Raw genomic sequence first — 288,358 nt, forward strand, 5'->3', positions numbered from 1 at the left:
TGTCCACCCCAACCCCACCCACACCCTGTCCACCCCACCCCACCCCACACCCTGAACACTCCCTCCCCCACCACTGGTACTCTGTGGCTGCAGTGTGCCCCCTCTACTTCGCTCCACGCCCTGTCCACCCCACCTCACCCCAACCCAACCCACACCCTGAACAATCCCTCCCCCACCACTGGTACACTGTGGCTGCAGTGTGCCCCCTCTACTTCGCTCCACGCCCTGTCCACCCCAACCCCAACCCAACCCACACCCTGTCCACCCCACCCCACCCCACACCCTGAACACTCCCTCACCCACCACTGGTACACTGTGGCTGCAGTGTGCCCCCTCTACTGCGCTCCACGCCCTGTCCACCCCAACCCACCCCAACCCACACCCTGAACACTCCCTCCCCCACCACTGGTACACTGTGGCTGCAGTGTGCCCCCTCTACTTCGCTCCACACCCTGTCCACCCCAACCCCACCCCACCCCAACCCACACCCTGAACACTCCCTCCCCCACCACTGGTACACTGTGGCTGCAGTGTGCCCCCTCTACTGCGCTCCACGCCCTGTCCACCCCAACCCCACCCACACCCTGTCCACCCCACCCCACCCCACACCCTGAACACTCCCTCCCCCACCACTGGTACTCTGTGGCTGCAGTGTGCCCCCTCTACTTCGCTCCACGCCCTGTCCACCCCACCTCACCCCAACCCAACCCACACCCTGAACAATCCCTCCCCCACCACTGGTACACTGTGGCTGCAGTGTGCCCCCTCTACTTCGCTCCACGCCCTGTCCACCCCAACCCCAACCCAACCCACACCCTGTCCACCCCACCCCACCCCACACCCTGAACACTCCCTCACCCACCACTGGTACACTGTGGCTGCAGTGTGCCCCCTCTACTGCGCTCCACGCCCTGTCCACCCCAACCCACCCCAACCCACACCCTGAACACTCCCTCCCCCACCACTGGTACACTGTGGCTGCAGTGTGCCCCCTCTACTTCGCTCCACACCCTGTCCACCCCAACCCCACCCCACCCCAACCCACACCCTGAACACTCCCTCCCCCACCACTGGTACACTGTGGCTGCAGTGTGCCCCCACTACTTCGCTCCACGCCCTGTCCACCCCAACCCCACCCCAACCCACACCCTGAACACTCCCTCCCTCATCACTGGTACACTGTGGCTGCAGTGTGCCCCCTCTACTGCGCTCCACGCCCTGTCCACCCCAACCCCACCCCAACCCACACCCTGAACACTCCCTCACCCACCACTGGTACACTGTGGCTGCAGTGTGCCCCCTCTACTTCGCTCCACGCCCTGTCCACCCCAACCCCACCCCTACCCACCCCACATCCTGAACACTCCCTCCCCCACCACTGGTACACTGTGGCTGCAGTGTGCCCCCTCTACTTCGCTCCACGCCCTGTCCACCCCACCCCACCCCAACCCACACCCTGAACACTCCCTCCCCCACCACTGGTACACTGTGGCTGCAGTGTGCCCCCTCTACTTCGCTCCACGCCCTGTCCACCCCACCCCAACACACACCCTGAACACTCCCTCCCCCACCACTGGTACACTGTGGCTGCAGTGTGCCCCCTCTACTTCGCTCCACGCCCTGTCCACCCCACCCACACCCTGAGCACTCCCTCCCCCACCACTGGTACACTGTGGCTGCAGTGTGCCCCCTCTACTGCACTCCACGCCCTGTCCACCCCTCCCCACCCCACCCCAACCCACCCCAACCCACACCCTGAACACTCCCTCCCCCACCACTGGTACACTGTGGCTGCAGTGTGCCCCCTCTACTTCGCTCCACGACCTGTCCACCCCACCCCAACCCACACCCTGAACACTCCCTCCCCCACCACTGGTACACTGTGGCTGCAGTGTGCCCCCTCTACTTCGCTCCACGCCCTGTCCACCCCAACCCCACCCCAACCCACACCCTGAACACTCCCTCCCCCACCACTGGTACACTGTGGCTGCAGTGTGCCCCCTCTACTTCGCTCCACGCCCTGTCCACCCCACCCCACCCCAACCCACACCCTGAACACTCCCTCCCCCACCACTGGTACACTGTGGCTGCAGTGTGCCCCCTCTGCTTCGCTCCACGCCCTGTCCACCCCAACCCACCCCAACCCACACCCTGAACACTCCCTCCCCCACCACTGGTACACTGTGGCTGCAGTGTGCCCCCTCTACTTCGCTCCACGCCCTGTCCACCCCAACCCCACCCCAACCCAACCCACACCCTGAACATCCCTCACCCACCACTGGTACACTGTGGCTGCAGTGTGCCCCTCTACTTCGCTCCACGCCCTGTTCACCCCACCCCAACCCACAACCTGAACACTCCCTCCCACACCACTGGTACACTGTGGCTGCAGTGTGCCCCCTCTACTTCGCTCCACGCCCTGTTCACCCCACCCCAACCCACACCCTGAACACTCCCTCCCACACCACTGGTACACTGTGGCTGCAGTGTGCCCCCTCTACTGCGCTCCACGCCCTGTCCACCCCACCCCACCCCAACCCAACCCACACCCTGTCCACCCCACCCCACCCCAACCCACACCCTGAACACTCCCTCACCCACCACTGGTACACTGTGGCTGCAGTGTGCCCCCTCTACTTCGCTCCACGCCCTGTCCACCCCACCCCACCCCAACCCAAACCACACCCTGTCCACCCCACCCCACCCCAACCCACACCCTGAACATTCCCTCCCCCTCCACTGGTACACTATGGCTGCAGTGTGCCCCCTCCACTTCGCTCCACGCCCTGTCCACCCCAACCCAACCCATACCCTGAACACTCCCTCACCCACCACTGGTACACTGTGGCTGCAGTGTGCCCCCTCTACTTCGCTCCACGCCCTGTCCACCCCACCCCACCCCAACCCAACCCACACCCTGAACACTCCCTCCCCCACCACTGGTACACTGTGGCTGCAGTGTGCCCCCTCTACTTCGCTCCACGCCCTGACCACCCCAACCCCACCCCAACCCAACCCACACCCTGAACACTCCCTCCCCCACCACTGGTACACTGTGGCTGCAGTGTGCCCCCTCTACTTCGCTCCACGCCCTGTCCAACCCAACCCCACCCCAACCCAACCCACACCCTGTCCACCCCACCCCACCCCAACCCACACCCTGAACACTCCCTCCCCCACCACTGGTACTCTGTGGCTGCAGTGTGCCCCCTCTACTTCGCTCCACGCCCTGTCCACCCCACCCCACCCCAACCCACACCCTGAACACTCCCTCCCCCACCACTGGTACACTGTGGCTGCAGTGTGCCCCCTCTACTTCGCTCCACGCCCTGTCCACCCCACCCCACCCCAACCCACACCCTGAACACTCCCTCCCCCACCACTGGTACACTGTGGCTGCAGTGTTCCCCCTCTGCTTCGCTCCACGCCCTGTCCACCCCACCCCACCCCAACCCACACCCTGAACACTCCCTCCCCCACCACTGGTACACTGTGGCTGCAGTGTGCCCCCTCTACTTCGCTCCACGCCCTGTCCACCCCACCCCACCCCAACCCACACCCTGTCCACCCCACCCCACCCCAACCCACACCCTGAACACTCCCTCCCCCACCACTGGTACACTGTGGCTGCAGTGTGCCCCCTCTACTTCGCTCCACGCCCTGTCCACCCCACCCCACCCCAACCCACACCCTGAACACTCCCTCCCCCACCACTGGTACACTGTGGCTGCAGTGTGCCCCCTCTACTTCGCTCCACGCCCTGTCCACCCCACCCCACCCCACCCCACCCCAACCCACACCCTGAACACTCCCTCCCCCACCACTGGTACACTGTGGCTGCAGTGTGCCCCCTCTACTTCGCTCCACGCCCTGTCCACCCCACCCCACCCCAACCCACACCCTGAACACTCCCTCCCCCACCACTGGTACACTGTGGCTGCAGTGTGCCCCCTCTACTTCGCTCCATGCCCTGTTCACCCCACCCCAACCCACACCCTGAACACTCCCTCCCCCACCACTGGTACACTGTGGCTGCAGTGTGCCCCCACTACTTCGCTCCACGCCCTGTCCACCCCAACCCCACCCCTACCCACACCCTGAACACTCCCTCCCACACCACTGGTACACTGTGGCTGCAGTGTGCCCCCTCTACTTCGCTCCACGCCCTGTCCACCCCTCCCCACCCCACCCCAACCCACACCCTGAACACTCCCTCCCACACCACTGGTACACTGTGGCTGCAGTGTGCCCCCTCTACTTCGCTCCACGCCCTGTCCACCCCAACCCCACCCCAACCCACACCCTGAACACTCCCTCACCCACCACTGGTACACTGTGGCTGCAGTGTGCCCCCTCTACTTCGCTCCGCGCCCTGTCCACCCCAACCCCTCCCCAAACCACACCCTGAACACTCCCTCCCCCACCACTGGTACACTGTGGCTGCAGTGTGCCCCCTCTACTTCGCTCCACGCCCTGTCCACCCCAACCCAACCCCACCCCAACCCAGACCCTGAACACTCCCTCCCCCACCACTGGTACACTGTGGCTGCAGTGTGCCCCCTCTACTTCGCTCCACGCCCTGTCCACCCCACCCCACCCCAACCCACACCCTGAACACTCCCTCCCCCACCACTGGTACACTGTGGCTGCAGTGTGCCCCCTCTACTTCGCTCCACGCCCTGTCCACCCCACCCCACCCCACCCCACCCCAACCCACACCCTGAACACTCCCTCCCCCACCACTGGTACACTGTGGCTGCAGTGTGCCCCCTCTACTTCGCTCCACGCCCTGTCCACCCCACCCCACCCCAACCCACACCCTGAACACTCCCTCCCCCACCACTGGTACACTGTGGCTGCAGTGTGCCCCCTCTACTTCGCTCCACGCCCTGTTCACCCCACCCCAACCCACACCCTGAACACTCCCTCCCACACCACTGGTACACTGTGGCTGCAGTGTGCCCCCTCTACTTCGCTCCACGCCCTGTCCACCCCTCCCCACCCCACCCCAACCCACACCCTGAACACTCCCTCCCACACCACTGGTACACTGTGGCTGCAGTGTGCCCCCTCTACTTCGCTCCACGCCCTGTCCACCCCAACCCAACCCCACCCCAACCCACACCCTGAACACTCCCTCCCCCACCACTGGTACACTGTGGCTGCAGTGTGCCCCCTCTACTTTGCTCCACGCCCTGTCCACCCCAACCCCACCCCAACCCACACCCTGAACACTCCCTCCCCCACCACTGGTACACTGTGGCTGCAGTGTGCCCCCTCTACTTCGCTCCACGCCCTGTTCACCCTACCCCAACCCACACCCTGAACACTCCCTCCCACACCACTGGTACACTGTGGCTGCAGTGTGCCCCCTCTACTTCGCTCCACTCCCTGTCCACCCCACCCCACCCCAACCCACACCCTGAACACTCCCTCCCCCACCACTGGTACACTGTGGCTGCAGTGTGCCCCCTCTACTTCGCTCCACGCCCTGTTCACCCCACCCCAACCCACACCCTGAACTCTCCCTCCCCCACCACTGGTACACTGTGGCTGCAGTGTGCCCCCTCTACTTCGCTCCACGCCCTGTTCACCCCACCCCAACCCACACCCTGAACACTCCCTCCCCCACCACTGGTACACTGTGGCTGCAGTGTGCCCCCTCTACTTCGCTCCACGCCCTGTCCACCCCAACCCCACCCCAACCCACACCCTGAACACTCCCTCACCCACCACTGGTACACTGTGGCTGCAGTGTGCCCCCTCTACTTCGCTCCGCGCCCTGTCCACCCCAACCCCTCCCCAAACCACACCCTGAACACTCCCTCCCCCACCACTGGTACACTGTGGCTGCAGTGTGCCCCCTCTACTTCGCTCCACGCCCTGTCCACCCCAACCCAACCCCACCCCAACCCAGACCCTGAACACTCCCTCCCCCACCACTGGTACACTGTGGCTGCAGTGTGCCCCCTCTACTTCGCTCCACGCCCTGTCCACCCCACCCCACCCCAACCCACACCCTGAACACTCCCTCCCCCACCACTGGTACACTGTGGCTGCAGTGTGCCCCCTCTACTTCGCTCCACGCCCTGTCCACCCCACCCCACCCCACCCCACCCCAACCCACACCCTGAACACTCCCTCCCCCACCACTGGTACACTGTGGCTGCAGTGTGCCCCCTCTACTTCGCTCCACGCCCTGTCCACCCCACCCCACCCCAACCCACACCCTGAACACTCCCTCCCCCACCACTGGTACACTGTGGCTGCAGTGTGCCCCCTCTACTTCGCTCCACGCCCTGTTCACCCCACCCCAACCCACACCCTGAACTCTCCCTCCCCCACCACTGGTACACTGTGGCTGCAGTGTGCCCCCTCTACTTCGCTCCACGCCCTGTTCACCCCACCCCAACCCACACCCTGAACACTCCCTCCCACACCACTGGTACACTGTGGCTGCAGTGTGCCCCCTCTACTTCGCTCCACGCCCTGTCCACCCCACCCCACCCCAACCCACACCCTGAACTCTCCCTCCCCCACCACTGGTACACTGTGGCTGCAGTGTGCCCCCTGTACTTCGCTCCACGCCCTGTCCAACCCAACCCCACCCCAACCCAACCCACACCCTGTCCACCCCACCCCACCCCAACCCACACCCTGAACACTCCCTCCCCCACCACTGGTACACTGTGGCTGCAGTGTGCCCCCTCTACTTCGCTCCACGCCCTGTCCACCCCAACCCCACCCCAACCCACACCCTGAACACTCCCTCCCCCACCACTGGTACACTGTGGCTGCAGTGTGCCCCCTCTACTTCGCTCCACGCCCTGTCCACCCCAACCCAACCCCACCCCAACCCACACCCTGAACACTCCCTCCCCCACCACTGGTACACTGTGGCTGCAGTGTGCCCCCTCTACTGCGCTCCACGCCCTGTCCACCCCACCCCACCCCAACCCACACCCTGAACACTCCCTCCCCCACCACTGGTACACTGTGGCTGCAGTGTGCCCCCTCCTCTTCGCTCCACGCCCTGTCCACCCCACCCCACCCCACCCCACACCCTGAACAGTCCCTCCCCCACCACTGGTACACTGTGGCTGCAGTGTGCCCCCTCTACTGCGCTCCACGCCCTGTCCACCCCTCCCCACCCCACCCCAACCCACCCCAACCCACACCCTGAACACTCCCTCCCCCTCCACTGGTACACTATGGCTGCAGTGTGCCCCCTCTACTTCGCTCCACGCCCTGTCCACCCCACCCCACCCCAACCCAACCCACACCCTGAACACTCCCTCACCCACCACTGGTACACTGTGGCTGCAGTGTGCCCCCTCTACTTCGCTCCACGCCCTGTCCACCCCACCCCACCCCAACCCACACCCTGAACACTCCCTCCCCCACCACTGGTACACTGTGGCTGCAGTGTGCCCCCTCTACTTCGCTCCACGCCCTGACCACCCCAACCCACCCCAACCCACACCCTGAACACTCCCTCACCCACCACTGGTACACTGTGGCTGCAGTGTGCCCCCTCTACTTCGCTCCACGCCCTGTCCACCCCACCCCACCCCAACCCACACCCTGAACACTCCCTCCCCCACCACTGGTACACTGTGGCTGCAGTATGCCCCCTCTACTTCGCTCCACGCCCTGTCCACCCCACCCCACCCCAACCCACACCCTGAACACTCCCTCCCCCACCACTGGTACACTGTGGCTGCAGTGTGCCCCCTCTACTTCGCTCCACACCCTGTCCACCCCACCCCACCCCAACCCACACCCTGAACACTCCCTCCCCCACCACTGGTACACTGTGGCTGCAGTGTGCCCCCTCTACTTCGCTCCACGCCCTGTCCACCCCACCCCACCCCAACCCAACCCACACCCTGAACACTCCCTCACCCACCACTGGTACACTGTGGCTGCAGTGTGCCCCCTCTACTTTGCTCCACGCCCTGTCCACCCCAACCCCACCCCAACCCAACCCACACCCTGAACACTCCCTCCCCCACCACTGGTACACTGTGGCTGCAGTGTGCCCCCTCTACTTCGCTCCACGCCCTGTCCAACCCAACCCCACCCCAACCCAACCCACACCCTGTCCACCCCACCCCACCCCAACCCACACCCTGAACACTCCCTCCCCCACCACTGGTACACTGTGGCTGCAGTGTGCCCCCTCTACTTCGCTCCACGCCCTGTCCAACCCACCCCACCCCAACCCACACCCTGAACACTCCCTCCCCCACCACTGGTACACTGTGGCTGCAGTGTGCCCCCTCTGCTTCGCTCCACGCCCTGTCCACCCCACCCCACCCCACACCCTGTCCACCCCACCCCACCCCAACCCACACCCTGAACACTCCCTCCCCCACCACTGGTACACTGTGGCTGCAGTGTGCCCCCTCTACTTCGCTCCACGCCCTGTCCACCCCACCCCACCCCAACCCACACCCTGAACACTCCCTCCCCCACCACTGGTACACTGTGGCTGCAGTGTGCCCCCTCTACTTCGCTCCACGCCCTGTCCACCCCACCCCACCCCAACCCACACCCTGAACACTCCCTCCCCCACCACTGGTACACTGTGGCTGCAGTGTGCCCCCTCTACTTCGCTCCACGCCCTGTCCACCCCACCCCACCCCAACCCACACCCTGAACACTCCCTCCCCCACCACTGGTACACTGTGGCTGCAGTGTGCCCCCTCTACTTCGCTCCACGCCCTGTCCACCCCACCCCACCCCACCCCACCCCAACCCACACCCTGAACACTCCCTCCCCCACCACTGGTACACTGTGGCTGCAGTGTGCCCCCTCTACTTCGCTCCACGCCCTGTCCACCCCACCCCACCCCAACCCACACCCTGAACACTCCCTCCCCCACCACTGGTACACTGTGGCTGCAGTGTGCCCCCTCTACTTCGCTCCACGCCCTGTCCACCCCTCCCCACCCCACCCCAACCCACACCCTGAACACTCCCTCCCACACCACTGGTACACTGTGGCTGCAGTGTGCCCCCTCTACTTTGCTCCACTCCCTGTCCACCCCACCCCACCCCAACCCACACCCTGAACACTCCCTCACCCACCACTGGTACACTGTGGCTGCAGTGTGCCCCCTCTACTTCGCTCCACGCCCTGTCCACCCCAACCCACCCCAACCCACACCCTGAACACTCCCTCACCCACCACTGGTACACTGTGGCTGCAGTGTGCCCCCTCTACTTCGCTCCACGCCCTGTCCACCCCACCCCACCCCAACCCACACCCTGAACTCTCCCTCCCCCACCACTGGTACACTGTGGCTGCAGTGTGCCCCCTCTACTGCGCTCCACGCCCTGTCCACCCCACCCCAACCCACACCCTGAACACTCCCTCACCCACCACTGGTACACTGTGGCTGCAGTGTGCCCCCTCTACTGCGCTCCACGCCCTGTCCACCCCAACCCCACCCCAACCCACACCCTGAACACACCCTCACCCACCACTGGTACACTGTGGCTGCAGTGTGCCCCCTCTACTGCGCTCCACGCCCTGTCCACCCCAACCCCACCCCAACCCACACCCTGAACACTCCCTCACCCACCACTGGTACACTGTGGCTGCAGTGTGCCCCCTCTACTGCGCTCCACGCCCTGTCCACCCCAACCCCACCCCAACCCACACCCTGAACACTCCCTCCCCCACCACTGGTACACTGTGGCTGCAGTGTGCCCCCTCTACTTCGCTCCACGCCCTGTCCACCCCAACCCACCCCAACCCACACCCTGAACACTCCCTCCCCCACCACTGGTACACTGTGGCTGCAGTGTGCCCCCTCTGCTTCGCTCCACGCCCTGTCCACCCCACCCCACCCCAACCCACACCCTGAACACTCCCTCCCCCACCACTGGTACACTGTGGCTGCAGTGTGCCCCCTCCACTTCGCTCCACGCCCTGTCCACCCCAACCCCACCCCAACCCACACCCTGAACACTCCCTCCCCCACCACTGGTACACTGTGGCTGCAGTGTGCCCCCTCTACTTCGCTCCACGCCCTGTCCACCCCAACCCCACCCCTACCCACCCCACATCCTGAACACTCCCTCCCCCATCACTGGTACACTGTGGCTGCAGTGTGCCCCCTCTACTTCGCTCCACGCCCTGTCCACCCCAACCCCACCCCTACCCACCCCACATCCTGAACACTCCCTCCCCCATCACTGGTACACTGTGGCTGCAGTGTGCCCCCTCTACTTCGCTCCACGCCCTGTCCAACCCAACCCCACCCCAACCCAACCCACACCCTGTCCACCCCACCCCACCCCAACCCACACCCTGAACACTCCCTCCCCCACCACTGGTACACTGTGGCTGCAGTGTGCCCCCTCTACTTCGCTCCACGCCCTGTCCACCCCAACCCCACCCCAACCCACACCCTGAACACTCCCTCCCCCACCACTGGTACACTGTGGCTGCAGTGTGCCCCCTCTACTGCGCTCCACGCCCTGTCCACCCCTCCCCACCCCACCCCAACCCACCCCAACCCACACCCTGAACACTCCCTCCCCCACCACTGGTACACTGTGGCTGCAGTGTGCCCCCTCTACTTCGCTCCACGCCCTGTCCACCCCAACCCCACCCCAACCCAAACCACACCCTGAACACTCCCTCACCCACCACTGGTACACTGTGGCTGCAGTGTGCCCCCTCTACTTCGCTCCACGCCCTGTTCACCCCACCCCAACCCACACCCTGAACACTCCCTCCCACACCACTGGTACACTGTGGCTGCAGTGTGCCCCCTCTACTTCGCTCCACGCCCTGTTCACCCCACCCCTCCCCAACCCAACCCACACCCTGTCCACCCCACCCCACCCCAACCCACACCCTGAACACTCCCTCACCCACCACTGGTACACTGTGGCTGCAGTGTGCCCCCTCTACTTCGCTTTACGCCCTGTTCACCCCACCCCAACCCACACCCTGAACACTCCCTCCCACACCACTGGTACACTGTGGCTGCAGTGTGCCCCCTCTACTTCGCTCCACGCCCTGTCCACCCCACCCCTCCCCAACCCAACCCACACCCTGTCCACCCCACCCCACCCCACCCCAACCCACACCCTGAACACTCCCTCACCCACCACTGGTACACTGTGGCTGCAGTGTGCCCCCTCTACTTTGCTCCACGCCCTGTCCACCCCACCCCACCCCAACCCAACCCACACCCTGAACACTCCCTCCCCCACCATTGGTACACTGTGGCTGCAGTGTGCCCCCTCTACTTCGCTCCACGCCCTGTCCACCCCACCCCACCCCACCCCAACCCACCCCAACCCACACCCTGAACACTCCCTCCCCCACCACTGGTACACTGTGGCTGCAGTGTGCCCCCTCTACTTCGCTCCACGCCCTGTCCACCCCAACCCACCCCAACCCTCACCCTGAACACTCCCTCCCCCACCACTGGTACACTGTGGCTGCAGTGTGCCCCCTCTGCTTCGCTCCACGCCCTGTCCACCCCAACCCACCCCAACCCACACCCTGAACACTCCCTCCCCCACCACTGGTACACTGTGGCTGCAGTGTGCCCCCTCTGCTTCGCTCCACGCCCTGTCCACCCCACCCCACCCCAACCCACACCCTGAACACTCCCTCCCCCACCACTGGTACACTGTGGCTGCAGTGTGCCCCCTCCACTTCGCTCCACGCCCTGTCCACCCCAACCCCACCCCAACCCACACCCTGAACACTCCCTCCCCCACCACTGGTACACTGTGGCTGCAGTGTGCCCCCTCTACTTCGCTCCACGCCCTGTCCACCCCAACCCCACCCCTACCCACCCCACATCCTGAACACTCCCTCCCCCATCACTGGTACACTGTGGCTGCAGTGTGCCCCCTCTACTTCGCTCCACGCCCTGTCCACCCCAACCCCACCCCTACCCACCCCACATCCTGAACACTCCCTCCCCCATCACTGGTACACTGTGGCTGCAGTGTGCCCCCTCTACTTCACTCCACTCCCTGTCCACCCCAACCCCACCCCAACCCAACCCACACCCTGAACACTCCCTCCCCCACCGCTGGTACACTGTGGCTGCAGTGTGCCCCCTCTACTTTGCTCCACTCCCTGTCCACCCCACCCCACCCCAACCCACACCCTGAACACTCCCTCCCCCACCACTGGTACACTGTGGCTGCAGTGTGCCCCCTCTACTTCGCTCCACGCCCTGTCCACCCCACCCCACCCCAAGCCACACCCTGAACACTCCCTCCCCCACCACTGGTACACTGTGGCTGCAGTGTGCCCCCTCCACTTCGCTCCACGCCCTGTCCACCCCACCCACACCCTGAACACTCCCTCCCCCACCACTGGTACACTGTGGCTGCAGTGTGCCCCCTCTACTGCGCTCCACGCCCTGTCCACCCCTCCCCACCCCACCCCAACCCACCCCAACCCACACCCTGAACACTCCCTCCCCCACCACTGGTACACTGTGGCTGCAGTGTGCCCCCTCTACTTCGCTCCACGCCCTGTCCACCCCACCCCACCCCAACCCACACCCTGAACACTCCCTCCCCCACCACTGGTACACTGTGGCTGCAGTGTGCCCCCTCCACTTCGCTCCACGCCCTGTCCACCCCAACCCCACCCCAACCCACACCCTGAACACTCCCTCCCCCACCACTGGTACACTGTGGCTGCAGTGTGCCCCCTCTACTTCGCTCCACGCCCTGTCCACCCCAACCCCACCCCTACCCACCCCACATCCTGAACACTCCCTCCCCCATCACTGGTACACTGTGGCTGCAGTGTGCCCCCTCTACTTCGCTCCACGCCCTGTCCACCCCAACCCCACCCCTACCCACCCCACATCCTGAACACTCCCTCCCCCATCACTGGTACACTGTGGCTGCAGTGTGCCCCCTCTACTTCGCTCCACGCCCTGTCCAACCCAACCCCACCCCAACCCAACCCACACCCTGTCCACCCCACCCCACCCCAACCCACACCCTGAACACTCCCTCCCCCACCACTGGTACACTGTGGCTGCAGTGTGCCCCCTCTACTTCGCTCCACGCCCTGTCCACCCCAACCCCACCCCAACCCACACCCTGAACACTCCCTCCCCCACCACTGGTACACTGTGGCTGCAGTGTGCCCCCTCTACTGCGCTCCACGCCCTGTCCACCCCTCCCCACCCCACCCCAACCCACCCCAACCCACACCCTGAACACTCCCTCCCCCACCACTGGTACACTGTGGCTGCAGTGTGCCCCCTCTACTTCGCTCCACGCCCTGTCCACCCCAACCCCACCCCAACCCAAACCACACCCTGAACACTCCCTCACCCACCACTGGTACACTGTGGCTGCAGTGTGCCCCCTCTACTTCGCTCCACGCCCTGTTCACCCCACCCCAACCCACACCCTGAACACTCCCTCCCACACCACTGGTACACTGTGGCTGCAGTGTGCCCCCTCTACTTCGCTCCACGCCCTGTTCACCCCACCCCTCCCCAACCCAACCCACACCCTGTCCACCCCACCCCACCCCAACCCACACCCTGAACACTCCCTCACCCACCACTGGTACACTGTGGCTGCAGTGTGCCCCCTCTACTTCGCTTTACGCCCTGTTCACCCCACCCCAACCCACACCCTGAACACTCCCTCCCACACCACTGGTACACTGTGGCTGCAGTGTGCCCCCTCTACTTCGCTCCACGCCCTGTCCACCCCACCCCTCCCCAACCCAACCCACACCCTGTCCACCCCACCCCACCCCACCCCAACCCACACCCTGAACACTCCCTCACCCACCACTGGTACACTGTGGCTGCAGTGTGCCCCCTCTACTTTGCTCCACGCCCTGTCCACCCCACCCCACCCCAACCCAACCCACACCCTGAACACTCCCTCCCCCACCATTGGTACACTGTGGCTGCAGTGTGCCCCCTCTACTTCGCTCCACGCCCTGTCCACCCCACCCCACCCCACCCCAACCCACCCCAACCCACACCCTGAACACTCCCTCCCCCACCACTGGTACACTGTGGCTGCAGTGTGCCCCCTCTACTTCGCTCCACGCCCTGTCCACCCCAACCCACCCCAACCCTCACCCTGAACACTCCCTCCCCCACCACTGGTACACTGTGGCTGCAGTGTGCCCCCTCTGCTTCGCTCCACGCCCTGTCCACCCCAACCCACCCCAACCCACACCCTGAACACTCCCTCCCCCACCACTGGTACACTGTGGCTGCAGTGTGCCCCCTCTGCTTCGCTCCACGCCCTGTCCACCCCACCCCACCCCAACCCACACCCTGAACACTCCCTCCCCCACCACTGGTACACTGTGGCTGCAGTGTGCCCCCTCTACTTCGCTCCACGCCCTGTCCACCCCAACCCCACCCCAACCCACACCCTGAACACTCCCTCCCCCACCACTGGTACACTGTGGCTGCAGTGTGCCCCCTCTGCTTCGCTCCACGCCCTGTCCACCCCAACCCACCCCAACCCACACCCTGAACACTCCCTCCCCCACCACTGGTACACTGTGGCTGCAGTGTGCCCCCTCTACTTCGCTCCACGCCCTGTCCACCCCACCCCACCCCAACCCACACCCTGAACACTCCCTCCCCCACCACTGGTACACTGTGGCTGCAGTGTGCCCCCTCTGCTTCGCTCCACGCCCTGTCCACCCCAACCCACCCCAACCCACACCCTGAACACTCCCTCCCCCACCACTGGTACACTGTGGCTGCAGTGTGCCCCCTCCACTTCGCTCCACGCCCTGTCCACCCCAACCCCACCCCAACCCACACCCTGAACACTCCCTCCCCCACCACTGGTACACTGTGGCTGCAGTGTGCCCCCTCTACTTCGCTCCACGCCCTGTCCACCCCAACCCCACCCCTACCCACCCCACATCCTGAACACTCCCTCCCCCATCACTGGTACACTGTGGCTGCAGTGTGCCCCCTCTACTTCGCTCCACGCCCTGTCCACCCCAACCCCACCCCTACCCACCCCACATCCTGAACACTCCCTCCCCCATCACTGGTACACTGTGGCTGCAGTGTGCCCCCTCTACTTCACTCCACTCCCTGTCCACCCCAACCCCACCCCAACCCAACCCACACCCTGAACACTCCCTCCCCCACCGCTGGTACACTGTGGCTGCAGTGTGCCCCCTCTACTTTGCTCCACTCCCTGTCCACCCCACCCCACCCCAACCCACACCCTGAACACTCCCTCCCCCACCACTGGTACACTGTGGCTGCAGTGTGCCCCCTCTACTTCGCTCCACGCCCTGTCCACCCCACCCCACCCCAAGCCACACCCTGAACACTCCCTCCCCCACCACTGGTACACTGTGGCTGCAGTGTGCCCCCTCCACTTCGCTCCACGCCCTGTCCACCCCACCCACACCCTGAACACTCCCTCCCCCACCACTGGTACACTGTGGCTGCAGTGTGCCCCCTCTACTGCGCTCCACGCCCTGTCCACCCCTCCCCACCCCACCCCAACCCACCCCAACCCACACCCTGAACACTCCCTCCCCCACCACTGGTACACTGTGGCTGCAGTGTGCCCCCTCTACTTCGCTCCACGCCCTGTCCACCCCACCCCACCCCAACCCACACCCTGAACACTCCCTCCCCCACCACTGGTACACTGTGGCTGCATCTCAGTTACTCACCCAGCCCTCCTCGGACAGAAGTCCCAAAATCGGCCTCCCGTCCCACCAAGGGCAGGGGCAGCAGGTGCAGCTTCCGCACGGAGACACGTTCATCACCGCTAAGTCCAAATACATGAAACAGGAGCAGGCCGTTCGGCCCACCTGCTGCGCTTTCCCTGTTCCTGCCTTCTGCCCATTCTCCTTGAACTTGGGTCTTCCCACCACCACCGTGGAGGCACTTCCCCCACATGGACTGCAGAGGATCGAGGCAGCAACTGATCCCACCACCTCCTCAGTGGTAGTTAGGGTTGGACAGGGAGTGCTAGTCTTGCCGTGGATGGCCTGGGAATGAATAATTAAAATATGCCTCCATCTGGGTACTCTGATTATACTCAGCCCTAGTAAACCTCTAGTGAATGGCTCCAACATTTACCTACCATAGGTGATTTCCATGTCGTGAGGGATGTATTGACCAGGTCCTCTTGTACTTGCCCAGGCAGCAGATAGCTTTGTTTGTTGTCTGTCACACCATTTTGAAAGGATCTCATGGGGTGATTATAGAGGAAAAGCTTCATTTTTTAATTGGCCGGTAGTCCCACTCTGTGCCTCACTCGCTCCTTCCTCCTTTCCCTTTCCCTCACCTCTTCCTCTATTGCCCCATAACCCTCCTCTTTCCTTCTACGTCTTTCCCTCTTTCCCCGTTCCTTCTCCTCACCAGTACGCCCTCCCTCCTCCCTCTCCCTCCATCTCTGCTCATTCTCTCTTCACTCCCTTTACTCGGGGTCAAAGCGGACTGAGTCACAAATCAGTTTCCGCTGCCCCCCCCGGCCGGTGCTGCATGCAAAGTAGGAAAACCGCAAGCTAATATCAGGAGGAACTGGCGGGAACCAGGAACTCGCTCTCCCTGTCTGGGCTGGGGGCCAACCCATCACTGTTGGGCAAGAGGCTCAAAGCGTGTGGAGCATCCAGCCAGGATCTCATTCCGGCGTAACAACCTAAAGGGGCCGAGTAGCCTCTCCACGGATCCTCTGTTCCTAGACATCCAAGCAAGATGATTTGACAGGAGTGCTGCTCCCTTTCGACAGTCACATCTGCATCCCATCAGGGCCGGTACCACAGTTCCATCAGCCTCCTCACTGACCATGATTTACCTCTTTAATTCAGCCAAAGATAAGACGGGAATGTCATTATGTTAAACTGTCGTGACCCGAGTCCAAATCCACAGAAGGTGAACAGTGATATTTGTAATGAATGTGATCATTTATAAGCTGTTCAGTTGTTTTTACATCACGCAGCCACTGGCTGACAACAGTGGTGTAAGAATTAGCTCAGTTATTCAGGGAATGCTAGACAGTTCATTTTCAGTCTATGAAACTAACTAGGTGGTCTATTAAACTCCATCACAGCTTTACACAAAAATCTCAAGACACCACCGGAGAGTTGGGCTTGTTGCTTTGGGAGGAAGCTTCTCTCCGTGGCATACAAGCCTCTAATCTCACCTCCGCACAATCTCTGCCTTAGGTTGACTTCTGAAGCCAGGTCCTTATTAAAGCAGGAACTTGCGAATCCCACCTTTCTCCTTCTTGCCCCTTCTAGTTACCCATCCCGGAGCCTGGCAGAGTGTGCCCAGCAACTTTTGTTCACACTGCTGGGAGTTTTACTCCGAGCAGGGTGCAGCATCACTGCAGGTTGGAGGGGTGACCTGCAGAGGTCAGAAAGATCTGTCTCAGCCAACCAGGCAGTTTCATCAACACTGCTTGAGGGGAACTTTTCTCACACAGAAGAAAAGCAACTAGATCTTTCACACCTTCTAAAGGTAAGGCCCTTGCTCTATAGATCTCTAACCAGTCTGCAATGCTAAGGTACACCACAACGAGGAATATACAGTCAAATCTCGAGTCTTAAGCTCAACTCCACAACTCAATGGCTCAGAGGCAAGAGCCCTCTGATGCATAATTAAACTAATTATAGTATGAGAGAACACAGCTAAAAGGGCATTAAAACTCAATGAGGTTAATTAGTACTCAGATTGGTCCACTCCTTGATACACGGCTTGCTTCACTTTATGATACGGATAACGAGAGGCCAGTCCAGGCTCCAGGCTTTGTCTGCTTTGCTGGAGCTGAGCGACTCGGCTCTCACAGAGCAGAGGAACCAGGAGATGTGACAAACTGCAATCAAAGCATGAACAGTTTGCTGGAAACCCATTCCAAAAGTGTCAGCATATTAAGTTTGTGGAAAAGACTTTCTTTAACACCTTCCTAGGTTATGCACACTCAATTTTGTTAAGTCTTGCTTCTTAGACTTTTTCTCGGGATAGAGGAGTGTAAAACTAGAGAACATGGAATAAGGGGAGAAGGGGAAAATTTTAAAGGGATCTGAGGGGCAAATTTTTTTTATACAGAAAGTAGTGGGTAAATAGGAACGAGCTCCCAGAAGAAGTGGTTGAGGTGGGGACAATGATCACATTTGGACAGGTGCATGGAAAAGGTTCAGAGGGCAATGGACCAAAAAGTCGTTCCTATTTATCCAATGTATATTAAGGTATTGAGGAAGGAAGTCTTTTCCACAAACATAATACGCTGACAATTTTGGAATACAATTTCCAGATGAAATGCTTGGGGAGGGCACTGGCGAGAGGGATCTCAGAGTAACACAGACCCTTTAGCCCACCTGGACCATGCTGAATGAACTGTTTGTCTAAGCTAGTACAATCTGCCTACTTTCGGTCCGTTTCCCTCTGAACCTTTTCCATGCACCTGTCCAAATGTGATCATTGTCTCCACCTCAACCACTTCTTCTGGGAGCTCGTTCCCATTGACCCGCTACTTTCTGTATAAAAAATTTGCCCCTTGGGTCCCTTTAAAATATTTCCCTCATCACCTTACTAGTTTTACACTCCTCTAGCCTGAGAAGAAGTCCAAAATGTAAGACTTAAGGCAGTAGATCAGTTGTAAAGTCTTTATGACTGATAACCACAGTCAAGGTGATACACATGGCAGAATCCTCCAGCACACACGAACACTGCTGCACAGTAAGATCCCACAGTCCCGAAGTCTGCACCTCCCCTGAGTAAACGCTGTGAGCAGGTGCACAAAATAGAAGCGAGTAGGTAGCAGCTGATGAACATGCCGCATTTCCCAGCCAAATCGTGGATCAAAAGTTTGGCTATTATTGCTACAAGTTGGCCGAGTTTAATTTTGCACACACAGCAAATGACTACAGTGGGCCAGTTTCTCATTGGCTGTGAAGGCCTGTTGGAGATTCTATGGACAGAAAATGGCACATCCCTCCTACTGAGGGATGTACTTACACTGACAATATTTGGCATGTTTGAAGAAGGTCTATGTAATTCAGGTACGACACGTACATACAAAATGCTGGAAGACCTCAGCAGGTCAGGCAGCATCTATGGCGAAAAATGACCAATTATTTTGTGTTTGTTGAACCAGATTTCCAGCATCTGCAGTGTCTAACACAAGAGATGCTGGAAATCCAGAGCAACACATGCAGAATGCTGGAGGAATGCCATATTTATGGAAACGAATACACTGTCGATGTTTCAGGCCAAGACCCTTCATCAGAACCCAGTCTCTCTTGCTCTTGTGTATTGCAAGTTTTCTCTTCCCATCCTCGTTTCCACAAACAGAATTACTGTTAAAACCTGTATGGAACTTCATAAAAATCATTTATTTCAATTTCTGAAACATTGAAAATGATGATGTAACAGAATTATATGGACATATTTAATATGTGACAGATGTGTTCATATTCTGAGTGCTTGGATGTGAATGTACTGCCTAGATGGGCTGTGCTACTACTGACTGCCATCAGTACTGATGCACTGTTTTGGCACCTGTGCAGAATGGAAAGTGTTGCCACTTTATTGCCAGCCCGATGTTGGTTGACAGTACCGGAATCAGTGGTGCTCGTTCCATAATCAGTGCAGGCGGATTAACAGACAAAATACAAAGGACCTAGGAGAAAAAAAAAAGGGAATGAGAGATGGGAACAAGGGAATGAGAGATGGGAACAAGGGAATGAGAGATGGGAACAAGGGAATGAGAGATGGGAACAAGGGAATGAGAGATGGGAACAAGGGAATGAGAGATGGGAACAAGGGAATGAGAGATGGGAACAAGGGAATGAGAGATGGGAACAAGGGAATGAGAGATGGGAACAAAAGAAAAAAGAAGAGAGGAAGAAAGCAGAAGATAAGAGGGAGAAATACTTGCATCGCTATAGTGTCTTTCACAACATCGCATTATCCTAAAGATCTTCCTAGCCAATGAAGCCATTGATGTGATACAGGAAATGAGGCCAAATTTAACGGTCCCATAAATGTCTAGATGATCTGTTTTTGTGATGTTTATTGAAGAAAGTTATTGACTCATGGGTCTTGAGCAAGAACACCCCTGAGCTCTTCACCAAAGTGCCACCAACTCTCCTGAAGCCATCCACAAGCTCTCAGTTTAGTGACTCCACATGCTACTGAGCCCAATGATCTCTTCCTAAGTGACTTCAAAGGGTGAAATGTTCCCTGCTCAATGTAAAGAAGGTCTGAGTGCAGTGTCCCACATTGCCTTCATCACCCATCAGACAGGAGTGGGAATGACCCGAGGCTGGAGTTCATGGCCTAAAGAAGAGATGGTGGGAATGGAGAAAATTGGAGAGAGCAGACAGCTGGTAGGGCAGCGCATCAACTGTGGAGAATCGCCACAGATTGGTGAGGAAGGTGAATTTGAATCCAAATGGCTGGGAGTGAATGTGGGTAATGTTCAAGAGTCTGATAATAAGATAAGAGTCCGTACTCCCAGGCTTTAGTGTCTTCTGTCCATTGGCAAGTTTAACTCAAGCCCTGGATGTGAAGTCCAGGCCAAATCACTGGGCACCAGCACTTGGGGAGGAGTGGATGGCATTTCATGAAAGGTCGGGAACTTGGCTATTAAATTAGAGGTGAGGAAATTCTGGACAAACAGCCATATTTCCTAGAATTAAGACTAGTGGGGATTTTAAAGAAGGCTTGAAGCAGGGTTGAGAGAGCAGAATGATAGGAACTTTGCCCACTGAAGAGGAATCTGGAATTGCTGAACATTAAAACTGGCATTTTCGGAATTGTTAGAAATTCACTTCTGCAGAAGATGATCAAACTTTGTCGCCTTCTTTTGCAAAGAGCAATAGTTAATTTTAAATCTGGGTTTGATAGATTTTTGTTAATTGAAGTATTGATGGGGATGGGGAGAGAGCGAAATTTGAAATTAGGTCACAAGGTGAACCAGGTTGAGGAGTTCCCCCCGACTCCCTGTTCCTCATCGCAGAGAGCTGAGGACATAGAATAACAGTGAGCAGGAAAAAAACCACAAAGACAAGGGAAACAATTCTACGCATCAACCAGTTGTTTTGCATTGATTGACAGGATGGTTTATGGCCCAACAGAAGCCTTCGCAAGGATAAGCTCTCCTAGAAGTTGTTGTCGTTGTACAAGGAGAGAGCAGAACAAAGGGATAGAACAGTTTGATTTTTAAAGGGCCAGCATCCATTTGTTGGGCTGAATTGCCTGGGATCTGACCACAATTGCAAAAGAAATTATAAATTTTCAAATTTAAGGTCTGATTGCTCCTCAGAGCTAAATAAGATTTAGTGGATTCTGAATATCAGGTTGATGTAAACATTTTATGATAGTGAAATAAATTATTCATTATCCCTCTTTGCTGTAGCAGTGATCATGTTACCTTCTCCTAAAGCCATTACAGTGCAGCATGACACATTTGGGAAGGACTTTAGTAAGATTCAAAATTGTCTCCAATAAATTCCATTACCTGCACTTGAATGTAAGCAGACTTCTCAAAATTGCATGTGTGCTTCTCAGAGTTTTGTTTTGCAATTCCACAGTGACAGTTCTCGGCACGCAGTGAATTAAAATCATGATCGAGGTAGCGCTGCATAGTGAGGGAGAAATGGTGAACAGAATGTGCCTAATGTCATTTCAATAAAGGTTATATATGATAGTTGCCAAGGCATATCACGAGCTAAAAAGTTATGGGTTTCAAATTATTAATAGATGATCCCCAAGTATGAAAAGCATTTCAGAAGAATTACATTGCTCAAGTCCTTGATGCAAGTCTGTGAGATAATATGCATACTTTCAAGGGTTATTCTGATTAAAAGCAGGCAACTTTTAATGTTGAGGGTCCACCATCACTCACAGGCACAGAGCACTGCCAGTGACTTGGAGAGCCATAATTCAGTGGCTATGCGAAGAGGTTTGATTAAGGCTAAGCAGACAGGTCAGTTAATCGGATTCTGTACCATTTGGTAGATGTGTTGCCCTGTTACGCCATTTCTAGGGTACACCGTTTCATTCGGCCTCCCACGTGGATTAGCTGTCTATCACCAATCTGGTGAAGGTCATGAATCAGTTCTGAATAATAGGGGGAAGCCTCGTCTAGTTCCGTGACTCCTGGTACTGGCAAAAATATTAATTCCATTTCTCTCCTGAACAGTGCGTGAGTTGAGCAATTTCAATGGGGTAAAAGATAATGTGAGTTTGAATGAAACCAAAGCTGGGAATTGGGAAGAAATTTGGAATTCAACCAGTGGGATTTGTATGCTCTTCCTAAGCTTGGAATGCATTTTTTCTGCCTCCCTGGCAGTGCAGAGCAGTTCAATGCTTTCTCCAGTAATTCAATTGAACAAAGGTGACTCACTCAACAGGAGATGGCAGCCTGACCAACCACAGCCTTGGAGTGAAAAGATTTTGCAGGATTGGGCAGGATTTTAGGATGATTTGAAGGATTAGTTTACATACAAAGCATTAGTACTTATGTGTGATCTCATCAATGACAAAAGTTCATGTAAAGATACTACAGAGAGAGGAAACAAAACACATTTCTCTGGGTGGGTTAGCTCAAAGGTGGACTACCTTAGAAAAGGGGCAATCCGAGGGTAATGCAGCCTCTCTCAAAATGGGCTGTGGATGACTGCAAGACCATAAAACATAGGAGCATAAATACACCATTCGGCCTATTGAGTTTACTCTGTCATTCCATCATAGCTGAATTATTATCCTCTCAACCCCATTCTCCTGCCTTCTCCCTGCAACCTTTGACACCCTGACTAATCAAGAACCTCTCAACCTCTGTTTTAAAGATATCCAATGACTTGGCCTCTACAGCAGTTTGTGGCAATGAATTCCACAGATTCGTCACCCTCTGGCTAAAGAAATTCTTTCTCATCTCTGTTCTAAGTGGACATCCCTCTGTTCTGAGGCTGTGCCCTCTGGTCCTAGACTCACCCACGATGAGAAACATCCTCTCCACATCCACTCTATCCAGGCCTTTCAGTATTCGATAGGTTTCAATGAGATCCCCCCTCATTCTTCTAAATTTCAGTGAGTAAAGGTCCAGAGCCATCAAACACGCCATATACATTAACTGTTTCATTACCAAAATTGTTTTCATGAAACTGCTTCAGACCCTCTCCAATGCAGCACTTCTTTTCTTAGAAAAGGGGCCCAAAGCTGCTCACAGTACTCTGATCAATGCCTGATAAAGCCTCAGTATTATATCTTTGCTCTTATACTCTAGTGCTCTCAAAATGACCACTAACATAGCATTTGCCTTCTTTACCACTGACTTAACCTGCAAGTTAACCTTTAGGCAAGGGTTCACAACCTTTTTTATGCCATGGACCCCCTACCATTAGCCAAGGGGTCAGAACCTCAGGTTGGAAACCCCTACTTTAGGAAATCCTGCACAAGGAATCCCAAGCCCCTTTGCACCTCTGATTTTTGAATTTTCACCCCATTTAGAAAATGGACTACACCTTTATTCCTCCCACTAAAGTGCATGACCATAGATTTCCCTACACTCCATTCCATCAGCCACTTCTTTGCCCATTCTCCCAATCCATCAAGGTCCTTCTGCAGACTCCTGCTTCCTCAACACTACCTGCCCCTCCACCTATCTTCGTACTGTCTGCAACTTGGCCATAAAGCCATCAATTCCATCATCCAAATCATTGACATACAATATGAAAAGGAGCAGTCTCAATACTAACCACCATAGAACATCGCCTGTCACTGGCAGCCAACCAGAATATGCCGCCTTTATTCTCAGTCTTTGCCTCCTGCCAGTCAGTCAACCTTCTGTCCATCCTATTACCTTTCCTGTAATATCACGGGTTCTCATCTTGTTAAGCAGCCTCATGTGCTGCAACTTGTCAAAGACCTTCTGAATTAACAAGTAACCAGCATGCACTGACTCTCCTTTGTCTATCCTGCCTACTATTTCCTCAAAGAATTCCAACAGATTTTTCAGACAAGAGTCCTCCTTAAAGAAACAATGCTGACTTTGGCCTATTTTATCATGTGCCTCCAACTACCCTGAAACTTCATCCTTAATAATGGACTCCAACACTTTCCCAACCATTGAAGTCAGGCTAACTGGCCTATAATTTCCTTTCCTCTGTTTCCCTCCATTCTTAAAGAGTGGAGTGACAATTGCAATTTTTCTGTCCTCCAGAACCATTCCAGAATCTAGTGATTCCTGAAAGAATCTACTCAGCTACCTCTTTCAGGACCCAAGGGTGTAGTCCATCTCATCCAGGTAATTTATCTACCTTCAGACCTTTCAGCTTCCCAAGCATCTTTTCCTTAGAAACAGAAATTTCTCTCACTTCTACCCCCGACACTCTCGAAATTTTGGCAGATTGCTAGTGTCTTCCACAGTGAAGACTGATGTAAAAACAAAGTTTCTTTTTTCCTCATTACTAACTCTCCAGCATTATTTTCCAGTGGTCCAATGTCCACTCTCACCTCTATTATTCTTTATACACTATCTGAAAAACACTTTTGGTATCCTCATTTATATTATTAGCTTACCTTCATATTTCATCATTTCTCTCCTTTTGGTTTTTTAGTTGCCTCTGATGGTTTTCAAAGACTTCCTAATCCTTTAACATCCCTCTAATCTGTGCTATAGTATACACCCTCTCTTTTTTTATGCTGTCTTTGACTTTCTTGTCAGCCACCATTGCCTCATCATCCATTTAGAGTATTTCTTCCACATTTGGATATGTCTATACTGCACCTTCTGAATTGCCCCCAGAAACTCCAGCCATTGCTGTTCTGCCATCATCCCTGATAGTTTTCCCTTCCAATCGACTTGGCCAGCTCCTCTCTCATGTCTCTGTAATTCCCTTTACTCCACTCTAATACTGATAAATTTGATTTTAGCTTCTCCCTCTCAAATGCATGATGTCTCCCAAGGGTTTCTTTATCTTAAGCTCCCTCATCAAATCTTGTTCATTACACAACATCTGATCCAGAATTGCCTTTCCCCTAGTGGGCTTAACCGCAAGCTGCTCTAAAAAGCCATCTCAAACAAAAGAAAATCTGCAGATGCTGGAAATCTGAGCAACACACACAAAATGCTGGAGGAACTCAGCAGGCCAGGCAGCATCTATGGAAAAGAGGATAGTTGACGTTTCGGGCTGAGACCCTTCAAAAGGACTTCAGCAGTGCCATAGAACCACCGAACATTACAGCACAGTACAGGCCCTTCAGCCCTCCATGTTGTACCGACCATATAATCCTTTAAAAAAAAGTAGTAAATCCACACTAACCCATAACCTTCCATTTTTCTTTCATCCATGTGCCTGTCCAAGAGGCTCTTAAATACCCCTAATGTTTTAGCCTCCACCACCATCCCTGGCAAATCATTCCAGGCACTCACAACCCTCTGTGTAAAAAACTTACCCTGATGTCTCCCCTAAACTTCCCTCCCTTAATTTTGTACATATGCCCTCTGGTGTTTACCGAAGGGTTTCGGCCTGAAACGTTGACTGCACTCTTTTCCATAGATGCTGCCTGGCCTGCTGAGTTCCTCCAGCATTTTGTGTGTGTTGCTAAAAAGCTATCTTGTAGGTATTCAACAAATTCACTCTCGTGGGATCCAGCACCAACCTGATTTTCCCCAATCTACCTGCATATTGAAATTCCCCATGAATATCATAACATTGCCCTTTTCTCCTGCCTTCTCTATCTCCCATTGTAATTTGTAGCCTACATCCTGGCTACTGTTCGGAGGCCTGTATATAATTCCCATCAGGATCTTTTTACCCTTGCGGTTTCTTAGCTCTACCCACAAGGATTCTACATTTTCTGTTCCTATATCACCTCTTTCTAACAATTTAATTTCATTTTTATCCAATGGAGCCTCTCCACCCCTTTGTCTACCTGCCTATCCTTTTGGTACAGTGTGTATCCTTGGATGTTAAACTCCCAACAATGATCTTCTTTCAGCCACAACTCAGTAACATCCACAGCAGCATACCTGCCGATCTCTAACTGAACTTCAGATCATCTACCTCATTGAATATACTGTGTGCATTCAAATGTAACACCATTGGTACTGAGTTCATCACAGTTTTCGATTTTGCCCCATGTGACCCCTCAGCCGATCTCATTGACTGCAATTTTTCCCTTTCGCCTGCCTTTCCCTCCTTACAGTCTCAAATCACACTGCATCTACTTGTATACCAACAGCCCCCTCCTCTTTCCTCTCACTCCAGTCCCCATCACCTGCCGAATTAGTTTAAACCTTCCCCAGCAAACTTGCCCACAGGATATTGGATCCCCCTGTGGTTCAGATATAACCGATCCTTTTTGTTCGGGTCACCTCTGCTCCAAAAGAGGTTCCAATGATCTGACAGCCTGAAACCCTGTCCCCTGCACCAGTTCCTCTGCCACTATCATCCTATTCCCGTCCTGACAAGCACAAGGCACTGGAGCAATCCAGAGATTACTACCTTGGAGGTATTGCTCCTTAGCCTTCACCCTAATTCTGTATACTCACTGCACAGGACCTCTTCCCCTTTCTATCTACAGCACTGTGCAAAAGACTTAGTTACAGATACGTATATAGCCAGGGTGCCTAGAGCTTTTACACAGTATTGTATTTGTCAACGTGGAGTGGAGAGCGAGTTTGTAAATCTGGATGTTAGGAATGTCGAGGGTGGAATGCCACGGGAGGGGTGTGGGACAGGTGACAGAGAAGGAGTGCCAGGGACAGGGGGTGGTGAGGGTGCAGACACACCCAGAACCGGGACATCAAGCAAGGCCATTTGATTCCAAGCAATTGGTTTATTAATCATTACAGAATGTCTCTCTTATGCCTCCTGCTCCCTCCTCTCTCCCTTCCCACTTTCCCTAAAAGGATTCCCCTCTCCCTGCTCCCTTTCAACTCTCAGTCCATAATATAGACCCATATCAGAATCAGGATACATAAACATAGTCCTAAGACTTTGCATATTGTTGTATGTCATTGGTGCCAAAGTGCACCACGACTTTTGGCTGCTCACCCTCCCTCTTGAGAATATTCTGCAGCCGCTCTGAGACATCCTTGATGCCAGCACCTGGAGGTAACACACCATCCTGGCATCTATTTTGCAGCCACAGAACTTCCTGTCCATCCTCCAAGTTATCGAGTCCCCTGTCACCATCGCTCTGCCTGACTTTACCCTCTGCAGCTGAGCCTCAGAACTAGCCACAGTGCCACTGGCCTGGCTGTTGATGTTGTGCCCAGATGGATCATTCCCCCACAGCAGTATACAAAGGGCTATCAAATCACAGACAAGAGAAAATCTGCAGATGCTGGAAACCCATGCAACACACACAAAATGCTGGAGGAACTCAGCAGGCCGGGCAGCATCTATGGAGAAAAGTACAGTTGAAGTTTTGGGCCGAGACCCTTCGGCAGGCTGATGGGAATGGCCACAGGGAAATCCTGCACTAAATATTTAATCGCCTTACTTCTCCTGGTGGTCACCCATTCACTATCTGAAGTCTGAATGTTCATTTTCAGATAGCAACTGTGGGTGAGTGGGTTGGAGGAACGATTCAGCTACAACCTGATTGAGGCTGGAGGTGGGGTCTAAATGCCAACTCCTTTCTGGCAGACATTTCCTTTTTTTCCCAAGAGCAGCATAAGTAACATTGGGCCAAGACCAACTTTGCCCAGATTGTGCACCAGAGTTGCCCTAATAATGCAGAGAAGGAACAGCAAGATCCTGTGCCATTCAATGCATGTAAGCAAGTTACAGTGCCTATAAAAAGTACTCACGCCCTCCCTTGTAAGTTTTCACATTTTATTGTTTTAGAGCATTGAATCACAGTGGCTTTTTGACACTAATCAACAGAAAAGACTCTTTTGTGTCAAAGTGAAAACAAATTTCCATAAAATAGTCTAAATTTAATATCTCTATTTTTCCCTTTCGGGGTTCTTTTGAAGACCCTGACCTGGAGTTACACGCTGACTATGGCTCTTTGCAGGATTGGGACCTGCTCTCAGGGTTTCATGACTGGCTGTTATCCGACATGCCAAGGGCGCGGCCTAAGATTTCGGCTCACCTTTGGAGGCCTAGGATCTTGGGGCTCTGGAGACAGGCTGATTGAAAGTCGGTGTACCGACAGACTGGTGTGTTGTGGGAACTGGAAGATCTTTGGCTGTGTGCCCAGAGACCTGGGCACAGAGCTTGGAAAAAGCGACACAACGGACTTTTTAACATCATAAACCAGCAAGTTGTTTGTTATGTCTCCCCTCTTGCTGTAAAACGGAGACATCTCTTTCTCCGTTATTAGGGGGAGAGAGAACCTGTGGTATGTCAAATACAGGGTGAATGCATAGTCTTTGGAGTACTGCAAGTCTGTACCTTCACTATTGCTTTTGCTGCATGCTTGAGTGCTCAGTGGTGGGTGCCGATGTTTTTTATGGGGGGAGATTGTTGCTTGCTGCCGCTTACGTGCGAGATGGGGGGAGCTAGGGGGGTACTTTGGGGTTCTAACATTTAACTGTCACTCATCCTTTGGGGCACTCCTCTGTTTTCATGGATGGTTGCGAAGAAAAAGAATTTCAGGATGTATATTGTATACATTTCGCTGACATTAAATGTACCTCTGAAACCTTTGGAAATTTATGACAATTATCAAACACAGAATAATTGATCGCATAATTACTCACCCCCTTCAAGTCAGTATTCAGTAGATGCATCTTTGGCAGCAATTACAGCCTTGACTCTGTGTGGATAGGTCTCTATCAGCTTTGCACATCTACAATTTTTCCCCTTTCTTCTTTACAAAACTGCTCAAGCTCTGTCAGATTGCATGGGGATCGTGAGTGAACAGCCATTTTCAAGTCCAGCCACAAATTCTAAATTGGATTGCGGTCTGGACTCTGACTTGGCCACTCCATGACATTAACTTTGTTGTTTTTAAGCCATTCCTGTGCAGTTTTAGCTTTATGCTTGGGGTCATTGTCTTGCTGGAAAACCAATCTTCTTCCAAGTTGCAGTTCTCTCACAGACCACATCAGGTTTTCTTCCAGGATTTCCCTGTATTTTGCCACATTCCTTTCACTCTCTACCTTCACAATACTTCCAAGGCCTGCTGCAGTGAAGCATCCCCACAGCATGATGCAGCCACCACCACGCTTCATGGTAGGAATGGTGTTTTTTTGATGATATGTGGTGTTTGGCTTATGCCAAACATAGTGTTTAGTCTGATAGTCAAAAAGCTCCAATTTGTTTTCATCAGACCACAGAACCTTCTTCCAGCTGACTTCAGAGTCTCCCACACGTCTTCTGGCAAACTTTAGCCAAGATTTCATGTGAATTTTTTTTCAACAGTGGCTTTCTCTTTGTCACTCTCAAAGCTGCGACTGGTGAAGCATCTGGGCAACAGTTGTTGTACGTACAGTCTCTCCCATCTCGGCCACTGAAGCTTGTAACTCCTCTAGTGTTGTCATAGGTCTCTTGGTGGCCTCCCTCACATGTCCCCTTCTTGCATGGTCATGACAGCTTGCTCTAGGCAGATTTACAGCTGTACCATATTCTTTCCATTTCTTGATGATTGACTTAACTGTACTCCAAGGGATATTCAGCAACTTGGAAATTTTCTTGCATCCTCTCCTGTTTGTGCTTTTCAATAACCTTTTTACATAGCCGTTTGGAGTATTTGTTTGTCTTCATGGTGTAGTTTTTACAAGGATACTGACCCACCAGCAGTAGGATCTTCCAGATATGGGTGTGTTTTTACTACAATCAATTGAACCACCTTGACTGTGCACAGGTGATCTCCATTTAACCAATTACGTGACTTCTAAAACCAATTGGCTGCACTAGTGATTATTTGGTATGTCATATTAAAGGGGGCAAATATTTAAGCAATTATTTAGTTACTGATATTTTTAATTAACTTAGCTCACTTTGTAGAGATCTGTTTTCACTTTGACATGAAAAAGTCTTTTTCTTTGATCAGTGTAAAAAAAAGCCAAATTAAATCTACTGTGATTCAATGTTGTAAAACAATAAAACATGAAAACTTCCAAAAGGAGTGAATAGTTTACTTTCTGAGCAGCCACTGCCCTCTCAATCTTGGGGGATGTTACAATGGCTCCTGAAAGATACACACCCAGGGGAGCATAAAGAGGTAAGGTTTCCCTGAATGGTGGATTCCCTGAATGTTGGACCCTCGTATGGAGCATTAAAAGGGAAGCAAAGAGCTAATCTGGGTGAAGGCTGTAAAACTTTTATACTGGTTGTCAAATCTTGTCTCATCTGCTGAGTGCCCTACACCAGTTGAGAAGGAAGTAGAGGCCATGCTGCTGAAGGTTGAAGGCCTGAGCCCAGTATTCAGGTATACAGTGGGTAATGATCTGTGCCAACATTCAGAAGGGAAGTGGACACAATCTTGTTGGATAGGAGATTGCAGACACTCATGTGCTCACATAATTAATTATGGAAGATCCCAGGAAAGGTAGGCTAACAGAGCTTCTTTTCAGTAAGCTAAAGCGTAGGTATCTGGTCACTGAGCTAATGATGGGTGTTCAATTATTGATTTCTCTCACAACATAGCCTACCCTTCCTGACCACCTGTTAGGTGCCCATCATGTCAGCATCCAGGCAAATCTGCTGGTCCTTTAGATCAGACATTCCTGTATTTTTCAATCTGGTCACAAGGCCACTTGAAATTCTGTCACACCTCAATCCCATTCCAGTGTTCCCTCACCAGCCCCTCCAAGTTGAAGGACAGAAAAGTCCTTGTCTGGGCATAGGCTTCTCAACATCAGTCCAAGGATTGCCAAGTGCACAGTAGTGTTCACTTTGCATGTTCTGATTATCAGAGAACACTGTCATTGAGCTGATACTCTGCTTCATGGCATTGCATTGAAGTGTCCCTGCTGACAGAATTAGATCAGGTCTGTGAACATGTGGTCGAGTAATTCTCTTCCTGAGTCTCACTATCAAACTGTCAATTGGTGCTGTACATATGTATTTATAAACCTCCCAATCTGTTCAATTCGTGCCATAGCTTATGGCTGGGAGTGTGAAATACTCACATCAAGAGCTTTGATTACCCCACGCTACATCTGTGTCACACAGAACCTTCATTCAGGGCTACAGACTTACCCTTCCGTGTGGGTGAACTATCACAAAAATAAAACAGAAGGCAGCTTTGAAATAAATGCTTCCAAAGATGAAACCTCTCATCTCCTCACCACAGCACTGCACATACCCTCAATGTGCTTAAGGTATTTCATTCACTGCATTAGTTATCATAAAACAACAATTCAATAAACCTTACTGCACAAACCATTAGACCTGTGCTAGTCCATCGAAAGAATGCTCCAATTAACTCCACCTTCCCTGCACATGCTTCATGCATTTATCCAGTTTCCCTATTCAAAGTTCCAGCTGAGCAGTTTCCGGATCACAATACTCTCTCCTCCTTTCTTCGTTTTCATCAGCAATATTCTTTGATCAATGTCCTCCAACAGGTTGTCAATGACTACCAAAACCATTGCTTCCTTTAAATTTCCTTCCCCTCTGCTCCAAGATCTACCCTGGCTTCTCCAGCTACAGTCCCTGTTTCCTGGGACTCCCAAGGTAAACCTCTCCATTTTCCAGAGCCCCATCATCTTTCTTAAGAGTTGGTCTCAGGACCTGATCCAAGTGAAGCTTAAACAAAATGGATTAATTTCCAAGCATCTACTACACCTTGACCCTTTACCCCAGCTCAGCCCTCCTTATGGCCCTGCTTCCCTTTCTACAGCTGCTGCCCGAGTGTGTTCCCTGCAAAGTTTTTATTTCTGCTTTCCATCATCTGCAGCGTTTTGCTTTTAGATTTAATCACCCTCTGATAATAATAGCGCACAATGTGGGTAACCCTCCCAAAGCTGAGAAGGTTAAGAGGAGTTCTAAACAGTCCCACAGCCAACTGTAAAACATGTCAGGTTGCTGTTTGACTACAGCTCAGCATTCAATACCATTATCGCCTCAGTATTAATCGACAACCTCTGTGCCTCTCTCTCCAACCGGTTTCTTGACTTCATCAGACCAGTCAGTCTGGATCAGTGATAACATCTCCTTCTGATAATTTCAAGGATATGTGCTTGACTCATGGCACTACTCTCTCTACACCCAGAACTGTGGCTAGGCACAGCTCAATTGCCATTTATAAATTCAAAAGTTAGCACTCTTGTTGGTAAAATCTCAGATGGCAGTGAGGAGGCATACAGGAGCGATAGATCGTTAATTCACTGGTGTCACAACAACAACCTTAGACTCAATGTCAGCAAGACCAAAGAATTGACTGTGGATTCAGGAAGTATTTGTTGGAGAACACATATTGAGGGGTCCTTATTGAGGGGTCAGTGATGGAAATGGTGAGCTGCTTTAAGTTCCTAGTGTCAATATCTCAGGATCTCTCCTGAACGAACATATCGATGCAGTCACAAAAATGGCACACCTGTGGTTCTACTTCATTAGGAGTTTGAGGATACTAATACTTACATCAGGCTGCTGTTTATTGACTACAGAGCATTTAACTGTCATTCCTAGAGTTTAAAAAGCTCCAAAGCCTGGTCCTTTGTACCTCCCTCTGCAACCAGACCCTTGACTTCCTCACTGGAAGACCACAGTCTGTGCATATCTATAAATTTGTGTATGACATAGCTATTGTTGGCAGAATTTCAGATGGTGAGTGAGATAGATCAGCTGGTTGTGGTGTCAAGCAAGAACCTTGCATTCAACATCAGTAAGACCAAAGAATTGACTGTGGACTTCAGAAAGGGTAAGACAAGGGAACACACACTTGTCCTCATAGAGATCAGAAGTGGAAAAGATGAGCAATTTCAAGCTCCTGGGTGTCATCATTTCTAAGGATCTATTCTGGGCTCAACAAAAAAGGCATGACAGCAGCTTATTTCATTAGGAGTTTGAGGAGATTTGGACTGTCACCAAAGATACCTGCAAATACCGTGGAGCCACTGGCTGTATCACTGTCTGGCACAGGATCGAAATAAGCTGTAGAAATTTGAGAATGCAGTCAGATCCATTATGGGCACTAGCCTTCCCAGCATCCAGGACATCTTCAAGAAACAATGCCTCAAAAAGGCAGCATTCCATCATTAAGGACCCCCACCATCTAGGACATGCCCTCTTCTTATTGGTACCATCAAGGACGTGGTACAGGAGCCTCGTGGCACACACTCAACGATTCAGGAACTGCTTTATCCTCCTCTGCATCATTTTTCTGAAATGCCATTGAACCCATGAACACCACTTCACTCTTTTTTTCTCTTTTTGCACTACTTATTCAACTACATATATATCAATTTTTATTATGCATTGCAATGTACTGCTGCCGCATAACACCAGATATCATGACATATGCCAGTGATATTAAATCTGATCTTAATACTTGGTATGTCACCAAAGACACAAATTTCTATAGATGTACAGTGGAGGTTCTGACTGGTTGCATCATAGCCTGGTATGGAAGCAGAGATGCACAAGATTGCAAAAAGCTGCAGAGGGTTGTAGACTCAGCATCTCCAACATGGACACAATCCTCCCCACCATCGAGGTAATTTTCAACAGGCAGTGGCCTCAGGAAGGTAACATCCATTGTTAAGGGCCTTAACCATTTGGCCATACCCTCTCCTTCTTACTACCATCAAAGAGGTGGTGCAGGACCACAAAGGCACACACTCAATAATTCAGAAAAAGCTTCTACTCACTGGTCCCCACCATATTTCTGAAAAGTTCAAGAACACTAAGCCATTATTCCACTTTTTTGTAATTTATAGTAATTTTATGTATTTGGCGCTGTACTATTGCTGCAAAACACTAATTTCAGATTGTACAAGACGGTGGTATTAAACTAGATTCTAAAGAAGGGAAGCTTGGATGCAACTTAACAAGGGCTAGTGAAACTGCAGGAGGGCGAGAATACCCAAAAGACAATGATTATGATAAATGGAATGGATCCTTGTTTAGGTGGGTAGACAATAGATGATGCTTTTACACAGTGGGTATTGTGATGTGGGATGCTTTAGCAGAAGGGTTAAAGGCAGCAGAGTCACCAGTATCTTCCAGAAGGGAATTGGATGAACACTGAGAAGGAAAAACCTGTTTATGGGAAAGAAGTTGAGTGGGACTAATTGGAAAACTCAGTCCAGGTCAGCTGAATGGCTTCCTGTGCATCCACACCTAAAAATCACTAGCATGATGTTAATGAAGCTTTGGTAATGAATAAAATCAAACCTTTCTTGCTGTAAAATATTTAAATATAAGGGGCCAACAGTTGAGATGGGGAGAGAGCAGAACCTCAAAACATGCAACAGCCAATGAATTCTGTTTAGAATTTGGAGATGCAGGAAACAGTGACCAACCTTTACAAAGCAGGATCCTATAAACAGATACAATTAATAAAAACATAGAGAACGTTACTGCATCAGAGTAAGCCTTTCAGCCCACAATGTCTATGCCAACCAAACCGACAATTTAAATGGCACAGCATCCGCACAAGGCCCATACCCCTCCATTCTCTAACTATGCATGTGTCTGTCTAAATGCCTCTTAGACATTTGTTGAGTGCCACTGTGCCTTAATGGTTATTTCTGAGGACTTGTAATGCATAAGATGGATTATAAATTGGAACCTTGCCCCAGAAGCAGTGCTTGGGGCACCAGACAGCTCCAATGAAACTTAAATCAGCAGAAGCCAATGTAAGCTCCACACCCCTTGCAGAGAACCCCACACAAAGCACAGCCCCAGGACCTCACAACTGGAATTTTTCAGCATGGTATTCTAGACCCAACAATTTTATACATTTCCCTCTGCAATACAGAAGAACGGTGAATTCTGCCTAGAGATCTGGCAACACTGATGAGAGGGTCTTACTCAGACAGAGCTAGTGAATAACATGGTCCATCCCTGTCTGATTTATGGGACACACAATGACTACTTCCAACAAGTGCTCGACTGTCTCTTCTGGTATTCAGTGTATGTCATCATGGAATTAACATCCTAAAGCCTGTCATTATAACTGGATCAGCCACATAGTGGTGTGGAGAGTGGATCAGAAGCTGGGCACCCTGCAACAAGTGGCTCCACCATCCATAAGCTACAAGTCAAAAGATTCTCTCCACACAAGGTCATCACCATCCAGTGCCAAGTAGCCCATATGATTGGTGCAGCCACTTCCATGAACATAGACCCACTCCATCAACAAGGTGCAACATATAATGTCACTCAACAAACCTTCTCCACCAGCAGTTTCCAAATCCAAAGCTGTGACAGCTTAGAGACGGTCAGAAGATGCCTTGGTTCATCAATGTCTAGCTGAAAGGCAACTGTTTAAGGAGAAACAGTTCCTCTTAAGAAATGATTCCAAACTGATCTTGGGCTATCATTTGGAAGTCTTGTTCATCTCCCTGAACTTCCCAATGAACTAGAGGAATTCTACCCAGTGAACCATTTTCAAACAAAACAGTAAAATGAAATTGCTAGAAATACTCAGTAGGTCAGGCAGCGTGTATGGAGAAAAACAGGTTTAACGGTTCACCTGAAGGGCCATCGATCTGAACTGTATCTTTACAGATGCTGCCACTGAGTATCTGCAGCATTTTGTTGTTTTCTATCAGGGTTTCATCATGGGCAATATTTGGACAGTTGAAAAAGTGAGAGAGACTACTTTGAGGAAGATAGCCAAGAGAATGCCAGGCCAGCTCCCACTTTATCACCAGATGCATACAACAGTGATATGAATTCCACACAGCCAAATAGAGAAATCTGTATCATAGAACGTAGAAATTTACAGCACATTACAGGCACTTCGGCCCACAATGTTGTGCCGATCATGTAACCTACTCTAGAGACTGCCTAGAATTTCCCTAGCGCATAGACCTCTATCTTTCCAAGCGCCATGTACCTAAGAGGCTCTTAAAAGACCCTATTGTATCTGCTTCCACCACCGCTGATGGCAAGGCATTCCACGCACCCACCGCTCCCTGTGTGAAAAACTTACCCCTGATATCCCCTCGGTACCCATTTCCAAGCACCTTAAAACTATGCCCCTTGTGTTAGCCATTTCAGGCCTGGGAAGAAGCCTCTGACTATCCACACGATCAATGCCCCTAATCAGGTCACCTCTCATCCTCTGCTGCTCCAAGGAGAAAAGGCCAAGTTCACTCAACTTATTCTCATAAGGTACACCCTCCAATCCAGGCAACATCTCTGTAAACCTCCTCTGTACTCTCTCTATAGTATCCACATCCTTCCTGTATTGAGGTGACCAGAACTGAACACAGTACTCCAAGTGGGGTCTGACCAAGGTCTTATATAGGTGTAGCATTTTCTCACAGCTCTCGAACTCAAACCCACTGTTGATAAACGCCAACAGACCATATGCCTTCTTAATAACACCGTTAACCTGAGCAGCAGCTTTGAATATCCTATCGACATGGACCCCAAGATCTCTCAGATCCTCCACACTGTCAAGAGTTTTACCATTTATATTATATTCTGTCTTCAAATTTGACCTGCCAAAATGAACCACTTCACACTTATTTGGGTTGAAGTCCATCTGCCACTTCTCAGCCCAGTTCTGCATCCTATCGCTGTCCTGCTGTAACCTCTGACAACCCAGATTATCCACAACACCCCCCCAAGCTTTGTGTCATATGCATCTGTTAAGTTTACACTACCTGCTGAAACTAAGCACCATGTGAATTCTAGGACCGTTTTTGCCTTGTGATTTCAGCCTCTGCACCCAGTGGCATTTACAAACTTTAAGTCATGACAGGGCACAATGCTTCACCATTTACAATCAGCTTCCTCCTGCAGAACATTCAGAATAACATCAAAGCAATTTCCTGATGTATTAATAAATTACTATTAACAACCACAATTAAACCTCACACAAAAATAGTTGCAATATTTTAAAATCATGTTTTATTTGACCCATAAACACAATTTTCAAAGTGTGACAAAGATATTAAAAACGGATTATTGCAAAGATGAGCTTCATTTGGTCTGGTAAACCAGGACTGGTCTGATCTTCAATTTGTATATTATTCCGCATTTATTTTCAATAAAAGCCAGAGTCTGTAGTAGTCCAGTTGGGAGCCTGCAGAACAAGAACAAGATCATATTCATTAAGACAAAACACAGGAAGATTTACTTAGCACATGCTACACCTCGGCACCTTAAACTGTAAATGCATTCAGTTAATCAGACCACACTATAACATAACTAGTTCACATTTGCTAAATAAGGAAATCTGTATTGATTTAAACTGAACATTTATTACACTCTTTGGTTCAAATACCATTAATAGTCCAAACAGCAAATATCCCTAAACAATTAAGTTCCTGAAGTGTGACACATCATTTTGATAACAACTGAGTGCATGACGTAATGTTCCTCTCCTAGAATGGCAACAAATACCAATTTTCCAAAAAAAAAACCCAAAGACTGCCGTAGAGAGAAGGCTGGGCATGATCAATATGTACCAACCACATCAAGAAACCATAACTGCTTCACCAAGAAAATAGGAGGCCACTCAGCCTCTCATTCTAACTTTCACTGCAATCATGGCTGATTTTAACCCTATCACAAACAAGAAAAAAATCTGCAGATGTTGGAAATCTGAGCAACACACACAAAGTGCTGGAGGTATTCGACAGGAAAGACAGCATCTAAGAAAAGATTTTAACCCTATCCACCTTCCCTGTTTTTATAATGCTTCTAATTCCCAAATTTTCCTGGATAGTTTTTCTCCAGCTCTTCTATGGATAAACTGCTTCCTGTTTGAGCCAAAATTTTCAAATTTTGACTCATCAGTTCAGAGTACTTGCTGCCATCGTTCAGCAAACCAGTCCTTGTGTTTTTGTGCATAGGTGAGTATCTTGATTTTGTTTCCACTTTGAAGGAATGGTTCTCACAGCAACTTTTCCATTAAGACCATTTTTGACAAGACTTCTCCGTACTATAAAGGGTGTTCTTGGGTCACCGTGGTTTCTGTGAATTCAGAGTTGATAGCAGTGCCAAACTTCTTTGGATTTAGAAGGGATGTCAGCTTGTGCATCTTCAGAAGAGCTTGGACAGCACATCTTAAAACCGTCTGCTACAACATTTCTGCTTGGGAGAGACCTTGCTGATGCAGAATGACCACCGTGTGTCTTTTTGCTATGCTCACTCTTGCCACGGTATAAGAATTCTTGAGTTTAGTTCATTCAACTCATTATGTTATTAATCTGCACCTGTTTGTTATATTGTTTAATCCTGCACAGGTCTAGATACCTGCGAAGAAATCAAGTTTTCATTTGAAAAGTGGTCTATTACTTAATATATTACTTTCTTTAATGAAATACAAAAAAATCTCCAACGTTTAATCTTTTGGGAAAAGAAAGTTAAGATCTAAAATCCATTCTTTTCTACTGACACGTTAATGTAGAAGACAAACAATAAACATCTAAAACAAAATTTATAAAATCTAGGGTGCCTAAGACTTTTGCACAGTACTATTACGTCAGTGATATTCAACTTGATTCCGATCTCTTTAAAAATGGGGAAAAAAAGTCACTGGTATATTATTTCCCATCTCTACATCATACAGCATGGTCCCTGAAGCTCTACTGACAAAGAACCCAGTTATGCCAATGAAAACACAGATGCCCAACAGAAATGCTACAAGGGATAGTTGGCATAACATAAATGCTGTGTACAAACACTTAAAAATAGGGGATAAAACAAAAGTTATATTATTATCCATCTCCAACATGGACAGAAATCAATCAAAAAGGAGACTCACTGAAATAAGTATTGAGAACTTCAGATACTCTATGTAGCAGTTAGCATAATGATATTACAGCGTCACCTGTAAGATCAGAGTTCAATTCCTGCCGCTGTCTGTAAGGAGTTTTCCCTTGAACATGTGGATTTCTCTGGCTGCTCTGGTTTCCTCCCACATTCCCAAGATGTACAGGTTAGGGTTAGTAAATTGTGGGCATGTTACCTTGGCACAGGAAGCACAGCAACATTTGCAGACTGCCCAGCACAATCCTCGCTGACTTGATTTTATACAAACAACACATTTCATTGTGTTTTGATATACATATGACAAATCTTCTTTTATCATCTTCTTTTATTTAAATGTTTAGATATTACATGAGTATTTCCAAAAATTTGCCAACTTAGTTCTAAGCACCAAGTTAGTTGTGAAGAAATTCTTATGTATCTACCTTCACATTCACAATAATTTAAACTCAAACTGTCTTATCTGCTCCAGTACACTTGAGTCAATGCTATTCTGAACACTGACTTGTCACACCCCAAATGAATGACAGTAATACTTCACATATCAGAAGCTTGATCTGTTAAACCAAAATCATCTGCACCATTCAGCAGAATTTCCAACATGCAGAAAGGTCTTGGTATCCCCACAAAAATAATGAGAATGGCTCAGCCAACTGCAGGAGCACTGCAGTTATGTCATCACTGACAGTGTCAAATGTTCAGGAGCAACATGCAAAATGCTGCAGGAACTCAGTCAGGCACCATCTATGAAGGGAAATGGATAGTTGAGATTTCAGATCAAGACCCTTCATTACAACTGGAAAGAAGCAAGCCAGTGTCAAAGATCGGCGGGGGGTGGGTAGAGGGTAGAGCGGAGGAACAAAATCTGGCAGGTCTGTTTCTTGTGTCTGTCAACATTCAGGCAGCTTTAAATACAACTTGATAGCAAGTCAACAAAAATCCAGTAGATACATGGACTACATATCTGCAAGGAAGGATAAAGAACTTCCCTATTTAGGACAACTGAAAGCATTTGATCACTAGGAAATATTTTGAAGTGCATTAATGAAAAGTAGTAAGTGGAAAGAATCCTCTGCGTAGCAAGCGCCCGAAAGCAGCATGTAAAAAGGAGATAATTTAATATTAGTGGAGGCAAGGTGAAGTATTTTGAGTACAGTTGGGGAGAGGGGGGAAATGACCTACCTGGGGGATGTAACAGGGCAGTGTCTCTAGCACTGAGTCTACCCCTGTGGCTCAGAAGGGTAGGGAACTGAAGAGGATGGCAGCAGTAATAGGGGACACCATAGTTAGGGGGATAGACAGATGACTCTGTGGATGCGAAAAAGAAACATGGATGGTAGTTTGCCTCCCAGGTGCCAGGGCGCAATGTTTCTGAATGCGTTCACAATATCCTGTAAAGAGAGGGTGAACATCCAGAAGTCGTGGTACATATTGGTACCAAGGACATAGGTCGAAAAAGGGAGGAGGTCCTGAAAGCAGAATGCAGTGAGTTAGGAAGAAAGCTGAGCAGGACCTCAAGGGTAGTAATCTCGGAATTGCTGCCTGTGCCACGTGACAGTGAGGCTAGGAATAGAATGAGGTGGCAGACAAATGTCTGGCTAAAGAATTGGAGCACGGGTCAGGGATTCAGATTTCTGGTTAATTGGGACCTCTTCTGGGGCAGGTGGGACCTCTACAAAGAAGACGGGTTGCACTTGAATCTGAGGGGGACCAATATTCTTGTGGGCTGTTGGGAGTGGTTTAAACAAATATGGCAGGGGAATAGGAACCAGTAGGATAGAGCTGATGATGAACCAGGAGGTTTACAAATAGATGATAATAAAAATACCATGAAATGCATGGAAGGACAAGCCATTGATAGGATATAAATATAGACAGAGCAAAATGTTAAGTTAAATTGTACCACAGAGGCAAAATTCAAAAGGGCAAAGAATGCAGGACTGAGGGTGCTGTACTCGAATAAAGTGGGTGAACTTATGGCGCAATTAGAGACTGGACGGTATGACTGAGTCATAGCAAAAAGAAAGCCATAGTTGGAAGCTTCACATCAAAGGATATACTTTGTATCAGAAGGACAGGCAGGAAGGCATAGGCAGTGGTGTGGTTCTGTTGGTAAGAGATGGATTTACATCTTTAGAAAGAGGTGACATAGGGTCAGAAAATGTTGAATCTTTGTGGGTGGAGTTAAGAAAAAGCAAGAGTAAAAAAAAATTATGCAAATCACATATGGGCCTCCAAACAGTAGCCACGATGTGGGGATGAGAAAGCAAAGGAAGCTGGAAAAGGCATGTAATAAGGATAATGTCACAATTGTAATGGGGACATCAATATGCAAGGGGATTGGGAAAATCAGATTGGCGTTGGATTGCAACAGAGGGTATTTGTTGAATGCCTATGAGATAGCTTTTCAGAGCAGCTTGTGCTTGAGCCCACTTGGGGAAAGGTTATCTTAGTTTGCCAGTCATGTAACAACCCAGATCTTATTATGGAGCTTACTGTAAAGGAACCCTTAGGAGACAGTGATTATAACATGATTGAATTCAGAGTGCAATTTGAGAGGGAGAAGCACAAGTCACATGTTATCAGTATTTTAATGGAATATAAGGAATTAGAGAAGCATGAGGGAGCAACGTGCCCAGGTGGAACGGAGGAGGATACTGGCAGGGATGACAGCAGAACAGAGACAACTGATGTTTCTGGGAATAGTTCACAAGGCGAAGGATAGATATGTTCCACAGATGAAGAAGTTCTCAAATGGCAGGGTGCACAACTGTGGCTGACAATGGAAGTTAAGGATTGCATAAAAGCCGAGGAAAGGGCATATAAGGTAGCAAAACTGAGTGGGAAGCTGGATGTTTGGGAACCTTTTAAAATCCAACAATAGGCAACTAAAAAAGATCTAAGAAGGGAAAAGATGAAATATGAGGGCAAACTCGCCAATAATATAAAGCATGATACCAAAGGTTTTTTCAGTTATATAAAAAGGGAGGTGATAGTTGATATTGGGCCACTGGAACATTATGCTGGTGAGGTAGTACTGGGGGACAAAGAAATGGCAGATGAACTTAATGTGTACTTTGCAACCATCTTCACTATGGAAGGCACTAAAAGTATGCCAGAGGTCCATGAGTGTCAGGGAGCAGAAGTGAGTACCATTGCTATTACAAAGGAAAAAGTGCAAGGCAAACTGAAAGGTCTTCAGGTGGATAAGTCACCTGGACCAGATGGACTACATCCCAGAGTCCTGAGAGAGGTTGCTAAAGAGATAACAGATGCATTGGTCATGATCTTTCAAGAATCACTTTATTCTGGCATGGTCCCAACGAACAGGAAGATTGGAAATGTCAATCCACTCTTAAAAAGGGAGGAAGGCAAAAGAAATTATAGGCCAGTTAGCCTAACCTCAGTGGTTGGGAAAATGTTGGGAGTCTATTATTAAGGATGAGGTTTCGGGTACTTGGAGACGAATGATAAAATAAGTCAAAGACAGCATGGTTTCTGTAAAGGGAAATCTTGTCTGACAAATCTGTTAAGAGTTCTTCGAGAAAGTAACAAGCAGGGTGGACAAAGGAGAGGCAGTGGATGTCATTTACTTGGATTTTTAGAAGGCAATTGATAATGGCCCACACATGAAGCTGCTTGAATGAATGAATGATCTTTATTGTCATTATACATAGATACAATGAAACTCTGTTTGGCTTCCTCTCAGGCAATCAAACAAAGCAGTAGATAAAATCAAGACAGTAGTAGAAAAACAGTATTAAATAGATAAGTAACAGAAAATAAGTTGCAGCAGCACCAGAATATCACAGTATTGCACAAAGTGCCGTTAGTGCAAGTATTTGAGTCCTTGTGTGTGCATGTGTGTGCTCACAGTTTCAATCATTGTTCTGGCTTTCAGTGTCCTGAACCTTTTGCTGGACGGCAGTGGGTCAAACAGGGAGTGGCCGGGGTGTGTGGTCCCTCTGGTTATGCTGATTGCTTTTCTCCTGAGCCTGCTGGAATAGTTGGTGTCCAGTCCTGGGAGTGCCATCCTGACAATTTGCTGGACTGCCTTCACCACGCGATGCAGGTCTTGTCGCTCAGTGGCTGTGCAGCTGGCATACCACACTGTGGCACTGTTGGTCAGGATGGTTTCAATTGTGCTTCCGTAGAAGTTAAGCAACAGCTTTTGTAGGAGTTTGGCCTGTTTTAGCTTTCTGAGGAAGAAGAGTCTTTGTTGTGCCTTTTTTACAAGCAGCGAGGTGTTAGTGGTCCATGTCAGCTATTTTGACAACATAACTCCAAGGAACTTTAGGTTTTCCACACTTCCCACTACCTCTCTACGTATATGTCTTAACATTTATCTTAACAAGATAAAATCCTATGGCACTATAAGAAAAATACTGGCATGGATAGGGGAATGGCTGACGAGCAGGAGGCAGTGAGTAGGAATAAAAGGGGCCTTTTCTATTTGGCTGCCGGTGACTAGTGGCATTCCTCAGGGGTCAGTATTGGGACCGCTACTTTTCACATTGTTTGTCAATGATTTGGATAATGGAATTGATGGCATTGTGGTAAAGTTTGTGGATGATACAAAGATAGGTGGAGGGGTAGATTGCAGCAGGACTTAGAGAAACTGGAAGAATGGGCAAAAAAAGATGGAAAACAGTGTGGGTAATGTATGATAATGCATTTTAATAAAAGGAACAATAATGTGGACTAAATGGGAGAAGGTTCAAACATCAGAGGTGCAGAGGGACTTGGCAGTTCTCGAGCAAGACTTCCAGAAGGTTAATTTACAGGTTGAGCCAGTGGTAAAGAAAGCAAATGCAATGTTGGCATTTATCTCAAGGAGAATAGAATATAAAAGCAAGGAAATAACACTGAAGCTTTATAAGACACTAGTCAGGCCGCACTTGGAGTATTATGAACGGTTTTGGGCCTCATATCTCAGAAAGGATGTGCTGTCATTGGAGAGAGTCCAGAGGGGGAGAGGAATCTTATTGAAACCTACCGAGTGTTGAAAGGACTAGATAGGGTGGGTGTGACGTGGATGTTTCCTATGGTGGGGATAGCCTGAACTACCTGAACTAGAGGGCACAGCCGCAAAATTGAGGAATGACCTTTTAGTACAGAGGTACAGAGGAATATTTTTAGCCAGGGAGTGGTGAATCTATGGAATGCTTTACTACAGACTGCAGTGGAGGCCAAGTCTGTGGGTGTATTTAAGATGGAAGTTGAGTTTCCTGACTAGTCAGGGCATCAAAGGATATGGTGAGGATGCAGGTATATGGGTTGAGTGAGATCCGGAATCAGCCATGATGAGATGGAGGAGCAGACTCAATGGGCTGACTGGTCTAATTCTGTTCCTGTGAGTTATTGTCTTAAGTATTGGTCAGGGTAACCGGGAGAATAACTTGTACTTCGGAGGGGTCATGAGGTTCTTTATATACATTAAGAAGCACAAAGTGAAACATGAAATGCATGTTATTTAGCAAGACCATTCTGGACCAACGAGCATGCACCATCAATGAAAAATGTTAAAACAAAAAAAAAACACTCTATTCTGGCAGCTACAGAGGTTTGGCAGTGCTTTTCTGCTTGATCTTTAAAGGAGAGACTGAGTTCCAATACTAGGATCACTGGGATTTTTCCCCTCTTTCTTTAATTAGTAGTTCTAAAATTAAAATTCTGAAGTTGCCTGAATTTGTTTGGTGCTAGTCACTTCCTTTACTAAAAACTCTTTAGCAATTTTTGTTCAGCTTAGAAGTTGAACAAAACTAATTATTTCCACAAATGACATAAAAGCAGAAGGATATTTGTTATCTTAATCTGGCAGAGTAGTTAAAATCAATTCTATCCCACCAGTCATAGACCTAGCTAATCTGAAAGATTATTAGAAAAATGGAACTGAAGTGCTCTTTTAGAACTTAAAGATACTTAGTGTTAATTTAGCTAACTTCTAGAGAAGCAACTCACAAGATCCCTTCATTATACCAGGGAAATAAAATAGAGGCATCCTGTTCTTTTCTTTGACACATATTGAACATGGAATATTATTTCAGGAAAAAACCTCTCTGGACTAGTACTTACCTAACAGTTTGCAAACGCAGGATTCAAAATAACCTACAGTTTAAAACAGCAAAGCACTGCCAAAAATGTTTAACTCTTCTCATTAAATAAGGCACAAAATATTATCCACATGATTACTGGTGTAGATGGTTGTGCAAACAACAGAAATTTTCTCAAATTTGAAAAAATAAACTGCAAGCATGATGCACTGACCAAGGAAAGAATTCAGAAGAACTGGCGGAAGTCCTACAGATTCAATAACAGATTTAGTATCCTACAAATATTTCCTTCTTTCCAGATCACAGCCTTTCATTTGGCTGGTGGAGAATGAAGAAAGGAGGCAGGCTGCAGCACAAGCAGCTTGGACAATGAACTGAGCATGCCCACTTGGGCTGTACTGCGAAAATACGTGGCATAGAGTAATCCTCGGCACAGCTGGACGTTGTTTTGTTGACTGCACAGCTTGTTCACATGCTTCCTCCTCTAACCCAACCCCCCCAAAGTCCCCCATCCCAACTACATATTTCAGTCAGGATCAAGAACAATGAAAAAGAAAACAGCAGTCTGACACCAATGTTTAATCACTCATGACCAATCCCCTATCTTCATGGCATGTAATCTTGCCACCACCCACCAGAATAGCTAAACAAAGTTGCATGTGGATTCAGCTCTGGTGGTGAACAGATCGGAGATATTAATGTTTTTATTAAAACCATGTAGAACAAATGTACACAACACAGTACTTGTTTCCAAAGTTCCCTTTTAACACTTACTATTCAAGCTACACAAGACGTTTTCACTAATTCCCCAAAGCAGCCTACAGATGTTTTTTTTCTATAGTCACTTATTTAATTTTGCATTTTATAATCAATCACACTAAATTTAACCTTACGTAACTATGAAGTTCAGTTTTGTTATTGGTTATTAAAAACAGACATATCATAGAATAACCATCAACATGGCTGAAGGATGTACTGATTTCAACCCATCTGAAAAATCCCTAGATAAATCAGTGCAAGAAATTTACACAGCTCCTTTGCAAAGCCAAACAAAAATGGGAAGCAAGGTAATTTTTCTGAATGGGGGCACAGGAGAAATGACCAGCTCCCAGTTTGATGTGTTATTCAAATATGGGTTAAAAAAAAGTAAGACACTGATATATTTTACACAAATCAATGTTGAAGTTTTTCCACAGTACAGCATCCACAGACCCTAGAAGACTGCATTTTTGCCAAGCTGACTATGGAGAAGGGGACATTATGATGAATGCCTAAGATTCAGTTTAAGATAAAATGTGTTGCAATAAAATTGTTTCCTATTACATTATTTTCTGAACAAACTATATAAAAGCTGTGCATGAAATACCAAATGGAAATGTAAACTAGTGGGAAGGAGACAATACTCACTGGAAAGAAATTTCTTGAGAACTTGTAGTGAGGGAAGATTAGGTCATTACTTGCACTTGTTAACTAGAAAAATATACCTTTTCAATCCCCATTTTATTTGGCTCTCACAATGTATCTTGCAATGAAACTGTGTGGATCTCATGTTGATTTAACTAGGGACTTTTTAAATGGGATGAAGTCAGTACAAGCTTTCAGCTGTATTGGCAAGTCTGTTTTTAATAAGCAATGACAAGGGCAGCTGCATGGAGCAACGAGGCCAGTTGCTGCCCTGCAGCTCTGATGATTCAGGTTCAATCCTGACCTCTGGTGCGGTCTGCATGGAGTTTACATGTTCTTCCCATGGTTCCAGGTGCTTCAGATTCCTCCCACATCCCAAACAAGGACACTATAAATTGCTCCATTGTGCAGGTGAATAGCAGCGATAGGGGGTAATAATATGAATGTGGGAAGAATACGATGAGATTGACACAAGATTAGCTTAAGTAGCTGCATGATGATCAGTATAGCCTCAATGGGATGAAGAACTTTGTTGTACAAGTCTTTGCTAAAATAAATTTCATTTAGTGCCATTTATAAATGCAAAAATTATGTTGTTGCAATTTCTTCTCCTTTATTACCTTTGCTCTAATTTCAAAGGGACTCAATTCAATCTGAAGTTGTAGTGACTATGGGTCACTTAATTACACATCATTTGCCATTTAAAACTTGTTTTGTGCTGTAGAGCTAATGATAACTACATTATATCAATTTAAAATGCTAAATTAATATTAAAGAACTGGCTTACAGATTAGGTTTAATAATGAATAATTAATCAAACCTAGTCTAACACTGCATGGCTCTGAACACTCTAACTCTTACAGAGACCCTGTAAAACCACAGCAGTTCACATTGCTCACCTCAGTCCTGTTGTTTTGATTCATCTTTTTCTCAATGTTCACAGCCAACATCTGACTCCGAAAAGAGAGGCTTTTTGTTTTCTCAATAACCTGTTGGTATGGTGAAACAGCATTGTTTCCCATGACGACATGTCCCTACAAACAAAGAAATAGTTACCTCAACCATTGGAAAATTTCAATGAATTGCACACATCTGTAACTTGCAGTCAGTGGACTAAAATAAATTAAAGTTTATTGAGCAATGTAAATAATTAAGAAAGAATGGGAAATTCTCAGGTTACCAACACTTATTTGATATTTTCTCCATTTAAAGCAGAGATTGTTGAAGATGGTGATGGTCACTCATGGTCTTCCACACAACATTACAGAGGACAGCTGTATCCTTTCAATACCTAATATGAGCCCATGAGTCACATTATCTCACCAACATTCAATCCTGAATTATACCAGTTTTAATGCAGCAAGGTTATTGAGCTTCACTCAACATCAGAGCTGCAGCACTTAGAAAAGCTCATCAAGTATAAGTGGTGGCATTCCTGAACTAAAATCCTTCTAGGGTTAAAATGTTGAACTCATTCTTCAATTGGCAAAAGTACATACAGTGAATTACAATTGGAGTAACAGCTCAGCTGGAGGGCAACTCTGAGAAATCATGCAACTGGTGTTAACACAAGACAACTACTTCATCAAAACCTAAACAGGCAAAACCAGCTGTCGCAGATTTCCTATTTATTAGTTCACAAGAAAAGTGCCTGACAATATTTGTTTGTTTGGCCTTCTTGAATTTTCTAGTGAGTTGAGGTTTAACAAAAACGGACACTGTAAAGACTCTCATTACAAAAAGCTGTCAGCTTATCAACCACTGGATATGGTTAGCTGAATATGAATATTCAACTTACAAAAAAAAAATTGAATAAGATATGCAAGAGGTATTCAGCTCTGAAATGTTAACCTCCTCCAGCTTAATCAGGGCTCTAGGAAAAAGTCAGCTTTAACATCAGTCAAAATCATCTGTTCATTACAACACCAGTCACCAACCTGGGAAACAGTGTACATAATATATACAGCAACAAATACGACGATTGAGCCCAAACAGTCCACGTAACACTCCATTCATGTCCCTTCCAATCTCTCTTATCAAAATCTATCAGCACTGCCTTCCTCCCCCACCCCCTCACATTTACTTACCTGGTCTCCCGTAACTATTCCTTGTGAGAGCAAACCCCACATTATCATCATTGCTCAAATGGAGAGTTTATACTGAATTCCTTGTTGGATTTATGGTGACAATTTACACTGAAAAACTTTAATTATGCTTTGGCAAGTAGATGCAAACATTATCTTTACACCCGTTTTATTAGAATCTTCCGTCTTCAATGGTCACTCCTCTAACTGGCTTTTTCAAAAGTAGCCCAATCTGTTCATCCTTTCCTAATGTTTATATCCTGCATTTCTGCCATCTACATTATAAATCATCTCTATGCTCTCTCTAGTGAATAATTTGCTGACCTAAACAATAGTAAATGCTCTAATCGTGGTCTAACCCAGTGGTCCCAAAGCATGTGCTACCGGGCCACGAGGAAACAATATGATTTGGCTGTATGAAATGATACGAGTCAGCTGCACCTTTCCTCATTCCCTGTCACGCCCACTGTTGAACTTAAAACGCACGTGAGGTCATCAGTCGGTCATTACCCTACAACTACTCGATGAATGAAAATCAAACGTCGCTTGAGAGTTTCTTTGGAAGAGGTGGTAGGGACATAAAAAGCCTAACGATGATGATAACGCAGAGACAGCTGAGGCCAAGACTGCAAAAAAAAGAATGCTTCCTTCAACAGAAAATACGACAAGTCATACATAAAATATGGCTTTAATGTGACCAGTGACTTGCACACTCCAAGCCCCCTGTGTGAGATATGTGGAGACAAGCTGTCTAATGACACAATGAAGCCCTCAAAACTGCTTCGGCACCCTGCACTTAAAGACAAACCCGTTAAGTTTTTTGAGCAGAAAAAACATGAGCAAGCGGGACAGAAGCAAGTGCTGAGAGCCACCACCTCCACAAATGCTGCTGCTCTGACAGCGTTGTACTTAGTGGCTAGCCGTATTGCTAAGGCTAAGAAGCCTTTCACTATTGGTGAAGAACTGATTCTGCCTGCTGCCAAGGACATGTGCCGTGAACTGCTGGGAGAAGCTGCAGCTAATAAGATGGCACAAGTTTCTCTTTCAGCTAACACAGTTTCAAGGAGAATCGATGACATAGCGGAGGACATCGAAGAACAGCTGTTGGAATGGCTTAACAAGTCGCCATGGTATGCTATCCAGGTCAATGAGTCTACCAGTGTCGACAACAAGGCAATACTGCTGGATTATGTGCGAAATATATTTCAAGACGATGTGCACAAGGATATGTTGTGTGTACTGCTGCTGCCAACTAACACAACTGGGACAGAACTATTCAAGTCTTTGAATGACTACATGTCAGGCAAACTGCACTGGTCATTCTGTGTTGGAATATGCACAGACAGGGCTGCAGCTATGACTGGACGGCTGTCTGGTTTCACTACCCGTGTCAAAGAGGTTGCTCCTGAATGCCAGTCTACACACTGTATCATACACAGGGAAATGCTGGCTAGTTGAAAAATGTCATTTGAGCATATTGAGTTACGTTGTCTTCAAGCTGGCAGATAAAATTGTCTGCTTTCAAAGCCAAACTGGAACTGTGGGGGGATGGCGAGTGGACAGGGGCATATTTGATATGTTCCCAACATTAGCTGGGATTTTGGGAGAGACTGAGGCTGCACCGTCCTTCTCACAGCTGGTGCGCGATCACCTAGCTTCGCTGTCGACAGAATTCGAGCATTACTTCCCAACCGCAAATGACCCAAGACATGCAAAGGAATGGGTCCGTGACCCATTTGTGAATGTCTCCGGTGAATCATCCAGTCAGCACGGGAAGAAGATCAACTCCTTGAGCTTGCAAATGACGGTGGGCTGAGAAGTATGTTTGACATAACATCTCTGCCGGCATTCTGGATCAAAGTCAAGGCTGAATATCCTGAGATAGCCACGAAAGCACTTAAAACGTTGCTTCCATTCCCAACATCATATCTCTGCAAAGTGAGGTTTTCTGCAATGAATGCAACGAAAACTAAATTGTGGAATAGATTGGACATAAGGAACCCCCTTTGAGTATCGCTGTCTCCCATCACCGCTCAATGGGACCGTCTTGTTGCAGGGAAACAAGCCCAGGGCTCCCACTGATTCACCGATATTGGTGTGTTGCAATGATTTTGTATGTTCATATGGAGGAAAATATGCGCTGTGTTTAATATCCAAACGTTACTTAAAATGTTATGATGCTATTGACTTCTAAATGAGTTTTAATTGACTTATCACTATATTCATGCAAGGAAAATATGTGCTGTGTGTTTAATATTAAATTCATTAGATAAACCCTTTTAGAAACAAAATTGAGTGTATTAGTCACTTGTAAGTGACTTACAGTTAACTTATCACCTATATTCTGATTGTGATTAACACCTGCACCCCCCCCCCCCACCCCGTCAGCTGGTCCGCAAGAATACTGTCAATATTAAACCGGTCCACGGTGCAAAAAAGGTTGGTGAGCCCTGGACTAATCCAAAGCTGAATACAGCTTTGATCATAACTACCCCATGCAATCTAACACATCTAGAATATGATGTGATATGGTGCAACTCAAACTACCTGCGTCTCAATATCACCAAGACCAAGGAGATGGTGGTGGACTTTAGGAGATCTAGGCCTCATATGGAGCCAGTGATCATTAATGGAGAATGTGTGGAGCAGGTTAAGACCTACAAGTATCTGGGAGTACAGTTAGACGAGAAGCTAGACTGGACTGCCAACACAGATGCCTTGTGCAGGAAGGCACAGAGTCGACTGTACTTCCTTAGAAGGTTGGCGTCATTCAATGTCTGTAGTGAGATGCTGAAGATGTTCTATAGGTCAGTTGTGGAGAGCGCCCTCTTCTTTGTGGTGGCGTGTTGGGGAGGAAGCATTAAGAAGAGGGACGCCTCACATCTTAATAAGCTGGTAAGGAAGGCGGGCTCTGTCGTGGGCAAAGTACTCGAGAGTTTAACATCGGTAGCTGAGCGAAGGGCGCTGAGTAGGCTACGGTCAATTATGGAAAACTCTGAACATCCTCTACATAGCACCATCCAGAGACAGAGAAGCAGTTTCAGCGACAGGTTACTATCGATGCAATGCTCCTCAGACAGGATGAAGAGGTCAATACTCCCCAATGCCATTAGGCTTTACAATTCAACCGCCAGGACTTAAGAACTTTTTAAAAGCTATTATTAATGCTTTTTGAGATAGTGATTTAGATGCATATCATATTTTTTACTGAGTTAAGTATTGTATGTAATTAGTTTTGCTACAACAAGTGTATGGGACATTGGAAAAAAAGTTGAATTTCCCCATGGGGATGAATAAAGTATCTATCTATCTATCTATCTAACACATCTAGAAATAAATCCTGGTCTTGGTTTGCACTTTATATGGCCTTTCTCATCTGTGGTACAGCTTTTAATGACTGCTGAAGTCCAAGATCTCATTGTTCTTCTAGCCCGTGTACTGTAGGTTCAAAGGTTCCAACTAAAGTGAACTCCTTATTCCTTCCACCAAAAAGTATCTCTTCACAATTATCTGTGTGGAACTTCACTTGGTAATTAATTGCTCATTTGGCATGTTGTTTAATATCCTCCTATGACTTGCCGCAGTAGTGCCTAAGAGTGCCTCTGAAAGCCCAATCACCACTTCCAATCTAATATTACCTGCAAGCTTTGGGATTCTGAAACTTGAATCCTAAATGTTTAAAACTGCCCTTTTAACTTATGTGTAACAACATAGGGGATTACTTAGTCTCTTTTATCCAATAATGTCAACAGAGTAATCCCATCAGTCCCACTTGCCCTTCCTTCTGCATTCCTCGGCAACTTATTCTCCTGCATGCTTAAGAACTCTGATTTGCTTTGTGTTTACTGCCCACCTGCATCTTTGGGATGTGGGAGAAAACACCCCAGTGGGTGGGGGCGGGGGGGGGTTTGGTTGTGAGGGGGGCAGATGGTAGGTGAGCTGTGTGGCCACGATTGTAGTGAGGATTGGGCCTCAAGCTATGGTGTCACAGCATCCAGGCTAGAGTCAGTGATGCCCCCAGTGTTCCCTCAGCAGAAGAGAAGCTGTATTGTGTTTGATTGCAGATTGCTGCAACATTCATGGACTCACTGTTTTGGACTATATTGTTTTTTGTGTGATTGTATTTTACTGATATCTGTACTTGCTATATTATATGTGCTATAGGTGCCTTTGCTGTGTATGACTCTACTATGTTTTGCACCTTGGTCCTGGAGTAACACTTTTATTTGGCTGTATGGTTATTCGTGTATGGTTGAATGACAATTAAACTTGAACTTGAATCTGAAACAGGGTGCCCACATCTATGTGACTGAAATCTCTTTAAATTGTGAATATAATGGTATAAGTGCTCAACCTTGTGAACATCACTACCCATTTCCTTCCAATATGGTAGCTACCCTTTACTTCCACTCTCAAAGTTCAAAGTTAGTTTATTATCAAAGTACATATATGTCACCATATACAACCCTGAAATTTGTTTTCTATCAGGCATACACAGTAAATCCAAGAAACACAATAGAATCAGTGAAAGAATACAGACAAATGTGTAAAAGACAACAAGCTGTGCAAACTCAAAAAGAAAGAAAAATAACAAACAAATAAGCAATAAGTATTGAGAACCATGAGATGAAGAGTCCTTGAAAGTGAGCCCATAGGCTGAGCGAACAGTTCAGTGATGGGGCAACTGAATTTGAGTGAAGTTATCTCTGTTAGTTCAAAAGCCTAATGGTTGAGGGGTAATAACTGTTCCTGAACCTGAAGGTGTGGGTTTTAAGGTTCCTGTACCTTCTTTCTGATGACAGTAGTGAGAAGAGAGCATGGTCTGGTTGGTGGAGGTTCTTGATGATGGATGCTGCTTTCCTGCGACAGCACTCCGTGTATATGTGCTCAATGATATGGAGGGCTTTACCTGGGCTGTAACCATTACTTTTTGTAGGATTTTCCACCCAAGGGCATTGGTATTTCCATACCAGGCCATGATACAACCTGTTAATATACTCTCCACTACACATCTATCAAAGTTTCTCAAAGTTTTAGACTTGGCATGACATCTTCACAAACTTCTAAGGAAGTAGACGTGCTGATGTGCTTTCTTTGTAATGGCACTTACGTGCTGGGCCTGGGACAGATCCTCTGAAATGTTAACAATGAGGACTTTAAAGTTGCTGATGTTCTCCACCTCTGATCTCCCAATGAGGACTGGCTCATGGACTTCTGGCTTCCTCCTCCTGAGTTCAATAGTCAGCTCCTGGGTCTTGCAGATATTTGGTGACACCACTCAGCCAGATTTTCAATCTCCCTCCCATTGCCTTGGATTTGGCCAATGACAGTGGTGTTGTGGGCAAACTTAAACACGGCACTGGAACTGTGCTTAGCCACACAGTCATAAGAGTAAAGCGAGTAGAGCAGAGAACAAAGCACACAGCCTTGTGGTGTATCTGAACTAATGGAGGTTGTGGAGGAGATGTTGTTGCCAATCCAAACTGACTGCAAGTGAGGAAATCGAGGATCCAGATGCACAAGGAAGTATTGAGGCTAAGGTTTTGAAGCTTACTGATTAGTTTTGAGGGGATGATTGTACTGAATGTTGAGCTGTAATCTATAAAGAGCACCCTGATGTTCAGGTGTTCTAGGGTTGAGTGAACAAACGGCATCTGCTGTGGAACTGTTGTGATGGTGGGCAAATTGGAGCAGATTCTCAGGCAGGAATTGGTATGTTTCATCACCAACATCTCAAAGCACTTCATCATAGAGGAGATAAGTGCTACTGGACGATAGTCATTACCACATTTTTCTTAACCACTGGTACTGTATAAGTGAAGACTGCTTGAAGCAGGAGGGTATCTCAGACTGCCTACACGAGAGGTTAGAGTTATTGGTGAACACTCCAGCCAGTTAAACAGCACAGAACTCCAGCACTCGGCTAGGTACCCCATCTGGGCGGGATGCTTTCTGTGAGTTCACCCTCTTGAAGGATATTCTCAAGTCGGCCTCAGAGACTGAAATCACGGGGTCATTGTGGGCTGTGGGAGTTCATGAAGTTTCTACCATGTTTGGATGGTCAAAGCGAGCACAGAAGACATTAAACTCATCTGGGAGCGAAGCCTTGTTGTCATTTATGTCGCTTGGTATCACTTTGCAAGAGATAATCACATTCAAACCTTGCCACAGCTGTTGAGCATCCTTCTCTGCCACTCTCTGCCCTGAAGCCATCCAGTATTCTGCTGCTCATTCCCTGATCCACATTTTCTGAGCTTTTGTCTTTTATATTAAAACTCTCAATATATTATATCTACTGCATTACCCAATTCCCACAACTCTCCAAAAAGATTCATCACGCACAAGTTTTCTTTTGGAGTCCATGTTGATTATCAATTCACTTACTTTTCATTTTTTACATTCTATTATTTCATAAAATTTGATTTTTTAATGTCACATGTACTATGGTAGTGAAGAACTGTTTTGCACCCCAACCATACAGATTATTTAATCACATCACTGCATTGAGATAGTACAAGGGAAAACAATAACAAAATGCACAATAAAATGTTACTGAGAAAAGTGCTGTGCAGGCAGACAGTAAGGTCAAGAGTCTGTATTCTTTCAGGGAGATGATGGGCTGGTGAAGAGAAGAAAAGGGTGAGAGGGTAACCAGAATGGGGAATGGAAAGGGGTGGGGTGGGGGCTAGACCAGAAGTCAAGAGAAATGGATGTTCGGCCATTAGATTGGAGGCTATTCAGATGAAATATGACATGTTGCTCTCCTCCAAACCGAGTTTGGCTTTGTCATGCAGCAAAGGAGGAGATGCACAGACATGACAGAATGGGAATGGGAAGTTGAGATGAAGTGGATAACCACCAGGACTTCCTGCCTTCTGTGGCTCTTGTGTTTAAGTGTTCTTCCTTCAGCAAGAATCCCATTACATTATCCATCATCAATACTAAGCTGACTGGTCTATTACTTTCTGGATTTGTTTCATCCCCATTCTTACCATCGCCAGTCATCTAGCAGAACATCTTTTTCCAGTAAACTCTACATCTTCATTTTGCCCCTAGATTACTTTAATATGCAGTAATACAATTCATTTAGAGCAGAGTTCTTTAAAGTACTTCAAACTGCCCACCATTGATGAGCTGTTTGATTTGTGGACTAACAAAAACGCCTTCCTTAATCTTGGCATCAATTATCCCGGGAAACATCTGTCTCAAATATCGAAATTCTTCACATAAAATTTTGTGGCTGGTATCAAGACGATTCCATCCTTGAACCCAGTAACTCTGCTTTTGCTTTTGACAACCCAAAGTCTCTGACCAGATCATTTAACTCAGATTGAGTTATCAGATAAAGGTTCAAAACTTGTACGTGTCTCAGCGTTGTTTTCCATTCCTGGCTTATGCATCATGGCATCTTCACCTCTAGACTTCATATCTCTGGTGGTTTTGGTACTGGAAGACTATTGCCATGCGGCAAAGGTCCAAATACTCCCGAAAATACAATTACTTTTTTATAATGAGTACACACAACATGCTATGTGCGTAGAACATGGGCAACAATATGATCGCAAACCGATATACATGTAAATGCAATGAACAGAATGGAGTGTGTGTGTTGTTTTTACAGCCTTTCTAAAACCTCCCCTCCTACGCATGCCCAGGCATGCCTGGATAAGATAGAAAATTTTTCAGCTTACATTATGGGCAACATTTTAATTTACGAATAATGAATTAAAATAACAAATAGAGTCGATTTTTAAAAAATGATGCCTGATAAAGAAATTTCACTGTGATTTTCATGATCAGCAGCCCAAAATCTGTAAGATACACCCAAATGCATTCAGGAAGCAAAATCTTTGTTGTCTAGTGTTATCAACCCAACCTGTATATGTATTAGTAAATACATTTACTTTACTTTATGATCATTGATAATGTTACTCTTTTTAAATTAATCTCTTCATTGTTTCATTGGTAATTGTTATTTACTTGTTGATCGTTCAAGTTTGCCAATGTCCTCCTCTAACCCCTACATCAATTATGTACTATTTAGTGCTCTTTGTTTACCCTCAATTATTCTTGTCTTTTTTAATTCATGGAATACTTATTTTGCACTTTCCTGGGGGAAAAATCTGCACAGCGGTGAACACAACTGCAACTGATTCTCATTGTCCTACGTCACTGTTTGCTGTTTACTTTATCTGCACAAGTTCCATTCTCAGCTTCTGAAAAACAGCTCTTCTCCAATCTGTTAGCTTGGCGTATTTACATTATTCCTGTCACTTCAAAACACTACTTCATCATACTATGGTCACTAATGATTCTATGTCCCTATACATTTTATTCTCATTCTCTGTTATTAGCTCAATTTGAATTCTATTAGTTTGCACTTAATATACAGTGTGGAATAGGCCCTTCTACCTCAATGAGTTGGACCGCCCAGCAACCCACCTATTATAACATTAGCCTAATCACAAGACAATTTACAATGACCAATTTATTGACCATTTACAACTGACCAATTACAATCCAAGTATGTCTTTGGATTGTAGGAGGAAACCAGAACACCCAGAAAAAAATCCACTGAGTCATGAGAAGAATGTACAAACTTGTTACAGACTGCACTGGAATTGGTAGGTCTGTAGTCTAGTGTAGTTGTTTTTTTTTTCTCTTTGTGTTGTTTTTTATGTAGTTCAGTCTAATTTTTGCACTGTGTCATGTAACACCATGGTCCTGAAAAACATTGTCTCATTTTTACTATGTACTGTACATAGCAGTTATAGTTGAAATGACAATAAGAAGTGACTTGACTTGACTTGAATTCTGAACTCTGAGCTGTAATAGGGACAAGCTAACCTCTGCGCTACCACATTGCCTGGTTTAGAAAGAAGTCTTGTATATTTTGTAGGGACTCCTTTCTCTTATCCCCTTTATTGTTCAATTAACATCAGGGTGGTTGAAATCCCCTGTGATTATTCTATTTTTAAATTCATTTCCTGAATTTATTTCTATATTTCTTTCTTTACCTCCCTTTCACTAGTAGTTGGCCTGCAGGCTCCACCAATTAGTGCAATCTTGTAAGTCACCCCCTCACCATCATTACATTCCCTGCTAATTTCAAGACTTTGGCACTATAATTTCTGCTCGATCACAGGTCCCATGCAATTCTGTTGAATCCGTGCTGTTGGTCCTGTCTTGGAACTAGTGTCAAGGTGCCATGAATATGAATCCCTCTTTGTCACGTTAATCCTTCAGCTACCAATTAATTTGATGATGAGAAGGTCTATATCAATTTACACATTGAACCAATTAAAAAATTCTCATTCTTCTTTCTATCACTTCCTGCAAAACTCCACTCTACATGGCTTCAATGGTTATCATTAATCCTAAATCCTGGAACTGTGGATGCATCTTCAACATATGGACTGAAAGGGTCCATAGCAGCTGCTCATCCCAACCTTCTTGAAGACAATGAGAGATGGATGTTGTTCGGTATTGTTAACGATGCTCACATCTCACAGGAATAAAATACTCATGGTTTGGAAGTGTAAAACAATGTTATTTATATACAAACCATGCTCCCTGATCTTACCCAACTTTTAGCAAAATGAACTTGTTCATGGCTATTGAGCAAGCCATGGAATGAGTGGGCTAAAACACTTGGCTGAAATATTCCGACAGTAGTGTGAACCATCAGGCTCAAGGGAGAGAGGGTGAGTATGTATGTTTCAACTACAGATCGTCTTTCTATTTGGATTACAACATTTCAAGTCTAGTGTTCTGATTGATTTCTAGCGTCGGGAGACAATGAGGAAATCAATGGTCTACTTGGTTCAGTCAGGCGCACCACATCATGAGGTTTTATATTGATCAATGCCAGATTTTTTAAAAATCTTAGTGGTGTCCATTAATACAAGATGGACCTTCTAGCTTTAGGTGTCCAGGCAGTTAACAATGCTCCTCTGTTGGCCAGATGAAATAGTAGAAAGGCTGACTGTGAATATCTACAGACAACAGTTTCAGTCTACTATGTACCATAACCCATCTCATCAAAGCTTATTCCTTGAAAGAGAATTTATTAGGGTTTGTTTTAATGCCCCATGGCTTAGTGTCTCAAAACACTATACAGTTTTAAGTATTCTTATTATTGCCGTATAGACAAATTCAGCAGCCCACATGGTGCATGCAAGCTCCTGCAAAATATGGTAATGTACATGGCAAGGGCATTGTTTTGGGGTTTAATTGTAAATTTTGACCAGGTCATCTAGTCAGCTCCCTACTTCTCAAATGTTTACCCAACTGCAAGAATGATGGTCTTAGTTTACAGGCTCATCTAAAAGAATTGCACTTGAAGGAATGCAGCATTCTTTCAATACTGCACTGAAGTCTTGGCTTGGATTAATTGCTCAGTATGGATTGAACCCATGAACATTTAGTCAGTCTATTACATTAACTTGTAGGTTCCAAATCTTGAACTGAAATCTGAAATTTCTTTTAGTACATCTTGCAAATTTATTTTTCATCAAGTTAACTTGGTGGCACTGCAATTAACACTTCAAGTATATTTTATATTTGTTACATGAGTTATGAAGTTAAACTCCTTATAAGGCCTGAAGAAGCAGCTGAACCAAAAACAGTATCAATTAAAAACACAAAAAATGCAACCACATTGTGTTTGTAGAAATAGCAAGCATTTAGAGATCATATAAAGATGTGTGATTAGGGATAACTAACCATGATTGTCTGAACAGTGAAAGGAGAATGGCCTGCTTTCTATGAGGAGTCACTGTAAATGGAAAGCCTGCAGACAGCTGGTTTATTGGAAAGTAAAGAATTTTTCGCCACAAGTTTTTTCATTAGGTAGTTGCAAGTTTAAGTAGGTAGGGCAGCCCGATAGCATAAAGTGCGCACAGCAGAGTAATGGGCAGCACAGTAGTGCAAGTGCAGTATGTTAGTGTAGCAGTTGGTGTAACACTTTGCAGCACCAGCTGTAAGATCGGGGTTCAATTCCTGCTGTTGTTTATGAGGACTTAGTACGTTCTTCCCATGGATCTCTTCTGGGCGCTCCATTTTCCTCTCACATTCCAAAGACACTTGCAGTTGTTTTGGTGTACATTTGACAGATAAAGCTAATCTTTAAGTTGGCTATTCCATAAACAGCTTGCCCAACTTTTCTTTCAGTAAAAAGGTTACATAAAAATGATCAAAAACTATACAAATGTGATATGCTTCCATAGAACAATGAGGCCGTCTAGATATTGCACACTACTGTTATATACTTTGAAAAGGGGACAACTTGATACTAACCACTGAATTCCCCCCACCTCCTTGTTTCACAATAAGACTCAAAATCCACTTGAATGGATTTGCTTTTGAAGCAAATCAACAAAACAACATTTTCAGAGACCCTCTTACCAGTTTGGAATCTATTTTTGCATCCAGCCTGGCATTTCGAATCAAGTTGACAATCCATCGCTCTGCTTCTTCAGGAGTCATATTCAGTTTCTCTGCAAGCATGCTGAAACAAGGAGAAAGGAAAGTCTTTACAACAAGGCAATTTGATCATTTACATCTCTGAACAAGCTGCAAGAGTCTTATAAATTGTCTTCAGATGTGGTAAAGTGACCAGCCTTTAGCAGTAGGAAGGATAGAATCTACAGCACAGCAATGAATAGGCTTTAAATCTGGTTGCATCAACTGTTAACTATAGCAGAAACAAAAACCAAAATTGTGATTTACTACATGATTTGTAACTGCAGGTTTAAAAGAAAGAAAGTTCCTAATCAATATTTAACTCTACAGTTTTACTAGCAGATCAGCACTTTTGTAACGGCAATGTATCATTTGACTATGTTATCCAAACCATACGTAATCTAAATTATTTACCAGCACATCAGGACCAGAGATATTTTGTTTAAAGGAAGTTGGAAACAGTGGAAAAATTACAGCAATTTTAAAGGAAAGGAGGCAATGACAGGTGGAAGGAAATAATTTTATCAGTGTGTACAAATAAATATGAACTGGGTCTGAATGGAATAGACAGACATTTGTCACATGGACACAGTGAAGGTGGTAGGGAAGGTAACATAGTGCTTGTCAGTAGGGTCAACATCACTCCTCAGAACAATCCTAGTAAACAGTGTAAGATTTTCAGATATCAATGTGTCAACATTGACTTAATACAATCACAGTAAAAAACATAGGTCTGGCCAAAATAACAAACCGCGTGAGAAAATTATCACTTGCTTCACGTTACCCAACTGTGGGTCAGACGATTGGCAAATGAGAATAGAGGATGCAACTGAAGGCACTTGGGACAGTAGTTCATCAAGAATGGAAGTGGATTTGTGTGCCTATGTGGTGAATCCAAGATCATTCTACAGTCTTACACTACCGGACAGTGTTAATGTTTTCCATACGTTAATAATGACAGTGTCACCAATTTCCCCAGAAACCTACTCTAGTACCTCCATCAAAATTCATAGTTGCCTGAGCTATCCGTGTTCCTTAAATCTTTTCTTTTTGTTCTCTGGATAGCATTCAGAGTCCTAAGTTGGCAAGTTCAAAACCAAGAATTCAGTTCTAAATCTTAAGCAGGAGGTCTTGCCTGTTATAAAATTTCACGGAACTGCTTTCAAGGGAGAACAGCTTGATGTAAATAGATTAACCAGTATTTGTGGTAGCAACATAGTTGGTTGATACACTTCCTATTTCATAGCTTTGGGACTTTGATGCTGGGAAAGGTGTTGAATGAATCTCTTTTACCATTTTGATCTTCTGTGAGTGTAGTCCTAGAAAATCTTTACAATCAATTTCCTGTGCAGATTAACATAGTCGTTAATTCCTTTATGATTTTAACCTTACCAGCAATGCCCAAAACTCCCCACAGAACTCTGGAGAAACTATATTGCATCACAAATTTCCTTTCACTTTCCTGCTGCTGAACTCCATGCCATTTCTAATTCAAAATCCATGCCAATAATGTCAAAATCCACATTAATAATAAAAATTCAGCTTCAGTACAGGAACAAAGAGCTTTTAGATAGAATAGAATGGCCTATTCTATTGATATGAGACTGTAAGACTGGGAGGATTTTTACTTGAAGGAGACCAAAACTACAACAGCTGTTGGAGTCATACATTATATATCAAGTGTTAGTAAATTATTTCAAATTGCACTGGGAAAGTTGAAGAAAGAGGGAATGCAAATGTACTTGAGGCTTTTTATCATTTTGATAAAGCCCTGAGTGTTTGCTCGTTATTGCATAGTGCCTTGAAAAAATATTCAGCCCCTACAACCACTTTAGCATTTTATTGACTCATTTTCTAAATCTAAAATATACTGAAATAAGATTTTTGAGCTAATCTACTAAACATTATGCATCATGTCAAACCAAAAAAAAAATTTCACAACTTGTCAAAAATCTACTAAAAAATTAACCAAAATTGTGAGGCAGAAAAAGTATTTGTTCCCTTTGCAATTACTATGCTAACTTTCCTCAGGTTCAATACTGTGTATTATCTTATCAACTCACCCAATTTGTTGATGTAGAAAATTGGAGAATCACCTATTTTCTATTAATTCATAAGAATAAATAACCCTCTTTCTGTAAGATCCAAGTATGGTAGATTTTCAAGAGACCTAACCGATTAAATACATGGGTCCTTTGAAGATAAAATTATAAAGTAATTGGGGAAAGTAAAAATAAATATTAAAATTATTTTGAACTCCATGGAGCATGTGGGGATCCTCCGATATCCAGGCAATCTTTCTCTTCTTTTTTTTCTTTCTTTAGATAAGGGTTGGGGGGGGAGGGGGGAGGGTTAATATTATTTTTCTCACTATTTTATCATCACATTTATTCTTTGTAATTTTCTAAAATTTAATAAATAAATAAAAATAATTTTTTTTAAAAAAGAGACCTAACCAAAATGAAGATAAAAGAGCATTGAAGACAAGTCAGGGAAATAATAGAGAAGGGCAATTTTGGGGAAGAGTACAAGACCATCTCAAAGGCACTGAACATACTTAGGAGTTCAGTGTAGTTCATGTTGAAAACGTGGAAAGACTATGAAAACACAGCCACACTGCATAGGCTGCCCCTCTAAACTTGAGTCACCAGAGAAGAATGGTACTTATAAGAGAGGCTACTGTGATGCCAACAGTCACTCTGAGTGTGCTACAGAAGTCAGAGGCTGCAACTGAAGATGTTCATGGTTCGCTAATCTCTAAGGCCATGCACAAAAAGGGCTCTTATGGAAGAGTGGCAAAGTAGTAGCTCCGGCTAAAAAAAAAAGCATATTCTTGCCCATAAAACATTTTTCAAAGTGTCGCTCAGAAGATAACGTAAAGATGGTACATGGATGATAAGGGTATGGAGAACTCTGGTCAACGGGAGTAGGTAGATTAAATGGCTCGGCATAGATTAGATGAGCTCAAGGGCCTGTTCCTGTGCTATACTTCTCTATGTGGAAGAAAGATGAGACTAAAATGGAACATTTTGGCCTTAACACTAAGCAGTACATGTGGCATAAATCTAATATTGTACATCAACTGTCTCTATTGTAAAGTGTGGTAGAGGTAGCATCAAGCTGCAGGGAATGGAAATCTGGTCAGGATTGATGGGAAGATGAATGCTGCTAAACATAGAAAGATCCTGGATAAAAATCTGTTAGTCTCTATCAGAAAGCTTAACCTGGGAAGGAAGTTTCCCTTTCAGCAAGACAATGACCCAAAGCACATGTCAGAGCAACCATGGAGTGGCTTCAAATGGAAAAAAAATTGTTTGAGCGGCCCAGTCAGACCTAACATTATCCTAATTGAATATCTCTGGCAAGAGCTCAAGGTTGCTATCCCCCGCCACTCCTCAACCAATGAGGCACAGCTTGAGCAATTTTGCAAGGAGGAATGGGTAAATCTTGCTGCATCATGCTGTGCAAAGTTACTAAAGACTTACCAAAAAGACCACCGGCTGTAAAAGCTGCAAAAGGTGGTTCAACTAAGTACCGAACAAAGGGGGACGAATACTTTTAAACTGCTGACATTGCAGTTTTAAAATTTTTAGTTTTTCATGCTTTATAATTTTCCGTTTCTTCGGCTCAACTGTGAAAAAATGAGCATGTAATTCACAAATAAAAATTCTAAAATGAACTAGATCAAAATCCCTGGTCAAGGCACTGTTTATCATCCAATGCAACAGAATACCAGGGTTACAAAACCCACCAGCCCAAATTTTTACAGCACAATACCTGACGTTTGATGTGGAGTTTGCAATCTCTCCACAACTACAGGTTTCCTCCGCTATCCAAAAGTAAAGCGTTCCTATGAAACCTTTTGTAAGCTGAAATGGTGTAAAGCGAAGAAGCAATTACCATTAATTTATATGAGAAAAATTTTTGAGCATTCCCAGACCCAAAAATCAACCTACCAAATCATACCAAATAGCACATAAAACCTAAAATAACACTAACATATAGAAAAGGCAGGAATGATATGATAAATACACAGCCTTTATAAAGTAGAAATAATGTATGTACAGTGTAGTTTCATTTACCAGAATTGGAAAGATTTAGCCAAAACAGATTTGTAGAAAAAAATCGGCACGTACACGCATGCGCACACACCTGCCCGCGCAAGGCTTCACTGTCATGGTAGTCTTTCTCGGGGTAAACACAAGTTTAAAGTAGGCGTCTTTTTTCGTAAAAGCAAAAATCCTCTTCGGAATTCTTTCGGTTAGCGCAAAACAGGTACTAATGTAGGTCTTTCGTAAAAGCGAAGTGGCGCAAAGCAAACATTCATAAAGCTGGGGACACCTGTATGCACTTCCGTTGTACTGTAAGTTAGTGGCACACCAAGAAACCACAACAAAAATTATATATACAAGATGCTCATTAGTACTTTGTTAACCTGAAGCACTAATTCTGAAATGGCAGCTCAAAGAGATTCTGAGGGTTTGCAAACATGGTATGTAGTACTCAGCATCAAGACTGGATCTCAGCTCAGATTCCAGACTTGTCTCAACTATTCTCCCTGCCTTCAACAGAGAACATCCAAGATGTTCTACTTTTGACTAAGAATCTCAAGCATAGATGTCATGGCTTGTGTCTTTTCAATAAACCCAATACATTTCCTGCTGCTCTGTAACTAGTTTCAGAGCCCCATAAATCCTCGTCTATCAACACTACAGCTCTCAACCAACTGCTGGCATTTTCCTCAGCAGTCTGAGTCTACCTGGCAGTAAATAGCATGCAGTAAACCCTCAGGCCAAAAACTCTGCAGCTTCCCATCACTTCCTGCAATTAAATTTCTTCAAAAGCAGACTCTCCACAATTAACTGTCTTCAACACAGTAAAGGCAATCATAAAAGGTCTTTATGCTTTAAAGACGAACATTTGAATTTTTTAAGACTACACTTGGAATACAAAAAAGTACAGGCCTTTGACCTTTGTAGTGTGCTGACTGTGTCCACCTTTTAACCTACTCCAAGATCATAGTCCTTTTTTTTCAAAAATGGAAGGTCCAACGGGCGGTCTCTGTAAGGGTCGTGGAACGTGTAGAGCACGACTAGACACAGAAGACGTCCTGGTCATTCACTGCGCCTAGTCCCATCTTCAGCTGTCTCGACTCTTGTCTTGCCACTGGATCCAGATGGGAATTGGGAAGAGAGAATGAGGCTGGCACTGCGCAACTCTCCCTCACTTAAATCCAAATCAAGCGCTAGTTTTGACACCATCATAATGGTGTCGAGGTCTTCATCGACGATGATGGACAAACACACAGTTCCTATATGTCATCCAACTCCAGTTCTTACAGATGTATTAATCACTGGGGGTCTCCCAGGTCTCCTACATCTTGCAAGAGGAGCACACCACTGTTCTGGGATCTATTTGCACTCTTCTAAGTAAACAGTATTAAAGTAAGAAGCAGAAACTTGATAGAAATCTCAACTCTTCTCACCAAAGCCACAGTTCCCCAATCTAACTCTGTCCACTCATACTAGGGCTGCTCCCACAATTATATATGAACAAACCTCTATGATAGGCCACACTTTTGAAAATAATAGCATATTTGCAGGAACACTAACTCAGGGTACTCCCCCTGTTCGTCCCTCACCTAGCATCACTCACAAATAAGTTAATTATTTTCTTATTTTGAAATACAAGCCCACAAGAATACACTTATTGGTATAATCATCCATGTAGTACATGGACATGAGCATGTATACACATACACCCAATACCACCATCGAATCAAATCTCAATGACAATAAGGGATAGAAATAAAACAAAGGAAAACTCTCCAACCTAAGGATAACAATGAACATGCAAAGATTCACTTAATTCACCCAACTTCTTCACAGGACAGAATCTGCACCAAACATACCCATACAAGAGGAAGAATGCCTTAAAAATTTATTTCTACTTTTGCGGAAGCATAATGCATGCCCCGTGGTCTACCGATAATGGATAAAAGTAGGCCATTTTAGACTACAGACACACTATGCAGATTCGAATAATGTAAGCCCAACTTATCAAACCTGAATAACAAAGCTTCAAGTCTTTTTCTGTTTAACCTCTTTCAGGCTCACTTATCTCACCAATTTGCTCTAACAGTGATGATGATACCACACCATGAATTAACCTGGCTGCAAAGCACTCTAGGACATGCTGAGGACATTAAGGCATAGTGCCTCCTTACAAAGCATCGGCTAAGAGAATGAATGAACAAGTTGTTAGAGAAATATTTCAGCCTTGTTTCCCATAAAATAATCTTTCAACAGTTGCAAAACAGCAGTAATTTTCTTTAAGGAGCGTGCTAGATTTGACCATGTTTTTGGGAATGTTATAAAACTTAACTGGCAAGAGCTTGCTTGTGAATTATACACAGGCTCTGCACAAATCAAAAGCAGTGTCAGTATCCTTGTGATATAAAAAGTACAAGAGCCATCTGCACAACACAAAAAAGCTCTCAGCTAAAAGCCATTGTATTCCAGTAAAAATAGCGAAATCTGTTATCCTCTTGGAATATGGAATATCTTTATAATACATTATTAAGCTTTATTTTCCCTGGCATCATTTATTAGAATAACTCAGGGCTTTATCAACAAAACTTCACAATGAGTTCTTCAATTTAAGTAGCATTGCTACACATTGGGGAGAAGGAAAGGATGTTGAAGCAGAACAGGCATTGAAGGCAGTAAAAACCTGCACACAAGCCAGCTGGTTCAGAAACCAAAATAACAGGGCATGGAAATAGCCTTCTTGTGTTAACTCACTGGTGAGACACATGAAGGTCCATAAAAGGAAGCGTGAAAAATGGTTGTTAATTTCCTAAATAAAATTTTGCTTCCTTTGTAAATATGGAATAAATCTGGAGGCATAATCCAGTAGTAGTATCGCCTACAGCAGTGCTGCATTGGAGAAACATCAACTAAATGAGGTGATTGCAACAAGTTTTAGCCAATACATGCATTAATAGAAACTACCTTAAATACATTTCCACTAGATAGGATCTGATTAACAGTAATCTGTAATATGGGCATGTCAATGGTTGACTAACTCACCATACTGATTACTAGACAACTTTTACAGACAGTGCCAAACATTAACAAATGCTCTTTCACTTCACTAACGTGATACAGCAAGTAGTGAATACTCCAAGTGCATCTACTTACAAGTTCACGTGTAGAAAAGTCTGACATTGAAATCTCTGCTCTCTTCTGTTTGGTTAATAAATTGTGATCAAAAACAAAGACCACTCCTACATTTCTTCAAATAATGCAAAGGGATCTTTTGCATTTGACAGCCAGGACCTCGAACTACTCTCTCATATCTCATTTATAACGCAGCACTGTTTTCAGCACTAGAGTGTAGTATCTGCACAGATTAAAGACTCAAGTCTGATGATGTTAGATCACTCATAGTCGAGTCTAAAATTCCTGCAATGATTTGTTGAGTTACTTCTACTATGGCACACCTACTTTATGTACTAGATACAAGTTATCTTCAAGTATTACCTTAAACCTCTTCAGCTCCCAATTAACCATACAACTAATAGATCATGTTGAACAATATTCAAACTGCTACTGGTAACTTTACTTACATGGCTAATCCAGGTTCAGATTACACAGTACACAAATGATGGAAGTGATAAACAAGGATATTCATGACCAACAGTTGCAAATATTTTAAATAATTTGACAGAACAAAATGAAGTGACACTACATAGCTTTTAACATGGCTTCCCAAAGATTCAAAAGGAAAAGCACATATAACATACCAATCCCTCCCTCTGTCCCCAAATGTTACAGTAAGGTGCCATGAACTGAGATATGGACAAGAAATTCCAAATGCTAGTTTATGATATTCCAGACATTCTATGTAGTGAATCTCAATTTGACAAGGAAGTTTTTCACAGATGTCCATTCTTCAGCAATGATTCAGTGTCCAATGATACCACAGCTGAATCTCCCCTCAGCTGTACACTGGTTTCCCTCATTCTGGGAGCTGGCTTTAAAGCAGAATGCCAATACCTGCAGAAAACACCAATTTAGAAGGCCAACAAAAAAAAACAGGAGAGCCAAGTCAGCCAGAGCTCCGAATAAATCAAGGTCCATCAACAGTTTTGGATGTAAATTTTCTGCAACGCTTTAACTGCAAATTCTTCAGCCATGAAATGCTTGCGAAAGCACTGGCATTCCAACATCAGCCAACAAGAGGTAAAATTCATTCAAATAGTTTCTTTAACAAGGATGGTCTCAGCTGAGTTCTTCCAAAATGGGAGATGAAAGTGAAAATTATTTCTCAACTTAACATCACTGGCTTTCAATGAGCATTTTAACAAAAGCTTATTGCGTATTCAGTTGGCCCTTCATATTCATCTGTGCCCATCTCCCCAAAAAAATCCTCTGATCATTAAGGAAACAAGATATCTGCATTTTAAAAAAAACAGCAGAGAGACAGATTCCAGTGTCCAACAGGTTCAGTTCAGTTTTTTGGCGAACACATTTCTTAGCTGTCCAAATTTCATTGCAGAGCTTGAGGCTTCTGATATCATGGAATGAAATTTGCTTCTGTGAATAATGCTGAGTGATCCATTGCTAGAGTAAATGCTAGCATCTAGCCTCAAAGCACGGTGGCCATTTCTTTTGTATTTCACAATAAAAATATTTGTGGGATTCCATCTTTACTTCCTCCAGTGTTGAACACTTGCCATACAAGTCTATGTATGGCTTAGCTGCAAACTCAAAAAATAAGTTCACTTCAAGCAGCAGCTCAATGATTTAAAAGGAAATTAATCTGATTATAATGCTTGCTAGAAAAGACCAACTTTGTTTGTAATTGAGCATATTAGTGCTATCACATAGCAGCTCTTGAGTCCGTTAGCTACTGGCAAGCACTCAGCAGCTTAACAATTCTACTTGTCCTTAAAAGTCACATTTTAAAACAATTACTTTCTTATTTGAAGCATGTGACTAATTGTTTGTGCATACTATGCTGCCCCTTTCTCAAGTTAACTGCAAGACAAACAACTAGTGTGGAACATTCTTTTGCCATGATGAGGCCACTCTCAGGGTGGAGGAGGAACACCTCATATGCTGTCTAGGTAGCCTTCAACATGATGGCATGAACATTGATTTCTCCTTATGGTAATTTCCCATCCAGCCTCTTCTTCTATTCCCTACTCTGCCCCTCCTTCTTCCCTTTCTCCCATGGACCCCTCTCTTATCAGATTCCTTCTTCTCCAACATTTTATCTTTGTCACCTACTTGGCTTCACCTATCACATTCAAGATAGTCCTCCTACTCCTCCTCTCACTTTTTTATTCTGGCATCTTCCCCCCTTCCTTTCCAGTCCTGAAGAAGGGTCTTGGCCCAAAATGTTGATGGTTTATTCAGCTCCAAAAATTCTGCCTGACCTGCTGAGTCCCAATGACTTGTATGACATAAATAAACAATATAATGAAAGGAATAATGATGTTAACTGCACAAACAACTTCTCTTGAAAGCTTCTTTCCATGACCAAATTTCATTTCCAATCCTTAGGTCTGTGTAGTTTTTTGTCAGAGTGATTTGGCTCTGTGAAATGCCTTTCGGCATGAGGAGAGATTGAATAGGCTAGACTGCATACACTCAAGTTTAGAGGAGTGAGAGGCAACCTATGGAAACTTACAAAACTCTACAAGGCTTGACATGGTGAATTCAGAGAAAATGTTGCCCCAGCTTACGAGTCCAGAAACAGAGTGCATGGTTTCAGAACAAGGGTTATGCTGCAGTGGTTATGACTTGGAATGAGGACAGAGTAGATGTGGAAAAGCTGTTTCCCTCGGTGGGTGAGTCCAGGACAAGAGGTCACAGTCTTAGGATTAGAGGGTACCCATTTAAAACAGAGATGAGGAGAAATCTTTTTAGCCAGAGGGTCGTGGATTTACGGAATTCGTTGCCACATACAGCTGTGGCGGCCCAATCATTGAGGGTTTTCAAGGAGGAGATTGACAGGTATCTAATTAGTCAGGGTATCAAGGGATATGGGAAAAAAGGCGGGAATTGGAAATAGACGGGAGAATAGTTTAGCTCATGGCGGAGTAGTGGAGCAGACTCAATGGGCCGAATGGCCGACTTCTGCTCCTTTGCCTTGTGATGTTGTGATATCCAGGAACAGATCAGGCTCAGCTCATTTCCAAAATGTGCCAGGTCTCCACAACAGAAAGTTACTTAATTACTCACATACAACATCATACCGCAAATGCATATTTGTCACTTTGCCCCACTTGTAACTAAAAGGTGCTGCAATATGCAAAGAATGCCTTTTGCACAAAAGCCTGTATTTATCTGATTATCTGTAAAAGAATAAATTTTTGCAAAGCAATAATCAATTAATGTAGATAAAAGCAATTTACTTCATTGAGGTTTGTGAAACATGCCATCGTCAATTTTTTGCCTGCAAGCTTCCCTTCCTGACTTTAAAATTTGTGTACTGTGCAAAGAAAACATCCAAATGTCCCAGGATGGGGAAAGTAATGCTCCAATAATTAACATGGTTTTGTGGCAGTTCAATTAAAAAAACAGGGAACTGATCATTAATTGAAAAGCAGTACCAATTGATCAACAAGGTACCATCAATCCTGAATTTTGAGAAACCTGTTAATATTTCAGATGTCAGGTGTTTCTGTTTAAGGCCAGGTTTTACTCTGCAAGAATGAACTACAGATGTGCAAACCTGTGCTTACAGAACCTCATTAAAGAGAGAATTATATCAGTGGTTTCTTGGAAGTGATTTATTTTCTTGTGTTAAGCTAATATGAAACAGAAGAACCAGTCAATGAACTTATTACCTTATCAATGGTAGCTCCCTGATAATCTGGTGCAGAACACCAAAAATAATTAACAATAACATGACCATATAATAGAAACACCATCACTTCCCTTAAAATTTGTATGCGTCAGTGCATTTTTTTGTATCTTTCACGAACTATTTTAAATCAAAATGTCAATAATTTTAATTTTTGTCTGCAGATCGAAGCAATACCAAATTAAAGCTAAAATGAATTCAGATTTGGATAACTTTTCTGCAGTCCTTTTTATTAAAAAAAAAGTATTTAAAAATTTGCACTTTTGCCCACTCTAGTTATAATACTGACATCATGTCTTAATCCACTTGAATAATAGTATCAGAAGCAGAAACATATTTTCACAGAATGCAGCTAGATCAGACCAAAGTTCTTGTGCGTATATCTGCATTAATCACAAAACTGACCACAAAGATGAGAGAACTGACTTCGTTGTTCAGATGGAATAATTTCAATAGTAATTAGGAAATTAAGGATTTCTAGAGACTACATGATTTATTGATGTACTTTATTAATAAGTGCATGTAACTCAGTGTCTCCCAAAAGATTTTTGATCAGATCTCTGTCTCAATTCTCACAATGCTAATATTGTTGTATCAACTTGTCACACTGTACATTCAGCCTCTGGTCATAAATTGGCAGTGTCACAGGCAGATTTTAAATGAGAAATTTTTAAAACTTCATTTCAGAAGCACATGATAATTCTTGAGAGGGTATGTTAAATTTATAGCAATACTATATCTTCTGATTAACTATAAAGAATCCCTTTTGTTATTGTCAGATTTGAATACTAACTCAGCACTACCTATCGTACATAACGTGCTTTTGGTAAAACTCAGGGGCACCTGCACTCCACAAAGCTTGGCGAGGGAGAGGGATATAAACAAATCAGCTATGAAACTTATCTAAAGACTGGTTGGATTATGCACTACTTCATTAGTTGTGTGGGTTACTACCACTTTATTTATAGAGAACAATTTACAATAGGCACTCCTGAGAAGATCCACCAACAGTCACTCTGTAAAATCCTCCAAACCCAATGGTAAAATTGGCAAACCACGTCAGTATCTGGCTTCAGGCCAAATCTGTGGTGTCAAGACATGATGATGCTCAAATCATCTTTTCAGGGTGAGAGATAGTGTGCTTCATGTGGGTTCTGGAAATCAGCAGACTCTGCCATAGGCTGGGTAGGATCTTTGGATAGGTGTACGTTCCTTCCTTTATTTGTGCTTGCTCTTGTGGGAAATGCTGAATATCCTCAACCTTCTTGGATCCTCTCTGATAAGATTTAGAGGTGTTTGGGTTCCCATGAGTTGTTGAGGATGTTGCAAATTTTCCAAGGTGGCTTTAAACACATCCTTAAAAGTTTAAACACGAAGTCCTGACGAAGGGTCTCGGCCCAAAACTTCGACAGTGCTTCTCCCTATAGATGCTGCCTGGCCTGCTGTGTTCCACCAGTATTTTGTGTGTGTTCCTTAAAAGTTTTCTCTGTCTACATCACTCACACCAGACTCTAGAAAGAAACACTTTATTCTAAACAATGTCACTGCAGCCGATTTCCAAGGACACAGCAGTCACTTCTATGGTGTTTTGAAACAATAAAACAACTCACCAATTCGAGAGAATCCCAGACCTAAGACAGATCCCAGATCTCGGATCTCAGACAGCTAATCACACACGAAACCGCTTGGTGTGTGTTGCAGCATCTCTTGTGTCTACCAATTAAGATCATAATTGCCTGGAGAATAATCCTGAAAAAAATGTAAATGCCTAAAATAGCTGGAACAGTTAACATCCCTCAGTGAAGACTTTTATGAACAACAACAGAAGCCATATTGGTGTTTGCCAGTACTGACCTCTAACTGGTAGATTCTCAGACAACTGTCAAAACTCTGTTGCATGTGACTGTTCTGTTCAGCCTTTGCCTTGATTTGGTATTTTATAACTTTGCTCTCTTACGGTAAATTTTAACTTGCGATTTACAGTTCAGCAGCATTTATCTACCATCAGGGCAGGATTACTTAAGGCCAGCTGTCAAAATTGCCAAGGTGCTGCATGATATGCTCCATCCAATATACTAATGCTATTAGATTCTGACAACATTCAGCTTATCCCACCCAGTCAATGGCTGATGGACAGATGCACAAGTATGCATTAATATCAGAGACATGCAATTATGTGACACTGAAATTTAATGTTAGGCATTTCACTGCTCAGCTCTTGAGGGAAAAAGTGACTAATGGTACCCTTTTGGTCTTTGTAGAATACCTCAAAGCAGGTGGTGTAAAATGGCATTTCTTCTAGTTCAAAGAAAGGTCATTCACCTCCATGTGACTGCTTGGGAAAAAAAATCACTACTTGCAGCATACTACTATTGCAGACAGTTGGTAATAGAAAGATACACAATAGTTCCATGTACAAGCTTTATTTACATTTTGGCACCTAAAATGCCTTATATTGAACAGTTTCAGAAATTTCTGTAGCTGATATTATCTATTTGCAATGGAGGTACAAGATAGACTGTAGATGATGGAAGTCTGGAGCAACACACACAAAAATGCTGGAAGAATTCAACTAGTCAGGTAGGATTTATTTAGGGAAATGGGCAGTCAACATTTTGTAGACTGACCTGCGTACAGGACTGGGAAGAGGGGAGTTAGCCAGTATATAAAGGTGGGGTGGAGGTAGAACCAGAGCTAGCAGGTTCATCATGACGAGAAGGAAAAGACAGGCAAGTAGAAGAGGGGGAGAGAGTGGAAAATAATGTAAGGGAACAAAATGGAATCTGATAGGACAGGACAATAGATTATGGAATATGGGAAGGAAGCAAGAAAGGGAATTAGAGGGTGCAATGAGTAGGTGATGGGCAGTTCGAGAAAGCGGAGGAGTAATAAGGAATGGTTGAATAAGGGTAAACGAAGGGGCAGGGTCAGAAGTGAGTGGTACGCTGAAGAAATCAATATTCATAACATCAGGTTGGACAACAGCAAGGTAGAATATGAGGTAATATTCCTCTCATCAGCACCTGGCCTCAACTTTGTGGACAGACACGTCATCATAGAAATGGTAAATAGAATTAAAATGGCTAGCTACAGAGCGATCATCACCATTACAGCAGATGGAGTGGAGATACTCAACGAAGCACTCATTAATATAAATGAGGCCACACAAGGAATACCAGATGCAATAAGTGACCTGATGGACTCACAAGTGAAGGACTGCCTCATCTTGAAGTTCTGTTCGGGATCCTGAAAGTTGGTGAAGAGAAGTTGTAGAGGCAGGTGTAAATGCTTAGTGCTACATCTATTTGCATTGGACAAGAAAACGGTCAATTTCAATCGTTTTTCATGAGTCAATTCAAACAGAGGTCTCAAGCAAGTGCTTCCCTCACTCACAAAGACGCTCTTCATGTGAGTATAATCTCAAGATTCACTGAGGATACATACATATACAAGCAAAACAATCTCAGTCTGCATGCACTTTTACACAGGTGTATAACTACTAAGTCAGATTCTGACAATGAATCTACAATTTATGGGTAATTTACTAGCCTTTAATTGCTTTCAGTTATTAACAACTTGGATTCTCATAAGGAGAACTTACAAGGGCCTTAGATTAGCCAGGTGAGCAAATGAAGTATTATGTCTGTGCTCCAGGCTAGGCATGAGCAATGCCACATTACATCCAGTGTGCATGTGTCATATGCAGTATCCTGTACAAATGAGATATAGCATTAAGATAACCCCAAAACACACTTCCAATTAAGTATATTTCTGACTTGAACCATGAAGTTGCTGTTTTCTCTTCAACCTACAAACTTCCACAATCACACATTGATGTTAACCTAATGTAGCTGGCAATGTGCATTGGGAGGGAGGAAAGAACTGGGCTTGTTTTCCTGTTGTGAGCACATGTTCTGCTCTGTTGTGTTCTGTGTTGCACTGCCAAGCATTCAGGCCATGCTATGTTGGTGCTGGAATGTGTGGCAACACTTGCAGGCTGCCCCCAGCACGTCTTTGGCTGTGTAGGTTAACGGAAATGACACTTCACTATATATTTTGATGTACATATGATAAGTAAATATAAATCCGAATCAGAGGTGGGTTAAGAGAGGGATGGGAAATGTAGGTTGGAACTTGGTTTCAAGTCAGGTTGTGAAATCAGGGCAAGAGATGGCAAAACCACACTAGCTAGTTATACTGAAGAATTAAATTTTATGACCCCCAAGAAGTTAGTGGTTCAGGCTCAGCTCCGCTGTTTTGCATGATATGATATTCTATAATCACAGCTCCATCTTTCAGCCAGACACAAGCAAAAGACAAGAATCCATATTCAACAAAGCTGGAGCTGGAATATTCCACATCATTTGGAAAAGACAAACTTCTGCAAAAAGAAACTACTCAGCTGGCTTTAATTGCAAAGATTTTGGCAATAAAGCATCAAATTATTTTTCAAAAGAAATATCTATGCCAAATATGGCAAGACTGGTTAATTCATACATGTTGGGGAACTTCTCACCTAATCCATTAACTTGGGTAACAGACTGACACCCAGCTGAATCCTCCAAGAACTAAAGAATTTCTTTAGGAATTTTAATCCAATATTTTACTGCTCCCTTAGCCTACAAAATACATGTGTGACTGACTAAAGAGCCATTACTTGTAGAAGTGTTTCTCACAAATGTCTAGTAACTTATATAAACATACAAGCTTCAAAAACCATTACTAATAAGCAGTAGAATTGAAACAAATAGACACTGACACTGTGGGGCCCTGCTCTCCTCAGAGAAATTTAAATACATGAGCTGCTCTGCTAGGCATTTAATGGTTTTATGAATTTTTAAAAAGTAAAATACAAAAACAATTGAGTGAACTTGGCCTTTTCTCCTTGGAGCGACGGGGGATGAGAGATGACCTGATAGAGATGGATAAGATGATGAGAGGCATTGATGGTGTGGATAGTCAGAGGCTTTTTCCCAGGGCTGAAATGGTTAGCATGAGAGGGCATAGTTTTAAGGTGCTTGGAAGTAGGTACAGAGGAGATGTCAGGGATGGGTTTTTTTAAAACACAGAGAGTGGTGAGTGTGTGGAATGAGCTGCCGGTGACGGCAGTGGAAGCGGAAACGATAGGGGCTTTTACAAACCCCATTTCCAGAAAAGTTGGGATATTTTCCAAAATGTAATAAAAACAAAAATCTGTGATATGTTAATTCACGTGAACCTTTATTTAACTGATAAAAGTACAAAGAAAAGATTTTCAATAGTTTTACTGACCAACTTAATTGTATTTTGTAAATATACACAAATTTAGAATTTGATGGCTGCAACACACTCAACAAAAGTTGGGACAGAGGCATGTTTACCATTGTGTTACATCACCTTTCCTTTTAATAACACTTTTTAATCGTTTTGGAACTGAGGATACTAATTGTAGTAGATTTGCAACTGGAAATTTTGTCCATTCTTGCTTGATATAAGACTTCAGCTGCTTAACAGTCCATGGTCTCCGTTGTCTGATTCTCCTCTTCATGATGTGCCATACATTTTCAATAGGAGATAGATCTGGACTGGCAGCAGGCCAGTCAAGCACATGCACTCTGTGTCTACAAAGCCACGCTGTTGTAGCCCGTGCAGAATGTGGTCTGGCATTGTCTTGCTGAAATAAGCATGGACGTCCCAGGAAGAGACGTCACCTTGATGGCAACATATGTCTCTCTAAAATCCTAATTTTCACCTCAGAGTCAATGGTACCTTCACATACATGCAACTCACCCATGCCGTGTGCACTGATGCACCCCCATACCATCACAGATGCTGGCTTTTGCACCTTTTGCTGATAACAATCAGGATGGTTGTTTTCATCTTTGGCACGGAGAACTCGACGCCCGTTTTTTCCGAAAACTAGCTGAAATGTGGACTCATCTGACCACAGCACACGGTTCCACAGTCTTTCAGTCCATCTGAGATGAGCTCGGGCCCAGAGAACTCGCCGGCGTTTCTGCATAGAGTTGATGTATAGCTTCCTCCTTGAATAATAGTTTCAAGTTGCATTTCTGGATGCAGTGACGGACTGTGTTAAGTGACAATGGTTTTCCGAAGTACTCCCAAGCCCAGGTGGTTATAATTGTCACAGTAGCATGACGGTTTCTTAGGCAGTGTCGCCTGAGGGCTCGAAGATCACGCGCATTCAACAGTGGTTTCCGACCTTGCCCTTTATGCAGTGAGATGTCTGAATTCTCTGAATCTTTTCACAATATTATGTACTGTAGATGTTGAAAGACCTAAATTCTCTGCAATCTTGCGCTGAGAAATTTTCCTTTTGAACTAACAATTTTCTCATGAATTTTGGCACAAAGGGGTGAGCCACGACCCATCCTTGCTTGCAAAGACTGAGCCTTTGATGGACGCTACTTTTATACCCAGTCATGATACCTCACCTGCTACCAATTAGCCTGCTTAATGTGGAGTCTTCCAAACCGGTGTTACTTGAATATTCTGTGCACTTTTCAATCTTATTTTAACTCTGTCCCAACTTTTGTTGAATGGGTTACAGCCATCAAATTCTAAATTTGTGTAAAATACAATTAAGTTGGTCAGTAAAACTATTGAAAATCTTTTCTTTGTACTTTTGTCAGTTAAATAAAGGTTCATGTGAATTAACAAATCACAGATTTTTGTTTTTATTGCATTTTGGAAAATATCCCAACTTTATTGGAAATGGGGTTTGTAAAAGACTGCTGGATTGCTACATGGAGCTTAGAAAAGTAGAGGGCCATGGGTAAAGCCTAGGTAGTTCTAAGGTAGGGACATGTTCGGCACAGCTTTGTGGGCCAAAGGACCTGTATTGTGCTGTATGTTTTCTATGTTTCTACAATAACTTTTGAGAGATTTTTCCAAAGGCCGTGAGATCTGTGCTATCTTCTGCTTCCCAAACAAATTACATCACCATAAATAATAATTGTCATTTTCACCACTGCCATATGCGTGGTGCGATATTTTTATTAAGCATGCTTTGAGCTTATTTTTAGTTAACAGATTTCTTGATACTGAAAACTATTCTCCTTCCCAATGCATCCCCCAGAACACTAGTTAACAAGGGGCCAACAGGTTTTGTTTCATTAGCCAAATGCATGTTAATCATTAGTTAAACAATTGCTGTCAATATGTTCAAATAGTACGTGTATTCTGCAGTATCAAACAGTGCCAAACAAGCAACTATTATACCAAATATTACAAACAAGTCACAAGTCTGCTGTAATGGCTACACCTCTTTTGTCAGCTCCAAGGGAAAATAAGTTATTTTATTCAAATAGATACACACGCACACTGAGTGGCTTTTAAAGACACTTCAACAAAAATAAAATTCTAGTACATTTCTTGTATTATTCACCATTAAAAAACTGAGAAGATTCCACACTTTTATTTAAAACAAACCACATTCAACTCTATATGATTGACAAAAAGATTTTCTTTGTTCTTTTCAGGATTTCAGCCTCCAATCAAAAATTAATTATCATACATTGAAAAGGTGGGTGAGGAAGTGTTTGCTGCCTTAAGCCTACACACCAGCATCCTTAGGTTCAATTTTCCATTACATTATCTTTCATATCATCATGTTGCAACAGATTTCATATTCTTAGCCATAAAAACTATTCACTCACCCCTCGGAAGTTCTCATGTTTCATTGTTTTACAGCACTAGATCACAGTGGATTTTATTTGACTTTTGTGACACTGATTAACAGAAAAAATTTTTGCGGATGTGACAAAACACACTGATGAAGGTAGAGCAGTAGATGTAGTGCATATGGATTTCAGCAAGGCATTAGAATAGGTACCTCATGCAAGGCTTATTGAGAAAGTAAGGAGGCATGGGATCCAAGGGGACATTGCTTTGTGGATCCAGAACTAGCTTGCCCACAGAAGGCAAAGAGTGGTTGTAGACGGGTCATATTCTGCATGGAGGTCGGTCATCAGTGGCGTGCTTCAGGGATCTGTTCTGGGACCCCTACAGTCGGTCAACGATCGGAACAAATTTAAAGGATAAAGTGAGAAAGGCTGTGCCCCAATGAAAGCTACAACTATTACTAGGCGACGCAGTGGTTTAATTATTGGGTTTTGGGGTTTTGATCCTCACATCAACCTGGTACAGCGGAGAGCGCACTCGATAGCGATCTGTCACTGGATCGAACTTGGGAAGACGTTCCCGAGTCCGGCGCTGAAACATACGTTCTTAAGTGTTTTATATGCATAGAAAGGTAAAATATATACTATATACTAAGACAAACGTTTGACTAACTGACATAAAATAATACCAGATGTACCTGTTCCGACTCACTGAGTAAGAGAACTTCCGATTTTTTTCAATCCCAATCCACAATAACCCACGCATATCCTCCCGTATAATTTTAAATCATCTCTAGATTACTTATAATACCTAATACAATGTAAATGCTATGTAAAATAGTTGTTATTCTGCATTGTTTAGGGAATAATGACAAGAAAAATTAGTCTGCACATGCTCGAATAACAAGTGCTGGAAGAGCACTTCAGGTTTTCTTGATTCGCAGTTGGTTGAATTCACGCATGCGGAACTCGCGGATAAGGAGGGCCGACTGTTTATAAAAGTCATATAACTGTTAAACTAGAGATTAGTAGTGATATCTCAGATCCTAAAGGAAACTAGTCACAACATGAAAGTGTGTTGAAAACAGACAGGGGAGATGCAAAGGTGAGAGAAGTTTGAGCACAAGGTGTCTGAAATCACAAGCTTCACTCAAAATCAAATCTATATCAAACAATACATCTCAAAAAGAATGAGGCAGACGCACAAAGCGCCACAGTATCTCCAATGAATCTCACTTCAAGTGCAGACACATGAATTCTCTCAAACTCCACTGGTTTAGTCCACTGGTTCAGAAATTATTTGAACAGTAGTAAGCACCTGAGAACTACATAGACAGTAACATTTATTCAAATAAAACTTAAACACAAGGTTCCATGACCACTATCCACTTAATTTGCATTTCCATCAGTTAAACTGATCTGTTGAAGTTAGAGTATTACTCAAGCACCATTCAAAAGACTGGCTATAATTGGGTTCCAGGAGTTACACATTTCTGGGAAAAATCAACTGTTGCTGGAAATGAAAAAACAAAATGCTGGAAACACTCACCTTGACAGGCTGCAGCTGCAGAGAAACAAACAGATGAATGTTTCAACTCTGAGACCCTTTGTCAGAACTGGGAAAGGGTAGTTCCCAGTTCTGATGAATGGTCTTAGACCCAAAGCATTTGCAAGTTTCCCCTTCCACACATACTGTCGAGTGTTTTCAGCATTTTCTGTTTTCATGTCTAGAGAAGCTCACTGTGAGATCATGATTTAAGACGTGCTTCTACACAAGTTGGTGATTAAGAGGCATCTGTACCTGATGCTAATGCACTGATGAATACGACAAAATGTCTCAAAGATAAAGAGCCGGGCATTTTCTATGAAGTCCTCAAGGCAGGCCACCAAGAAGAAATCATTCACAAGCACCTGAAATGAGAATATACATATATATATATAAATAATCAACGAAAATTCCACAATAAACCATTAATATAGCAAATAACACACATTTTACACGGCCCTCTTTCACTACATTTGTAGTAGTTTGCAATACATCCTAACCTGAAATGATTCTCATCTTGGAACATCAGCACCAAAAAAAATTAAGTTTCTACATAACAGCAATGAACAGAAAGATTTAGAGCAACTCTATGAGCAGAAAAATTGTTAACCAGCAAAAGCACATCTCTAAGCAAAACTATTCATTTTGGAAACCAGCAAGAGAGTTCTGTCCTTAGTAAGGTTAGCTGTTAGATAAAGGGAGAAATAAAATTCTTTTAAGTATTGTTTTATTCTCCTGAACAGATTGATACAGATGGATACCAAACTTATCAATATCAACGCAAAATTCTCACCAGCCAATCTAAGATTTTAAGATGGTACTGACAAGTGGTTAATCTTTGCATGCAGCTCCAAAGGGAATCATCAAATATTCTCATTTAGGACCACTACAGCTGAAATCCACAGTCATAGCCATGGGTATTTTAGTAAGAAACATCATTTTAAGATGTTTTTAAAAATCTATCTATCTTCTATCAGCAGACCCCAGACTAGAGCATCAGGTCACGAGTACAATTCCTCTTTAAGATAAAGTTAGTTAGTTAAAGTCTGTCCTAAGCCTCATAGGTTCATCAGGCTAGTGCTTATGCTGGTTTCCATAGCGTGAAGCGACTGAGAGTACAAGACTCACCCCCACCCCCTGGATAGGACACCAGTCTATCGCGAGGTTAACCTCCAGCATTTTGCCAGTACCCATTTTCAGCTGGGTGGACTGGAGCAACGTGTGGTTAAAAGCCTTGCTCAAGGACACAACATGCTGCCTCGGCTGGGGCTCGAACTCATGACCTTCAGATCACTAGTCCAATGCCTTAACCACCTGGCTACGTGCCACTCTTTAAGCAAAAGAAAGTGTTAAAATGCAGGGCCGTTAGATCCCCATTTCCTACTATCCTACTGGCAAATGTACACTCTCTGGAAGATAAAATTGAAGATTTCAGAACAAGATTGCAGTACCAAAGGGACATTAGGGGCTGCTGTGTAACTTGCTTGCAGGAAACATGGCTACCACACCCCCCCCCCCCCCCGCCATTTTGGATGCAGCTCTGCAGCCCGAGGGCTTCGCCTGACTGCCAAGACAGGACAGCCAAGCCTTTTAAAGGTAGAGAAGGAGAATTATGCTTCATGATTAACTCATCGTGGTGCACAGATGTGTCAGTTCTGCCTCAGTCCTGTTCATTTGACCTGCAACATCTAGCAATCAAGTGTCTTCTATTTAATCTGCCAAAGGAGTTTACTACCATCATCCTGGCTGCACTATACATTCCACCCTTGGCCAATGTCAGGCAAGCACTGGAGGAGCTCAGCACAATGATCTGCAGTCATGAAAAAGGGCACTGATACCTTCTCTGTTATCATGGGGGATTTCAACCAGGCCAGCTTGAGAAAGTCGCATATCAACTACCAACAAAATATTGCTTATGGACCCAGAGGAGCCAACACATTTAACCATTGTTACACCATCATCAAAAATGCTTATCATGCCATCAAACACCTGCATTTTATAAAGTTGTGATCACATCTATGCTGTACATCTATGTTCAGCACACAGACAGAGAGTAAAGATCATAGTACCAGTGGTGCGGACTAAGGGATGGTCAAGGCAGATGGAGGAACATTTACAGGACTACTGTGAGCTGCCTTCGAATTTGAATTAATATGTCAAGTTGTTACTCACTTCACCAAGACTTGTGTAGATGAGTGTGTGCCTTCAAAAATATACTGGATATACCCAAACCAAAAGCCGTGGATGAACCAACAGAATCGTAGACTGCTGACAACTACATCTGTGGCATTTAAGACAAGTTATCTAGAATTATAAAAGGTACAACCAATAGAAGGCTATTTTAAGAGTGAATAAGCAAATCTGATTGAAGTTAGGAACAAGAGCAGATGTACCATCAGTTCTGGCAGAGTTTGCAGGCCATTACTTCCTACAAGGTGAAACTTAACATCATGAACATCTGTGATGCCTCACTCCCAAATGAGCTTAACACCTTTTATGCATGCTTTGAAAGAGAATAAAACTAAACCTGTGTGAACTCCTGCAACATCTGGTAACACTGTGATCTCTGTTTTGGAGGTAGACATCAAAACATCTTTCAAGAGGTCAAATGCACGCGTCAGGGCCTGATGGTGTACCTGGTAGGCCACTGAAAACCTGTGCCAACCAACTGGCAAAAGCATTCAAGAGCATCTCCAATTTCTCACTGCTACAGTCAGAGATTCCCACCTGCTTCAAAAGGGTGACAATCATACCCGTGCCCAAGAAGAGCAGACTATTGCCCAGTTAGAACCACAGAACATTACAGCACAGAAACAGGCCTTTTAGCCCTTCTTGGCTGTGCCGAACCATATTTCTGCCTAGTCCCACTGACCTGCACCTAGACCATATCCCTCCATACACTCTCATCCATGTACCTGTCCAAGATTTTCTTAAATGTTAAAAGTGAGCCCGCATTTACCACTTCACCTGGCAGCTCATTCCACACTCCCACCACTCTCTGTGTGAAGAAGCCCCACCCCCAATGTTCCCTTTAAACTTCTCCCCCATGTCCTCTGGTTTTTTCCTCCCCTAGCCTCATGGAAAAAGCCTGCTTGCATTCACTCTATCTATACCCATCATAATTTTATATACCTCTGTCAAATCACCCCTCATTCTTCTACGCTCCAGGGAATAAAGTCCTAACCTATTCAACTTTTCTCTGTAATTCAGTTTCTCAAGTCCTGGCAACATCCTTGTAAATCTTCTCTGCACTCTTTCAACCTTATTAATATCCCTTCTGTAATTCGGAGACCAAAACTGCACACAATACTCCAAATTTGGCCTCACCAATGCCTTATACAACCTCACCATAACATTCCAACTCTTATACTCAGTACTTTGATTTATAAAGGCCAATGCACCAAAAGCTCTCTTTACTACCTGTGACACCACTTTTAGAGAACTTTGTATCTGTACTCCCAGATCCCTCTGTTCTATTGCACTCCTCAGTGCCCTACCATTTACCTTGTATGTTCTACCTTGGTTTTTCCTTCCAAAGTGCAATACCTCACACTTGTCTGCATTAAACTCCATCTGCCATTTTTCAGCCCATTTTTCCAGCTGGTCCAGATCCCTCTGCAACCTTTGAAAACCTTCCTCACTGTCAACTACACCTCCAATCTTTGTATCGTCAGCAAATTTGCTGATCCAATTTACCACATTATCATCCAGATTCATTGATATAGATGACAAATAACCATGGACCCAGCACTGATCCCTGTGGCACACCACTAGTTGTACTCACATCTGCTATAAGTGCTTTGAGAGGTTGGTTATAGCCAGAACCAACTCTTGCCTAAGCAATGACCTGGACTTGCTGCAATTTGTCTATTACCACAATAGGAATAACTATGCTGTTTTTTGATTACAGTTCAGCCTTTAACACCATCATCAATATGCTCCAAAACTTGGGCCTCTGTACCTTCCTCTGCAACCAGATCTTTAACTTCCTCATCAGTAGACCAAAGTTAGCACAGACCGGAAATAAGATCTCCTTACTGACAGTCAACACCTCAAGAATGCATACTTAGCCCATTACTCTACTCTACCTACACCCATGACTGTGTGACTGGGCACAGCTCAATGCCACCTATATGTTTGCCAATGGCACAACAAGTTTTTTTATGCAGAGTGGTGAGTGCGTGGAATGAGCTGCCAGCAGCGGTGGTGGAGGTGGAAATAATAGAGTCTTTTAAGAGACTCCTGGATGGATACATGGAGCTTAGAAAAATAGAAGGCTATGAGTAAGCCTAGGTAGTTCTAAAGTAAGGACATGTTCGGCACAGCTTTGTGGGCCAAAGGGTCTGTATTGTGCTGTAGGTTTTCTATGTTTCTATGTTACAATTGTCAGAATTTCAGATGGTGATGAGGAGGCACAAAGGAGTGAGATAGATCAGCTGGTTGAGTGGTGTCACAAAAACAACCTTGCACTCAACATCATTAAGACAAAGGATCTGATTGTGGACTTCAGGAATCAGAAGTCGAGGAAAAATACAGCAGTCCCCATTGAGGGATCAGCAGTGGAAAGAGTGAGCAGCTTCAAGTTCTTAGGTGTCAACATCATGAAGATCAATTCTTGACCTAACATACTGATAACATTACAAAGAAGGCATAACGGCGGCTATATTTCATTAGGAGTCTGAAGAGACTTGGTATGTCAACAAAGACTCAGTGAATTTCTACAGATGTACCATGGAGAGCATTCTAATTATTTGTTATGAAAGGACCAATGCACAGGATTGGAAAAAGCTGAATAAAGTTGTAAACTCAGCCAGCCCCATCATGGACATCAGCCTCCCCAGCATTGAGGACATTTGAAAAGGCGATGCCACAAAAAGGCTGCATCCTTCATTAAGGACCCACTTCTTTTCACTGCAAGCATCAAGGAGGAGGAACAAGAGCCAGAAGACATTCACTCAATATTTTGGGAACAGCTTCTTCCTCTCCATCATATTTCTGAATGGACAATGAATCCATGTATACTAACTCACTATTCTTTGCATATTTTGCTTTCTTTTTGTACTTCTTATCCCCTTTAATTTTGGATATACTGTGTATACTGTAATTCAAAGATTTTTAAAAATTACTATGGTTGCACAGTACTGCTGCCCCAAAACAGCAAATTTCAGGATATATGCCAATGATATTAAACCTGACTTTGAATCTGACTCTGATATTGAAGCAGCAGCTGGGGCTCACTGGCCAAATGCCAGTGTATGCAATAGTGTTTAAATGAAAAATAATCCAAAAGTTAGATATCAATGTTATAAAAAATTCACGGGGTCTTGCTGTGGGAATAACCTGAGTTACAGCCTCTTTCAATTTTGTAATGGTCGGAGAAAGGGAAAGTCAGCTCAAAAAGGCAAATGCCAAAAGGTTCTTTGGGTGTGATGCCTGACATATGCTGCAGCTTATTATTTAATACTTAATTCTGTACCTTTTCCATCATTCTTCTTTATCACAGTGCTTATTAACTGGACAACAACTTTACATATCACTTATCTACTCCAAGCAGAGTCTCTATTATATCTACGATTTAGTTTAGCTTCCTTTCAAATCCAAAATCAACATCATGAAAAACAACTAGCACCAGCCATTACTGGAAATTCAATCCAATACTCATGCATGAAATTAAAGCAAAACAGGAAAAGAGCCAACAAAATGCTAATGCATTATTCACCCTGACCATATTACCTACTAAGACAAGTTGTAACAGCTACCTTCAGACCTATATAATCAAATTGCATTGAGAATACTGTGAGAACGTTTGGGCAAACAGCTAACTCACAAAGGACTACAATCTAAAACTTCACTATTTCCCCAGATAGTGTTTTGGTGCACCAATATTTCCAACAGACCGTCAGCGTCTGCAGTTTCAAGTTGCCACTTTGGGCTGTGAACTGTCCATTATTCATCCAAATTAAGTAATCTTCCCTTAAGGTGGAAAATTGCAATCATATTACTTTCTACTAGTCTGATTGATGATGATTTTTACATTGGTCTAGCCTCCAAGGAGATCTGAAAGCACAGACATTGCTCCTTCCAAATGGCAACCCACTCTGTGTTGTTACAATGAGAAGCTCGAACAATATTTACGGTCTGGTTTGTCAGTGTTGTGTCCTGTCACAAATGTGATTTTCCAACAGACAGATATGGACTGATCCTCACTGTTAAATGATATCAGAATACATGTTCCATTATGAAGTGACGATAAAATTCCAAATCAGAAGAAATCAAAAAGTCACAAACTCCTATAACCACATCAGAGCCATTAATATTTGAAATATTGCAGGAAGCAAAAGCTGGAGAAATTACCAAGCCAGCCTTTTCTATGTTTTATTAATTCATGCATCCAGGTTTAAAAAGATAATGAAGCAGCCATTCTGACTTCAACATAATATCTCTCTCAAATCTGCAACTTCAATCTGTTTTGATGTTTCTCAAGAATTAGTTTAGGGGTTTCTACGACTGTTAAAGCACATCTTTTTTCAAACAATGGAACTTATAATATTCTGCTTTACAAAGACACCAAAATCCAACATTTTGTTATAACTAGTCTCAGACCATCCCAGATCAGCATGCTCTGGGTTAAAGCGGCGCGAATGAGGTATTTCACATATATAAAATTATGAGAGGAATAGATAGCAGGATCTTTTCTCCTTTTCAAAAGTGAATAAAATTTAGTGGGCATAGATTTTGGGTAAAGGATAAGAGATTTAGAGGTGAACATAGGGGGACCTTTTTTTCCACCTGGAGAGTGGAACCTGGAATGCACTGCCAGAAAAAGTAGTGGAAGCAGAGTCACTGTGAGCACTTAAAAAGTGCCCAAATCATCAGGCATAGAAGGCTACAGGCCAAATGTTGGAAAACATAATTAATATGGAAGGGTCCCTGCTGGTTAGTGTAGATGTGGAAATTCTTCCATGGTCATCCCACTTTCCATCCTGTATGACACTGTGATTTAAGCCAGAAATTTGAGCCAAGTGGGTGAGGAGAAGGCAGACAAGCTGGAAGGTGGTAAGTGAAGCCAGGTGGGTGGGAAAGATAAAGGGCTGGAAAAGAAGGGGTCAGATAGTAAAGGACCAGTGTGGCCTCTTACCCCTTTTCCTCACCTATTGCCTCCTCCTGATGCCCCTCTTTCTTCCCTTTCTCCCATGGTCCACTCCCCTCTTCTATCAGATTCCTTCTTCTACAGCCCTTTACCTTTCCCACCCACTTGGCTTCACCTATCATCTTCCAGCCTGTCCGCTTTTCCCTCCCCCACTTTTTTAAATTATGTTATCTTCTCCCTTTCTTTCCAGTCCTGATGAAGGGTCTTGGCCTGAAAAATTGACTGTTTGTCCAGTTCTATATATGCTGCCTGACCTACCAAGTTCCTCTGCATTACACAAATTCCATTTTATTCTCCTCACCCACATTTCAATCAGCTCCCCCAACCAGATTCTACTTTTCTTCTATACAATAGGAGCAACTTACAGAGTCAATTAACCTACCAATCAGCACATCTTTGGGATGTGGGAGAAAACAGAAAATTCAATGGGCTTGTGGACATAGAACTCTTTACTTTCTCTACTCAAGAGGGTAACTATATTTTCCATGTTTGTTTCATCTGTGTTGTCCTCACATTTGCACTTTGCCTGCCTGTATCCCCATTTGTCACTCTTCCCTCTGCACTCACTGCCACCTAGTTTTATATGAGCACCAAATTTGGATACAATACACTTAATTCCATCATCCAAATCACTGGTGAAAGTCATGAACCACTGGAGACTCAATAAACACCTTTGTGGCAGCGATTTCTCAGCTTCCATTCTTAAAATCTGTTCCCAAACTCTTTTCTGACTTTGACCAGTCATTAACCAAGATCAATATACAGTGGCATGCAAAAGTTTGGGCACCCCAGGTCAAAATTTCTGTTACTGTGAATAGCTAAGCGAGTAAAAGATGACATGATTTCCAAAAGGTATAAAAGTTAAAGATAACATATTTCTTTAATATTTTAAACAAGATTACTTTTTTATTTCCATCTTTTACAGTTTCAAAGTAACAAAAAAGGAAAAGGGCACGAAACAAAAATTTGAGCACCCTGCATGGTCAGTACTTAGTAACACCCCCTTTGGCAAGTATCACAGCTTGTAAATGCTTTCTGTAGCCAGCTAAAGGCTGATTTATACTTGTGCATTGCATCTACACTGTAGGCGTCACATACCATACACCATACCTACACTGTACCCTACACAGTAGGGTGACGTGCACCTCTCCAGAAAAGTTACTCACGTGTCACAGCAACACAGACCACAACAACTGTGATTGGTCCGCTTGGTAGCATCGCATTTCCTCCTACGCATTTCCAGTTGTTTCTTCTCCATGTCTGTAGGCTGTGCGTACACCGATGTGAAATAGATGAACCAAATCGTCAAATCTACATGCTGACATGTGAAAATGTTTGAAATGTATTTCCTCGTCCATTTCTCTCATGAAGAAACTCAACACTGTGGCTTGGAACCCCACCGCCAACTAGCGTTTTGGCGCGCACCAATGCACACTCGCTACAGCGTAGCCTGTACACACAAGTATAAGTCAGCCTTAAGAGTCTTTCAATTCTTGTTTGGGGGATTTTCGCCCATTCTTCCTTGCAAAATGCTTCCAGTTCTGTGAGATTCTTGGGCCGTCTTGCATGCACTGCTCTTTTGAGGTCTATCCACAAATTTTTGATGATGTTTAGGTCGGGGCTGTGAGTGCCATGGCAAAACCTTCAGCTTACGCCTCTTTGAGGTACTCCATTGTGGATTTTGAGGTGTGTTTAGGATCATTATCCTGTTGTAGAAGCCATCCTCTTTTCATCTTCAGCTTTTTTACAGATGGTGTGATGTTTGCTTCCAGAATTTGCTGGTATTTAATTGAATCCCTCTACCAGTGAAATGTTCCCCGTGCCACTGGCTGCAACAAAAGCCCAAAGCATGATCAATCCACCCCCGTGCTTATCATTGGGGAGGTGTTCTTTTCATGAAATTCTGCACCCTTTTTTCTCCAAACATACCTTTGCTCTTTGCAGCCAAAACATTCTATTTTAACTTCATCAGTCCATAGGACTTGTTTCCAAAATGCATCAGGCTTGTTTAGATGTTTCTTTGCAAACTTCTGATGCTGAATTTTGTGGTGAGGATGCAGGAAAGATTTTCTTCTGATGACTCTTCCATGAAGGTCATATACTGGTGTCACTGCACAGTAGAACAGTGCACCACCACTCTAGTCTGCTAAATCTTCCTGAAGGTCTTTTGCAGTCAAATGGGAGTTTTGATTTGCCTTTCTAGCAATCCTACGAGCAGTTCTCTCGGAAAGTTTTCTTGGTCTTCCAGACCTCAACTTGACCTCCACCGTTCCTGTTAACTGCCATTTCTTAATTACACTATGAACTGAGGAAATGGCTACTTGAAAATGCTTTGCTATCTTCTTATAGCCTTCTCCTGCTTTGTGGGCATCATTTATTTTAATTTTTGGAGTGCTAGGCAGCTGCTAGAGGAGCCCATGGCTGCTGATTGTTGGGACAAGGTTTGAGGAGTCAGGGTATTTATAAAGCTTTGAAATTTGCATCACCTGGCCTTTCCTAATGATGACTGTGAACAAGCCATAGCCCTCACAAGCTAATTAAGCTCTGAGACCTTGGTAAAAGTTACCTGAGAGCTCAAATCTCTTGGGGTGCCCAAACTTTTGTATGATGCTCCTTTCCTTTTTTTCCCACTCTAAAATTGTACAAAACAAAAATAATACACTAATCTTGCTTAAAATGTTGAAAAGAATATTTCATCTTTAACTTTGACTTTTGGAGATCAGTTCATCTTCTACTCACTTAACTATTCACAGTTCCATAAATTTTGACCGGGGTGCCCGAAATTTTGCATGCCACTGTATTCCCACAATACAATGTGCTTATTGGTTTTCATAAATATTCTACTGAAGGTCTTCTGAAAGTCCAAATAAACCATGTATAAAGGCTACCTCTTATTTACTCTGCCAGCCATAGGTCAAGAACTGGCAAGCAGAATTTCATTTCCATAAATCCATGTCAACTTTGCCCAGCCAAATACTGCTATCAATCCCTTAATAAGATATTTGAGCAATGAAGTCAATTGTTCCTCAATTTGGCCCTACCTCCTTTCCTAAATAAGGAAGGCAACTTGCATTTATCACCCAATCTGCGAGAACCATACTAGAATCTATGTAGTTTTGGAAAACGACAGCTAACGTCTCCATTGCTACCTCGTTTAAAACTCTAGGATACCAGTAATCATCTCCTGGGTATGTGTCATTAATCCCTTCAATGTACATCTTTTCAATACCATAATACTGAAGACTCCCAGCTTCACATTTATTCCAGAACTGCAGTACTGCATTATTTCATACAGAAATCGTGAAGGGTTTAGTCATTCAATAGATGAGAACATCATAAACCCAGAGAGCAAAGATAGAAGGCAATTGGCAAATATACCAAAACCAATAGAAGAGAAGTATTTACATGTTGTGAGTGGTAAGGAATGAAAATAGTGGGGATACAGTGGAGACAGGTTAAACTGCCATTCAAAAGGAAACTGGGTAAGGATTTGAAAAGAAACAGAAACTGCAGGGGAGAGGGAAGGAAAGGTGGTTGAAGTACTCTTGCATAGAATCAGCAATAAACTGAATATACTCATAACCTCTGATTCTATTAAAAGAATAATTATATTCAGTACCAAAGTGCAAGAAAAAGTTTGTGAACCTTTTGCAATTGCCTGGGTTTCTGTATTAATTACTCATAAAATGTGGTCTGATCTTCATCTAAGTCACAATAAAAGACAAACACAATCTGCCTAAACTAGTAACACATAAACAATTGTACTACTTCTCGTCAATACCGAATGCACCATTTAAACAATCACAGCCTAGGTTCAAAAAAGTATGTGAACTTCTGGGTTAATGCTATCTCCAAAAGCTACTTGGAGTTGGATGTTCCAATCAAGAAGGGATTGGAGGTGTGGATTGTAGAGGTGCTCAGCCCTGCAAAAAAAGACACACAAAGTCAGGTTATTGACAAAGCCTGCTCTTCTCAAGTAAGATCTGTTTATATGCACCATGCCTCGATCAAAACAATTTTCAGAGGACCTTAGAAGAATTGCAGAGATGCATGAAGCTGGAAAAGGCTACAAAAGCATTTCTAAAGACCCGAGTGTTCTTCAGTCCACAGTATGAGAAATCGTCAACAAATGGAGGAAATCCAGTACAGTAGGAGTGGGTACCCTGCAAAGATCACACCAAGAGCACAACGTGCAATGCTGAAGGAGGTGAAAAAGAACCCATGGGTATCTGAAAACCTGCAGAGATTTCTAGACCTTGCTAAAGTCTCTGTTCATGGAAGGATGCCACAGAGGAAACCACTGCTCTCCAAAGAAAAACATTGCTGTACATCTCAAGTTTGCAAAAGACTACCTGGAAGTCCCACAATGCTTCTGGGACAATGTTCTGTGGACAGATGAGATAAAAGTTGAACTTTTTGACAGAAATGCGCACCCTATGTTTGGAAGAAAAAGCGCACTGCATGCCAACATCATACCCTCATCTGCGAAGCATGGTGGACGGAGCATCTCAGGGCCTGGACAGCTTGCAATCATTGAGGGCACAATTAATTCAAAATTGTATCAAGACATTTTACAGGAGAATGTCAGGCTAGTGGTCTCTTGCCTGAAGCTTAATAGAAGCTGGATAATGCAACAAGACAACGATCTGAAACACAAGAGTAAATCAACAACAGAATGGTTTGAAAAGAAGAAAACCTGTTTGGGAATGGCCACATCAGAGTCCAGATCTTAACCCAACTGAGATGCAGTTTCATGACCTGTTCATGCAAGGTATACCAGAAATACTGATGAACTGAAAGTTCCTCCTCACCATTGTGTAAGTCTGATCAGCAGTTACAAGAAATGTTTGGTGGAGGTAATTGCTGCTAAAGAAGGCTCGACCAGCCTGGACTGTGAATGATTAAACAATGTGTTCAATTAAGACATGAAAAGTACAATAGTTTGTGTGTTATTAGTTTAGGCAGATTGTGTTTGTCTATTATTGTGACTTAGATGAAGATCAGACCACATTTTATGAGTGTTTAATGGAGAAAAGCAGATAATTGCAAAGGATTCACAAACTTTTTCTTGCAACTGTCATTGTTGCCTGAAATAGCATTAAAAAATGACATTACAGGCAGTCCCCGGGTTACGAATGAGTTCCATTCCTGAGTCCGTCTGAGTTGGATTTGTAAGTAAGTCAGAACAAGTACATCCGGTATTATTTAGTGCCAGTTAGTCAAACATTTGTCTTAGTACATAGTATATATTTTACCTTTCTATGCATATAAAACACAAGAAACATATGTATTCCAATAATTAAACCACTGCATTGCTTAGTAATAATTGTAGCTTTCATCGGGGCAGGGCCTTTCACATGCTCCATTATTCTCACTTTATCCTTTATCCTTTAAAATTGTTCCGATTGTTGACCAACTGTAGCCTAACGCTTTTCCAATGACCGATGATGTTTCACCTCTTTCCAAACGCTTTATTATTTCCACTTTATTTTCAATCGTGATCGCTTCCCGTCAATGGTACAGAGACACTGCAGGCGGCGAGTCCCGACCTCCACCGGGTCCTAAGGATCATCGCACTGAATTCCCTGGGTCCCAAAGTCCACCGCACTGAGACAGGTTAAACGGGACAAGTGGGGGCTGTGCTGGATTTGGGTATTTGATCTTCCTCAATATTCCGCGTGGGAATTTAAACTGGAGGTGGCAGTGCTTTTTTTTAACGAGGTCGAGTTGCGAGCTTGACATCAACCCGACGTGCTTGGGAGCGGTCTGTCACTGGATCGAACTTAGGAACCTCAGTTCTCGAGCCTGGCGCTGATCTCACTGCGCCACCAGCTGACTGGAAAAGGGGGGGGGGGGGGAATCAGGGTGAATCTTGCTAAGAAAAATTTAAGCCAATTACGAATTTACACACTCAACACAGTGTCAACGGCAATGACTTAAAATGGCGGAAGGTGTTCTCCTTCCTCGGTTCGTAAGTATGAGTTGTTCGTAAGTTGGACATTCGTAACTTGGGGACTACCTGTACTGCAGTGTTTTCACGTTAACTTGCGATTAAAGTAAAAGCAAATGATTATTTAAAATAACTATAAAGATTTTCTAACTACTGCCATCAAGTGCTTATCACTTGCTACAGACAGGCATTTCATTATTGTATTCAGTTGAATTTGACACCAGGTTAAGTCAGCTGTAGACGCTTGCATACTTTAAAGAACAGCATTGGTGACTCAATAAGAAAAATGGTCTTTCTACCAACGCCTGCTTTAAATGTAGGTGTTCATAGTCCCAGTATGACTACCCAACTATACCCTCAGAGTTACTGCTCCATTTAGGTAACACCTAACACAAGAAAAAGATAGAAATACATATCAATGTATCAGAGTTACTGGTGTTGGGCCACTTCTTTATATGTTATGTATCAATGTTCTGAATGAAGGAATTGACAGCTTTGTGACATTATGAAGAAAGGTGGAGAGGCAGAAAGTGTTGAGTAAGCAGGGAGTCTGCAGAAGGATTTAGACAGATAGGAAGAATGGGCAAAGAAGTGGTAGATGGAATATTGTTACGTTCCCCAATAACCAGGTGACTTACCAGCAAAGATAGATAGGTCCGCTGAAGCCTGGTGCTACTATTTTCAAACGTTTTTATTTATAAAGGGGCACAAACGTATGGTTAATACAAAACATTCAGATCATATACGTCGTCACAACTCAATCTAAAGCACAGGTATAATAATAATCAATCAGAAATAAGCTCTATCGTTGTCTAGGGGTAATGTATATATTGTTCGCTGTATATCTGAAAGTCTCTTGCGGCCACTGCAGTTCCACCAGCTGCCGTCTGTTGTGGTGTCGCGTTGGTGCACTTTTGTTAGAGAGAGAGAAAGAAAAGGAACACTTGCCCGTCGTCCTTGCGAGGCAACTCCCTGCTGTTAGTTAAAGCGGTTTTTCCTTTGGTTCCAGCCACAGACTCCCGATCCGGAATCTAACGCACGTGGCTTCCTTCAAAATGGCTTCCCGCTCCAACGGGAAGCACTATCGTGTCTTCTTCGTGTGTCTCCTTGGTGCGTCTGAGGCCCCGCCTCGGCAGCCCACCTTTTATCTGGACTGGCAGGGTTGTAGATGTCCATCAGGGTGGGGGGGCGAGGCAATCCTTCCCCCATCACCCATCTCACATTGCCCTGAGAGTTTGCACGTAGACCAGTTCCTTCTTCCACAAAGGTGTCTCCCAAGACAATGGCTATGTCCAAGGCTTTTGTCTTGTTGAGCGACCAGCCCACATTCCAAACCGTAAGGCTCTCTCTCTCTCTCTCTTGCGATTCTCACAAAGGAGGGGGCTGAGGTCATGACAATATAGTGTAGGAAAGTGAATGGTCATGCACTTTGGTAGAAACAATAAAGATGCAGACTACTTTCTAACAGAGAGAAAATTCAGAAATCAGAGGTGCAAACAGATTTGGGAGTCTCCATACAGGAAACCCTATAGGTTAAATTGCAGGTTCAGTCAGTGGTAAGAAAGGCAAATGCAATGTTCGCAGTTATTTTGAGAAGACTAGAATATAAAAGCAACAATGTAGTGCTGAGGCTTAATAAGACATTGGTCAAATCACACTTGAAGTATCATGAGCAGTTTTGGGGTGTTTATCGAAGAAAAGATGTGCTGCCATTTGAGAGGGTCCACAGGAGGCTCACGAGAACGATTCCAGAGTGAAAGAATTAATGTTTGAAGAGCGTGATGGCTCTGGGCCTGTACTCACTGAAATCTAGAAGAATATGAGGAGGAAATCTGATTGAAAACTTTTGAATATTAAAACTTGTTGAGTGGATGTTCCCAACCTCTTTTATGCCATGGACTCCTACCATTAACTGAAGCATCTGAGAACCATAAGTTGGGAACCCCTGCTGTAGAGTCTAGGACCAGAGGGCACTGCCTCAGAAAAGAGGTGCGCCTATTTAGAACAGAGATGAGGTAGAATTTCTTTAGCCAGAGGGTAGTGTAATTGTGGAATTAATTGACATAGATGGCTATGGAGGCCAAGTTATTAGATATATTTAAAGCAGAGGTTGAGAGAGATAATAAATCAGCCATGATGGAATGGCAGCACAGACTCGATGGGCCAAATGGCCTGATTCAGCTCTATATCTTATGGTCTTCAAAATTATCATAAATCAGTTGATAAAGAGCTCTTGGGTGAATGTTGACGAGAAAAACACGTCCATATGATTAGAATTAAATGATCACATTAGTTACAGTATGCAGAATAAGTGGTTCAATGGAAAGAGGCCAAAATACCTAATGATTTGATGCAGCATGTATGAAATAAATAATTGCCATTTTATTATGGCATAACAGGATTATAGTACTATATGACAATCTAAATCTTAGCTAATGCATGATTTTAATTCCATGAAGAATAAATCTAATGTTTATTTCTAACGGTATTTGAACCAAAATGTTGCATTTAAATAACAGTGACCAAAGTGTATACACAAAATGCAAATGTTACTTCTTCACAGACCTAATTCACTTTTTGGCAGATGATATGGTGGACTGAGATTTGCCAAAAGTCATGGGCTGCTACAGAAATGTTTCCTAGGAAAAGTGAAATGAGTCCTGGCCCTCTGACAGCCTGACTTGAGAGTGCTGATCCTCAGCTTCTCTCCACCTATGAGAGGAGGAAGGTTCTATCAACAAGTAGTTAGGCTACTAAGTTTCTCTAAGAGTGGCCTGAATTAAAACTAGGAGCAGCATGATAGCGCAGCAGTTAGCGCAACATTATAGCAGCAACAGTGACCCAGGATCAATTCCCACTGCTGTCTGTAAGGAGTTTGCATGTTCTCACTGTGACTGCATGGGTTTCCTCTGGGTGCCAGTCTTCTCCCACAATCTGCGGGTTAGCAGGTTACTGATTACATGGGTTTGACTGGGTGGCACAGGCTTCTCGGGCCAGAAGGCTTATTGCTGTGCTGTGTCTCTAAATAAAATCAAATAAAGCAGCTTTGTAACGTAATGGTAGCATGGATAGATTTTTAATCTCTGTTTTTCTTCTGGTGCTTCAGATTGCTGATGTCTGCTACTTACAATCCCCAGGCATTCCTTCTGTTGCTAACTAACTTTTGCCACCCTTTTTAAGCCAGCTCCTCCAACACTGCATTAGTTACTCCCTCCTGGTCTCCACTCTTTTGTAGACCCTCCCTTTTGCTCATTACAACATCATCCCTTCTTTTCCATGGCTGATGACAAAGAAAATGTTGAGAAGCTGAATGGTCCTTCCAGGTCCTAATGTATTTAACAGGCAATTTCTTAATCTTTGCATCTAATTTTGAATAAATACTATCCAAATTCTTTCATTTTAAATCTATCTATGGATGGTTAAGCATGTTCACAGCCATTAGTGAATCAACTAGAGTGCAAATGAATAGCTGCCAACATTTAACATTGGATGCAAAGGATAGAATTATTATGCTGTTCCTATACAACAATGAGAAAGATGAATCATTAAAATGAACAGCAATTCAAAGACTCAAACATACTTTTATAACTGAAAATACCTGTTGCTCATCACAGCCATTTATTTTTCAGTAGTATATTAAATTGTCAGAAGTATTATATTATCTAAGTAAACAGAGACTCTGATATGAATCAACCCATTTCCAAAGAATACCATCGACCCCCACATGAAGGCACATGGGTGAATCAAGCTCCCACCTACAGTGACCATTTGCAGCATTGAAATTTAGACAACACACACAAAATGCTGGTGGAACACAGCAGGCCAGGCAGCATCTATAAGGAGAAGCACTGTCGACGTTTCGGGCCGAAACCCTTCATCAGAAATTTAGAGATCTCTTACAAACACCACATGGAATTCAAGAAAAACCATTAATTTACCTGATTCATTTAGCTCTCACACAATTTTAGAAAAAAAAGAATCACAAAAACATCATTATTTCCTGCTTTCATCTTTTGCCAGTATAATTAGTTACTATCATAATTAAAATCATCTGAATTCAGCACAAGTTGAAGCATCAAAATTCTATGTTAAGGCAGAAAAAAACATTACTTCCCTTTCCCTTGACTACGCTCCATTTATCTTTTCTCCCAGCTGTACATTCATGATTATTGAGTCTTGGTTTCTGAACAGAGTAACCACTGTATCCACAAGCATGGCAAGTATTCTTTATATGCAAAAAGGAATGTCTTGCTGATTGCTAAATAAATGATAACGGCTTCTTTCTCCCATGCTCCCCATGCGGCCTTCTCTACATTGGTGAGTTCCGCGACCATTTCATTGATCTCTGCTACATCCGCCAAAAGCAGGACTTGTCGGTCCATGGCCTCCTCTTGTGCCAAGATGAAGCCACCCTCAGGGTGGAGGAGCAACACCATATATTCTGCCTGGGTACCCTCCAACCTAATGGCATGACTATGATTTTTCTTTCGGGTAAACAAATTATTCCCCCCCCCCCACACTCCTCACTCTGATCTTTTACCTCTTCTCACCTGCCTATTACTTTTTCCCAGGTCTGCACCCCTTCCCTTTCTCCTATGGTCCACTCTCCTCTCCTATCAAATTCCTTTGTTTCCAGCCTTGACCTTTCCCACCAGCTTGGCTTCACCTATCACTTTCCAGCTAGCCACCTTCCCCTCTCCTCCACCTTTTTATTCTAGCATCTTCCCTCTTCCTGCTTAGTCCTGAAGAGGTTTCAACATGCAAGCCGATTGGGAAAATCAAGTTGGTAATGGATCTCAAGACAGTGAATTTGCTGAATGCCTACAAGATGGCTTTTTAGAGCAGTTTGTTGTTGAGCCTACTAGGGGATCAGCTATACTGGATTGGGTGCTGTGTAATGAACCGGAGGTGATTTATGGAGTTTAAGGTAAAATAACCCTTAGGAGGCAATGATCACAATATGATTGAGTTCAACTTGAAATTTGATAGGCAGAAAGTAAAGTCTGACGTAGCAGTATTTCAGCGGAGTAAAGTAAATTACAGTGGTATGAGAGAGGAGTTGTCCAAAATAAATTGGAAGGAAATGCTGGCAGGGATGACAGCAGAGCAGCAATGTTGTCAAGTTTCTGGGTAAAATTAGTAAGGTGCAGGATAAGTGCACTCCAAAAAGAAAGAAATACTCCAATGGCTAAAGAGTACAACTGGTAAGGGAAGTCAAAGCCAATGTAAACATAAAAGAGAGGGCATACAACAAAGTAAACATTAATGGGAAGACAAAGGATTGTAAAGCTTTTAAAATCCTACAGAAAGCAACTAAAAGAATTAGGAGGGAAAAAATGAAATATGAAAGCAAGCTAGCAAACAATACCAAAAATTGTAAAAGCGTTGTCAAGAATGTAAAACATGAAAGAGAGATGAGAGTGGATACAGAACCTCTAGAAAATGAGGCCAGAGAATTAATAACAGGGGCCAAGGAGATGGTAGATGAATTAAATGAGTATTCAGCATCAGTTTTCACTGTGGAAGACTCTGGCAGTATGCCAGATGTTGAAGGGTGAGAGGGGTGAGAAGTTAGTGCAATTACTATTACATGGGAGAAGGTGCTCAAAAAGCTGAAAGAACTAAGGGTGCACAAGTTACCTGGACCACATGAACTGCAGACTAGGGTTCTGAGAAAGGCAGCGGTAGATATTGTGGAGGCATCAGTAATGATTTTTCAAAAACCATTGCACTCTGGCATGGTGCCAGAAGACTGGAAAATTGCAAATGTCACTCCACTGTTTAAGAAAGGAGTAAGGCAGTAGAAAGGAAATTATAGACAAGTTAGCCTGACCTCAGTGGTTGGGAAGATGTTGCAGTCAATTGTTAAGGATGAGGTTATGGAATACTTAGTGACACAGGACAAGTTAGGACAAAGACAGCATGGTTTACTTAAGGGAAAATCTTGCCTGAAGAACCTGTTGGAAATCTTTGAGGAGATTAAAAATAGGATAGATAAAGGAGATGCAGTGGATGTTGCGAATTTGGACTTTCAGAAGGCATCTGACAAGCTGCTACACATGAGGCTGCTTACCGATTTTAGAGCCCATGGTATCACAGGAAAGTTACTGGCATGGTTAGAGCAATGGCTGATTGGTAGGAGGCAGTGAGTGGGAATAAAAGGATCCTTTTCTGGTTGGCTGCCAGTGACTAGTGGTGTTCTGCAGGGGTTGGTGTTGGGACTGCTTCTTTTGATGCTGTATATCAGTGATTTACAGGATGAAATATATCATTTTGTTGCCAAGTTTGCAGACGATATGAAGATTGGTGGAGGGGCAGGTAGTGTTGAGAAAACAGGTAGGCTGCAAAGAAATGCAGATTATTTTTTAAAGTAGAGAAAATTCAAAAATCTGAGATGCAGAGGGTCTTTGCTTCGTTGTGCAGAACACCTAAAGGTTAATTTGCAGGTAGAGTTGGTGGTGAGGAAGACAAATACAATGCTAGCACTCATTTCAAGAAGTCTAGAATACAAGAGCCGGGAAGTGATGCTGAGGCTTTATAAGGCACTGGTGAGCCCTCACCTTGAGTACTGTGAACAGTTTTGGGCTCCTCCTCTAAGAAAAAATGTGCTGGCATTGGAAAGGAGGTTCACAAGGATGATTCTAGGAATGAAAGGGTTATCATCAGAGAACATCTGATAGCTCTTGGTCTGTACTCGCTGAAATTTAGAAGGATGGGGGGGGATCTCATTGAAACCATTTGAATGTTGAAAGGTCTAGACAGAGTAGATATGAAAAGGATGTTTCCCATATTGGGGAAGTCCAGGACAAGAGGTCACAGCCTCAGGATAGGGAGGGCGTCCATTTAAAACAGAGATGTGGAGAAATTTCTTTAGCCAGAGGTGGTGAATTTGTGGAATTTATTACCACAGGCAGCTTTGGAGAAGAGGTCATTGGGCATATTTAAGGTAGAGTTTTAATTGGTTCTTGATTGGACATGGCATCAAGGACTACGGGGAGAGGGCCAGGGAGAGGAGAAAATGATCAGCTAAGATTGAATAGCAGAGCAGACATGATGGGCCAATTGGCCTGTCTGCTCCTACACCTTATGGTCCGAGGCTGTAGCCTGCAACTAATGGGCTCCTAGATAGGCTGCAGTGCTGACTGGCTTCGTTGCTGGGGACCTACTTTTGTGAATTTCAATTCTGAATTGCTTACTTTTATTGTTTTTATTTTCTTCTGCACATTGGGTGTTTGACGAGCTTCTTTTATTAATGGGTTTTATTGGGTTCTTTGTTTTGCAGCTGACTGTAAGGAGACGAGTCAAAGTTGTATAGGGTATACGTATTTTGATAGTAACTGTACTTCAAACTTTTTTTGAACTTGGATCAAAAATCATTAATGATTGAGCATGATCCCAGAAAAGTGAAACCAAGTCTAAAGCTAAAAATTTGAATGTTCACCATTAAAGCTGGTTTATATCTACCTGACTCTTAAAACATACACTTTTCTTAATTGTACGGTAAAGACATGATCAGTCTGAACATTCAAGCTAACACTGAGCAAACTATGCATTAAAAAAAAAACACTACAGATACCTTTCACAAGAAAACAACATTTAAAAGCAGCAAATGTTCTTTCCACACGTTCCTATACCAAGCCAGGGCTCTACTTCCTCTTGATATGTTAATGCAACCTTTATGCATTTGTCACACTAAGACCAAAAACACCAGCATAATTGGAGCTGAAAAGTGAGAAGGGGCCACGTTTCAACATTACTTCGATAACCATGAAGCAATTTAGAAGTTTTAATGTTCAGAAAGATGCTGTGGAAAGTTAAATCAGATTTATTTTTAGGGAGATTACAAATTGAATCACCTTAATATTTCACTGATATGCCTAAACTCAACTATATGCATTATTACCGGTATGTATTTCAGTGCAATTTTGTTTTTTATATATTGCATTCTGAAGTTTGAGAGAACTGCATAGATATGTTGACATCTTGTCAAACTACCTCTTCTAAAAAACAATCCTACAGAATTTGACAGAAGACTGGCTGGTGTTTCAGAAAACCACAGAAAGGTTACAAAACAAGTTATTCAGTATATCAACTCCTCCCCTCACCCCACCCCACAGCCTTGCATCTTATTTCACTCTTCGAGTATATATCCAGATCTAGTTTCTGCCCTGTTCTTGAGCCTAAACAAATTTGTTCCTCATTTCTGAAGAGCTATCACTCTTCTCTAGTGCTATAATTCCCATTCCAAACAACCTGCAAGAGCACCTTCCATCAAAAATTAATTTGTCAATCATGATGGATGTGACCCACTGTTCATTCATCGGTCATTATTTTATACACCTCAAATTACCCAAAGTCTACTCTTCCCTAGACCTCTCCTCAAATTGTTCTGTAAAGAAATCTTAAACTGAGAAATGATCAATATTCTTCACTGGGGATAACCAACAAAACACCTTAACACCGAGAATTAGACAAGATATTGTAAAATAACAAAGTGGCACACTTTCTTTCTATTAAGGTCAATTGGACTGTGAATATAACTTCACAGTTCTAAACTCTGGGAATGGCAAAAGAAGTTTATGTCAGAAAGAAAGGCAGAATAATTTATGAACAATCACAAAACCAGGATCCAATATAGAATTTTGGAAACAAGGTCTAATACTTTGGTGCATTCATCCTTGCCCAAAGCATTAGTTTAGCTGGAAGATGGCATTTTGTAAGGGCTCCCTCTGTGCATCAATGGGTTGACCTGGTGCAAACTGTTAGAACACAATTGAAAGTCTAATAACTTCACTAAAAAAAAGCAATTTGAAAAAGTATTAATGAATATTGTTCAGATGAACAAGGAACAAGATCTTGCGCAGGATGCGCTATAATGAATGGTTTAAATATACAGGTCTATTTCAATCTATTCATTAAAAGATATTAAGAAAGGTTATAGCATGTTTTAAAATACTAAGACACACAAAGTAAATAAAGGTACATCTCCATATACTTAAATAAGGATTAAATAAGGACATTTTAAATATGAGTCTAAGTTGCTGCTTTGTATTCAAAATATTTGTCTCATTCTAGAAAAATCAAAAGCTCCCAACATCTCCTCCACAATCATCATCAGCACAAGTGCATAATGAAGGTGTATGTTTAGCTTCCTGCTCTACTCACTTTATACTTATGACTATGTGGTTAAGTACTCCAATGCCATATTCAAGTTTGTTGATGACAGCACAGTCGTTGGCCAAATCAAAGGTGGTAACGAATCACATATAGCAGGGAGATCAGAGGATTCATCCTGGGACCGGCACATAAGCAGCGTGACAGTGCCCCTACTTGCTTACAAGTTTGCATAGATTTGGTTTGTCATCTAAAACTTTGACAAGTTCTATAGATACACAGTGAAGGATATCCAGATTGGTTGCACCATGGCCTGGTATGGAACATCACTTCCCTAGAATGGAAAAAATCAACAAAAAGTGGTGGAAACAGTTCAATCCATCACAGGCAAAGCCCTTTCCACATTTACAAGGATCACTTCCACAAGAAATCAGCATCCATCATCCAAGGCCATGCTCTCTTCCCACTTCTGCGCAGAGGTGGCTCAGGAGCCTGTGGTCCACAGCACCAGTTCCAGGAACTCACTATAGACAACTGAGTGGTATCCAATAGGAATTAAGCTTTTTTAGGTAAGTTATTGTAGGTGATCTTGATTCCACTCAGATAACAGCTACAAAAGACTGATTTATATTCAAGATTATCTTTATAGTGGCACTCTTAAAATGATTTCCTCTAAACTTATGATGATTTGTTTGGAACTTCATCACAAAATCTGCAGCACTCGAGCAAGCTTGCTCAGTTTTCAACATCCAGAAACAACGAGCATTTACATTTCATTTCAAACACAGGTTCTACAGCAGCCCTATATGCACAACAAACTTCCACAAAAACTAATTTGCTGATGATGAAATAATATGCTATACTGATCTACAAAACATTCATCCATCAATCAACAAGCTATTAGAAATAACTCCTCTGTCCTTCTTTGATATGGTGTCATTGTTATTACAATATTCATCCAAAAGGGAAGAGTGGTCTTGGCTTAATATCTCATCCAAGATTGCATCTAGACTGATGCTGGATTTGAAATAAAAAATCTGGGACACCAATTCATGAAGGTGGCTACATGGAAAAAGCACTGGAAAACATTTCAACCATAAAACAATATCAAAGCATTGCAAATGTTGGAAATCTTTTATTAAAAACTCAAATTTTCTGCAAACTCTATTCATGAACTACTTGAGTCACTTGAGCATTTGCAATTATTGAAGCTAACTATATGTAAATACAATAAACTCTCAGACCAAACTCCCTCAGTACTACCTTGAGAAGAGCAATGACATAGGTTACATTCAGTCATATTCTGTTGCAAAACTCCAATAAACAGTTTGAGAATTTCAGAAATACAGAAAGCTAGGGCATTAGCTGGTTGCTAATCACAACATAAAAGACCGATACCGTATCAGGCATACAAATCTCTAGGATGACATTCCAGACCACTGCAGCACAATAATAATAATTTAATTGAAAACTCAATGTAGTTCTCAAATAAAAATTAGGCATAAAATAAATGCATATTGCTAATTTTAAGACTAAAAATCATTTCTGTTCATTTCCAAGCCCATTATCTATCAACTTATCATATTCAATCATGGCTGTCTCACAGCTGTTCGTCACTGTCCATGTACCTGAGATTCTGAAATGTTATTCATGGGAGTACAAAAAGTGAACTATTATATTCATATTTTCAGCATGCGATATTACAGCATGCCAGGAGGGCAGCCTGTATACATTAAACTGACAAAATATTTGGCTGGGTACATTTTAAAAGGCACTAATATAAAGTAATATAATTTAACTTGACTTAATCATGGCATAAAATGCTCAACCTTTACATTTATTAGAACAATTCCACTGCTTTTGAATACCAAACAGCTAACACAGTGCCCAGAACCAATTTGAGTTACCTCAATTACCACTGCAGCACCTTAACAATTCAACCTGCACCTTCTATAAATTGATGATCCCTTGAATCTACTGCTGGATTTCAAGACCTTGGTGTTCTAAAGGCGAGAAGAGAGTAATAGCTTTCAAAATATCACCTTTTGTAAGTAATATAGGCTTGGAGAGAGATTATGGGTTGATCTTCACTTAATTTTTGTCCCCGCCACCACATCCTCATGATCAATACAATTGTTTTTAAAACAAAAATCACCCTGTTTCATCATCAAGTGCTACATCACTTCCCAGTTCTGAAACACTGGGGTAATTTCATTGCTATTTTTCAAACAACATCTCAAAAGTTACTTTTACATTCCACATTAGACTCAGTGGGGAATAAGCATGCACCTGCCAGGTTGGACATCAATGTGTGGCAAGAACGATCAGGCCTTGGTATTGAAGCAGCAAAAGTCACCTTCCAGAATGTTGATCCAACATTTTGAGCATTCAAACTGGGAGAGTTCATTGGATTTGATGGCAGTTCCTTAATGGAATGGATTCCCAGCACAACCATATTAAGCAACAACTACTTCCCGTGGTAATGTAAATCTACTTGAGCCAGCTGAGGACAACAAGAAGAATGGCACCATAGATAGATATTTTCAGATAGGCAAGCAAAAATGGAATATAAAAAAAGAAAGGTTGGCCTTCAGAACAACAGGATATTGCTTGTTGAAGAGAGTCTACAGAATACTCCTGCTCAGAGGAATCCATCTGAGTTCATAGATGAAATACAAAGTAAGTATAAGGGTACAGTAATAATTAGGAAGGCACAAGGAAGATTGGCTTTGTTAAAGTTTCAAAGTACATACCATAGAACCATTTCAGAAAAAAAATCACACACTAAGACCATTAAAGACCCAACGCATGAGAGAAAATAAACAAATTACACAAACAACAAAAAGTGAGCATATAACACACAGAATATTAAACATAAAACCACAGAAATCCCAAAACACAGTCCAGGAGCTGATGATCCAATCTGCTCAGCGCTCTGATAATGGCAGCAGGCCAAAGCGCGCAAAGCACCTCAATCAAATCACACAAATGGTAAAAAAAAAAGAGTAAATCAGAATACATGGTACGCGAGTCCCCAAAAGCAAATTCACAGCCATGGAGTGTGTTCAGCACAGAGGATATTGCACATCAAACCACAGACCTCCCGAAAAGGAGTCCACAGTCATAAGCCAGCTAAGCGATTGTACCTTGAAATATTGGACCCTTGACTCCTGCACCTTCCACTGGCAACAACAAGTGGGAGACAACTTGAATGTAGGTAGATGGTGCTGAACACCCATTCGTTTTTCACTATTGACCTCGTTAATTTTAACCTTGCTTGACAGTTTAATTGCTGCAGAGTAATTGGAGCCGACTACAGGATTGTACTCTGCCATTAGGGATGGATGGCCACCCTGCACATTCCATTCTCAACCTTGCCAAAGCCCCCAAGAGATCACAAAAGTGCCAGATCATTTAGTTGGTTCAAAAATAGATTAAAATGGAAATTAAAGGTAGCAATCAATCACAGCTCAGAAGTATATGTAAAAGAAGAAGAATATCTAGTAGTGTCATGAGCTGTTTGCAGGATATCTCCCCATTGATCATTAGCGCCATCTTGCCAGAACATTATGGAGCAAAGGGAGCATAAAAGTACAAACACCTTGCTGCATCTGCACAAAGCATTTGTGAGACCACACCTTCACTATTTTGGCTTCTTTACTGCAATTTACAGTCCAATTGTTTAGAAAAGACTCTTTAAATTGATTCTTGGGGAATGCTTGCTTTATGAGGAACAGTTGTGCAGATTGGGCTGATATTCTGTAGAATTCAGTAAAATGAGAAGTAATTGAAACAAAGATTCCAAAAGGACATGTAAAAGCTGACAAGCTACTCCACCCTACCCTCAAGGGAGGAAACAGAATAAGGGAACACATTTTCAGAATAAGGTTAACTCCAAAACTGAGATTAATGTTGTTATTCAGAGAGTTATGAACGTTCAGAATCGCTATCCCAGGGAACTGTGGAACACATTTAAAGCTGAGAGAAACAATTGGGAACTAAAGGGGAATTACAGACTATAGATCAACCAACAGGAAAATTAAATTCATTGTTGGATCAACCATGAACTTAATGGAACAGACTGGCAGGAACCTACATTCAACCCCTGCTCCTAGTTCTTATATTCTTATTGGATGTCAGCAACATCCACTATCTTGGTGTATACAAAATGCAAGGGGAAGGTCAACTTCCCATCCATTTAGTATTGCACGTTAAAGATGTCTCCATTTCAGGATTGGTTAAAAGACAATCAATCTTGAAAGGTTGTCTTCTGCCTAAACAAATAATGTCCAATTGTTAAACCGTTTAGAAAAGATGTATGGGCAATAGCAGAAAATTCCTGGAATGTTTAGATACTGCAATGAGGCACATTTGATTCTGGTCAGCATCTGAATATGATGAAATCAGTAAATTCAGCAAGATAATTACAAATGTACTGAGAAGGCAGCTTTTGGTTAAAATGGGTAATTTAGCCATGGCAATGCAGGACACCTAATACACTCCTGAAAATTTCCCCAGAGATCACTGTTCCTCCCTCCACCCCAATGCCAATCCATTATTTTATTTATTAGAAAATAAAAGGAAGGGATTCTAAATCATATCCACAGGCTTCATCTACAGGCAACTTGCAGTTAATACCAAGTGCTGAGTAGTCCTATTTTAATTGTTTGGCGGAGCATCTGAAAAGGCATTTTCTGGCGGAACGAGAAATAAAGAGTAGGCTAAATGAAGGGGCACACATGTGAAATGTCAACTACTTATCCCTCATTGAAGGCCAGTTGATAGGCAGATTATCTATGTTTTACATTTGCAACATAGCATTTTTTGTCTCTGAGGTTATCGGGATAAAAAGCTCAGGTTACCATATAAACCAACCTTGCTGGAATTTGGGAGTAGTGGAATTTCAGACACTGTTGGAGCTATTAACATAACCCTCAGCTCCTTCCACTCAGTATTTACTCAAGGTACCATGAGACAATATACTTCCTTACTTTTTCAATTCCCAAGCTTTTAGTAAATATACTTTTCCTTACGGTCAAAATCTGGTGAAATCTACACTGACTTCAGAGTTAGTAAGTAAATCTGAAAAATTGATGAACAATGCCAGAAGTCCAAAGAAATTAAAAATCAAAACAGAAAATGTGGTCAAATAGAATACTTCCAAGATGTCAATATATAAGCTTTTATTGAACTCCTGATGGAGAAGTAATTTCGATAGGTTTACCAACCAATTCAACAACATTTATTATGGTTTATCATTTGCCCAAATGGATCAAATACAAAAGGACACCTTTTGAGGAAGATGGTTGACCAGGTACACAAGAGGAAGAATAAAGAATCCATACTGATGATATGGCAATTCAAACTATTCACACATCGCACCTCATTGCCACAATACCATTCAACAGCAACTCAACTGAACTTATAACTGCTGTCATGATCTTGGCCACAAGAGTTTTAAATTTTTAACTTTTTCTGCCAACATTTTACTGCTCCACTCTTATATTATATGGTAAGTAAATATGTAAATAGGACTATGAGGCCTACGAACCTGAAGAAGGTCTCAATTAAAAGTTCCATCCATAATACTCAGGAATATTCTCTGGAAGTTACCTACTGTATCTTCTATGTTAGAGGTACTTAAAACTCTTAAACACAAAGATATTCTGCAAATGCTAGAGATCCAGTTCAGCACACAAAATACTAGAGAAACTCAACAGGCCAGGGAGCAGCTATCTAAGAAACTCTTAGAAACATAGAAAACCTACAGCACAATACAGGCCCTTCGGCCCAGAAGGTTGTACCGAACAAGTCCCTACTATAGAAATGACTAGCCTTACCTATAGCCCTCTATTTTTCTAAGCTCCATGTGCCTATCCAAAAGTCTCTTAAAAGACCATATCGTATCCACCTCCACCACCTTTGCCAGCAGCCCATTCCAAGTACCGTAGATTCCGTACTACAGAGCGCACCTGATTAAAAGCCGCAGGCTCTAATTTTAGAAAGAAAATCAATTTTGTACTTGTACAAGCCGCACCGGATTTTAAGCCGCAGGCGTCCCACGTTGTAATATGAGATATTTACACAGAAAGATATTACACATGAGGATTTTTTAACTTTTAATTAAATCCATATGGTAACATAAACAAATACATATTGCAAATGCTTTTTTTCGAACCGTGCCTGTAACACGGCTACTTTTAAATATACATACGTATCGGTAACACACAAATTACGTTGCGTATACTTTTTTACTGAACAGTGCACGAACAACATTCCAATATCTCCTAACGACTGGTAAAAAAATATATACTGCAGCCTACCAGGAAAAGTTATTGATCGCCTTTAACTTAAAAGCTGCATCATCGCGCGGGTCTAATGCGCTCCCCCCCCACCTTTCCGTTTATCGCAAACCGGTATTTCCCCACAAGACGCGGCGAAACCGGATGTGACGTCATAGCATCCCGGGATGTAGTACAGAAAACAAATATACTTAAAACACTTCTAACTTTAACTAGAAAATACTAACAAATGAATTACTAAGCGAAAATATTATAAACTAAATAACTGCCATAAAGGCAGCACAATGCTTTTCTTCGAGTGTTTTCCATGTTGATGAGGGTGAGTACAAATGACTGATTTACAATAATTTAATTGTGAAAGTGCGCTTGATTTATCGTACAATTTCATTGGACCTCTGTGAACTACTCATCAATTTTATTGGTCTACTGTTATGAGGCAAAATGTTTTTGGCGGCATGAAAAAAAACCATGCATTAGCCACACCGTAGTAAAGGCCGCAGTGTTCAAAGCGTGGGAAAAAAGTAGCGGCTTATAATCCGGTATCTACGGTACTCACCACTCTCTGAGTGAAAAAACTTACCCCTGACATCTCCTCTGTACCTACTCCCCAGCACCTTAAACCTGTGTCCTCTTGTAGCAACCATTTCAGCCCTGGGGAAAAGCCTTTGACTATCCACACGATCAATGCTTCTCAACATCTTATACCCCTCTATCAGGTCACCTCTCATCCTCTGTCACTCCAAGGAGAAAAGGCCGAGTTCACTCAACCTATCCTCATAAGACATGCTCCCAAATCCAGGCAACATCCTTGTGAATCTCCTCTGCACCCTTTCTATGGCTTCCACATCCTTCCTGTAGTGAGGCGACCAGAACTGAGCACAATATCCAAGTGGGGCCTGACCAGGGTCCTATGTAGCTGCAACATTACTTCTCGGCTCTTAAATTCAATTCCACGATTGATGAAGGCCAATACACCGTACACTTTCTTAACCACTGAGTCAACCTGCACAGCTGCTTAGAGCGTCCTATGGACTCGGAACCCAAGATCCCTCTGATCCTCCACACCGCCAAGAGTCTTACCACTAATACTATATTCTGCCATCATATTTGACCTATCAAAATGAACCACTTCACACTTATCTGGGTTGAACTCCATCTGCCACATTAATGATAGAAAAATGGAGGGCTATGCAGGAGGGAAGGATTATATTGATCTTAAGAGTAACCTGACCTTTACTGCACTGTTCAGTGTTCCAAAATAGCCTCTTTGAAAGCTGCAACATATTTACGTAGACATCCTGGACACATAACTTAGCCACATAGAAAATCCAACTTAAGGATAGCCTCCGAAAACCAAAGGAGGTTTAAAAATATTCAATGAAGAATGAATGTGACAAAATAATTAGGGGGAGTGAACACATTATTGGTTAAATTTCTAAAATAAGTCTACTGCAAAATTATCCTTATGCTCGTAGCTTGCTGCTTCAGATGTATAATACAGCAAAATCATAAACTAGACAGAGCAATGGTGAAGTTATCTGTGACGGTAAATGAACCTTTCCTACAGAGCAGTTGGAAATAACTATATTCAGAAAAATAACTTTAAAAAATGTCCCAATGTCTCCGACAGCAAAAGAAGGCAATGACTGCCCCGAGAAAACTCCACAAAGACGTGGATTGAACAATTTTATGAGGAAGCCATTATTTCAGTTACACGATGGATTACATGTTTATTTATTGGATGAACAAAATATCAGCATAGTACCCTGATCAGCATTGCCATTGAAAGTCTGCTAGGATTTCTAAGCATCTTAAATTTTAATCATATTGACTTTTGGTTATTATTTCTTCGACATGCCTTTCAAAATCCAATTTGCAAGTTTAAATCAGAGATTACAATTACAAAAAAAAAACTGCATTTTTTATGCCTTCAACAGTCAGAGTTGACAAAACAAATTATACATTTTACAAGTTTATTTAAGTTTCTGCAATGGATATATTTATTCAAATTATTACTAAATGATGTTACAGATTTTGAAGCAATTTCATTGTAATGTCTCATACAATTATAAATAGTGACAGCCCATTTAGAATAGCTTCACCATCTTCACATTACACACCACTACCATTCACTTTTCAATGCCAATGTAGGATGGGTTACAAAAGATGACGCTGGAGGAGACCCTCAATTCCCCCCCCCCCATACCAGAAACACTCTTTACTTTAAATGTGATACTAACCAATGTTTCAGGATTTGTGGGTGACATTCCAGCAATAAATTTTAAACTACATGCAACTAATTTTGAGATAATCATTGTAGTTTCTGTGCTTGCACATTGCAAATTCTGTTAACTGCCCATAAAAAGAGCAAACACACTGTTGCACTATTATATACCAGGTTTAATGCAGGACAGCGATTTAGAAATGCATCAAATTATTAAGCTAATAAAACAGTATTGGTACATTAGGTAACAAGGACATTTAAAGTTTTAGTACTTCATGCTTAACGAGTCCCAATTAATTTAATCCGATTTGTTCCCTATTCAATAGCTAGGAGAGTAATTCCTTCTGAGCCTTTGCTCAGGAATGTACCTCAAAATACCATGCAAAAGAAATCAAGCAACAAACTCTCTTCGCACTTAGGACAACCCCAGAGAAATGAAATATCCTAGTCTTATTCCATATGTTCATTGGGTTTTGCCAAGGACCCGGCAGATTTCTGCTAGAGGGCAGTTCTTGGCCCTGAATAGAGTATCCAGCTCACCACAATTCCAGATGGATCCATACCAGCTCCTGATGAATTTATAAATGGAGGCATCATAATACAGCAGTGCCGAATGCCATATTTCCACTCATCTGCTCACCCAGTCTCAGATTTATTGCTGAGTATTATACTGGGTCAAGGAAGACTGTCAGCTTTGGAAACATGTTTTCCACTTGGATAAAACTCTGCCAGGCAGTATTCTTAGGTTAAAGCCTTCTTTTCATGAGGCCCACAATAAATCCGGTGTCTACTCGCAGTCAATCATTTTCATGTCTATTTCACTCATACTTATAGTCAGAGTGGCAACCTACAACAAATAACAATCAGTTTGCTGTTGCAGGCCATGTCCCTCCAAGGCTGCCAGTAAAACTCCAAGATGACTCCATTCGAGTAGATGACATTGGAGTAGAATTAGACCATTTGTCCAATCGAGCCGGCTAACTCTCTGCAACCTTTGATGCCATATCCTATCCAGAATCTATTAAGATCTGCCTTAAAGCACCCAATGACCTGGCCTCCACAGCTGCCTGTAATAATAAATTCCACAAATTCACCACCCTCTAGTTAAAGAAATTTCTTTGCATCTCTGTTTTAAATGCACACCCCTCTATCCTGAGGCTGTGCCCTCTTGTCCTGGACTCCCCCACTATGGGAAACATCATTCCCACATCTACTCGACATTTGACAGGTTTCAATGAGGTTCACCACCACCCCATCCTTCTAAATTCCAGCAAGTACAGGCCCAGAGCTATCAAAAGTTCTCATATGATAACCTTTTTATTCCTGGAATCATCCTTGTGAACCTCCTCTGAACCCTCTCCAATACTAGCACATCTTTTCTTAGATGAGGAGCCCAAAACTGAAAGTCCAAATTTGTAACATCCACTGCATCTCCTTTCTCAATCTTATTTTTAATCTCCTCAAGAAATTCCAACATTTTCCCTAAGTAAACCATGCTGTCTTTGTCCTAACTTGTGCTATGTCTCCAAGTACTCCATAACCTCATCCTTAACCACTGACTGCAACATATACCCAACCACTGAGGTGCTGATAAATCTCCTCTGCACCCTTTCTACGGTTTCCACATCCTTCCTATAGTGAGGCGAATAGACAGTACTCCAAGTGGGGTCTGACCAGGCTCCTATATATCTGTAACATTACCTCTTGGCTCTTGAACTCAGTCCCACGGTTGATGAAGGCCAATGCACTGTATGCCTTCCTAACCACAGAGTCAACCAACCTGTACAGCAGCTTTGAGTGTCCTATGGACTTGGACCCCAAAATCCCTCTGATCCTCCACACTGCCAAGAGTCTTACCATTAATACTATATTCTGCCATTATATTTGACCTACTGAAATGAACCACCTCACACTTAGCTGGGTTGAACTCCAATGGCCACTTCTCAACCCAGTTTTGCATCCTATTGATGTCCCGCTGTAACCTTGACAGCCCTCCACACTATCCACAACACCTCCAACCTTTGTATCATCAGCAAATTTACTAACTCATCTCTTCACTTCCTCATTCAGGTCATTTATAAAAATCACAAAGGGGTCCCAGAGCAGATCCCTAAGGCACACCACTGGTCACATCAATTCTGGATCCACAAAGCAATGTCCCCTCGGATCCCATGCCTCTTTGCTTTCTCAATAAGCCTTGCATAGTTTAGATAGGCCTTGGTCAGCATGGACAAGCTGAGCCTGTTTCATGTTGTATAGCTCTATGACTTTACTTAAAACTCCTTTCTACTAAATCACTGCTAAGGTTGTCCTCTGGTCTCATAACTGTGTACAAGAAAACATTCACATTGAGGATCTCTTACTACTTTTTTTTTAAACAGCCTTTGCACTTTCTCCCACTTGACTCAATTTTATCTGGAAGATATCAAACTGAAAATTAATCCAGAATGTCTTGATTAACATGATTCTGTCAACAAGACTAATTCTTTCAAGTTTAATGCCACATTAACCATAAACCAGAAAACACAAAGAATAACTCCAGAAATATTATTTTCAAAAAACTATTACTTGAGGTCGTGGCACATTATGAATGCCATTTTATGTTTTCCCTTCAAAAAACTCAGAAGCAATGCAATTAACTTTTGCCACTTTGCTTATATCAAGATATCTTTATATTGTAAAACTTTGATGAACTTTGTCAGAATCCATGATATTCCAAAGTTCAGCAATTCCTACACACGTTAGTTGCCTTTCATGAGGCTAAAAGTGGGTCAATTGCACTGGGGAGTGCAGAGAGCAGGATGACAGGTGAGGTAAAGTTTGCATGAAGGTGGGAAAACTGAACTGACATCAAAACAGAAAGGAGGATGGAGAAGCAAGTACTTCACATAGTTGGAAGAGAAGTTGAAGTGATTGTGAATCCAGATGTTGTGATATAAATTGGAACCAGCAATATAGGCAAAGCCAGGAGTTGGACCCTGCCAAGAGTGCCCAGAAAGCTACGGTCCAAGCTAACACATAGCATCTCATGGAAATTGATCTTTGGATAAACTGTGCCAAATTGTCAAATGTATTATAAGGTTAAGTGTGCGGCTGAAAAGAGTTGTGTGTGGAATACTGGTTTAACCTCATGAGCCAGTGAAACTACATGTGGAGAAAGAAGACTATTACGCAGAGAAGAGCTTCAGTAAACTGACATATAACTCAGGTAGCAAGCAGGAGAAATTAATAAAATAGAACCTGGACAGGGGTCAATACAAAAGTAGAAAGAGGAACATCAAGGATGCATGTTGAAATAAGAGCATGCCTAAAAGTTCATCCCCACTCTACTGATGAAATGATCTTTCAGGGCAGAGTACAACACACTGGTACTAGTGCATCATTAAAGAGGCAAAGGGTCCAACAAAGGTAAGAACACATTAGAGTCCTTGGGGGAAAATAGAAACTAGTTAAAGCTAACATGATTACATCAGAATGAAGGATTCAAAGCAAAATAGATTAACTTGTGGTACTAATGGAAATAACCTTTAACAAAACGGAGACAGTCGCAATATGACAGGGTAATAAAAGTCATTCAAAAAATCTTGAAAGTAGTTGATTATACTAATTATGATTTAAAATCCAAATCCAAAAACCAAAACTTTGTAGTTGTAAGGGAAGGGATGAGCAAGATGGTTTGCGAAATTGATTTAAAAAAGATTAGAGATTTAAAATCATTCATAATATGCAAAATAAATACATTCTCCAAAAAAATGGAAAATATGGTCAAATTGTGGCTAATCAAATTAGGTTAAATGAAGTCTTATAATGCTACCAGAAAGCCTGCACAAGCCTAGAGAAGAAGATTTTAGATTCTTCCGAGACTTGACCCAAAGATTAATACGAAGAAACTTGATTGAGGCTAAATCTAACAGACACAAAAAGCAGATGGTAAAATCTCATCTAGTTCTATGAAAAAAAGATGACAGTGAAAGTAAACACAGGCCTAGACAGAAGAAATTATCATGCAGGAGAAAGGATATGGAAAAAATAATCTCAGTTTGCAGTTACATTCACAGATGAAGACTAGGTATTTCTAAAATAGAAAGGAACTTAAAGAAAATATTAGAGAAAAAAACTAAAGAAAACTATTTAAACTTGAGTCAATGAAATACCTTGAACTGACAGCTTAAAGAGGCAGTAACCACGATTGTGGATACAGTGACTGCAATACCACATTTCAGGAAAGTTCCTTGTAAATGGAAGGTAAGAAATAATCTCACAATTTAAGGAGAGAATGAGAGAGAATTCAGATTTCCAGGACAATTAACTTCATCTGTAGCAGGATAAATGCTAGGATCTTGTTATCAGAATCATGGTACAAGAGCTGTGTGAACTCAATCTCGTTTTGCTAGTCAACATTCCCATGTCAAATATAGAAACATTCTGTTCAATATGTAGCTTTACCAGACAAAAACATAATAATCTAACATTATAATACTAATACCATTTACCAGACTTCATCATATCCCGTTAACCCAAATAGCACAGTCATTTCAGCAACCTTAAAGATGCATGTTCTCGATGTGTATTGCTCAGTTATTTATTTTTTCTCTTTCTTTTGTACTTCCACTATTAGTTGCTTCTCTTTGTACACTAGTTTTTGTCCGCCCTGCTGAGTGTGGTCTATTGTGTTTCTTGTACTTACTGTGATTGCCCGCAAGAAAAGGAATTGCAGGTTTGTATATGATAACATACAAGTACTTTGTAAGTAAATTTACTTTGAACTTGAACTTTAATTTACATTGGGAAATTTTCTGAAGCCCTTCAAAACTTGGATGAAGTAATGAAACTGTGAAGAGCTTTCTGAACAAAGTATTGCACACTGTCTGTTGTTGTTGAAATTCATGCTCTGCGTTTAACTGCAGCCAATACAACTGCAAGCAAAATTGTGGAAGAGGTGAATGAAGGGAAGTTGGAGGTATAGAACATCGAACAAGGCCTTCAGCCCACAATATGTGCACCAAACACTGCCAAATTAAACCAAACTTGTACATGATCCATACCTCTCCATTCCTCATATATTCACTGTCTAACAGCTTTCTAAACACCACTAAGTGTCCATATTGTATCCGCCCCCAACACGCTGTGTTCTGGGCACCTACCACCCTCTGTGTAAAATGCCCATCCCTGACATCTCCCCTATACTTTCTTCACTCACCTTAAATGGATGTCCTCTGGTACTGCCCATTGCTACTCCGGGAAAAAGGCGTCAGCTGTCCATTTTATCTATCTCTCTCATAATTTTATACACTTTTACTCCTCCTTCAAATTAGCCCAGTGTGCTCAACCTTTCTTTATTTTTGCTGGGGAAAAGATCCTGACTGCCCACACTATCTATAACTTACTAACTGAATAAATTTCTGTCACGTCTCCCCTTTGACTCTGACACTTCAGAGAAAACAACCAAAGTTTGTGAAACTTCTCCTTTTAGCTCATACCTTCTAATTTAGGCAGCATTCTGGTAAAACCTTTCTGCATCCTTTTCAAAGCCTCCACACCTTTTTAATGTTAACGATTTTCCTAAATGTCAGTAATCACAAAGGTGTACTTGAAAACACACAGGTTCACTCATTTGTTTAAGACATGCTTCGTATTTGAAATGAAACACAGAACTCTTTCAAACATTTTGAACTAGTATGAGTACTTGTCGCAATGGATAACTGCAGGAATTAATAGCGCAACAAGATTTGAAACAAACTTACCGATTCACACTCTCTGAGCTTTTTCTGAGCACCATCAAAATCAAAATTCACATACAGGCACTCCACAAATTCTGTGATTGGGTCTTTGTATGTGTAAGACTCCTGCAACAAACATCAAAAAAATAAAATTACTGAAGTGAAATAGCAGTAATCATGAAGTTGCACATCACTACCACCTCTGTTTCTAAGCAGGTTTCAAAACTGAAGGACAGTTCAGTGAAATGACATGACACACCTTTACATGGTAAAAGATTCTTCCAGTACAATCAATTTCTTTTCAGAGCCATTATGCACAAGAAAAATCAATTGTTCTAGTTCACATGAAACCTATTCCAGGATTATTTAGTTGATTGTTCATACATAAAAGCTCACACAAAGTTAATTGTTGGCTATTAAAATATTAATATCACAGACTGCAAAGACAGCTTGATGTTCAGCACAGTTAAATATAGAAATAGACTAACTGTTCTTATTTTCCAAACCACCAGCCCATAATAGTAAATCTAAAGCATGTATTTTGTTTCTGTATGCAAGATCCTTCTACATAACTTTTATCATAGATATTTCAAATCTTGCAAATTTTTTAAAAATGGAATTTGGGTTCTTTGAATCCAACCTTTTGTGGGTCTCTGGTACCTCTACAAGGTTGGACAGTGGGTAGCACAAATTCCCTTACTAAAGATTCAGATGATCCACCTGTGTCAAGCCAACAAGTTCAGCAATGGCCAATTGTCTGGGCAGGAAGAGGAAACCAATCGGAGGTGTAAGAGTTTGTATATTAATAATATCCAGAGTCCACTAACTTTGGGTGAAAGCAATCACTCTGTAGGCCTAGCCATGAGTAATGAATAGGAAACAGAGTATGTCTACTGTCTTCCAGGGTGTTAACGTCAGAACAGAATAGAAAACATGACAATAGGAGAAATAAACCAATCATTGAAATGATGAGGAGGATTGAATATATCCATTGGTTGCCCAATGGGATGAATAACTTGGTTTAATGCTCTTTATTATTCCATGTGTTGAAATTTCAAGAGGAAATTGCAGAATTAGTAACACAAAAAATATCCATTTGTGAAACAAGAACATCAGTTTGATCGCCTGAGACAGATGCAACGAAATTGAATGAATCATCAGAAAGACAGTGACTATTCAATGACACGACCTCCAACAGTTTCAAGCTTTTATCAGCTACCATCATTCAGCTCCCTGTTTACTAATTACATCTAACACCACGAGAGAAAGGCAAGACAGGTAGAATAATCCAAAATAATGGTACTCCATAGACTCAACATTGCAGATCCAATGAAAATCTGCTCTTTGCTGCTGAACAATATGCATCATGATCCCAGCAGGTGCAGGTGATTTCAATGCACTGACAAAATACACATTACATCCTTACACAAAGAAACCAGCTGATCAGTTCTCTATATAATCAAAAGGTGCAACTTTGACTAAAATTCTAGTGATGCTACCATTACAGAGCTACTTTATTTTACGTTATTTAGAGATGTAGCACAGTAACAGACCCTTCCGGCCCATGAGCCTGCGCCACCCAATCGTACCCATGAGACAATGAACCTACTAACCTACATGTCTTTGGAATGTGGGAGGAAACCAGAGCACCCCGAGGAAACCCACGCACTCATGGAGAGAATGTACAATTCTGCTTACAGTCAGCAACAGAACTGAACTTGGGTCACTGGTGTTGTAATAGTATTACGCTAATCGCCACGCTACTATTCTGCTGCAGCTCTCCATTTTGTTGTCTGCTTACCAAACTGCTTTCATTTAAATGCTGCAATCTGAGATTCCGCCATCTAATTCGGGTATAGAACTGATCACCACATGCTGAGCTAAAGTAATTGGAGCCATCACTAAATTATTGGAAAAATTTGACTAGGGTGGCACAGTAGCGTCGCGGTTAGTGCATTGATTTTACAGCAAAGGTTTTAAGATTGGCTTCAATTCCTGCCAGCTGAACGTTCTCCACATGACCACATGGGTTTCCTCCTGGTGCTACAGTTTCCTCCCACATTCCAGAGACATATGTGTTAGGGTGAGTAAAGTGCCGGCATGCTAGGTTACTGCCAAAAGCATGGCTGCACTTGCAGCACATTCTCGATGCAAAAGACGCATTTCACTAAACGCTTTGATGCACATGTGATGAATAAAGCTAATCTACCTGGAATCATCAGCTATTCAAGGAGTTTTAAATGTTACTCCAACAGCAATGTGGGAGCACCATCACTTGAAGAACTATAGTAGTGCGAGGCAGTGACACAACCCTGCTTTTTAAGAAGAAACCAGGTGGGAAAGTTTAATATGTACTTGCTTTGCCAACCACACCCAGACCCCAAACCCTATAAAAAGCCATCAAATTTAAACTTTGAGCAACACCTGGACTCTGGTAAGTTTTGTCAGGCTTGCCAGAGTAAAGATAAATATACATACACACTGCCTTTGGAACTTTCATTCAAGAGTATTATAGAAACACCCATGAAAGATTAAATTTAAATCCATGTAAACGAGTAGGAACTTTCTCAAGAGATTTGTCAATTTATGTTTGACATGTTTATAATGTACTGCTGCAAAAAGTTAATTTTCAAAGCCCTAAGCATGTGTGCCATGACAATCAACTTCTTTGGAACCTAAGATTAATGTGCATATCCCAAATCTGTCTGAACATCTCTAGAAGGACAAAGGAGAACCATGATATTTTCACAACTATTTGGTGAGACGAGAGAAATATCAAAGATAAACCAAAATATTCAGAACCAACTAGAATTGAATCAACATATATTCTATATGAAGAATGCTTCAAAATGAGAATTCTTCAAATTCTTTGCATCTCAGATAACAGTTTAAATAGGAATCCTTACCAGCCAAGGTCAACTGCTGGGTCTTCAGTGCAACTACAATTTCTATCCCTGGTTCTGAATCAACTGGCACAGTACCAAGTGTACACCAGCTTTAGTCACTACTAACATTGAAACAGATTAGGGTTGTGTAATATTTTATCCTAGAGAAGTCTCCATTATCTAGCACTCCAAGGTCACTGAACAACCAAATGGCTACCCAACAACCAAATGGCATGAGCTTTAACAAGTTGTAATGAATTCTACTTCTTTCCTTCTGTAATGAGTATGATCATACTTGGCTGCTTTGTCCAAGTTACTGGAAGTTACTTGTTTTATTTTTGTTCAAAAAGCAAGCAAGTTGTTGAAACTGGGAGAACTTATCATGATTATATTCACATTTCCAGTCCACATCAGTTAGACTGTGTATCAATCCCTTAAACGCTACAAAATAGAGGCCATCCCAGAAATCATCATAGATCTGTGCCAGAAGAGTAATTAGCCGGAGAAAGGCAAAACTGAAAGTAGTACATCAGAAGGAACTCAAGGAAGGAAGTGCTGGGATTGCACGCCACGCTAATGAATTTCATAAAGATTAAAATCTAGCCAAAAGAAACTACAATGACTTAATTTTACAAAAATTAATGTTTGCACTGGAAGTGTGAATTAAAAAACATAGTCATTTGGTTGGGTTGATTTTAAATTAATAATTTTCATGCCAAGCTTTTTGATTTCTATAAACAAAGCTGGACAGAAGACAGAACAGGGAATTGCAGGAATGCATCCTTTGGAACACACAGGAGTGGTATAAATTTAGTGATGACTATAAAAGCAATGTTAAAAAATATATCACCACTTAAAGAAAGATGAGCAGTATATCCAAACCTGGCCAGTGTAGGCCACAACCAGAAACAAAAAACAAAAAATTCTGGAGAAACAAATTTCAATAGTTTTTTTTCTCAAGCTTCTTTTTTCATGATATGATGATTATTCAGTTACCAAGCACCTTCATTATTTTGTGCATTTATTTCAGATTTCTAGCATCTGCAGAATTTGTCATTTGTAACATAAACATCTCACCCCCAATCCCTAACCTCAATATCCAGGGCATAACAAGCAGAAGAATTCAAAGCAGTTACAGACGAGTGCAAATGTAATGGAAATATTTGTCAAACTTGGCTGCAACCTTACATTTCTTATTTCAGCCCACCCTTGGCATTGAAAATGCTCTTTTCCATTTTCTACTAACCCATCTATAAATTTGCTATATGCTTCATTGCACAAAGGCCCAGACTTTAAAAAGTTGTTCAAGTTCTTTTTTAAAAAAAAAGTTTTCAACACCTGGCACTGATATTGAATCCAGAGAAAAAGCCCACGACAGTACATAGGGGTTTATCAGACCAAAATAAAAGCCAACAAATTGGGTTTTAAATGGAACAATATTTGAATATTCAATCACATTCTTATCGAGGACATGAGAGAGGGTTCAGGTTGTGGTTTGAAAAAGATCTCACAAGCACCTTTAACATGTTACAAATAAAAACAGAAAATGCTAGAAAAAAATCATTGCAGGAAGAGAAAAGCTGAGAAACACTACAGGTTGGAGGAACAAAACACTGATTGGGTGACCACTTTGCAGAACATCTTCAATTCTTCACTCAGCACACAGGGAGGATCTTGTAGTCCAAGCTACCTGTGAGTTGAATTCTCCATTCTATTCCCAGCCTTACCTCTCTGCATTTGAGCTCTGACACTGACCTCACAAAACTTAGGAAGCAGTGTCTCATCACACATCCAGGCACATTACAACCCAAAGATTAACAATGAATTTAGATAACCAGTCTTTCCAGTTTGTTATCAGAACTGGTTCATTCTGATTAAAGGTAACCAATCTGTAATGATAATTTCACTTCTTTCTTCCCACAGATGCTGGCTGATCTGCCAAATACATCCAATATAATTTTTATTTCACTAATCTAGCAAATGCAGTAACCCATATCTCACAGTTCCACTACCATTTTCCCCTCCTTGTCTCTCCTCTGTCATCCACTATTGACATTGCTCAGAGAGATCAGTTGTGATTAATAAGCTTTCACTACTGTGTCTTAGCCATCACCACCATTTGTGTCATTTCGTCCTCCTCTGCCTCCAGCCCATCACACTGCTCCTTCAGCTTTGCCCATTCCTTCATCTTTTCTGCAATTTGAAACATGCCTGTATCCTAACATTTCCTTGTTCAGGCTTAAAAAGAATAAATCCGAAATGTTAACTTTCTGTACATGCTTTTATTTCAGTTTCTAACATCTCAACTTTAGTTTTCTCAATCACTTTGCAGTCATTTTGCAAGGCTTTTAAAGTATCATGAATATAACTAAGTAGACTGAATCCATTTTTATTTGATTTGAAGAATGCGTCAGAATGAGTTTGCTTCTAGTGTTGACAATGTGCAAAGGCAAAAATGTGTTTTCAGTACAGAAGGGTCAGTACGTTAGCTATGGTAGAAGAGACAGAAAAAGGTGATGCTGGAATTGGCTGTAAGTGGGAAGATTTAAGCATGATAAAAGGAAACATTGCTTCATGAAGGGCAATCCGCCTTTGAAATTGTTTCCCGAGGGAAGTTATAAGATCAGTATGCAACTTGGATCAAATTGAACCAATATCTTGCAGAAATGCACTGTCTACTTTTACCATTAAAAAAATAAGGGTGATGGACAAGTGTTGATGCTAGCTAAATTCAATTATATAAATTATTTGAAATACAGCACATGAAGTGGTTACTTTTCAATGGATGTTTCAAGTTTGCTAATCATCAGCCGTTAAAAATTATATTATTTTGCTACAGATTAACACGTTGTCACTTGCTTGAGATTTTACATATTTTATAAATCACATGACAGGAGCAAGGTTTCATTAGAGTGCAACATACAAATTCTAATAAATATATAATGCAATGTACAGAAGTTAATACACAATATTGAGAAATAATGTGGAAACTTTTTAAAATATACTATTGAACTTAAGCATCTATTTAATTTATTAATCTGTAACATAACAGTACAGATATTGAGAAGAGTTTATATTGTCAAACACTGCATAAAAATTTTAGCCAGTTGTCCAGTTGTTGTCTGAAGAGAATAACTACCTGCAGTGTTATCACTAAAATTCCAGACAAGCAGTGTGGATTGTGCTACCAATTACTGTAAAATACCATCAAAACAACCTGTATGTTTTAGTGTAGGCTCATATACATTTTAGATGTCCCACATGCTCTAAGTAGTCTGATAATTACACTAGTGAAATTACTCATCTCTGTCAACTGCATTTTCCAGCCACATCTGGGCCACCAGGAATCACTGTAACATACTTCATTCAGGAGTCCAAGGAACAGGCTAACTGACCATATTTGATGGAGTGTATTTGGATAAAAAGACTTCCTTAGGGGCATCCCAGGTATAGAAGAAAAAGAAAATAGTTCTTAACAATCCATCAAATTGGTTTAACATGAACACTTATTTTCATGAAATTAATTATTACTGTCTCACATCAATGAGTGCTAGCAACTAAACTCAAGGCTTATGAGATCATAAGACATAGGAGCAGACTTAGATAAATTGGCCCTTTGAGTTTGCTCTGCCATTCCATCATGGCTGATTTATTACCCCCTTTGACTCCATTCTACTGTCTTCTCCCCATTACCTTTGACACCCTCACTAATCAAGAAACTTTCAACCCCTGCTTTAAATATATCCAATGACTTGGCCTCCATAGCTATCCATGGCAATGAATTCCACAGATTCACACCCTCCAGCTAAAGAAATTCCTCCTCGTCTCTGTTCTAAAAGGACATACTTGCATTCTGAGGCTATGCCCTCTAGTTCTTAGTTAACATAGGAAATATCCTCTCCACATCCACTCTATCTAGGCCATATATGTCAAACTCAAGGCCCGCGGTGGAATTATCTTTGGCCCGCGATTTAATATCTAATTACTATTAAAGCTGGCCCCAGTAATCGAAGTGCCTATGGTGTATGATATGGCTAATGCTGAGTTTATTCAGGTACCAGGTTTTCAGGGTTTTTAGTGTTTATTCGGCAGTCTTATTCATAAGAAATGGAATTTGTAAAGTGAAACACTTTGTAGTTATAGCAGAGACTGAGACACATGAGAGCAGGCTGAAAAAAACGGAGGCAACGAAAGCTGCGTTCGCACGCGTCCGACTGATCCGGCCCGCATGAAGCTGCATTTTGCTCAATCCGGCCCGTGACCTAAAATGAGTTTGACACCCCTGGCCTTTCAACATTTGATAGAATATTGTTTCCTTTCTTTTGCCACTATAAAGTAGGAGAATTTGCAGGTCTAGAAGCAGAAGCATACTAAAGGAGGATGGACGGCAGTTAGCTGAAACATAACTGAAAATACAAATTTAAATCTAGAAAGCTCAGAGTTATGTGCCAGATCATAATTGGCAAAAAAGTCAGGTGGGCCGAGTAACACTCTTCGATGTTTAATAAGCCCCAAAGGATTAGATTTCCATCAATACTTACTGCAGAAAATGAGATCATGGTTCACATTTTACATTGCAATAAGTCAGATGATTGTTGAGCACTGTACTTTCTAAGTGCACTTTAAAGATTAGAAAACTGCATATACCAACATGAGAATATGCCAGCAACAAAGACAATCAGCCATCCAAAAAACACCAATTTACCTCAATTTCTATACAGACTTGAGCAAATTACATTATCAACATGCAATTTAGCTTTTTGTTTTCCTTTAGACTAAAAATTGACAAGGACAATGCAACAGAGGAAAATTAAACTGCCAGAATAATGCAATGAGGCCTAGTATGTAGGAAGGTACAAAATGCAAGCTCAATGCCGTCCACCATCAAGTCATTTGATTTGCACCATATCCACCACCCTGAACGTCAGTTTCTTCCACCACCCATCACTTCAGTATGTACTATTTGTAAAATGCAGTTACAATTTATCCTGAAAAATAACTCTCAAAAACACAATTTCTATCATGAGAGGAGGCAAGTGTTTAACGTGAATGGAATCAGAATCAGGTTTATGGTAACCGACATATGTCATGAAATTTGTGGCAGCAGTACAGTGCAAAACATAATATACTTTAAGTAACAAAAAGATATATGTAAAGAAAAATAAGTAGTGCAAAAAGAGAGCAAAAACATTGAGCTAGTATGTGCCTTCAGGCTCCTGTACTTCCACCTTGAAGTTAGTATGAGAAGAGGGCATGTCCTGGGCGGTGGGGATCCTTATTGATGATGCTGCCTTTCGGAGGCACTGCCTTTTGAAGATGTCCTTGATGCTGGGGAGGCTGGTGCCAATGATAGAGCTGGTTGAATTTACAATGTTTTGAAACTTTTTCCTATCCTGTGCAGTGGCCCCTCCATACCAGGCAGTGTTGCAACCAGTCAGAAACTCCATGATACTTCAGTAGAAATTTGCTGAAGATGTAGGTGACATACCAATTCTCCAGAAACTTCTTTTGAAATATAGCTGCTGGTGTGCCTTCTTTGTAATATGTGGAAGCATTGCCATCCATATATTCCCACAATATTGGACACTATCATGACCCTGGAGTTACATCACCATTCCTTCCCTGTTGTGCTTCTAAAGTCTGGAACTCCTTCCACAACAATACTGGGGGGGGGGGGGGGGGGTGGGAAGGACCTCAGAGTTTAAGGTGGCAGTTGACGACCACCTTCTCAAGGCCAATCAGAGTTTGCCTTGCCAAGTAACGTCCACATCCTGAAAAAAATGAAGAAAATGTGATTCTTGTCCAAGAATATTAACCAATTGAAGCAGAGATGCACAATGGCTTTCAGAACCAGGCAGTCCTGAAGTTTCAGTGTCTTGGAATGGATGGTAAAAACTGACTGCATGGGGCTTTTAAATCCATCCACTCAAACACTCCACCAATAAAATTTAGTTCAACAATATGTAGTGGATTTGTCCAGTGACACCATTGTAACTTATCAGAATCAGGTTTATTATCACCAGCATGTGACGTGAAATTTGTTAACTTAGCAGCAGCAGTTCAACGCAATACATAATCTAGAAGTGAAAGACAAAGTAATAATAATAATTATTATTAATAATAAATAGATAGATAGATAGATAGATAGATAGATAGATAGATAGATAGATAGATAAATAAATAAATAGATAAATGCAAGAAAACAAAAGATACAAGGCTAACAGATTCAAATGTGGCATTGTTGCTGGAGTCTAGCAAGAGCAGCAACTCTGGAGAGTAGTATTGCAGAGGACTGATTCTGAACTCATGGGTACAGAGAGTAATACAAAACACAGCAGCTAAAATTTCTCTCTTGGTCTACTTGTACATCTTGCACAAAATGGGCAATGCAAGATGTCTAGCTTTCCCATAAAATATTCATACATTTTAATGAAATCTATGTGATTAAAACACCAGTCTTTCAAAGAAATGTACACAATATATAAACATTAAAAGGGCATTGAAGGATGCAGACACTGTTATCATAAAACTGCTTGTGTACTTGCATTAACATTCTGCATGCCAATCCCAAATCATCCTAGTCTAATATTTTAATAATAAGACACTAAGCTGGTAAAAACAATGTGAGGTTAGTCAATAAACAGCCGAGGAACACTGCATTAGATGAAGTTGAAGGACAGAAGTGTAATGTTACAGGGGATCAGCACTATAACACAAGTGATGTAATGAGGACACATTATTTCTTGTAATATTACCCAAACAATTTAATACTTCAGTTGCTGCAGAACAGATTGACTAACACAGACAGTATTGTTTTCTAACCCCCTTCACCATATCTGATACACAATCTACATATAAAACTTGATTGTCACATATTGAGGCAATGTCATCAAGATTCAAAGCCACATTTTAAAATGAATTGAAAGTCTGAGCTGTGGATGTGGGATCATTAATATAGTCTGCAAAGTGATCTGTCAGTTTCTTCCACTTCTATAATTTTTGTCTGATAACTAAATACTTGATGTCTCTGAATCAGAATAATGAACTATCCTCAATTTTTTTCTTCATTTAGGTTGAATAACAAAATATAAATCAAAAGATGAACTAAGTGTTCCGCAGTTCAATTAGACAAACTTCTCTACACTACACTGATGCAAACAGCTGGCAATTCCAATACATTATCCTCTTGCTGTTCTCCTGACGAATTTTCCACACTACTTAAACTTCAGCTTGCTCAAAACTCTTGTTATAATATTCCACTCATTCATGTGACCTCAAGTGGCTCTTGATCTAACAACATTCACACTTTTCAATTCTTGTCCCCAAGATTAAAAACCTCAGTGATTCAGCTCTCCCCCTCTCCTCAAATTCTCAGATCATTGCACCTCTATAACTTGGGCTCATTACATGTTCCTTATTTCTTGAAAATTCCATTAACAGCTGTGCTATAATCAGCAGAGAATCCATCCTCTGATTAACCTTCCCATCTTCTTTCAAAATTTAAAGATAAAAATAAGATAACGATTAGCTTTGTCACATGTACATAGAAACATACAGTGAAATAATGTCACTTGTGTCAACACAAATGTCGCCATGCTTCCAGCAGCAACATGATATGGCCAGAACTTACTAACCCTTAACCCTTATGTCTTTGGAATGTAGGAGGAAACCAGAGCACCAGAGGAAACTCATGCAGTCATGGTGAGAACATACAAATTCTTTACAAACAGTGGTAGGAGTTGAACCCCTACATCACGGTAATTCCCACTTTAATTCCTACTTCTATGACCAGTCTTTGCTCATATTTCCCATCTAGTGAAGTATCTGATTGTGTGTGATTGCACTGCACAACATGCAATGTTATTCTATATGTCTAGATTTGCAGAACTGCAGGTGGTTACAGTGATTTAAATTGTACAAGCTGAGTGAGGAAGTAGCAAATGGTATCCATCTGGGGTTTAACAAAAGATGGACTGAGTGCAGGAGCCTTGTTGTTAGATGGTAACGGAAGGGCACAGCCATTATGCCTTCTGCATCACTGTAAGTTTGCAAATTTCATCAAGTGCCACACAGGAAAAGAATGGCAAAAAACAGCAAGCTTTGATTTTCTTAATATTGGATGTTTAGTATGTGAGATATCTCAGTAAAGGCAGAAAGGGATCACAGTCTGGAAATTCACATGCAAAAGCAGAACCTATGCACTTGAACTTGAAATGCAACACCCATGTGATTTTGGTCCCAGATTGAAACCAACAATTGCAGTTTCCCAACCCACCCCATTGATGAGTTACTCTCCAGCAGGAAGCTTGAAGATGGCATTAAGTACTGCAGAGGGCTACAGAAATGACTTGGTTTTACTTGCCCCTCCACCACCACCTCCCACGACAGGTGCAGTGGATCCATTTCTAAGGATCAAAGCTTCCATGCCATTTTAGATCCAATACATGATGGTGATAAATTCTGGTGGGCACTTAAGACCTGTAAAGAATCCTTCATAATTTGATTAATGGCAAAGGCTTCTGTGAGGACAAGGTCAGGTATATGTAGTGATTGATCTAGTCTCTGCACTTGGACCTGTCGTACAGTGAAAATTCTGTGTGACCTTGGGAAGAATCTTTAGCTCCTGAAAGTTCATTGAGGATAATCCCTGTAATGGCTTTCCTCATGGCAGACAGCAAACAAACTACTTTGTGAATAAAATAATCAAACTTTCATCCTTTCGTGTTTAGTGTGCTATTGTGATCATCTAGCATGTTCTTTTTTCAATGTGGGAGATGAGAAAAGATCATGAATTTATGCCAGAAGCACTTCTGAGCCATGTTTTAGAATTTCAGCAAGGATTTGTCTGCTCCTGTCTGTTTTACAACTAATGCATGTCCTTTTCTACATCTTGCTGAGCTGGCACAGTAACAGCTGAGATGGAGAGTGTGCCATGAGGTGAAGTCAAGGATACATGCACCATGTCTTGGTTGAGGTGATCTTAGTGCATGCTCCATCAAGCATACACTTGGCTCATAATGATTCTTTAGAAGCTTTTCTCCATTCCTGGCTCTCAACAGGTTGGGATATTTAGGCTATAGATGGAGATGACGACACTGATGCTGTGGTTTTCAGTTAAATGAATCACCTCTTGGTGATTTATCCACCTACGTGTTCTTGAAAATATTCATTCAATATTCTTATATTTACAGAGAGTCAGAGAATATGAGCACAAGAGTTGATTTGTTTATTTTGATGTGTAAAGTCCGTCTGTTCCCTAGTAAAACCTAGAGTTTTCCATTATAAAGATTTGAAAAAAATACCAAAAGTGTATCTACATCATCTCCTGAAGGTGTGAAATGAAGTTCTATGTAAATTTTATTATCAAGCGTATATATCATCATATACAACCGAGATTCACTTTCTTGCGAGCAATCACAATAAATACAAGAAACACAATAGAAACAATGAAAGAGTACAACCAACAGAGCCGACGACAACCAATGTGCAAAAAAACCAAACTGTGCAAATACAAAAAGAAAGAGAGAAAAAAATAAATAAGCAACAAATGTCGAGAATCTGAGATGAAGAGTCCTTGCAAATGACTGCAGTTCAGTGGTAACAGTTTGGTGATGAGACAAGTAAAGTTGAGTGAAGTTATCCCCTCTGGTTAAAGAGCCTGATGATTGAGGGGTAATAGCTGTTCCTGAACATGGGAGCGTGGGTCCTAAGCCTCCTGGACCTTCTTCCTGATGGCAGCAGCAAGGAGCCAGCATAGCCTGGATGGTGGAGGTGCTTCATGATGGAGGCTGCTTTCCTAATAAAAGCACTCTGTGTAGATGCGTTCAGTGGTGGGGAGGGCTTTACCCGTGATGTACTGGGCCGTATCAACTACTTTTTGTAGGCTTTTCCATACAAGGGCATTGGTGTTTCTACAGCAGTCCATGACGCAGCCAGTCAATATACTCTCCACCACACATCTATAGCAGTTTGTCAAAGTCTTAGCTGACATGCCGAATCTTCACAAACTTCTAAGAAAGTAAAGGTACTGCCGTGCCTTCTTTATAATGGCACTTACATGCTGGACCCAGGACAAATTCTCTGAAATGATACCACCAAGGAAATTAAGCAGCTGGAATTAAAATTATTTCCTGTAGTACTTTTAAGTTGGAATCAGTGAGGCCAAAATATCCAGAAGAAAATAAATATTTTGCTTTTGATGCATGATCACAAAATTGACAGAAATGAGAGCTGTATAGATAGTGCACTGGTAGAATATGCTGCTTCCCTGACCGTGGCAAGTGGGCTTGGGTATATCTTCACAAAGTTAACTTCTTAATTTCTTTGTCTGATTCTAAAGAAGACTCAGTTAAATGTACGGACTCTTCCTTTGTCAAACAGTTTAAAAACTACGTATCATAACAACATTCAGCCTTTCTGGACATATTTTAGTTTGTTATTCTTCTGTGTAGTTAACTGAGTGTTTAGTCTGTATAAGAAAAAATCTTGCGAATAGTTTTAACTAATAAAATTTCTATATTTGTGTTACTTTTTAAACTTACAAGAATTATTACAACACCTAATAGTCGCGCAGTCAGATAAGATTGCATCACAGTTTTGTTAAAGGTATTATACACAAATATTTCGATTATAAGCCATTTCACTGAGAGAAGACAAAAACATTCAGGCCCTACGTCAATTTTTTTGTCACAAATACAGCTCAAAACACCGAGAAAGGAGAATTTTCGAACTCATGATATGATCTTCGAGAGACATCCTTGAAACAGATCAAAAGCTAACTTAAGCAGGAGAAACAAACATTACTGATAAGCAACAGAAGGTGTATCAGGTGGGTAGGTTGAGACGCTTCAGGGCAATTCCATTAAGTCTTGAGTAGAAACGACAATTATACAGATTGTGACTAGCAGTAAGGTAAAAAATGCTGGAAAAAAAACAGGAGTCCTAGTGGACTAGAATGCCGAATGGGAAGTTTTCGCATTTATAACTGTTCCTATTCCATGCTATTAGGAGCTGCCCAAAGCTTCACAAATATCGAGAATGTCAAAATACGACTAAAGTAATGAATTTCCCACTTGGAAGGTTTTCCTTCAGGTTTTACATTTCCTTTCACAACAGAGGATTCTTTTTCATTAGAAATGCAACTTGGATTCTCTTTTTTTTAAAATGAAAACCAGAATCTTCCAATATGCTGATAAAGATGAGAGCAAACAATATTCATGATGCATCTTCACCTATTTTGAGATGCCAATGTGGCTTTGAAGTATAATTCTCAGCACGGCATCTTGGAGAGAGAAAAAAAATTGAATTCCAAACTATGCACTTTGTTCTTTGTTCCAAGCACTTCAGGCAGACATACACAAGGAGGAATGCAATGACAAATTTTTCATCAAGTCTTCAGGTTACATTTGCTGCATTTTAATCTTATTACATAGTGCAAGTATGTACATTATTTCCTTACTATTCAGCCTGCTGCAGAAACTAAACAGCATTCATTTCCTCAACCAATTCCAATTCTGTACAACATAAATGTGTAAATTTACTGTGTTTTCAAAAAGCACTGTTCTATACAAGACTCCCAAAATATCCTTAAGATTTATAATCCTTCCACTCTTGCCCTACACTTTGATTGATATGTTGCTACAAGGACAGGGCTGACAATGGACTCTCCACAGTTCCAATGATTTCAACATCTGTTATGTCCCTCTTCCTTTACTGACTGCTAGAAACAGCATACTCAACAACCTAGGCCATTCAGACCAGCTCAGGTTCTTATAAAATTCATCATGCACCAAGTTTGACATACACAAGAGGCCTCGAAGTACAAAGTCCATGGCTCCCTGAAAGTGCTAACACAAGGAGATATATGCTTGCCTTTATAGGCAGAAGCATTGAGTATGGGTACATCATGTTGCAGCCATACAAAACATTGGTCAGGCTGCACTGAATGTAATTCCGGTCACATCACAGTAAGAATATAGTGGAAATAGAAAGAGCGGTGAAGAGATTCACTGGGTATTACCTGGAATAGTCAGTTGTAGTTAGAGGAGATACTGGATAGTTGAAGTTTATTCTCATTAGAATGCATGAGGTTGAGGGATGAACACAATGGTTTATAAAAATACAAGAGGCATAGATAGGACTGATAGCTATTCATAACAATTCTATAGTGGATACGAGCTAATGACAGGCTTCAGAGCATTGAAGGCATATCAAGACAAGACACTCCTAGTCTTTTTACCCAGCAGTTAGAAATATTATGCTCTCATGAAATATCAATGTCAAAGATACTCAGTGGCCACTTTACTGGGTACACCTGCTCGTTAATGCAAATACCCAATCAGCCAATCATTTAACAGCAACTGAATGTATAAAAGCATACAGATTATGGTCAAGAGGTTCAGTTGTTGTTTAGACCAAACATCAGAATACGAAAAGAAATGTGATCTAAGTGACTTTGACCATGGAATGAATATTGATGCCTTTGATGGTTGTATAGCAATGATCAAGGGTGGTTGGGTACTTGGTAAACAGGAGAAATGCTGGCAGTAATTTGGTGTACTCTCTTGAAATATTGCCTGGTTGAAGTTACCAGCAATGATGAAAAGGGCCTCAGGGTATTCTGTTTCAAGGCTGTTGGCCACAGAGTATAGTTCATTAGTGCAGGTTTCATGTCTGCTCAGGATGACATGTAGACTGCCTTTAGGACAGCTGAATTAAACTCCTGTGACGAGTAGAATAAGTGATACTTTATCATTAGATTATGTCACGGTAGCAGAGGGGCTAGCACCTTGCAGTGCCAGTGATCAGAGTCCAAATCTTGCTGCTGTCTCTAAGAAGTGTGTAAGTCTCCCTGTGACTACATGGGTTTCCTCAGGTGTTCCAGTTTACTCCCACATTAAAATAGCAAATGGGTGAGTAAGTTGTGGGCAAGCTATGTTGATGCCAGAAGCACAGTGACACTTGCGAGCTACCCACAATGCATCCTCAGACTGTGTTGATCATTAATATAAACGACACATTTAATTGTATGCTTCAATGGAAAGATGGTAAATAAAGCTAATCTTTAATCTACAGATATTCCAAGCTGGTTGATCAGGAACTCACCAGGATTGACAGATACAAACATGAGAAAGTATGGATTAGGAAGGAGACCCTTCAGTCTCTAACTTTGCCTGAGGATGCTGTACGCTGCATCCTGTGAATACAGAAGCCGTCAAGTTGTTTGGAACCGTCAGGTGAAGTGGGCGTTCACCACGCTTCAGTGAAACACACAAAACTCTCAATTCTCTTGGATAGGCCAGCCCTGCTCTTATTGAATCAACTTTGTTCTCAATGGCCTGTACATTAGTTGATAATGTGCTGGGGAGCAGGGACTTGAACATGCACTGCTCCAGTCTCACCTGCAGCCCAGCTCTCTTACCATGCCTCTGAGGTACATGGCTGCGACTGATTGGTCCTGAGAGTCCTGAAGTGGAGATACTTGGACTGGGAAGTAAGTGACTGCTTAAAGACAGACCTGGAAGACCTGGAGTGCATTCATCTGGACTGAATCAGGAAAACCAGGAGGTGGATTCAGTTGTATATAGTAAATGATAAGACATTAGGAATGTTGAAAAATAAGGATCCTGGAATTTAATTTCATAATTCCGTGAAAAGTGGCCACACAGCTAGATAGGGTGGTGAAGACAGACAATATGGCATGATTGCCTTCAGAGGATGAGGCATAGCATACAAGAGTTGGGTTGTTATCTTGGAACTTTATAGAACGCTAGTTAGGTCACATTTGGAATTCTGTGTGCAGTTCTGATCCCCAAAAACAGCAGGGCATGGGTTTAAGGTGAGAGGAAGTTGTTTTAAATGACATTTGAAGGAAAAATTTTGTTTCCACAGTTTGGCTGATATTTGAAACACACCATCAAGAAGCAGTGCTGGAATCACATCATTACATTTAAGAAGCACTTCAGCAGACACCACTTGGAGTACTGTGCTCAGTTCTGATCACCTCACTACAGGAAGGATGTGGAAACCATAGAAAGGATGCAGAGGAGATTTACAAGGATGTTGCCTGGATTGGGGAGCATGCCTTATAAATAGGTTGAGTGAACTTGGCCTTTTCTCCTTGGAGCGGTGGAGGATGAGAGGTGTATAAGATGATGAGAGGCATCGATCGTGTGGATTGTCAGAGGCTTTTCCCCAGGGCTGAAATGGCTAGCACAAGAGGGCACAGTTTTAAGGTGCTTGGAAGTAGGTACAGAGGAGATGTCGGGGTAAGCTTTTTTTTGCGCAGAGAGTGGTGAGTATGTGGAATGGGCTGCAGGCGGCTGTGGTGGAGTCGGAAACAATAGGGTCTTTTTAAGAGACTCCTGGATAGGTACATGAAGCTCAGAAAAATAGAGGGCTATGCGTAAGCCTAGGTAGTTCTAGGGCAAGGACATGTTCAGCACAGCTTTGTGGGCCAAAGGGCCTGTATCGTGCTGTAAGTTTTATATGTTTCTATGACACTTAAATAGCCAAGACAAGAAAGATAAAGACCAAATAGGATTAGTGAAAATGGGCAAAAATGTTGGCATGAATGTGGAAGGTTGAAGGGCTCATTTATATAGTATATGAATCTATGACTCTTGGAGCACTGAGCTTGAACAATGTTACTAATTACTTTGTACTATTCTGGTATTTTGTGCTCTTTACTATACTTACTATTGTATTTATTAGTACCATAGACACTGCTGACACTATGAACACACAAGAATTTCATTGCACACATTGATATATTTGACAATAAAACCGTCTGAATATGATCTCACTTGTGGAGTGCCAAGGGTCTAATGGTGCCAAGTTTGGATTTTTAAAGCCTGAAGAGTGCAGAGGATTGAAGGATGAAAGTAAAATGAGATGTTTCCTGATTTAGGGTAGTGGGGAAAAAAAGGAGTTCCTTGTGAGAAATATCCAAATAGATATAAGCACCCACCTGCTGGATGACCTTTACTAAATCTTTTAGGACCTGCCTACGTTTTCGGACATCCTTATTGGTGATCACAGCTGTGGTCAGGTAACGAAGAATGTGTGGACACATAGTCTGAATGGCATTTAGATATCTAGAGAATGAACAGACAAAGACAGTCAGTTTATGAAGCTCTGCACTTCAAATACATAAATAACACATGGTGAGAAACAGATGTTTTTTGTCTGAAAATGGATGACAATGCCAACCACAACAATTCCACAAGCTATAACCCATGTTCCATTCATTATAATATTTGTACTTGCTCATCATCCACAAGTAAAAACTGTACCAAAACTTGGGTTTCAGAAAGAAACTTCAAAAACAACCTCCTGGAGTGGTTGTTTCAGCCTCTTCTGTTTTGAGTGAGGGAGTGTACAGAAAATGGGAGCAACAACAGTCCATGACAAAACCAAAAACAGTGCTCTAAAAACTTAAATGCACAATCATGTCAATAAACAGTGTTTAGCTCGACCGCAAAATAAATTTACTTCAAATAGCATGAGCGTGCTAATTTCCATATCACAGCTGCATGAAATGGGTCCAATTTCTTCCTGAAACTTAGACTTCTCTGTCAGCAATCCAAGAATAATACTCCAGCTATTACCCTCTATTTCTCTGCCACTAAGTATTTTGAGTATTTCTTTGACATTGAGTATTTTACAATCAGCAGCTTGGGAAGAAGCTGAGCCAATAAGCACCTATTATCAGAGATTTGTGACAAACTCATGCTTGACAGTGATATTCATAACTGTGCAATATTTAGCATTTTGGGAGTAGTAGTGTGACTTACCAATCACTTCAGTAAGTTTTGTTGGAACTGTTAAAATTCAACCTTGAGCTAAGAAATATGGTACCATGTAGTCAGGGTTAGCAGAAATACTTAAATACAACAGCTCCTATTTTAGATAATGCTTATTTTAGGTTCTGATGACAAGGATATCCCAAACAGTTTAATTTCCTATCATTAAATGACAATTTCAAAACTGGAATTGTTACACCTGAAAATATGCACCCTATCTTTTCACCATTTTTCAACAATCCCAACACTCACCAATTTTTCTCATAGTTACTACAGTCTTTCCAAACTCAAATTTCAAAGCAGGTGGGTTATTTGAGAAGATTCCTTCCCCCCTCTGTACCAGAAATACAAGATGAAGGGCCTCAAATTAGTGTGGTGTCTAATTCATACAATGTTTTTGAAATGTTCCTGCCTCACAATGCTCACACTGGATGTCCATCAAATGAATGTAATTACAACAAAAAAGACCTCAAAAGACCTCTGCCTACTGAAAGGTGAATTTTGAAATATAGAGCATAAAAAGGGCTGAGGCCATACCAACACTTAGCAGGTCTTTCCTAGTAGCTGTTTCCTTGGCCTGCCAATACTCTCTTTTTAATCATTTATACAAATTCTTCATTGCAGGCACGGGTCTGATCATCATTTCAAGTGTGGTTTTCCAGATCACAAGTCAAAAATTTTCAACTTACTTCTGGTTCTTCTAAGAATTATTTTAAACCCAGTTGCCAACCCTCCTACTGTTGAAACTGTTTACTCTCATCTGCAGTATTTCCAACACTATGTAAGTCAAGACACTTTTTATTGTCATTTTGACCATAACTGCTGGTACAGTACACAGTAAAAACGAGACAATGTTTTTCAGGGCCATGGTGCTACATGAACAATACAAAAACTACACTGAACTATGTAAACCAACACAAAAACTACACTAGACTACAGACCTACCCAGGACTGCATAAAGTACACAGAACAGTGCAGGCATTACAATAAATAATAAACAAGACAACAGGCACAGCAGGGGGCAGTAGGTTGGTAGTCCGATGGCTTGGGGAAAAATCTGTTACATAAATAAACAGCTGAATGGCAGCGTCTGGGATTCCGTCTGTTTCTGTACTCCCACCGAGTATTTCATTGCCACAGATGTAGCAACGAATGGATGGGAGAGCTGGCCGGCTAGGGCTTGTTTTTTTCCTGGCACAGACTCCTGCCCGCTCGCCTCGCTTCCGCTTCCTCGCACACCGCTTATGACGCCCCCACCTCCAGCATCAGGCGACTCCGAGGACTGCAGGCCCGATTCCCTCAACGAGCCGAGGTCGCGCAAGCTAACCAGATTTTCATGAAGGTTTGTTTTTGGGCGATCTTTGTATTCTAGCAGCATCTAGCGATGGTAGATAGTTGCTCTGTTATCCATTGCCCTAAACCCTAATTGTGCCTTAAAATTAAATTTAAAAACTAAATTAAAGTAGCACCAGATCCGAAAGGCCGCTGCTGCCGTGTGCCACGCCGTCTATACCCTATAAGTTTCAGATTTCCAGAATCTGCTAGATTGGCCTTTGTGAACATTTACTTTCAGGAGTTCAGTAATGCAGTATATTCGGGTAATGTAATAATAGATTCAAAATTGCTCCAGGAGCATGCAATATCCTACATCAGGTTTAACTAATACTGTCAAAGGAGCTGCCAATTTGCTTCTTCCTCACCGATTATCCAAATTAGTTCGTCTCTGGGTCTTGTGTTTCCTCTACTGTCCATCAACATAATTAAAACTATCTTCCTGCTAAGATCCAGATGAGCCATTAACTTCAGCTCATTTGGTAGGCCAGAACACAACACACAGCTGGTTCAAAAAAAAATCTAAGGAAGAAGCTACCCCATTCTCTTGTTAAAATATATTTATTCATTAATGTGACTTTACTGCTCAAATTAAATTGTCCTTAACTCCTGATATCTCAGAAGTCAAGGGTTCAACTATATGATGCCAGGACTTTTTGTACATACAGTATGCAAAACCTCAACCATTCACAGGAGTTGATGGATAGGACAGCGTGACCCCTTCCCCAGTGGCATCCAACACTGGAGAGTGAATTTACAAACTCTAAACAGAAATAAAATATTTCAATACACCTCTCTAAAGAATTTTCTATAACCTCTGTTGTACTTTCTACAATAGTTACTGCTGTGATACTACAACCAATTTCCATAACAAGCTCCCACAAAATGTGAAAAAAACACACACACACACACTCACTCACAGAAAATGCTAGAGAACCACAGCAGGTCAGGCACCATCTACAGGGGAGAATGAACATTCAACATTACAGGTCGAGACCCTTCATCAGGACTGTAAAGGAAGAGCAAAGCCAGAATAACCTCCAGTAATTTCTCCCCCCTTTCCCCTTTCTCTCTTCCACCATTCCCCATTCTGGCTTCCCTCATACCTTACATTCACCTGCCCCCTCACATTTCCCTCCTCCTCTTTCTCCCATGATCTACTCTACTCTATCAGATTCCTTCTTCATCAGCCCTTTACCTTTTCCACCTATCACCTCCTAGCTTCTCACTTCACCACCCACTCACCCCACCAACCTTCTTACCACCTCAACTGGCTTCGCATGTCATCTGCCAGCTTATATTGTTTCCCCACCGCCCACCTTCTTAATCTGACATCTTGCACCTTTCTTTGCAGTCCTGATGAATGGCTTCAGCCCAAAATGTTGACTGTATATTCTGTATTTGTTAATGTGGAGCAGAAAGCGAGTTTGTAAATCTGGCGGGAGAAAAGGATACTGGGAATGGTGAGAATGAGGCATTGCAGGAGGGGTGTAGGACAGGTTGGGGTGGGGAATGTCACAGTTTTTTTATGTGACAGCAATACAGGGCAATACATAAGATTACTACAATACTGTGCAAAAGTCTTAAGCAGCTGGCAGGGGTGGGTGGGTGGGTGTGTGTGTGTGTGAAAACAGGATTGAAGGTGTTATACTTGAATGCACTCAATCTACAGAATTAGGTAGATAGTCTTGAAGCGCAGTTATTGGTAGGTATGATGATATGAGAATCTCTAAGTCGTGGCTGAAAGATTATAGTTGGGAGTTTAACATTAAAGGAAGGATACACACTGTATCAAAAGACTTGGTAGCTAGGCAGAGGGGTTCGGTGGCTCTGCTGGCAAAAAAATTAAATCAAATCCTCAGGAAAGAGAGACGTAGGATCTGAAGATGTAGAATCCTTGTGGGTAAAGTTATGAAACCACAAGAAGGGTGGAAGGACCCTGATGAGAGTTATATACAGGCCAGGATGTGAGCTACAAATCATAAATGGGAGATTTTTTTTAAAAAGCATTTTAAAAGGGCAACATTGCAATAATCATGGGGGATTTCAATATGCAGGTAGATTGGGAAAATCAGGCTGGTGCTGGATCCCAAGAGAAGGAATTTGTAAATGGCTATGAGATGGCTTTTTAGAGCGAATTGTGGTTGAATGCACTGACTGTTATGTAATGATACAGATTTGCTTAGGGAGCTTTAGTAAAGAGAATCCATAGCAAGCAGTGACCATAATATGATAGAATTCACCCTACAGTTTGAGAAGGAGAAGCTAAAATTGGAAGCATCAGTATTACAATGGAGGAAAGAGAACTACAGAGGCATGAGAGAGGAGCTAGCCAAAGGTGATTAGAAGGAGACAGTACTAGCAGGGATGACTGGAGAACAGCAATGGCTAGTGTTTCTGAGGGAAATTTGGAAGGCACAGTTAAGATATATCCTAAAGATAAAGAAGTATTCTAAAGGGAGAATAGGGCAACAATGGCTGATAACAGAAGTTAAAGACAGCATAAAAGCTAAAAAGAGGGCATATAATAGAGCAAAAATTAGTGGTAAAGGAGAGGATTGGGAAGCTTTTGAATCCAACAAAAGATAACCAAAAAGCCAGAAAGAGAGAAAAAAATGAAATGTGAACATAAGCTAGCCAATATTATAAAAGCAGATACATAAGAAAAGTTTTTTTCAGATACTTAGAGAAAGAGAGACAGGAGTAGATATTGGACTGCTGGAAAGTGATGCTGGGGAGACAGTAATGGTGGTCAAAGAACTAGCAAATGTACTGAATAAACAGTTTGTGTCATCCTTCACTGTGGAAGACACAAGCAGGGTGCCAGAAATGCAAGAGTGTAAGAGGGCAGAAGAAACTGTCGTTGCTATTAATAAAAGTCCATAAGACCATAAGATAAAGGAGAAATAGACCATTCGGCCTATCGAGTCTGCTCCACCATTCAATCATGGGTTGATCCCATTCTTCTAGTCATCCCCACTCCCCTGCCTTCTCCCCATACCCTTTGATGCCCTGGCTAATCAAGAACCTATCTCTGCCTTAAATACACCCAATGACTGGGCCTCCACAGCCACTCATGGCAACAAATTCCAAAGATTTACCACCCTCTAACTAAAGTAATTTCTCTTCATTTCTGTTCTAAATGGACATCCTTCAATCCTGAAGTCGTGCCCTCTTGTCCTAGACTCCCCTACCATGGGAAATAACTTTGCTATATCTAATCTGTTCAGGCCTTTTAACATTTGGAATGTTTCTATGAGATCCCCCCCATCCTCCTGAGCTCCAGGGAATACAGCCCAAGAGCTTCCAGACATTCCACATACGGTAACCCTTTCATTCCTGGAATCAATCTCGTGAATCTTCTCTGAACCCTCTCCAATGTCAGTATTTCCTTTTCTAAAATAAGGAGCCCTAAACTGCACACAATACTCCAAGTGTGGTCTCACGAGTGCCTTAGAGTCTTAACATCACATCCCTGCTCTTATATTCTACACCTCTAGAAATGAATGCCAACATTGCATTCACCTTCCTCACCACTGACTCAACCTGACATCTGTTTTTAGTGTCACATCATACATGGAATTTAGCACAACAAGTCTTTCATTCCACAATGATGTTCTAAACTAAGTAAACTAGTAATTAAAAGTCTATTAAACTAGTCTCTGATGCCTACACATCCATATCCCTCCATTCTCTGCACATTCATGTGTCTATCTAAAAGCCTCTTAAAATACCCGTGAGACCGCTTTCCAGGCAACCACCACTGTGTAAAAAAACTTGCCCGGCACATCTCCTTTGAACTTACCTCTTTTCACCTTAAATGAATACCCTTCTACTATTAGACATTTTCACCCTGAAGATACTAGTTGTCTTACTTCATCATAACCGTATCAACTCCATCACTCCAGAGAAAACAACCGAAGTTTGCAAATAGCCTCTTCTGCACCCTCTCCACATACTTCCTATGATAAAGCGACCAAAAATTAATGGGATACTCCAAGCCAGATATGGCCTAACCAGAATTTTATAAAAATACAACACAACTTCCTGACTCTTGACTAAAAAAAGGTAAGCATGCCATATGCCTTATTTACCACCCTGTCAACTCGTGCAGCTCTTTTAGTGAGCCATGGAATTGGACCCCAAGATGCCACTGTAAATCTACACGGTTAAGGGTCCTGACATTAACTGTGTACCATCCCCTTAAATTTGATCTCCCAAAGTGCAATGCCTCACACTTGGCCAGATTAAGCTCCATCTGCCATTTCTCCACCTATATCTGCAACTGATCTGCATCGCACTGTATCCTTTGGAAATCAGCTATACTATCCGCAATGTCATCAATCTTGTGTATCGCCTGAAAATTTACTAACTCAACGATCCTGGTTCTTATTCTATATATATGAATAGAAACTTGCGTATAAAATCTTAAAGCATTCAAATGAAAAGTTTGCAAACATGAGGAAATCTGCAGATGCTGGAAATTCAAGCAATAGACACAAAATGCTGGTGGAACACAGCAGGCCAGGCAGCATCTATAGGGAGAAGCACTGTCAACATCTCAGCCCGAAACGTCGACAATGCTTCTCCCTATAGATGCTGCCTGGCCTGCTGCGTTCCACCAGCAAATGAAAAGTTTGCATGTGTTTGAGCTGGGTCTTTAGCCAAGTATATGATATGGTATCATGCAGTACAGTAATTTATCATAAATTCAGTAACTGTCAACCATAGACAATTCACCACCACAAAGTACCTAAGCAGCTACTTTCAATCACCACTTTCTATGTCTAATCTTGGATATTATTTCACTTCAAATAATTATCCAGGGTCTCAATATCCAACCTCAAAAACACCCTTGTGATAAGAGGCAGAAGTTAAATTAGGTGATGATATAACCATAGCAGAGACTTTAAAAATCTAAGATGCAATTTTAATAAGGAATATAATTGCATTACATACTCCTACCTTACAACAGGCTTACAAGGAAAACCATGCACTTTTTCTTAATCTCACTTTTAGTTTCAACACACAAACCATACTATTTATCTAATTTATTCATAGAAACTCATTAAATAGATGTCAGCAGAAACTAGGATTGTTGTTCTTGTTACAATGTGGATTTCACAGATGTTCAATTCCCAAAGGAAATCCTCTCCAATTATCTCCATGTTTGCAGCAGAAAATAAAAACTACAGATGCTGGAAATCTGAAATAAAAACAAAAAAATGCAGCAAACACACTTCAGTTCAGGCAACATCTGTGGGAAAATAAACAGATTTAACACAAAGGATTCTGCAGAAGCTGGAAATCCAGAGTAACAGAAACAAAATGCTGGAGGAACTCAACAGGTCAGCAGCATCTACGGAATAGTCAATGCTTTGGGCTGAAGCTCCTCATCAGAACTGGTAAGGGAGGGGGAAGAAGCCAGAATAAGAAGCTGGGGGAGGGAAAGGAGTACAAGTCTGAGGGTGACAGGTGAAGCCAGGTGAGGGAAAATAGGGTGGGTGGGGGAAGAGAGGATGAAGTCAGAAGCTGGGAGGGAATAGATGGAAAAAAGTAAGGCTGAATAAAGAGGAATCTGATAGGAGAGGAGAGTGGAGTATGGGTGAAAGGGAAGGAGGAAGGACACCGGGGGAGGTGATAAGCAGGTGTGGAGAACAGGTGAGAGGGGAGTCAGAGTGGGTGATGGAAGAAGATGGAGGGGGGCGGGGTAGAAATTACCTGAAGTTAATGTTCATGCCATCAAGATGGAGGCTACTCAGGCAGAAAATGTGTTGATTGATAGGACCAGCCCCTGGATGTTAGTCCAATTAATTTAGCCCCCATGCCAGCCAAGCCCTCTAGTGCTTAACAGATTTAACATTTCCAAACTGAAACCCTTCAACAGAACTAAGAACTTTTGACCAGAAACATTAACCACAGATGCGGCATAATCTGATGAGTGTATCCAACATTTTCTGGCTTTACTCTAACTTTCCAACGCTCTCTTATATATTCGTAAGAGTTACACAGTAAGGAAACAGGCCTTTTGGCTCAACTTTCCTATTCCAAGTAAGATGCCCATCTACACTAACCCAATTTACCTGCTCTACAACAGCCTTCTAAACCTTTTCTATTTGCATGTCTATCCAAATGTTTGTTTTGGAATAGTGTAACTGTACCCATCTCTATCATCTCCTCTGGCATATACCAAGTACATTCTCTGAGGAAAAACTTACTCTTCCTCCCTTAAAATCGTTCCTCCCTCACCTTAAACATATACTCTTGGCTTTTTGACTCCTCTATACTGGGAAAATGACTGGCAATTTTCCCTACCTATGTCTATCAAAATTTTATTAACCTCTGTAAGGTCACCTCTCAGTCTCCCTTGCTTCTGGGTTACGATGTACCAGCCTATCCAATTTGCCCTTATAATTTAAACCCTCCAATGCAAGCAACATCTGTGTGAACCTTTACTGCAACTTCTAGCTTAATCACGTCCTTCCTATAGTGTGGCAACCAGAATTGCAAACAATACTCCCAATTACAGCCAGGCAATGCTTCGCACAACTGTAACATGAGGTTCCAATACAGCAGACACAGCTCTTTTGTATACCCACAAGCAATTTTCAGAAGACACTGGATAATGGTTGGGATGGCTTGCTCAGCTACCTAGTAAAAAAATTATAGAAATAAAATAAGCTGCAAATGATACATTTCAGATGATGGTACAATAAAAACACACAAGTTGAGATTATTTCCATGGTTCAATATTTTGGGTTGTGACAGACATTAAGATATAACACCAGAAAGTGGAACAAGATGTTATAGTTGACAATGAGAATTCAGACAGCTATAATTTAAAATGAATTCCAATTGCCTACTAGAATGTACAACAGTGTTGTAATTAAGTACACTGTATATTCCAAGAGGTATAACTCCAATAGTTTTAAACATGTAAATGTGCAGGGTTGAATAAATGCACAACATACCAGAATATAGTTCCTGCCCACCACGTCACACTTGGACATCCATAATCCCTGGCAAACCTCCAGCACTTTAAACTAACTATTTAAAAGAATTTCATTTTCAAAAATCCTCTTTATCACTTATTTCATTTTCTCAGTGACTTACAATACCTCACATAAATAGTCAATATTTAAAACTGTGATATGTGAGATTTGGCAAAGACAAGTTTTCACAGACTATTAATATGAATTCATCCTCAAATGTCTTTCATTAAAGCTCTCAGTCAGGATCCAGAATTCTCGACCTGAGATTTGAATTAATGCTAATGTTATATATCAAATGCTGAAATTTGCAATTTTCTGTGCATCATGCTATTTATGAGAACCCTAAGTTTCATTCTTTGACTGCCCCAACTTTAAATCAAGATAGTCCAAGAGTTTTTATTTGCTGCTAAAACAATTGAAGAGGAATTGAAGATTTGCATTCTCTCTGTGATATTTATCTAGGGCAGGTCAGTTCTCCTCAGGTCACCTTTGCCTAAATATATTCTGAATTATATGGGTGTTTTTCTAAATCACTTCCAGACTAGCTAAAGGCAGAATGTTTAATGCACAACTAAACTATTCCTAACAGTTCTATTTTACTTCACAACCAGGAAGGGGGTGTGGTTTTAATCACTCTGCAATATCCCAAATGTAGGTGCCCACTTTGGAAATTAGGGAAGTGACCGACTCTAATTAAGTTTGAGGTCAGATGGGATCAGGCATTTTTTAAATTGTGCAGCAGTTGGCTAATAACCAGGTGTGCAGGCTTTGCTTTTTGAATACACTGGTTTAACACTCAGAATGTGTTGCCAGGAACAAGAGCACTAACGGAATCAGCACTCACTGGGTCATCACAGCATGTTGCACACTGAAATGCAATACTGTCAGAGCTGGCACTGCAGGGAATCTGGCTTGTTCCCTGCCTTCCCACTGCTGTAGGCTGACATGCCTGGTATCTTGATGCTCAGTATGAACCGTTACCTTTCCCACTGCTGTGTATTGGAACGTTGGGAACATCATGGTTCAATGTGGAGGAGCTGCCTGCGATAGCTGATGTTGGGCCAGTAGGGTAAGTAGTGTGGCAGCTCAGCGTTGAGGATGGGCTACTCCTAGGGAGTGTTGGATAGGTCAATTACTCTCTCCTCCTCTCGATTTGGCAATTCAGCTCTGTCCAGACAGGGGTCTTCTTTCTAGTAAAAAGCTCGACTGACAAAGGGACACAGAAATTTCTGTCACAACCAGCAGTTAGTGATCAGACAGACCATAGAATATGAGTGGTCTGCCAACAGAGCAGCCGTTCTACGCAGAAGCACTAGTTGAGTCTGAAGGCTTGCATCAAGATCCCAATACAGCAGCAAGCAGATTTAATTTATAACATGTACATTGAAGCATACAGTGAAATGCCTCACTTGTGTTAACAACCAACACTCCCAAGGATGGGGCACCAAATACTCCAGATCCTAAAAACACAGTGGTTGGTAAATTATTTGACATACATAAATTTCTCCTAACATTGGTGGTTAGTAGGAGATACAGGCTGGAGTTGATTGGCATGCGAGAGTGAGTACAGTACAGGCCATCTAGCCCACTATGCTGTACCAACTTTTTAACCTACTTGAAGACCCTCTCCCAGAGCCCTTATCCATGTTTTCATTTTATGAATTTCTTAGATGTCCCTAATATACCTGCCTCTGCTACCACCCAGCAGAGTGTTACAAATACTTACCACTCTGCGTAAACAAGCCTACCTCTGACCTATCTACTTCCCTTCAATCACCTTAAAAGTATGCCTCCCCATATTAGCCTTTGCTACCCTGGGAAAAATATATCTCTTAACATCTTGTACACCTCTAACATGTCACCCCCCCCATCGTTCTTCACTACAAAGAGAAAAGCCCTAGATCACTCAACTTATCCTCATAATAGATCACTCCAATCCAGACAGCATCCTGGTTAAATCTCCTCTGTATCCTTTCTAAGCTTCCACATCCTTCTTATATTCAGGGGGACCAGAAAAGAACACAGTACTCCAAGTGGATTAGTAAGGATACCAATACAAGTCCAAATCAATTTAGAAAGTTCCAACTGAATCAGCTACAATTATAATTTAATGCAGCTTCTTCCAAATAAAAATCACCTCTCCGGTTCTTTTGTCATTTGCATTAAAACCACATCTTCATCTACTGAACGTTCTTTCAATCAAATTGGCTTCTTGATTAAATTATATTAAATCACTCCTCCGAAAAAGGATTGTTGACTGAAATGCATCAGCAGTTCTCACACCTCTTTGATCGATTCCAAATGGTTCCCTAAGAGTCCTGGATACCGTAGAAGATGAGCTTAACAAGTATCCAAGAAATTTTTTTAAGAAAACAAACTACTTTCATACAAAAAAAAAGACTGAACATTACATTCCTATATTAACGTTAGTAACTTTGGACCTTGCAACACAATCAACACAACATACTGAGTTCCCCAACCACAAAATCATCATGGGTTTAATTAACTCCGGGTTTAAAGCACTACACAGTAACAGATTGAATGCCACAGGCTAAGTAGGCAACAAATAAAAAAAATGTAACTCCTGCAAACAAAAAGCTGAAATAAGCAAGCATGTCTCTTTACCAAAATCAATATTCATGGAAAAGGGAGCAATTAAGAATCTGTGACATACACTCAAGGGCAAATTAGAACAGCATACAATGGTCAAGACATCTTGTAATTTTAAACAGAATTAATCCACACCATGCACTGCAATAGGCTTGTGGCACTCATGTGGTCTATATTAGAAACTTCCTGTATGTCCTTGATAGAATTCAGACCAAAAACTAATGAGGGCACTTGGTCAGATACATTAGTGGTGTGCAATTTCATGTGGATGGATAATTAATCTAAAACTACACCACACAAGTTCTAAATCCCAATAATTTCATGATCTGGACTCCTGCCTGTTTAGAAGTTAGTAGACATTTTGCATACAAGTTATTCATTTTCATCTTGTGTTTAAAATGAAGTCTTCTTACATTTCAAATAGGAAGCTGGTTTATGTATTAGTACATTTATAGCCCCTCGTGTTTCAAATGAAACACATCTACTGCATCTGCTAGCAGGAAAAGTTCCATAATACACATTAGTACAGCTGGTTTCGTTGAAAAGTCTACATGTTTTGTGGTCATGGTTAATTAATCTTTAAATATATCAATGTTTACAGCTAATTTTATCTCTTAAGGCACATAAAATTCATGATGTACAAATGTCTAACCCTATTAAACCCGTTGCATCCTCTTCACAGTCGCAGTTATTTAGCTTTCTATATAATTGAATACATTAATTTGGGTCCGTTCTTTCAAATAATTAACGGCCAGAGAATGTTAACCACTGGGCCTTCAGCCTCAATCTCCACAGCATCTACTAGACATAGCCTCGCTACTCAAAAAAAGCTGTTTCATTTTAATTAGTGATCTCTCATGTGGTATTTTATCAAGGCCTTCTGAAAGTCCAACTAGGTCACATCAACCGGTTTCATCTTATTTATTCTGCTAATTACCACCAAAGAACACTAACTAATTTGAAAATTTTTCTTTCATAAGTCCTCTCTTATTAATAGACTACAGCATATTTATTAATTCATTGTCAATTTGATCCAAGACAAATATCAACATTATCACACTCAAAGTTAACTAAACTTATGCAACAATTTAATCCTCATAACAGACAATATTAAGTTTTCATTGAGAAAGTATTTCAACCACTGTCAGGAATATGTACCGGTAGTTTACCAAAACCACTCAGGTATTACCCCTGTACTACCTTCTCCACGATTTTATATTAATCACATTTTATAAAACATCAGCAATAACACATTTACAGAAATAAATATTTATGCTTTCAAATTCCCCAAAACGACATCAAGGCAGTAAAAACTTACTGAGGGTGAATGCATAAGATGCATTGCTATTACTTTGGACTAATTACAGGCCCTTTATCCCTTGGAAGTATATTTCTTCCCGAGCTTACTAAAGAAATAAATTGAAGATAATTTTAAACTACAATCTAAAATACAAATATTGACTTATATTTTTAGAATTTACATGTCACGACAGCCAAGCACAAGTTGTCAATGCACATGCAACTACCAAGTCCACTTTAGTGAAATGTGAATCAGATCTAGTTGTACGGACAAGAACAATAATAAATTCACTGTTCTGAGGTTCTCACCAGGTCACCTCTGCTCTAGCTCTACATTTCCTTGCTTGGGACTAATCAGTCTGCTGCTGACTTTTTTTTCCTTCCTGACTATTCATGGTTTAAGAGTCGCTGTAGATTTTTACAGCATGCTACGTGTGCCTGGTTATGAATGCCAAATTTTTTATACAGAATGATGCACCTTTTACAAATCATCTGTTAGGTTCATGTATCCAACTCAGCCGCTTTTTTTTTAATCACACAACTGAAAACCAAACAACCTTGTAGTGTTGTGAACTACATGCAAGATTTGACTTTAAATCATTATCGTACAATATTAGTGATCAGAGAATATTTTGCAAAGTCCTTCCATTAAGAATTGACCCATTATGCAAAGAACAAAATAGGCAAGTAGAGCAAACAACAAACATAGTCTTTGACATTGAAATCTTTCTATTTTCTTAAGGTATGGTGCCTGGAACCACACACAGGACTAATTGCACTTTATAGTTTTCCATTTTAATTTTTATCCAGGACACTGAATAAAAGGTCAGCACTTCTTGACTCGACTAACCTATATGGAACAAATGAAATGCTCGACATGTGCTGTACTTACTGTGGTTGATAGAGGAAAAGGTCAATGATGTTGTCTCTGCCTTTGGGGTGGTTGAAGAATACGAACAGTGACCAGTGGATTAACCACGTCCTTTGCTGAAGAGACTGAAGAGGAGAACTGACAGTCTAAGAAGGAAAAAGAAAACAAGTATTTTTAATCTACAGGTTGAAGCTGGTGGGAAACCAACCTTCTTCAAAGTGCAACTCATACCAAATACACCAAAAGAAGAGTAACTCTGAAACTTGAAAAATTATCACTTTAATGTACATGCACTAAGTTCAACCTTTATGAGAAGAATGAACGCTCACATTGTTATCAATGGTCTCTTTGAGTCGTGTTAGATCCTCCATTGCAGCTTCCCAATTCTGCATCAGTATCTCTGATGCTAGTTTGCCCCAGAGGGAACTTAAAGCATTCCGGTCTGTTGAAGGAACCTGTAGAAACAGGAAAAAAAAGTATTATTCTCTTTGGATATTTCAATCCAAAAAACTTGCACTTCTCTGCAAACAGTCAAAAACAGTGGATTATATGTGATGGTTATTAAAAGCCAGCATCAGCGACTTCTGAATAATCTCTATTCCAAGGCAGAACTGCATACAAATGAGAAGTATGGCTTAAGGTTTGCACAATAACACCTGTTAATACATAGTTAAGATAGCCTTGCCAGAATCTGTTTATATAGTATATTTAATATTTCAGTAATATGAGAAATAATGTAAATACATTGCTTGATTAAGCATTCTGTTTATTTACATAATTCCGTAAGACCAGAAGAAATAGGAGCTGAATTAAGCCATTCAACCCATCAAGTCTGCTCCACCATTCCATCATGGCTGATCACAGATCCCACTCAACCCCATACACCTGTGTTTTCACTATATCCTTTGATGCCCTGACCAATCAGGAAATTATCAACTTCCGCCTTAAATATACACAGGGACTTGGCCGCCACCACAGCGTGTGGTAGAGTATTCCACAGATTCACTACTCTCTAGCTAAAAAAATTCCCTCCTTGCTCCTGTTCTAAAAGGTCGCCCCTCAATTTTGAGGCTGCACACTCTAGTTCTGGATACACCCACCACTGGAAACATCCTCTCCACATCCACCTTATTTAGTCCTTTCAACATCCAAGATGGCGGCGCAACGCAGCTTACAGCGACCACTCTGGAGCTGATTATCTGTTATTTGTGAAGCAGGGTGCCCTGTGCAATCACAATCGGTTGAAAACGGATGTGGGAGCACAGAGGAACATCTGGAAATCTCCAGGAAGACCTTCTTCATTGCTGCTGCGAGGTCCGGGTCTCTGCTGGGAAGAACAGGCCCCCAGTCCTTGGGGTTGCGTTGCCGATGGCCGTTGGCGGGGCCATTTTAACACGCTCGGCAGAGGATGGTGCTCGGAGAAGTTGTGCCGGAGGCTCGGAGGTTCAACGGACTCGGAGTCCGCTGCGGTCAGGTTGCTTTCACTGTGTGCTGTGTCTGCGAGGCTGAGTTGGGCGGCGCCATGGAAGTCCACAGCGGGGGTATTCCCTTCGGCCGCCAGCATGGGATGACAAGTCAAATCGGGACCCCGAGGACTTGTGGAATCTGTGTGGTGGTTTCTTTCAAACTTATAGTCTTTTAGCATCTTTGGACTATTTTTACTGTGCCCATGGTCTGTATTTTTTTTTATCAATTATGCTATTGCTTGCACTGTTGTAACTATGTGGTTTTGTGCAGGTCTTGTAGCTTTAGTTTTTGGTCTTGTTTTGTCTGGAGCTCCATTCCGGGGAACGCGCTAAGATGGTAGCGCGATATTAATACGCAGCAGCCTCTCCGGACTCTGGATTGGGGATTGTGGATTTTCTGGTGTAGTCTGTTTTGTCATATGCTTTTGTGGGTATCATTCTGGAGGAATGTTGTCTCATTTTTTAACTGCATTGCACTTGTGGTTTCTAAATGATAATAAACTGAATCTGAATCTGATCTGGCAGGTTTCCATTGAGATCTCCCCACATTCTTCTAAATTCCAGTGAGTACAGGCCTAAAGCTGCCAAACATTCCTCATACGTTAACCACTTTATTCCCAGAATCATCCTCGTGAACCTCCTTTGGATTCTCTCCAACAACAACACATCCTTTGAGATAAGGGGTCCAAAACTGTTGACAATACACCCAGTGTGGCCTGACAAGTGTCTTATAAAGTCTCAACATCATCTCCTTGCCTTTATATTCTATTCCCCTTGAAATAAATACCAGCAAAACATTTGCCTTCTTTACCACAGACTTAACTACGGTAGTAAATTAACCTTCTGGGAGTTTTGCACAATGACTCTCAAGTCCCTCTGCACCTCTCCCCATTTATATAATAGTCCACCCTATTGTTCCTTTTACCAAAATGCATTGTCATACATTTCCCAACACTATTCTCTCTACCACTTTTTTGCCCATTCTTCCAATCTAAGTTCTGCAGCAATCTTATTGCTTCCTCAGCACAACCTACCTCTCCACCTATCTTCGTAACATCCTCACACTTTGCCACAAAGCCAACAATTCTATTATTCAAATCATTGACAAACAATGCGAAAAGTAGTGATCCCAATACTGACCCCCTGAAGAAAACCACCAGTCACTGGCAGCTAACCAGAAAAGGCTCCCTTTATTCCCACTCGCTGTCTCTTGCTGTCAACCATTCCTCTATCCATGCCAGTATCATTCCTGTAACACCATAGGATTTTACTTTGTTAAGCGCCCTCATGTATGGCACCTTATCAAATGCCTTCTGAAAATCCAAGTAAATGACATCCACTACCTCTCCTTTGTCCACCCTGTTTGTTACCTCTTCAAAGAACTCTAACAGATCTGTCAGGCAAGATTTTCCTTTACAGAAATCCTGATGACTTTGATTTATTTTATTATTAGTCTCCAAGTACTACGAAACTTCATCCTTAATAGACTCCAACACTTCCCCAACCACTGAGGTTAGGCTAACAGGCCTATAATTTCCCTCCTCTTGCCTTCTCCCTTCTTAAAAAGTGCAGTAACATTTGCAATCTTCCAGTCTTCTGGGATTGAGTTCAAGTGCTGTGAGGTAACGTTAAAGCTACACAAGACCTTAGTTGGACCCCACTCAGAGTACTCTGTTCAGTTCTGGTCACCTCACTACAGGAAGAATGTGGATACTATGGAGAGTGCAGAAGAGACTTACAAGGATATTGCCTGGATTGGAGAGCATGCCTTATGAGAATAGGCTGAGTGAACTTGGCCTTTTCTCCGTGCAGCAATGACGGAGGATGACAGGCGACCTGATAGAGGTGTATAAGATGATCAGAGGCATTGATCATGTGGATAGCCAGAGGCTTTTTCCCAGGGCTGAAGTAGCTAACATGAAAGGGCATAGTTTTAAGGTGCTTGGAAGTAGGTACAAGGGGCATGTCAGAGGAAAGTATTTTTTTGTTAAAAACACAGAGAGTAGTAGGTGTGTGGAATGCACTACCAGCAACAGTGATAGAGGCGGATACAATAGGGTCTTTTAAGAGACTCTTAGATTGGTACATTGAGCTTAGAAAAATAGAGGGCTATGCGGTAGGGTAATTCTGTCCCTCCACAACTGGATTTCGACTTCCTCATCAGAAGACCATCTCCACCTCACTGATAACTGACAATGGTGCATCTCAAAGATGTGTTCTTGACCCACTGCTCTACTCTCTCTACACCGATGACTGTGTGGCTAGGCCCAACTCAAATGCCAACTTTAAATTTGCTGACGACACAAGTATTGTTGGCAGAATTTCAGATGGTGACAAGGTGCAATATAGGAGTGAGCTATCAGCTAGTTGAGTAGTGTCACAGCGACAACCTAGCCCTCAACGTCAATAAGACCAAAGAACTGACTGTGGACTTCAGAAAGAGTATGAAGTTGGAACACACAGCAGTCCTCAGAGGGCTATATACATACATTTGCAAGGGAGAGAGGGGGAGAGGGGGAGAGGGGGAGAGGGGGAGAGGGGGAGAGGGGGAGAGGGGGAGAGGGGGAGAGGGGGAGAGGGGGAGAGGGGGAGAGGGGGAGAGGGGGAGAGGGGGAGAGGGGGAGAGGGGGAGAGGGGGAGAGGGGGAGAGGGGGAGAGGGAGAGAGGGAGAGAGGGAGAGAGGGAGAGAGAGAGAGAGAGAGAGAGAGAGAGAGAGTGTGTGTGTGTGTGTGTGTGTGTGTGTGTGTGTGTGTGTGTGTGTGTGTGAGAGAGAGAGAGAGAGAGAGAGTGAGTGAGTGTACAGTGCCTATAAGAAATATAGACATCCCATCAGAAGTTATGTTTTATTGTCTTACAACATTGAATCAGTGGATTTAATTTGGATTTTCTGACACTGATCAACAGAAAAGTACCGTAGATTCCGGATTTTAAGCCGCTACTTTTTTCCCACATTTTGAACAGCTTTGAACTTTGCGGCCAATAATCCGATGCGGCTAATGCAAGGTTTTTTTCATGCCGCCTCGTAAACATTTTGCCTCGTAACAGTAGACCAATAAAATTGATGAGTAGTTCACAGAGGTCCAAAGAAATTGTACGATAAATCAAGCGCACTTTCACAATTAAATTATTGTAAATCAGTCATTTGTACTCACCCTCATCAACATGGAAAACACTCGAAGCATTGTGCTACCTACCCTCTTAGTTTAAACTATATTTGTTTTCTGTACTACATCGCGGGATGCTATGACGACACACCCGGTTTCGCGGCGTCTTGTGGGAAAATGCCGTTTGCGATGAAACGGAAAGGAGGGGGGTCGAGCGGCGGAGCGGCTTTGGATCTGAGCGAAATCTGCTTTTAAATGCCGTTTGCGATGAAACGGAAAGGAGGGGGGGAGCGGCATTACGCGAGCGGCTTTGGATCCGAGCGAACTCTGCTTTTAAGTTAAAGGTATCAATAACTTTTCCTGGTAGGCTGCAGTATATATATTTTTTACCAGTCGTTAGGAGATATTGGAATGTTGTTCAGTAAAGAAGTATACGCAACGTATATTTAAAAGTAGCCGCGTACGGGCACGGTTCGAAAAAAAGCATTTGCAATATGTATTTGTTTTTGTTACCATATGGATTTAATTAAAAGTTAAAAAAATCCTCACGTGTAATATCTTTCTGTGTAAATATCTCATATTACAACGTGGGACACCTGCGGCCGAAAATCCGGTGCGGCCTTTACATTTAAAAAAATGATTTTATTTCTAAAATTAGTGCCAGCGGCTAAAAATCAGGTGCGCTCTGTAGTCCGGAATCTACGGTACTCTTTCGCGTCAAGATAAAAACAGATTTCTACAAAGTTATCCAAATTAATTACAAATGTAAAACACAAAATATTTGACTACACAAGTATTCATCCCTTAAATATGACACACTAAATCATTACTGGTGCAGCCAATTGGATTTGGAAGTCACATAATTAGTTAAATGGGGATCACCTTGTGCAGTCATGGTGTTTCAATGGAGTATAGTAAAAATACATCTGTATCCGGAAGGTCTATCTCAGTATTCTGGCAAAAACTACACCATGAAGACAAAGCAACACTCCCAGCAACTCCACAAAAAGGTTATTGCAAAGCACAAGTCAGGAGATGGATACAAGAAAATTTCCAAGTCACTGAATATCCCTTGGAGTACAGTTAAATCAATCATCAAGAGACCTATGACAGCTCTGCAGGAGTTACAAGCTTCAGTGGCTGAGATGGGAGAGACTGTGCATACACAACTGCTGCCAGGTTGCTTTACCAGTCGCAGCTTTATGGAAGAGTGGCAAAGAGAAAGCCACTATTGAAAAAAAACCTCACATGAAACTTCGGCTAGAGTTTGCCAGAAGGCATGTGGGAGACTCTGAAGTCAGCTGGAAGAAGGTTCTATGGTCTGATGAAACCAAGTTGAGTTTTTGGCCATTAGACTAAACCCTATGTTTGGCTCAGGCCAAACACTGCACATCATCATGAATATATCATCCCTACCATCAAGCATGGTGGTGGCTGGATCATGCTCTGGGGATGCTTCACTGCAGCAGGCTCTAGTAGGCCTGTGAAGGTAGAAGGTAAAATGAATGTAGCAAAATACAGGAAAATCTTGGAGGAAAACCTGATGCAGTCTGCAGGAGAGCTGCGACTTGGGAGAAGATTTGTGTTCCAGCAAGACAAAGACCCCAAAAGCTAAAGCGACACAGGAACAGCTTAAAACAACAATGTCCTACAGTGGTCACGTCAGAGTCCAGACCTCAATCTAATTGTGAATTTGTGGCTAGATTTGAAAAAGGCTGTTCACTCACGAACCCCATGCAGTCTGACAGAGTTTGAGCAGTTTTGTAAAGAAGAATGGGGGAAAACTGCAGATGTGCAAAGCTGATAGGAAATCTATCCACACAGACTCAAGGCTGTAATTGCTGCCAAAGGTGCACCTACTAAAGACTAACTTGAAGGGGGTGAGTAATTATGCAATCAATTATTCTGCGTTTAATAAATGTAGTAAACTTTGACCAATTTGTAGAAATTTGTTTTCACTTTGACACCAAAGAGTCTGTTCTGTTGATTAGTGTTGTGAGGCCAAATGAAATCCGCTGTGATTCAATGCTGTAAAACAATAAACATGTAAACTTCCAAGAAGGGGTGAATACTTTTTATAAGTTATATATATTATTACACACACTTCTTACTGTAATTCAATTTTTATTATTATGCATTGCAATGTACTGCTGCCACATAACAAGAAATTTCATGTCATTTGCATGTGATATTCGATACGATTCTGATTAACTTTACTAGAAAGAAGACAAATTGATTTTCAACTTAAAACCTACAAGTAGTCTCAGCAAATATTTCTTAACATAGAGTACAAAAAGTCATTTACATTTAGTTTCTCTGCCCGGAGGAGACAGCTTAAGTCATGATTTGATCCTTAAAGTTACATTGGAAATTCATTTCATCTCCTTAGAAATTAAATTCAAGCTTTTATTCCAGTTTATTACATTATAAAATCTGGTTTATCTCCAGGGTTACATTACATAATGTGGCATTAACTTCAACCCTGGAAGAAGCACTGAAACTTCACAAGTGTCCTATCAGGTATCAGCACTTAAGATTCTATTAATCTCTTAGGCTGACTTCATGTTTAATATGGAAAGCTATTACTGTTGATAACAGCAGCATCACTTTGATAGCTGTGAATGATGTCTCAACTCTTCTTCCATACAAGCTGTCCACCATAATCACTCAGGTACCACAGAGAACGCAACAGATACTGTAGCAGAGTGGTTATGTTATTGATCTAGAGATCCAGTGAATTGGACAAGTGATCTGAAGAAAGTCTTCCAAAGCAGCTAGGAAAAGTAAATTTAGTTAATGAAACAACCTGGAATGTGACCCTGAAATGATTCGGTACACCACGGCTGGAGGGTCTACTATTTACCCACTTCAGAAACCTACTACAACTTTCTTCACTGCACCACACAAGCTCACTAGCATCATCCTCCACAAAGATAAGGACCATGGCCTCACCAGAACTGCTCCACCATACCTGCCAGTTCCCTTCCAAGTAAGTCATAACCTTAGCTTAAAATATATCAAAGTTAATTTACTGTAGATGTTCAAAATCCTGGAGTTCCCCACGCCACCAAAGACTAAATCATAGAGTGTGCATCAGACTAAGAGGATCAAGTGAACAGTGTGCCACCAACTTTCCAAGTGCAATTCAGAATAGCAAATATTGGCTTTGCTAACAACACATATAGCATATGATTAATAACAACTGTAAAAATGTAACAGAATACTGTTCAGGCCTCTTATCACCAAGGAATGACAACACAGAACTTAATCCAGCCTCTTCTGCTTTCTGATTACAAAACCTCTAAATTTTCCAGTAATTTGTTTTTATTTATTATTTTTTCCCCCAAAATGTACCTTCCTGAGCTTTAAATTTCAATTTAAATTGTGATTCAGAACAGAATCAAAAAAGTTGATTTTCTGAAAAGCTATGCGAACTCTGCTATAAAAATATAAACATCAACTGAAAAGTAATTTTTCAAAGATTATTCTTTCAACATTGTTAGTGTCCTCTGTAGCTGTTGTATCTAGATCTGCCTAATCAGATTTAAATTTTAATAATATCATGACAAAATGGTTGCAACGTCAGCATCTCTGGCACTGAGCCTGGTTCTGTGGTGCAGAAGGGAGAGATGATGATGAGGAATGCATTAGCCACAGGGAATTCCATAGTGAGAGGAAAGGACAGGAGATTCTGTCAGCCTGATAGAGATATCCACATGGTGTGTTGCCTCCCAGGTGCTAGTGTACAGGATGTCTCGGATTGGGTGCAGAGTATTCTGAAGGGAGAGGGTGGACAGCCAGAAGTCTTGGTACACGTTGGTACCAATGACATAGGTAGAAAAAGGGAGGAGGTCCTGAAGAGAAAATTCAGGGAGTTGGGTAGGAAGCTGAAAAGCAGGACCTCTGGGGTAGTAATCTCAGGATTGCTGCCTGTGTTACGTGCTAACAAACGCATGAATAGCATGATCAGACATATTAATGTGTGGCTGACAGACTGGTGAAGGGGGCAGGGCTTCAAGTTCCTGGATCATTGGGGCATCTTCTGGGGGAAGTACAACCTGAACAGAAAGGATGGGTTACACCTGAACCCAAAGGGGTCCAACATCCTAGTAGGCAGGTTTAATAGAGATGTTAGGAAGGGTTTAAACTAATTTGGCAGGGGGATGGGAACCAGAGTAATAGGGCTGAGGAAGGGGAGAACAGAAACACATCAAAGATAGCATGCAACAGAGATGATCGAAAGGACAGCCAGTGGGATGAGCTACAGGGCAGTAGAGGTGTGGTGCAGTTAAAACAGAAAGCAACAAATACTGGACTGAGTGTTGTATTTGAATGCATGCAGCATAAAAAATAAAATGGATGATCTTCGCAGATGGGCAAGTATGATGTTGTGGCCATCTCTGAAACTTGGCTAAAGGATGGGTGCCATTGAGAGCTGAATGTACAAGGATATACAGTGTATCGGAAAGATAGGTTAGTAGGCAGAGGGGGTGGTGTGGCCCTGTATATAAGAAATAATAATAATCATTAGAAAGGAATGACATAGGATCGGAAGGTGTAGAGTCTCTACTATGGGTTCAGTTAAGAAATGGCAAGGGTAAAAGGACCCTAATGGCAGTTGTATACAGGATTCCAAATAGCAGCCGGGATGTGGATTACAAATACAGCAGGAATAGAAAAGGCATGTCAGAAGGGCAATGTCATGGTAATCATTGGGGATTTTAACATGAAAGTGGATTGGGAAAACCAGGTCAGTACTGGACCTCAAGAGAGAGAATTTGTAGAATGTCTAAGGGATGGCTTTACAGAACAGCTTGTTGTTGAGCCCACTAGGGGATCGCCCCTGCTGGATTGGGTGTTGTGCAATGATCCAGAGGTGATAAGAGAGCTTAAGGTAAGGAAACCTTACGGAACAGTGATCACAATATGATTGAATTCACTTTGAAATTTGGGAAGGAGAAATTAAATTCCAGTGTGTTGGTATTCCAATGGAATAAAGGAAATTACAATGGCATGAGAGGGGAACTGGCCAAGGGTGAATGGAAAGGGACACTAACAAGAAGGACAGCAGAGCAGCAATGGCTGGAGTTTCTGTGAAAAATGAGGGAAATAAAAGACAGATTTATTCCAAATTAAGAAGAAATTTTCGAATGAAAGAAGGACACTACCATGGCTGACAAGTGAAGTCAGAAACAAAGTAAAAGCAAAAGAGAGGGCATACAAGGAAGCCAAAACTAGTGGGAAGATAGAGGATTGGGAAGCTTTTAAAAATTTGCAGAAAGAAACTATAGACCTGTTAGCCTGATCAGTGGTTGGGAAGTTGTTAGGACCAATTGTTAGGATGAGATTACAGAATAACTGGAGGCACATGACAAGTTATGCCAAAGCCAGCATGGTTTCCTGAAAGGAAAATCCTGCCTGACTAACCTACTGCAATTTTTTTGAGGAAATGATAAGCAGGGTAGACAAAAAAGATGCTTTAGATGTGCTGTACTTGGATTTTCAGAAGGCCTTTGACAAGGTGCTGCAGACGAGGCTGCTTAGCGAGGGAAGTTACTAGCATGGGTGGATCATTGGCTGATCAGCAGAAAACAGAGAGTGGGAATAAAGGGATCCTATTCGGGCTGGCTCCCGGTTACCAATGGAGTTCCACAGGGGTCAGTGTTGGGACCGCTTCTTTTTACGATGTACGTCAATGGTTTGGACTGTGGGTTCAATGGATTTGTGGCTAAATTTGCTGATGATACAAAGATAGGTGGAGGAGCGGATAGTGTTGAGGAAACAGAGAGCCTGCAGAGAGACTTAGATAGTTTAGGGAAATGGGCAAATAAGTGGCAAAATGAAATACAGTGTTGGAAACTGTTTGGTCATGCACTTTGGTGGAAGAAATAAACAGGCAGACTATTATTTAGATGGGGAGACAATTCAAAATGCAGAGATGCAAAGGGACTGGGGAGACCTTGTGCAGGATACCCTAAACGTTAACCTCCAGGTTAAGTCGTGGTGAAGAAGACAATGCTGGCATTCATTTCTAGAGGTATAGAATACAAGAGCAGGGATGTGATGTTAAGACTCTTATAAGGCACTCGTGAGACCACACTTGAAGTATTGTGTGCAGTTTTAGGATCCTTATTTTAGAAAGTATATACTGACATTGGAGAGGGTTCAGAGAAGATTCACGAGATTGATTCCAGGAATGAAAAGGTTACCATACGAGGAACGTCTGGAAGCTCTTGGGCTGTGTTCTCTGGAGTTCAGGAGAATGAGGGGGGATCTCATAGAAACATTCCAAATGTTAAAGGGCCTGAACAGATGAGATATGGAAAAGTTATCTCCCATGGTAGGAAAGTCTAGGACAAGAGGGCATGACTTCAGGATCAAAGGATGTCCATTTAGAACAGAAATGCAGAGAAATTACTTTATTTAGAGGGTGGTAAATCTGTGGAATTTGTTGCCACGAGTGGCTATGGAGGCCAAGTCATTGGGTGTATTTAAGGCAGAGATAGATAGGTTCATGAATAGCCAGTATAAAGGGTATGGGGAGAAGGCAGGGAGTGGGGATGACTAGAAGAATTGGATCAGCCCATGATTGAATGGCAGAGCAGACTCGATGGGCCAAATGGCCTACTACTGCTCCTATATCTTATGGTCTTATAAGCTACTTTTTATGTACTTCTTTCAAACAACAACATTTCAGAGGGTCTATACTGGGCCCAACACACTGATGCAATCATGAAGACAAGGAGACACCTCAATGGCTCTACATCATTAGGAGTTTGAAGAGATTTGGTATAAAACCAATCACTTCCAAATTTCTATAGATGTATGATGGAGAGCATTCTGTTTGCATCACAACCTAGCATGGAGGCATCAATGAATGCATAGATCGCAAGATGCTCAGAGGGTCGTACATTTAGCCAGCTCCATCATGGCACAACCTCTCCACCATTGAAGACATTTTCCAAAGGTGGTACCTCAAGGTGACTGTGTCCATCACTAAGAACCCTCGCCATCTAGGACCTGCCTTTTCTCATTACTACCATTGGGATGGGGACACAAGAGTCGAAAGATGTACACTCAATGATTTAGGAACAGTTACTTCCACTCAGTCATCATATTTTTAGATGAACCAATGAACACTACTCTTTTTTGCACAATTTATTTGTTCTCTAACTTATAACTTTCATGTCTTCAGCTGAACTGCTGCCGCAAAACAACAAACATTACCACATGCAAATCGGTGATGATAAACCGATTCTGTTTCTGAAACTGTTGCAAAAGAAAATAAGGCTGGTTAAATTCTCCCCAAACCATTTTTCCATTACATCTGATGGCATAGTCAGAAATTATATTGGTTATCAGTGTACTGGCTACACTAACAACAGAATTGTAGACTACACATACAGCTTTCCAAATGTGTGGCTGTTGTACAGGCATCCTTAACAGAGGTTCAATTAACTCATTATTTTTCATGGTTCTAGAAAGTTAAGTGAAAAGGACAGTTCAAGCCTCCAAGTCATATGCAACTTGGCTAGGAAAACAGGTTTAAGAGGGCTGGAATTAATCAAGTGATATGCATGGTTAGTTGAGAGGTTGATAAATGTATAAAAATGCATCTAAAACACAGAGCTAGAATTCTCGGACAGTAGAGCACCAAGCTTCACTTCTCTAGGAAATGGTACTTACCAGAACGCGGAAAAAGTAAAGGTATTCTGCTGCACCCGAATAATTACCACACTCATATTGGAATTTAGCATATCGGTACAAAGTGTCTAAATACTCCTGACGAAACTGCAAAACAAATACACAGCACATAAAAATGAGCTGAAGAAAGGCAAGACCTTCTTACATTAAGACATTACCTGTTCCAGTTAAGGCATTCCCCAGCACTCAACAATTTATGGACTGCTTCTCACCCTCTGCCATCAGATTTCTGCACAGCCCATGAACACTAGTTTGTTATTCCTTTTGTTTTGCACTATTAGTTACTTTGTAATTTTATATTAATTGTTTTGGCTTTGCACTGTACTACTCTTGCTACAAATCTCATGACAAAAGTCAGTGATAAGAAAACCCTTTTCATTCAGAAGTTAAAGAACATTCTGCATGATATGAATTGTATGAAGTTTGCATATTTAAATACAATAATTTTCCATCAACATTCTCTCCTCTAACACAGTGATGGTATTAAAGTGTTAACAGAGTAAATCCAAATTACTGATTTATTTTAACAAGTAATGATGTCATTGGTTAAATAATCATTGACTAGCACACCAAAAGTAGCATCAACCTCACTATCCAAACATTTACTGAACCAATCACATTTCAGGGCAAGTGTAATAAAGGTTCTAACGAACTGCTTCAACTATTACTCATGATCACTGTCATTCATTCCTCAGCAGCTGAGGTATAATATTATGCGATCGCTAGCTTTAAATATTCATTATAACAAACACATATCCATCACTTACCCCATGCTTTTCTGCTAAATAATCAAACAGCATTCGCCCATCTCTATTTGGGGGAGAAAAAAAATGTTTTATTGGAAACACATTCCTTCAGCATTAATTTAAAACTGAGAGACTCAGTAGGAATCTTGTGACAGTTTAAGAATTTCTATTTTAAAAAAAAACTCTTTCTTTGAAATCAAGATCAGTATTCTAATCAACTGCTTTTGGAATTGTTTAGCATCATCTTTTGGTGGATATGTGCTAATGGGAGTTAAGACCAAGACCACCATCAACTCATTGCATACTTGTTCACGTACGTAATCACAACTGGTCAAGGTGAATTAAAAGAGACAAAAGTCATTTCAAATCAGGCTAAATCCACACTAGGTTCTTAAAAATTGAAACACAATGGCCTGGTTTTCATTATTGCAGCACATTTGAGTTAACAATGAAAATATGCTTTGGCTGGCAATGTGATAAACTCCAGCCAGTTTTTTAAAAAAATCACTCAATGTGTGTAATGCATGGCTGCGGTCTCCCATCACACTCAAGTGCATTTCGTGCTGAAGGAGCCAATTACAAATTTTTTGAGGCACATCTGGGGGAGGGATCGGCACATCTGTCAGTACAGTGCACTCCCGACCTTGATGCACCTTTCACAGGAACGTGGAATGAACATCATTTTGCATTCCAAATTTTCCATTAAAAGAGAAATAAAGACATCTGTTGGAAAAGGGATGAGGCAACCTCAAGGAATGAGAACAAGACTTCTTCACTTTTCTGCCATATGCTTTCATGGAGATAGAAAAGTTTAAAGAATTGTAAAAAAAACTTCACAGATCATTTTTATTATTTTCATAATTTTTATTATGGGTATTTGCTTTGTTAATTTTGACTAAACATTCTACAAAATTTCTCCAGTCACTTGTGCTCAATAGACTACAGTATATGTAAAAAATTAATAGATGGCACCAACAGGAACAATTTTTCTCTCAAAATTTGGACTGAAATATATTTCATTCTTGGAAAGTTCTCATGGTTTCTGTTCACATTTTTTAAAATAACAATAATAAATAACATAAATAATTTTTAAAGATTATGTGTTTCCTTTGACCATTTTTGCAACTTTGCCTCAATTGGGAACTTACCCACCACTCCCCTGACATGCCCCCCCACCAAACAGTCACCCAAATGCTTGTACAACAAATAACAGATCCCAGGCAGCCTCCTTCATTGCAGTCAGTAGAAAGGTAGTAGAGATAGCTAATGTGGAGCAGGAATATCAATGAAGTTTACCCCTTCCCGCATCACTGCTGTGGGTGTCGTCATTTGCACTTATACTCAATATCCAATCACCTGCAACTGCAAGGATGGATCCATTTTCAAAACTTTACCTGCATCCTAAATCCAATTAACTCAATGCAGCTAAAACATAAATTTACCGATGCAAAACAAACCTGACAGCTCACATCACAAATGCTTCTAATTACTGCTAAGATATTTCATACAGCTTGTTTCAGATGCCACGGGTAATTCTAAGCATCCGGCTTGATTCTCCTGGTATAGTCTGGGCACTGCATGAGCAAGCTGCAACAAAACTCATCAGGTGTTTCTCCCACACACAATTTGTCTACAGGAAGTTAAAATTCGTTTACAGCAGCTGTCAGTTCCAGGTGAAAGTAAGGTCTCTACAGAGTACCATAACCATAAGTGTCAAATGCTATGACTGAGTTTATTCCATAAATGACCCATGCCAAAAAAAAAGAAATCATGTTACTTAGCTATCAGCAACTTCCAAGTTTTAACGAGGCACTAAGCTATACTGTTTAGCATATTCCAGCTTTAACAGAGCTATAACTAACAGGTTGTCACAAGGATCAGTACTGGCCCTTCCTGTTCACAATCTGTATCAATGATACTGATAAGGGCGTCAACCATAATCTGTCCAAGTTTGCTCATGATTCATAGATGGAGAGTACAATAAGGCTTCAGGAGTTAAAATTAGGCCAAGTGCATGGCTGTGAGCATGTCAGGTGCAATACAATGAGGAAGAATGCAAGACCATACACTTCAATGAAAGAAATGAGAGGTGTTTTTTTTAAATGATGAGGATTGAAGCATTTTGTTCAGAGGGGCTTGCGTATTTTCATATATGAACTATTTAAAATTAACATGAAGGCATAGCAAGCAACTAGGAAAGCAAGCAGTTTGTTAATCAAAAAGCTAGACTATTTACTTAGAACGTAGAACAGCACTACACAGGAACAGGCCCTTCAGCCCATAATGTTGTACCAAACTAATTAAATTAGTAATCCAATGTCCAAGTAAACTAATCCCTTCTGCCTGCACAATGTCCATATCCTTCCAGTTCCTGTACATTCCTGTGCCTCTCAATAGACAGTAGGTGCAGGAGTAGGCCATTCAGCCCTTCTAGCCAGCACCGCCATTCACTGTGATCATGGCTGATCATACACAATCAGTACCCTGTTCCTGCTCTCTCCCCACATCCCTTGACGCTGCTATCTATAAGAGCTCTATCTAACTCTCTCTTGAATGCATCCAGAGACTTGGCCTCCACTGCCTTCTGGGGCAGAGCATTCCACATATCCACCACTCTCTGGGTGAAAAAGTTTTTCCGCATCTCAGTTCTAAATGGCCTACCCCTTATTCTTAAACTGTGGCCTTTAGTTCTGGACTCACCCATCAGTGGGAACATGCTTCCTGCCTCCAGTGTGTCCAATCCCTTAATAATCTTATATGTTTCAATCAGATCCCCTCTCGTCCTTCTAAATTCCAGTGTATACAAGCCCAGTCGCTCCAATTTTTCAACATATGACAGTCCCGCCATTCCAGGAATTAACCTTGTGAACCTACGCTGCACTCCCTCAATAGCACAGAGCCTCTTGAACACCTTTATTGTATTTGCCTTTACCAGTCTCCCTGGGAGCACGTTCCAAACACCACCTCTCTGTTTATAAAAAAAACACTTGCCCCATACAATTCTTTTAAACTTACCCTCTCACCTTAAATGCATCCCCTCTAGAAGACATTTCAACCCTGCGAAAAAGATACTGGCTGTCTGCTCTCGATGCCTCTCAAACTTATAAACCTCTATCAGGTCTCCACTCAAGAGAAAACAATCAATGTTTGTCCACCCTCTCCTCATAGCACATCCTCTAGTCCAGGCAACATCCTGGTAAACCTCTATTGCTTTTGAGATAAACAAAATGAAGTATATACTTGCAATAGAGGGAGGATTGTCATTTTAAAAGAGATTACATACTGGGCCTGTACTCTTGAATGAGGTGATTGCAATGAAACTTTAAATTCATACAGCACAGATGCAAAAGGTCAAACAGTCTACTCTGCTTCTATTTCTTCTGCTCTTATATTTTGTATTGAATTCAAATACTTTAAAATGTAATAGCTTTTAAAATATTTTAACAAAAATTCAATATAGCGGTTTAACAGTGACAATGTGTTCAACAATGTTTAAAGTCAAAATGTTAATCAGAAACTGTATCATTCCTTCTTGATTTGTTTTTCAACCATCTTTTAATGTGATTAACTACCCAACCAGCTTAGTGACATCATAGCTATAAGATGTCAGAGATCCTTCAAAACTGACGCTGGCAGAGTCGAAGTTCTTCCTGGATAGCCCAGGAGATCAGCACAAAGGCCAAGCTCTCATTTGGAAAAGTCAAAACAAAAACAGCTTTTACCACATAGTTTCTGTAAACCACAAATTAATTAAGTCCACTACTTGCTTTCTCTGTCAACATGGACAAGAGGAATGGCAACAGACCAGAATTGATGCCTTTACAGTTTGGTGTTAGATATGGGAGACAGGCATACAAAAGCATAGTTACCTCAGTTTTGCTAACAGTTTTATCTTCCTACAGGTCATTAACCAAGAAGGTGACTGACACCAGACCAAAACATCCTCTTTAAATAAGATGGACATAGAGTTTGGCATTAGGTGTCACTTTAAAGAACCAGAAAGACACAGAAGTGGTTTGGAAAGAGACTTCGGAGCTTAAGCCCTCAGGAGGTAGACAAATAAAAGTGACGTACACAAGAAGCTGGATTTTTAAACTTTTACGAACAAGAGAAAATCTGCAGATGCTGGAAATCCAAGCAACATGAAGAACTATTCAGGCCAGGCAGCATCTATGGAAAAAAGTACAGTTGACGTTTCAGACTGACACACTTCGGCAGGACTGGAGAAAAAAAGATGAGGAGTAGATTTAAAAGGTAAGGGGGGGGGGGGTGTTAATCTACTCATCCTTTTTTTCTCTATTCCTGCCGAAGGGTCTCGACCTGAAACGTCGACTGTACTTTTTTTCCCATAGATGTTCCCTGGCCTGCTGAGTTCCTCCAGCATTTTATGTGTGTTGTTTTTTAAACTCTTAAATAGCTTGCAGAAAGGAAAAATTGTTATTGAGCTTAATTAGCAAGTGCTAACCAGTGAGATGATAAAATTTACCATGGCAGCGCTTTATCTTTCATTCTCAACAGTCCTATGAAATTTATTCAAAGACTGTCTTTATGCTTTTAAACTTCAAATCTGACTGAAACATTGACTCAATTAAAATCCAACTTCAAATGTTTAATTAGTCTAAGTCCTACCAAACAAACTCATCTTTCTTTGGGTAATATAGTAGGAAGTTATGTTTCCCTTAACTTGCTCTAATCCACCAGCAACCAGCATGGGTAAGGAATTATGATAATTATAGGCAGACATTGTCAGTGCAATAACCCTGGAACAGCATTAAAGTTCAAAGACAGCTTGCTACAGCCTTATGGCACTGCCCTTCTCCTGAAGCACAATTATACAAGGACTTAACTTCAAACACCCAAGCAGCATGGGGCACCTAAATTACCCTTAGATGACAGCAAGAACAACCGGATGAGCACAACTGGTTGTCATACATAAAATACCAGTCACCGTTCTATTCTTTCTTCAAGGGTTTCTCTACACTAAGGAGTCTGATCCATGTGCATCACAGTATGTAATTTATAAATATCTTACAAACATTAAAAGGGAAATGAAGACCACCTGTTCAGCATGTGACTACCATCCCACAAGCTGGACTTGATGAATACATTTTAGTCCAATCCCAGTTACCTTATGATTCCTTTCAAATGTGTTTCTCTGCAATGAAAGAGCAGGGGGAAACTAAAGATTTAAACTCAGACAAAACAGATTAATCTCCACTGCACTTGTACGATTTTTAAGTATTTCCCAATGATCTTTTAGATTTGCACATAGTTAATAGACCTAAATTATTGCAGAGGCTGTGCAGAATCTAACAGTTATTGGGATTTTTACAAGGTTTCAACTTGCTTGAACTGTGGATGATACAGCAGATCAATGTCTTGTAATTCAGTCAATCACATGATCACTGACTAAATTAAAGCATTTTGTGCCATATTGATTAGCCTACTTTTTCACCATTTGTAGACCACTTGTATTTTTGGCTACCAATGCACTATTTGTGTTAGACCACCACGCCATTGAATTCCTGCCTGCACCACACAGCCATGATGAACCCCTTGATATAATCATTTGGGAAATGAGGACTATCTCACTCATGCATTAGAGAATATAGAATATTTTTATAAGCTACAGTGTAAATTCTATTAAGGAAGCCAATATTTTCTTGTGGCCTGTGTTCAAGACGTCTCCAGCCACAGATCACAAAACTACTCATCTTCTTCTGAACTGCAATCAATTGCAGCCTGAAAGTTCCCTTTTAAGCATGTACTTGTGAGCCAACTAAATGATCTGGCATTTTTGCAATCTCCTGGGAGATTCAGCAAACAAGACTGTTGTGAGTGCAGATATGGCCAGGGAAGCCATTGATGGGGGGGGGGGGGGGGGAGTCGATGCCTGTTGGCAAAACATGAATCCGTGGTCAGCTCCATTACTCCGTGCTGATTGAAGTACTGAGCAAGATTAAAATTAGAGGACAAGAACGGAAAACAAACAGATGTTGACAGCTGTCTCCCTGTGCCTAACTGGTCTCCCTCTCTACTCGCTACTACCCAAGAATCTTTGGTCCCATGCCGCCAAGATCGGGAGAAGTTGTTGCCCTGCAGCCATTGGGTCTCTGGACGGGCTTCACTCACCTCAGCACAGACTGGGCTCCACAGCCATGGATTCACTTTCAGGGATTCTGCAGTTCCTGTTCCATGTTACACTTTTTTTTACTATATGTGTGATTTGATCAAGGTGCTTCAGTGCTAAACTGACTCTGCAGCTGTGGCCTGCAACCATCGGCACTCGCCTCAGCAAAGCACCGACTCCGTGTCTGTGGACTCACTTTCAGAGTCTGTGTGGTTAATATTCTGTGTGTTATTTGTTTGCTTTTTTTGTTGTTTGCACTATTTGTTCCTTTTTTTCCACACAATGGGTATTGGACAATCTTTTTAAAATAGGTTCCATTGTGTTTCATTGTTTTGTGACCGCCTGCAATAAAACAAGTCTCAAGGTTATATACTCCATCAGCATTTTGTGTGTGTTGTTCTTTGTTATTAAATGTACTTTGAATTGTGAAGGAAAATAAGAATCCAGGTTGCAAATCAACATTTCATTCTCTTGGTGGAACCAGAGAATTTAGGTAATTTCCTAAAATACAAAGCTGCTCAAGATCCACTTGATGCTCATAAGAATCAGCAAACCAGGATTTGCCAGAGAAACCATGCAAAAGAACATTTTAAAAAAATCACTGAGGGTGGCCAGCTTCTTCTTATAGATACTTAAAAGAAAACAGAAGCAGAGAAATTGGGGGGAAAAAAACTTAAGGCCAACAAATAACATTATGGCAACATGAAACGATAAAGAGGACATAAAAAGAGTCTTGGGCACAAATTTAAGATCAGATCCAACCATAGCTCATATGATCTGAACAGTGAAACAATTATTAAGAGGAATATCAGGAATATATTCATTTCAAAAAATGTAGTAACAATTGTGTATCACATCCAGTAAGATGCCAGTTTATCTAGATATCATTTTAGTTACATGAAAAGCTTGCACTGAAATCAAAACCCAGGAGGTAAAGTAGTAAACCCGGTAAACTAATTAAAATAGGAGAGAGAACATATGCTAAACCTGCAAGATCAGAAATAGTGCAATTCATCAACTAACTACCGTAGATTCCGGATTTTAAGCCGCTACTTTTTTCCCACATTTTGAACAGCTTTGAACTTTGCGGCCAATAATCCGATGCGGCTAATGCAAGGTTTTTTTCATGCCGCCTCGTAAACATTTTGCCTCGTAACAGTAGACCAATAAAATTGATGAGTAGTTCACAGAGGTCCAATGAAATTGTACGATAAATCAAGCGCACTTTCACAATTAAATTATTGTAAATCAGTCATTTGTACTCACCCTCATCAACATGGAAAACACTCGAAGCATTGTGCTACCTACCCTACTTAGTTTAAACTATATTTGTTTTCTGTACTACATCGCGGGATGCTATGACGACACACCCGGTTTCGCGGTGTCTTGTGGGAAAATGCCGTTTGCGATGAAACGGAAAGGAGGGGGGGAGCGCATTACGCGAGCGGCTTTGGATCTGAGCGAACTCTGCTTTTAAATGCCGTTTGCGATGAAACGGAAAGGAGGGGGGAGCGCATTACGCGAGCGGCTTTGGATCTGAGCGAACTCTGCTTTTAAATGCCGTTTGCGATGAAACGGAAAGGAGGGGGGGAGCGCATTACGCGAGCGGCTTTGGATCTGAGCGAACTCTGCTTTTAAGTTAAAGGTATCAATAACTTTTCCTGGTAGGCTGCAGTATATATATTTTTTACCAGTCGTTAGGAGATATTGGAATGTTGTTCAGTAAAGAAGTATACGCAACGTATATTTAAAAGTAGCCGCGTACGGGCACGGTTCGAAAAAAAGCATTTGCAATATGTATTTGTTTTTGTTACCATATGGATTTAATTAAAAGTTAAAAAAATCCTCACGTGTAATATCTTTCTGTGTAAATATCTCATATTACAACGTGGGACACCTGCGGCCGAAAATCCGGTGCGGCCTAAAATCCGATGCGGCCTTTACATTTAAAAAAATGATTTTATTTCTAAAATTAGAGCCAGCGGCTTAAAATCAGGTGCGCTCTGTAGTCCGGAATCTACGGTAATCACCACCATTCTCTCACCTATGTAAATAACCTGTACATTCAAAGTAAGCATTCTGTCTGTCAAATTTACTGACAACATAAGAAAGATCAAGAGCTATACTAAAAATAGCTTTAAAAAAGAGATAGATTTCAATTTATATGGTAACTTTAGAGGCAAGTTGCAAATTGAATTTAGCTAATGCAAACTAATGCACACCAGTTAAAAACATGCAACAGTACACTGCAAAATGAAGCATTAACAACAGACGGCTTACAGCAGACCTGGCTATGAACAGCCAGTGAGGTTATTAACACCAATGTCTAAAAGATGCAAAAAGGCAGTTCAAAAAGTAATGCAAATGAGGGACAGTCAGCCACAAAATTGAGGCTCTGTCCTGCAGGATTTTTACTAAAGCAGGTTTATCACTACACAGAGATAAAATTTTGAAATGATCATCAATACAGGTGGCCCCCATTTTTCGAACGTTTGCTTTACGACAGCTCGCTGTTACGAAAGACCTACATTAGTACCTGTTTTCACTAACCAAAGAGGATTTTCACTTTTACAAAAAAAAGATGCCTGCTTTATGTGTGTGTTACCCTGAGAAAGACTACCATGACGTGAAGCCTTGTGCGGGCAGTTGTGCGCGTAGGCATGTACATGCCAAATTTTTTTCTCCACTTCGATTTTGGCTCGCTGCCTTCCCAATTTTGATAAGTGAAACTACACCGTACATACAATATTTCTACTTTATATAGGCTGTATATTTATCATATCATTCCTGCTTTTACTGTATGTTCCTGTTATTTTAGGTTTTATGTGTTATTTGGTAGGTTATTTTTTTTGGGTCTGCGAATGCTCAAAAATTTTTCCCATATAAATTTATGGTAATTGCTTCTTCGCTTTACGATATTTCGGCTTACAGTTTCGTAGGGACACTCTACCTTCGGATAGTGGGCGAAACCTGTATCCATTCTGGACAATTTATAATATATAGAGATATATAGATATGATATATAGAGGAGGCAGAACAAGAACAACTACCAGTCCAAATCCTTGTGAACAATTCTCTTTCACAAACAATACTGCCACTTTCCGTACCATTTCTCCTGCCACCCTGCTTCACTAGGAGTAATTCCCAGTGCCTAATTAACCTACAAGCAGGTGATTGAGATGTGGAAGGAAATCAGAGCACCCAGATGAAACCCACATGGTCAAAGACTCTACAAGTAAAACCTTAATTTAAAAGCTACCATGACCATATGAAGTGGACCAACCTTTCACATTAACAAAACTTGCCCCTTTCATTTCAAAGCTTTGTGTAATGAAGAACATTGCTACACCTGCAATCTACACCTAATGGGTATCTGTGGACTTGCAAAGCAAGATAGAATATTCTCACTTATCAGACCACAGCCTCTAATCTTCTCCAGGGAATTTGGCCAAGTCACAAAACTGTCACTGTCAGGAACATTTTACTCTTCAAAGACTTGACTAAGTAAATCCAGAACTAGCAGCAGAGGTTGTAAAGGAAGCTGCAGCTAACTCTTTCAAGCCTTCAATTTTGAGTCCTATATGGCTCTTACAGGAAGCACTAAATTCAGATTTCGAACCAAAGACACAAGTGAAGAATACTTCTCTGATGCAGAACTGGAAAATGTTGGTGAACAGCTTGTAATGTCATTATTCCGTGTTTTTGGAAGTAATATCTAATGAACCAAATAACCTGCAGGAAGTTTCATGGTACATCTGGAATCTTACATGTTTGATTTGAAAACAAATCAACAAAGAGGCTCACTATTAAGTTTTCCTTTAAAGAGTTGCATGCTCCAGCACACCGTTCTTTAAAGGCTGAAGTGAGCGCTCAGCACATCAGCAGGGGATCAGCCTGGAGGAGCTGCCAAATCAGGCCGCGCGAGGGAGCTTACTATCAGTCAAGGTGGAGTCACAAACTGAAGCTGCAGGCATAAATCATGCTGTTCTAACAGGATATGTTAAACTCTACTTATTCAGTGTCAAACTCATTAACTGTTCAAAACCAATTTCACTTATACTAAATGCCTGAGAACAGCATGCCTTAACTTCAACCCAAGAATCAGACCTATTTTTTTGTAAGATGCAGACAATGCAAAGGTTCAGTTTTGCATTCCTTCCTCTATTCTGTTACAGTAGGTCGATTTCGTATCCATATGCACACCAAAACAGCTACGCTCTCATGAGACCCAATCTCAAGCACCCCATGCTACAAATCAATATAGGACCAGCTGCAATCTAGTAGTCTAAAGCCCTGGGCTAATGATCTAAAGACACATGTTCCAATCCCACAAAGCTGCATAATTAAATTTACTTGATTAAATAATTCTGAAATTAAAAAGATGAAGTAAGTAATTACAGAACAAGAAACTACCAGTGTCCTAAAAACCATATGGCTCACTAACATGTTTCAGAGATCCTAGACACCACTGGAAAACATTCCTGGAGAGACAAAGAACGCAGAGCTCACATACCATATCAGGTCCACCTGATGTATCTCCCTCTGGCTTGACTGGGATTCTCTGAAACACGAGAGCTACGTGTTTCCATTAAAGGTCAAGGCACCATTATTTAGAAACACAGAAAACCTACAGCACAATACAGGCCCTTCAGCCCACAATGCTGTGCCGAACATGTACTTACTTTAGAAATTACCTAGGGTTACCCATAGCCCTCTATTTTTCTAAGCTCCATGTACCTATCCAGGAGTCTCTTAAAAGACCCTATTGTATCTGCCTCCACCACCATCACTGGCAGCCCATTCCATGCACTCACCACTCTCTGTGTAAAAAAACTTACCCTTGACATCTCTTCTGTACCTACTCCCAAGCACCTTAAAACTGTGACCTCTCATGTTAGCCATTTCAGCCCTGGGAAAAAGCCTCTGACTATCCACACAATCAATGCCTATCATCATCTTATACACATATTTGGTGATAATGAAAATAAAAAGAAATCAACTTCAAGCCAGAAAAAAAAATGTATGAGCATTTGAGCAATGTGGGCCTTAAATTGTTCTAATTGTTGGTACATAATTCTAAAGTATTTAAAGGTTTGTCTGCTGAGAGGAGGCTTGTTTAATCTAAGCTTGACAAGCTCGGGCTCCATCCCACTGAGTTGTCTGTTCCACATGTGTATTATGTTAATTTAATTGTAAAGCAATGAATCTTTTAAAATCAATGTGAGATTTTGGTTACATCAGATGCTTAGATTGCTTTTGATTTTCCAGCAATCCTAAAGGGCTGTAGAATGATTGCAAACAAATTTTGCTGTCAAACACTGGTCACAATTCCCAGAATCTTCAGTAAGAAAATTATCTAGTTATCAGATGATAGCAATCCCAATGAAAAATAATCTTTTTACAAATGTTAATATTTATATCTTCATTTACTTAAGTTAACAGAGCTAGTATGTGATCATACACCTTTAAAAAAATGTTCAACTGCAGGCTGTCAGAAGGTATAACCATTTCTTCTGTTTCATATTTTCTTACAACTGGGAAGGCGCCTTTGCCCCATTGAGTCTGTGCCAGCTCTTAGAGCAATTCCGTCACTCGTTTCTCAGCAACCCACACTCTCACACATGTCCATTATCACCCTGCTGATTCTCCTGCCACACACCTACACAAATCATTCAGCCTATGCACTACCTTGCAAAGCCTGTCCTCTGCAGATACTCCACACTGATAAAAAAAGGTGATGTCATCCACACGTGACCTCAGCACAGTGCAGACTACCAAGACAATACATGAAGCCTGACGCTAAGGAAGCTGGGCAAACAGAGTGGATACTTGGTGCCAAGATACGAGGTTCAGGGGGCACCCTGACCAGCAAAGTGCGCGCGACCATTGCTGGGAATTAAAGCACCCTCACCACCTGGATCCTGTAATGGTGTCATCAGCTCCTTTTAGATAGATACAATGGAAGCGGATGTTTGCCCTGCTGTTTGGCAGCACTGCTCTCTTAGCCTAAAGATTTTTTCATGTCAATAAGCTTAATGATAGCCACTGAGCCCATCAACTCCCAGGGTTGAGGAGAGTTGCGCAGCCAAACAAAGAGACTAGGAGATATCAGCTTCCTTCACAGTCAAACCTCCCACCTCCCAATGGCCCACATACAGTGTACTAGCTAAAATGCAGGCCTCACTCCCAGAGCTTAGCATCAAGAGCCACATCACCCACCCTCAGACTGCTCAACACCAGTCCCCTTCCACCCCACCACCCATAATCCACACCTTAATTACTGTAGGGCTACTATCCAAGCACCAAGCCTCAACTTGGTTCCTGAAACAGCAGCCGTCAGCAGGGTTTCACGTTTGCCCTATCACAGCCTATGGATTCACTTTCAAGGACTCAATCTTATGTTCAATATTTATTTCTTATTTATTATTTCCTCTTTTTTCTTTTGTATTTACACAGTTGTCATCTTTTGCACATTGGTTGTTTCCTTTATTCTATCATGTTTCTTGGATTTACTGAGTATGCCCGCCAGAAAACGAATCTCAGGGTTATATATGGTGAACACAGACGTAATTTGATTACAAATTTACTTTAAATTTTGAACAAATTCCACTAAGGTAACTTAGTATAACCTCCACTAACAAGTAGCTGGGACAACAGGAAAGTATCCAATTCCTCTAGACATAGAAGACTTCGCAGACTTTATCACTCAGGGCTACCTTCAGTTACACATGAATAAGATTTGTGGATCTTGTGCCCTTCATTTCAAGTTATGCTTTTGCTCCAGTTGTGGTTAATCAAACAGAAAACTTTCTAATCCTCCCACTGCCCATGTCTGATGTGGATTTGTCAGATCTACCAACGGCAAGGTCCAGTCTGCGCTCCACCTTTGATCTGCTTATATACTACCAAAGCCTCTCATTTGATCCCCTAAAATACAAGCTGGTGGTATCTCTTGGAGCCATGAATTCAATAAAAATATAGGCTAATACATCTACTTTGAATTCAATTTCAAAAATTATTGATCCATTTTGTTTATACCAGTCATTCACAAGTAAAAATTATTAATGCTCATAATTGGAAACATCAGGGATCTTACTGAACAAGATTTTGTAGGTTACTGATGAAAATTAATAAAAATATTTTAACAAAAAGCACCACTTTTAAATTTGGAAATAAAAATCGTGTACTTAATTCTGCAATATCTTTCACAACCTCAGAACATCTCAGCCAAGTAAGTACTTTTCAACTGAAGCCTTTATTGTAAAACAGAAAACTTGGTTCTCAACTTGTACAGATCAAACTCCTTAAACAACTAGTTGATATCAATCAATCTGCTTAATATGTTGACCAAGGCAAAAACATTGGCCAGGAGGCCTAGGAATTTTCCCCCTGTTCTTCAAAGTAGTGATACATCCATCAAGAGAGCCCATGGGCCTCCGTTTAACCTTTTTCTGTAAAAAAAAGAGGCAATTCTAATAATGCAGTATTCTCTTAGTATTGTTCTGGAGAGTCAATCTAGATTTGTGCGCTCAGAATCTCTATGTTGGATGTTAAACCAGTAACCTCCTGATTTAAGTATATTATTCACTGAATCACAGCAATTAAGTAAACTAGATTTTATATACATCACATAAAATAAACTTAAATAAATATAGATGCTGCTTAAGTGTATACACACTAAAATTTAAGGAATTTACTCTATACACTCCCAGATTCTAACAGCCTGTAAAAAAAAAGATAAAGTTTCTGCCCAACTCACTTAACAAAATTATTCTGGTGAACAGAATAAAAAATTACAACAAACCTCCCTGAAATAATCACAATTAGACAGCTCATTTATTTATTCATGGTTATCATGGAAACTAACTGAAGAGAACTGGAAGAGGCCCTTCTGCATCAGTCTTACTCTCCCAGCTCCATGAAATTTTTTCCTTTTTAAGTTTATATCTTAAATCCCTTTCCAAAGTTACTGAAACGTTTTCCCATTTCCATTCCAGGAACTGCATTTACAGTCAGAACAAAGGAAAAACCTCATTTATGTTTTGTCAGTTATATTAGAATTTTTCCCTTTACAAATCTTTTATGGCAAGATGAACAAGAAGGGAATGATTATCACAGCTTGTCCTCAGATATCATGAAGCTTAGGGGGATTGAATTTCAGTTGTTGGTAATACAGTACTGCAGCTGTAGATCTGTGGTTGTCACTTCAAGGAATTGGGAGAAACATTTTGACATTTTATAGTCAGAGTGTCTAAAGTGCTTTCTATTTGCATAATGCCAGCAATAATAGCTAATACCTTAAACAGTAAGCCTGTCAAATTGAAAATCATCCAGTTTTGTTCAGTCAGCTTATGAATCACAATTCCTGAAAACATGTTGTAAAAACCAAAGCATTGAATAATTTACTTGACAAACTTGTAGGTTCGCTCGCATTGTTTTACTTAATTGCAAAATACCATGTCCCCTCCCCATACAGAGCTATGCAGCGCACAGTAAGATAGTGAACATCCAGCAGCATGCCAATGTCCCTAACCTCAGGCATATTTCACGCTACTCCACTTGCCAATTACCAATCTTCAGTAACATCTCTTCTCCCCACCACCAAGCAAATACTTAAACAACCTTACTCATGAACAAATGATTGTTTTATACTACCAATACTTTTTCAAATCACACACACAAACTGAGTTCCCTTTAAGATGTTGAAATACTTTCAAAGCCCTTTGATTGCCCCTTACTCAATGGAATGAAGAATGATCACCATGATCTGCAAATCAATCTTCTCATCAACTCTAACCCCAGAAGTATTCAGCCCTGATGCAACTGGTCATGCAGTTACTGATCATTTCCAACCACATTAGAACAAGACACCATTTGTATTGCCGAAACCTACCCTAATGGGACTTTCACAGTGACAACAAATGCAGGGATTGCAATGATGAGCAATGTGCATTAGTGACTTAAAGGAAGGAAATAAATATATGCTGGCCAGATTTGTGGACGACACCAAAATAGTGGGAATGCAAGATGCATGCAATTTACAGACATGTACTGATGGGTAAGTAATTGGAAAACAAAATTAGGAAATAGGTATAATGTGAAAAAATGAGGTTGTTTATTTTGGAAGGAAGAACAGAATATTAATCAAATTGTGAAGAACTGCAGAAAGCTACAACACAAGGATTTGGGAATACTGTACATATATATGAAACACAGAAAGCACACAGCAGTGCAACAAACAATAGGAAAGATTGAGAGACTGCTAACCCTTAATTCAATGAATGAGTACAAATGCAGTAAATCCTGCAATTGTACAGGATTAGAGCAAGACCACGTTTACAATATTGTGAATAGTTTTGATTTTTCTATTTAAGGAAGTGATACATATCCAGATTTCAATTTCTCAAGCTCACGGAAGAGAAAAGTTAACATTATGAAACTCAAATAAATAAATGTTAGCGCACCCAGAAACTCAGCAGGTATTAGCCCGACAACCTAATTGGTACAAAAATTTGTAAAGTGGGGAAGAGAAAATGAACATAACACTGCCAGAATGATAAACTGAAGATAAATTGCATAACTTAATAAATTGTAAAACTTACAGGAGGCCATTTATAATTACAATGCCAAAGCTAACTGGAGAGTGAAGATCATCCAATAATTCTACTCTTATGCAAGACTGGTGACTATATTACTATTAAATGATTAAGACTGACTTATGCATGCAAATTATATGTGATCATCTTCCACTCGTGACATTTTTTCAGAAGGAACTTTCCTGCTTTTACTGGGAAAAGCAAGTTCTGTCTTCTCTGCACTTTAAATGGACTAAAGTAAACTAACTTTATATAGAATATTGCTCAGAATGAAACGTGCTATGTTCACATCTAACACAGGTTGTCATTGTTGTTTATAAATATCGTTTAGATAAATTATGAACTGCAAGACTTCGATTACAGAGGCATCAAGTTATAGGTGAGGAAATTGCAACTCTAATTCTCTTTTCATTACAAGTTCAATAAAGCTAAATGGATGACATGACATTAGTGTGCCTGGGAGCTTAGTCCAATGTGTTTTCATTAGCCTTAACTTGTGCAGTTGAAGGTAATTTGTCCACTCGACCAGGCCATCAACATACAAAAACAAACCAAGTGTGACAACCCCAAACAACAAAACACTCATGAGCAGCTCACAATCTCCATTCACACCAAGATGAGCAAAACCAATCAAACCATTAGAAAGTAGGTGATAAAATCTGCATATTTTAGATCATGGTATAAAATACAGGGTTAATACAATGTTTAATGTAGATCACAATATTCCATACAAACCTTTTGTGAAACAGCAATAAACTTAATTATTCTTTCAGGCCATAAGACATAGGAGCAGAAATAGGCCATATGGTCCATTGAGTTTGCTCGGCCATTCCATCATGGCTGACCCATTATCCCTCTCAATCCCATTGTCCTGCCTTCTCCTCATAACCTTTGATGCCCTGACTAATCAAGAACTATCAACCTCCGCTTTAAATATACTCAATGCCTTGGCCTCCAAAGTGCATAACCATACACTTCCCTACACCATACTCCATCTGGCATTTCTTTGCCAATTTTCCCAATCCATCCAAGTCCTTCTGCAGACTCCCTGCTTCCTCAACACTACCTGCCCTTCCACCTATCTTCATATCATTGGAAAGTTGGCCACAAAGCCATAAATTCCACCATCCAAATCACTGACATATAACATGAAAAGACATGTCCCCATACCAACCCCTGTGGCCATGTGGAACACCACTAGCCATCACCAGACAACCAGAAAAGGCCCCCTTTATTCCCAGTTTTTGCCTCCTGCCAGCCAGCCAATCTTCTATCCATGCTAGTTAGTATCTTTCCTGTAATACTCTGGGCTCTTGTTGTCAAAGGTCATCTGATAATCCAAGTACACAACATTCACTGACTGTCCCTTTGTCTATCCTGTATGTTATTTCCTCAAAAAAATTCCAACAGATTCATCATGCAAGTTTTCCCCTAAAGGAAACCATGCTGACTGTAGCAACTACTTGAAAACAAACTAAAAGAGGCGAAGTGAGGGAGTATCGCATTGTATGACGTGCTTCCAATTAACTGAATTCCAAGTCAAAAAAGTATGTTTAATCCTTTATTATAAACTAACAAAATCATTTGACTCCTTCGTAATTCATGTAAAATGAAAATGAGACAACGTAATTGGATCAAATTCAAACAAAGATGAGCAGTCAACAAAAAGAATGCACTCTTCACTCACCCTTTCCTATACTGCCAAATACAGGAGACTACATTTATATTTCTACCACCACCCAAATCCACATGACAAACTACCATAACCCAGAGTGAGGATGTGCAACACAAATACAATACAGAAAGACAATACAGCTGTGCCCCCCTTTACAAAGGTAGAGCATTCCTATGAAACCTTTCTTAAGCCAAAATGGTGTAAAGTGAAGAACCATTAATTTATAGTTTTTGCAAAAGTGAAAATCCTCTGTAATGCAAAAACAGGTTACTAATGGAGGTCTTTTGTAAAAGTGAAGTGGCGTAAAGCGAACATTTGTAAAGTGGGGGACACCTGTAAGGAGATACATGGCTCCTACACTGACTTTGGCCTATTTTATCAAGTGCCTCCATTTACTCTGAAACCTCATCTTTAGTAATGGACTACAAAATCTTTCTAACCACTGAAGTTAGGCTAATTGATTTATAATTTCCTTTCTTCTGCCTCCCACCCTTCTTAAACAGTGGGGTGACATTTGCAATTTCCAGTCCTCCAGAACAATTTCAGAATCTAATGATTCTTGAAAGATTATTATTAATGTCTCCACAATCTCTTCAGTCACCTCTTTTAGAACTTTGGGGTGTAGTTCATCTGGTTCAGGTGACCGATCTGCCTTCAAACCTTTCAGCTTCCAAAGCACCTTCTCCTTAGTAACTACACTCACTTCCATCCTGACACTGTTGCATTTCTATCTTCCACACTGGTGCAAAACTCTTAAGTTCATCCACCAATACTCTGTCCCCTATTACTAACTCTCCAGCATCATTATCCAGCAGTCCAATATCCACTATCGCTTCTCTTTTACCCTTTATATATGTGAAAAAAACATTTGGTATTCTCTTTGATATTATTGGCTAGCTTGCCCTCATATTTCATCTTTTCTCTCCTTATGACTTTTTATTTGCTTTCTGTTGGTTTTTAAAAGCTTCCCAATCCTCTAACTTACCACTAACACTGCATGAAAAAGATTTTGCTTCATGAATACTTTTGGGTGTATCTTGTGGATTTTGAGCAGCTGATCATGAAAAATCACCATGAAATTTCCCCGTCAGGCACCATTTTTTTGAAATCACCTAAATTCGCTATTTCAATTCATATTTCATCAATTAAAATGTTGCCCACAATGTAAACAGAAACGTTTTCTATCTTGTCCAGACATGCCGAGGCATGCTTAAGCAGGGCAGATGCTGCACGGCAAGACAGGTTTTAGAAAGGCTATAAATGTCCGAAGGATTTCGATATTTGAGACAGATGTTTCCCAGAATAACTGATGCCCAGGATTAAGAGAGGCATTTTTATCGGTCCACAAATCAAACAGGTCATCAACGACAGGCAATTCGAAGGATTTCCAGTGGGACGGAAGAAAATCACACAGAAGGCATTCAAGGATGTTGCTGAACATTTTCTTGGCAACTACAGAGCAAACAACCTGCAGCTGGTTGATGACATGCTTCAAGCATACAAAACCATGAAGTGCAACATGTCACTAAACATTCATTTTCTGGATTCTCATTTAGACTTCTTTCCTGCAAATCTTGGCGCTGTCAGTGACAAACATGATGAAAGGTTTCACCAGGACACTGTGATCATGGAGAAACAGTATCAGGGCAACTGGAATCCATCAGTGTTGGCTGATTATTATTGGACACTTAAGCAAGAAACCTCAGACACTGAGCACAAATGAAAATCATCAACAATATATTTTTAGCTTAGTTGAACTATTGCAAAGCATCAGCACCATTATGGAATTAAATTCATTATTTTCAATAAAAGTTAATTACTTGTTTCTCCAAATAATAAGTAGTCTGAAATTACATGTTCAGTTTCAAGCAATCATAAACCAAATAAAACTTCGAGGAAGCAACAGTTCCAAAAAAATTTGTTGTCCAGTATAATTTTTGCTATATTATATGCCCTTACTTTTCATTTAATGCTGTCTTTGACTTCCTTTGTTAGCTGTGGTTGCCTCATCCTCCCTTTAGGGTTCTTCATCATCTTTGGGATGCATCTATCCTGTGCCATCCAAATTGTCCTAAGAAACTACAGTCATTACTGTCCTGCCATCATCCTTGCTAGTGTCCCCTTCCAATCAACTTTGACCACTCCTCTCTCGCTCTATAATTCCCTTTACTCTACTATAATACTGATAACTCTGACTTTATCTTCTCCCTCTCAAACTACAGGGTGAATTCTATCATTGTGATCACTACCTCCTAAGGGTTCATTAACCTCAAGCTTCCTAATCAAATCCAGTTCATTACAGAACCCCTAGTGAGCTCAAACACAAGCTGCTCTTAAAAAACACATCTCAAAAGCCTTCTACAAATTTCTTCTTTTGGTTTCAAAACCAATCTGATTTTCCCAACCTACTTGCATATTGAAATCCCCTATGAGTATAACATTACCCTTTTTATATGCTTTTCTGTCTTCCATTGCAATTTCTATCCCACATCCTAGCTACTGTTCAGAAGCCTGTATATAACTCTCACTGGTGTCTGTTTTTATTCTTGCAGTTTCTTCACTCTACCCACAAGGATTCTACATTTTCCAATCTCATGTCATCTCTTTCTAGGATTTGATTTCATTTTTCACTAACAGAGCAACCCCACCCCCTCTGCCTACCAGCCTATCCTTACGATACAGTGCATTTTTAATAAAATTAACCATATCCAACTCCAGAATATTTATTTTATTTTATTTACTTATTTAGAGGGTTTTTAGGATTAATCATTAGTCAGGTAGCTGATCATCATGTTCATTCTTCAAAGTTTAGGAACTTAGTTTGAAAACACGTCCATTTGACTTCCATAAATAACTGCAAGGTATATAGTGCATACCTGGTGGGCTGCATTTGCCGTGTAGTTTCTGGGTCCTCAAACATCTTCACAATTGGTTCCGTTTCTGACTGGAGTTGTTTCAGTTGTGCAACCACAGTTGTACGCTTTTCCCTCAGAGCTAAAAATACAGAGAGGTCTTCCTTTACCCAAATGGTCAAACATGAACTTTGATAAAAATAAAATCCTTTAACTTATGACAACTAACGTCTTGGATTTGAAGCATTACATTCATGCCTTTATTAAATGGGGGATGGGAAAACAATAACTTTGAAAACAAAATGTTCTCTCAACACTCAGGCTTTCCCTGTGTTGTCAGGACCATTTCCTCAAGAAAAACAGGTCTGTTATAAATAATGAAAACCCTCAGCCAGTAGCATCTGCAAAAAGAGAACAGTTAATGCTTCATGTCAAAGACCCTTCAGCAGATTCTGACAAAGACCCTGAAATGTTAACTCTGTTTCACTTTCCACAGATGCTGCCAGTATCTCCCGAGTGCTTCCAGTATTTTCAGTTTTTCTTCTGCAGCTTTTCATTTTGGAAAAACCACAATTCTGTTACCATTTTGGATACACAGGACTCATCTGACAACTAGCCTAAAGTTTACCCAGACGATACTGAGAATCAATCACACCAAAATTGAGATTTTAAAAGTTTGCTCTCTGTAAAGTACTTTGTGACATTGTTCAGATGGTAAAGATGAATGGGAGTGAGACTACCCTTTTCTCCTGTAGTTATCAGTATGGAATAATATTGTGATACAGCTAAATAAAAGGCATTTCTCCCTCAAAGGATTTTTCTGCAAGCATTCATTTTAAAAATAAAACCCTCTTTATTTTCACATTACATACATATCATCATTCCCTGTGTTTCAGAAACTGACGGACCACAATGTGGAAGATTAATGCAGATCCTGCTTCATCTCACTGCTGCTTGCAATACAGAAATACTATTGGGCTCCCATGATTGCTTAATCAAGTGCTGTTAAGTGTGAGATCAATCATGCTTAAAATTGCTTGCAGCCTCTAAGTGCACAGCAAAAATTACTCAGTATTTTTCTATTTGGTTCAGAAATAAGTAAAGAAACACTTAAGAGCATTTAGATGGTGAACTTTGCTAAGGTGTCTGGCACTGATTTCACTGCATTTACCATCAAACACTTCATGTTGAAAACTTTTAAGACTTGAAATCCTGAAGCGAGAGTAATAATGAGTATTAAACACTAAAACATGTTGGAAATCAGGACCTCAAATCATATAAGTCATTGCTCAGCAGACTTGACTGTAAAAAGGCCAATGTGCATTCCTAGAGATTTCAAGCAGTCAAGCAACAAAACAAGAAATCAAAGTCGAGTTTATTGTCATAAACACAATATATGTATAAATACAATATATACACAGGTGTAATGAAAATCTCACTTGCAGCAGCATCAAGGCACAGGGCATCCAGTTTTTACAAGAAAATACAATTAGAACATAAAAAGAAAGTCCATTTTTGTGCAAAGTAGTCAATGTGGTTGCTGAAATGCAGTGATCAGGGTTTTACCAGTAGGTTCAAGAGACAAACGGATGAAGTGAAGAAGCTATTCTTGAAATTGAAAGTGTGATACTTCAGGCCCGATGATAACTATGAGTGGCCCAATCATGTGCATCTTTGATGATAAATGTTGCCTTCTTGAGGCAGCGCCTCCCGTAGATACTATCAATGGTTGGGAGCAACATGCCCATGGTGTACTGGGGAGAGCGCATCACTCTCTGCAGCTTATGATGCTGCGCATTCAAATTGTCATACCAGACCATAATGCAAGCAGAATTTCCAAAGATAAGCCATTTCTCCTTAATTCCTGATAAAGTAAAGATACTGGCATGCTTCATTGTGATTCATTAATGTGCTGGGCCAAGGAAAGGTCATCTAATATGTTAAAGTCCAGAAATTACAGCTGCTGATCCCAAAATGCAGGTGGGCAAATGTTCACCCTCCACACACCAACAATGTTCATACTGTAAATCACACCAGATTGTTCAACTTGCAACAAATGCAAACATAAAATGATCCAATCTCTTTCCCCACCCCCGGTGAGCCCTGTGAAATGGAGAAAACAGCAGTGAGCAAGTGCTGTGGATCACTGTGTCAGTGAAACTGCAAAAAGGTCAAACATCTCTCCAGCATTGGAGTTCGAGTGAAATGGAATCACTTTTGGGAATTGATAACTGACCAGCAAAGGGTAGTTAAACCCCAACAAATATTTTTTTCATAAGTTTAATTAAAACAGTCACAAAAATAATCTAAACTAAGAACACTCACCATGTCAGGCTACTTCTGTGCAGTTGACAAAAATAATTTTCAGGGCAGGCACTTTTTAGAATGCATCTTCAAGCTGAAATGCTTATATTAACATGCAGTAAAGTATCTTTGAGCAGAAAAGTTAACTCCAAGTTTCTCACTCCAAGGAACATGCCAAATGCTTTCAAGTACTTTCTGCTCCAAGATTTTATTTCAAATTTCAAGCATCTGTCTTTTTTTGACAAGGAAACATCTATGGTTATTATATATGTAATCCTCAGGCTCGGCCAGCACGTGTTCATCTAGGGGAAGACAACTTCTGACCCCGCCAAACATGTCACTTTCCTGTCAGCTTGAACCGGCCAGGCCGTCTCCTCTGTACTCTCTCATTAACAAGCTGCTTTTGCCCACAGGACCATTGTTTACTTTCCCAACATTCCCTGTAAACCCTAGAGACTGCTGTGTGTGAAAATCCTGGATCAACAGGTTCTGAGATACTCAAACTAACCCTTCTGACACCAACAATACTTCCATGGTGAAAGTCACTTAGATCACATTTCTTCCCCATTCTGATGTTTGATATGAACAACTAAACCACTTGACCATGTCTGAATGTTCTTATGCATTGAGTTGTTGCCACATGATTGGCTGATTAGATATTTACATTAAGGTATATAGATGTACCTAAAGTGGCCACTGAGTGCATGTCCGAATCAAATAAGTTTCCAATTACATTAATTGCTTGCTTTAAATTACAGAAGTTCTAACTCCTGCTGAAAGTCCTTATAGACACACTGATTGGCCTCAGAAAGCCATTGACATTTCCCTGTTCATTTCTTTCAATTCCACTTCCACAAAGCCCCATTGGGCCCAGCCAACCCTGAATTAGCTCTCTTCTAATCAACTGAAAATTTACAAGTGAATCAGTAAGCACTCTTAAATTATGGAATCTAGTAATGTCACACAAGATATTCAGAGCTAATTGGTGCATGATTTCATGAAACTTTTTTTTCCTATTTTAAAAGAAAGAGTTCCCAAATCATGTCGTGTTTACAAAATTATTTGGACAAGGCAAGGAAATTTACTGCCACAGCTGTGCTACCTAGATGAAAAATCAGTCCTTTTGTATGTTAAGCAAGAATGATCTGAGTAAGAAACTTTGTCATACGTCACCATTAGCAGCACCAAGATTTCATGAGTTTCAAAACTAGGAGCTACCAATCTACCACTACAACATGTGGTCATAAAACCAACAAAAGGGGTGGAGACAGAAGAGACCACAGATTCTGAAATCTGAAGCAACAATCAGCTGGATTAAGCACATCTGTGGGAGTAAAGAAATAGTCAACATTTTGGATTATCTGGACTGCTGAGTTTCTGCAGCAGATTGAAGGTTCAACACAGAGGGTATAACCTATGAGGAAAGTCGGAGGTTTCCTTTCTAGAGCATCAGAGGGTGAGGGAGACCAGTCAGAAATCTACAAAATTATAAAAGGTATAGAGAGAATACACTCTCCAGAGTGAAGATGTCAAATTTCAGAGGTTATGCTTTTAGGGGTGAGGTGGCAAGGAGTTTAAAGGTCAAGTTTAGAGCAAATTCAGGGGGCGGAGCGAAGTTAAGATGGTGCTAAACGGCGACTCCTTTGCTTCCATCTTAGGAAACAGCTCAATTTCCATCTTTAATATCTTTATTCTTCCCTTTCAGGGTTCTTTTGAAGACCCTGACCTGGAGTTACACGCTGACTTCAGTACTTTGTGGGAATGGGACCTGTTCTCGGGGGTTCCATAACTGGCTGGTGTTCAGCACGCCAAGGGTTCGGCCTAAGAGTCCAGCTCGAATTTGGAAGCCTAAGATCTCAGGGCTCTGGATACGGGTGGATCAAAGGTTGGTGTCACGGCAGGAGACCCGCGTGTTGTCGGGGGAGTCGGGATATCTGCTGTGGGCCTGAAGATCTGAGATCTTTGCGATCTCCAGGAGAGCTCGAAAAAGTGGACATAACTGACTTTTAACATCATAAACCAGCGAGTTGTTTGTTATGTCTCCCTGCTCACTGGGGAGAAAAAACAGAGACACCTCCTTCTCCCTTATTAGGGAGAGAGAGAATCTGTGGTATGTCGAATGCTGGATGAAAAGTGAAGTTTTTGGTGTAACTAAGTCTGTGCCTTTGCTATTGCTTTGCTCAGTGGTGGTACCGATGCTTGCTTTTATTTTGCCAGTAAGGAGAGGGGGAGTGTTGCTCGCTGCCGCTTACACACGGGAAGGAGGAGAGCTGGGGGGGGGGGGGGACTTTAGGGTTCTTACGTTTAACTGTCGTTCATTCTTTGGGGTACTTCTCTGTTTTCATGGATGTTTACTAAGAAAAAGCATTTCAGGATGTATATTGTATACATTTCTCTGACATTAAATTGGACCATTGAACTTTGAAGTTCTATTTACATAGAGAGCGGTAGGTATCTGGAATGGGTTGACAGGCTGCCAAACGTAGTAGTGGAAGCAGGTAGTGTAGTGGAAATTAAGAGGTTTATAGATGTACAGATGAATCTAAAGGGAACTTGAAAAGGACACTTAGCATCATTGGCATCATGATTGGCCAAACATCATGGGCCAAATGGTCTGTTCAGAGCTGCGCTTTTCTTTGTTCTAAGTTTGCAGATGACATTAAAATATGTGGCATCATTGACAGTGATTTGCCATTTACATATGGATCTTGATCAGCTGGGTAAGTGGGCCCAGGAATGGCAAATGGAGTTTAATTCAGATAAGAGCAAATGCTGCACTATGGGAAGATAGAACGGTGAAGGCAGCTTTTAGCAGATTCAGAAACAGATTTAATATCACTGCCATATGCTATGAAATATGTTGTTTTTCGGCAGCAGTACAATGCAATACATTAAAAATTACAAATTACAATAAGACTATAGATAAATTAAATAAGTAGAGTAAAAAGAGAGGAAAAAAATTAGTGACCGTTCAGAAATCTGATGGCAGTGGGGGAAGAAAATGTTCATAAAACGGTGAGTGTGAGTGTTTAGGCTCCAGTACCTCCTCCATGATTATAGCAATGATACAGTGCCTTGAAAAAGTATTCAACCCCCACAAATATTTTCACATTTTACTATTTCATTTTTCTAAATTTAAAAAAATTGAAGTAGGATATTTTGAGCTAATCTACAAATCGTTATGCATCATGTCAAATTAAAAGAAAAATTCTCAAACCTGTCAACAATTTACGAAAAATTAAAACCAAAATTGTTAGAACCAAAAAAAGCATTCATCTTTGTCATTACCGCACTAACTTTCCTCAGGTGTAATATACTATTACCTTACAAACTCACCCAATTTAGTGATGCAGAAAATTGGAGGATCACCTGTTTTCAATGAATTCATAAGCATAAATAAACCCATCTCTCTAAGATCCCAGAAGACCAAACCAAAATGAAGACTGAAAAAACATTGAAGACAAGTCAGGGAAATGATAATAGAGAAGCACAAATCTCTAGAGAGCAGCACAAAGGAGTACAAGATGCTCTCAAAGTCACTGAACATACCTCAGAGCTCAGTGCAGTCCATTGTGAAAAAAAATGGGCAAAAAATTAAACCACAGTCACACTGCCTTGGTCTGGCTGCAACTGGAGATGAAGTTCATGGCTCCACAATCTCTAAGGCTTTACACAAAAAGGGGTATTTATGGAAGAGTAGCAAGGAGAAGCCGTGGCTATCAAGACTTTGCAAACCGTCATTTAGAAGATAGCGTAAAGATGTGGAAGAAGGTTTTGTGGTCGGATTGACTAAAGTGGAACTTTGGGGCCTCAACACTAATCAGTACAGGTGTCATAAATCTAATACTATGCATTAGCCAGGTAACACCATCCCTACTGTAAAGAATGGTGGAGGTAGTGACATGCAGTGGGGATGTACTTCAGCAGCAGGGACTGGAAATCTGGTCAAGATTGATGGGAAGGTGAATGCTGCTAAATACAGAGAGATCCTGGATTAAAAACCTACTAGACTCTGCCAGAAAGTTTAAACTGATGAGGAAGTTCATCTTTCAGTAGGACAACGACCCACTGCCAGAGCAACCATGGAGTGGCTTCAAATGAAGAAAATTGATGTCCTTGAGTGGCCCAGTGCTGACCTTAACCCAATCGAACATCTCTGGCTAGTCCTTAAGACTGCTGTCCACCACTGCTCCCCAACTAACACGGCACAGCTTGAGCAATTTTGCAAGGAAGAATGGGCCGTCACGTTGTGCAAAGCTAATAGAAACTTATCCAAAAAGACTACTGGCTGTAATATCTGTGAAAGATGGTTCAACTAAGTACTGAGCAAAGGGAGCTGAATACTTTTAAACTGCTGACATTGTCTTTAAATTTTTAGTTGTTCATGCTTTATAATCTTCCCTTTTTTTGGGCTTTACTGTGAAAAAAGGAGCATGTAATTCACAAATAAAAATTCTGAGTTAAATTGATCCAGATCCCTCATTGTAATACTCATTTATGTGAACAAAGGATAGAGGGACTGAATACTTTTAAAAGGCACTGTAAGAGGGCATGTCCTGGGTGTTGGAGGTCCTTGATGATGGATGCCGCCTTTTTAGGCATCACCTTTTGAAGATATTCTTGATGTTGGGAAGGATATTGCCCATGATGGAGCTGGATCAGTCTGCAACCCTCTGCAGCTTTTTCTGATCCTATGCAGTGGCCCTTCTGTACCAGACGGTGAAGCAACCAGTTAGAATGTTCTCCACGGTTCATCTGAGAAATTTGCTAGAGTCTTTGGTGACATACCAAATCTCCCCAAATCCCTAAAGAAATATAGCTGCTGTGATGCCTTCTTTGTAATTACATCAATATGCTTGACCCAGGATAGATCTTCAGAGATGTTAACAGCTAGGAACTGCTCACTTTTTCCACTTCTGGTCCCTCAGTGAGGTCTGCAGTGTGTTCCTTCAACTTCTACTTCCTGAAGTCCACAATCAATTGACGTTGAGTGCAAGACTGTTTTTCTGACACCTCTCAAACAGCCAATTGTTATCACTCCTGCATATCTTCTAGTCAACATCTGAGATTCTGCCAACAACAGTTGTACCATCAGCAAATTCATAGATGGTGTTTGAGCTGTGCCTAGCCACACTATCATGGGTGTAGTGAGAGGAGATTAGTGGGCTAAGCATGCATCCTAGAGATGTGCCGATGTTGATAATCAGCGAAGAGGAGATGTTATTTCCAATAAAGTCGTCAAGGATTCAGTTGCACAGGGAGGTACAGAGGCCCAGGTTTTGAAGCTTGTTGATTAGTACTGAGGGTACGATGGCAGTGAATGCTGAGCTGTAATCAATAAACAGCAGCCTAACATAGATATTGCTGTTATCCAGATGGTCCAAAGCCGTGGAGAGCCAGTGGGATTACATCCACTGTAGACCTATTACGGTGGTAGGCAAATTGCAACTAGTCCAAGTCCTTGCTTAAACAGGAGTTGATCCTGACCATGACAAACTTCACTTCATCACAGAAGATGTGAGTGCAACTGGGCAACAGTCATTGAGGCAGCTCACCCGGCTCTTCTTGGCCACTGGTATAATTTGACACTCTTTTGAAGCCAGGTGGGAACCTCCAACTGCAGCAGTGAGAGTTTGAAGATGTCCTTGAACACCCCTGCCAGTGAGCTGGCACAGGTTTTCAATGGCATTCCAAGAGCACAATCTCCCTTTACCATATCTTTGTGGTCCTCACCATTGGTCCTCAGTGTCAGTCTGTAAACCAGAAGTAGTAAAGCCAGGAGATCAGACTGGCTGAAGTGCGGGTGTGGGATGACACAGGAAGCATTCTTGAATGTGGTCTAACAGTGGTAAAATGCATTAATTCCTCTGGTTCTACAGGTAATACTGCATGTTGTTGGTAGTTGGGAAGAGACTTCTATAAGCTGGCCCGGATGAAATTTCCCACAATGATCATGAAGGCATCAGTGTACGCAGCTCCTCCAACGGCCGGGGTGGAATGCACACAGAAACCAGGACTTGAGCTGAAATCTCCCTCAGCAGATAAAATGGACATCACTTGATCACTACATGTTCCAGGTCGCATAAGTGGGACTGAGACAGCTTATCAGTGCAGCACGATGAGTTAATCATGAAACACTCTCCACCCCCTCTGCCTCCAAGTGACTTTGCTGTTCTCTCCATGTGGAGGATAGTGGATGTTGTTTACTTGGATTTTCAGGAGGCCTTTGACAAGATGCTGCACGAGGCTGCTAAATAAGAACCCAGGGTATTACAGGAAAGATACTAGCATGGATAGAAGTTTGGCTGAATGGCAGGTGACAAAGAGTGGGAATAAAGGGGACCTTTCTGGTTAGCTGCTGACAACTAGTGGTGTTCCGCAGGGGTTGTTATTGGGACTGCTTCTGTTCATGTTATATGTCAGTGATTTGGATGACAGAATTGATGGTTATATAGCCAAGTTTGCAGATGATATGACGATAGGTAGAGGGGCAAGTAGTGTTGAGGAAGCAGAGAGTCTGCAGAAGGACTTAGACAGATTGGGCAAATGGGCAAAGAAGTGGTAGATAGAAAGCAGAGTAGGGAAATTTATGGTTATACACTTTGGTAAAAGGAATAAGGCATAGACTACTTTCTAAATGGTAAGAAATTTCAAAAATAAGAGGTGCAAAAGGACTTGGAAGTCCTTGTGCAGGATTCCCTAAAGGTTAACTTGCAAATTGAGTCTGTGGTAAGGAAGGCGTATACAATGTTAACATTCATTTTGAGAGGACCAGAATATCAAACCACACCTGGAGCATTATGAGCAGTTTTGTGCCCTTTATCTATGAAAAGAAATGCTGGCATTGGAGAGGATCCAGACAAGGTTCGTGAGAATGATTGGGTTAACTTATGAGGAGCGTTTGATGGCTCTGGGCCTGTACTCACAGGACTTCAGAGAAATGGGGGGGGGGGGGGGGGAATCTCACTGACACCTATGGAATATTGAAAGGCCTACATAGAGTAGATGTTTCCTAAAGTGGGCGAGTCTAAAACCAGAAGGCACAGCCTCAGAATAGAAGGGTATCCCTTTGGAACAAAGATGAGGAATTTCTTTAGCCAGAGAGGGTGAATCTGTGGAATTCATTGCCACAACAGCTGTGGTAACCAAGTCATTGAGTAATTTTAAAGCGGAGATTGACAGATTCTTGATTAACCAGAGTGTCAGAAATTACAGAGAGAGTGCAGGAGAATGGGGTTGAAAGGGATAATAAATCAGCCATGACGGAATGGTGAAGCAGGCACAACAGGCCAAATGGTCTAATTCTGCTCCTAATGTCTTATGGCCCTTCTAGTCTGAGGCTATGCCTAGACTCTCCCACTATTGAAACACATCCACTCTATTTATATATTCAATATTAGGGAGTTCCAATGGGATTCCACCCCCACCCACTCCAATTTTCTAAATTCCAGCCCAGAGCCAAGCTCACCTCACACATTAATCCTCATGTTTGCAGAATCATTCACATAAAACTCCTCTGAACCTTTTCCAATGCCAGCACACCCTGTCTAAGATATGGAGCCCAAAAACATTAAATGGAAAGAAAAGGATTAGATCGGGGGTGCCCAATCTGGGGTCGACAGAGCCCTCGGTTAACGGTAAGGCCCCATGTCATAAAAAAGGTTGGGAACCCCTGGTTTAGATGGTTTTGTGGCAAATAGGACAACCTTAAATGTGAATCCTGGTTGGCTTCAACTTGGGCCAAAGAACCCGTTTCCATGCTGTATGACTCTAAATACAAAATTGCAATGAGTTTTGGATCCATACCAGTGTATTCCTTCATGACAAGTTGTAAATGATGCTTATGAAGTGTGACATTATATAGCCTGAAAAATATACAATACTACATGTAACAGGCTGTAGAATTTCACTGCTGTGTAACATGGTGTATGGTTTCACTGATAATGTAATGGTTTCTCCGTCGCAGCAACGTTTGGATTATGACTAGAGATAACAGGGTTTGGACTGCTGTTGTTCTTTCTTGTGAGCTGGAAGAGAGATTTTTGCGGTCTTCTGCAGGGGAGAGATGAGGAGAGAAGACGCGAATGGAGAGAACTGGTAGACCGCCGAACAGGGTGGACTTGGAGCGAGGGTCCGAAGGGCAGCGAGGTTCGGAGAGGTTGATGGTAGACGATTGACTTATCAGTGAGCTCTAACATTGCACAACAGACTGTTTAGTAAGATTGGGCCCTTTTTTCTGTTTCTTTACTAACCATATAGTCAAAGTAAGTAAGAATTATAAAGCTCAATCATTTAATCGCATATTGTGTACTGTTTGTTATTTCAGGGTACTGATTTGTAACAGGGGACACATCTCGCAGCATCCACCCAAACGAGATTTCTTAAGTTTGGCCGGGCTGGGGGCTATCACCCCCTATATTAAGCTGCTTGCCAAAGCAAGTTACATATATACAACTCACCTTGAGGAATCTCTTTATCAAGATACAAGTTTTTGTATACATCCATAGCGAAGTCAACCATGTTTGTGTCACTGAGTAGGTCCAGTTTCCCTTGGAGAAGCTCCTTTTCATTGTAAATCTATAATTAAAACATTAAATGCAAATATAGTACACATAAAACTTTACAAAAAACATCAACTCAGGCACATTTTGAGCATTACATGTAATTCAGTACAGACCTCAGCTTTATTCTAAACAACCCACAAAGCCCAATTCTAGCTCTGCACAGCGATCTTGAATGAAATCATCATAATTAAAAAGCACACCAACATTCAACACATAAAATTAAATGGTGAAGGGCTATTGGGTGAGAGAGGAGACTTTCTGAAAACCTGAGCACTCTGATCTCTGCAGAAGTCATGCATGATAAGAATAGTTTTATTTCCCACTGACTATTCACTCCTTCCAATGAAAATATCTACAGCTCTGAATGATACACACAATCTTCTAATTTTACAGCGCAGGAGTTCCTTCAACCTATCAAGCTCGTGGAGACTCTGAAGATTTGTTCAACACACTCACAAAGCCCAGCTTTTTCTATACTTCCTAACTGTCATTTATTTTTGACAGAGGCAAGTCGTTCAGCCCAACAAATTTACACTAGCTCCCAAAGCAATTCCACACATTCTGTTCCTTTCCCTGGAGTTTATTTTATCTCAAATGCTAACTGACACTATTCTAATTGTGTTGCAGAACCTGGGCCTCTGTACCTCCCTCTGCAATTGGATTCTCAACTTCCTAACCGGAAGACCACAATCCGTGTGGATTGGAGATAACATATCCTCCTCGCTGACAATCAACACTGGCGCACCTCAGGGGTGTATGCTTAGCTCACTCTGCTCTATCCTCTGCACACACATGACTATGTGGCTAGGTATAGCTCAAATACCATCTAATTCTCCAACTAACCACCTATAATAAGGGGAATTTACAACAGCCAATTAACCTCCCAAACAGTATACCTTTGACATCTATGAGGAATCTGAAGAACCTAGGGGAAATGAGAATAACGTGCAAACTCCACACAAACAGTGTGCAATATAAGGATCAAACTCAGGTCACAGAACAGTGAAGCAGCAGCACTACCTGCTGGGCAACTGTTGAAAGTGATGAAGTAATTGTCTAATTGCTCTTTGAGAATACAGGTGGAATCTTATTCTAATCTCTTTGGTCAATGGATTCAAACAGCTGAAGACCCAACACGTGTCTGAAAGGATTAAGACAGAAGTGGGGTAGTACCAAGATAGCAAACTGCAATAAGACGGCAGGCTAATATAAAACTCTTAATGTTAATAGAATAGATGAACTAAATATATTTCATCTACTAAAATTGAACAGAACATTTCCATTCAGTGATGAATGTGATTCTGAGTTGCCTGTCTCTTTAACTCTCTATCTCATGGCTGCACAATAGTCAGCATGGCTTTGTCAAGGGCAGGTCGTGCCTTAGGAGCTTGTTAGAATTATTTGAAGATGTAACCAAACAGACTGATGAAGGTAGAGCAGTGGATGTAGTGTATATGGATTTCAGTAAGACATTTGAAAAGGCTCTCCGTGCAAGGCTCATTCAGAAAGTAAGGAGGCATGAGATCCAAGAATCCTTGCTCTGTGGATCCATAATTGGCTTGCCCACAGAAGGACAAAAGGTGATTGTAGATGATTCGTATTCTGCATGGAGGTCAGTGACCAGTGATGTCCTGCAGGGATCTGTTCTGGGACCACATCTCTTTGTGATATTTTATAAATGGCCTGTATGAAGAAGTAGAAGGGTGGCAGTGTGGAGAATCAGAGAGATCTTGGGGTCCATGTCCATAGGACAGGTAAAGCTGCTGTGCAGGTTGACAGTGTTAAAAAGGCATATGATGTGTTGGCATTCATCAACCGTGGGATTGAGTTCAAGAGCCATGAGGTAATGTTACACTATACAAAACCTTGGTCAGATCCCACTTGGAGTACTGTGTTCAGTTCCAGTCATCTCACTACAGGAAGGATGTGGATACTATAGAGACAGGGCAGAGGAGATTTACAAGGGTGTTGCCCGGATTGGAGAGTGTGCCTTATGAAAATGGATTGAGTGAACTTGGCCTTTTCTTCTTGGAGCGACAAAGGATGAGAGGTGTCCTGATAGAGGTGTACAAGATGATGAAAGGCACTGATCATGTGGTTAGCCAGAGGCTTTATCCCCCAGGGCTGAAATTGCTAACATGAGGAGCCATAGTTTTAAGGTGCTGAGAAGTAGGTACAGAGGGGATGTCGGGGTTAGTATTTCCACACAAAGTGGTGGATGCATGGAATGCACTGCTGGTGACAGTGGTAGAGGCGGATACGATAGGGTCTTTTAAGAGACTCTTAGATAGGTACATGGAGCTTAGAAAAAAAAAGAGGACTATGCGGTAGGGTAATTCCAGGCAGTTTCTAGAGGTTACATGGTCGGCACAACACTGTGGGCCAAAGGGCCTGTAATGTGCTGTAGATTTGTATGTTCGATGTTACATTTCCAATAAAGCCCAACAAAAGCACCATTTCACCTTCCACTGACACGTTAAAGTCTTCAGAGCTCAAGAATTTCAGATAATCATCCTTTCCCATTTGTAAAAGGTGGACATATCTAACAGAAAGTTATGGATCAGGAACATTAACTACTTGTCTTTCCAAAACCACTAACTGTCCTAACTATTTCCAGTATTTTCTTCATATTTTCAGTATCTACAGCATTTATCTTCTCCAATTTTCATTTTTTATTCAGGCTTTCTTTTAAGTTTTATCTATTCTCTCTGTTTTCAGTTACTTCTTAATTCCATTTCTTCCATATTGATCAGATTCAATGACCAAACTCTCAACATGCTCTAGGACGGTACCATCATTTGGTCTCTTTTGACCACCAATCACTGACATGTTCTTTGTTTGCCATCCCATCTGTCTGCAAATGAAAATATATTTGATTTCAAAGTTTTCCTAATTCTACGGAAAGGTCATCAACGTTGAACAATGACTCTCTATGCATACATTATACAATCAGAATATTGACAATATTTTCTCATTTCTATCCAGTCTTGAATCTCATTTCCAGTGTTACTCAAGAGCCGTACCCCTGCCAGCCCTTCTGCTAAAACCTGATTTCAATTGCCTCCTACAATTTTTACCTCCCCAAATATGCCCTTCACTTGCCTCCACCACCCCCTTGTAGCCAGTCATTCTGATCTCCAGCTCACAGATCTGTCGTCCCTTACAACTTGTTTTTCTCCTCCCAATAAAATGACAGAACATTGACTTGAAAAGTTCATGCTGATTCTCTCTCCATAGATGGAGTCCAACCTGCAGAGCATTCCCAGTAAAATAAACTCCGGTAAAATTCTGGAAACATTCAGCAAGACACGCAGTATCTACAGGCTGACTTAATGTTTCAGATCAAAGACTTCTTTAGAATTGTTAATTTTGTTTCTCTTTCCACTGATGCAGTTTGACCTCCTGAGTGTTTCCCAACATTTTCTGGTTTTATTTCAGCAGAGTCCCAGTAATTTGTTTTATTCCAGTTTGTTAGTGTCTGTCATAATTTGTTATGGAAAACAGAAAATATTGAGGCATAGGGAAGTGTTAATCTGCAGCTGCATGAGATGCATGAAGAGCAAGCAAGTTGGGAGGCAACCAACATTAACATTTATTGCAAATGGCTTCATGTAGAGTGAAAGCAAATCTCCCCAAGAATGTACAAGAGCCTGAAGAAACCTCATTTTGGAGTACTGGTTGAAAAAGACTGCAGACCAGGGTGGAGTGAGGGCATTGCTGCCCAGAGGGCGATGAGATTCAGATCTTTTAACATCTTTTCCCCTACCTTAAAAATCACAATCACCAAAGGATGTGGAAGTTGACTCTGGGGGGAGGGTTGAGGTGGGGTGTAAGGGGAAAGGGATTGGCTTGTGTGGGAAATAGGAAGATGCAGCCTTTGTGGTTGGGATGAATAGAGGGGGAGGGTAGGAGGAGGGGCACAAGAGTACAGTTTATTGTCATTCAGTCATACACATGTATCACAGCAAATGAAACAATGCTCCTCCTGGCCAAGGTGCACTATACAGTACGTATAACTCACACACACAAAAAAACAAAGTAACTTTACCAAAAATAAATTAACAAATAATGAAATATATTCCAGAATATTGACATTTACCACAAGGTGTACTTACTATACAAGTTAAAAAGTAAATATAACTCTGCTGGCACTTCATACATGATGAGATCTGGGTGGTGGGGGGAGTTCAGTAGTCTCACAGCCTGTAGGGAAGAAGCTATTTCCCATCCTAACAGTTCTTGTCCTAATGGTACAGTACGTCCTGACGAATGGTAGTAAGTCAAAGAGATTGTGGGACAGATGGGAGGGATCCTTGACAATGCTAACAGCCATACATACATACATACAAAGATATGTATCTTTGATGAGTGAAAGAATAACCCCAATGATGCTCTGAGCAGTCCTTGTACTCCTTTGCATGGTCTTGTGATCCAAATGCCTTGCAATTCCCATAACAGACAGTGTACAGCTGCTCAGGACATGCAATGATCCTCCTATAAAATTGGTGCAATTGGGGAAGGAGGGGGTGAGGGTCTCGACACTGCAGATGCTGGAATTTGGAACAAGAAACAATGTGCTGGAGGACTTCAAAGGATTATGCAGCATCTGTGGTAGGTTTTGACCCAAAACATGACCAACTGAGTTCTTCCAGCACATTTGTTTGTTGGGGGTAAAAGGAATGCAAGGGGATGGATGCGTGGGAATGTAAGGTGGTAGGGAGGGAAAATGTGATAGTGGGGGAGGCATTCAGAACCTGCAATTATCTTAGGCCTCCAGCAGGACATTTGGCAGGGTATAGGGGAATGGGAAGGGGCTTTGGCTCCTGAGGGGCAGTGTTGGGAGCAGGAGGGGAAATTAAGAGCTTGTGCTCCTCAGGCTTCTAGCAGGAACAGTAGTGAAAGGAGCAATGTGGTGAGTGAGTTGGGGTGGGAGAAGGACTGGACGGTTAGTGAGGTGCAGAGATTTCATCGATGGGGGGGGGGGTCCCATTGTCTCCCATTGCTTCCAACTAGGTATGCAAAGGAAGAAGGGGTGGAGAAGTGTGGAAGTGTTGGTATGTGTGAGCTGAAATCATTCTCTCCCACTCCGGCCGGACAGAGTATTGGCAGAGTTTGGGTGGGTGGGGTGTCAACTTCTTGATGGCTTCCACTCTCGGGGTGCCATCAAGAAGGTGACTTGTGTAAACAGCTCCAATGGAAGCCATCACATGTTCCTGTTTCAGTCTGCAACAGCTGATAACCACAACTACATCCAAGGTCTCAAAGTCGACGAAACTTGAATGGACTCTGGTGACTGGCACTGTTGCCCTTAAGACAGCAGAAGAAAGGATACCACTCTGGTCTGAAAGTTGGTCCATCAAAGCATAGCTTTCGACTCCCAATACCAGCCATCTTGCTGGCAAACAAATGAACAGTTTCCAGTAAATAAAATGAAGATTTCAGAGCTAGATTGCTGTACCAGAAGGATGTTAAAAGCTGTTGTGTTTTTTGTTTCATGGAATCTTGGTTATCCCCCACCATTTTGGATACAGCAATACAGCTTGCCGGTTTCTCAATAAATCACCAAGATAGGACTGCTGAGTCTTTCACAAGCAGAGGAGGTGGAATAGGATTTATGATCAACTCCTTGTGGTGTACAAACGTTGCAGTGCTGTCCCAGTTCTGCTCACCCAACCTGGAACATCTCGCGATCAAGTGTCATCCATTTTATCTGCCGGGGAGATTACAGCAGTCAACTTGTCAGCAGTATACATCTCTCCTCAGGTCGGTGTAAAACAGGCTCTAGACGAACCGAGCGATGTAATCACAGGCATGAAACAGTACAGCCTGGTTCCTTCATCATCATGGGGGATTTTCACCAAACCAGCTTGAAAAAGCCTCAAAATAATTTTTACCATGGTGAGCTGCCTGAATGTCTATTGTCCAGTAGCACTCACAACTACGGCAATGAAGTGCTTTGAGAGGTTGGTTATGGCTAGAATTAACTCCTGTCTCAGCAAGGACCTGAACCCACTGCAACTCACCACAATAGGTCTATGACAGATGTGATCACATTGGCTCTCACACAGCTTTGGATCACCTGGTCTATACAAATACCTATATCAGGATGCTATTTATTGACTACAGCTCAGTGTTTAACAACATCATTCCAACATTTCTGACTGAAAATTTCCAGAAGCTGGGACTTCGTCAACTGGATCCTCAACTTCCTAACTGGAAGTCCACAATCTCTGCGGATTGGAAGTAACATCTCCACCTCGCTGACAATCAACACTGGCATGCATACCTCAGGGACATATGCTTAGCCCACTGCTCTACTCTCTCTATACCCATGACTGTGCGGCTAGGCACAGCTCAAATGCTATCTATAAATTTGCCAATGATACAACTATCATTGGCAGAATTTCAGAAAGTGATGAAAAGACATACGGAAGTGAAATACATCAGGTAGTTAAGTGGTTTCGCAGCAACAGCCTTGGACTCCATGTCGGTAAGACCAAAGATCTGACTGTCAACTTCAGAGAGAACAAGACGTGGGAGTATCAGAAATGAAAAAAGTGAGCAATTTCTAGCTCGAGTGTCAATATCTCTAAGGATCAATCCTGGACCCAACATATTGATGCAGCTACAAAGAAGGCACAATGGATACATTTCATTAGGAGTTTGAGGAGATTTGGTATGTCACCAAAGACACTTGCAAATTTCTACAGATGTACCGTGGAGAACGTTCTAACAGGCTGCATCACCATCTGGTATGGGGAGGGCATTTCACAGGATTGAAATAGCTGCAGAGAGTTGTAACTTAGTCATGGGCACTAGCCTTCAATCATATAGATAGATAGATAGATAGATAGATAGATAGATAGATAGATAGATAGATACTTTATTCATCCCCATGGGGAAATTCAACTTTTTTCCAATGTCCCATACACTTGTTGTAGCAAAACTAATTACATACAGTACTTAACTCAGTAAAAAATATGATATGCATCTAAATCACTATCTCAAAAAGCATTAATAATAGCTTTTAAAAAGTTCTTAAGTCCTGGCGGTAGAATTGTAAAGCCTAATGGCATTGGGGAGTATACAGGATATCTTCAAGCCAATATGCCAAAAAAAAGACGCAGCCATCATTATGGACCCAGATTACCCAGATCATGCCTTGTCTTCATTGCTACCATTAGAAAGGAGGTACAGAAACCTGAAGGCACATACTCAATGATTCAGGAACAATTTCTTCCCCTCTGCCATCCCATTTCTGAATGGACATTTCACTCATGAACACTACCTCACTACTTTCTATTTTTACTTTTGCTCTACAATTATATGTATATCTTTTTACTGTAATTCACGGGTTTTTTCTATAATTATGTACTGTTGTTATAAATGCAACAAATTTCATGACAATGCCAGTGATATTAAACCTGGTTCTGACGGGAGTGAACCAGATTCCCTAATCCCTCTGCCCAGATGTGCAGTGAGTAGAGGAGGGGGAAGATGTGTGCACATGACAGGGGGAAATCAATCTTAGTCGTGTGCTGGATGGCGGAAGTGGTAGAAAAGAGCAAAGGAGGAGATTTATAGTATAGGTTGGGGGGGGGGGTAATGAAAGACAGTATCTCCCGCACCCGCGGGGCTTGGGATGCAGTGTCTTCCGCTCCTTCGATTCTCCAGCCCGGATGATGTTCGGTAGATTGGCACAGGGGTGTGAGGGTTGAAATCGGTGCCTCCCGTTCCCCAGGCCCCCAGCGGCCACGCTCAAACTAGGCCCCGGCTGGAGACCGCCTCACGTGGGTGCACTGCAGATGCCGGGAACCGCAACAAAGGACACCGACAGCACGGGTGGACCGGGCGCTCCGCCTTTACCTCTTTGACCGACAGGAACTCGAGCAGCGGGAAAACCAAGTGGCGATCCAGGAAATTTGCAATTCGCATAGTCAGATCGTAGTCCGCCATCCTGGCCAGGGAAGGATTCAAACCAGTGCAACTTTATCAATTGACTCTGTCCGCGGACACAGCCCGCCTCCTGCCGCAGCTCATTGGTGCAGTCCGCATTCCTCTCCGTCAATCAAATGTTGCCTTTGACCTTTCAGCCCATTCATCGCCAGTGCAGAGTATAGAAATATAGTATAGAAATATCAGAAGAAGAGTATGTAAAACAGAAGGTGACGTAGCACTAATGAGTAAAGAGGAATGAGGGATGATATCTGAGAAGGGTCTATGGTTGAAAAAAGGAAAGGATCACTTTGCTGGGTGCATTCCACAATTCTGACAGTCAGCAGAGCTGAGGAGCAGATATGGAGTCAAATTATGGAGTGGTGTAAGACTAAAGCAATATAGCAGTATGGGGGTTTCACTTCCTGCAGTATTACCACAGCCTGAAAGGCCTAGAGGGGTGAGATTCTCAGGGCAGCTTTCTTACTCTTTGCATCAGAGGTTAGGGGATTATAGCTGGACAATTGGTTGTAGAGTCATTGGGAGAGCATCTTAAAGACAGTGATCATAATTGTACGATTGTAGATATAGAATGGAACGGAACAAAAATTAAGGTCTTCAAGCGGGGTGGGGGGGGGGGGGAGGCAAATCCACTGCTCTAGAGCTTTCCGATGAGGACATTGGTTCCAACTCGGAGTTCAATCCATCAAACCTGTGCAGGTCCCACCTGGCCCAGACCCAGTCCTCAGCAATCCAAAGCACTCCCTCCTCCAACATCAGTACAGCCACACAGTTATCATGGTACTGTACTAACTTGGGAGTTGAAAATGGAGTGATATGGGAATGGTAACTTTCAGGGTCTTTGAAATCTGCTTGCAGAACACCACCCCTTTCTTTATCTATGTCAAACATTTTACCGCACCCCCTCCCCCCCGGCAGAATATCCTTTGGCCAGTCAATGATATTCTTGACTTTGGCTCCAAGGCACAATTTTCCATGAAGGGCTCCTACATGACCCTGTAATGAAAAGATTGGAACAATCTGCAGTGGTTGAGCTCAGCCAGCTCCACCATGAGCATTAACCTCCTAACCATCGAGGACATCTTCAAAGGACAATGCCTCAAAAAGTGACATTCGAATGCTGTTCATAGACTTCAGTTCAGCATTCAACACAATCATCCCTCAGAAATTGATTGGAAAGCTGAGCCTACTGGCCTGAATACCTCCCTCTGCAACTGGATACTATACTGGGAGACCTCAGTCAGTCTGGATCGGAGGCAGCATCTCCAAAACCTTCACACTGAGCACAGGGGCCCCCCAGGGCTGTGTGCGCAGTCCACTGCTGTTCACTCTGCTGAACCACGACTGTGCTGCGACACACAGCTTAAACCACACCATCAAGTTCGCTGATGACACAACTGTGGTGGGTTTCATCAGCAAGAATGACGAGTCAGCTTACAGAGAGGAGATGCAGCGGCTAATGGACTACTGCAGAGCCAACAACCTGTCTCTGAAGGTGAACAAAACAAAAGAGATGGTTGTTGATTTCAGGAGGGCACGGATCGACCACTCTCCGCTGAACATCGACGGCTCCTCGGTAGAGATTGTTAAGAGCACCAAATTTCTTGGTGTTCATCTGGCAGAGAATCTCACCTGGTCCCTCAACACCAGCTCCATAGCAAAGAAAGCCCAGCAGCATTTCTACTTTCTGTGAAGGCTGAGGAAAGTCCATCTCCCACCCCCCCATCCTCACCACATTCTACATGGGTTGTATTGAGAGCATCCTGAGCAGCTGCATCACTGCCTGGTTCGGAAATTGCACCATCTCGGATCGCAAGACCCTGCAGTGGATAGTGAGGTCAGCTGAGAAGATCATTGGGGTCTCTCTTCCCGCCATTATGGACATTTACACCACACGCTGCATCCGCAAAGCAAACAGCATTATGAAGGACCCCACGCACCCCTCATGCAAACTCTTCTCCCTCCTGCCGTCTGGGAAAAGCACCAAAGCATTTGGGCTCTCACAACCAGACTATGTAACAGTTTCTTCCCACAAGCCATCAGACTCTTCAATACCCAGAGCCTGGACTGACACCAACTTACTGCCCTCTACTGTGCCTATTGTCTTGTTTATTATTTATTGTAATGCCTGCACTGTTTCGTGCACTTTATGCAGTCCTGGGTAGGTCTGTAGTCTAGTGTAGTTGTTTTACGTAGCTCAGTGTAGTTTTTGTATTGTTTCATGCAGCAACATGGTCCTGAAAAACATTGTCTCGTTTTTACTGTGCACTGTACCAGCAGGTATGGTCGAAATGACAATAAAAAATGACTTGACTTGACTTGATCCACCATTAAGGACCCTCACCACTCAAGTCACACCCCTTCCTCATTACTACCATCAATAAGGAGGTATAGTAACCCAACAATACACACTCAATGTTTTGAGAACAGCTTCTTGCCCTCTCCCCTCAGACTTTTGAACAGTCCATGAACACTACACCATTATTTTTGCTCTCGTCTTGCACTACTTAATAATTCTTTTAAAAATATTTTTCTTACTGTAATTTATAGTATGTTTTATGTATTGCACTGCACTAGTGCTGCAAAATGGAAAAAAATAGTGATAAATGTCAGTAATAATAAACCTGATTCCGATTCTGTTTCTGATTCTGTTCCTACCATGACAGATGCTGCCTGACTGGCTGGGTATTTCCAGCATTTTAAATTTTAATTACATATTTCCAGCATTTGCTGTTTTTCTTCTTAATTTTTCAGGTAACTCGTATCCAAGAATCACTGCTACAACTATAGAAATAGTTATATAAACCCCTATATATAAACCCCTAACTACTGAATACTGCCCGTTCTTCCTCCTCCCTCCCTGTACAGCTGAGCCATCCATGGTGCTGTAAGTCTTGGCTCTGGTTGTACTCCCCAGGGAAAAACCTCCCTCGCCATCGGCACTCATTCAAAAATAGGTTCCAAATCTCTAGACATGTCGAGAAAGAACCATCCTTAAATTTGCATTTTGTTTAACGAAAATGATAATGTTAAAGCTCGGTTAATACTCATAGGGTCCAGATCAGAAATACTTGTTCCAAATATTGGAGCGCTGCCAACAGTAGCATTGTCTTGATAACACACAAGGAATAATTAAGGAATTTGTTATTTTTACCAGTTGATCAAGCAATGTGGGGGTTCCAGGGTGTTTTGGTTGAATCTGTAGATACTCACCTTGTTGGAGGAGGAGGACATTGTGAGGAACAGTGAACTCACATTCTTTATCAGCCAATTTCCCCACACCATTGCTCATGTAGTTCAATCAAAATTACTCCACAGCAGAGTTGATGAGATTTTAAGGTTAATTCCTTGCTGGCATTCTATACAAATTGCTATAAGAAATTAAACTATGTTTTATCTGGAGAAACTAACAACAGAAATCAGCTTATGGTCTAAGAATTTTAATAATATTTTGCTTAAGAATGTAATGAGCAAAAATAGACACCAATAATTAATTATGTTAAAGCAATTCTGCAAAGGTAATGAGCAGTCTCTACCTACTGATCGACAATAAAAAGATTTGGCCAAGCTATGGGATAGGTTGATGTATTTGAATAACAAAAGCTTTCACTTACAGTGTGCCCTTTATGCACTAAAATTGTCCCAAGGCATTTCACAGCTGTGAGCCAAAATGAAACCCATTGACCCCAAGGCATGTGATGAAATACCGGGGCAGGCGATCAAAAGCTTGTTCGAGGTGGAGATTCTGAAAAGTATGAAAGACAGGTGAGAGGCTGAGAGTTTCAGGAGAGGAATTTCAGTGCCTGTGGGGCAAGCAATTAAAGGGACAGCCCAAAATTTAAACAGTGTACAGACTAAAGTGGCAATGATCATGGAGCAAAAATAAGAGGAAGGTAGAGATCTCAGTGAGTCACAGGCTGGAGAAACTCAAAGAGACATGAGGGAAAGAAGACAAGAAAGTGATCTGAATTAAAAGTTCAGGTGTTGTTTACACCATAGGAGTAGAATTAGGACATTCGTCCCATCGAATCTGCTCCACCATGGCTGATTTATTATCCCTCTCTCGTTCTCCTGCCTTCTCCCCATAACCTTTAATGTCCTAACTAATCAAGATCAGTATACAGGAGGGAGATCTTAGGGTTGTATGTGATGACATTTATGTACAGTACTCTAATAACAAATTTTTACTCCTACAACTGTACCGAATGACTTGGCCTTCACAGCTGTCTGTCACCCTATGGCTAAATAATTTCCTCCTCATCTCTGTTATAAAGGGATGTCCTTGTATTCGAGGCTGTTCCCTCTGGGCCTAGATGCACCCACTATAGGAAACATTCATTCTATCTAGGCCTTTCTATATTTGATAGGTTCCAATGAGATCCACTTTCATTCCTCTTAACTCCAGTAAGTACAGGCCCAGAGCCATCAAATGCTCCTCATACGTTAACACTTTAATATGCAAAATCATTCTTATGAACCACCTCCGAACCCTCTCCAATGTCAGCATATAATTTCTTAGACATGAGGCCCAAAACTGCTCACAATACTCCAAGTATGGTTTGACCAATGCCTTATAAAGCCTCAGCATTACATACCTAAACATTTAATTAAAACTTAGCCATCCTCACGTTGGGTTCCAAACCAAAAGATCAACAAGTCCTTTCCTCCCACAGATGCTGCCCAACCCACTGAGTTTGACTCACAGGTTGTTTATTGCTTAACCACGAGGTGGGAACATCAAGCCTTTGCTTTCTATGTCCCAGCAGCAGATATGACAAGACAAGGCATCCAGCGTCAGACTCAGTAAGTGGGTGTTCAATAGGCTTAGGTAAAATGACAAACATGTTGGCAGAAAATCAGAATTAGGTCAGCTGCCTCATCTTCTCAAGCAAGCATTGCAGCCCAGGAACTGAGAAAGCTGGAAAATTAACTTAGGAAATGCAAGTGGCAAGCTAATGAGATATAAGCTATTACCTTCAATAAGGAAAAGTAATGTAATGACGAAGAAGCATCTTTCATCTTTGACTGTGAACCAGAATGTCCCAGTCTGTAAGGCATTAGAAGATGAAAATTAAGTTTACCTTTCTATCGCCTGAGGAGGAAAGGCTTCCTCATCTGCTTCGAACCCTTGAACAGCTCTGGGTGACCAGTCCATCAGACCTTGGAAATGGAAGATGAGTGCTGCCAAGTTCGGAAGTGGACATTCAGCAACCTGGGATCAGAAAGAGGGGAAGTTCGCACATTACAATAGTGAGCACATTTCCAATGTAGCAAGCAAAATGCAAACTTCTTCTGGAAGGCCTCAACCAAAAATGTAGATCGCCTATTTCCCTCCACAGATGCTGCCTAGCCCACTGAAGTTCACCAGCATTTTATTGCACCAGATTCTAACTTCTGCAGTGTCACATGTCAACAATCCCGATGTAGTTCATTGGCGGAGAGTGCAGCATCTCAATGTTGGGATACTTGCTCTACAATTATAAGTCCATCTTTGTTTTGTATCTTTACAAAAAGCAAGAAAAATGACTGTGAAGGGGATATTTTTGTTATTAAAATAAGACTGAGCAGGACATGCAGCTTGCGCATGCTACCATCTCTTCAATCAGGACAGTCACCTCACTTCATGCAGTTGTTTTGAAACACATCTGGGGCGGAGCTACGATGGAGTTTAACAGTAACTCCTTCGAGCTCATCTGCAGAAATAACTTAATTTCCACCTCTCTTTTTTCTTTTCAGGGAGGATGAGATTCTGTTGGAGACCCTGACCCGGAGTTACAGTCAGACTCAGTTTCTTTGCAGTGGTAGGAACCGCTCCCTGGGGCTCACAACTGGCCACGTTTTGAAACCCCAAGGACGTGGCCTAGAAGGCAACTGCACCTATGGGGTTCTGAGGCTTCACAGCTCTCTGGATGAGCCGCAGTTTGGTTCAAGGATGGTGGGAAATGCAGAGGTGAAAGCACTGTGTTTTGGATTTCATCTCCTGACATTGCATAGGGTAAGAAGGGGCATGGCCCCAGGGGTGTCCTGGATGTTGTGGGCAAAGACCGGACTCATAGAAAGAGAATGGAATGAATGTACAAAGGAGAATTGGTGGGGTGGTTTATATTGCAGAATATCCAGTTTCCCTATAGATTGATCTGAAATACACACATGGTGACCAAATCTGATCCAACCAAGTGTCAGTTCCAGTGTGTCATCTATATTTGAATCTTCCATTGGACAATGCATTTCATTTTTCATGCTTTCCATTCGTGTTGGGTTGAGCATAGAGCTAGCAACTCAGTCTCATAAAAAAACAGACAAATGCAAATGAACCGGCAAGGTTGATGCCCATTGCACTGCAAGGTGCGGAGAGGAACAAGATACTGCATGCTTTGCAAATGTCTCTCCACTCTCTGAGAAGAGACAAAGGTAAAAGAAAAGAAATCTTAGGCTGGTTACTCTAACCTCTGGGGTTGGGAAAGTGTTGGAGTCTATTATTAAGGATGAGGTTTTGGGGTACTTGGAGACCCAAGTCCCCTTGAATAAAATAAAATAAGTCAAAGTCAGCATGGTTTCTGTAAAGGGAAATCCCACCTGACAAATCTGTTGAGTTCTTCGAGGAAGTAACAAGGAGAGTGGACAAAGGAGAGGCAGTGGATGTCATTTACTTGGATTTTCAGAAGGCATTTGATGAGGTGCCACACATGGTGCTGCTTAACAAGATAAAATCCTATGGCGTTACAGGAAAGATACTGGCACGGATAGCACGGACAGGCAGGCGGCAGGGAGCAGGAATAAAAGGGGCCTTTTCTGGTCGGCTGCCAGTGATGTGGTGTTTCTCAGGGGTCAGTAGTGGGACCACCACTTTTCATCTTGTTTGTCAATGATTTAGATAATGGAATTGATGGTTTTGTGGCAAAGTTTGCGGATGATACAAAGATAGGTGGAGGGGTAGGTAATGCTGAGGAAGCAATGTGATTGCAGGAGGACTTAGACCGATTGGAAGAATGGGCAAACAAGTGGCAGATGGAATGCAGTGTTGGGAAATGTATGGCAATGCAGTTTGGGAGATGTGCAGAGGGACTTAGGAGTCCTCGTGCAAGACTCCCAGAAGGTTAATTTACAGGTTGAGTCTGTGGTAAAGAAAGCAAATGCAATGTTGAATTGAATTGAATTTCGGTTTATTGTCATTTAAAAACCACAACTGCAATGCAGTTAAAAATTGAAACAATGTTCCTCCAGAATGATATCACAAAAGCACACGACAAAAACAGACTACACCAGAAGATCCACATAACGTTTGGCAATCCCCAAATCCAGAGTCCGGAGAAGCTGCTGAGTATTAATATCGTGCTACCATCTTAGCGTGTTCCCCCAGAAAGGAGCTCCAAACCCACCAGACACACCAAGTCAGGAGACCAATTCTACCACCCAACAAACCAAAAACTAAAGCTACAAGACCTACATAAAAGCACATAATTACAACAGTGCAAACAATACCATAATTGATTTTTAAAAAAACAGACCATGGGCACAGTAAAAATACTCCAAAGATGTTAAAAGCCTATAAGTTCGAAAGAAACCATGACACAGTTTCCACAAGTCCTCAGGGTCCTGATAGACTTGTCATCCCACGCAGGTGGCAGAAGGGAATACCCCCGCTGTGGACTTCCACGGCACTGCCGGACTCAGCCTTGCAGACACAGCACACAGTGAAAGCGCCCCGACCGCAGCAGACTCCAAATCCGTCGAACCTCCGAGCCGCCGACCATCCCCTCCGGCACAGCCTCTCTGAGCACCATCCTCGCGCACTACGATGCTCCCGCCACCGGCCACCGGCAATGTGACCCCGAGGACTGGGGGTCTGTCCTTCCCAGCAGAGACCTGGACCTCACAACAGCAGCAGCAACGAAGAAGGCCTTCCTAGGAGATTTCCAGATGTTCCTCCGTGCTCCCACGTCCGTTTTTCATCAGGCGGCACCCCGCTTGTCAAATAACAGATATCAACTCCGGAAAAGCCGCTGCAAACTGCGTCGCGCTGTCATCTGGAAGAAGCATTGGCATTTATTTCAAGGAGAATAGAGTATAAAAGCAAGGAGATTATGCTGCACCTTTATAAGACACTAGTCAGGCCGCACTTGGAATATTGTCAACAGCTTTGAGCCTGCTATCTCAGAAAGGATGTGTTGTCATTGGAGAGAGTCCAGAGGAGGTTCACAGGGATGTTTCTGGGAATGAAGGGATTATCATATGAGGAGCGTTTGGCAGCTTTTGGCCTGTATTCACTGGAATTTAGATGAATGTGGGGATCTTATTGAAACCTACAAAATGTTGACAGGACAAAATAGAGTGGATGTGGAGAGGATGTTTCCTGTGGTGGGAGTATCCAAAACTAAAGGGCTCAGCCTCAAGATTGAGGGGTGACCTTTTAGAATCGAGGAAAAGAGGATTTTTTAAAGCCAGATAGTAGTGAATCTGTGGAAAGCTCTGCCACAGACTACAGTAGAGGCCAAGTCTGTGGGTATATTTAAGGCAGAAGTTGATTTTTTCCTGATTGGTCAGGGTATCAAAGGATATGGCAAGAAGGCAGGTGTATGGGGTTGAGTGGGATCCAGGATCAGCCATGATGAAATGGTGGAGCAGGCTTGATGGGCTGAATGGCCTAATTCTGCTCCTGTGTCTTATGGTCTTATGCATTTCCAGGTTCCATCACATTTTTACACCCTTTTGATACTCATTTTTCCAGATACTGTGTGACCTTCCAGGATACAGTCTCGTGCAACCCTCCCCTACCCCACGCCCAACCTAAGTGTTCACTACCCCTCTCAACTCCAGATTTAGAAATAGTAGGTTTTGATTCCGATGTCTGAATCATTAATGTAAATAGTGAACAGTGGTCCCACAGTGATCCTTGTGGGGCACCACATCCTAATTCCAGGTACTCTGACTGGCTGCCCTATGCGCCTTCTCTTTTCCTTCTAAAGCTTTACGTACGTTCCACAATCACTTCCTGTAACAGCATGTTTTCTGACCTTTACCATCAGTCCTGAACGTGACGTCTTTTCAAAGGCTTCACGGAAACCTAGATCCAGTACAGCTGCTGTTATTCAGGAGATTCAGAGTGATTAACTTCCCTCTGGGATGCTTCTAAACTATTTATTTAGAGTTGGGGCGGGGGTGATGTGTTAAGCCTGGCACTGAAAGCAGTATGCAGCAAGGCAGATGACGAGTGTGGAACAAGTGAAGCGCCAAGACCTGGAGACCAGACCAGCCTCTCCCTGCTCGGCTTCTGCAGGAGTCGAAGTGAGTGGTGGTGGGTTTGAAGGAGAACCTGAGCTGGACAAAGCTTTCAAATAAAGATATCTGAACTCAAACTTGTGAGCTTTCTGCAGACCGATATGAACAGTCCAGGCACAATGCTGACTGCTCCCTCGTGGATATGTTCAGCACAATTTTCCTGATGGTAGGTATTTTACTGAGTATAAATCAGGCATAATCTTTAAAGACACATTTACAATCCTTATCCCTTTCTCCAGCTGGCTTGGTGTTGAATTGTTTCATTATTTCTAGCATGGTGTTATTGTTGGGGTTTTCACAGAATAATACCTCATCAATATCCTTTCTATACAGTGTCGCCTAGAACATAGAACAGTACTGCACAATACAGGCCCTTTGGCCCGCACAGTTGTGCTGACCCTTTAACCTACTCCAAGATCAATCTAACCCTTCTCTCCCACATAGCCCTCCATTTTTCTTTCATCTATGTGCCCATCTAAATGTCCCTAATACATTTGCCTCTATCACTACCCCGGCAGCATATTCCATGCGCTTCCCACTCTGTGTATAAAATCTACCTCTGACATCTCCCCTTTACTTTCCTCCGAATAGTTTAAAGTTATACTCCCTTGTATTAGCCATTGTGAACTGGGGAGAAGAACTTAGGCTGTCTACTCTATCTATGCCTCTTATCATCTTTTCACCTCTATCAAGTCATCTCTCATCTTCCTTCTTTCTGTAGTGTTGACAATGCTTGCCCTTTAAGAGACTGCTCTCACCTTCCAGCTCATCCTCTGGAGAATGGAACACAAACTCAAAACTAGTGCTCCGATGCATTACTGGGTGAGTGGCACGCTGCTGGAGGTGCCACCTTTTGAATGAGATATTAAAGCAAGGTTTACTCAATGTTATGAATATACCCCCAGGATTTACTGGCTGACCTCAGTTCTGTGGATAAATGTGAATGGCTCTGAGATTGCATACACCTTGGTTAATCCAGAATATATAATCATAGAGTTACATAGCATAAAAACAGGCCTTTCAGCCCAACTCCTCCTTACCAACCAAAGTGACTTCTTGAGCTAGTCCTAATTACCTGGGTCGGGCTCGTATCCCTGTAAAACTTTTCTATGTACACCCAGTGGCCACTATTAGGTACACCTGCTCATTAATGTAAATATCTAATAAGCCAATGTTGTGACAGCAACTCAATGCATAAAGGCTTGCAGACATGGTAAAGAGGTTCAGTTATTGTTCAGGCCAAACATCAGAGTGGGGAAGAAATGTGATCTAAATGACTTTGACCATAAAATGGTTGCTCGTACCATATGAAGTGGTTTGAGTATCTCAGAAACTACTGATATCTGGGATTTTTTTCACACAGCAGACTCTAGAGCTTACAAAGAATGGTGCTAAAAAATAAATCCAGTGAGTGGCAGTTCTGTGGACATAAATCCCTTGTTAATGAAACAGGTCAGAGGAAAATGGCCGAACTGGTTCAGGCAGAAGACAACTGTAATTCAAGTAAACAAACATTACAAAACTGGTGTGCAGAAGAGCATTGCTGATCACCCAACATGTCGAACTGTGAAGTGGGTGGGCTATAGCAACAAAAAAACCACAAACATACACTCAGTGTCCACTTTACTGGGTACATGAAGTACCTAATAAAATGACCACTGAGTGTGTACCTGCCTTATAGCTTCTAAAATTTGTAACTGTACCTGCCTTCACCACTACCAATGGTAGCTTCTTCCATGTGTCTACCTACCACACTCTCTGTAAAATGTTTGCCTTTCAAGTCTTGAAATCTTTCCCCTCTCAGCTTAAATGCTTGCCCTTTAGTTTTAGACTACTCTATCCTGGGAAAAAGATTATGACAAGAACAGTGGAAGCTGAAGAAATACAGAAACAGTTTACATTTCAGATTCCACTGAAAGGTTGTTGACCTGAATTGAGAACTTTGGTTCTGTCTCAACAGAAGCTGCCTGACCTGCTGAATATTCCTCCGTTTTTATTTCAGAATGTTAGCATCTGCAATGCATTGCATGTGGATGATCGTGTGATTTGTTCCTACTGGAATGGGAAGTAATGGGCCCAGCAGCACAAAATGACAGGCTGCTGGTGGCTTTCTACTTCACAAGAGGGCAAGCAGCTGCTACCTTGTTTGCATCAGGGTTAGCTTGCTGTATGCTGGGAGCAGCATATCACTGACGTGGAAAGTCTGGTGCTTGTGCGCAGTGGAAAGGCTGGGATGCCTTTCATGAAACTTCAGAAGAACAACACAGGAACAGGCACTTTGGCCTAACACGTCTCTGTCAAGCATGAGGCCAAATTATGCTCATAAACAAGATCCCTCTACTTTATGGCTGTTTAAATGCCTCAAGTGCTATTGTTGTATCTGCTTCCACCTCCACATTCCAGCACTACCACTCTCTATGTAACAAAAAATATTTGCCTTGAAATTCTCATTTATGTTTTCCTGCTTTCATTTTAAAGCTATGCCCTCTTACCATTTGATACTTCCATCCCAGAAAGAAGCGCTGATTATCCATTGCATCAATGCCTCCCATAATTTTATAAACCCCTTAGCCTCCTACACTTCAGATGCACAATGACCTTCTGTCCAGGACAATAGCAATCGGCTCAGCTCACCAGGTGAGAAGGTCAGTGCACTGTTCCCGATGCAGTGATAATCTCTTCCACACTGTCTCCTCCAGCCTCACAACCTGCCTTCCTACACCTGACTCTTGGGAGAATCTAACATGGCTAGCTTAAGATGTTAGATATTGTTTGCAATGTTCTAATAACATGCCACGGAGATATTTTATTTTATTTCCTTACTGTGACATAAGGAGGCCATTTAGCCCATCAGATCCATGCCAGTCCCCAGCAGAGCAATCCCATCCACTTATTTCCCTCCTCTTTATTTTCCTGTAGTACTGCAACAATCTATCACCTGCCCATCAACTCCACTCCCTGATTCTTTTGCCACTCAATGACACCAAGGGGCAAGTTACAGCAGCCAATTAACCCACCTTTGGGATGTAGGAGGAAACTGGAGCACCTCAGGGAAAACGTGCAAACTCAGCACTGACACAGACACCAGAGGTCAGATCAAGGCCAGGTCACTAGAGCAGCACTACCTGCCGCAACTCTGCGCCATCCTTTATTAGCTTAAAGGCACAGTACTTGATGAAGTTGTTATTGAATTGGAGTCATAAAAGACTAGAGCACAGAAATAGAAATTGCACAATGCACATCTCACAAATGTAGAAAGTTTGGATGAGCTTGAAAAAAAACTTTCATTTATATATCACCTTTTACATCCTTTACAAGGCCACAGATGAATTAAGGATGACCCTCCCATCTCCCCCCACCAACACCACCCATTCATTGGTTCACTGGAGACTGAGAGGAACGATGGAACAATCACGTCAGGGCGTGCTGTGTGTTCAGATTTTCCAAGGCTGGACATGTCTGAGTTGCAGTTCTTTCAGTGGGTTTGCACAGCTCTGAACTAGAGCCTCTATGCTGATCATACCCAGCCAACACCAGCTGCTCACTCGGCCATTTCTAATAGGCTTCGCTGACCTCGTTGTCTTGACAACCTCATGGCATCGCACACAGCGCTCAGTGGCTGCAGAATAAACCAGAGTCAGGGAAAACAGTGCTCCCCTTGTCTGCATGTGACCAAGCATCTGACCAGGGGCTGAGTGGAATTAAAGCTAACATGTCAAAAGGTGATGTATATATTACACAGCTACTGAATCTGGATGAGGTCAGCATGTTAACTGAACTTTTGCCATTCAGTTTTCAACAGTGCTGGATTCCTCTGTCTAGTGCAGCTGATGAAAGTCCAAGATAAAAGCCCTGGTTTAATTACTGACATTAACATTGCTGTTAACGCTGCTGCAAACACAGGGCCAATGAAACCTGGTACATGGACATACGCCGTGTGGCCCGATAGAGAGGGCTTACAGCTCACTGCATGAATACTGCCATTCTGATTTGAAATGTCCTCCCATTGAATTGAGGGTGCAGAGGGAATGAAAGAATCCCGTCCCAAATCCAGCTCCTAAATTCATGGGGCCTTTTACTGTATGGACTCCCAGAATAGCTCCCCAACTGTTCCCACACCTCCTGCTCTCCCTCAGCAGAAAACTCAACAAGAGCTTCTCCGGTTCTGACCGCAGAGTTCCATTTGGATCTGCTCAAACTGTCTGAGCAGCAGAGGGTTTTGGAGCAACACACACAAAATGCTGGAGGAACTCAATAAGTCAGACAGCGTCTATGTTAAGAAATAAACTGTAGATGTTTGGACCAGTCAGGGTACCTGGCCATACACTAAAGACCTGAGCTGACCAACTGGCTCATGTGTTCACTGAGATCTTTAACCTTTCACTTCAGCAGTATGTAGTACCCACCTGCTTCAAGCAGGCTTAAATTATACCAGTCGCTCAAGAAGAGTGTTGTGACCTGCTTCAATGACTATCGGCCTATTCCACTTACATCCACGGTGGTGTTTTCAGAGGCTGGTGATGTAACGTATCTGCTCCTTCCTGAGAGGTGACTTGGATCAGCTCCCATTTGCCTAACAGAGCAATAGGTCCACAGCACATGCTATCTCATTGGCTCTTCACTCAACCCTGGAACATCTGGACAGCAAAGGTGCATGCATCAGGATTCTCTTTATCAACTACAGCTCAACATTCAAGACCATCATCCTCTCAAAACAAATCAATAAGCTCCAAGATCTTGGCCTCAATACCACCTTGTTCAATTGGATCCTAGATTCCCTCACTTGTAGGCCCCAGTCAGTTCAGATTGGCAACAGCATCTTCTCCATGATCTCTATCAGCACAGGTACCCCAAAAGGCTGTGTGTTTAGCCCCCTGTTCTACTCGTTTTACACCTATGACTGTGTGGCTAAGCACAGCCCCAATACCATGTTCAAGTTTGCCAATGGCACCACTGTTACGGACCGAATCAAAAGTGATGATGAATCAGCAGACAGGAAGGAGACTGAAAATTGTCTGAGTGGTGTCATAACAACAACCTCTCAGTCAATGTCAGCAAGACCAAGGTACTGATTGTAGACTTTGGGAGAGGGAAACCAGAGGTCCATGAGCCAGCCCTCATCAGAGGAAATGAATCTCAGGGTTGTATGTGGCGATGTATATGTAGACCATAAGACCAGAAGGTATAGGAGCAGAATTAGGCCATTTAGCCTATCGAGTCTGCTCTGCCATTTCATCCTGGCTGATCCTCTCAGCCCCAATACCCACCTTTGCCGTATCCCTTCATACCTTGACCAATCAAGAATCTATCAACCTCTGCCTTAAATATACATACAGACTTGCCCTCCACAGCTGCCTGTGGCAAAGAATTCCACAGATTCATCATTCTCTGGCTAAAGAAATACTTCTTTATCTCCATTCTAAATGGACACCCCTCTATTCTGAGGCTGTGTCCTCTGGTCTTAGACTCTCTCACCAAAGGAAACATCCTCTCCACATCCACTTTATTAAGGCCTTTCACCATTCGATAGGTTTCAATGAGGTCACCCCTCATTCTTCTAAATTCTAGTGAATCCAGAGCTATCAAACACTTTTCATATAACGGGCCATTCAATCCTGGAAACATTTTCGTGAACCTCCTTTGAGCCCTCTCCAGTTTCAACAAATCCTTTCTAAGATAAGGTGCCCAAAACTGCTCTCTATACTCCAACTGAGGCCTCACCAGTGCTTTATAAAGTCTCAACATTACATCCTTCCTTTTATATTCTAGTCCTCTTGAAATGAATGATAGCATCACATTTGCCTTCCTTACCACAACCTGCAAATTAACCTTTAGGTAATCTTGCACAAGAACTCCCAAATCCCTTTGCGGCTCAGCTTTATCTTATATCTTCTGTCCATTTAGAAAATAGCCAACCCTTTCGTTTCTTCTACCAAAGTGCATGACCATACACTTCCGACACTGTATTCATCTACCATGTTTTTGCCCATTCTCCTAATCTGTCTAGGTCCTTCTGTAACCCCTCCATCTATCATCATGTTGCCTACAAACTTTGCAACAAAGCTATCGATTCCATCATCCGAATCATTGACGTAGGACGTTGATGCACCATCAATAACTCTCGGAGACGTGAGGTGAGATATAGGCTTTTATTGGCTGCAAGAAAGAACAAGCAGCAATTGACCATCACACTACATCCTGGTGACTGAGGCCGGGGCGGTGTCTCCAATCGCCTTTATACCGGGGTCTGTGGGAGGAGCCACAGGAGTAGTCAGCCGGGGGAGGGGGGGGGGGGAGGGGGGGCATGTCCAGACAGGTATATGTAGTTCACCACAGACGTATAAAGAATCAGTCCCAATACAGACCCCCCTGTAACAGCACTAGTCACAGGCAGCCAGCCAGAAAAGGCTCCCTTTATTCCCATTCTTTGCCTCCTGCCAATCAGCCACTGATTTATCCATGCTAGAATCTTCTCTGTAATACCATGGGCTCACAGCTTATTAAGCAGCCTCATGTGTGGCACCTTGTCAAAGGCCTTCTGAAAATCCAAATACACAACATCAACTGATTCTCCTTTGTCTATCCTGGTTAGTGTTTCTTCAAAGAATTCCAACAGATTTGTCAGGGAAGATTTTCCTTTGAGGAAAACCATTCTGACTATGGTTTATTTTATCATGTCCCTCCAAGTACCTGAGACCTCATCCTTAATTATTGACTCCAACATCTTCGCAGCCACTGAGGTCAGACTAACTGGCTTGTAGTTCCTGTTCTCCTGCCTCTCTCCCTTCTTGAAGAGTGGAGTGACATTTGCAATTTTCCAGTCTTCTGAAACCATTCCAGAATCTATGGATTCTTGAAAGATCATTATCTCATCTACCTTCAGACCTTTCAGTTTCCCAAGAACCTTCTCTCTAGTTATGGCAACTTCACAAACTTCATGCCCCCTGACACCTGGAACTTCCACCATACTGCTATTGTCTTCCACAGTGAAGACTGATGCAAAATACTTATTCAGTTTGTCAACCATTTGCTTGTCTCCCACTACTGCCTCTCCAGCATCATTTTCAAGTGGTTCGATATCCACTCTTGCCTCTCTTTTTATTAATAAAGTGTACTTTTGTAATAAAATTTACTTTGACTTTACTTTGTCAGTTCTCCGCCGTGTGATCACCTATCCTTCTGCCCTTCCAGGTTTCTCAATATTTACTGGATCAAAACCTTTATGTTCAATCCCCTCCTGATCTACCCTGCTGTAAGAAGAACAGCCCCAGCTGTTAATAAACAGTCAATAAACAGACGTGAAGACCCTTATCCACAGTGGGAGGGATGGTACTGAGGGAGTGTCATACTGTGGGTGGGGCAGTACTGAGGGAGTGTCATACTGTGGGAGGGACAGTACTGAGGGAGTGTCACTCTGTGGGACGGACGGTACTGAGGGTGTGTCACTCTGTGGGACGGACGGTACTGAGGGTGTGTCACTCTGTGGGAGGGTAGGGCAGTACTGAGTGTCACACTGGGAGAAGGGCTGTACTGAAGGAGAATGCACTCTAGGAGGGGCAGTACTACAGGAGTGTCACGTTGTGGGAAGGGTGCTGCTGAGGGAGTGTTGCTGTTGGAATGTGTCTCGTGCATGGGTGCATCTCGTGGCTCTGATGTTCTTCAGCTGTTGTTTAACAAGCATTTGGCTCCTTCCAACCAGGGTTGTGAAGGTCCCTCTATTTGATATTCTGCAACAATAATTTTGCCTCTATGTTCAGGGATGAATGTGGGCAAATCTGCTCATCACCAGGGAGACATGTTGGCAGCTTGCTGCCTGCAATATATTGACTGAATCCCCAGTGCAGCAGAGGCCACACTTTGGAAGGTGGGCTGACAAGCTCGCAACGGACCCCTCAGTGTTGAGATATTGCTTTATCTTTCTTTAGTCACCTTCCACCATCAGCAAGCTGGCAAATGAAGCTGTGACAGTGATCAGAAAGCTCTCCCACTCTTCTCACAGTACATCAGCCATAATCAAAGCTCACCCAGTCTTCAGGCCCTGTGATCACAGCCCCAATGATCAAGTCTATTATTCCTTGTTTATTTACTAATCGGACGGATAATCAGCCGCATCTGGATGCCAATTACCCAGATGTGCCTGATGTATTGAGAAGCACAGAGCAGCATTAATGCATGATAAATTGCCTCCTGAAGATACTCACTGTAGTGACAGCACCTCCTGTGTGCTTGTAAAGAACTTATTAACTATTGTTCCGCTCCGGGACCAACTCATATTTCACCTTGTGGCATTGAAGCATTAGGGTTGTCGGCAGTAATATCAGTCATGCTCAGTTACTGACACCAGCTGCTGATGTGAGCGGTCTGGCAGTGTCAGTGTGGAAGAGGCCAGGCACAGCTGAGCTGTGATTGACAGCTTCTACCTTCGGTGATCTGGGAAAAAGGACACCTCGTTGGATTCATCGGCAATGTCATTATCTCCCAGATGTAATAGTGGCCAAAGGAACTAGGGTAAAGGATGAACTGAAGGAAATTTATATTAGGCAAGAAACGGTGTTGGATAGACTGTTGGTTCTGAAGGCTGATAGGTCCCCGGGACCTGATGGTCTGCATCCCAGGGTACTTAAAGAAGTGGCTCTAGAAATCGTGGACACATTGGTAATCATTTTCCAATGTTCTATAGATTCAGGAACAGTTCCTGCTGATTGGAGGGTGGCTAATGTTGTCTCACTTTTCAAGAAAGGAAGGAGAGAGAAAACAGGGAATTATAGACCAGTTAGCCTGACGTCAGTGGTGGGAAAGATGCTGGAGTCAATTATAAAAGAGGAAATTACAACACATTTGGATAGCAGTAGAAGGATCAGTCTGAGTCAGCATGGATTTATGAAGGAAAAATCATGCTTGACTAATCTTCTGGAGTTTTTTGAGGATGTAACTATGAAAATGGACAAGGGAGAGCCAGTGGATGTAGTGTACCTGAACTTACAGAAAACTTTTGATAAAGTCCCACATAGGAGATTAGTGGGCAAAATTAGGGCACATGGTATTGGGGGCAGAGTACTGACATGGATTGAAAATTGGATGGCTGACAGGAAACAAAGAGTAGCGATTAAGGGATCCCTTTCGGAATGGCAGGCTGTGACCAGTGGGGTACCGCAAGGTTCGGTGCTGGGACCGCAGCTGTTTACAATATACATTAATGATTTAGATGAAGGGATTAAAAATAACATTAGCAAATTTGCTGATGACACAAAGCTGGGTGGCAGTGTGAAATGTCAGGAGGATGTTATGAGAATGCAGGGTGACTTGGACAGGTTGGATGAGTGGGCAAATGTATGGCAGATGCAGTTTAATGTGGATAAATGTGAGGTTATCCACTTTGGTGGCAAGAACAGGAAGGCAGATTACTATCTAAATGGAGTCAAGTTAGGAAAAGGGGAAGTACAACGAGATCTAGGTGTTCTTGTACATCAGTCAATGAAAGCAAGCATGCAGGTACAGCAGGCAGTGAAGAAAGCTAATGGCATGCTGGCTTTTATAACAAGAGGAATTGAGTATAGGAGTAAAGAGGTCCTTCTGCAGCTGTACAGGGCCCTGGTGAGACCCCACCTGGAGTATTGTGTGCAATTTTGGTCTCCAAATTTGAGGAAGGACATTCTTGGTATTGAGGGAGTGCAGCGTAGGTTCACAAGGTTAATTCCTGGAATGGCGGGACTGTCATATGTTGAAAAATTGGAGCGACTGGGCTTGTATACACTGGAATTTAGAAGGATGAGAGGGGATCTGATTGAAACATATAAGATTATTAAGGGATTGGATATGCTGGAGGCAGGAAGCATGTTCCCGCTGATGGGTGAGTCCAGAACTAAAGGCCACAGTTTAAGAATAAAGGGTAGGCCATTTAGAACAGAGATGCAGAAAAACTTTTTCACCCAGAGAGTGGTGGATATGTGGAATGCTCTGCCCCAGAAGGCAGTGGAGGCCAAGTCTCTGGATGCATTCAAGAGAGAGTTAGATAGAGCTCTTATAGATAGCGGGGTCAAGGGATATGGGAAGAGGGCAGGAACGAGGTACTGATTGTGTATGATCAGCCATGATCACAGTGAATGGTGGTGCTGGCTAGAAGGGCCGAATGGCCCACTCCTGCACCTACTGTCTATTGTCTATTGTCTCCTGATCCCCATTTCAGGTTATTTTTCCCGACCACCTTCTGGAATTCTTGGCAAAGGTTCAGTGGTTAGTTTCCAGCTTTTAAACTCATTTATCAGCCTGTACTGAATGAGAAAGACTGCCATCTATGTGTGCTCCTTTACCAAACAGGGCATTTGGCCAGAGCTTCACCTGGTACTCTACACCAAGCTGCAGTAAGAACCTCAGAAAGGCAGGTTACAGAGAAGGGGAGACAGTGGCTGGAGTCAAAGCCAGGTGAGACCCCCATGGTTTGTAGAGCTGGATGAAGTTAACACAGTATGAGGGTAAGGCCGGGATCTTTTCCCTGGTTGGTCACTGACTGGACTCGAAGGTAATCCTCATAAAGAGGCTGGAGGAACTCAGCAGATGAAGCACGTCTATAGAAGGAAACAAGACAGTCGGTGTTTTGTGTTGAGACCCTTCATCTGGACCTAAAATCTTAACTGTCCGTTTCCCACTATAAATGCCCCCAGTTGGACTGTGAGAACTTAACTCTTTTCATGCAATTCTGCTGAACATGTCGAGATGAATGGCAGTGTGAGGGAGAGCTTGCTATTCGTGGCCTTGATCACTTTGCCTCTTCACATTCCCAATTGGTGGAAAGAACTTTCTGGGTAACCAGCAACAGCAGAGAATGGGTGGGATTGTGAGCAGGGAATTTTCCACATACATTTGGCCATGTCAGACACCTGGGACTGACCCCTGAATCAGCACTGATGTTATTCACTGGGTAAGTTTATATCCTCTTAAGCTTCCTGGACAATATATGTTGGACAACACCACGCTCTAGGAACAGGCCATTAATGCCAGTATTTTCAGTCCTGCCCATGTTTTGCTCCTTCTCCATAACTTTAGATATTTCTCCTTTACAAAATGTTACCCATTTCTGTATTGAAAGCTCCTGGTGAACATTCTGTCACTGCCTTTTCTGGCTGAATAGCCAGAGCACAATGACTCACAACATGAAGGCACTTTGCACCATGCCACCCTACCCCTACCCCCAGCCCTTTAGCCACTGACATTCCTGCCACTGGAAATCCTGATTTACCGCTAAAATCTCTTCTGTTCCAAGAAGACTGAGACAGCTTCTCCAGCTCACCACCCAAGAGTTGTGGCCTTCCAGCACTCAACTGTTGTTTAACTGAGGCCCTGGCATAACAAGCTTCACTCTGATGCCATTTGGGTTCAGGGTCCTTAAACTGGTGGGCATAGAGGTCTTTTAGAATCAGAGTCAGAATCAGGTTTAATATCACCGGCAATGCGGCAGCAGTACATTGCAATACATAATCATAAAAACTATAAATTACAGGAAAAATTACATAAAATTAAATTGAATAAGCAGTGTAAAAAAAGAGCAAAAAAAAGAAAAAATGATGAAGTAAATTGGGTTCTTTATCCATTCGGGAATATGATGCAAGTTAACCCAGCGACTATGTGAAGCCCACCAATCACACGTGGACTGCAGGTTACAGAGATAGGACGTGGCACGTGGGTTAGCCGGACACACCAGGATGTAGGACGTGGATGAGTTGGAAGTACCAGCCACATCCCAGGATTTGGCTTCTGTCTCCACACTACATGAAATCATCAGAGCTCGATTGAATTACAGCCTCCTCACTGACGCTCTGCTCTGCAGAATGCGACATATCGCAAACAGTTCAATACCATATTGATCTGGGTGTTTGATGCCAAAGGTTACTCATTCCTGTAACTAACAAAACCGGTGAGCTCACTTTGAATCTCGCACGTCCACAAGGAGAGAAATGAAATCCGGGAAACAGCTCCCCTTCTACTTTCAACGCTAGCCCCATGATAACATGAATGAAATTATGGGAAAATAGCAAGTCCAAAAGATGAAGAGTTGAGAACAATTTCACGTTGCCCTGTTCACGTGCCTCAGGAGAAGGACAACAGCTGTCTTCAATGGGCCAAAACCCTCCAGTACATTACAAGAGCAGTGTCCAATGAAAGCTTCATGTTGTGTTACTAAAGGAGGTAGTTGAATAAACCAGGCTAAACCAGAGGCTTGGTCAGGAGAGATTTTAAGGAAAGGATAGTTTGGGACTCGTGCAGTGAAAGAGGAGGGGGCTGGTAAGATGTAGGAGGGGGTCTCAGAGCTTGGGACTCAGGCAGTGAAGGAGGAGAGAGAGGTGGGAGATGTAGGAAGGGAGTTTGGGGCCCAAGTAGCTGAAGATGGTGGAGCAATGGACCAGTGGTGCAGCAATGGACCTAGGGATGTTCAGGAGGCCAAAGTTGGAGAATGGGACAGACATGGGAGCTGAAGGAAGGGACAGAGAAGGAGGGAGGGTGTGACCAAGAGAGATGTTTTAGATCTTTCTGGTTCAATGTGGGAACCAGTTAGAATGTTCCCATGATGAACCAGAAAATGTGCCTTGCAAGAACATGCCCGATACCCAAGAATAAAATATGCCAGTTTGTATGAATTCAAAATAAAGACGGTGAATGTAGGAAATAGGTCAGAGGGCACCAATGGAAAGAGAAAGAGTTAATGTTTCAAGCAGGTGATCTTTTATCAGAACTGAAGTCTTCTCCCTGACTAGCAGAGAACTTCCAACATTTTGTGCATAGAAGGCTTTTCCATACAAACTTCCCAACCTATCTCCTGGAGATCTGTTTCTTCATCACACACCTGACAGAGTTCAATCAGATACTTTGATTCTCACTCTCTCCCTGTCCTCTCTCAGATGAGCCAGTTGCTATGCAAATACTTTGATGTTTCTGATCAAAGTTCTCTTCATCATGAAAGATTGAATTTGTTCGTCTCACTCTGACCTCCTTCATCTACTTGACTCACATTCACCCCCCATTCCTCCTGCCCCACCTATCCCTCAACTGCATCCAAGTAATTCTCTGTGTCCCATTTACCTATCTCAGTCCAGTCATGCTCAGTCAAAACACCACAGCCTGTTCCTTTACTCCCACTACCTCTACATTCATTGGTTCCCAATCCAAAAGGGCTTTGATTGTGAAACTTTGACCATTGTCCTTAAATCTCTCCAATCTTGCCCTCCTTCTCTCTGTAACCTCTTTCATGGCTGTCTGTGCATCTGGTTTCTTCTACATCCCTATCCATTTTCCCTACCACTGACGTTGAAACCTTTCACCACTCACTTCAGAACCTGCTCCTTAAAAGTTGCCACCTCACTGCTCCCTCTGTTTCTCCTTCAGGCCCGTGACTGGCTTTTTGATTTCTCATATCCAACACCTTTACCAACCCCTCTATGGCTTTACATTGAGCTGGTTCTGACCCTGTTTGCGAGTTCAAAAGTCAGGAGTTATTTGATAACCCAGCCCTGCAGTGTTCCACAAAGTAGCCTCAGAGCAAAATTTTCCAGATTAGTTCCAGTTTTCATCAACATTCATCCAGTGAGAAGAAATCGAAGTTCTTACTGCTTTAGTCGAAGTACTTGGAGCACAGTAAAACTCCAGGCCTGCTTCAGTGATCAGCAGTTAGTGGAAGCCCTTGACCTCCACTTGTTTAATTTATTAAAGCACTGGAACCCCTGATTTTAAGAATAGTGTGTGTACTCGCAATCATCTTTCCAATTCAAACACTTTGCAAGTGTTCTTGCTCATAGTTTCCTTCTGTGGTCTGGCTTGAGACTCAGGCAGACGATGAATCTAGTTGATGCATTGACGTCAAACAGTTCTCAGCAGGTCCCGTCCTTGTGCGCAGCTTGCTACAGTAATCTTCACCATTGACAGTGCCAGCAGTGCAGACTGCTGGACTCTTGGTAAGGCCTTGATTATTTTTATGTGGTTTCTTTATTATTTGGAATGTCTAACCAGCCTGGCCACATATTCACTTGAAGGCACATTGCAGGTTTGAAGATTAAAAGCCAAGCAGATCACTGAAGCGTTCTGAGAAAGGAGCATGCACAATGTGTGTCTGTCAGTGTGGGCTGTGCGGGGGATCAAGCTGACTTCTGTATCAATATTTCTTTCAATAGTTGCATTCGCTTGTGCATTTATACATCATCAACAGCATCATAAAGCTTGACACCATGCAGACAAAGCAGCCCACTTGATTAGCACCCCGTCCACCACTTTAAATACCCCCTGTCTCCACCACCACCGGTGCACAATGGGAGTAGTGTGTTCTGTGACCAAAAGCACCGTAGTGACTCACCCAGGTTACTCCAGCAGCACCTCCCGAACCCACTACCTCTAACATTAGGAAGGACAAGTGCAGGGGACACTGAGGAACACCACCAACTGTGGGTCCCCCTCCAAATCATACACCATCCTGACTTGAAAATATATTGTTGGTCCTTCATTAGCTCTGCATCTAAATCCACAGCACTTTCACCAGAAGGACTGCAGCAGTTCGAGAAGGCAGCTCACTCCTGTCTTCTCAAGGGAAATTAGGGATGGGCAATAAATGCTGTTGTTAACAGCAAGTTGAGCTTACTGAAAGAATAAAAAGCTCAATTTCTTCCTCATTCCCTCATTCTGTCTGCCTCTCTCTTTCTTTCTTTGTCTACGCTCTCCTTCCATCCCTTTCACCTGTCCTTTTTACTTCTTTCCTTCTCTTATCCTTTTCTTTTACTGTCTCTATAAATCTTACTCTGTCTTTGTCTCTCCCTTACAATAAAGCACACTCATTCACACCTGCACTAATGAACACGAACACACACACACACACACACACACACACACACACACACACACACACACACACACACACACACACACACACACACACACACACACACACACACACACAAATTTGTGTACACTGGTTCAATGTTTTTCAGAATGCATTAAGGGTCACTGTATATCTGAAGATTTATCATCCAAATCCTGCAGTGCGGTGTGCCTCATATTTGCTCTGACACCAGTCCTTAGTCCTTACACTTCCCAGAAATCTGCAATGTTTCCAGTAGATTGGAGGGTGGTCAATGTAACTCCATTGTTTAAAAAAAGGGTGAGATAGGAAACAGGAACCAAAGACCTGCCACCATTATTGAGTTTAATGCCAGAGTCCATTCTAAGGTATGCAGAAATGTATCATTAGCATCAGACCGAGTCAACATGGATATCTGGAAGGGGAATTGTACTTAAAAGTCTGTTTGAACTTTTGTTGTGTGTAATAAGTAGAAAAGAGAGAACCTATGCATATGGTGTATTTGAATTTTCCAAAGACTTTGACCAAACCTTGTTTGAGAGGTTAATGTGTAAACTTAAAGTGCTGTGCATTGGAAGCAATGTATTGATTTGAAATGCAAATTGATTGATGCCCTTCCCTTAGAAACCAAAACACTGCACAGACTGGAAATTGAAATAAAAACAAAAATTGCTGGAAACACTCAGCAGGCCAGGCCACATCTGTAGAGAGAGAGAAATAGGGCTAATATTTGATGTCAGTGACTGTTCAAAGTCTTGCTGAATGTTTCTGGTAGTTTCTGCTTTATTGCATGTGTGTTCAGGTTTCAGGCAGTAACTATAAGAACCCACAGGGAGAAGTCCATGGTGCTCAGTTATTTCTGACATGTTGTCAATGATTTACGTGAGGGAATATACACAGGAAATATATAGAGGAAATACAATGTAATCGGTACCTGTCCAATTTTACATTTATTCTGTCATAAAACGAATACATTCCATTTACAAAACAGCAGTGCCACTACTGCCTTCCATACTAAAGCCCTCTTGCACCAACACACACACGAGGTGTTTGAGGGGTGGTCACACAGGGCACAGCCTCTCAAACACTTGATGGGTATGTTGCCTCGACTGTGATTCTTCCTTACAAAGCCCTTGTGGTGGCTACGCCAAGCGTTAGTATGCCCTTCATCAAATACTCTTGCACCCCTGTAATGTGCCATACTGTGTGCACCAGGAATCAAAGACCACCAGGCTTTAGACATATTTCTTTGAGTAATATTCAAGAAGTACCTGAAGATTCCATCACCCACCCACTCCCCCCTCCCCCACCTGACAGTACTTCCTGACAGTTGTAAACTCTTGCTCCAATCATTCTTGTAAATCCTTGAATACAGACACATCCATTAGATTATCAGGGTTGGGGGAAGACCATTGAATACTCATGTTCTGAGGTGACAGTGGAACTGATGACAGAGAGGGAAGTTGCTGAATTGTCTTGTAACTGCTGATGGAAATCTATCCATTTATCGAAGAGGGAGCAAGTGACATTGTGCTTTTTATAACCCCTGCTTTTGAGTCCTACTGGTTTGAGGCAAATGAAAACTTACTTTATTATTTCATTGTATTTTTTATATGCCATAAAACCATAGAGTTATACAGCACAGAAATAGGCCCTTCTGTGCAACCTCTCCATGTTGACCGTGTGTCTAACTAAGCTAGTCCCACTTTCCTGTGTTTGTCCCATATCTTCCCATCAATGTAACTGAACGCTGGCAGTTCATTCCACACACTGTACCTATTGCCCTTTGTGTGAAAATGTTGCCCCCCCCCACTCACCAGCTCCCTGTTAATTTTTTTTCTTCTCAATTAAACCGATGGCCTCTGATTTTAGATTCCTCTACCTTTAAAAAGAGGATATTGTGACCATTCAACTTATCTATGCTCCTTGTGATTTTATGTATTTCTGTAAGGTCACCTGTCAGTTTCCTACATTCCAGGGAAAACAGTCCCAGCCTATTTGGTCACTCCTTATATTCAAGCCATCCAGACCCTGTAACACCCTTTTGAATCTTCTCTGCACCCATTCCAGCTTAACAATTCCTTCCTAGAATTAGATGACCAGAACTGCACACAATACTTCAAGCTTTCTCTCACCAATGTCTTGCAAAGCTGTAAAATGTCCCTACTCTTGGAGTCAGAGCCCTGACTGATGAAGAGAAGTCTGCCACCCTGTCTACACTTTCAGGGAACTATGTACTTGTATTCCTATGTGTCTCTGTTCTACATTCCCCATGATCCTGTCAACTACTGTGCCCACTGATCCTTTTACCCTGTGTTCACCCACAGCAGCAGAAAAAAACATATGGTCCACAGTCAGTGGTATTTAAAAGGATCTTAAGCCCGCCCAGGTTTAAGTCAAACTGATTTCTCTTGGGTATTGTCACCACATCAGAAAGGTGTGTTGCTTTCCAGAGTTCTTTATTCCTAGATGAAAGAACAAGGCAGGTTCACAGAGGTCTACAGGCAAGTGGGCATGAGGCTGCAGGGAGGTAGCAGGTAGGTGCTAGTACAGGTCTGTTGATCTCACTCTGGATTCCCTTAGAAGATCATGAGGCTTGACAAGGGAGGAGTTTGAATTGATTTCCAGCCCGAGCTTTTGTCTGAGCTTCAGAGGACTAGTGTGCGAATAGTGAAATCTGTACTTCAACAAAGTGGTCTCACTGAAATACCCCAAACAGTGCCTCAGAGAGGGGCAGGTACTGCATTGTTTTAATCATCACAGTGCCCATTCACTGATATGCTGCACCAATCATGAACAACTGGATCTGCAGTACTTCCGGGCATTTGACCTCCTCACCATCAGTATGTGTCTGGAGTGCTCCCGGTGGATGTGATACCTTCTCTTCAAGGTCTCAGAACTTCCTGTCTTCTACACTGTGCCATTTGTCAATGTTTCATGGACATTCTCCTCCTACACAAACACAGTGTATGCTCCACCCAAGTGATACATCCCTTCAAGAGGCAAAGGCTGGCATTACACAGAGCCACTCACTACCTCAGCCAGTGAAGAGCGCAGTTACTGTACACTGCTACAGACATCATTAAAATGACGAGACAACAAGCTGCCCACACTGGGCACTTCCAGCACCAGCTTAGTTCGAGTGCTTTTCCCTTTGACCCCATTTTCCTTTCCACAAACACATTGCTCTGATTTAAAAAGCCAGTCCCTGTTATTTACCTCACAGATAGAGGACTCCTAAAGGGTGCAGTATAACAGTGTCTCCTCAGATCAGTCCTGGAGAATTTGTGGTCTTTAATTATTCCATACCATTATAATAAATTTTAGTGCTGGAGCAGTTGGAGAGATGGAATGGGAACAGGCTGCAGGAATCCACCTTGTTATTACACAGAACCCTTTAAACTCAGCTAATAATTTCTTTCTGGCATTTCCAGACCAGATTGTGAAGGTTATATCAAATTGGATTGCCTGATTTTAGGTCAAATCATGGAATGGAAAATTCCTGTGGAGACCATTTAGCCCATGGTACTTGCAGTGGCTCTGCGAAACGGTTTCCAATAAGCAATATGGCTTGAGGGGTAAAAACTGGCCAGGAAACAGTTCAGAACAACTGTGTCTTTGGTGAAATCCTTCTACGAGCCTCTTACCTCATGGAGGGGGCAAACAGTGTGAGAAATTGCAGAGAGTTGTGAATGCAGCCTGGTCCATCGCAAACCAGCCTTCCCTCCATTGACTCCAACAATGATTGCCACTGCCTCAGAAAAGCAGCCAACATAATCATTGACCTGTCCCACCTCGAACCCCCTCACTCTCCCACCCGTCCTCCCTCACCCCTCCCCTATCAGACAGAAGATGCAAAAGCTTGAAAGCATGTGCCACCAGGCTCAAAGAACGGGCTCTGACCCGCTGTTATCAGACTCTTTAATGCACCTCTGGTACACTAAAGATGAACTCTTGATCTTCTAGTCTTCGTCATCATGGTCCTTGGACTTCATTTGCCTACCTGCACTACACTTTCCCTATAACTGCAACACTATATTCTGTCTGCATACCTCGACTGCATTCTTCCCTCTTGGTTCAGTCCTTTCCCACTTACATCTGCAACACTTCACATGCTCTCGATTTCCTCAACAACTTCCAATTCTCCGGCCTTGACCGCCTCATTTTTGTCATGGATGGCCTGTGCCCATACATTTTTATTCTCCATGAAGAAAGCCTTAAAACTCTCCATTTCTTTTTCAACAAAAGACCCAGCCAGTGCCCATCCACCACCACCCTCCTCCATCCGGCAGAACTGATCCTCACCCTGAACAATCTCTGCTTCGGCTCCTCACACGTTCTCCAGACTCAAGGGGCAGCCTCTGGCACTCAGTATGTCTGCCTTTTAATTGGCTACATAGAATAGCCCGTGTCCCAAGCCTTCACTGGTAATGCTCCCCAACTCTTCCTGCATGACACTGACAACTACATTGGTGTTGCTTCATGGACCCATGCTGAGCTCATCAGTTTCATCAACCTTGCTTCCAACTTCCACCCTTTACTTAAATTCATTTGCTCCATTTCTGACACCTCCCTCCCCTTTACCAATCTCTCTGTATCCGTCACTGGAGACAAGCTGTCTACTGACATGTTTTATGAACCTACCAATTCCCACGGTTATCGTGACTTTACCTTTTCCCACCATGTCTCCCGCAAAAATGCTATTCCGTTTTCAAGGTTCCCTCATCTCCACTGCTTCTGTTCGCAGGATGGAGTTTTCCTTTCCAGGACATTGGAGGTGAATCCTTCTTCAAAGAACAGCATTTCCCTTTCTCTACCATTGACGCTGCCCTCACCTGCCACTCCTCCATTTCCCGGACATCTGTGCTCACAGCATCTTCTTGCTGCCTTAACAGAGATAGAGTTCCTCTTGTCATCACTTATCACACTTTGAGCATCCACATCCAATACATCATCCTCTGCAAATTCCACCATCTTCAACAGGATCCTACCACCAAACACATTTTTACCTCCCCCACCTCCCCTCCCACTCACCGCTTTCTACATGGATCACTCCCTCTGTGATTCCCTTCTCCATTAATCTCACTCCTGGCACATACCCCTGCAAGCAACAGAAATGCCACACTTGCCCACTTACCTCCTCACTTACTTCCACTCAGTACCCTAATCAGTCCTTCTGGTGAGGCAACACTTCACCTGCAAATCTGCTGGGGTCGTCTATAGTATCTGGTGATCTCAATGCCGCTTCCTCTACATTGGTGAGACTTGATGTAAATTGGCGGACCGCTTCATCGAGCGCCTCCACTCTGTGCACCAAAAGCAGAATTTCCTTGGGGCCAGACCTTTTCCCCTGTTCACTGGTGGGAAGGGACCAAGGAGAACATTAAGAGGTTCTTACTCCACAAAGGGGGTTCAGAAAGCAAGGCAGGGTCAGAGGGAACTGTGTAAAATCCAGACAGTTGCAGCAAATTCTCCTTCAGCAGTCAAAGAGGGTGGAAATGAGGGAGAAGTTATGGGAAGGGAAAAGCCAACAAGCCCAGCACTTCACTGCCAAATCCTCCAAGATCATCTTCCGATCCAGGATTAACACTGTAGAACAGAATGAGACACACTCACATTTCTTCTTCCAAGATTCACAGGAGGAGCTCTGTGATCCACAGCATCAAGGATGAAGGCGGCTCAGTAGCATCCTCACAGATGGACATACAAACAAAAAGAAGGGCCAACCTAAAGTTTTGAATGACTACTGTCCAGTGGTCCTGACCTCACACATCATGAAGACCCTAGAGAGGTTGGTCCTGGCTCACCTCTGACCCCTGGTCAGATTAGCTGTCAACCCCCTGCAGTTTGCCTACCAGGAGTACATTGGAGTTGATGATGCTGTCATCCACCTGCAGAACAGAGTCTACTCCAAATAGATGAGCAGGGCAGCGCTGTGAGAATAATGTTTTTTGATTTCTCAGGTGCCTTCAATACCATACAGTCCTCATTGCTGGGGGAAAAACTCTGTTTAATGAAGTTTGCTGCTTCCATTGTATCCTGGATAATGAACTACCTGACTGGCAGACCAGTTTGTGCGGCTTCAGAGCTGTGTGTCAGATATGGCTATAAGCAGCACTGGGGCCCCACAGGGACTGTATTGGCTCCCTTCTTGTTTACCTGGTATACCTTGGGCTTGTCATCTGCAGAAATTCTCTGATGACTCAGCAATTGTTGGGTGTATAAAGGAGGACAGGAGGATGAATACAGAGCCCTGGTGGAGGACTTTGTCAAATGGTGGAAGCTGAATCATCTGCAGCTCAACATCAGTAAGACAAAGGGGATGGTGATGGACTTTAGGAAGACTAAGCCTGTACTGCCCCCTGTTACTATTATTGGTGAGGATGTGGATGTGGTGAGAACCTACAAGTATCTGGGGGTGCATCTGGATGACAGACTTGAGTGGAGCACCAACACAGATGATGTGTACAAGAAGGGCCAGAGTTGCCTCTACTTCCTGAGGAGACTGAGGTCCTTTGGAGTATGCAGGCATCTCCTTCACTCTGTTGTCGCCAGTACAGTCTTCTATGCGGTGGTGTGCTGGGGCAATGGCATCAACATGGGTGATGCCAACAGGCTCAATAAACTGATTAGAAAAGTTGGCTCTGCTATAGGAGTCAAACTGGACACACTGGATGCTGTGGTAGAACAAAGAACCCTGCTGAAAATTCTGGCAATTCTGGACACTGCTTCTCACCATGCCATCTTGACTGAACAGAGGAGCACTTTTGGTAATAGACAAAGACAACTGTGCTGCTCCAAAAGTGTTATGTGAGGTCACTCTTACCCTCAGCCATTAGGGTCTATGAGTTAACCTATAGCCAAGGAAGTGATGACCCCTCCTGTTCGACTGTCTAACTTATTTTTATATTCTTTCCTACTTCTCTTCTAATATTTGTATATCTGTGCATTGTATTACTGTGACACTGTAATTTCCTTTTGGATCAATAAAGTATCTATCTATCTACATTAGGATCTTTAGATCCTTTTTTGCCAGTCTGTATCAGAATCAGAATCAGGTTTAATATCACTGGCATATGTCTTGAAGTTTGTTGTAATGCAGGGGTACATTGCAACAAATAATAAAAGAAACTTTAAATTTCAGTAAGATGTATATACAAGTTAAATTGAAAAAGTAGTGCAAAAAGAATAGAGAGGTGGTGTTCGTAGGTTCAATGTCCATTCAGAAATCTGATGGCAGAGGGGAAGAAGCTATTCCTGAATCGTTGAGTGTATGCCTTCAGGCTCCTGTAACTTCTCCCTGATGGTAGTAATGAAAAGAGGGCAAGTCTTGGGTGATGGGGGTCTTTAACGATGGATGCTGTCTTTTTGAGGCATTGCTCCTTGAAGATGCCCTGAATGCTAGGGAAGCGAGTGCCCATGATGGAGCTAACTGAGTTTACAACTTTCTGCATCTTATTTTGATCCTGTTCAGTGCCTCCACCCATACTAGATGGTGGTGCAGCCTGTTAGAATGCTCTCCATGGTACACGAGTAGAAATTTGCGAGTGTCTTTAGTGACAAACCAAATCTCCTCAAATTCCTAGTGAGTTATAGCTGTTGTCTTGCCTTATTTGTGACTGCATCAATATGTTGGGCCCAGGATAGATCCTCAGAGATGTTGACACCCAGGAACTTGAGACTGCTCACCCTTTCCACTTCTGATCCCTCGATGAGGACTGGGGTGTGTTCCCTCACCTTACCCTTTCTGAAGTCCACTGTCAATTCTTTAGTCTTACAGAAGTTAAGTGCAAGGTTGTTGTAATGACACCACTCGTACCAGCTGTTATATTTCACTTCTGTATGCCCGCTTGTCACCATCTGAGATTCTGCCAACAATGGTTGCATAGAGGCCCAGGTTTTGGAGCTTTTTGATCAAAACTGTGGGAATGATTGTGTTAAACATTGAGATGTAGTCAATAAATAGCAGCCTGACATAAGTATTAGTATTTTCCAGGTGATCCAAGGCTGGATGAAGAGCCAATGAGAATGCATCCACTGTAGACCTATTGTGATGATAGGAAAATTGCAGCGATCCAGGTCCTTGCAGAGACCTGGTTATTCTAGCCGTAGCCAACTTCATCACTGTAGATGTGACTGTGAGTGCTACTGGACAGTAGTCATTAAGGCAACTCACACTGCTCTTCTTGGGCACTGGTATAATTGTTTCCCCTTTGTAGTGCAGGTGGGAACTTCCAACTGTAGCGATGAGAGATTGATAATGTCTTTGAACACACCCGCCAGTTGGTTGGTACAGGTTTTCAGAGCCCTGCCAGGTTCGCCATCGAGGCCTGTCGCCTCACAAGGGTTCACTCTCTTGAAAGATGTCAGCCTCCATGACAAAGATCACAGGATTACCAGATGCTGCAGGAATCCACGTAGCTGTAGTTTTATTCTCCCTTTCAAAGCGAGCATAAGAGATGTTAAACTCATCTGGGAGTGAAGCTTCACAGTCATTCATGATGCTAGGTTTCACTTTGTAGGATGTAATGTTCTGCAAACCCTGCATCCAATTCCTCTAACCTCTATCGGAATTGTTCTTTTGCTCTTGAGATCACCCTCTGTAAGTCGTACGTGGCCTTCTGGATCACCAGAAGTTGAATACCACAGATCCAGTTGTCAGCAGACGATGACTCTCCTGGTTCATTCATGGCTTTTAATTCGGGTACGTACAGTATGTTCTCATAGGCATGCATTCAACCACAGAGGTCTTAATGAAGTCAGCGATAACTGTGGCATATTCATTCAGACTCGAAGATGAATCCTTGACCACTGTCCAGTCCACAGACTGAAAGCAGTCCTGTAAGTGCTCCTGTGCCTCCCTTGCCCATACCTTCTTGGTCCTCTCTACCGGTGCTGTGGTCTGCAGGATGACTGTGGTGGGGAAGAGACTGTAGCTCACCTCTCTGCAGAATATGGATTTGCGAAGAGGTCTGGAGATAGACAAAAGGGCCTGTGTCGTGTTTCATCCTGAGCAGTTGCATAACAGAGGACTATTCCTAGGGACGCACAAGGAGAAAACGTCAAGTGCTGCCGGCAGATCGTCATCTTGGTGAAAGCTGCTCTCTGATCTACCAGCACATCAAGATATCCGTGGAAGAATGCTGTCAACTGGCACATTCCAATCTGCAGGAGTACGTGATGAGGGACACATTGAAGCTTGGTGCAGCCACCATGTGGGCTCAGTGGGAAGGACCACGGAGTAGGGGTTATTCTCCTACTGTAGAGGGAGCCTCTCAATTATTGTAGTAATTAGTATACCACCCCAGAGTGCCACATCAGTACCAGCAGTGCTATTAATGTGTATGAATGTAATAGAACAGTACGGAAGGCATCGACCTTATGAGACATTGAATGGGTTATTCTTGTAAATAATTTATATTATCAATAAAGTTTATCTTGGTTAAAAGATGTGGTTCTTAGCCCCATTCCCATTCCAACATGTTGGTACATGGCCTCCACTTTTACCACAATGAGGCCATGCTTAGGGTGAAGGAACAACACCTCATATTTCATCCAGGTAGCCTGATGACATGAACATCCATTTCTCCATCTGGTAAAAAAGAATTCCTCGCCCTATTCTCTTCTTCTATTTCCCAAGCTGGTCTCTTACCTCTTATTCTCATCTTCCCCTGGTGCCCCTTCTTCTTCTCTTTCTCCTATGGTTCACTCTCCTTTCCTATCAGATTCCTTCCTCTCCAGCCCTTTACCTTTCAAACCTACCAGGCTTCACCTATCACTTTCCAGCTTGCCCTCCTTCCCTTAGCCCCAGCTTTTTATTATGGTATCTCTCCCCTTCCTATCTGGTCCTGAAGAAGGGCTGCGGCCCGAAACATCAACTGTTTATTCATTTTCATAGATGGTGCTTGACCTGCTGAGTTGCTCCAGCATTTTGTGTGTGTTGCTCTGGTGTTGTTGATCTGTCTGGATAGCATGGAGATAAAAACTTTTTACTGTATCTCGGTACTTGTCAGAAAAATACACCAATATCAATTCCAATTCATCTAGAGGCCAGCATAGCCCTAGACTGTCAGTCCTGGATCCCATCTCCTGATGTCATATCCACAAGTTCTGGACAAGGAGATGATTTATATTAGAGCACGATTGAAGGTGCTGCGGCAAATCTCATCAGGGTATGTGGCCCAGCTGTTACCCTCGAATGGTTTAACCCACCTGTCAAAGTGGTGCATCAGGGTGTGGTCACTGTCGTATTCAAACCACTACTTGGAGCCACAGGTTAGAGCTGAGTGTCCAGAAGGTCCAAAGATGAGTAAGCTGCCCCAGACTGGACACAACAGGTCCCTTCACCAGAGGTGCTAACTCTCCCTGTACATTCCATACATCCTTTAAATCCTGCTGGTTCATGACAATTCTCCTTTCCAAATTTTTCCAACAAACTTTGTCATGGAGTACTACATGAAAAGGCACTGAGATCGCATACACCTGCCAATATGGTAAGCACATTTGTGCCCTGTAGCTTTAGTGAGAGAGTTGTCTCACGTGAATTCCCTCTTTGATGATGGACTGAACAAGCTGGAACTGTGCCTAACAGAGGAATTTCAAATCATCAAGAGGTTTGAAATGTAGCAAAGGTTAAGTAGTTTCTATAGGGCACTGTTTGGGACCTTGAATGATGGTGAGGGAGGAGGGGAATGGGCAGATTACCCAAACAGTCCTTCCCGGTGAGGCAACATTTCACCTGCAAGTCATTCAGGGTCTTCTACTCTCTCTGGTGTTCCTGGTGAGGCCACTGTATTAGTGAGACCCAATATAGATTGAGGGACCACTTTGTCGAGTACTCTCGCTTTGTCCAGAATGGGGAGGATTTCGCATTGGCCAACCATTTTACTTCCACTCCCCATTCCCATTCCAGCAAGTCGCTGCATGGCCTCTGACTCCCCTCTTACACCTTCATTTCTCACCTGTCTATCACCCCCTTCTGGTGCTCCCCTTTCTTCCTTTTCTCCCATGATCCAATCTCCTCTCCTATCAGATTCCTTCTTCAGCTCTTCATCTTTTTCACCCGTCACATCTATGCTTGTCCCTTAACCTCTCCTCCCCCACCCATCTACTTTCCCCCTCACCTGGGTTCACCCTTCACATTCCAGCTTGCTCTTCTTCCCCTCCCCCTACCTTCTTATTCCGGCATCTTTCCCCTTCCTTTCCAGTCCTGAAGAAGGGCTTTGGCTGAAATGTTGACTGTCTATTCATTTTCATAGATGCTGCCTAACCTGCTGAATTGCTCCAGCATTTTATGTGTTGCTCTGGATTACAGCATCTGCAGGATCTCTTATTTTTACCATATTTTGGATTCTGTTTTCCTTTTTGCTAACTTGTCGATCTGACTGGACGACATGAAGACAAAAACATTTTGCTGTATCTCAGTACATGTCACAAGAATAAACTAATACCAATTCCAACTCACCTAAAGGCCAGCAAACCCTAGACTGTCAGCCCGGGATTCCATCTCATGACTTCATATCCACAAATTCTGGACAAGTAGATGATTTATATAGGAGAAGGATTCAAGGTGATGTGGCAAATATAGAACACACTAAACACCTGTATACATCGATCAGATGAACAAACCATTCACCTGGACACACCATTCATTTAGGTAGTTGGCTGTGTGGGACCATGCGTAGAAAGAGTCAGTGGGAGTTTCCTGCTCTCCATGATGTGTGCAGTCTTTCAATGGCAATAAGAAAATTAAATCCTGTTGTGCTGGTGGCTGTCCGTTCTATCCAATGATGACAGGAAACCTGTGCTGGAGAGATTTTTAAAGTGGAAGAGTCATTGCACTGGGCAGATCCACTCTTTTGACCTCAGAAGTCCGGGCCCAGTGGCACGGGTAGTTGTCACAACTGGGATCTTCCTCAGTTGTACTGGATAAACATGACTACTTCTGTATCTCATTATGCCCCTCACTCTCCATGGAGTGTTTCAGAACCACATTCTTGCATGTCAGATCTCATCCACCCAGTCCACTGAAGCTGAAGGGCATGTCCCAGTCTCACCAGGGTACGGGACCCACCGGCTGCCCCACCTGGTTTAACCCACCTGTCAAAGTGGTGTACCAGGGTACGGTCGCTGTTGCATGTAAACAGCTACTTGGAGCTGCAGGTGAGAGCTGAGTGGTTTTTCACCCAGAGAGTTGTGATCTATGGAATGCTCTGCCTCAGAAGGCATTGGAGGCCAATTCTCTGGATGCTTTCAAGAAAGAGTTAGATAGAGCTCTTAAAGATAGTGGAGTCAAGGGATATGGGGAGAAGGCAGGAACGGGGTACTGATTGTGGATGATCAGCCATGATCACATTGAATGGCGGTGCTGGCTTGAAGGGCCGAATGGCCTACTCCTACACCTAATGTCTATTGTCTATTGAGTGCCCAGTGGGGACCAGAAGTGAGTGAGCTTCCCTAGACTGGACACGACAAGCCCCTTCACCATCCCTGCATATTCCATAGACTCCCTAAATCCTGCTAGTGTAGGACAATTCTTCTCTCCACATTTTTCCAACAGACTTTGTCATGGAGTATTATGTTGATAATGATAACCACTTTTGTGACAATGTACAGGGAGGAGGTCAAACACCTAGAGAGCTGGTGCAGTGACAACAACTTGATGCTTAATGTCACCAAAACCAAGGAGATGATCGTCGATTTCAGATGGTCTCAGCCTGAGCACACACCCCTCAGCATCAGCGGCTCCACAGTGGAGAGAGTGGAAAACATCAAGTTCCTTGGGGTGCAGATCTCGGACAATCTCACCTGGTCCAGGAACACCACTGGGATTGTGAAACGAGCCCAGCATCGATTGCACTTTCTGAGGAAGCTTAAACAAGCATCACTCTCCATTAGCATCTTAACTACATTCTACAGAGGCATGGTTGAGAGTGTGCTGACCTTTTGCATCACAACCTGGTACTCCAGCTGCAGTGCTGCCGACAAAAAAGCCTTGCAGAGGGTGGTTAGGGGAGCAGAGAAGGTTATTGGGGTCTCCCTACCTTCTGTCCAAGACTTCTTTCAGAGTCGATGCCCCCAGAAGACACGGTACATCATTAAAGACCCCTCACACCCTCTCCATGAACTGTTTGTTCTTCTGCCATCAGGTAAACGTTACAGGAGCATCAAAACAAAAACCACAAGGCTACTAAACAGCTTCCTCCCACAGGCAGTCAGAGTGCTAAATAGCTGCTCTACCTGACTCTGCTTTGGACACTTTTAACTTGCACTGGACACTTATAACTTGATTTTAACTGACATGTGGCTGTTGTGTTTTACTATTTATTGTTGTGTTTATTATTTAGTGTTGCGTTTGTTATGTTATGATTGCACTGCCCCTGGGAAACGCTGTTTCATTCTGCCCTGCAGAGCTGATGTATGGTTAGAATGACAATAAAGTTTTTGAATCTTGAATCTTGAATCTTGAATCTAGACAGAGAGTTGCCTCACGTGAATTCCCTCATTGATGATGGGCTTTATTTTGTGAGGGAGTGCACAAGCTGGAACTGTGCTTAACAGAGAGACTTCACACCATCAAGGGATTTGAAATGGTAGCAAAGGTCAAGCAGATGAATGGGAAGATCCCCCAATCCCCCAGAGGCAATCGCCTCTGATCTGGGCCGACATTTACATGCCGAGCGGCACCTAATTAATTAGCTTGCTTATTTCGGCTTTTTTTTTAAGATGTGCTGGGTGCGTTCCGGCTACCACTGCACCCCTGCATTCTTCGCAGCCCAGTATCGGTCTACGGTCCTGAGGTTGGGGACCACTGTCCTAGAAGACTTTGAGCACATCCTTCAATCTTTTCTTCTGTCTGCCTGGTATTTTCTTCCCATGACAATTTGAAATAGAGTGCCTATTCCAAAGGTTTCTACCAATCTCAGAGGTCTGGTATCAGGCATGCATACAATATGGCCAGAGCATTTCTGACTGTCCCTCGACTGTCCCCATATGATTGACTGTCCTGTAGCAGGCTGGAATGACTGCTCACGTGTTTCATTGCTTGACGAATCCCTGCAGAGTTAAGCAGCCTTTAGGGTGTGAATCAACCAAAGAATGGAAAGAGGAGAAAATGATCAGGATGAAGTAACAAGAGGGAGGGAGATGTGGAAGAGATGAGCCCACAGAATGGGCCAAGAGAGCTGGTAGATATGTTGTCTTTGGATTTTCAGGTCTTTGTAAAAGTCTCATATATTGTGCAATAGTGAAGCACATGGGATGGGTTAGGGTGTGGGGATAACATACCAGCAAGGATTAATAGAAGGAGTAGAATAAATAGGAATATTGTAGGATTGCCGGTGGGGGGCATTGCAGTGATCAGTGATTGGGCCAGGCTAGTCATAACACACATCAGTGATTTGAGGGAAGTGACGTACCGTAATATTTTAATATCCATATTGCAAATGATATGGATCTGGAGGGATTTCTGAGTTATGTGTGTAATGCAAGGATGCTTCAGGTTGATTTATACAAGTTGTTTCTGGTCAAGATGGTGCCAGCGAACAACAATTCCACGGGCGACATCTTTCAGATAGCAAAACTTTTCGATTATTTCACTTTTTCTGTGCCTCTGCTTGTTCCTTTTGTCTTGTTTGTGTTGGAGACTGTGACATGCAGTTCGAATCTCAATTGAAAGACCCAGTGCTGTGCCGTGCCTGGAGAGCTGCCTCGTGGAGATCAGAGACGGGAGACTGAACAGATCCAAGAATACAAGCTGACTTGTGGAAAAGACCAGGGATGAAGCATGGGGTCATGAATGACGCCATCTTGAAGAGGTGAGGAAGGTTGAAGCATTGAGGTGAATGTGGAGGGGGTCAGGGATGGCTCGGTGTGAGATAGTCGGCTGTCAGATGGGTGCTTTTGAGCCCAGTTTGGCTCTAGATGGGTGGTGTTTGACCCCATATCGGTGGTGTGAGGACATGGAATGACAATCACTCTTATGCAAGGCCTGAGTTTGTGCGGCTGCTCTCCTCCTATGCAACGAAAAGGCATTCCTCATATTCTGAAATTTATGTGATTATTGGACTGTACATTATATTGGTTTCCTTCAGCTTTTCAGTGTTCCTCTTGTGGTCGATTGGTGGGTGAGTGACCTGTTAATTTTTTGTGTGTAAGGGGGGGCTGGGTTGGGGATTTGGTGCTAACGTTGTTGTTCTTTTCTGCAAGTGAGGGGGTCAGAGCTTGTTATGTGTCGGGGATCATTGATTGTTTTTGTGGCTGTTTTATGCTGCGGGCAATGACGGAATTAGGGGTCTGCGAGTTTTGTTTTGTTTCTTTTTTATGCTGGTGGGGGGAGTTGATGTCTTTCATCAGTGCTCATGGTCTTTCTGTGTTTAATGGCTATCCAGTGTAGACAAATATCAGAGGATAGGTGCTGTCCTTCAGCCTGATGGTGCATGTTTTCAGGTTTTGTGTCTTCTACCTGATGGAATATGAGGGAAGAGAGAATGTTCAGGGTGAATGATGTTATGTTTTGTAACTCCAAAACATAAAGATTAAAAAAGGATCTCGTGCTATCCTGGCATAAATGACAAATAAACTCTTCTTGGGCTTCTAGCCAGGTACAGGTATTGATTTTAACGCATGTTTCAATGACAGACTCTGGCAGCTTCATCAGGGATGATGCCTGGGCATGTCTAGTCCATGGTATTTATACCCCCATCGTCCCTCACTCCTGATTGATTAGTCTTCATGCAATCAGGTTTCTGATGTCCCATCTTGTTTACAATTGAATTCCAGTTCTTACTTAGAGTGAGATCTTTGCTTTTGTTGAAATTATATTCCTCTAGTTTTATTTCAAAGGCTTCTTTCACCAGGCGGTCTCAAAAGCCACTGGTGCAACACAGTAGTTTTGTGCTGTTGAAATCAATCCTATGGCCATTGCGAATGCAATATTCTGCTACTGCTGATTTCTCTGGGTAACCCAAATGGATACACCTCCTGTGCTCCTTGATGTGGGTTTCCACCATGCATCCCATCTGGCTGTTCCTACAGAATGGTTAAAAGAGCTAATGGAAAAACCAGGAACCCATCACTGACACCTGTCTTCCCTATATTTCCACTGTTTCTGGAAGGATTACCATTGACTAATATCATCCACAAACTCGTAAGGAAGCTCAAATCATAGCCGATGCGGTCAAAGGTGACCTGGGACTCAGGACGGCTGGTGTTTACAGGATTTCCTGTGAATGTGGAGCAGTGTATATCGGCCTGATGGGATGCACAGTGAAAACCCACAGCAAGGAGCACAGGAGGTGTAATCGTTCGGTTTACCAGAGAAATCGGCGGTAGCAGAACATTGCATTCGCAATGGCCATAGGATCAACTTCGATGGAACAAAACTACAGCACCATGCCAAAGGCTCTTGGGACCGCCTGGTGAAGGAAGCCATTGACATAAAACTAGACAAAATGAATTTTAACAAAGATTAAGGTATTGCTCTAAGTAAGAACTAGAATTCAATTATAAACAAGGTGAGACAGTTGAAACCTGATTGGATGAGGACTAACTAATCAGGAGGGATGGACGATGGGGGTATAAATACCACTGGACTAGATATACCCAGGCATCATCCCTGATGGCAGAGATTTTCATCGAAATGTCAGTTAAAATCGATATCTGTAGCTGGCTGGAAGCCTGAGAAGAGTTTGCTCGACATAAAAATTAATTGAAAGGAAAACAAAGGAGTCCAAAATGCAAGTCTGACTTCATGTTTACATTAAGCAAGGTGTACATGTATCTCATGATAGCGTGTGCAATTCATTATTTTTACATATAACCCGTAATGAATTATTTTAAAAACAAAGAACGCTTCATTAAACAAAATATTTAGCATATTGCTCAAATATTACTGAAATATTAAATAGACAACAGATGGGGTCTTTGATTATGTCGGCTATTTTCCCATGGCATTGTAATGTGTAAATATGGAGAAGAGGCTCATTTTTTTGATAGACTGGTCTGTGGTCACATCTCTGTGCTGCAATTTCTACAGATTGACACCTCCTGTACTGCAGAAGCATTGTAGATTGGTTTATGGATATAATACATCAACATACCAATCAGTAGCAGGATTAGGCCTCTCAGTTTTGTTGACTAATAAAATCTGATTGTAATCACAATTCCATATTCCAACCTCTCCCTGATAAAAGCTCAGCCCTTACTTATCAAGAATCCATCCACCTCCACATTAAGGATATTTAAAGCTGCTTCTTCCACTGCTCTCAGAGACATTGAACTGAGGTTCTTCCTAATTTGTTCTCTCAGTTGGAAGTGAAAAGAACAAGTGTAACACTGCCCTATCTTAAGTCAGCTCTTTGCTGTTCATTGGGCTTGCTGTTCACGGTCTGTTTCCTACGTTCTAATAAAGGCTGGACTTTGACTGTTGTGAGAGAAACTTTACAAAGGCAAATTTGTCTCTTCCTTTTGTTTTGAAAGATCCACTCTGCTCTGAATTGTGTAACAAACCTTAGCCCTTCTGCAGATAGCTGCTTTAGGAACAAAATTTTATCGTGTCAGGATTCTTAGAGCACATAGTGTGGCATCTAAAGCCTTGATCAGACAACTTAAGCCCATGTTAAATCTTTGGGAGTTCTGTATGGAAAAGGCAAAGCGGTTTGGCCCCACATTATTGCATCAACCTTGCTGCAGGCAATAATAGGCACCATGTTTCCACGAGGTAATTCAATCAAAAGCTTTTAGATGGCATCATCAACCTTTAAGAGCAAAGTTTGATTGGTTTATGAGGTTCCTCTGACTTGAGAAACTGAATCAAGGCTTAAAATGAGATACTCTTTATAACATGTCATCAATTTCTCAAAAATTTCCATAACAGGACACATTTTGAGTACTGAAAAAATGGAAGGGCATGAAGGGGATTTACAATGATAGTGGCAACATTTGCAATTAAAACCTCTCACTTGTTCCTCCCTTGGGTTACAATGTTGATATTTCAGTTTACATACAGGCATTTCTATTTCTACTCCAATAAATGTCTAATAATGTTGTTTTTGTGCAGTTTTACTCACGTGGAAAGCTGATGGCTACAGTGAAGTGAGGAGTGCGAGTGAAAAGATAGATGGTGCAGTAGTATTTTTTAGGATGGCTACATAGAAGAGCACTGCAGAAGGTGGGCAGGTGTGGAGAGAACAGGGTGACATGAAGGCAGGGACAAATGCATTGAGCTTCAAGTGCTGTCTGAAAGGTATGTAAAACAAACAAAAACACAAAGGTTGGGGAATTCAAGCAGCATCTGTGCAGGCAAAGGGGGAAAAACAGAATAGGCTTATTACCACTGACTTATGTGTAGTGATGTTTTTGGTCAAGTACCTTCATCAGTTTGGTTTTAGCTCTAGATTTCAGAATCTGCAGTCTCCTATATCTTCAGTCTTAGGGTTGCACAGATACAGAGAGTTGTCAGGTGAGTGGAGAGGTGCAGGCACTGAAAGAAGGCAGGTGTGAAGAACAGTGTGAAGGATGCGAGGAGGGGTACAGGGACAGACGATAAACCCCTGCTTTACCTGGAGATTAGACAGATGAAGTAAGGATACAGGTGCAGAAGTTGGGCAGGGAGTGTGAAGTGGACCTATGAGGCAGGGTAGAGATGCAGAAGGTGGACTGGTGTGAGAAGTGGACCTATGAGGCAGGGTAGAGATGCAGAAGGTGGACAGGTGTGTGAAGTGGCCTATGAGGCAGGGTAGAGATGCAGAAGGTGGACTGGTGTGAGAAGTGGACCTATGAGGCAGGGTAGAGATGCAGAAGGTGGACAGGTGTGTGAAGTGGACCTATGAGGCAGGGTAGAGATGCAGAAGTTGGGCAGGGTGTGTGAAGTGGACCTATGAGGCAGGGTAGAGATGCAGAAGGTGGGCAGGGTGTGTGAAGTGGACCTATGAGGCAGGGTAGAGATGCAGAAGGTGGACAGGTGTGTGAAGTGGACCTATGAGGCAGGGTAGAGATGCAGAAGGTGGACAGGAGTGTGAAGTGGACCTATGTGGCAGGGTAGAGATGCAGAAGGTGGACAGGTGTGTGAAGTGGACCTATGAGGCAGGGTAGAGATGCAGAAGGTGGACAGGTGTGTGAAGTGGACCTATGAGGCAGGGTAGAGATGCAGAAGTTGGGCAGGGTGTGTGAAGTGGACCTATGAGGCAGGGTAGAGATGCAGAAGGTGGACAGATGTGTGAAGTGGACCTATGAGGCAGGGTAGAGATGCAGAAGTTGGGCAGGGTGTGTGAAGTGGACCTATGAGGCAGGGTAGAGATGCAGAAGTTGGGCAGGGTGTGTGAAGTGGACCTATGAGGCAGGGTAGAGATGTAGAAGGTGGACTGGTGTGAGAAGTGGACCTATGAGGCAGGGTAGAGATGCTGAAGGTGGACAGGTGTGTGAAGTGGACCTATGAGGCAGGGTAGAGATGCAGAAGGTGGACTGGTGTGTGAAGTGGACCTATGAGGCAGGGTAGAGATGCAGAAGTTGGGCAGGGTGTGTGAAGTGGACCTATGAGGCAGGGTAGAGATGCAGAAGTTGGGCAGGGTGTGTGAAGTGGACCTATGAGGCAGGGTAGAGATGTAGAAGGTGGACTGGTGTGAGAAGTGGACCTATGAGGCAGGGTAGAGATGCTGAAGGTGGACAGGTGTGTGAAGTGGACCTATGAGGCAGGGTAGAGATGCAGAAGGTGGACAGGTGTGTGAAGTGGACCTATGAGGCAGGGTAGAGATGCAGAAGGTGGACAGGTGTGTTAAGTGGACCTATGAGGCAGGGTAGAGATGCAGAAGTTGGGAAGGGTGTGTGAAGTGGACCTATGAGGCAGGGTAGAGATGCAGAAGTTGGGCAGGGTGTGTGAAGTGGACCTATGAGGCAGGGTAGAGATGCAGAAGTTGGGCAGGGTGTGTGAAGTGGACCTATGAGGCAGGGTAGAGATGCAGAAGGTGGGCAGGGTGTGTGAAGTGGACCTATGAGGCAGGGTAGAGATGCAGAAGTTGGGCAGCGTGTGTGAAGTGGACCTATGAGGCAGGGTAGAGATGCAGAAGGTGGACAGATGTGTGAAGTGGACCTATGAGGCAGGGTAGAGATGCAGAAGGTGGACAGATGTGTGAAGTGGACCTATGAGGCAGGGTAGAGATGCAGAAGGTGGACAGATGTGTGAAGTGGACCTATGAACAGGGTAGAGATGCAGAAGTTGGGCAGGGTGTGTGAAGTGGACCTATGAGGCAGGGTAAGATGCAGAAGGTGGACAGCTGTGTGAAGTGGACCTATGAGGCAGGGTAGAGATGCAGAAGGTGGACAGATGTGTGAAGTGGACCTATGAGGCAGGGTAGAGATGCAGAAGTTGGGCAGGGTGTGTGAAGTGGACCTATGAGGCAGGGTAGAGATGCAGAAGTTGGGCAGGGTGTGTGAAGTGGACCTATGAGGCAGGGTAGAGATGCAGAAGTTGGGCAGGGTGTGTGAAGTGGACCTATGAGGCAGGGTAGGGATGCAGAAGTTGGGCAGGGTGTGTGAAGTGGACCTATAAGGCAGGGTAGAGATGCAGAAGGTGGACAGGTGTGTGAAGTGGACCTATGAGGCAGGGTAGAGATGCAGAAGTTGGGCAGGGTGTGTGAAGTGGACCTATGAGGCAGGGTAGAGATGCAGAAGGTGGACAGGTGTGTGAAGTGGACCGATGAGGCAGGGTAGAGATGTAGAAGGTGGACAGGTGTGTGAAGTGGACCTATGAGGCAGGGTAGAGATGCAGAAGGTGGACAGGTGTGAGAAGTGGACCTATGAGGCAGGGTAGAGATGCAGAAGGTGGACAGCTGTGTGAAGTGGACCTATGAGGCAGGGTAGAGATGCAGAAGTTGGGCAGGGTGTGTGAAGTGGACCTATGAGGCAGGGTAGAGATGCAGAAGGTGGACAGGTGTGTGAAGTGGACCTATGAGGCAGGGTAGAGATGCAGAAGTTGGACAGATGTGTGAAGTGGACCTATGAGGCAGGGTAGAGATGCAGAAGTTGGACAGATGTGTGAAGTGGACCTATGAGGCAGGGTAGAGATGCAGAAGTTGGACAGATGTGTGAAGTGGACCTATGAGGCAGGGTAGAGATGCAGAAGTTGGACAGGTGTGTGAAGTGGACCTATGAGGCAGGGTAGAGATGCAGAAGTTGGACAGATGTGTGAAGTGGACCTATGAGGCAGGGTAGAGATGCAGAAGGTGGACAGGTGTGTGAAGTGGACCTATGATGCAGGGTAGATGCAGAAGTTGGGCAGGGTGTGTGAAGTGGACCTATGAGGCAGGGTAGAGATGCAGAAGTTGGGCAGGTTGTGTGAAGTGGACCTATGAGGCAGGGTAGAGATGCAGAAGTTGGGCAGGGTGTGTGAAGTGGACCTATGAGGCAGGGTAGAGATGCAGAAGTTGGGCAGGGTGTGTGAAGTGGACCTATGAGGCAGGGTAGAGATGCAGAAGTTGGACAGGTGTGTGAAGTGGACCTATGAGGCAGGGTAGAGATGCAGAAGTCGGACAGATGTGTGAAGTGGACCTATGTGCAGGGTAGAGATGCAGAAGGTGGACAGGTGTGTGAAGTGGACCTATGAGGCAGGGTAGAGATGCAGAAGTTGGGCAGGGTGTGTGAAGTGGACCTATGAGGCAGGGTAGAGATGCAGAAGTTGGGCAGGTTGTGTGAAGTGGACCTATGAGGCAGGGTAGAGATGCAGAAGTTGGGCAGGGTGTGTGAAGTGGACCTATGAGGCAGGGTAGAGATGCAGAAGTTGGGCAGGGTGTGTGAAGTGGACCTATGAGGCAGGGTAGAGATGCAGAAGGTGGACAGATGTGTGAAGTGGACCTATGAGGCAGGGTAGAGATGCAGAAGGTGGACAGATGTGTGAAGTGGACCTATGAGGCAGTGTAGAGATGCAGAAGGTGGACAGATGTGTGAAGTGGACCTAAGAAGCAGTGTAGTGATGCAGAAGGTGGACAGATGTGTGAAGTGGACCTATGAGGCAGGGTAGAGATGTAGAAGTTGGGCAGGGTGTGTGAAGTGGACCTATGAGGCAGGGTAGAGATGCAGAAGTTGGGCAGGGTGTGTGAAGTGGACCTATGAGGCAGGGTAGAGATGCAGAAGGTGGGCAGGGTGTGTGAAGTGGACCTATGAGGCAGGGTAGAGATGCAGAAGTTGGGCAGGGTGTGTGAAGTGGACCTATGAGGCAGGGTAGAGATGCAGAAGGTGGACAGATGTGTGAAGTGGACCTATGAGGCAGGGTAGAGATGCAGAAGGTGGATAGGTGTGTGAAGTGGCCTATGAGGCAGGGTAGAGATGCAGAAGTTGGGCAGGGTGTGTGAAGTGGACCTATGAGGCAGGGTAGAGATGCAGAAGTTGGGCAGGGTGTGTGAAGTGGACTATGAGGCAGGGTAGAGATACAGAAGGTGGACAGGTGTAGAGAGCGAACAGGTCACGTCGTGGATAAAGGTGCGGCGGCAGGACCAGTACGCGATCGGTGACGTACGGACGCCGTGCGTGCGTAGACGCTGTGTTGCCTCAGTGATTAACATAGCGGTGGTAACTTGCCAATCAGATGCGAGGATCGTCAACTTTGCGCGGAGGCCCCGGCCCTGAATCGTCCGCTCGCTGGGAAATCAAAGGGCTCCGATTTGACGAAAAGATGAAAAGGCGGGACGACTAGCGTGAGGGCGCCGGGTCACGTGATGCAGCGTACAACATGGCGTCGGTCGCGGACATGTTCGATGTGACCTGGGAGGGTGAGTTGTTCCCGGGTTGGTGAAGCGGATTTGGGGTTCTGGTTGTTTACTTATCGGCTTGTTGCTGAGCCTTGGTTGGCACGGCAATGGTGAGCGAGGTGCTCAGAGCTGAGTGGGGGTGATTGTGCTTGCAAGGTGATCGAAGAGTCAGGGCAGGGTCATGAGGTGACTGAGGATGTTCAGAAATGGGACGGGTCTGTTTGGTTGTGGGGCACAGGGTGAGTGGGGGGCTGTTTGGGGTGTGATACGAGGAGAGTGGGTCCTGTTTGGGGTGGACATGGGGAGAGTTGCTTGAGATTGGGAAATGGGGTGAATGGAGGTGAGTTACGTGGGGTGAGTCTGTGTTACCGTCGTAGTGGAGGGGGTCTCCAATGGAACTCTCTTTATGCAGGGGTGCTTCCCCTGTACATTGGGGATTTGGGGTGGAAGGTGTTGCATTGGACAGTACCGTACAACAGGTTTTGAGCAGGTTCACTGACACCATGTTTACCTGTCCATTCTGTGGACGGGAGGAGTCAGGATACCAAGCTTACACGGAATTTGAGAGGTTGTCGCCCCTGTTTGAGTTTCTGAAGGGGCTGCTCTTGTGTTCTGGCTACATTTTAGTCCCGCACTCCTCATATATGAGCACCTAGTTTGGAAGGGGGGCAGTTTGTGAGGAGTGTCTCCTGGTGAACATGCTCTTGGCCTGGCTAAGTTGGTAAATCATGGGTCTAGGTGGTGGAAAGTGCAGGGTGCTGCCTGGGCAGACAACCTGCCCCTTTTCTGAGGATACGTTCATGCCAGCTGACCTTGGAGAGGGAGCATGCAGTCGCAATGAGTACATGGGGGACTTCTGGGAGTGGTGCCCCCCCCTCCCGAGGGTGGTAGTAGCCATATTTTAATCTGAGTGCACTCACTGTCTTGTAAATACTGAATGTCTGTACCTTCTGTAATTGTGATGTGAATAAACTTTTATAGTTTTGTAAAAAAAAAAGTGAGGGGGGCCTGCCTTTTAGTGGGTCATTCAGAGCGAGTGGGAAAGGCCTGCATTTTGGAGGATCATGCGGGGTGAGTTGGGGAGCCTGCTTGGCAGTGGGTCACGTGGGAGGCCTGTTTGGCAGTGGGTCACATGGCAAGAATGAATATGGTTTTTGGGGTTGGATACATGCCAAGAGTGGGGTTTCTGGGATACGAGCCGTGTGGGGAGAATGGTGGGGTAGGGTTGGGAAAGAGCATGTGGAGTAAAAAGTGGGTTTTGGGGGGCTGTGTGGGTCTCATTGGGTTTGGTGAAAAGGATTGCAAAGCCATGAGGCGAGTGAGGGCTGGAGCTGGAACTTGATGAGTGAGGAGTGATGCCTGGGGTGAATTGGTGACAGTGGTCACAAGGGTGTGGACAGAATGGGGATGCGAGCTTGGAGCTCAGAGCAGTAGGGCTTGTGGATTCTTTGGAGAAAGGCTCTGGAGTGGGTAAACAAGGTTGACACAAAGATTTTGGTGTCAAAATATTTTTGACAGTTGAGAAGGTAGTTCAGAATCAGTGGTGGCATAAGTGTGAGTTGACAGTAGTGGAAGAAAGATCCTCATGTTTGAAGCCTGAGGTCATGCCTCACAGAATGAGTTTATAAGGGAATCTCAGTATGAGTTTATAAGGGGGTCACAGGTTGAAGCTTGTGTACCACTTGCTCAAATCTGTTTTGACACTTGTGCACAGACTTCATAAAGATGGCCCATTCCTGCCCATTCACTTCCTTTCCCTTCCCTGTGCATGCTTCAATGGATTAGTTTGGTGTTACTGACAATTTGGCAACATTAAAGTTTGCTTAATTGAAACAATTGTATGTTAAATACTTTGGGGCAATGTCAGGTGTGTTTGCTTAGTAACCTGGCGAACACAAATAGATTGTATCAATGGGAAGAAGTACAGTCGACATTTCGGGCAGAAACCCTTCATCAGAACCTGCTGCGTTCCACCAGTATCTGCAGATTTCCTCGTGTTTGCCTAGATTGTATCAATGGTTATTTGTAAGATCTTGCAGTGTTACAGTTGGCTGCAGAGTATCTTTCATTGTGCACCAGTGATTACAGTACAGTGCACAAGTTCCTTGGTCATAATGCTTTTGGATACCCTTGGGCATACTGAATCTTGTTCCAACTCCAGAAGGAAAATGTATGCACACCTGTTTTATTAAAGTGTATCAAAATATTTAGTTACATTGTTACTTCATCACTGGAAGTTATTGAAGAGTAGCTGATGCTCTTAAAGGTGTTCATTTTACTTTGCAATGCTTGTAAAGGTTGATTGTAACCATGGACTGTCACATTTCTGATGGACAATTGATGGAGCAAGTTAATAGCTCGAAAACATTATCATACAGATTTAAAAATCCATCTGTATGGCAGCTTTTATGGTATCCTGCAGTAGCTAATGCTACTACATCAGGGCTTCAGTGACCTGGATTTAGCCCTTTGGTGCAGTCTGTTTGTAGTTTGCATGTCTTCACAATGTGCTGTTTTTCTCTCGCATCCCAGAAATTTGTTGATAGATTAATGGTAAAGAAAATCCAAGGAGAATTGATGGGCATCTGTGAAGAGGATGTGTTGTAGGTGTGCATTGGAAATGAGACCTTCTGCCAAACCTCCCTCCCCTACCACTTTCCAAAGGGGATTGATTTTTGTTTAAAGTAAATGTATTGTCTATGTACGTATATATCATCATATACTACCATGAGATTCATTTTCTTGCAGGTGTTTACAATAAAACAATGAAATACAATAGAATCTATGAAAAACTACACACATAGACTAACAAACAACTAAGGTGCAAAAGAAGACAAACTGAATATTTAAAAAAAAGTAATACTGAGAACATGAGTTGTAGAGTCCTTGAAGGTGAATGCATAGGTTATGGAGAGTTGAGGTGACCCAAGTTATCCCTGTTGCTTCAGGTGATTGGTGGTGTGGGACCAAAGGCTCCTGTATCTCTTTCCCTATGGTGGCTGCGAGAAGAGAGCATGTACTGGATGGTGGTGGTCCTTGAGGCTAAATGCTGCTATTTGTGGCAGTACTCCTGGTGGATGTGATGGGCTGGGCTGTGTCCACCATATGCATGAAAGCCAACATAGAAACAATGGGCTGAATGGACTTCATTACAAATATATTGGTTTGGTGTTGGTTTATTATTGTTGTATGCACCAAGGTAACAGTGAAAAGCTTGTCTTGCTTGCTGCTGATATAGATCAATGATTATATAGTCATTGAGGTGGAACAAAAGCCATAAATCAGAATAAAGTAAAGCTACAGAGAAAGTGCAGTTGAATCACAAACACGAGAGAATCTGCAGATGCTAGAAATCCAAAGCAACACACCCAAAATGCTGGAGGAACTCAGGAGGCTGGGCAGCATCTATGGAGAAGGGTAAACAGTTGGTGTTTCGGGCTGAGACCCTTGACCCTTGACCCTTCATCAGGACAGAAAATGCAGTGTGGGTAGACAAAGTGCAAGGTCTAACAAGGTGGGTTCATTCAGGACTCTGATGATGGGATAGGAGCTGTCCTTGAGCCTGGTGGTAGTGTTTTCAGAAATTTGTATCTGCCCAATGAGAGAGGAGAGAATATCCAGGGTGGGTGGGGCTTTTTATTCTGCAAGCTGCTTTACTAAATCAACAAAAGGTATAGACATAGTCTTTAGAGGGGAGACTGCTTTCTGAGATGTATTGAGCTATGTCAGTTTCATCCAGTAGTGTGCAGAACATGTAGGTAGTGTTTCTATGGTGCATTGATGAAAATTGTATAAGATGTTTATGTAGTTTGTACATGCACTGAAAGTCTCCTTTATAAAATTTACTTATTTGTCTGCTTGAACTAAAAGCACAAATATAGAGCATTGGATACTTGTGTTAGTGCAGGACAGGAATGAGGTGAATAAAAATGCCCCAAGGAATAAAGGCTCTCAGTGGCAGAACCAATTCAGGCCCTTTAGTTCAGGCAGCGTCATCGTAAATTTGCAACCTCTCCAGCTTCACGTTGACTTTCCTATAATGGTGACCAAAACTGTACACAATGCTCCAATTGTGTTTCTACCAATAACTTGTATAGTTCAAAATTATTATGTATGTCACCAATTACTAAGGCATTTTCTTGTAGGCATTCACAATAGAAGAAAATACAGTAGAATCAATGCATAAAGAAAATGTGCAAATATAAAAAGAAACAAGCAGCAATAAACAAACAGAGAACGTGAGTTGTAGAGTCCTTGAAAGATTTGAGGGTTTGTGTTCATTGATCAGTTCAGTGTTGTGGTGAGTGAAACTGTCCAGCTGATGGTTGAGGGGTAATAACTGTTTCTGAACCTGGTGGTATGGGAGCTAAGACTACCTTCCTGATGGTAACAGTGAGAAGTGAGCATGGCCCGGATGATGTGCGGGAGGGTGGTGGTCCTTGATAGATGCTGCTTTTCTTGTGATTAATTGGGCCACCTTTTGTCAGCTTTTCAGTTCTTGGCCACTGGTGTTTCCATACCAGACTGCAATGGAACCAGTCAGGATGCTCTCCACTGTGCATCTACAGAACTTCGTTGGAGTTTTAGATGACATGTCAAATCTGTAAACTTCTAAGAAAGTAGAGGGCCTGCCTGCTATACTTACTTTGAAATTGCATTTCCAGGACACATCATCTGATATGGTAACGCCCAGGAATGAAAGTTCCTGACACCTTCCACTTTTGATCCCCTAATGAGCACTGACTCATGGACCCCCCTATTTCACCCTCTTGTAGTCAAAAATCAGCTCTTTGGTTTTGCTTATATTCAGTAAGAGGTTGTTGTTGTGACACCACTCAACAATATTTTCAATCTCCCTCCTGTATGCTGATTCATCACCACCTTTGATTCAGCCAACAAAAGTGGTGATGCCAGGAAACTTAAATATGGTATTGGAACTGTCCTTGGCCTCACAGTCAAAAGTATAAAGCAGTAGAGCAGGGGGTAAGCACGCAGATTTGTGGTGCATCTCTTCTAATGGTGATTGTGGAGGAGTTGTTGTTGCCAATTTGTACTGACTGAGGTCTGCAAGTGAAGAAATTGAAGATCCAGTTACCAAGTAGATATTGAGGCGGAGAATGGAGCTTGCTGATTAGTTTTGTGGGGACGATAGTGTTAATTGCTGAGCTGTACTCAATGAAGGGCATTCTGAAGTCTGTATCTTTGAGCAGAGAGCTAATGAAATGACATCTGCTGTTGACCTATTGTGACAGTAGGCAATCTGAAATGGATTCAAATCACTCCTCAGGCAGGAGTTGATGTGCTTCAAATACCAACCTCGAAAAGCACTTCATCACTGTGATACTGGACGATAATCATTGAGGCAGGTTACCATGTTTTTCTTGGGCACCAGTATGATTGTAGTGTGCTTGAAACAGATGGGTAGCTCAGACTGCCACAGCGAGAGGATAAAGATGTCAGTGAACACTCCAGCCAGTTGATTAGCACAGGTTTTCTGTACTCGACCAGGTACACCATTCGGGCTAAATGCTTTTCACGGGTTCACCCTCCTAAAGGATGCTCTCACACTGGCTTCACAGAATAAAATCACTGGTCATTGCGGGGGGAGGGGTTGTGGGAGTTTGTGAAGATGCTTTCATGCTTTGTCAGTCACCTGGGAGTAAAACCTTATTGTCAGTTATGTTGCTTGTAGGAGGTGAAGACTTTCAAGCCCTGCCACAGCTGTCGAGCTTCCTTCTGTATTTCAATGTCATTCTGGAACTGCCACTTTGTTTGGGAGATGACTTTCTGGAGGTCATATCTGGAAATTCTTTATAAAGTCCATGACAACTGTAGTATATTCATTCAGGTCCTCAAATGAGTCCTTGAACGTGGCACAGTCCACCAAATTGAAGCAATCCCAAAGCCACTCCTCCACCTGTACGCAGGTAGGAGAGGACAATCAGAGGATTAGATTTCCCGAAATCCAGTCCAGGGATGAACAGTAGGCATTCCTGATCGTAGTGTAACAATGGTCAAGTGTGTTGGGATCCCTGATGCTGCAGGTGATATGTTGATGAGAATTGGGCAAAGATTCCTTCAAGCAAACTTGATTTAAGTCCCCAATAATTATGTGAAAGTGTTGGGGTAGGTTGTTTCTTGTTTGCATCTTGTGGCACTCAATACATTGAGAGCTTGCTTAACATCTGCCTTTGGCGCTATGTAATCTGTGGTCAGGATCATGGAGAAGAACCCTCTCGATAGAAAGGTTGGCGCTTAATCATTAGATGTTCCAAGTCAGGAGAACAAGAGCGTGACAGGACTGCTGCGTCCAAGCATCACAAGTTTATCTTGAAACACAAATCACCACGTTTTGCCTTTCGTGAATGTCCTGCAGGTTGATCCATTCAGTCTCCTCTTGATCTGCAGAATACCTTGAGCTGCACTGCTGTGCCCGCCATGCCTTTACTGAGCTCATGTCTCAGTGAAACAGATGTGACACAGTGTCCCTGCTCTTAAATCTGATGCCCTGACTGCTGAAGCGCCCATATCCCCCCATGGTGCAAAGATGTGCTGTTAGGGTTACTGAGTTGTGAGCATGCTATGTTGGTGTCAGCAGTGTGGCTACGCTTACAGTCTGCCCAGCCTAGAGCTCGCTGATTTGATGAAAATTATACATTTCATTGTCTGTTTTGATGTGCATGGCAAATAAAACTATTTTTTAATCTCTTCTTGCAACTGAAGTCACTCATTGGCCTGTTGTGCCCTGCAATGTCGTGGCTACACTTTTTGAACAATGGGACAACATTAGCCACCCTTGAGTCATTTGAACTTCACCAAAGGCTAACAATAAAGCCAATATTTCTCTAAAGGACTCTGTGATTTCTTTCCTGACTTTGTGCACCTTAATGCATCTGATTTTTTAAAAAAAAACTTTGATCAAATTAATTTTTGGATGTGAATATTCTTCTCCCTGAGAAGGTGCTGCACCTTAGCATAAATCAGATTTGTGGAGGACAGGATTTAAGCACAACAATGATGAAGAATTGATATTTTTCCAGTGTTTGGAGAGTAACCACTGGGCAGTGGTCATCCCATTAACCTGAACACTGTCATTCTGGAAAGGTGCTGTTGTTGCACCTGGGTGAGCAGCTGCAGTGCAGTTCAGAATCAGGTTTGTTATAATGTCTCATATGAAATCTGTTTTTGCGGTGCAAGGACAGAAAATTGCTATAAGTTACAAAATAAATGGTTCAAGAAAAGAAATAATGAGCTTATGTTTGTAGACCATTCAGAAATCTTGTGGAGGGAGGAGGCTTTTTCTGAATTGCTGAGTGTAAGCATTAAGCTTCTACACTTCCTCCCAGATGGTAGTAACAAGAGGAGGACATGTCTGGGATGGTGAGGGTCCTTGCTGATGGATGTACTTTCTTGAAGTGTCACCCTTGAAGATGTCTTTGATGGTGGGGATGGTTGTGCCCAGATGGTGGGGATGGTTGTGCCCATGATGGAATTGGCTGAGTCTGCAACCCTCAGCAGCCCCTTGCGATCTTGTGCATTGGAGGCTGTGATGCACCAGTCAGAATGCTATCGAGTTTCAGAGGTACATTTAATGTCAGGGAAATGTGTACAATATACATCCTGAAATACTTTGTCTTTACAACCATCCACAAAAACAGAGGAGTTCCCCCAAAGGATGAATGACAGTTAAATGTTAGAACCCCAGGTTCCCCCTCCCACTCATAAGCAGCAGCAAAGCAACAATCCCCCCCACCTGCAAAAAAAAGCATCAGCACTCAAGTGTGCAGCAAAGCATCAGCGAAGACACAGACTTGCAGTACCCCAAAGACTTCTTGTTCACTAATAAGGGAGAAAGAGATGTCTTCGTTTAACAGCGAAAGGGGAGACATAACAAACAACTCGCTGATTACAATGTTAAGTCTGTTGTGTTGCTTTTTCCCAAAGAACTCGGGTCTTTGGGCACACAGCCAGCAGCCAGCTCGCTGCTTTTATCTCTGTCTCCCACAGCACCGGATTCCTGCCGAGACACCGACCTTTGGTCCGCCTGTCTCCAGAGCCATGAGATCCCGGAACTCCGAAGGCGAGCTAATCTCTTAGGCCGCATCCTTGGCATATCAAATGCCAGCCTGTCTTGAAACCCCAAGAGTGGGTCCCATTCTCGCAAAGAACCGAAGTCAGCGTGTAACTCCAGTTCAGGGTTTTCAAAAGAATTCTGAAATGGGAAAAAATAAGTATCAGAGATGGAAATAGAGCTGTTTCCGAAGATGCAAGCAAAGGAGTTGCCATTAGGCGCCATTGTGTCCTCCTGAGCTTGAGTATAGTATTGAAATTGGTAAGAATACTTGGTGTTTGGGTCAAAATGGTGCCTGCGTACAATGCTCCCACAGTTGACATTTTCTGGATAGACCATGAAGCCATTTATTTCACTTTGTCTTTTATATCTGCTTTTTGTCTTGAATGTGGTTGTGGAACTGTTGGAGGCTGTGATTTGCAGTCTCTGAGAGAATACTGGGAGCTAGAGCCAGTGAGCACACATCTCACGGCAAGGAGATGGTGCACGAGCTGATGTTTGACTCCACTTTGGCAATTGAAGCTTACGTTGTTTGTCGATTAAAGCAACAAGGAAGATTGAAACATGGAGGTGAATGTGGAAGGTGCATGCCAGCTGCCTGCCTTTTGATCGCTGGTGGGTCTGCTCTGCTGACGGAGAGGGGAAAGGCTGCCACTGTGCCTGGAGCATGTTACCCAGGTTTTCTTCTTTTTGGATATCGATCGATTTGGACTATGGCCTTTTATTTTCAGTCTTAGTTTTTCTTTATATTGTGTGTGTGTGTGTTGGGGGGGGGGGGTTTGGATTTTGGATTTAGGGGTTGATGATTGTGCTGCCGTTCTTTTCTTTCTTGGTTTTGTGGCTGTCTGGCGAAGAATTTCAGAGATGTGTACTTCGATAAGAAATGAACCTTTCAACATACCAAATCTTAAAGTCCTAATGAAGTAGAGCCCCTGTTGTGATGCCTTCATGACTGCATCAGGATTTGGCAAATCCTCTGAGATGTTGACAGCTGGGATCTAGCTGAAGCTGCTTGCTCTTTCTAACACTGACCTCTCAGTGAGGACTGGCGTGTGTTCTCCAGACTTCCTCCTGAAATCCACTCCAGCTTTTTAGCCTTTGCTGTTGCTGAGTGCAAGGTTGCCCAGAGGTGCAACACAACACAACCAGCCAATTTATCTTTCTCCTTCATGCTATTTTGTCACCATTTGTGATTTTACTAACAGCAGTGGTGTCATCTGTGAATTTATAGATGGCATTTGAGATGTGCTTAGCCACATGGTCATGTGGCAAGGGTAGAGCAGTGGGTTAGCACAATTCCTGAGGTTCCTCTGTGTTGATTGTCAATATGGAGATGTTATCGCTGATCCATACTGACTGTGGTTTTCTGATGATGAAGTCAAGGAGCTGGTTACAGAGGGAAATATTGAGGCCCAGTTTTAAAACCTTAGTGATTAATATGGAGGGGTTGATGACATTGAATACTGAGCTATGGTTGATGCAGCTTGACAAGTGTTTTGCTGTTGTCTAGGTGCTCCAAAGCAGAGCGGAGAGTCAGTGAGTTTGTATCTGCTGTAGACCTGTTGTGGCAGTGGATCCAGACCTTTAGTCAGGTAGACACTAATTTTAGCTATAGCCAATGTCTCGAAGCACTTCATTACATGTGATTGCTACCAGTTGATGTTTGTTGAGGCAGCTCACCCTACTCTTGGGCTCTGCTATGAATTCTGCACTTTTGAAGCAGTAGGAACCTCAAACTGCAGCATGAGAGGTTGAAGATGTGCTTGAATGCTCAGCCATTTGGTTGACGTCGATTTTCAGTACCCCGTCAGGGCCTGACAATTTGTGAAGGTTCACCTCTTTGAAGGATTTTCTGACATCAACTTCTAGACAGAGATCACAAGGTCTCTGGAAGCTATGGGAATTCACACAGGTACAGTGTTATTCTCCCTTTTAACGTGTGCATAGAGGTGTTAAGCTCATCAGGGAATTGATGTACCATTTGCAAAATGATGCAATGGATTCCAAACTTGTGTCAGAAAAGCTCAATAAAAGAATGGAAAGCTTACTTTTGGAGCTGCTTTCATGACCTCAGCTGGTGAAGGAAATGGAGCAGCTAGTTTGAGCAAAACAAGTTCCCACTATCAACAAAGTTATTAATTTTTTTGCAATTAATATTGGCCAGGGTACAATGAAGAATTGGCCATTTCTTGAGGTAGCATTGTGGTGTTCAGCAATGATCTGGAAGGGCAGAACATAGCCTCAATTGTCTGAAGATAGAGTGTCTGTGTACCATTCCTTCAGTACTACAATACCATCTGGATTAGATGCTTCAACTCAAGCTGTTAACTGGAAGTTGGCACTTAAGCTAATTTAGACAGATTCTTTATTGATCCAAAAGGAAATTACAGTGTCACAGTAGCACTGCAATTGCAGAGGTATACAAATACTAGAAGGGAAGTAAGAAAGAATAAAAAAAAGTTACTTCAACAGTCTTAACAAGAGGGGATCATTACTTCCCTGGCTATAGGTTGATTCATTATAGAGCCTTTTGGCCAAGGGTAAGAATGACATTATATAGCACTCTTTGGAGCAGTGTAGTTGTCTTAATCTATTACTAAAAGTGCTCCTTTGTTCAACCAAGGTGGCATGTAGAGAGTGAGAAACATCCAGAATTTCCAGGATTTTCCATAGGGTCCTTTGTTCTACCACAGCCTCCAGTGTGTTCAGTTTGACTCCTATAACAGCCAGCCTTTCTAATCAATTTATGTAGCCTGTTGGCATCATCCATGTTGATGTCATTGCCCCAGTATATCACCGCAAAGAAGATTGTACTGGCGCCAACAGGCTCATAGAAAAGAGGCCTGCATACTCCAAAGGACCTCAGTCTCCTCAGGAAGTAGAAGCGACTCTGGTCCTTCTTGTACACAGCCTCTGTGTTGGTGCTCCATTCCAGTCTGTCAATCAGGTACAACCCCAGGTCCTCACCACATCCTCACCATCAGTAGTAAGAGGGAGCAGTGCAGGTTTAGTCTTCCTAAAGTCCATCACCATCTCCTTTGTCTTACTGATGTTGAGCTGCAGATGATTCAGCTTGCACCATTTGATTAGTTATTGGTATTGGTTTACACAAAATACAGTGGAAAAACTTCTGCTTTTGTGCCATCTTTTGCATTATTCCATGCATAAGGACATTGAGGTAGTTAAAAGGAAAACTGAATGTCATATATGGTGTTATGGAGAAAGTGTAATTTGAAAAGTGCTATAATTTCATCAGCTCTGCCTCCTCAGCTTAAGGAGTTGCAAAATCGTAGGTAATGCTGTAGACATGGTCACCCCCTCTTACTTACTGCCTGCAACACTGCTGGTATTTAGGGCAGGAATGAAGTCCTCCGTCTCTGGCAGTATTCAGGGCTTCCTTCATCATGTCTATAGCTTCCTTTCAGTTTTCACTACTGTCAGTCATGCAATTCCCAGGTGGAGACTCAGGAATACTTTCACACTCAAAAGAAGGATTCTCTGTTCCTTTTTCCATAGCAATTTTGATTTACCAGTCTGGGTTGTTGGCGCCAAATTTGGAGGATCAGTGGACCATTTAGTCTGACCTCTACCCTTTAACCCGTTTAACATGGGTGACCCTACCAAGAGCCAAAGCATAAAGCTTTGACTCCATCCAACATTGCCCTCTGAGTCATCGAGGCACACAAGCCTCCAAACCATGACAAGGTTGTGGTCTTCGTGGAGGCGACACCTGCTCTGTTACACAAAACTCCTGCAATCACGTTGAGCTTCATCTTCCTATTTCACAATTGGCACTGCATTGTAGGATAGGGAGCTGATTCTGGTGGGATTTGAAAGCAGCAGAAATGTCATAGGCTCCAAGTTGTCTTCCATCATATATCTCACCAACTTGGAAGAATTTCAGTTGCTCCTTATTGTTACTGTGACAGTATTAGAAATTGTTAATAGCACAGCTGGATTATCTTTGTGTATCGATAAGCAGGCAGCTCGTGAACACATTGACATCTAGAAATCGGCAATAAATGCTTGTCTCACCAGTGACACCATAACCAGTGAACAAGAATTTATTGCTATCCTGTGCCATTGTTCTTCATTGGGGAATCAAGATTACTGTTACGATTGGGGTCTTTGCATTGTTGTCTGACTGGGGACACGGGGAGGAGGTGCACAGTCTAAAGATCTGTGTCCCTCTGCTGTCGATTCTATCACGACTCGAGTGTTTTGTCTGTTTGCAAAACCAGCACTGTTGTTCACAAGGTAAAGATTGAGAAGTACCTCAGCTGTGAAAAGCTGCAACATCATTTGCTGGAAGGAATTGGGTCAAAATGAAAATTTAACTCTGAACAGTGCTGTCCATGGGCTTGACATGTTCATTCTTGATGAAAATGATAATGTTGAGAAAGTTATTGTTCTCATGTCATTGCATACATTTAGATCTCCACAGACCCTAGTCCAATAGATTTTGCACCATACAATTGAAATCTTTCTTTGTTGCTTGGGCCAAATTTTTCCTGTGCTTTTTATTTTCAGAAATGCGTGACAAGTTGAGAAAATGGCGAGATGAGAACTACCGGAATAGTGAACAGATCGCTGATGTTGGTGAAGAGTTGATCAATGATTATGCTTCAAAACTTGGAGATGATAGTGAGTATAGAGCTACTGGTACAATAGGATTGGGACTAGTAACACAGTTCACTAAAACCTTGGTAGTGTTTATTCCAAACTAACAAAGTTTGGAATAAACTGGCACTGAAGAGACTAATTATTTTGTAAATTCATGTACATTTGCACTTCATTTCTGATGGGATTATATGGTATATATTGGAGCATTTCCTTTAAGTGTAGACTCACCCTAAAATTATTAAATATTTAATTTTCTTACCCCTTAATGATTTCATAGCCAACTTTGAATTAGCTTGTGTTGACAGATGAGGAATGATGATGGAGCAAATAAGGTGTTAGTTTGCACTGGTAACCAGAGAAGACAGGTCTAAAATAATTGGGAAAAGAAGCAGAGGATAGTTAGAAGAATTTTTTTTATACAGTGAGATTTTGAAAAGTAAGACTGTAGGAGAAGTCAGGGGAGTGGGATGAAAAAGAATTAGTCCTGGATGATGACTACAGAACTAACAGATTGTTATTAACACATACATATTTGGTTCATTTTGTACTCCAAAGATGGAATTTGCCATCCTTGAATGCCCTATATGTTACCTCAGTCTCACAGTAATGTGATCGACTCTTAAATGTCCTCTGACATGACCTAGCAATCCACTCTGTCTGGAAGCAAGTAGCGATGGATAGCAAATGTTTCCTTTGCCAGCAATACTCCTATCTTGAAAAATGAGTGGATGAAAAAAACACCAAAGTTCGATTTAAGAGCTGGTGCAGGTGCAATAGATTGAATGTTTGTTGCCAGGTTGGTAGCAGGCTTCAAAACTAAAAAAAAAATACTACTTTACTGAATATTAAAGTAAATGAAGCTGTACATTGATGTTCCAAGATGGTGGCGCGACACAGCTTGCAGCGGTCACTCCGGAGCTGATACCTGTTATTTGTTAAGTGGGGTGCCGTGCGCAATCCTAATCTGATGAAAGACGGACGTGGGAGCATGGAGGAACATCTGGGAATCTCCAGGAAGGCTCTCTTCATTGCTGCTGCTGTTGTGAGGTCCAGGTCTCTGCTGAGAAGAACAGGCTCCCCAGTCCTTGGGGTTGCGTTGGCGGGGGCTTCTTAATACACTCGGCAGAGGATGGTGCTCGGAGAAGCTGTGCCGGAGGGGATGGTCGGAGGTTTGACAGACTTGGAGTCTGCTGCGGTTGGGGCGCTTTCACTGTGTGCTGTGTCTGTGAGGCTGGGTTTGCGTCTATGAGGCTGAGTCCGGTGGCGCCGTGGAAGTTCATAGCGGGAGTATTCCCTTCTGCCACCTGCATGGGATGACGAGTCTATCGGGACCCTGAGGACTTGTGGAAACTGTGTGGTGGTTTCTTATGAACTTACAGTCTTTTAACATCTTTGGACTATTTTTACTGTGCCCATGGTCTGTATTTTTTTGGATCAATTATGCTATTGTTTGCACTGTTGTAACTATATGTTGTAACTATGTGGTTTTGTGCAGGTCTTGTAGCTTTAGTTTTTGGTTTTGTTTTGTCTGATGGATTTGGAGCTCCTTTCCGGGGAACGTGCTAAGATGGTAGCGCGATACTAATACTCAGCAGCCTCTCTGGACTCTGGATTTGGGGATTGCCAAATGTTATGTGGATCTTCTGGTGTAGTCTGTTTTGTCATGTGCTTTTGTGATATTCTGGAGGAACGTTGTCTCATTTTTTTTTTAACTGCATTGCATTTGTGGTTTCTAAATGACAATGAACTGAACTGAATACATTCCTTCCTCTATTTATCTCTATCTCACTTTGTCTTGCTTTAACTTATTATAAAATTTATAGATTAAAGTTTGTTGGTGTTGTCAACAAAAAAAATCCTTCAGATTTTACAGTTTGACCTTGAGTAATTTATTTTTTTCTGATTCATTTTATAAATGACCTATGATCAGAAATGTTATGTGCTGAGGTACAGTTTTGTTTGCATGCCATTTAGACAGATCATGTCTTAAATATCTCAATGTAGTGCAAAGGAAAACAGAATGGAAAATGTTACAGAGAGGGGTGCAGTGCAGATAGACAAACTAAATGCAAGGGCAATGATGAGGTGGTTGGAGAGATCAAGAGTTTGTCTTTTAGCATACACAAGGTCTTTTCAAGAGTCTGATAAGTGAGATAGAACCAAGAAGATTTCTTTAACCCTGGTGGCACATGCACTTAAGTTTCAGTATCTTCTGTCCAACAGGAAGGGAAAAGAGACAGCGACTAGGATGGGAGAGGTCCTTGATAACATTGGCTGCTTTCATGAGACAGGAATCTTGAGCACGCTGTCAAAGCTCAGAATTTCAAATCGAATATGGATGGGTTTCTGCAGAAGCAGGCTAAAATTTTCATTAACAATCTGAAGGGATCTGTCCCATTCCATTTTTCTCATTTGAAAAGACTTTGGTAACATTTATTATCTCAGTACATCCCAAAGCACTTTTATACTTTTGAAGTGTCATCAAAGTCAAAATCTAGGAAATGTGGTAGCCACTTTGCACACAGCAAGCTCCCACAGATAGCATCTGTTTTGGTGATGTTGGTTGGATGTGGAATGTGATCAAAACATCAGGGAAATCCTTCCTGTACTTCAAATTATATCCACCTGCACTGATAGATACTGCCTTGGTTTAATGCCTCCTTTGAAAGAAAGCTGGAGATAAGGTAGTAATTGAGACCACCCAATGTGCTATTGTGCTTGAATCAACACTTGATCTGCAGTGTGGGAAGATGGCCTTTCTTGGTTTAGTTTGGCTTTCTTTGCTGCTTTAAGTTGATAAGGTGCTTTAATAGCCTCATTTAATTTTATTGTGGTGCTAAGTATTATTAGTCTGCAGACTCCAAGGAAGGGTTGGTATCCAGATGTTGATTTAAAAAATGTACATCAACTGAAGTTAGAAACTCCATCTACATGAAAGATTGAAAGTGGAATTTCAAATCCAAACTTTATTTTCAGCTACCATCCCACAGGAAATCCCTATAAGAGGAAATTCCTGTGTACAATTACATTGCCTCATCATCTGGAACTTAACTTAAGGCAGTCTTTTATAGCTGAAACAATTGTTTTCTATTGATTTTTGTGTCTGCAGAGTAAGCTGAACATCTGGATGCCAAGTTTCTTTTTGGGTGTACAGTCTGATGATACATAGCACCACAATTAAGTTAAATGAGGCTATTACAGGCTTCCAAAGATTATTTTTTTGGTGTGGTTACGCCGTCCTTGGTAGAAAACAATATTATGTTTTGCAAGTTTGTATTTTGCAAAAAAAAATTGCTATTGCACTTAGCTAAATGCCGAAGTTTCCAATTTATTAAAACTTGGAAGATTGTTCGTGTAGTTGTCTCCAGGTAAGCTATCAGGTCAAGCCAAGAAATAATCACAAACCAAACTGTTGTTGGCAGGAGTTCTTTATTGCATTCATTAAATTAAATTATAGTTGGCTTATTCTCATGGGATCTTTCTGGATGTCAAGTTCCTGCAAACATGCCTCATGTTTGATATTACTACTGTGTACACTGGTACCTTGCTAACCTTACGTGGAGATGACTGATTTGTTATCATTGGACCTGGAGTTCAAACACTTAGATGCCTATTCCACTGTGTTGTATAAAAGGCATTTGCTTGAGGTGGGTGCTGCTTTGACCTTGATAGGTGCCCATGCAGCAGTTGTATCACCCATACATACTACGATAGGGAAACCTGGGAGGGCTTATTTATCATAGAGACACCTCTGGGCTGGCAGCAACTGTGTAGTCAAAGAGGCTTCCACTACATCCAATAGGAGTTGATGAGAGAGACAGTCTGTCAACACATAGGGCTTGTTCTTGGCGATGGTCCACACATACTGTGCTGGCCAGGCTGAGTGTGATCCATTTCCGGGAACTGACAGTATATCTGAGCCCCACATCTCAAGCAATGTGCAAGTGCATTGTTTGCTTCAGCCACTCAACATCAGCCTTCTGGACAGCCTGTTCACAGTGGATTATTCTTTGCTGCCAGAGCATCAGTGTAAGGCAGGGGTTTGCACCAGGTTTGTGAATAGCAGCAGCCCAAGCAACTGGTCACTTCTTATTGTCTAATATCCAGTTAATTGCTGCTCAACCATCCTTGTTTACACAGCTCCTTCATCCCAGGTATCAATCCAGGAAGCCATCTCTGAACCTTCAGTGCCAGCAAAGCTCTCCTTATTTCAGTTTCTAATGGAACACTGGTGTAGTCTCACCATTGTCCTGTAATGTTATCATCACTTCCTTAGTTTTATTCTCCTTCACATTTGTCATGAAGGCTAATGTTTAATTTGTTTTCCCATTTACCTGCTGCCTTCCTACTAAGGAGGTAAATAATCTGGATGAACTCAGCAGGTCGGGCAGCATCCGTTGAAACGAGCAGTCAATGTTTCAGGCCGAGACCCTTTGTCAGTCCTGACGAAGAGTCTCGGCCTGAAACGTTGACTGCTTGTTCCAACGGATGCTGCCCGACCTGCTGAGTTCATCCAGCTTGTTTACGTGTTGATTTGACCACAGCATCTGCAGTGTACTTTGTGTTTAGGTAAATAATCTGTTTCTTTATATTGTACTCTTATTTATCTGTTATTAGGATGTAGAACATAGAACAATACAGTACAGGAACAGGCCCTTCAGCCCCCAGTGTTGTGCCAAACCAGCTCAATCAAAAAAAACCCCCGAAGACCTAATCCTGCCCACCTGCACGATGTCCATATCCCTCTACCTTCCTCATATTCATGTATCAATTCAAACATCTCTTGAAAGCCTCTAACATATTTGCCTATACCATATAAGGCAGTGCATTCCAGTTATCACCACTCTTGAGTTTTTTTAAAAAAAACTTGTCCCTCACATCCTCTTTGAACCTACCCCCTCTCACCCTCAATGCATTCCCTCTGGGATTAGACATTTCACCCTGGGAAGCAGATGCTCCCTGTCTATCCTGTTTCTCATAATCTGATAAACCTCTATCAGACCTCCCTTCAGCCTCCACCTCTCCAGAGATAACAACACAGGTTTGTCCAGCACATGCCCTCTAAACCAGGCGGCGTACTGGTAAACCTCTTCTGCACCCTCTCCAAAGCCTCAACACCCTCCTTATGGTGGGGAAACCAGACTGTATGCAATATTCCAGATGTGGCCTAAACAAACTTCTATAAAGTTGCAACTTACCCTCTTGACTTTTGAAGTCTATGTCTCGACTAACAAAAACAAACATTCCGTAAGCCTGAAGAACTGGAATAATGAGATGATATAAACCTGAGCTGACATTGGCAAGATACTCCTAAGTGAGCTATATGTCAGCATATCTGGGAGCTCAAAAATTGTCATCCTGGTGAATGTCAGAAACAGAAATCTATTTCAGGACAGTCTGTAATATTGTAACCTGCCACGTGACTGTGATCAACTGGGTTTCGCTGAGAAGTGCAGAGAGCCATGGTGGGAGCAGCACCAGCAAAATGAGATGTCGTGGCAAAGCCACTGCCTAACTAGTGGATTGAGTAGACATACAATCCAACTGCTCACTGTTAATCTGTTGACTCCAGCATGAGCAAAGTGACAGAAGTTGAAGTCGCCACAACTAAAAGCCCACTCTCAGATGTCCCTTTGTGTTACTGTCTGGGCCACTTTGCTCCAGACCTCATCACAGCCTGGATTGAAACATCAAGCACACAATTCTGGAGGTGAGATGTGAGAAACTGCCTGTGACATCAAGACTATGTAACCGGGTGTGGTACCTTTGCATTCACACAAAGGATGTGGCTGTCAGATCAATCATTCCAGCTTCAGGACATCACTACAAGTGTTCTAGGCCCAAACAACCTCAGTTACATCATCAGTGAGCTTTCTTCCAGGAGTGGGGATATTTGATTGTATGTAATGTGCAGAAAGACCTGGACAACATTCGGGTATGGGCTAATAAGTGACATCGTGTATGAGTCAAAAATACAGGCAAAGACCATCTCCAACAAGACAGAATCTAATCACCTATTGATGTTCCATGACATTACCATTGCCAAGTCCTGCAGCTGATGAAAAACTGAACTGAACAGCTTACAGTATGGTTACTCAAGCAGGTCAGATGTTCAGTATCCAGCAGCGGTTACTGTCCTCCTTGATGCCCCAAGGTCTTTCCACCATCTACAAGGTCCAGATCAGTATTGTGATTGGATACTTTCCACTTACCTGGGTTGAGTACAGTTCCCATAAAGTCAAGAGTCTGAACAATCTCCAGAACAAAACTTTCCTTATTACTGGTACCCATCAACCATCATTAACATGTATTCCCTTTATTGAGACACAGTAGCTGCAGGCTGTTCTGTCTGCAAAATACACTACAGTTAGTCTACTACCAATCGCCAAGCCTGCAAAGCTTTCCAGGTGCATTGAAGTACCTCCACCTAAGTTTACTTCCAAGTTGTGCACTGTCCTGACATGGCGGAATATCAAAGGTTGCTGTACTGTTTGCTGGGTCTAACTGTTTGCTATTCGCTGTGTTGGGCCTGAGGGACTGTAGTTTTTCTAAAACATACCTCACCGGCACCTTCTCACTGGCAGCTTTGAACTGCTGCTAAGTTAACAAATTTCACGTCACGTGCCAGTGATAATAAACCTGATTCTGTTTCAAGAGTAATTAGGGATAGTCAATTAATGCTTGCTTTGCTTGTGATGCCTAGATAAAAAAGTAACAAAACAAAATTGAATAAACAGTAAAATCTCCAGCATCTGCCGAATCTCTTGTGTTATTGTTAAACATTAAAGTAATCACAGATCACTTTTGGTTTCCTTATTTGAGGAAAGATTTATTTATTTAGAGGTGAAGCGCATAATAGGCCCTCCTGGCCCTTCAAGCCACGCCACCAGCACTTAACCCTAGCCTGATCACAGGACAACTTGCAATGACCAGTTAACTTACTAACCAGTATGTTGGGGTGGGGTGGGGTGAGGGGTGGGTGGTGGTGGTGGAGAACTGGAGCACCCAGATTCTATGGGGAGGACATTTAAACTCCTTGCAAAGGACATCAGGATTGAACCCTGAATTCCAACGCCCCGAGCTGTAATAGCAATGCACTCAGTGCTATGCTACTGTGGAGCCCAAGGTGGATATGCTGGCTTTGGAGGTGGTGCAGAGGAGGTTCACCAGGTTGATTCTGGGCATGAGGGGTTTAGCCCATGAGGAGAGATTGGGTCACCTGGGATTATACTTGCTGGAATTCAGAGGAATGAGAGGAATCTTGTAGAAGCTTACAGAATTACAAAAAGTATAGAAAATATGGAGCAAATTTCCACTGGTGGGTGAGACTAGAAATGTGGGACATAGCCTCGAGACTTGGGGGAATAGGTTTAGGATAGCAATGATGAGGAGAAACTATTTTTCTTAGAGACTGCTAAACCTTTGGAATTGTCTGCCCAGAAAAGCAGTAGTGGGTACCTCACTAAATATATTTAAGATACAGATTTTTTTGCACAGCAGAGGAATTAAGGGTTATGGGGTCAAGAAAGGTGGGTGGGGCAGAGTCCACAACCAGATCAGCTGTGGTCTTATTGAATGGCAGAGCAGGCTAGATGAACCAGATGCCTACTCTTACTTTTCTTTTTTTGTTCTCAACCATTGGATCAACTCAAAGCTCTTTTATCCTTCTGCATCAGCTTGTGAGTTGTTCAACAGTAATGGGAGGAGGAAGTGCCTAAAGCAAACCCTTTGTGTTTTTTGGATACGATAAAACCTCTGAGGCCAGCTTGGCCATGGTATTGGATTTTTGTGGCCTTTACAGCCAAGCTTTCCCAGTTTATCTGGCATCTTCCCAATAAAATGGAAAATTGTCTAAATATTCCTGGGTACAGAATTCAGGGCAGACCTAATCCAGATGGTTTCCAACCCTTTATCGTTGTGCTACTGATTGAAAGCATCGTTGACAGTAGTGTCAAGTAATGCCACTACTTACAGTTTGGATATTGCCAGTGAGGTGTGTGTGCCATCCCTAAAGTCAAGGCACCAAGGAGCCTCCTAATAGAACTGAACCCAGTGGGATCTACTGTCTGGAGTCCCATTTAGCACAAAGGAATATAGTGCTGGTTGTGAAGGCCAATCTTCCCAACTTCAGGACATTGAAGCAAAAGTTCCTTTGGGTAGTTACCCTTGGCTCAGCCATCTTGACCTACCATGTGGCCCCTCTCTCTGGCAAAATCAGAAGTGACTGCATGTCTTTAATCCTATTTGCAACTCTTAAGATTGTGCAGCAGCTGGTAAATTGCAACCATTATGTGCCAGGGAATGACCCATCATTTAGGTGCTGTAGTTTGCTGAGGTGCAGTACATTTTTATTAGATCCAATTCCAGTGCCATGTTTTAACATGATGCTGAATAAATTGAATGCTTTGTTTTGTAGTGAAAATAAGAACCTGAAAAAAGAGCCACATTGGTCCCTATTGTCCCTGAAGCCTCTCCATCATTTGGTGCAAAAGCTAAACTTCAATGTGGCCTTTATTTTTCTATCTTGTTTTTGTTTATAAAGGGATTTTAGTCTTCTAGTATTTTCAGTGGAATGGTTTTAGTTTTTGTTAAAATTGGGTATTTTCAGATGTTAAAGACATCAGACAAGGAGTGTATTCATTTCAGTTTTGTAAAGTACAACTAAATTTAAATAATCAGTAACAAGATTTGCATCTCAAATCATTAATATTGAAATTTACTACTGTTACACCACATCCTTTAAACACAATGTCCAATTAATGGGTTATATCCTGACTCTTGTGTGACTCCAATGTTGCTTGCTCCGCATCAGCCTGTTCCTGAATGTCCTCTGGGTCTTCCTATTTGTTGCTTCATAATCTGATGGAGTTGAACATTATGCAGCTATTTGCAAACATACATGCTTCTGACTTCACAGAGGAAAGGTAATTTTAAAAACCATCTATTGCATTCCTGAAGCAATGTGAGACTGAAGATGTAAATTTTGAAAGGTTGAATTTTTTGCTAGCATTGAGTTTGATTGCAGAAAAAAAAATCAGACCTTGTGGGGTTTTTATTAGGTACAATTGAAATATTTAAGTTGTCTGCAATAATCCCTTGTATCAATTGTGGTCTTGGGCCCCATACCATCCCAGCAGCTGATTGCAATCCAGCTTATCATCCTCTCCAAATGCATTTACAGTTCCTGTCCTGCACACCCAACAATTGATGCTGGAACCCACCACCACTCCTTCCCATGCCTCTGTTAATTGGAACTTGTATCCCCTGCCGTAATTCATGTCAAACCTCCCTAAGTTCGTCATTAGGTCGGTAGTGGTTTACAATCAATGAAGGTGTGGTGATTGTTGTGACATAAGTATACAAATCAAGCTCCCAGAAACAGAATGTGATGTATTTCAGTAAACTTGGTGGATAGATATTGACTTGGAAGCAGTTTCCAGCTCTTCAAAACAGTGCCTTGATTATTTTTGTCTACTAAGAAAAAAAGACAGATTTCTGAATTGAAGGAGTGTGTTGTACTGTCATAGTACTGCGTGGCTAACCCAGATAATGTACTCAAGTACCTGAAGAGGGATGTCCACCCTCAGCTTGGATGTGTTTCATCCACTGAGCCAAGGATGTGGAATTGAGTTGAAAAAAATGCCTCAGATTTATTAATTTTGAATGTCAAACAAGGGTTTTAAAACCAAAGTTGATGTGTATGTATCTGTGGTGGTTAGGCAGGTTTCAGAAAGCTGCTTATTTTCACTTAAACACAAGATATTTTGCAGTTGCTGGAAATGTAGAGCAACAAGTAAAATACTGGAGGAACTCAGCAAGTTGGGCAGCATCCTGATGAAGGATTTCTGATTGAAACATTGATTGTTTATTCCCCTGCATAGGTGCTCTGTGATTGGCTGATTTCCTCCAGCATTTTGTGTACATTGCTCCAGATTTCCAGCATGACCAGAATCTGTGTTTAGAATACTCCAGGGAGCGCGAAGCGCAGAATCAAATATCGCTGTGATGATTGTATGCTCTAGTATCAATTGTTTGGCAACAATAAAGCAAAAAAGAATTCAGACAAGAGCTTGCTAATAAATTGTATGTTTATTGGTTATTCAGTGTTACACATGATCTGCTTATGTAGAAATTTATATTGTACTCATAACACATGTTTTGTATATAAAAGTAATTTTGATTTGATTGTGGTGTAAAATCATTTTGTGATAAGTTAGTAGAAGTAATATGGTTCTGATAAAACTTCAATATATTGGTGAAAGATTCCAGAGGTTTTGTGATGATTCACTCAACTCCTTTCTACTCTTGCAATCTTCATTTTTCTTGGAAATGTTAAATTCATTAACAAATGTTGTAACTCAAGTGATGGATTTGTGAGAAGTTCCGTCAGTCAGCTATTCATACTAAAAGGAAATATGAACATGTATTAAACTTCTGGTTCCGGCTCTAAATATCACATTCAGCACTTTTAATTTTTTAATAACCAATCTAAGTTGTATGGTTGAAAGGCGAGATAGAATGTTAGCAATGCCATAAATTATTTGACAAAAAAATTGTAAATAGATTCCACAATGCCAGCAATATATAACATGTAATATTTGGAATTCAAATTAACAAGGTAAATTTCCATTTTTTGTTCCCCTGTTCGTGCACAAATAATTTTCTTTGAGAATTGTTGCCAGTTATTCCTTTCATGACCTCACCTGACATTGACCATCTAATATGTGTTTATAAGAAAATGTTCTTTTTTTGTAATTTAACTAAATGGATGTAAATTCCCGCTATTTGCCTCTTAAACTGAATGGCTTCAATTATTTGCAGTTAAGCATTGCATTCCTCCTGCGCCAGCAGACTAAATGTTAGGAATGGAGCTAAATGTTATATTTGTGATGTCAGAATTGATGAAGCATAATTGCTGCAGTAGCAATGCCAGCAACTACCCATTATAGAGCAGCCAAATATCTCAAGTTTTACAGGAGTCCAATGCTCAAAAATTTGCACTAGAGGTATTAGTACAAATTATGGCTGAAAATGTTGAAACCCTCAGCAGGCCAGGCAGTATCAATGGAGCAAGGAACAGTTCATGTTTCAGGTCAAGTGAAGGAGCATGTTTTATGTTGGATGGTTTTTTTTTAAAACAAAAAGCTGGAGATCAAAAGAGAACTTTCCAGTCCTGATGGCCTGTCAGCTGAGGATGTAGCTGTCAGTGCTGGAGTGTTCAAAATGAGAATCCAAAGGAGCCATAGAAGACCACAGTGGTGGGACAAGGATTAGGCTGTTAGGACTTTGCAAACTAAGGTGAGATCTGTAAAACTGTGGAGCAACCAGGTTAGTAGCCAGTGGCTAAGATGCAGACTAGATGCTGGAGGATCTCACTGGGCTAGGAGGCTTCTGTGGAGGAAAATGAACAGACAATGTTTTGGCTTTACACCCTTAATCTGTATCAAAGATGAACGTCTTGACCCAAAATGTTGACTGTTCCTTTCTCTCCTGGCCCTTTGAGTTCCTCCAGTATCTTGTTGACTGCTTCAGATGCAGCCTATACCTTCAGTGTTTAAGGTACAGGGTGCATAGTTTACTCAGTAGTTCAGTGTTTGTGAAGGATGCTTGATATAAACTGGGTATGACTTGTTCTGTCCATTAAAATGCTAATATTCTGAACTAAGTTTGAAGAGAAACTTAAACAAACTTCAATCAAGTTATCGTAGAGAGGATTACCCAACTATTATATTATTTTAATAACACTTTTATACCTAATAACACTTGCTTATTTTGGTTGGCAAGTGTCAACCTGATAATTGACTTGCATTATTGGTCATATTGGTTTGAAAGTCGATCCGTTTATTATCTAAACATGCTTAGTTAATAAGACCCATAAGATACAGGAACAGAACCAGACTATTCAGTCCATCAGGACTGTTCTACCATTCCACCATGGGTGATTTATTTTTCCCTCTCAACCCTTGCCTGTTCTCCGTAACCTTTGCTGTTACTAATCAAGAACCTATCAACCTCCACTTTAAATATACCTGATAACTTGGCCTCCACGGAAGTCTGTGACAATGGATTACACAGATTCACCACTCTCTGGTTAATGGAATTACTTCTCGTCCCTGTTCTAAAGGAACATCCTTGTATTCTGAGGCTGAGCGCTCTGGTCCTAGAAGTTCCCATTTGAAGCATCCTCTCCATGGCCACTATCTAGGCCTTTCAATATTCGGTAGGTTTCAAAGAGATCACTCCCTCATTCTCCTAAACCCCAGCGAGTATAGGCTCAAAGTCTGTGTTCGCGACAGAAGCTGGAAATTTGTACATTGCCCCTGTGGACAATTCAGTCCCTACACTCCTGCTGTACTCTTCATGGAGAATCTGACTGATCTTCAACATTATTTTCTTGCACTAACCCTGTATCCCTTGATTCTCACCATATCTATCACTCACTATTTCTCTGTCTGTACTCACTATACTGAACCGTAAAAACATTCATGAATAAGAGAGTTCTACAGATTTGCCTTGCTCTCGGTGAAGTGATTTCTTACCTCAGTCCTGAATGACTGACCACTGGTTTTGAATGCCTCAGCAAGAGGGACACGTAATAGGCCTGCACCTATCCTGTTGTACCTCCTTGGAGTTTTGTATGTTCCAATGAGATATCCACTCATTCTTCTACATTCACTGAACTATGCATTCATTCTGCTTAAGCTCTCCTTCATGAACACAGCCCCTAATACTATGAAGCAATCTTTTGGATTTTCATTACTGTCCCTCTGTTTCAAGTACTTCCTTCATTAGGCAGGGAGATTGGCACAAAATATTTGTTTTACTTTGGCATTGTCTTATTCAATATAAATGTTTTGGCCTGATTTTAAGACAATAGTGTTCTGTTATTATAGAATATAGATCACTACAGTAGTGGAAGGTCTTTTGGCCCACCATGTTGTCCCAGTCATGATGCTAATTTATGCTATATGTCCTCTTCCTGTGTATGATCCATATTTCTCCATTCTCTCCATATTCATGTGTCTAAAAGCCTCCACTAAAATGCCTGTTTCCATTACTGATCTGGCCATTGTAGACAGTTGCATTCTCACGAGGAAAACTTGGCCCCCACGTTGCCTTTAAACTTCTCCCCCCCCACACCCAGCCTTAAAAACATGTCTTCTGGTGTTTGATGTTATAGAATAACACAATGTGTAGCAAAATATGTCACAAACCTCGAAGGGTAAAGTAATATGATTTTATTAAAACAAAGGGCTTTGATTTCTATATATCTTTCATGACTTCAGGATATCCAGAGCCAGTTACATGCTTGCTGTATAGTGACTTGAAATGGGGGAATCTCTGCAGTCAGCCAGTGCACAGATGGATCTTGCAGACAGCAGTAAGTGACGTGTGAGCTGTTTTGTTAACTTAAGCAGAAAGACACACATTGTTGAGAACACTGGGGAGAATTCCCTGCTCTTAAAAATATCAGATATATTGTGAAATCCTTCACATCCACCTGAAAGGATATATACATTCACTAGCCACCTTACCAGGTACACCTTGTACTCAACTGATCCCATCTGGCAGCAATAATCACTCCACGATCAAAGTGACTTAGTCACATTTCTTCTTTCTCATGTTTGTTCTGCATGTTAACTGAATCTCTTGACCAAGTCTGCATGCATTTTTGCTTTGAGTTGATTAGATATTTGCACTAATGAAAAGATGTACCTAATAAAGTGGCCAGTGAGTTGTACTTGGCTCTAAACATCAGCTCCAATAATACAACATTCCCAAATCCCACAGTGTTGCAGCATAGAAATGGGTCTTTGAGCCCATGACATCCATGCAAACCTTTCTCACCATCAATATTAATTCCATCTGCTCACCTTAGGATCATAACCTCCCATGCTTTTGCTATTAAAGTGCCTGTTTACATGTTTAAAAAAAATCTTGCCCCTCAGAGACACGAGAAATCTGGATCAACACATGAGCTCAGCATTCATGGAGGAAAATGTGCAGTTGACATTCTTCCTTAGATATCAGCTGTGGCAGGGCTTGCATGCTATCACTGATAACGAAACGAAGGCGGCTGGCATTGCCCACTATAGCACATCCCTCCCTGATGAGTTTAACATTCTATGCATGGTTTGAACAGAAGGGAATGTGAATGTCACCACTCACCCTGGTAGTCTCCAGTGCACCTGAATCCAGAGTCTCTGCTGTGTTTGTAGGAACAGACGTCTGTGGGGTAAACCCTGGGGAAACATTGGGCCTGAATGCTGTCCCAGGCTATGTCTTTAGATCCTGCACGGAGTGGCTGGTAGTATTTGTAGACATTTTTACCCTCTCCCTGCTTCAGACGCTGATTTCCTCATGCTTTAGAAAGACCACTATCATCCCAGTACCCAAGAGAAAAACAAGATAATGTGCCTTAATGAATGCTGCCTGCTGGCTGTGTTTTCTATCATCGTTAAGTGTTTTGAGAGGCTACTTGTGGCATGCATCAACTCCGGCCTTCTACTCAACCTCTGCCTGAAATATACCCAGTGATTTAGCCTGCACAGCTGCCTGTAGCAATGAATTCCACAGATTTGCCACCCTCTGCCTAAAATTTTTTTTCTCATCTCTGTTCAAAATGGATGTCCCTCTATTCTGAGACTGTGGCCTCTGATCTTAAGACTTCCCCACTTTCAGAAGCATCCCCTTCACGTCCACTCTATCCAGATCTTTCTGTATTCAATTGGTTTCAAGGAGTTTCTTCTCTCCCCCCCCCCCCCCCCCGCTCCAATTCTTTTAAACCCCATCGAGCCATCGAGTACAGGCCATCAAACACAGCTCACATGTTAACCCTTTCCTTCCTGGGATAATTCTCACAAACTTTCTGAACTCGCTCCAATGCGAGCACACTTTTTCATAGATAAGGGGCCCAAAACTTTTCACAATATTCCAAGTGCCATCTGACCAATGGCTTATAAAGCTTCAGCATTATGTCCTTGCTTTTTTATTCTAGTCCTCTTGAAAGGAATGCTAATATTGCATTTTCCTTTCTTAACACTTAGGAATCCTGCACAAGGACTCCCAAGTCTCTTTACATCTGATTTTTGAATTTTGTTCCCTTTTAGAAAATAGTCCACGCCTTTTTCCTTCTACTGAAGTGCATGACCATACACTTCTCTACATTATATTTCATCTGTCACTTTGCTCATTTATGTCCTTCTGTAGACACCCTGCTCCCTCACACTACCTACCCCTCCAACTATGTTTGTATCATCTGCAAACTTGGCCACAAAGTCTTCAATTCCTTGATCTAAATCATTGATGTATAACTTGAAAAGAAGCAGTCCCAACACCGACCACTGCACAGGGAACAATGTGCACCACTGGTCACAGGGAGCCAACTAGCAAGGTCCCCTTTATTCACATCCTTTGCCTCCTGCCAATTGGCCAATCGTCTATCCATGCTTGTATCTTTCCTAGAAAAGACTCTGCTTTTATCTTGTTACGTAGTTTCATGTTCAACACCTTGATAAAGGCCTCCTGAAAATCCAAATAAACAATTTCCACTGACTCTCCTTTGCCTATCCTGTCTGTTATTTCCTCAAAGAATTCTAACGCACTTGTCAGGCAAGATTTCCCCCTAAGGAAGGCATGCTGACTTTGGCTTATTTTGTCGTGTGCCTTCAAGTACCCTGAAATCTTTCCAACCACTGAAGTCAGGCTAACTAGCCTATAATTTCACTTCTTCTGCCTCTCTCCCTAGTTAAAGAGTGCAGTGACATTTGCAATTTTCCAGTCCTCTGGAACCATTCCAGAATCTAGTGATTTTGAAAGAAATAATGCCTCCACAATCTCTTGGGCTATCCCTTTCAAAATCATGGAGTGTAATCCATCTGGTCCAGGTCTTCAGACTTCTCAGTTTCCCAAACACCACCTTGTTAATAGCAACTGCAGCCACTTCTGCCTCCTGAGATTCTTGCATTGCTACCATTCTGCTAATGTTTTCCACAGCGAAGGCTGATGCACAATACTTATTATGTTTGCCTGCCATGTCCTTGCCCCCCCCCCCCCCCCCATTACTACCACACCAGCATCATTTTCCAGCAGTCTGATATCTACTCTTGTCTCTCTTTCACTCTTTATACGAGATTTTTTTTTGGTATTCTTTTATTTTGTTGGCTATCTTACTTTCATATTTCGTCTTTTATCTCTTTATGGTTTTTTTTAGTTGCCCTCTGGTTTTTAAAAACTTCCTAATCCTCTACCTTCTCAGTAATTTTTGCTATCTTGTATACCCTCTCTTTTGCTTTTATGTGGATTTTTGACTTCAGTTGTCAAGCAAGGTTGCCTCATCCTCCCTTTAAAATACGACTTCATGTTAGGGATGTATTTTCTTGCTCCTTTCAAATTGCTCCCAGTCACTCCAGCCGTTGCTGTTCTGTCATCCTCACTGCCAGTGTTCCCTTCTAATCAACGTTGGCCAGCTCCTCTCCTCCTTCTGTAATTCCTTTTAGTCCGCTCTAATACTGATGCATCTAGTTTTAGCTTCTCAAACTGCAAAGTGAATTCTGTCTTCTTATGATCACTGCCTCCTCAGGATTCCTTTACCTTAAGCCTCCTAATCAAATCTGGTTCATTGTATAACACACAGTCCAGTATTGTGTTTTCCCCTAATGGGTTCAACCACAAGCTGCTCTAAAAAGCTGCAAACTGATAGTTTTTCCTTGCCTCCCACTACACCCCCAATCTTGGTGTTATCATGAATTTGCTGATCCAGTTAACCATATTATCATCCAAATGGTTGATCTGGTTAGACACAACCTACCATGCTGACTATCCCTAGTCAGTGTATGTTAATCCAAATAGTTGTATATTTGGTTTTCAATTTTCCCACTAAGGGTGTCAGGCTCACTGGCCTATAATTTCTTGGTGTTTTTTTTTAGAGCCTATCTTAAACAGTGGAACATTAGCTATCTTCCAATCCTCTGGTACCCCACCTGTCACTAAGGATGGTTTAAATATCTCTGTGAGGGGCCCAGGCATTTTCTGCACTTGCCTTCCACAGGGTCTGAGGGAACACCTTGTTAGGCCCTGTGGATTTATCCACCCTAACTTGCCTCAAGACAGCAAAAGCGACGTAATGGACTTTTAACGTCGTAAACCAGCGAGTTGTTTGTTGTGCTTCCCCACTCGCTGGGAAAATGGAGACGCCTCTTTCTCCCTTGTTAGGGAGAGAGAGAACCTGTGGTATGTTGAATACTGGGTAAAATGCGAAGTCTTTGGGCTAACTGCGTCTGTGTCTTTGCTATTGCTTTGCTCACACTTGAGTGATTGGTGGCAGTGCCAATTCTTTTTTTGCCAGTGGGGGGGGGGGGGGAATTGTTGCTCACTGCCGCTTACGTGCAGGAGGGGGGAGCTGGGGGGACTTTGGGGTTCTAACATTTAACTGTCGTTCATTCTTTGGAGCACTCCTCTGTTTTCATGGATGGTTGTGAAGAAAACCATCCGTGAAATTGTATACAATTCTCTGACATTAAATTGTACCTTTGAACTTCCTCCTCTGTAACTGTATAAGGTCCATGAAGTTGATGCTGCTTTGCCTCACTTCTATAGACTCTGTGTCCATCTCATGAGTAAATACAGATGCAAAAATTCTTTTAAGATCTTCCCATCTCTTCTGGCTCCACACATGGATTACCATTCTGATTTTCCAGAGGGTCAGTTTGTCCCTTGCAACCCTCTTGCTGGCAACTTACCTATAGAATCCCTCACCTTGTATGTGAGGGCAACCTCTTGCCTTCTTTTAGCCCTCCTGATTTCTTTCTTAAGTGTTCATTTACATTTCTTATACTCCATAAGTCCCTCATTTGTTCCTACCTGCTGTGCACCTCTTTTTTTCTCCAACAAGCGCCTCAATATGGCTTGAAAACAAGGTTCCCTTAACCTGTTATCTTTACCTTTTATTCTGACAGGCATGTGCAAGCTCTGTTCTCTCAAAATTTCACTTTGATGGCCTCCCAGTTGCCAAGTACACCTTTGTTAGAAAACAACCTGTCCCATTTCAGACTTGACAGATCCTTTCTGATACCATCAAAATTAGTCTTTCTCCAATTTAGAATCTCAACCCTCAGATCAAACCTATTTTTTTCCTTATTTACTTTGAAACTAATGGCATTATGATTACATTCAAGCAATTTGAGATTGTATTCCATGTTATTATGTGCCCATGTTGTGCAGATGTTCATGTGTATTTTGGGAATCTGCGAGTTGTCTTCATGCCTTCTGCTTCATTTATTTTGAGGTCACAAAGCCATTGCCAACTCTGATAATTGTTTATGAAGTTCACGTTGCAGCGTTTTTCACACCGGTTTATTCTGCACTCATCATGTTCATGATTTAGAACGTGGAACATAGAAATATACAGCACATCACAGGTCCTTTGGCCCAAGTCTAAGAGGCTCTTAAAAGACCCTATTGTATCCACTTCCACCACCATTTCATGCACCCACCACTCTCCATGTGGAAAAACTTACCCTTGACATCCCCTTGGTACTTACTTCCAAACACCTTAAAACTATGCCCCCTCGTGTTAACCATTTCAGCCCTGGGGAAAAAACCTCTGGCTATTCACACGATCAATGCCTCTCATCATCTTATACACCTCTGTCAGGTCACCTCTCATCCTGTATCGCTCCAAGGAGAAAAGGCCAAGTTCACTCAACTTGGCTCTTGAACTCAATCCCGTGGTTAATGAATGCCAACACACCATACGTTGCCTTAACAACACTCTCAGCCTGCTCGGCAGCTTTGAGTGTCCTATCTATACAGACCACACATCCTCCACACTGCTAAGAGCCCTACGATTAATATTACATTCTGACTTCAAATTTGACATACCAAAATGAACCACTTCACATTTGTCTGCTTTAATTCATCCATAGTGTCTATCAAACTTCTGTTCCAACATAAAAGTTTATGAAGCCTTTTGTTTCTGGATGTGGGTCTGTGTATCTTTTTCATTCAGCCATCAACACACAATAAAACAGTAAGCAGGAAATGAAGATAAATCCCAAAAGAGCAAAAGAAGAGTAGTAAAATGAGGAATCACATAAAAATGCCGTGGCTCAAGTGTTCACTGAAATTAAACAAGAATAACAATGTGCTTAAGCAGTATCTCATGAATCAGTGAGCAAGACTCCGTGTCTGCTGCACTCTCTCAGCACCACAAACTCTGCTATGTTACAGTCCTGTATGGTCTTGCATGAGTGGTCTGGAACATAGAATAGCGCAGCACAGGCCATTCGGCCCACAAGGTTGTGCTGAACCATTTAAATTAGTAATCAAATTGCTAGCTATCCTCATCTCTTCTATCTACACAATGTCGATATCCTTTCACGTTCCTCACATTCATGTGCCTATCTAAATGCCTCTTAAAAGTCCATAATATATCCGCCTCTACCACCAGCCCGTGTATTCTAGGCACCCACCACTCCCTGTGTAAAAATAACTTACTACTCACAACTCCTTTGAAATTACTCCCTCTTACCTTAAATGCACTCCTGGTATTAGATTTTTCAACTCTTGTCTTGTGTACTCTATCACTGTCTCTCAATCTTAAACCTCTTAGATTTCCTTACAGCCTCCTCTACTCCAGAGAAAACAACCCAAGTTTTTGTCTAACCTCTCATAGCAATGCCCTCTAATCCAGGCACCATCCTGTAAAACTTCTGCATCTACTCTAAAGCCTCAATATCCTTCCAAAATGAGGTGACCAGAACTGTCTGCAGTACTCCAGGTACAGCCTAACTAGAGTTTTATAAAGCTCTAACATAACTTCCTGACTTTTGAACTCAATGACACAACTTATAACAGCTAGCATGCCATATGCCTTCTTAACCACCCTATCAACCCATGTCACCACATTCAGGGAGCTATGAACTTGGACCCCAAGATCCCTCTGCTCATCAATGCTGTTAAGAATTTTGCCCTTAACAGTGTACTGTCTCTTTGCATTTGACCTACCGAGGTGTGACATTTCACATTTGGCCAAATTAACTCCATCTGCCACTTCTCAGCCGGTACCTGCAACCGATCTATTTCTATTGTATTCTTTGCCAGCATTTACGCTATTACAACACCACCAATCTTTGTATCATCTGTAAACTTAATAACATTTTCTACGTTTTCATCCAGGTCATTTAAATATATTACAAATAGCAGAAGTCCCACTACAGATCCCTGTGGAACGCCACTGGTCATAGACCACTAGCTAGAATAAGTCCCTTTGACCAATACCTTCTCTCTTTTCTGGGCAAGCCTGCTCTGAATCCAAATGGCCAATTCACCATGGATCCCATGCATGTTAATCTCCTGGATGAGTCTCCCTTGAGGGACCTTGTCAAATGTCTTACTAAAATGCATGTATACAACATTCAGAGCTCTACCTTCATCACTCTTGTCACATCAACAAACTCAGTCAAGTTAGTAAAACACATCTTGTCCCACACAAAACTATGCTGGCTCTTCCTAATTAGACCATGGTTTTGCAAATGTTCATAAATCCTATTCCTAAGAATTCTCTTCAGTAACTTTCCTACTACTGACTTGACTTGTATGTCTATAGTCTTCAGGATTATTCCTGATTCCCTTCTTAACTAAATTCATCATCTCTGTCAACACCTAGGGTTCTCTTTCCTTGCTATCCCTGTCCTTCCATATCTGTCTTGTACTCTCATTGGTCCTTCCACATATCTGATGTGGACTTGTCTAAAAAATTGCTGTTCCCAATAAACTCTCCCTAGTTCCTGCTTAATGCTTTTGTAATTTGCCCTGCTGCGATTTAATACTCTTCTGTAAGGTCCATACTTACAACTATCTTAAAACTTAAGGTACAAGCAGGCCACATGATTAATATTCCTACCACGAGCATCTAATCCCTCCACCATCGACAAACAGTTGCAATAGTGGGTACTATCTACAAGATGCACTGCAATAACACACCAGAGTTCCTAAGCCAGCACCTTTCTGACCCATAGCCACTACCAGCTAGAAGGATGAGAACAGATACCTGGGAACACCACCACTTGGAAATCCCCCTCCAAGTCACTCACCATCCTGACTTGGAAACATATCGCCATCCCTTCATCGCTGGATCAAGATCATGGAATTCCCTCCCTAAAAGCACTGTGGGTGTACCTACTTTTCCGGGACTGCAGTGGTTCAAAAAGGCAGCTCATCACCGCCTTCTCAAGGGTAACTAGGGATATGGGCAATAAATGCTGGCTTAGTTGGTGATGCTCACATCCTGTAAATTAATAAAAAAAAGTCTTATGGAGTTGTGGTCAATTTTCTGTACTCACCCACTGAAAGGTCAGTCACTTGGCCAGGCTCGTTATCCAGCACCTCCTCTTGTTGCACTATCTGCATTCTGATTCAAGAAACCTTTCTGGATGCCCCATTTAATCACACACACTCAGAAGGTTCGAGTTTATATTAGAGAAGTTGAAGCCTTCCATAACAACGTATTGTTTTTACACCTTTCCGTAATCAGTCTGCGTACCTGTTCTTCACTCCCAGTAGCTCTTAGGGGCGGTGGGGTGATGTCTGTAGGATAATCCTGTCAGAGTGATTGCACCCTTCCTGTTTTTGAGTTCTACTCATGTAGGCTCAACGATGAGCCCTCATTATGGGCCGTCTGAGTAGAGCTGTGATATAGTCCCCCACCTCATTTACATCCCTCTATATCTTTTCTAAAAATATCAAAGCCTTGGCACATTAAGCACCCATTCCTGTCCCTTTCTCAACCAAGTCTCTGTTATGTCCACAACATCATAGTTCCATGTACTAATTCATGCTTTAAGTTCATCACCTTTACCAGTAATACTCCTAGCATTAAAATACACACACTTCAAACTCTCTGTTTCATTTTATCTATTACATTGTGCTTGGCTGTTTATACTGGCCCTGACATCTGCCTTCCTCTCCATCCCTCCTCTATCTGACCTGGTTCTCTGGTTACCATCCCTTGCCAAACTAGTTCAAACTTTCCTGCATAACAGTAGTGAACATCCTGGCCTGGGTATTGTTTCCGTCCAGTTTAGTTGCACCCCGTCCCTCTTGTACAGGTCACCCCATCCCAGAAAAGGTTCTAATGATCCAAGATGCTGAAAACCTGCCCCCTGCACCAGGTTTTCAGCCACTCATTCATCTGTACTATCGTCCCTGACTAGCACGTGGCACTGGGTGTAATGCAGAGATTACTACCTTTGAAATCCTGTCTTTCAGTCTCTTTCCTTACTCCCTATGTGCAGTGCAGGACCTCTTCCCCCTTTCTACCCATATCATTGGTACCAATGTGCAGCACCAACTTCTATCTGCTCACCCTCCCTCTTGAGAATATGCTGCTGCCGCCCTAAGACATTCTGGACCCTGAGAGGAAACATTACCATCATGGCATCTCTTTTCTGGCCACAGTTTTGTTTGTCTGTAATCATTCAGTGATTAGTCTTTTATGTACGATATCTACATTAAACTAGGCATTACTGTATTTACATGTTTTGACCAATTTTGCACCTTATTCCATTTTTGGTTTAGTTACTTGACTGTTCTGTCAGTTACTGAAATTCCTGTTCAAAAATAAGTGTTATCCAAGCAATAAAGATTGATTGAATATCAGTATTATCCCAATATCAGGGTCTCTTCATTGAAACATGTTGGGTATAGTCAGTTATATAACTAAGATTAAGAATGAACTATCTTGGACATGAGGTAAAGTTAGAGGTGGAATGCAATTATTAAAAAGTAGTTTCCATTCAGCATTTAACATTGGGTCTAGAATGAGATGAGACTAATGGAAAGAACATATCATGCAGAAAGGGTGTTGGATGGGATGTTGCTAAAAATGCTTTAAGCGTCTTTGACCCACTTCACCTTTACTAGTAGACCATTGTTGAAACACTACGCAATCTTCTATTATATCACATTGCTATTTTTTTCTTTTCATTTGCTCTAAATATCTGCAGAGGCTGTACTAGAAACAGATGTGCTGACAAGCGACATGATTTGAGATATAGGATCTGTAAGGCAGCTGAGTATGGTGTTCACTAATTGAACAGGAGTAGACTGTACATGAGGAGACCACCTTACTTATGTCCATACAGCATTTCCACATGCTTTAACAGATTATGGATATTTTTTATATAGCATGCTAGGTACAGACTGGGGGACAGAATGGGTTAATGGGATTGGTTTTGCTTTACTCTTGACCTATCTGATTTTATGTTAATAAGAGAGGCGAACTCTTAGGCTGAGCCCTTGGCGTGCCGCACAACAACAGCCAGTTATGAAACCCTGAGAGCGGGTCCCATTCCTGCAAAGAACTGTAGTCAGTGTATAACTCCAGGTCAGTGTCTTCCAAAGAACCCTGAAAGGGAAAAATAAAGATATTAAGGATGGAAATGGAGCTATTTCCGGATGCACTCCGGAACTCCGCTCTGCCTCAGAGATGTCCTGGAGTTGTGGAAAGTGCAATAAAATGCAAGTAGCTAAACAGTCATTTGTTGTCATGGGCAGAATGGTCTCTGTGCCATAAATTTCTCTCATTCTCTGAAATAAATCTTTTTTGTAAGAATTTTGACCAGCTATAATTATTTCAAAAACTGCCAAGCCTTTTGCAAGTCAAGACCTATACTTATCCACTAACTTCTTTCCATCAAGGGTTCCCAACAAATTTAATAGTAAAAGCTTGGCTTCAATACATTTGAGTCTAGGATTTATTGCAGTGATTTCATAGTGAATGTTAAATTGCATATTTTGCAGTCAACTAATAGTACTCCCACTTTGGATTTCAATGATGAGGCCTCTAATTCCCTGTGCTGCACAGAAGATCTTTTGTGTTAGGGTTGCTTCATTTGTATCTTAGTCTGTAGGGTTCTGTGCTCATTAAAAACTAACACAAGATCATGCAGCCTATTTTAACTTCTGACCTCTCGTTAAGTAAAATGGGACACTGCAATTGTTTCAGAGCTAATATTGACCAAAGCAGAACCTGTTGCATAATGAAAGTTGAATAAATAAAAATCTATGCAGATACTTTTGTGTGATACTGAGGGAATGTTGTTACTATTTTTTTTAGTTGGGCCTTAACTCATGTGGAAATTGCAGGTTCCATGTAAATGTTTTATCAAGGGAAAGGAGCACATGCCTCCACTAACCGCCACCAAAAACAAAATGCAGAGCTGATGCTTCACTGGAATATCAAAATCTGGTTCACTCATCACTGATCACTTAGCTGTGGGATCTGTTTTTACAGATTAACTTCTATATTGTCCACCTTAAAGCAGCGACTACACTTTGAAATACTTCATCTGCAAGGCACTAGGAGAGATCCTGAGTTCCTGAGAGGTTACAGGCTGACTTTTTCCTGTCTGTTGCATTAAAGCACACAGCGTGATCCAAATATTTATTAGTAAACCATTTCTGCACATCTTTTGTTCTGTTTATATTTTGAAGTTTTCCGCCTTCTGTCGTCATTTTTTTTAGCTGCATATAGATTAGTACCTCCCCCTGCAATAACTGTCCTTTCAGTTTCATGCTTAATATTAAGATATAATTATTTTATATTGTGGAAACATCGTCGATTTTACAGTCAGTGTAAGGAGTAATTTAATCTGTTCAGATGACTTCAATGACCATTTGAGATTTTCTTCTGTGGTTTATAATGTCCTCTGAAACCCGAGGGTAAACTAGAGCCTTATAATTCACTTCTAACTATATGTAATTCTGTGTCCATTGCACTTAAGTAATAATGACCAAGTGCCTGCCCCTTTCCGGAGAACTGATAATAAACAGATCAGATTGAAGGATGAGCCTGCCAGCTGAGACTTTCCACCGTCCGATTCCCGGCTCTTGGAGCCATGACCTCGTCTTTTTAGTGGCTTTCAAAATTATTGACTCACTCGAACGGTAGCAAAATCTTCCTTACAAATGACCCACTGAATCAATCTTTCCTTGTGCATTCAAGTTTAGTGGCAGAATATTTTAAGCTAGTTATGAGACTGTTTTGCAAAGTTTGCACAAAATCCACTTTATGAGCAAGAGACCCTTGAAACTCTGTTTCATCCCTTTTTCTCTTTGTCTGCCTGTGTCTTACTGCCTTCCAGTCTCTGCCTTGCACTGACGATAATGCTCTCTGCCCCCATCACAGTCTGCCTCCATCTCTTCATTTTGTCTCTCGAGTCTCATTACTTTTAATTGACGGGGTTTTAAAAGATCCTGCCTTTGACATAATGAATAACCTTCTGTACCAAGGAGCAGATTAGTGAAATCAATAATCTGATTGGGATTGTAAATAAGCATTACAAGTCATAAGGTCCCCAGAGTAAAGCACTCCAGGGATCTGGAGACACGACTTTTTAAACATTTTTTAAAAAATGGTACTTTTTCACACTACTTAAACATCAAGCTCTTTGTGAAAAAGGATATTTAAGTAGAAAGACTTAAATGATTTTGTTACAAAGTGGACAGTTTTGCTTGATATTTTACGTGTTTAATTAAAGCACCATTAATCTAATCTTTAACAATTTTCTTCAGTATTTTCTAATAACTTTTGAAGATTATTCTCTACAGAGAATGTGCCTAACTCACCCAAAGGTTATGCAATTACACATTCTTGTAGATAAGACGGAGACATGGATGTGATCTTTCTGCAGTGCCCATTGTAAATATTTTCAAGCGCAAGTTGGGTAGGCAGGTTAAGTCACAGACAAACCTGTTAGTCTACAGTGGCCTTCACAAACACATGATCATCCAAAGCGCTTTACAGCCAATAGAGGAGCTCCACAGTAGCTGAAATACAGCAACATTTGTAAAGTAGTAGCACCCAATTTGGTACTTAGCAAGCTCACACTGATAAGTGTGTTCATGACATTGATACACTTGTAATGATAGCAGGAATCCAAAGACAAATCCCAAGTTCTTCTAAGAAAACACATATGGGGATCATTTGCATGGACCTATGAATATAGATGGGGCCTACATTTACCTTTTCAGTTGTAAAGCAGGATCTCTGACAATGCAGTACTCCCTTGGTATTGCATGAGATTATCAGGCTGGGCCTCTGTGCTGAAGGCTGTCTGGAATGAGACTGGACTCACAGCTTCAAGGCAAAAATGACTACTTACCGAGACAGCTGACACATGATATCAGTATTCTAGCAGTTGCCATTATTAACGCTGTTAAGTATAACCTACATATTTTGCCTAAACCTACGTATTTTTGATTTTTGTTTTATCCCCACTGGAGGAAATGTGCTGAAAGGCGGAACACATACTTTATGCAGCAGTAAAGGTTAATTGCTAACGTAAGTGGTTGCATTAATCCAGTGTGTGTGAATTGTTGTTCTTAACTCTGTGCCTAAAGCACTAGAGTCTGGCATTGTGTGAGAATATCATTGTTGTTACACATTTTTCCTCCTTAAAGCATTTAACTAATTGGGGTATAATGCTCTGGATATTTACAGAACTTTATCAGACAAGAAAATAAAGCAGACCACACTGCCTCTAGTGGTAAACACAAGAACGAACACACGCAAACATCCTGTAGCTAATAGTGTGTAATCTTTACAAGCTGCTCAATTGAGCAATGATGGTATATTGCTGTCCTTTTTAATATATCAATTATTCCTGATAGAGCATTGAACAAATACCCACTGTAAAGTTACAATCTTTTTGTGGAGCATTCTTTGTTTTCTACTTCATTTCAGTGCAGTTTGCACAGTAGCAGTTTTGTTTGATCTGTGGTCTTTCTTCAATGATCTTTTCATATTTTGGAAATATTGCTGTGTCAAAACATTTGCTGAAGATTATGGGGTGGGAAGTGCTTCAAAGAAAATGAAATAATTTTAGCAGTCCTGACATAGAACAAGAAATTGGGTCTCTGCATTAATAAATTATATGAAAAATGTTTTGAGGTGCCCCATTCATTTTCAAAACTATAAAATAATATTACTGTTCCTTTTTATCATTTTTCTTCAGTCTTTTTCTTGAAATTTGTTTCCATCTCTTTCTCCTCTCTTGCTGTCTTTAATCTTATATGAACAGCAAATGATCAGCCTGTTACCATATGATTTAATTTTGAGATGTATAATGTAATAGCTTATTAAAATCATGAGTTGTTTTATAATAGCATAATTTTAATAGTAATTACTTGTTCCATGTGTTTTAATGTTTTTGTGCATTCAGTTTGGATCATTTATGAACAAGTGATGATTGCTGCCCTTGACTGCAGTCGTGACAATTTGGCAACAGTAAGTACTGATACCATTAGACGTTATTTCCCAGTTCTATCTCTCTGTGTTTTTAGGCTTTTGAATGTGTGTAAATTTTATTAAAATGCAAATTATTGAAGACTTACTTGCACACAACACTATATCCAAGCAGTTTATGCACAGTCTTGAAGCACCACATAAAAATAAGGAAAAGTACCTGAAGCTGAAAGTATGTAGCACTTTAGTTGTTCCTCAAATTTCAGTTTGGATTTTTTTTTGATTTGCTTTTGCATAAATGTAAATTATTTGTGCTGGAATTGTGAACCTGAAGCCAAATAGTTCTAGAAGATAATATTACTCCAAGAGACACAATTGATAATGTTGCCCACTGTAGATTAGATGTCATGCAACCCCCTTTAGAAATGGAGTTGTATGATTTTGTTGAAGAACTTCTGTGAACTTATTTATTAAATTAATTTAGAGCTTCAGTTTGTATTGCTTTATCTGTTTAACATACAGATTAAAGATTAAATTGGCAGAGTGCAGGAAGTCTGTTTGACAAGCTGACATGAAGAGAGGTGGGAGTTGAGCATGTTGAGTATAACTTCGACTTGTTGGTGTGAATCACCTATTGCTCTGCTGTCTAAAATGTAGGATTGTGTACCCTTCTCCCCTTCCTCCATAATTTTATCTTAAAGCTCATGTTTCTGTTTTATCTAATATGCAAGGGTCTCTCTAGCCAGGCAAAAACAATACAGTGGCTTTTGGTTAATAGGGACACATTGGGACCAATACATTTTGGCCCATTTAACTGGCTGCCCAAATTAGCCAAAGTTGCATGGAAATTGTTAAAAAGGTATAAAAATGACAAACTACCATTTAACTGAGTAACAAATTATGTATTTAAATGAAATACAGAACAAATTAGAACACTACCAAAGCTACTGCAGTACTATAAAACTGCGTATTAGCTCTTAGTTGTTATTTCTGTTGTGTATGTTGCCAGTGTACGCTGCCGTGTTCTTTTGATTGATTGGCAAGTCTCCTGCCTCAGTTTTGAGGCATAGTGTCCCAAGTAAGTGAAGGGAATCACTGTTATTTTCTCAACGAGTTTTTGTTCTTTAAGAGTTGTCCGAGATAAGAGGCTGCCCCGATTAACTGATTACCCAATTAACCGAAATTCACTGTATCAGCAAATCGGTCCTGAATGTGCAACCTTACCTGACCAGCTTAGCTGGAGCCTACTTCCTACAGTAGTCTATTTAAATTTGTCATGAGCTCAGGTTAAGAGAAAAGAGGAGATGCATAGCAGGTATAGCAAGTTGGAACAA

At 42.6% G+C, this 288,358-nt stretch overlaps 2 protein-coding genes across 3 annotated transcripts in view; one reads left to right on the forward strand and one right to left on the reverse strand.

The window, feature by feature from the left end:
- Nucleotides 1-36,941: 36,941 nt before the first annotated feature.
- On the reverse strand, nucleotides 36,942-200,283 carry LOC140729842 (eukaryotic translation initiation factor 3 subunit E-A). Its single transcript, XM_073050055.1, has 13 exons — nucleotides 200,140-200,283; nucleotides 192,169-192,286; nucleotides 181,430-181,547; nucleotides 161,174-161,216; nucleotides 160,389-160,493; nucleotides 148,462-148,587; nucleotides 148,154-148,278; nucleotides 134,194-134,320; nucleotides 116,365-116,466; nucleotides 80,136-80,245; nucleotides 59,778-59,880; nucleotides 47,187-47,321; nucleotides 36,942-37,139 (listed from the first exon to the last, which is right to left on the reverse strand). The coding sequence occupies exons 1-13, from the start codon at nucleotides 200,227-200,229 to the stop codon at nucleotides 37,101-37,103; spliced, it is 1,341 nt and encodes a 446-aa protein (XP_072906156.1). The 5' UTR covers nucleotides 200,230-200,283; the 3' UTR covers nucleotides 36,942-37,100.
- A 46,680-nt stretch (nucleotides 200,284-246,963) lies between these two features.
- emc2 (ER membrane protein complex subunit 2) overlaps nucleotides 246,964-288,358 on the forward strand; it is a 166,517-nt gene continuing 125,122 nt past the window's right edge. Inside the window, exons 1-3 of one of the 2 annotated variants that reach the window (XM_073050063.1) lie at nucleotides 246,964-247,104; nucleotides 259,685-259,798; nucleotides 287,002-287,066. In XM_073050063.1, the coding sequence (XP_072906164.1) occupies nucleotides 247,065-247,104; nucleotides 259,685-259,798; nucleotides 287,002-287,066 (219 nt within the window). In that variant the 5' untranslated portion in view covers nucleotides 246,964-247,064. The remainder of the gene's footprint in view (nucleotides 247,105-259,684; nucleotides 259,799-287,001; nucleotides 287,067-288,358) is intronic. The other variant, XM_073050068.1, reaches the window with a different exon arrangement.

This window comes from Hemitrygon akajei, chromosome 1 (assembly GCF_048418815.1).
Source record: "Hemitrygon akajei chromosome 1, sHemAka1.3, whole genome shotgun sequence".
Taxonomy (NCBI): Eukaryota; Metazoa; Chordata; class Chondrichthyes; order Myliobatiformes; family Dasyatidae; genus Hemitrygon; species Hemitrygon akajei.

Bases quoted from the DNA above. Each gene is read 5' to 3' on its own strand.
- LOC140729842 (XM_073050055.1), bottom strand. From the start codon at position 200,229: ATGGCGGACTACGATCTGACTATGCGAATTGCAAATTTCCTGGATCGC. The intron at 161,217-181,429 runs GTATGCACTATA...TCCCCCAAATAG, and splicing joins CGGCAAATGCAGCCCACCAG to AGATGGGCGAATGCTGTTTG. The intron at 116,467-134,193 runs GTGGGTGCTTAT...TGTTTGTTGCAG, and splicing joins TAGTAAAGGTCATCCAGCAG to GAGTCTTACACATACAAAGA.